The sequence below is a fragment of the Notamacropus eugenii genome, chromosome 1 (genome assembly GCF_028372415.1).
Source record: "Notamacropus eugenii isolate mMacEug1 chromosome 1, mMacEug1.pri_v2, whole genome shotgun sequence".
In the NCBI taxonomy this organism is placed as follows: domain Eukaryota; kingdom Metazoa; phylum Chordata; class Mammalia; order Diprotodontia; family Macropodidae; genus Notamacropus; species Notamacropus eugenii.
In genome coordinates this window covers 76,439,067-76,727,424 of record NC_092872.1, presented here as the reverse complement: position 1 = coordinate 76,727,424, position 288,358 = coordinate 76,439,067, and the positions used below count along the sequence as shown (strand labels likewise).

Here is a 288,358-nt window from a genome sequence, read left to right as displayed (position 1 = left end):
GGCTGGGCTCATTATCATCCAGAATGGCTGCTCTCCATGCCCCGCAGATGTTGCTGCGTCCCTGAGACAAACAAGAGAATTACAGAAAACAAGGGATATGTAAAATAGATGCCCTCTAGGCTCACAGTTTTAAAGACAATAAGACTGGCCAAATCACTGGGATAGGAGACGAGCAGAATGTCATGTAGACTTGCAGTTTCTGTCTATATATACCCTAACCCTCGGATCAATAAATGGAATTGGTCTCTCTTTCCCGCCTCCCGTGTCTTTCTTCTTCACCACATCACCAAGCCGTGTGGGGACGCAGGCCTTCCACTACATCAGGTCATGTATCCATTTGGAGATTACTGTAGTATGAGCTATCTAAACCCAATTTCTGTTCACCTCTTCTGAGTTTTTTCAAGAATCTCATATAGAGCATTCTTTCTTGGGTGATTAATATTTTAAATTTTATTGTACATTGGGTTATTGAATTCATTTATTACTAGTTCTTCCTTGTCCAGTCTATTCCATTGATCAAGTTTTATGTTTTAATCAATGCCAACATTTTTGGTGATGAATTCTAGTTAATAAAGATTGAATTCTCTAAACTATTCTCCTTTCATTTCTACATTTTCCCCCATTGCTTCCCTTGATATTCTAGATTTTAATGTCTTCTATATAAATGCTGTTATTTTGTCTAGTTATATAAAATATGCCCTGATAGTTTGATAGGTATAGTACTAAATCTGTAGATTAATTTAGGTAATATAGTCACTTTTATTATATTGGCATAATTCAGCTATGAACACTGAGTTATTTAAGTTATTTAAATTGTTCTCTAATTTTGCAAGGAGTATTTTGTAATTGTCTCTATTGTTGACCTGAAAACTTGGTTAAAGAAAAGGCAACAGGCTAAATGCATACATTTTATGATTTAATTAATTAATCAATTCCCCATAAAGAAAACAGTTACATAGCGCTATGGAGTCAGAGGTGACTGACTACTTAGTACAGAAATCATCTGTCTTAAGTACATTTTGCCATGAGAAGGAAACTCCTAATTGAGCAAATCATGAATTCAGCAAGACAGGACAACCAACAAAGCAACGTCAGTCAGTCCGGGACTCCAGGCTGGGTAAACATATGTCTCGGTGATAAGGAAGGAAATCCCACCACTAGTGAGTGGCAGGCTTCCTGCCCTAAACAGATAACTGACATAGGAAAGGGTAAACAAAGTTCAATAGAAACTACAACCCAAGATGTCTATACTTTCTTTAACATCAATATGCCATAACATAGTATGTGTCTATAGATAACAAGACACAAAGGAAAGTCCCATCACTCAAGACAGCGTCCCAGGTCAAAGGTCTCCCAAGGAATGCAGAGTCAGCCTTGGCTGGCCCCCGCCGACATAAGAAGAGGCACTCCCTGAGTTTGCTTCAGAGAGAACAAAGAGATTATTCCAAAATTTTACATTAAACATTATCACTATGTATGTATCAGGGTTGTTGGGTTGTGTTGGTCCATTGCCAAAGACCGTGCCATCAGAGAAATAATGACATGATTTGCCCTTGACTTTGTTTTGAGTGAGGGAGGGCTGTACAGGTCACCAGCCTCCCTTCTCCTCCAGAGCCATCTGAATCCAGTGACCAAATATTCATCAGGATGACTGGTAATGACCCAGGATGCAATGGGAGACCTTGGTCCCTTTAGGTCAAGGTCTATGCACATACTCATTTAGGGTGAGGTAACGCCCATTCATTGAATAGGAGTGATTCCCAGATGGTTTTATGTATTTTGAAGTTTTCTTGAATTGAATTTCTATTTCTATTATTTCCTTTTGGACTTTGTTATTGCTATGCTATTGATTTTGTCAGTTTATTTTATATCCTGGTGCTTTCTTTCAATTAATTTATTTCTTGATTACTCAGCAAACAAGGATAATTTTGTCTCTTCTTAGCCTATCTTTGTGCCTTTAATTTCTTTCTCTCATCTCCCTACTATTGCTAACATTTCTACAACTTTGGCAAATAATAGTGAAAAAGGGGAGAATTTCTGCTCTACTCCTATATTTATTGGGAAATCTTTTAATGTTTCCCCAATTCATATAATACTAGTTTTTGGTGTTAGATTTTTTTATCTTTTTGAAAACAGGTTTATCTATATCTATGTTTTGTAGGATTTTTATAGTATAAATATTTGTTGTACTTTATTAAAGCCTTTATCTCATCTATTGAGATAATCATGTGGTTTTTGAATGTTTTATTTTAAAAATAATTCATTATTCTGATTGCTTTCCTAATATTGAACCAGCTTTGCATCCCTGGTATAAATCCAGCTTGATTGTAGTGATCTAAACAACTTTCAATTAAAAATGTTCAAAACTGAAAGATTTATCGCTAGAAATCTTAACTATTTAATTATAATAATGTGAAGGGAAATAACGTTGAGAGACCTTAGAGTGCTGATAAACATAGTGATTGATCCTGACTTAAGCGAACTGATGGTGAACCATGCCTCATTCCTCTTGGTAGAGAGGTAGGTGGTGGGATTTAGGTACAAAATGAAATGATCAGACATGGTCAGTGTCTTGGGTTATTTTGCTCATCTATGTTTCACTGGTACAAGAGTCAGAGTTCTATGGGGGAAACATATCATTGGGAAATGACCAGTGTATTTTTTTTTTAAGCATCAATAAGTTTTTAAAAATGCTATTTGCAATTTACAGTGATAAACAGCAATACAAATTGACACATTTTTATGACATGCTAGGTTTTCCCCTGAATTTCTCAGAGAAAAATAAAGGCTTTTAAAAAAAATTGTTAATCTTTTAGATCAACTTTAAGAGACTTTTAGGCTTTGTTAATTCTGTGACACTTCAGGAAAATTTGGAAAGTTTAATATCTCTACATGTTATGTTGACAGTAAGACCATTTTCCTTCCTATCTTCTCTTTAAGTCTTCCCTTATTTTTTGTTGGGTCTAGTTAGTAAAAACCACACTAAGACTTAGTAGCTAAGATCTTTGCAGATACATTCTTGATGAGTCAGGGTAAATTCTTGGAAACTTGCTAAGTGTGTATCTTCTATGGAGCGCTTTTAACTTAGAATAGTAGGGAAATGCCTCATGCTGATAAGTATATTTATTAATCCATACACAATTCTACTTATTTTTGCATTCAAAGTGACTACATATCTGTGACTTAACTATATAATAGCCTTTCTGTAAAAGAATGGCTGACTTTGCCTTTCTCTATTTCAAAAGCAACTGAACACGTTACAGCCAAAAAATCCCTCTGCCTATTTAATAATTATTATATTAGTAAGCCAATGGCAAGATGCAGCAAAATGAAAATTAGCTTCTAGGTGTCTGGGACTTGAGCAAGTTTGTCACAGGGAGATAATTGCTCAGTGTGTTATTTTCTTTGCCATCTGGAATGTTTTCATGAGCTGTGGTGAGGTGATTAGGATATCTATTAACCTCATGCTCTGCTTACTGTTTTGTCAGCCCATGTGAAAGAAAGTCTCTGATCAGCACCTCTCAGGCTCAGTGATCAACCAAGAAGCTAATTCATTATTTATTTCAGAACCTGATCTTATGTCATTGCCTGATGAAATAAACCTAGGTTGCAGTTTGAGTAAAAGAATACATTAAATCAACTGGGTCAATTTTTCCTAATGGAGTTGGTATATATGCCTACATAATAGATGTATAAGTGACAGTGGAGGATGAGATAACACCCTGACCCCAAAACCCTTTTTTTCTATCTTTATGTAGAGTTTTTGGACACAGATGTGTTTTACTCATTCCTATTATAGATTTTAAATAATTTTTTAGAATTTTTTATCTATTCATTTCTCTCCAGATTAATAAACAGTAAGGTTTTCAGCATTAGTCAGATACTGATGCCCAGTAAAACTTAATACCTGCAGAAGAGGAGTTGTCAAGAAAAATAAATGATGATACAAATTGATCCATAGAAGTAAAATTTCTTAAAAAATTAATAAATAAAAGTTTGAAATAAGATTTGAATATTGCTGGCCCTCCTTTTCTTCCTTGTGTTAACCATCAGACATGCTCCTAATTTCAGACTCCAGAACCAGGTTCTAAAAGCAAATGATAATTTCAAACTTTAGAATGCTAAATACAAACTATAGCTATTTTGTTATGTACTTTGCAATTCTTTGTAGCTATAACTACCCTGAGATAAATGAAGATTTTTTTTTAATGGGTGACCACTTAGAGAAAAAAGTTTTCCTTTACAACATCTCTTAGTTATAACCTCTTCTCTCCTCTGATAGAACCACTACTGTGGTGCAGGGACTCATTCCTCATGCCTGGACTATTGCAATAGCCTGCTGTTTGATCTCTTTCACTAATGTCTCCCCACTCTGGTTCACTCTACATTTAGCTACTGAATGATCTTCCTAAAGCACAGGTTTAACTATGTCACTCCCCTACTTAATAAAGTCCAGTGGTTCCTTATTGCCTCCAGGTTCAAACACAAAATCTATTTAGAGTTTGAAACTTCATAACCTAGTCCCACATCCTTCCCTGTCCGGCCCCCCTACACCTTTCCAGTTTTTATACCTTACACGTCCTCTTGTATTCTTTGATCCAATGACACTGGTCTCCCTGCGGTTGGTCAAACAAGACTCTTCATTTCCCAACTCCAGGTATTTTCATTGACTGTACCCCATGCCTAGAATGTTATCCATCCTCATCTTGATCTCTACTTTTTCTGATTTCCTTCAATTCTCAGGTAAAATCCCACTTTTTATGGGAATCTATTTTCAATTCCTCTTAATTCTAGTACTTTCCTTTGTTGATTGCTTCTTATTTATTCTATTTATAGCCTGTACATAGCTGTTTGTGTATTGTCTTCTCTATAAGATTGTGAGATCTTCAAGGCAGAAGTGTACTTACCTTTCTTTGTACCCCCCGTGCTCACATAGTGCCTGGTACATAGTAGGCATTTAATAAATGCTTATTGATGGACTTGAGAGGAGAAGCTAAATTTAATCATTCAATAGTCAATGTGAATATTATCATTTTTATCTTTAGCTCTTCATTATCACCATTACTCCCACCACCACCATGACCACCATCTTTATCATTATAATCATTAACAGTATCAACAAATATTGAGTCTGTGGTATAAAATATGAAGCAAAAACCTAAATGCTATATTGGGGGATAGCATTCAGTGGTTAAATAGCGCACTAGAGACCTGGATTAGGAGTTTTTCTTTTGGAGTTGTCATTAGCTTGGTCTTGGCCTCATTTAAATCATTTGATTTTTTTTCCCCACTTGTAAGTTTAATATGGTGAAATTAATTCATTATCAAAACTCTTTGTAAATGCAAAAATTATACTTTGTCAAATACTTATGAAAACTGACCCAGTAATGCCATTGTAGGGAATATATCAATCAATAAACAGTTATTAAGTGCCTATCATATACCAGGCCTTAGCATTGGAAATACAAAGAAAGGTGTGTTTGTGTATGTGAAAAAATATATGCATATGTGTGTGTGTGTATATATATATATTCATATATGTGTACACACACAAATATATGTGTGTATACAAATATAGATATACATATATGTATGTATATACATACATATATACACACATACATATAAAGTATTCTCAAAAAACAAACAACAAAGGAGTCCTTTTAAAAATCTGTTTCTTCAAAGCAACATTATACATAATTGCAAAACAAAACAAAACCTGAAGTACACTTCATATTGAACTGTTGCATGTTGGCTCTGCAGCATTACAGCAACAGTAACAAACAAGCATTTATGAAATACCTACTATGGGCCAGGCACTGTTTTAAGGACTGGGGAAACAAAGAAAGGTAAAAATATTCCCTGCTTTCAAGGAGCTAATAGGTTAATGCAACACATCTGGTCTACACCCCCAACTCCTGCAAGGTCTCTTGGCACAGCAAGTGGCCTAGAGAACATGCTCTGGTCCAGATTGAAAGTGCTCCTAGGAAAAAGTATGTTTCCACAAGATTCTGATCCTTTTTTAGAAGGGTTCGAAAAAAATTCAGGCTGAAGTAGAGTGTGCAAGGAAATACCTAAGATAACTTCCTTTCTCTGTGGATGTTGGAGGTTTGAATGGAACTCCTTAAACTGTTCTGAACTGTGATTATAGTAGTCCTTGTTTCTTCTCTTTCCTGCAGAGATCACCTGTTTAACAGTGACATACTGAACCAAATCATTTCTTAGACTTATATTCCACTCAACCAGTGACTTAGCTATGTGTGTTCATCCTTTGTTGCTGAGGAAGACCATGCCAGAGAAATAATGCCATGACTTGTGCTTGACTTTGTTTTGAGTGAGGGAGGGCTGTGCAGGTCACCAGCCTCACTTCTCCTCCAGAACCATCTGAATCCAGTGAGCAGATATTCATCAGGATGACTGGAGATGATCCAGGATGAGGCAATTGGGGTTAAGTGACTTGCCCAAGGTCACACAGCTAGTGAGTGTCAAGTGTCTGAATTCAGGTCCTCCTGACTCCTGCACTGATGCTTTATCCACTGCACCACCTAGCTACCCCCAGTGACTTAGCTACTGGACAATTGAAGCTACCACTGTCAGTCTTTGCTTACGTAGAGAATTTTCCAGGAGCAAAGACTTTATATTACCTTCCAAAGAATGAAATACCCTGTCTCTGGCGCCTCCTTACTTGTGGTCCTCTCTCCCCCAAATCTTGGTCAAATCCTATCTGAGTAAAAGCCCTTGATTGTGAGATTCTGCTCATTCCCTTCCTTAGGTGGGGATTCTCCATAGTGTAGATAGGAGGAGCCTTTAGAAATGTGCTTCAAGATGCATTCCATTCACAGAATGGTAACCAGGTTTCATTACCACTGTATGTCAGTGCTGGTCCTGGCACAACCTGGCAGTCATGCCTAATGCCATGTCTTATAGCACAGTAATAATATTCCATTACATTTGTGTGCTATAGTTTGTTTAATCATTCCCTAATCAATGAATATCAATTTTGTTTCCAGTTCTGTGCCAACACACAAAAATACTGCGACTTTGAATATCTTGGTATGTAGGGAGCCTTTCTTTTTGTCAATGACCTCCTTGAGGTATATGCCTAGCAGTATAATCTCTAGGTCAAAGGGCCTGCATATTTTAGTCACTTTATTTGAAATAATTCCAAAATGCTTTCTAAAATGGCTCAGAATAATGTTTTTAAATGCATAAAAGAAATACATGTATGTATGTATGTATGTATGTAGAAGATTACAAAAGAAGCCAATTATATTGTAATAGACTTATGTAAATATTTTTAAAAACCAACTTCACAACTTCCAAGTTAAGAATCCTTGGACTAGGGACTAGTGAATCATCGTAATTCATTCTCTTTAGCTGCTGCTGAGAGCTCTGCTCTGATGCATTAAGGCTATTTATCTGAATTAACCCATCTCCACTTATATTCCCTGTTTTCTGCCCCTGAAGAATGTATTTGCTGACTGCTGTGGTAATGGGCTTATGTAACAGCCTGTGAGTTGAGGGCTACTAAAGGATGTAGCAGATAGCATGCCAGGCCTGGAGTCAGGAAGACTCATCTTCCTGAGTTCAAATCTGGCCTCAGACACTTAGTAGTGGTGATAGGGGCTATGTCTTAGCAGCAACTAAAACATTTGTTTCCTCAGACTGATTGCAATTCTAAATCAGCATGATGATGGGTGAGAAAGAAGAAAATGGAAATATCTGAGCTCATAGGCTATTGTTGTTCAGTCACTTTCGACTCTTTCATGGCTACATTTGGGATATTGGCAAAGAGACTGGAGTCTTTTGCCATTTCCTTCTCCAGCTCATTTTTACAGATGAGGAAACTCAGACAACCATGGTTAAATGACTCAAATGATTGGCATAGGCCAATCTCTGCATGCCACCAAACACACCTGCCCCTGCTATTCTCTAGTTATACATCTGGTATGTCAAAACCTTTCTTTAAGGTAGGTGTAGCCTGTGTCAGGGGATCAGAAGGTTGCAGGGCTGGGAGGTGAAAAGAAGTACAAGTAATTAAATTAATGTGGGCTAGCAGTACAATATCTCAATAAAGTTGTGACATATGCAGCATGAAGAAGGTGTCTCTTAGATGCTCAAGTGATTGCAGGAAATAGCTGAAATAAGGGGCAACTAATTGCACTGACTTTTCCACCAGGGAATTTAAGGATGCTAGAGCAGGGGTGGGGAACCTGTGGCCTCAAGGCTACATGTGGCCCTCTTGGTCCTCAAGTGTGGCCCTTAGACTGAATTCTAATTTCACAGAACAAAACTCCTTAATAAAATTTGTTACTTCTATTTCCTGCAGATATCACTGCTTTAACAGTGATGTGCTGGACCAGGGGTAAATCCAAGAAATGGCTTTGAGGCCACAGATAACTTCCAGATCTGTACTTCCCATCCTGAATTTTATTCTAATTCATAGATCCACATTTCTAACTGCTTAAAGAATATGTCCACTTGAATATCCCATCAGTTCCCTTTGAATTAGACACGTATAACACTGAGCTAATTATCTTTCTTCCTAAGGTGTCCAGTAGCAAAATGGACTTTCCTTCGTTCATTCATTATCTTGCCTATATTCTTCTCATACCAGGTTCATTAAAAAAAGGGAAAAGAAAGCCATCAGCTGGCTGATGTTTTTAATTGGCTCCAGAGCCTATAGGTGACTTACCATCTTATTTCTTCCAACATTTGTCTGTTCAGCCACTCAGGTCTACCTCATCCTCAGCTCTTAGCCAATGACTTCCAATTCTAATGGCTTATAGTTTCCTCTGCTGATGTCTTCTTGACTTCTTCTATGAAGTCCACTCAATGTCAGAGCAAGACCATCATAACCTGGGAAATATTGGGTAATCTGCCCAGTTCAAAGACTAGTGCCTGGCTTAGCAAGTTTCCATAGCTATGACACTGTAGGAAGGTTGAATCAATGTCACATGTTTATCACATTCTATTATAGTTATTTCTATATATGTGTACTGAATCTCTATATATTCTTCTAAGCTCCATAAGGATAGAGTCTTTGCTAGACTTCACATTTTTCTCAATTTTGCAGTTTGTTACAAGGTAAGTAATAAGTAAATGTTTGTTGAATTGAATTGAATTGTGTCTATTTTGGGTGAAGTGCCCTGAGAGCTTTGGGTTTCTGGAACAAGTGACCAAGCACTTGCCTTCTCCACGCATTCAGTTTCAGATAGTGATACTGAGTATGTGCTTTTTCCTCATCTCCACCTCTTAGAATTCTCAGCTTGCTTCAAGGTTCAGCTCAGGTGCCAGCTTTCACAGGAAGACTTTCCTGCACCTCTCGTTACTGGTGCTCACAATCCTCAAATTATATAGAATGTCTTTATCTGAGTGCTTGTCATATCTCCTAGTGGAATATATGCTCCTTGAGGGCAGAGAATGTTTTTCATTTTTGACATTGTCATAAGTGGCTAGCACAGTGCCCTGCCCTTAATAAATGTCCATTAAACTGAACTGTACCATTGTAATAGTAATATATGTAACATCACAATGTCTTATTTTACTTGTTGCACAAAATGGTAGTGATTCTGTTATATGATAAATGAATGCCACCTGTGCCCAAGGACTCCTATTTCTATCCCCCCCACCTCTCCCATCTCTCTTGATCTATCTCTGTTATAAAGTAATTATATATTCTTCTGTAGCATCTTATTTTACTTTTAACATATCACTTTCTTGATTTCCTCTCATCACTACATTTGGAAATGACTCCCTTTAAAAAAGGAATCTTCCCAAAAGGTCATTCAGGTGAAGGAAGTAATTGAATTAATGTAAGCAGTACAATATCTCAATAGATAAGAAAGCTTTGCTGTAACTATTAATAAGAGGGGAAAAGTTATTGGCTGCATACCAAATTTTCACTTAAGGACAAAAGCTAAACCTATCATTTGTTATAGAATAATAATTAAGTTTTATAATCTCTTTAGTGTTGACCTTGAAGAACTACACCCCCTCCCCACTGAGTTACTTACGTTTTATAAATGAAGGTATACATGTTTGCTGTTTTCTTTCATTAAAATATGAACTCATTGAGGGCAAGGACTGTCTTGAATATATTTATATTCCCAGCACTTAGCACAGAGTCTGGCACATGGTAATTGCTTAATAAATACTTTTTCACTCATTCATTCATCCATCCATTCATTCTTCAGGGCTCTATTAAAGTCATAATGCTCTTTTGCTATATATTTTTAGGATTTATGTTAAAGAAATAATTGATGGTAAAGACTTAGGAAGATTTTACAGGTTTCAATCCTCTAAATTGTTTTAAAGTTAGAGCTCCATTCATGTAGCAGCTGTTGTCTGACTATAAATAAGTGTTCCATATTCTTTACTTCCACATTAAAATCAATATTTCATATTTGTGGTTAAATCTCCTTGGATCAGAAGTTTTGGTTGCTAGAGCAACAGACATATATTCATTATTTTTATAATTTCATAAATAATGAAAGTTGATTTCCCTTTGGCAGTTAGCATGTTAAAAATACCCAGAAGTATTTGCTTGATCCTAGAAAATGATATGTTGCTTGAATAATTTAGGGAAAGTGAAGGATAAATTTTAATATAAAAATCAAAATTTGTAAAAGCATATGGATTCCCTATGAAAGGCTCCTCAAATCATCAAATTTATTAGTAGTATCTATATGATATCCTATACGATATTTAATTCAATAAATATTTATTAAATGCCTACTATATGCAAAGCACCATACTAGGTTCTGGGGGAGATACAAAACTTAGAAGAGCACCTAACCTTGTGAAACTTAGAGTTTAGTAGGAGGATTTAGTAGGGCATAAACTCCTTAAAGGCAGAGACTTTTTCCTTTGTATCATCAGCACTAATGACTTACACATAACAGGTGCTTAATAAATGTTTGCCAGGTTTAACTGACACATACACAAGTAACTATAATTCACAATAATACATCAAAAGTGCATAAGAGAGGTACAAACAAAAAGCTATTGCCAAGGGAAAAAGAAAGATTGTTGCCATTTTGGGTCCCAAGGGAATGTTTCATGGAAGAGTTGGCATTTAAACTGGGTTTTAAAGAATGGGCATTTCAGTGGTTGGAGAGAAGAGAGCATGACAGTCCATGCATAAGGAAAATAATGAGGAAAGACACTGAAACGGAAAGGCTTCAGATGTGCGCACTATAGCAAGTAGCTAAGAAAGTATGGCAAACCTGACCTCAGTATAGTGCATATGGAGAAGAGTAGCAAAAGAAAAGATTGAGAAGGTCTGGAACCACACTGTGGATGGTCTTAAAAGTAGAACTAGTCTGTGCATTATTCAGTGGGCAAAAGGAAGTCATTGGTGGGTTTCAAATGAATGAGTGACATGACTACATATACATACATATATATATATATATGAAAAATAAATTTAGAAGGCTAGGTTGAAAGGGAGAAAGTAAAGGTGGAAGATTAGTTGGAGAATGATTGCAATAGTGAAGGTTGGTAGTAATGGGTAATGAGGGTCTATACCAATGGTATCAAGTGCAAATAGAAACTTGGGCCAGTAATTCATATATGAGGATTCCTGAAGGCCACTTATTGACTTAGCTTTGAAACATAACATATTCTATGTTTAATTGTTTTGGTAGTTTTTTTTTTTGTTATATTCTAATCTGGTTCCTGCAGCACACAGGAGTATTGTGTGCATGGGTAGGGTGACTGATACCTTTGGTCTATGCTAGGGCAGTAGAATTTGGAATGGAGAGGCCAGGATAGGCATGAGAGATATTACTGAAGCATCTAGTACAGTGATTTGTGCATAAACAAATGCTAAATTGAATTAAAGTTGACAGAATTTGGCAACAGATTAGATGTGGAAGGTAAGAGAAACGGAGTCCAAAATAACACCAAGTTGGCAGACAGGAACAGTGGGTAGTATTGTTGACACAAATGATGAAATAATAAAAAGGAACAGATTTTAGGGGCAAGAGAAGCTAGGTTTTAGATATTAAGACAGTGATGAGGCAAGATAGAGATAGCTGGTATCCAAAGTCTGAACAGTAGAGAAACAAAAGAAAAGAAAGGGAGATGCAAGAAATGACTAGAAGTTGAATTTATTTTTTTCAAGTTTCATTTTAAAAATTAAATTAATTTTTCCAATGAACAAAGCTATTTTTCTCTCTTTTATCTATCCCTCCCAAGATTGAAGAAAAGAAAACCAAAACCGTTTTGACAAACATGCATAGTAAATCAAAACCAACTCCTCTGTGGTCATGTCCAAAAAATATGTCTTATTTTTCCCTCTAATTCTATCATCTCCTTGTCAGTAGGGAGATAGTAGGCTTCATCATCAGTCCTCTGGAATCACAGCTGGTCATTACATTGATCAGAGTTCTTGAGTCTTTTAGAGTTTGTCTTTAGAGTATTTTATTATTGTATAAACTATTTTTCTGGTTCTACTCACTTAACTCTGCATTAGTTGATAATCTGTCACTAATCAATCTCTCTTTTTTAACCAATACCAAATTGTTTCAATAATTATTACTTTTTAGGTACAGTTTGATATCTGGTATTGCTAGGTCCCTTGTTTTCATTATTTGTTTTCATTATTTGCCTTGAGATTCTTGATCTTTTGCTCCTCCAGATGAGTTATATTACTATTTTTCTAACTCTACAGAATAATCTTTGGTAGTTTGATTAACTTGGGTAGTATTGTCATATTTATTTGAGTTTGGCCTCCCCATGAGTAGTTCATATTTCTCCAGTGAAATTGAATTTCTATTTAAGACTTTGCATATTTTAGCTGAGGGGAGCTTCAATTTGCATTAAGGTTTTGGCAGGAATCTTCAAATTATGGATCAAAAGCAGATGAAAAGGCATCTTGCAGATGAAAAGGCATCTTGCAAAAGAAAACGTAGTGAAAGCCATAGAAAAAGAAGAAATCCTGCCATACATAAAGTCTGGCTCAGGAGTCTTCAGCACCTTGGTACCTGGCATGGCAAAGAGACGTATTAAACAGACAATTATGCCACGTAGTCATAAAAATTGACAGGAAGAAAAGAGAACTGAGCACCTTCGCTGATGAATAATTAATAATAGTAGTAACAACTAACATTCATATAGCACCTATAGCTAGGCATTGTGCTAAGTATTTCACAACTATCTCATTTAATCCTCAAAACAACCTTTGGAGGTAACAACCTTATCCTTTTTTATAACATGAAGAAATTGAGGCAAACAGAAGTTAAACAACTTGCCAGTATCACACAGTGAGTGAGTGTCTGAGCCTGACTTGAACTTAGGCTTTCCTGACTCCATGCCCAATGCTCTGTCTGCTGTGCCACTTCACTGCCAGCAAGTCTGGAGAACAAGGTGAAAATTCCCAGTGACCTGCAGAGATTAAGCTATCTTTTGTTTCTACTAAGTCAAATAGCAGCTAATTGTACACAAATACAGGTCAGCTTCTTTTCTAGAGGAGAAGATGAAGAGAACGAAAAAAATACTTTTTTAGTCTCCAGGTTATCAAGCAGAACTAAACGTTCCTTGAAAGAGTAGAAGAAAGCCTTCAAAGAGAAAGCAAAGAGAAAAAAAAGAATGAATACAATAGAATGTGACTCAGAAAATTAGACGGTGAGTGCCTTCAGAGCTAGGTCTATTTTTTTGCTTTTCTTTGTAGGATGCCTCAGGAAAGTCTTATTACAGATCAGAAGTATTAGCTAAGACCAAAATGTTGACTTTTTCAGCCAACTAGAAGATATAAAGTACATCCAGAGAACACCAAACATTGAGGGTATACAGTGGGAAAACACACATAAATGGCTCCCCTGACTGCCTTCCCAAGGGTGAGAGAGCTACAAGGAGACATACCCATATCAGAGAAGATTCCGAGGAATCCTGGTGATGAGGTACAGACTCTGGAAACCTCCTTGAACTCTGCTTGAATCTTCCCACTTGATCTGGCAGTCTCTAGAGGCCCATAGGCTTTTCATTATCACTATGCCCAAATCTCTGTTATACTTCCCACCCCTGATCCTATCAAAATGCCATTCTCCAGGCTACTGGCCACTCCCATCAAGATTCTCCCTAGATTCCATCTTTATTCACCTCAGGGTACTGGTCATTCCCAACAAGACCTCTAGACACCCCAGGCTACTGACCACTCTGATTAGGACCATCCTTGGAACCCTTAGACTACTAGACTACCCCCAGATCCCTCCTATAGTCTGTCTGTATTTAAGATCCATCTCACTTCCATGAAGGTGCTCATATTCAATCTAGCTCAGACTCAATCTAACTCAGATTGTATCTGCTCTGCTTGTTAATACAAGCATCACAAATGGTTAGGTTCCTTTAAGAGTCAACCTAATATGGTGAATCTTTAATAAATTTTGTTTTTCTTTGGCTTAAAGAAGGCTTGTGTTGAATTCATTTGAGCCGGACCCGGCGTGTTGGTATTTTGGGGTTCCCAACATCCCAAACCTTAACCCTGGCACTATAGCCATACTCTAGCTTCTTGCTGTTCCCCTAAGTATGCTCTTCTCTCTAAGAGCAACTGAAGCTACTTCAAGGTTACAAAGCAGAGGACAGACTAGTCTTGATGGTGGTAAATTCTGATCTTCGTTCTTTGAAAAATTCCACTTCAAGTTGCTCTTTTATATCCGTAGTGGTGACATAATCTAATTCAGAACTAAGTGGCTAATAGTTAATGCTGTCCCTTGAATAAGCTGTTCTCATTTTCCCCACTGGCCTTGGCCAGAGTCCTGACAAATATGAATTAACATTGAGATTTGGCATCCATATGATCTAGGTTACTATTGATTGGAGAGAAACAAATTAAAACAATCTTGAGATATTATTTTACATCTACCAGATTGGCTAACATGATTGAGGAGGAAAGTGTTGAAGAGGATGTGGAAAAAGTGGGACATCAATTTACTCTTGGTGGAGTATTTGGAGAGTGGTCTGGAATTATGCCCAAAGAGTTCTTACGTTGCTTATATCCTTTGACTCAGCAATACCACTGATAGATCTGTTTCCAAAGATGATTAGGGAAAAAGGAAAAGAACCTATATGTTCTAGAGTGCTTATGGCAGCTCTCTTTGTGGTGGCAAAAAAAAACTGGAAGTTGAAGGGATGATAATCAATTAAGGAACAGCTGAACAAGTGGTATATGATTGTGATGGAATGCTACTGTGCTCTAAGAAATGATGAGCTCAATGATCTTAGAAAAACGTGGAAAGACTTGTATGACATAATGAAGAGCAAAATGAGCCCAGAGAATATTGTATACAGCAAAAGCAAAATTGTTTTAAGAATGACTTTGAAAAAAACGATTTGCGGCACATAAGTCATTTTACTCTTATAAATACCCAAATTAACTATAAAGGACATCTTAAGAAAGACGCTATGTACATCCAGAGAAACAACTTTTGTGTTCAGTTCTGGGTGCCACATTTTAGAAAATACTGAGACAAACTGGAATGTCTTCAGGGGAGTGAGTAGGATGATGAGAGAATGGGAAGCCATGCCAGAAAAAGATATATTGAAAGAACTGAGGATGTTTAAGTCTGGAGGATAGACATTAAGAATGGCAAGATAGCTGCCTTTACATATTTGAGAGCTATTTAGGGAATGATGGATCAACTTTGTTCCATTAAGCCAGGCCTGCACAACCTACACTTGCAGCCTGCCAAAGCATCTGACCAGCTATATGTTGTGCACACCTGTACTATACTTTGGAGAGCAAAACTAGACAAGCAGAAACTGCAGAATGGCATATTTTAGCACTATATAAAGAAAAAAAATCCCTAACAATGAGTTTCCATAAAATAAAAATGTATTGTCTCAATGGGTGATGGGCTGAAGAAGATCTTCAAATAGAGTTTAGATGATCGTTTGTCAGCGTTGGAGGTAACTCCAGTTTAGGAATAGCATTGACTAGTTGACCTCTGAGGTCCTTTGCAACTCTGAAATCCTGTGATTTTGTGATGTTTTGAGCTCAAGAGGACCAGAGGGGCATCTAGTATCTTGAAGAAACCAAGTCATTATATAGTGTAGATTACTTTTTATCAAACTATCACTTAGAGTATGTAAATTTCACAGTGCAGATTAAGGGATTTGGAATCAGGAAGACTCATTTTACTGAGTTCAAAACCAACATCAGATGCTTACTACCTATGGGACCCTGGGCAAATCACTTAATCCTGTTGGCCTCAGTTTCCTCATCTGCAAAATGAACTGGAGAAAGAAATAGCAAATCACTCCCATATCTTAGCCAAGAAAACCCCAGATGGGGTCATGAAGAGTTGGACATGACTGAAATGACTAAACAACAACAAAATCCCCAAGGAGGTTTTTATCCTGCTCCTCCAAATATCACTTTTCATTTGTAATATTTTCAGCATGTGAGTGGTTTCATAGAATCATAGACTATTATACCTAGAAAGAATCTTGGAGATCATCTGCTTCTGTGGTCTCATCTTCTAGAGGAGGAAAAGGGGGAAGTGAGTGACCCAAGGTCAAATAACTAGTTAGTGGTAGGAAACAGAGCCAGTTCTGTTTAATTATAGTTTATTACCTTATCACTACCCTGAAGAAGTTACTTTATATTCGTGGAATAGATTATTTCAATACACTGTAATGAAATATTTGCTACAGAACAAAGGACAAAACAATTATCTTTAGTTTGTAAGTCAGCCACACATTACCATAGATAATTTTGTAGCTATTTTCAGTATTCAGTCCTAAAATGACCCTAAATTGAACAGATATTTTGACTTGTGAAAAAATCCAGAATAAAATGATTGGTGTTTAAGGTCAACAAGCGAAATTTAGAGAGAGCAAGAGAGAAAAACTCTGAAGGCAATAATGTTACAATATAGGTATCATATATATTCCAATGGAATGTTGTTTTAAAAATTATAAGAAATAGGTTTAACATTGGCATGGCATAACAAACGCTTGGGACTGAATTAAAGCATTCCCTCCCAGTTTTAAAATTCCATGAATAAAAAAAATTACTTATAACAGCTATTTAAAACAGCTACCTCTGACTTCTGGTACTATGGTCTGTATTTGGTAAATTGTCATTAAGCATTGTTGATTTCCTGACAAGCCCAAAGTTTCATTGATTGACTAGTAGGTTATTACAGTCAGAAAGTACTTTTCTTTTGCCTCTGGTAGAATTCTGATATATATCTAAATACACTTGTTGTTCTTGAGTTGTTTCAATTGTGTCCAACTCTTCACAACCCCAAAAATATATTTTATAGTAATTTTGTATTAATATTTTGTATGTAAATTTTTGTATTTACTTAGTAGTGTACATAAGCTTATTGAGGGCAGGAATTATGTTTTGTTTTAGAACAAATGCTTGTTGGGTTTTTTTTATTGGATCTAATTTAAATCCCAACTGAAACTAAAATAAATTTCTGAGGACCGTATCTAGGTCATTGGCATTCTTGGGAGAAAGCTGATTTTAAAGACATAGCCTTATGTGGCACTGAGAAGTACTCTATAGTCTCCTAGATGTAAAGGAATCTGATATCTTTCTATTTATTTAGTTCTGAGTCCAGCTACTTTTTTTGTCTGCAGTACCTGTTTGAGGTTAATGTACTAATTCAATGGGCAGCCTATTCAGTTTCATGCTTTAATCTGAGTGATATGTGGTTTTTATGCATCCACTTTGTTTTTAGATGGTTAAACTAATCTCTTTCTAATCAATCGATAAACAATAATGCCTATTATTTTTTCAGGTACATGCTGGCTATGATCATGGATTTCACAGAGGAAGCTTCATAGAGTTCTGGTGCTACAATTAGTATAATGAGATCTGTGAATAATTAACACTCCTTCCTTTGTTTGATTTTTCACAGTATATCATCCATGTCAAACACATTAAATGAGCTTTTATCTCTCTTTTTGACATATCAGAATGTTTCCTTGTAGTCACATCTATAATAGATTCTTTTGTAATTTTAACCTGAGGAAAAGCAATGCTTTGTCTTAAAAACGCATTTAAAACCTCAAAACATTTAACATTAAAGATATATAAAATGTGGTCACATTTTCCATTTAAAAATCATACATACAATGATGACAGACTCAAAGAAATACAGTTTTTAAACTTTCTTAAAGGTTATATGCAAAATGCTTAAAGAATTCTGGACTTTTGAAAGCATATTCAAAATCCTTCCAATCCATGAGCAACAACAGTAACAACCTATGTTAGGTAGCACTTCAAAATTTGCAAAGCTCTTACACAGATGATCTCCTTTGTGTCTCAGAATAGCTCTTCCAGGTCAGTTCACCCTGTTAGAACTTGAGGTCTTCCAGGAGAACATTAAAGAAAGCAAGGTCAACTCTGTGCCATCATGAGATGTTGTGAAATGACATGGGTAAAAGGAGAAGTGGGTTAATGTTCTAGTATTTATACTAGTGGAGTTTGGATGCTACATGAAGTTACACTAAATAACTTAAGATCAAATCCTTAATTTCATAGGACCATCAGGATAGGTAATATGAAAAGGAGAAAATGAACTTTTAAAATTTCATGGTAAATTCATTCTCCACTCCAATAAACCCTTGTCTTTTTATCTAGTTATATTCTAGTAATATTTATTTGGGGAAAAGATATATGTGATCACACGTTTCTCTGTTTATATGTCTGCTCTAAAGTGACCTTTGAATAATGTCCCAGAGATTAACCACATCTAGGACAGACTTTAGAATTTCAGAATTTAATTTAATCTAAATGCTTTAGAATTAACTGTTGGGTTTTCGATTGAAGTGATTTAAGGCTAGGCTAGGTTGCCATAGTACTAGGGTTCCCCATTCCCAGCAAAAAGGGTTAATTTTTCCCTAAAGGACAATAAAGTTGTCCCTGGGAACTGATTGGTCTCTGCCTTCCAGGATCCAATTTCCTGATCACCGAAAGAAATTTTTAAAAGTCCCACCCACGTAGATTCCTAGCCCTTCTGATGTGGTGGATATTTGAAGACCATCTGAATCACCATACCTTGCTCTACTGACTAGATAAATTTCCACATGGAGATTCAAGTGCCTCATTTAAAGAAGCTAAGAGTCATTGTATCTTCATTGCATATCCTTGTTGTGTCAGGGCAAAACAAACTTCATTTTATTGACTTCAATGATTTTTGTGCCCCTCATTTCAATCCAACATTAAACCTGAACTAGCAGGTATTAAACCTGCCCCTAACAGCTGTCTGGTAATGATTTATATTCAGGAGACACAAAAGGAATGTTCTTTTTACTGATTTTTATTACTCTACACTTGTTTCATTTGCATATCCTATCTTCTCATTGAAATTTTAAGAGTTTTTTTTTAAGGAAAAAAATCATGTCTTATACAGTACTTATTCTGTAATTTCCAAAGCACTCAGCAAATGTAGGCATTCAATGCATACTGATTTGAATTAAAAAATAATGGAGTCCTTTCTGCATAACTTCAAATTCCTTAACAGCCTACTTATACGTTGGATATTCTTTTCTGAGTATGTAAAATCTCATAAATTCCAACCCCACTCATTTGGAATTTTTGTTAATTCAAGCAAGTCCTAGGCTAAAAATTACCTCCAGAATGGTTATAGGAGAATATGTAAACAACAGGCAATAGTTAGCCTACCTAAGAAAGTGAACCTTTTTCAAATGCTTTAGCAATATCTGTTTGCTTATACGCGGTATGCTCATTACAAGTGATTCTTACATATCCATGAACAAATAGTTTTATCAGAACCTTTTCTAGACAATGGAGTGCTAGCCATTTGTTTGAAAGTATAGTAGATATTCAAGTATTTTCCCTTCTTCCTCATTCATAGGCAATATTCAGACTTATGTACTACAAGGGATTTATTTCTGCATATAAGAAAACGTGTGGACTTGTAGGAAATGCTGAATTATACATGGGATTGCGACTAGGTCCTTGTATAAACATGAGATGCGGAGAAAAGATCTTATAGCTACATCTCCTACATAGAATCATATATACCAAGATGCATTTGCAAAAATGAAAATATTGAAACAATAGCACCACTGACAGTAGGGTGGTGGTGGAACCAAGTGGATCTTGTCACTGTTGGTGCAATGTATAATTCTACGAATGAAGGAATGACCTGAGTCTGTTCTCTAGCTGTTAACTATAAAGTCATGTGGATTATATACATATTTTTTAAAATCAATAAACACTAAATTTTTTTAAAATTTTGTTACATTTTGAGTCCTGAATTGTCTTCTCTTCTTTCCAATCCTGCATTAGAGAAGGCCAATATTTGCCATAGAGATATATGTGGAACCATATAATACGTACTTCCATATATCAGTTCTTTCTCTGGAGGTGGATAGCATTTTCCTCCGTAAGTCCTCTGTAGTTGATTTGAATATTCATATTATTCAGAGTAGCTTAGTCATTCACAGTTACTCTTTGAACAATATTGCTATTACTTCTGTATACAGAGTTCTCTTTGCTCTGCTCATTTTACTCGGTGTTATTTCATGAGTCTTTCCATGTTTTTCTAAAATCAACCTGTTCATCATATCTTACAGCATAGTAATATTCCATCACAACCATATACCACAACTTGTTCAGCGATTTCCCAATTGATAGGCATCTCCTCAATTTCTAGATTTTTGCCACCATAAACAGAGCTGCTATAAATATTTTAGAACGCATATGTTCTTTCCCTTTTTCCCTGATCACCTGAGTATAGTGGTATTGCTGAGTCAAAGGTTATATGTAGGTTTATAACACTTTAGGCATAATTCCAGATTGTTCTCCAAAATGGTTGGATCAGTTCACAATTCTACCAACAGTGTGTTAGGGTTCCAATTTTTCTACATCCCTTCCAACATTTGTCATTTTCCCCTTTTAGGCAATCTGTTTGGGCAAAATTGTTTTAATTTGCATCAATCTATAATAAGGGCAGCTAGGGGGCAGGGCCTGGAGACAGGAAGACCTGAGTTCAAATCCAGCCGCAGACAGTTACTAGCTGTGTGACTCTGGACAAGTCACTTAACCTTATTTGCCTCAGTTTCCTCATCTATAAAGTGAGTTAGAGAAGAAAATGGCAAACCACAGTATCTTGGCCAAGAAAACCCCAAATAGGGTCATAAAAAGTCAGACATGACTCTACGATAACAACAGCAGCAAGGCAATCAATAATGATTTAGAGTATTTTTTCATATGATAATACAGAGCCTTTATTTTTTTCTTCTAAAAACTGCCTTCATAACCTTTGATTTATTCCCCATTTATCAAGAGGGGAATGACTTACATTCTTATACATTTGACTCAGTTTTTTATATCCTTGAGATATGAGACCTTTATCCATGAAACTCTATAAAATATTTTCTCCAAATTTTCTGCTTTCCTTCTAATTTTGACTATATTGATTTTATTTGTATAAAACCTCTTATTTAATACAATCAAAATTATCCATTTTACACACTGTAATGCACTCTATTATTTATTCATAGATTCTTCTACTTATAAATCTGGTAGGTAATATATTACATACTCTTCCAATTTAGTTATAATATCTCCCTTTATGCCTAGTTCATTTTGACCTTATCTTGGTAAATAATGTAATATGTTGGTCTGTACTTAGTTTCTGCCACCTGCTTTCCAGTTTTCCCAGCAATTTTTACCACATAGTGAGTTCTTATCACAAAAGTCTAGATCTTTGTTTATTAAACTCAAGTTTACAACAATAATTTATTACAGTATATTCTATATCTATTCTATTCTGCTGATCCATCATTCTTAGCCAGTATCAGATGGTTTTTATAATTTTCTCCTTATAATGCAGCTTAAGATCTAGTATTGCTAGCCCTTCTTCCTCTACATTTTTTTTCCATTAAGTCCTTTGATATTTTTGACCATTTGCTTTTCCAAATGAATTTTGTTATTACTTTTTCTAGGTCAATAACATTTTTTTGGTAATTCAATTGGGATGGCACAGAATAAGCAGATTACTTTATGTTGAATTTTCATCTTTATTGTATTGGCTTGGCCCACCCATGAACAATTGATATTTCTCCAATTATTTAAATCTGACTTTTTTGTGTAAAAAGTGTTTTATAATTATGTTTACATAGTTCCTGGGTTTGTGGTAGCAGGTATATGCCCAGGTATTTTATATTGTCTATAGTTATTTTAAATGAAATACTTTTACTATTTCTTTTTGTAGGACTTTTTTGGTGATATATAGAAATGCTGATGATTTACGTGGGCATATTTTATATCCTGCTACTTCACTAAAATTATTGTTTCAACCAATTTTTAGTTGAATCTCTAGGATTTTCCAAGTATACCTTTATGCTATCTACAAAAAAAAGATAGTTTTATTTCCTCATTGCACATTCTGATTTCTTCAATTTCATTTTCTTCTCTTATTGCTACTGCTAGCATTTCTAATACAATATTAAGTAATTCTGGTGATAATGTACATTCTTGTTTTGCTCCTGATTTTATTAGAAAGGCTTATAGCTTATCCCCATTACAGATAAAGCTTACTGATGTTTTTAGGTAGATACTTTTCATCATTTTAAGGAAAAATCCATTTATGCCTATAATCTCACAGTTATTTTTAACAGTAATGTAACAGTAATTGTCAAAAGCTTTTTCTGCATCTATTGACATAATCATATGATTTTTGTTGCTTTTTGTTATAGATATAATCAATTATACTAATAGTTTTTCTTTACATTGAACTGGCCCTACATTCCTGTTATAAATCTCTCTTGGTCAATGTGTAATCTTTGTGATATATTTGCTAGAGTCTCCTAGCTAGTATTTCATTTAGGATCTTTGCACTAATATTCCTTGCTGAAATTGGTCTATAATTTTCTTTCTCTAGTTTTACTCTTCTTGATTTAGGTATCAATACCTTATTTGTTTCATAAAAGGAGCTTAGCAGGACTGTTTCTTTGCCTATTATTCCAAATAATTTATTTAAGTTTTAGATTTATTTGATTTTTAGATGTTTGGCAGAATTCACTTGTAAATCTATCTGGTCCTGATGCTTTTTTATTAGTAATCTAATTTATGATCTGTTTGATTTCTTTTTCCAAAATAGGTTTATTTAGATATTCTATTTCTTCTTCTGTTAATCTGGACAGTTTACATTTTTGTAAATGTTCTTCAATTTCACCTAAATTGTTAAATTTATTATCTTATAATTGGCCAAATTTGCTCCTAATAATTGTTTTAATTTTATCTTCATTAGTGGTCTATTCACCCTTTTAATTTTTGATACCAGTGATTTGGTTTTCCTTTCTTTTTTAATCATATTAACAAATGATTTATGGTTTATTGATTTTTTTCATAAAACCAACTTCTGGTTTAATTTATTAATTCATTGGTTTTTTATATTCAATTGTATTAATCTCACCTTTAATTTCAGCATTTCTAATTTGGTGTGTAGTCAGGGATTCTTAATTTGTTCTTTCTCTAGTTTTTTAAAATTGTATACCCAATTCATTGATCTGCTCTTCCTCCATTTTATTGATATAAATCTTTAGAGATATAAATTTTCCTCTGACTACTTTGTTGCATCCCATACATTTTGGTATGTTGTCTCATTATTATCTTCCTCTTTAATGAAATTAAAAGGTTTTTATGCCCGAATAAGTGGTGAATTTTTGTAAAGGTGCCATGTACTGCTGAGAAAAAGCTACATTCCTTTCTATTCCCATTCAATTCTCTCCAGATGTCTATCACATCTAGCTTATCTAAGATTTTTCCATATGTAGAGAGTTACATTACATTAGTTACAACAAATGGAGAAATTTTGAATGCTGTGGATAAGCCCACTTACTGTGGCAGTACACTTTCCAGGGATGTCCACGTAGATAATGAGGTTGATGCACACATTGCCAAAGCCAGCTCAGCATTTGAGAAGCTCTGAAAGAAAATGTGGGAGAGAAGAGGTATTGGGCTGCCCACCAAACTGAAGGTCTACATAGACATTTTGCTGTTCTCATTATTGTATGCCTGTGAAACCTAGATAGTATATTGGTGCCATGCCAGAAGATTGAACTTCTTCCATTAAAGATTCTGACAATCATTGCCAAGATAAAATATTGGGCACAGAGGCACAGAATTCTTTTATCAAGCCAAATTGCCAAGCATTCAAACTCTACTACAGAAAGCACACTTCCAATGGACAGGCCCCAGAATTCAAATGTCAAATATACATTGACCTAAAAAACTCTTTTATGGAAAACTCACACAAGGTGAGTGTTCACATGGAGGTCAGAAGAAATGATACAAGGACAAGTCCAAGGTCTCTCTGAACAACTTTGATGTTGATTGTGAGATATGGGAAACACTGACACAGGATTGTCCAGCATCACCGGCCCACATCAAAGACAGAACTGAACTCTATAAGCAAAGTAGAATAAAAATAACTAAAAAGAAACATGACATGTGCATATTTAGAAACAGCTCCACCCTGGATCTTCATACAGATGATTTGTGCCCATGTGATAGGGCTTTCTGAGCTCATATTGGTCTGATCAGCCCCAAGTGGACACACTGTATATTGATTCCCTACATCATGACATGATTTTGGTCCTCTGCAAATTACAACGTCTAAGATTCTATTCATCTCCTTGGCTTCTTATTTATTGCTATTTAGTCCTGAGAGGGGAAGGTTAAAGTCCTCCACTATTATAGTTTTGCTGTCTATTTCCATCTGTAATTCATTTACTTATTCCTTTATAAATCTGGATTCTATAGCATTTGGTACATATAAGTTTAGTATTACTATTACTGCATTATCTGATATCTTTTAACAATGTAATTTTCCTGTTTTTTTCTCTTTAAATCTATTGTAGTTTTAACTTTGTCTAGCATCTTGATTGCTAATGCTGTTTTTTTGTTTTTTTGTTTTGTTTTTTTTTACCCCAGCTGAGGCATAACAAATTCGATTCCAGGCTTCTATTTTTACTCTTTGTGTATCTAGATTATATACATCCTGAAGGAAGGTGGGATCCACAGGAGGGCAGGATTGCTTGATGTCCTCTAGAAAAGTAAAGAGAACTGACTAATTATCAAAGGGCTAGGATGTAAGTTCACTTTGAATTTTTGTCAGTTCACATGAAATCTGTTCTACCTTCAATGCGAAATTAGGAAGCATAGTGGCCACCTAGGGAGAACAAAATGAATTTAATACTGATGTTCTCGGGATTTCCCTGGGTAGAGCCAAGAGTCAGAGATATTTTGTGAGAGATATGAGACAGATTCTACTGAACTTCTCTAAATGGACACATGAAAGATATATACTCTTTTCTCTCTCCTCCCTCCTAAATGAAAAATAATTATTCCCAGGTTTGCTCTACCAGGGGCCATGTTACATTTGGCTCTCTGTATGTCCCCAAGTAATTCACTCAATTGTGGAACAGTGAAATAAAAAAGAGGTAAAATCAGTTCAGATAGATCTTTCTGAATGCATCTGCAGTAGGCCTGGCTCAATGTCGGACCTGCTAAGAATTACTGTTCCCCAAGAACTAAATTTCTTTAAATTTGGGTTGGGCCATCAAAAACGCTTAATTCAATAAGAATATTGAAAAGACATAATCAAAGAGACCAGGTGGTATCCTACTGCAACAGTAGACAAAGTGGGCACAGATATGCATTTTAGTTGGCCTTGATAGGAAAATCAAGCATGAATGTTCCAGAAGCTGAAACTAACTAGACTAGCATTAGAAAATGGGGATGATGCTGGTAACAGGGGTCATCTCAGGTCCCTCAGAAATTAGCCACTTTCCTCTGTACTATGAATCAGAGCAGAAAGGTCCACGCAATGGAATCAATCTGGCTAATGAGAAAACAGTGGAGACTTCAAGATGTGACAGGTCCTATTCTGCTAGTCAGAGGATGGCCAAGTAACAATTATCTTCTGATCTTCTTATGAAGAAAATCTGAGTCATAGGCCTCTTCAGGTAAAAGAATAACCATCATATATTTATATGCGGTCCCCTCACATTTGTTTTGCAACCTGCCCCACTTCTCAGATCCATACTTCCATTGTCTTTGGGCTACTGGTCAAAGAGGAGAGTATTTCCAAATCCTCAGAAATCCTTTTGTATCTTCCATAGTCCTGCCTTTGTCTTCTATAAGAAACATCATTTTTCTTAGTGTTTGTGGGAAATGGAGAACTGAACAATGTCTCTAAATTCCCCTCTCCCCACCACCCTGGTAGCTCTTTAGAGACTTGAGGAATGCTTTATATAGTTCACATGAGGCAGTAGCTGCATCACCCTACCTTCTCAACACCTTTCCTACTTCTTTACACCTTCTACTGCCCCTACCAAAGAACCCAACTCGCAGATATCTCAAAGTCTTTCAAAAGTTTTCCTTATCATAGCTCATAGATACTCTTCCATACAATAATCCTTGGTAAGGGCCCATACCCATAACTGTTCATCAGCAGCCATGGTGACTCATGAATCTCAAACACTCAGAGTAATGAACAGTGGAACAATGTTCTCTATGCTCATCCTTGCCTTGGTGTTGCAGGGGCATGGTTTCAACTCAGTTATCCTCCAAAAAAAAATCAGTGTTCAAAGATAAACCCTAAAAATGTGACCTACTGATGGGTATAATTTTAGGAAGCATCTCATCCACCTACCCAGGAAAATCTTAGAAATATCATTATCAGGCTTGTTGTGTTTTGCCCAAAAGGACCCTCAGTTCCCCTTCAAGCAATTAGGACAACAAGATATCAAATACAGTATAAAGCAGCAATTATCAAAACCACTTGGTACTGACTAAGAAACAGAAGGGTAGACCAGTGGAATATAAGAGGTACTCAAGACACAGTAGGCAATGAATATAACAATCTACTATTTGATAAACCCAAGGTCCTCAGCTTCTGGGATAAGAACTCACTGTTCAACAAAAATTGCTGGGAAGACTGGATAACAGTGTGGGAGAAACTAGGAATATACTAATGTCTGACACCGTACACGAGAATGAAGTCCAAATGGGTACATGATCTAGGTATAAAGATTGATACTATGAACAAATGAGTGGAGCAAGGAATAGTATATTTATCACATTTATGGAGAAGGGAAGAATTTTTGACTAAAAAAGAAATAGAAAGCATTATGAAGTACAAAAATGGATAATTTTGATTACATTAAACTGAAAAGATTTTGTACAACAAAATCCAATGCAACTAAGATTAGGAGGGAAGCAGAAAACTTAGAATTTTTGCAACTAGTGTCTGTGATAAAGGCCTCATTTCTAAAATATATAGAGAACTGAGTCAAATGTACAAGAATATAAGTCATTCCCCAACTGATAAACGGCCAAAGGATATGAACAGGCAGTTTTCAGAGGAAGAAATTAAAGATATCTATAGTCATATGAAAAAATGCTCTAAATCACTATTGATTAGAGAGATGCAAATCAAAACAACTCTGAGATACCACATCACACCTATCAGATTGGCTAACATGACAAAACAGGAAGATGATAAATGTTGGAGAAGATGTGAGAGAGTTGGAACACTAATTCATTATTGGTGGAGCTGTGAACTGATCCAACCATTCTGGAGAGCAATTTGGAACTATGACCAAAGGGCTACAAAAATGTACATACCCTTTGACCTAGCAATATTGCTTCTAGGACTATATCCTCAAGAGATCATAAAAATGGGAAAGGGTCCTACATGTACAAAAATATTTATAGCAGCACTCTTTGTGGTGTCCAAAAACTAGAAATCAAGGGGATGCCCATCAATTGGGGAATGGCTGAATAAATTGTGGCATATGAATGTAATGGAGTACTATTATGCCATAAGAAATGATGAACAGGAAGACTTCAGAGAGGCCTGAAAAGTCTTATGTGATCTGATACTAAGTTAAAGGAGCAGACCCAGGGAACTTTGTACACAGCAACAACCACAGTGTGTGAGGATTTTTTCTGGTAGACTTAGAACTTCACTGCAATGCAAGGACTTAAAAAATTCCTAATGGTCTTTTAAGACATAATGCCTTCCACATCAGAGAAAGAGGTATAGAATTCAATCACAGAATGTAGCAGATCATTTTCTTTTGTATTACATTTTGGTGTGTTTTATGATTTCTCCCATTTATTTTAATTCTTCTATGCAACCTGACTATGGCGAAAGTGTATTTAATAGGAATGCATGTGTAGAACCTATATAAAACTGTATGCTGTCTTGGGGAGGGAAGGGGGAAGGGGGAAGTAAAGGGGAAGGAGGGGGAGGGAGGGAAAAAAAATCTGCGTTATATGGTAGTGATTGTAGAACACTGAAAATAAAAAAAATAATAAAAATTTTAAAAAAAGATATCAAAAATAGCATAGGTTTTATTTTGCCTGATGAACACAAAAAGGGTTCATAGCCAAGTCCCTTATCTGTTAGGAAACTTCTCCTTCCACTTTTGTAAGCCATGAAATTCTTCCAATGGATCCTGCCTTCCCTTAGGATCCATACAGTTCACATGACTCAAGTACTGACGGAAAGATAGGCTTGGGTTACCAGAGACTGCATTGGGTTCCCTACTATGATGTTCCTTCTAGTACCATCAAGAGCAAGACCCATGGGTTCTCATCCCTATTGTTCTGCTGTGACTTCAGTGTCTCCGTTTGATTTCAGCTCCTTAGTGCACAGGGTTCCTTTCAGTGGTTTGTTGACCTGAAAACTTGTTAAGAAAAGGCAACAAGCTAAATGCATACATTTTATGATTTAATTAATTAATTAATCGATTCCCTATTAAAGACAACGGTAACATAATGCATTATGGAGCCAGAAATGTTCTGGCTACCCAGTGCAGAAATCTTCTGGCTTATATACATTTTGTTGTGAGAAAGGAACTCTCCTAGTTGAACAAATCATAAATTCAGTAAGACAGGACAATTAACAAAGCAATGTCAGTCAAGTCTTGAGATTCCAAGCTGGGTAAACATATGTCCCAGGTGGTAAGGAAATCCCACCACTAGTAAGTGGCAGGCTTCCTGCCCTAAACAGATAACTGACATAGGAAAGGGTAAACAAAGTTCAATAGAAATTACGACCTAAGATGTCTGTGTTTTCTTTACCATTAACATGCCATAACATAGTGTAGGTCTACAAATATTAAGATATGGAAAACCTCCCATTATTCAAGATAGTGTCTTAGGTTAAGGGTCTCCTTAAGGAATGTAGAGTCAGCCTTGGCTGGCTTTTGCTGACATAGGAAGAGGCACTCTCTGAGTTTGCTTCAGAGAGAACAAAGAGATTATTCCAAAATTTTATATTAAACATTATCAGGTTCAAGCCTCTCTCTAGGTCCCTTGTAGTACATTGCTGTCTCTTTCTCTTCTTCAGATCCATATGTTTCCTCTTATGTATGGAAATAGGTCTTGTCTTATACATACACATGGGGCATTCCCTATAAATGAGAAGGTAGGGATATTTTTATAATTTCAGATAGGCTTCCCTGACTCATTTTAACTTAGTATAGAGTCACCACAGTGCAGAAGATTTTCAAAGAAGGCAGCTTTTTATAAAATTCTATATTATCTCACCAATTTCAATGGATATAAGAAAATTAGGTACTTTTCTTAATGTTACTAATGAAGGACTTGCTTCTAAAGTGAGGACTGCTATCCAGAAAAATAATGTTAAACATGTCAAGTCACAAACTAATTATTCTCTTGGATCTATCAATCCTTTTTAATGGGACTATAACTTGAGTATCATCATTGGGAATTTTAAATAGGGCTTGGTCCCATGATTTCAATGGTCTAGGGAACTCTTGGGTGAAGCAATTCTTCTAGCAATGCAAGTCAACATCTTCTAGTTTTAAAGAGTTGCTGAAATAGTGAAAGATTAAGTGACTTGTCCACACTCACACAGCCAGTGTGTGTTAGAGATGGGGGACATGACTAGAACATCATAGGTTGAGAGCTGGAAGGGGCTTTAGGGACCATCTAGTCCATTCCTTTCATTTTACAGATGGAGAAACTGAGGCCCAGAGATTGGTCTAAAGTAGTAAGTGACAGAGGCAGGATTTGATCTCAATCTCTCTGATTTTCGACATGAATATATATAAATACATATGTTATTTGGAAATATATAAGATGTTCCAAAAGAATTAGTACAGTGGGGTTTTTAACTTTGATAGTTTAAAATCACAGTAAGACTTTTGGGACACCCTGTATATCAGCACTGCATTTACAAAAAACAGGAAATAATCTAAATGACCTGTTTAAAATGACTGAATAAACTATGGCATTTACATAATAAAATATTGCAGTGCCCTTTCAAATGATAAATGTGAGGAATTTTAAAAAGTGTTGGAAAGACTCATATGAAGCAACATGAATTGAAGACAGCATAACCAGGGTGGGAGTAGGATGGGATGGGGGAAACAAAGCACCATACATATTGGCTGTGACAAAATGAAAGGAAAACTATACATATGCAAGAAGAAAGATGAATAAGTACTGGAAAGGAATAAAGAAGGAACAGCCAATGAGCAGCTATAGACTATAAATAGAAATTAATTTTTAATTATAAATAGTCGTAAATGTATATTTATTGGGTTTTGTTGTTCTTAAAAGTTTTCAATAATTTTTTTTTGAGAAAAATCACTGTTTTGTCACTTTTGAGATTTCCCATTCCTTACAGTAAGGCTCATATTTCAATATTAGGCTCAAGATTATCAGGCTGAAATTCATGGCTCTGACACTTAGAAAGGCAGAATACTTACCAAGATCTTATAGGCTTGAGTTAATGATTGAAGTGTGGTTGCTCACAATGGTAAAATGGTCAAAATCCTGTAAAATCAGAAAATGTTTTCATTCTCAGTCCTTTTTACTTCTCTAGGCTTTTGATACCATTAGATTTCAGCAGCTTCAACAGATACTGTTTTATCATCTGGGACCTTTCAGAGAGCACTATGCTAGGCACTGGCGGAGACTCAAACATTAAATTAAAACCAAACCAAACCAAACCTAGACCCTGCTGTTAATGGAGCTCACAAATGTAAAGAGGGGATACATAACACAAGTAACTGCAAACATTTTTTTCCTTTACTTTTTCCCCTAATTATCCTAATTATGGGATTCTTGAAGAAAAGGTGAAATTGAGAATCATTTAGGGAATTGCTAATTTTTGTTTTTACAAAACATTTATTTGCAAACTTCAGCAAGCTTTGCTCTCAGGTTGTTCTCTGGAGACCGTGACTTCCACCCGAAACTCTCAGGAAACAACAGTTGTTCCTATGTGGAAATTGCATGTAAGCTTTTGTGACAACGTGCTTACATGATTCACTTTAAACCTGGGATGCTTTTGCTAAGAGTGAGAAAGCCCTAGGGGCAAAGGATATCTTTCAATTTCCCCATGGGAAGTAGAGAGGAGCTGAGCTCCCAAGTTTGGGGCTTGCTTGTAGAAAAGGTCATTGATGTTGAGGAGGGTTATAGGGTCTGAGAGAAGATGCTGAGCTGGGTATTTTGGTGCATTTGTGTTTTATTCACATCTTTTCTTATGATTAAAGAGTAATACAGAGTTAATGCCTTTTGTAAACGATCTCAATTGAAACACAGTAGCAGAGGATAGTATCAGAATGGGAGTTTCGGTGGGAAGGAGGACTGAGGTGTGATCTGAGGGAGTAAATACATAACAGAGACAGTACAGGGAAAAGGGTTTGGGATTTGGAATCAGAGGACCTGAATCTGAGTCTCAACACTGCAATTTACTGTCTGTGTGACCTGGAACAAGTCATTTACTCTCTCTGGGCCTCAGTTTCCTCATCTGTAAATGAGAGGATTAGACTTTATAACCTCTAAGATTCCTCTCAGCTTTAAAACTGTGAGCCTATTAACTAATGAGATGGGTGTCATCACCTATACAAAAGAAAGAGAGAGTAGTAAGAGCTCCCTATGGGATTTTTCCACTCACAGCTAAAAACTCTCAAAAGGTCAGTTTTTAGTTAGTGGACATAGCTCAGGAACTCAGAAATCTTCTATTGACCTCTCTATTTCGAGACAACTTGGAGTAGACTCTGCCACTTGTCTGGATTTGACAATGATTCTCTTTTCATTCAATAAGGGGTTATTGAGCACATGTATGTCAATCATTGTGCTAAGCACTGGGGTTACACAGAAAAAAATGAAAAAATGTATCTGCCTTTAAGGAGCTTATATTCTAACGATGATATAAAATATACATATATAGGCATGTTCAAGGTACTGTTGAGGTTTAGGAGTGCTCGGGACCCCCAAATTGCAACATGCCAGGTCCTGCTCAAATGAATTTGACCCAAGCCTTTTGTCAGCCAAAGAAAAACAAAATTTATTAAAGATCTGCCATATTGGGTAGACTCTTAACTTATGTGAACATTTGTGACTCTTGTATTGACAAGCAGGCCAGAACAATCTGTGACTTTGTGAAGAGGGCCAGATTGAATCTGAGTACCTTTATGGAGGAAAGATGGCTCTTATATACAGAAAGACTGAGAGAAGGTTCTAGGGGGTAGTCAAGTAGTCCAGGGTGATTAGAGGAAGGGGATTCAGGGAGTGTCGTGATGGGAGTGGCCACTAGAGGTCAGACACTCGGAATCAAGAGAATGGGATTAAGGATAGGAAGTAGCTGGAGGCTATCTGGAGATAACAGACAATGGAGGGCTAGGCTAAGTTAAGGGTAACAGATTCCTGCACAGGGATAATAGAAGGTTTATAGCCTCTGGTGAATACCAGATCAAGTGGGAAGATTCAAGGAGAGTTCAAGGGGGCTTCCAGAGCCTGTACCCCATCAGTACATATGAAGTAGGTACAAGGTAACATTATATGGTATCAAGATAGTGGGAAACACCCTGTTTTCCAGAGTTAAGGCTTAGCAAGCAAGTTGTACCTTGAGCTTAGCATAACAACAATCTTTTGCACTCATCCTCGGGATGATATCAGCCACAGCAAAATCCCAGAATTGTTTCATGTAATTATTATATTGCTTTGACCAGCACTGAGTAGACTCATCTTGGATGAGCTCAGACAAGTCCTCTTGTTCCGATCATGAAGCTTTGATATGAATCAAACTTGTCTCACTGCTGCTGTCATCCCTCCATAGCTATCAGTGTTGATATCTGCCTACACCAGGCACAACATCTGACCCCATGGGCCATTTTCATCGGTCAAAGAATTTCTGGCAGCCCTTGAAAAATGTAAGGTTGCCACTGCATGCACAGTCTCCTGTTTGTCACATGACCCATGATAACCAACAGTCATCAGTCTCTAGTCAAACTTATCTGTGTCTGGAAGAAATTTAGTCTATTTTAATTTTGGCCCCTACCTACTGCCAAGTTGTACAGGTCTGGCCTGCACTAATGCATGTCTCCTGACTAGGGCTGGGGCTCTACCACATGTCTTTGCTTGCAAGTTGTTTCCCTCATTTTGAAATTAAATTTCTGATTGATTCCTGACTCTGGTCTCTAGCCTGCTCTGTTTGACTCTGGTCACCTACAAATTACAGGCTAATTCTATCTAGTTGACAGTGGGAATGGGAGGTGAAATGAGGTAGGGACTAGTCAAGGTCTCTTTCCGAATATGTAGCTTTGGCTGTCCTGAAGCAAGCCCAGGATAAGAGTAGGAGGTGAGCAGGGAGAACATTCTAGGTATGGTGGATGGTCAGTGCAAAGATGAGGAAATCAGAGATGAAGTAGCTTGTGAAGAAAAGCAAACAGGCCAGGATGACTGGACCACAGGGTAAATTACGGGAAAAAACATAGTATGTAAGAAGACTGGAAAGATGGGAAAGAGCAAAACTATAAAAAGTTTTACATGCCAAGTAAGAAGTGTTTATAAAAATGGAACTACTGGAGTTCAAACAGAGGTCTGGCATGGTCAAGGCCCTTTAAGAAAATTACTTTGGTAGCCGCATAGAAGATAGATTGAGGTAAGGAGAGATTTGAAAAAGGGAGACCAATTAGAAGGCTATTACAGTAGGCCAAATGAGAGGGGGTGGGGGCTTGAACTAGGACTGGTGGAGAGAAGGAGACGTATGTGAGAGACGCTGTAGAGATAGAAACAACAATATTGGCACTAGATTAGATATGTGGAGAAAGTATGGAAGACACTGAAACTACCAACCTGAATGACAGGAAGGATAATAATATCCTTGATGGTAATAGAGAAATTCATAAGAGAGGTAAGTTTATGGGAAAAGGATAATGAGTTCTATTTTGAACAAGTCAGATTTGAGATTTGCAGGGGACATGTAGTTCAAAATTCTAGTAGACAATTGGTGATATGGGATTGGAGCTCAGGAAAGACTAAGGTGGGATAAATAGATCTGGGAGTTATCTAAATTAGAGATGAGACCCATAGGAGCTGATGAGCATTAAGAAAGAATATAGAACAAAAGAGAAGAGAGTCTAGGACAGTGACTTGGGAGGCACCCACAGTGGATGAAGATCTTGCAAAAGGAGACTGAAAAGAAGTGGTTAGAGAGACAGGAAGAAAATCAATAGAAGGCAAGTGTTAGGAAAATTTAGAGAGGAGAGCTTATCCAGGGGTCATCAGGCCTAAATCTTGGGAGGAAAAAGAAATAGGCCAATATGACTGGACCCAGAGTAAATAGAGGAAAGTAGCAGAGAGATTGAGAAGGATGAAGTCATTAGATTTGGCAGTTAAGTGATCATTGGTGCCTTTAAAGTGAGCAGTTTTAGTTGAATTATGAATTTGGAAGCCAGATTACTGTTTAGGAGAGTGAGAGGAGAAAAAATGAAGGTACCAAGTATCTCAAACTATCTCAAACTATCTCAAAGTGTTTGACCCAGAAAGGGAAGAGAAATATAGAGAAAGGATGAGGATATTTCCTCATCACAGTTTAGCTGTGTTTCTGTCCCTTTGCATATTGGCAAGTATATGTGGGGGAGATGATGAATTATCTTCTATAGGGCATAAACTTGTCTAGTCCTGTCCAAGGGCCTGAAGGGGAAGATGACACAATTTCCTATTGGTTTGGTATCATTCCCCCAGGTCTCATCTCCAAATTCAATTTAGCTCCTCTTTTAAATTACCCACCATTTAATATTTTTTCTGTTTTCATCTATGGTAAAATTTATGGGTGGGGCTGCGAATCTTGTTCCATCCCAGGAAAAATTACATAATTTTTTTCAGCCTGTCTGACCACAAGCCACATGAATTGTGTGAGAAACAGGATGTCATAAATGAGGAGAGGACTGGATTTAGAATAAGGCAGCTTGAACCTCAATCAACTATTTACCACTTGTGTGACCTTGGGCAAGTCACTTTAGTCTCTGAGTTTCAGTTTTCTCATCTGATAAACAGATTGAAGGCATTTTGGACAAGATAATTTGTGGGGTCCTGTTTAGCTCTAAATGCTATGATCTAAATCTCTGATTCAAAGATAAAAATCTTCTACAATGTATCTGAAATCCAATGAGAATTTAGATTGTCAATGAAACAAGACTTGCTCAATGATTATGAATGTGGATCCCTTTACATTAAGAAAAAAAATCTTTTGTTTTTATACCACATTCATTTCTGAATATGTACCTCTCCTTTCCCCCATCCTTGTGACAAAGAATAAAAAAGAAAGAGGAAAGGGGCCACCTACTTTCTAAGCTCTTAATTTTAATTAGCTAGAAGGAACATGGAGGAGTTGAGCTAAGCGGTAATTTGAAAGAGATATTGATTAATCCACGTCAGTCTCTACAGTTACAAGGCTCATTCAGAAGGTTCTACATTTAGAAAGCATTCATATTTATGTGACGTTTGGTTGCAAAAATCACATAGGAAGTGGTTATTTGCTTTCTGTTGCAATAGTTATAGATAACATTTCCTTTTTAGAAGCTACTTCTTATAAAGTAGGGCCAAAAAGCTGCTGAATAATCCAACAAGCTTTCCTTGGCAAATTCTTTACACATAAAACTGAAGAAAATAAATAATTAAAAAATGAAGTAAAAAAAGATGAAGGAAACTTTAAAGGTACTTAAAGCATGAGTGGGGGGAATGGAAAAAAAAATAGGAGAAATAAAGATAAAAAGAAGAAAATACATGAATTTTCATTGTATAATGGGAACAGAATTAACTTTGGATTCAGAAAACAAATCAAGTCCCAGTTCCGCAATTTATCTGCTATGTGTCTCTTGCGATACACTTATGGCCACAGTACATGAGGACATACTGAGGGAAAGAGCTTATTTGTTATAGAGAGTAACAGACTTAGGGAATAAAGATTTAAGTTCATGAACACATGATCACTGCGTTCAAGCATTTCAAGACTGTCCTGTCAAAGATGGATTAAAATTTGTTATGCTTAAATGTCAGAAAGCAGATTTAGGAGCTATGGAGTGAGAGACAGAGACAGAAATAGAGAGACAGAAGAAGAGGAAGAGACATGGAGAAAGAAAAAGAGAGCAGGGTGAGAGAGGAAGTGAAAGAGAAGAAGAAAAAGAGGGAGGAGAGACAGAGAAGATAAGGAGGGAGGAAGCGGGGTGAGAGATAGCAGAGGAGAGAATTTATCTTATGTAGCTCTTTTTCTTCCCACCTAGCTGAAAACTGGGAACTTTTAAAAAAAATTATATTATTTGTTTTCAGTTTTCTACAATCACTTTCATATATCTTATTTTCCCCTCCTTCCCCTTCTTTCTCTCCTCCCTCCCCTTCTTTCTCTCCTCCCTCCCCACTCCCTCCCTGAGGCAGCGTGCAATCTTATATAGATTCTACACATACAATCCTATTAAATACATTTCCACTTTAGTCATGTTACGTAGAAGAATTAAAATGAATGGAAGAAACCATAAAACAAAACAAAAAAACCAAAGCATAGCACAAGAGAAAAAGTTCTGCTTCATTCTGCAATCCAATTCCATAGTCTTTTCTCTGGATGTGGATGGCATTTTGCCTCAAGAGTCCATTGGGAAATTTTTAGGTCCTTGCATTGCTGTGAAGGGCTAAGTGTACCAGAAAAATTCCTTGCACACTGTGGTTGTTGCTGTATACAGAGTTCTCCTGGTTCTGCTCCTTTCCCTCAGCATAGACTGGGAACTTCTAAAGTGAATGTGATTATAAATGTTCAGCTGCTACCATTCTACCAGATCAAGGCCTTTGAATAGCATCAGAATATTAAGGCACTTAGTTGGGGAGGAAAAAACATGGTAAAATAACAGGGAAATAAGATCACAAGTACAATCTCACTCCCCTCTCCCTGAAATAGATGGAGAAACCAGACCTTCCAAGCCCATTAGTGGAGGGAGTTCAATAGTTCCATATGAATTCAATAGTGGGGAATGCTCATGAACTTTTTGCAGCAAAATTAAGAATAGGTAACTTCACACACAGTATCTACCTCTCCACGAAGGTCTTCAGTCAAATGTCTTCTCTTTGCTCCAGAGGGCCCCAGAGATGCTTCAGGAATTCTAGGTTCATGATGCCCGCACTGAAGTCTCAGATGGTCCTTAGTTCTCACCATGTGGACACTGACCCTAGTAGAAACTTCTATTCAAGATCCTCTCCTCTTTCTGTAAAACCCTTCACCCCAACACCTAACCACACTATTTATACATAGTTTCATAGGAAGTAGAATTAAGGAAACTTCTCCAGTGAGTGATTGTGCTCCTGGACCAGGCATTTTGGAAAATGTAACCCTACTCTGATGTGTCTATTATAGCCTTCCTCTATCAAACAAAAGGGAAAATATACAGCCTCATCATATTACCCTAGGTATGTGTGTTTAGGCTATAGGTAAATAGTCTGTGACATCCAAATTAGAGTTACAAAATGTAGACCAAACAAAGAAATCCCATGCAAGAACATAATATACAGTAACATGCATCAAGATTGAGATTTAAACATATAGGCCATATGCAGAAACATGGTATAAAAATAAAATATAGTTGCATTTACTCAATTAAGTCTGAGAGGCAAGGTGATGAAACTAGGACCTAGGTTAAAGAAATGCAAAGACTTTTAGATTGTGGCAGAAAAAGTAGAGCTTGGTCAGAAAGAGAATAATTTTTGAAAATTGTGATAGACAAGCAGTGTTTCTAGGAATTTGGGATGCAAGAATGCATTTAATCTTCTCAAGAGGTCTTTAGGAGTGGGGTCTTTGAAGGTGGTTCAATGGATAGAGTACCAGACCTGGAATCAGGAAGACTCATTTTCCTGAGTTCAAATCTTGCCTCGGATTCTAGTTGTGTGACCACTTCATGATGTTTGCCTTACTGTCCTCATGTATAAAATGAGCTGGAGAAGGAAATGGCAAACCACTCCAGTCTTCTTTGCTAAGAAAACTCCATATGGGGTCATGAAGAGTCAGAAACGATCAAAACAACAACAATAAAAAAGTAAATTCAGTAAGATTTCATCAATCACCTACAATGTGCCAGGAATGGTGTGAGTTCATGGGGATATGAAGACAATACCCGAATAGCTCCTGCCTTCAAGGAGGTTGTAGCATAAAAGGGTTAGGGTGGGGAGGGGAAAAACATATAGGGATGATAGAAACTGGGCTTGTGATTTCATTGGTATAGGGAATTCCCAGCATGAGGAAACACCTTCTCCCAATATACTTGGCATCTCTTTTTTCTCTGACTTAAAGCTTTAGAGAGTTGCCCAGAGCTCTGAGAGGGTAAATGACTTGTAAGAGACAGGACTTTAATTCAGTTATTCTTGGTTCTTAACCAGCTCTCTATACATTATGCTATGAAAGTAAATGTGAAATATATACAATAAAAAGCAGCTGGAGGTGGGTAAGACAACTAATAACTGGGGGATTTAGGAAAGACCTCATATAGGAAGTGATATTTGAGCAAAGCCTGGAAAGGACCAAGAGATTCCAAGAATCAGAGGTGAGAAGGCAGAGAATTCTAGGCACTGGGACACCCTGGATGAATAGGCATTGAGGCAGGAGATGGAATGTTGTGAATGGGAACAAGCAGATCAGTTTTGCTGGATTGTAGAATGTTTGAGGGGTAATAATGCGAAACTAGAATAGAAAGATAGTTTGGGACCAGTTTGTAATGGACCTGACAATTAGAGGAGTCTGTTTCACCAGAGACAACAGGGAATAACTGAAGCTTCCTTAGCAAGGGAATGATGTGGTCAGACTTGTGTTTTTAGAATATTGATTTGTCAGCTGTTTGGATTGGAGAGGGGAGAGACTAGAAGGAGAGAGACCATTTAGCAGGCTGTTTGAAATAGTTCAGGTAAGAGAAGATGAGGGGCTGAACAAAGAAGATGGCTCTGTGTGAGTGGGAAGAAGGGAATGGATCTGAGAAATGCTTTTGTTTTTGCCTTTCTTTATATATCCAGCACATAGTACAGTTTAAGCACATAGTAAGTGCTTTGGTGATTGATTAACTGATTTATTATGGAAGTAGAATGAATAAAATTTGGTAATTGGTTGAATAGGTGAGTGTTAGCTGGAGTGAACAGTTAAGGATGACTCCAGTGAATCTGAGTGACTGAAAGGATGGTGGTACCCTTGATAGAAAAAGGTAAATTAGGAAAAGGGGTGGATTTTTGTGGGAAGATAATGAACTCTGTTTTGGATGTATTAAACTTGAGATAGCTATGAGACATCCAGATGGAGGTGGTCCAGGTACAGCAGGCAGTTGGTGATGATAGGACTGGAGCTCAAGAAAGAGAGAGATGAGGTCTGGATAATTTAGATAGGAGAGTAATCTTCATAGAGATAATAATTGAACCTGTGGGAGCTGGTAAGATCACTGAAAGAGTATACGCAGAAAAGAGAATGTGTTCATTGGGCAAAATGGAAGAGTTTAGAAAAGTATAAACAAATTTTAGTGACTACAGCAGTGGTTCTTTCTAGGTAGTGACAGGTGGGAGTCGTATACAGTTATTTGCTGAATTTGGTCCACTTTCATCTAATTTTTAGGGAATTGGATTATTTGATTAAGAACATTTTTTATATAGAGAAGTGAGGGAAGCGATATGAGATAAAAGTTAATGAAGCAGTTTTTTGCCTTGTTCTTTTTTTAAAAAAGATTGTTATGACAGAGCTTGCTCAATTAACTTCCTTAAAAATGCCTGGCAAAATTCATATCATGCTGCCCCCCAAATTGTTACTGTAGTATTTCCCTCACACCACTCATACACTCATGCCAAAAATCTAGAGTAATCAACAAAAGACATGTTTCCTTTCAGGGAAAACGACTTATAAATGCCTTGACAGTTTGCACAGAAAGAATAGGTTTTTTACAAACTCTTAGTTAACTGAGTTAAATTGCTTTCTTGGAAGAAGCTAAAATTGACAGATCCCTGACCCAAAGGATCAGATCATCCATCAGATCATCACACATCCATGTGTGAGTGCAATGTGGTTTGGTTCTTGAGTGGCTTTTGTGTTCGAGATTCTACTCAAATTTCTCCTTTCTTTTAGCTACTCTTTTCTTTCTGCCTTCTTATATTCTCCAGCAACAATAAGAACAGATCTTGTTTTGCCTTTGCTATATTCCATTTGTTTTCTGTTGTCTAATACTGTGCTGGACTAAAGTTAATTCATATAGAAAAGAACTTTGTACTACTAAGCCCACCCATCTATTCAAGTTATCTCACTGGATCAGTAGTACCAATCAAAATATCAATGGGAATTAACATTTTGTGTGTATGTGAAAAGGAATCTTTTCATATTTATTCTCAAATTATATGTAACGCAAGCTCCAAAGCCCATTATTAGTGGACTCTCTCTTCATTGACAGAGCTCAATGCCCCTTACCTGTGTGAGAGGGACAGGATGAAGCTGATGAAAGCAGGAATGAAGAAGGAGCTGTCTCTTCAGTTTCTTTAGGTTCTTCTTATTTTCAAGTTCAAGAGAGAATATCCACAATGTCAATTCCTCCTCAGGTTGATAAAGGGAGAAAAAGGCTCTGGAAAGAAACCAATATGTAGAATTGCAATTATGTCTCTCTTTGCAGCTTGCTACACTAGATGCTTCTAAGAATTTCCCTTTGGGTGAGATCTGGAATTCTCTCAGTTAAACTAAGTTAACTCACTCCTAAAGGGAGCACTCATTCAATATGCATTGTCTGACATATTTTCGTATGCATATTTTATCTGACTTCTGTTTTGCTATTGACTTGGATAAGTTATATGTGTATTCATTTTGGAGCTGATAATTGGTGGGAAGGGAGTCAACCCTTGAATATAAAGCTTATGGCCCCCCCTTCCCTTCTCCACTAAAAAATAGTGATCAGGAGTTTAGCTTGAATCTTAAAATTACATCCCCTTCACTGTTCCTTGAGGGAACAGAAATATGGTTCTACTTTGTTACCCCTTCTCTCTGAGGAGAGTAGAGCGATGGTCAGCCTCTGGCTTCAACCTCCTGCCTCTCTTGTAGGAATTTAAATCTTCCTTAGAGAAGGGTGGAGGCAAGAGACACTAGAAATGTAGTAGCTATTCCTGCCTCTTTGTGAGCTAGGTGATCCCCCTTGGTATACACACACATATCTACATGCACATATAATACACATGTATATGAATATCCATATGAATATAGGGATCTAGAGTCAGTCTTAGGCATAATTATGAAGAATACAACAATTATATTTAGTACCTTCTCAGCACTCATTTTTAATAACTTTCTCTTCATTTTCAGAACTCCTTTCCTTTCTGCCAAGAACGCTCATTACATCACCCTTTGCTCTAGATGTTCATCCTTACATGCTTTCTCCCTCAGCAAAGCTCTTGCCCTGTATCCAATTTCTTACATCTCATACACATACATAACATACATTGTCTCCCCCATTGAATTGTAAGCTTCTTGAGGGCTGGGACTGTCTTTTGACTTGTTTTGTCTTTTGTGTCAGTGTTAGGTACAGCACAGATTGGGTAGTTGGGTGCCTGTGCTTGGACTCCAATTCTAAAATCTCACCTCTCTCTAAAAATCACATTCCTCTCTAGCCTCAAAACACTATTCCAGGCAGTTTCTCCCCAGTCCAAGAACAACCTGTCCCAGCAAAAACCATTATCTTGCTTTCTGCTACAGTAGCCAGCTGCACCCATAGAATTTATTACTTTGAACCAGTTGTGTACTGGCTGAACTGGCTGTGTACTGGGTCATAACGACATTTACTACTCACTGACCAATCATAGGTACCCTAGATTTACACATACGTATACTCTTGTACATTTATCTTTTCTAACAAGACATTGATGAGAGCAGCCTGATATTACTTAGTCAGTCCTGATCATTAGTAGTCTTAGTGCCATTTCAGGTCTAAAATCACACCTTCATGAAGCCCCTCACCCCACCCCTCTTGCTCTATTTCTCAAAGAACTCTGGGTAAAATGCCTTCACAGTAGATACTAAAAGTGCATGTTCCTTTAAGAACTAACCACTCTTTAACCATACCTCAGTCCCTCTTGAATCACCTAGTCATCACGCTTGGCACATGTTTTACTATAGAATATACTATATGAACTTTACGTGTACCCCATTCAAATCTCAGGTGCCCTAAGAACCCCTGCCCACTGAAAAGTGTAGTAAGTCTTTACTACCTTGACCTCAAGAATGCTTGAGTCTGGAATTCTTTTCCAGATGACCCATGGAAGGGAACTCCACTCATTCCTCTATCTGTCCAGCCCTCATTAGCACCTGGCATAGGGTAGATGCTTAATAAATGTCTCTTGATTGATTGATTGAGGAACAGAAAGAAGGAGAACCAGGGGAGGGAAGTGCTATAGAAGACAAGAGAGGTAAGACTAACAGAGGTCAGATGGTCAACAATGTCAAATGCTATGTAAAGTTTTCCCAGGATGAGGATTGAGAAAAGGCTATTAGATATGATCTTTAAAAGGTGAGTGATGACCACGGAGAGAACAGGATCTGTAGACTGGTTTGGATGGAAGCCAGATTGCAGGAGTGGGCAAGTTGTGAGGAGGTGGAAGGGAGGAGAAGCTGTCCAGAAGTTTAACATCTTAATGGGAGGAGAGATGGATGACTGTGAAGGTTGGGTTGGGTTGAGGGAAAGTTTTGACACAATATTCTCTGAGGCAGGTAGGACATGTAATACCTTCATTTTATAGATGCTGAAACTGAGGCTCAAAGGAGTTAAGTAGGGACAAGTCACTCCATACCTCTGGGCTCCAATTTCATTTGTAAAATGAAGTGATTGGACTTACATCTGTCTAAACCTTATGGTTCAGCCAGTCAGTCAATAAACATCTATTAAGATCATACTATATACCATGCTGTGCTAAACAAGGGAAATACAAAGAAAAACAAAGAACTCGTTTTGTTGGGTAGGGCAACATGCAAAAATTTATGTATACAAAATACAAAGTATAAATGGAAGGTAAGTTGAAGGGGTAAGGCACTAGAAATTGGGAGAGTGAGACCTGGAAAGGCCTCAGGTAGAAGGTGGGATTTGAGCTGATTCTTGAAGGAAGTCAGTAGGCAGAGGTGAGGAGGGAGAACATTCTAGGCATATGGGAAAGTCATTGAAAAAAGGTGAAATTCAGTGTTATACTTCCTGCTAGTGAATGGTTTAGCTGGGACTTAAACTCTGGTCTTCAAGCTTCCAAATTTGATGCCCTTTCCATTATCACTTTAGAAATAGGAAAAAGAAAATCTCAACTTTTATCATTACCAGAACATGTTTGAACATGGTCCTTATCAAACATTTTTTGAACCAAAACTTTGGTGTCTTAATAAAGTTGCCCCTCAGCCCCAATATTCTAACTCCCTTATGGGCCCCACTGACCAGTAGTCATGTCCTGATTTAACCACAAAGTCTGGCTTTAACCACATCACATGCCTCCAGACTCATTGCAGCCACTGCCCCCAGATCCAATTCCCATATTTGAACTGGTGTGTTTTTGTATTCAACTACAATCACATCATTCATTTAGCCCAAAACAGGATCACAGTAGCTAGCCAATCAGAAGGTAGCAGGACCAGGATGAATGACCACCTAGGGACCCTTCCCCTATTACAAACTCCTGTCTTTTAATATTCATGATTTCTTTAATATACTTGTTGCTTTCTCTGAAGTTGTTGGTTCCTCTTGGAACTTAGCCCACTTCATGAGATATTTCAATCTTCCATAAATGCCTATACTTGGATTAGAGTTGATCTGACTGAATTCTTTGAGAGGGTGCTGCCAAAACATACCATGAAGCCTCATCACATGCATAAAAGCATAATCCACAGAACTCATTAGTCTAGTCTGGAAAACAGTGTTAATTGCTTGATGATGAGATTTTTTTCCCCAGACAAACAAAAGAACAACTCTACGTGTTATAGGATGTTCTTTCTTCCCTCCCTCCCTCCCTTCCTCCCTTCTTCCCTTCCTTCCTTCCCATATTGCAACTCTTCCACATCTTAGTAGACATTCCATGAGTTCTGATTTAGAAAAATTCACCTCCTAGTGGCCCCACCCTGGCCAATGAACATTTCTGAATCTAAGCCTTCTTTTTGTATATACAGATATACAGGCTATCATTTCTTTTGTACAGAATACTTAATCTAATCTTAAATATACATATTGTCTCCCAAGAATAGGAAGTAAACTTCTTGAGGGCAGGGACTATTTCATTTTAAAAATTTATATTCCCAGCATCTAGCCCAACACCTAGCATATAGCAGGCACTTAATATATGTCTGTGACCTGATTCATCAGTGTCTGGGCTAAGACTTTCTAGCTTGCTAAAACTTTTTAGAATTTGTGCTCTACTGGAACAGCTTTCAAAAAACACAGGGTCGTGTCCATGCTCTAATAAGGCAACAGGAGCCATCAGGTGATGATTTGTTATAACACTATTTCGTTTGTTTAGCGTCGTTCATGAAAAAGAAACCAAACCAATAACCACCGAAGCATGGGTTCTTCCTTCGTGGCGGGAAGAAGACCATGCCATCAGAGAAATAACGACATGATTTGCATTTGACTTTGTTTTGAGGGAGGGAGGGCTGAACCACACCTCTTCTGCCTGCTGCAACCATAGGTTTCTACATTCCCAGAAGTCTGGCGGTAAGGAGTAATTTCACACCATCCCTTCGGAGCTTCTTAGAACGGGCTTTCTCCACGTGTGACTGCTTTCAACAGATTCACAGAATCTGGGAGCTGGAAAAGATCTCCTCCGCCTCTAATCAAACCCACATCTGAAAATATAATTTACATTTTGTATGTATGCAAAGTACACGAAACAATATATGCTGGTTGTGTATTTGCCCGTATTGTCTCCTCTTTTTAAGTGTTATTCCCCTTCCAAGAAGCCTTAGATCTTTGCCATTTAATTCAGTGTGTGATAGTTCTGTACACCCAATGGGCATTAAAGAAGTCACGTCTGAGGAATTCCACGCTTTCGGGTGGGTGACCAGTACGGTTAGTCCCAGGAAAGGTGTGCTGTTTGATCCCAGGAGCACACGGCGCGGTCATGGGCAGCATCTGGCACATGCATGCAAAGAGGAGCTGAAGAAAGGCTAGGACAGCCTCGCGAGCCAGCAGTCCTAGCGGGGAGGGAGGTAGGCAGCGCGTGCCAGCAGTTGGCAGTTCGCGCCTCCCGGCGCCGGTCCCTGGGGCTGGGTAAGGATGGGGGTGGGGTGGGGAGGAGGCTAGGCCTACGGGGCCCAGTATCCTCATCATTTTTCGATGCCCCTTCTGCCCCTTGCCCACCCCACACTACTCCTCCTCCCCACACACTTTGCCCAAGCCCGTCTTCAAGACGACCGGGAATGGGTAGGTGTCAGAGGGGAAAGCCGGGAGGGGCGGGGCGGCGAGGCACCGTGACAGCGCGTGTGCTTTCCCCCCGCCGGAGAGGAGACGGGGGTGGGGGGTGGGGGTGGGGCGGCGCGTGCTTCCCCCTCCCCCCGGAGTAGGGGCGGGGGACCAGGGGGGCGGGAAGCCGGGTGGGGGCGGGGCGGGGCGGCGCCGTGACGTTGCCCGGGATGCGGGCAGGTTCCGCCGCCGCCGCCGCCTTCTCCTCCTCGCCTGCTGCCGGGGTTTGTATGAAAACACCGGGCGGCCGGCGGCGAGTGACCCGTGGGGGCCTCCGGCCTAAGCAGCCCCTGCCGCCGCCGCCGCCCGAGCGGGAGCCGGAGCCGGAGCCGGAGGCCGCCCTTCCTTCCAGGCCCGTCCCTCTCCCCGCCCAGAGCCGGTAAGAGGAGGTGTCGGCCCCGCTCCCCTCCCCGCCCCCAGCTCTGCGGCGGCGCCGCGGGGGCCCCTCACCCGGGCCGCGCTCCGGGGGCCGGACAGGCCGGAGCGGCCCAGCGTGAAGCCTTGACCAGCGGCTGGGCGGGCACGGGAGGCAGCGGATGCTCGGGGTGGACGGTCTCGGTGTTGTGGTGGAGGAGCAGGAGGAGGAGGGAGGAAGAAAGAATCGGGTGGGGGGGCCCAGAGGTGGGTCCCGGAGACCCTCCCCGCTCCGGCCCTGCACCCGCAGCCACGCAGGGTTCGGACCTTCAAGGACGTGACTGAGCTTTTTCTTTTTTTGGGGTGTGTGTTATTTTTGTTTGAGGAAGCGGGGGGAGCCTAGGTAGGCCGGGGGGTCCCCGCCTCTCCGGGGAAGCCTCCGAAGTGTCAGGTCCCCTGCCCATCGCCCTGCGTGGAGTGTCCTGGGAGGAGAGAGCAGTGAGGCAGCGCAGGGGGTGCCCCCGTGGCGCTGTGGCAGTGCGGGTCCGAGCTTCGCGGGGCGAGCTGCGGGGCTGAGGGGCCCATCCCTGCCCAGCCCCGCTTTGCTTTGTCAGCCTCCATTCGCGTTCTTGGATCCCCTTCCCTTTGGAAGCCTTTGGGGATCGGGGCGGGGAGAAGGAAGGCCATGTGCAAGCTCCAGCTGGACGTCTACACTTCTTTCCCGGCTGGGTTTGCGGGGAAGCGAGTATTCTGTTTACTACTACTTGTCACCTTGTGGGTTTGGCTCGAGCAATCTTCCGTTCACCCCAGATGACAGTGCATAGTTGTCCTCCTCCCCTCCCTAGGTACTCCTGAGGAAATTGCGAGTCGGGCACTAACTAAGGAGCTTCGGGGGTGTATTTTTTTTTTTTTTATCATTCATGTTCCGTGTTTCAGTCTCGGGTGTGTCCCTTTCATTGTGTTAGGCATGCGGTGGTGTTGGTATTGGTGGGTAGCCTTCCTATGGCTTTTTCCTACATATACTTGTGGCATTCCGTCGTGATCTGGAAGGAGTACTGACTCTGGAGGCTAGCGGATGGGGGGGCAGGGAAGGGGGGTTCCAGCTCCTGCTTCTGCCTCTCACTACCTGGTTGACCTTGGACAAATTTTAACCTTCCCGGACCTCCATAAAACGAGAGAGTTAGACTCCATGATGGCCTTTGTGGCTTTTCATTTTCTGTACCATTTTTAATTAAAGTTTTTGGTTCCAAATTCTGTTCCTCCTTCTCTTCCCTTCCTCTCCCCAAGATAAGCAAACAGAGGCAATAAATGTACAATTACGTAAAACATTTCTAAACTAGTCATCTTGTACAAGAAGACTCTAATAAAAGAAAAAAATAAAAGTGAAAAATAGTATGCTTCAGTCTGTATTCAATCAATATCAATTCTTTTTCTGGAGGGGGATTGTAGGCTTCATCATTAGTCCTTTGGGATTGCTTTGGATCGCTGTATTGCTGAGAATAGTTAAGTCATTCACAGTTCTTCATCGAACAGTATTTCAATTAATGTGTACAACGTTCTTTTGAGTCTGTTCACTTCACTATGCATCAGTTCATGCAAGTCTTTTCAGGCTTTTCTGAAATCCTTCTGCCTGTTATTTCTTATAGCACAGTTGTATTCTGCAGCCATTCCCCAGTTCATGGGCATTCCTTATTTTCAATTCTTAGTCATTGAGGTCTTTTTCTACACTAAACCTATATTCTGTGACGTCCTACTTTTTAGAGTATTGTTGAAAACCCAACCCTCATCCCCACCCCCCTCCTCATTTTTCTGATATTGCTTGTGAAAGGTTTATGATCCAGCAGTGTCGATGACCTAAAACTGTATGATACTTGCAGGTAGTATTGTACTGTATTTGGATGCATTTTTGGGTTGTGTTTGTAAAGTGAAATTATTCAGCAGTTTTTAATCATTCATTTTTAATTAAATGTCAGTTTTTCCATTTAGAGTCAGTATCTTTTATTTGTAAAGATTAAATTGGGTAGATTTGATATTTGAATGTTAGACTACATTACCCCTTGAATGTAGAAACAGAATTATTCTTTCTACAAATTTCCTTTGTGTCAAGACAATTGGAAATTTGTGCTTAATAAAATAAATAGAAACAATTAGCATTTTCCTTTATCATCTGCACTTAGGATAAATTAGTTTCACCATAGTACAGCTTTACTAGCTTAAAATGGCACTTTTGGGACATCCTGTTTTGCTTTTAATGTTATAGATTAAAGAAAAAATTAGTGACTTCCTAGAGTATCTTTAAAAAAAAAACATTGAAAATATCTTACAAGTCTTTTTTTTTTTTTTTGATGCAACCTTATTGAAACAGTTATAGTATCCTTTTCCTCTTCATTCCTTTAAAAAGATTTGGAAAAATTTATTCAGAGACCTGATGTAACTTATCCCTTACATCAAAAACCTTCACAACTTTCTCTCTACATTCCTATGAAGTAACGGACCCATTTTGAATGACTTCACACTATTTCCTTGAAAAGATTTGCCAGAAGCTTAAATTATTTGTTTACCTACATGACGAAATGCTAAGCATAGAACCTCACTTTTTTTACATGATTTTCTTATAATTAGGAGACATGACTTATTTGATACTGTATTTTAAAGTAATAAGCAGATTATTTAAAAACAGGGTCACTTAAATATTGAATGGATTATAATTTTTAATGATATACTACAGCAATTGTAGTAATTTTGTGCTTATAATGGAAGGAAAATATTCAGAGAACTTTACTGTAATCATATATGGTGGAGGTTTCTTATTGCAGGTTTGGTTTGGGAAAACTGGAAGGAAATCTGGGTTTTGGCTTTTGGCTTTGGCTTTTCCTATATGTTCTTTGACTATGACCAAGTCGTATACCTTTTCTGAGCTTGTTTTTTTGATCTGTAAAACTGGTCCAGTAATACTTGTATTACTCACTTCATAGGGTTGTTGCGGGGGGAAATACTATGTAAATTATCTAAGCTCAAAATTAGGTACCTAAATGTGAGCTATTGCTGTTAATCATTTTAAATAATTTTGTGTAGTTGTTCCATAATTAACCCTCTGGAGATCCATTCTTTCTGACTGGTCCCAGAAGTTGAGGAGTGATTAGTAATAGAACTGTCAGTAATAGAACTGCTCAAGTAAGCAGTCTTCACAGTTTAGGAAGATGTCCTTTGAGATCCGGGTCACCACACTGAACACTATGCAATTTTTTAGGGTTAGCTTTATGAATATTAGAAGCTATATTTTCTAGGATGCCTCAGTATACTAATATTTGCAGCCATTCCAAAAGACCATGTGGCTCCAAATAAACTTTTGGGAAATATGGTCTGATAATGCACCCTAACTCCACATTATGGTTCAGTTGGATCCCTCTAGGCCTGCAGCAGGGCTGGGTCTCACTCTTCTGCGTTGGATGCAAATAAGTCTATTTTGAGTAGATTGCTAGATCCAGTTACTGAGAGCAGTGAGGATGCTGTTAGAGTGCTGTGTCCCTTTTAGTACTGACAGAGCCTTGGATTGTCTTTCTGATGTTAGCAATGATTACTATTTTAGTTACCTGTTGTGAGAAGGTTATTTCCACAATTGTGTTAAGTTCTTCCATCAAAAATATTATCCTATTAAGCCATATTCACATACAGCATATTCATGGACTAATGATCTTTCAATTAAAAGACATTTATAAAGTGTAGGCTGTGTGCCAGCCCTGTTGCTGGAGATATAAAGACAAAGTTGAACTAGTCATTAACCTCAGGGAGCTTCCATTTTCTTAGAATAGACTGGATGTATGTATATAGAGAGTAACAAAATATTGTTTATTCTTTGTTTTTGAAGAGGGCCAGTGACATCAAAATAAATACAAAGCGAATAGGGAGATAGTTCAGGCTGCTGGAGGCATCAGGAAAGACTTCATCTGGCTGATTAGGATGTTGCATAATATACAAAAATATTTAGAATGCTAAGGAGCTTCTACGAGATAGAAAAACTGTCAAAAGGCACGGTTAATATGTCTTGTTGACTACTTGTCTCTGATGGAAGAAATATTTGTTTAACTTTTCTCCTAATATATATGATTGTACAGTTAGGTTTCCTTTATGCATGTTATCTGTTATGGCCTATATTAGCCTAATATATTTTCTAAATGTTTTCTTTTGTTCCTTTTTCTTTTGTGTTTAGGAGTGACTACTTCATTCTTCTGTGATTAATAGGATTGCCATACAACTTTTGTTCAGGAGGAAAGGGAATGAATACCAAAATTCTATGCCCTTCTTTCAGCCTTTCAGGTCCTGAAAATATATATATATATATATATGCCATTTACAGAGAGTCTGGAAATTTCTTATTTTAGTCACATTTCTGTCTTCTGTGCCTGTAAAGAAGGGAAGCTGGGATATTAAAAATCCAGAATGGAAGATAATCAAAATCACTGAAACTTGAACATGTTATAGGTGTTTGATATTTTGGGAATGTCACAGTGTGAAGGCCTGACTCATGATCTGGAAACCTGTTGAGCCTCTCTGTCCTGATCTCCCTGTTTACCTTCTCTCTATTTCATGTTGGAGATGAACCAGTCTAAACAGCTTTTGGGGAAGGATTATTTACTTTCATATGAAAAAGATTCCTAATTGGGCTGTAGACTACATCTGAGAGTAAAAAAGTCATTCTATTAATTTTAGAGAAAAGTGTTAATAACAGTAGAAGTTGTCAGCTTCAGTTAGTAATGACAATATTTAGGCCTCTTAAAAATGACAAATGGATTTTAGTAATTTTTGAAGGATAGGGCATTTCTAGACTTACAAGCATTATATATTAATTTTTTGGAGAAGTACACATTGGATGTTAAGTTTTATGTTATCTTAATTATGTTTTTATGTAACCTTTGTTTCTTTTCCTTTTTTAAAAAATTAATTAATTTTTAGTTTTCAACATTCACTTCCATAAGATTTTGAGTTCTACATTTTCTCCCCATCCCTTCCTTACCCTGTCCCCAACATGGTGTGCAGTCTGATACAGGCTCTACAAAAACATTCATATTAAACATATTTTCACATTAGTCATTGTAAAGAAGAATTAGAACCAATGAGAGAGGTACCATGAGAAAGAAGAAACAAAAAAAAAGAGCAAATAATGTGCTTCTGTCTGCATTCAGATTCCATAATGCTGTTTCTGGGTGTGGATAGCATTTTCCATTGTGGGCCTTTTGAAATTGTCTTAGATGCTGGCATTGCTGAGAAGAGCTAAGTCTATCAGAGTTAGTCATCACACAGTGTTGCTGTTACCCTGTATAATGTTTTCCTGGTTTGGCTGACTTCACTCAGCATCAGTTCATGTAAGTCTTTCCAATATAACCTTCATTTCTGAAAACATGCCTCCTCCTCTCCAGCTAGCCGTCCATTATAACAGAGAACAAAAAGAGAAAAAAATAGTTTAGCAAAGCTATATAATACATGAACAGAGCTTGATAGTATATGAAACAATTCCCATCCATAGTCTCCTACCTCTGAAAAGAAAGGAGGGGGAAATGCATTTTCTTAGCTCTTCATTGGGACCAAGATTACTTATTTTTATTAGACGACTTTTGATCTTTCCATTTGCGTTGTTGTAAGTCACTGTGTATATTATTTTCTTGGTTCTCTTGCTTCATTTTTCACCAGATTGTGTAAATATTCCCATATTTTCTGAATTCTTCGTATTAATCATTTCTTTTTATCTTTTTTTTCTTTTTTCTTTAACTTTTAACATTCATTTTAACAAAATTTTGGGTTCCAAATTTTCTCCCCTTTTGTCCCCTCCCCCCACCCCAAAACACCGAGCGTTCTAATTGCCCCTATCACCAATCTGCTCTCTCTTCTATCATCCCTCTCTGCCCTTGTCTCCATCTTCTCTTTTGTCCTGTAGGGCCAGATAACTTTCTAAAGCCCTTTACCTGTATTTCTTATTTCCTAATGGCAAGAACAGTACTCGACAGTTGTTCCTAAAACTTTGAGTTCCAACTTCTTTTCCTCCCTCCCTCCCTACCCCTTCCCTTTGGAAGGCAAGCAATTCAATATAGGCCAAATCTGTGTAGTTTTGCAAATGACTTCCATAATGGTCGTGTTGTATAAGACTAACTACATTTCCCTCCATCCTATCCTGCCCCCCATTGCTTCTATTCTCTCTTTGGATCCTGCCCCTCCCCAAGAGTGTCAACCTCAAATTGCTCCCTCTTCCCACTGCCCTCCCTTCCATCATCCCCTCCACCCTGCTTATCCCCTTATCCCCCACTTTTCCTGTATTGTGAGATAGTTTTCATACCAAAATGAGTGTGTATTTTATTCCTTCCTTTAGTGGAATGTGATGAGAGTAAACTTCATGTTTTTCTCTCACCTCCCCTCTTTATCCCTCCACTAATAAGTCTTTTGCTTGCCTCTTTTATGAGACATAATTTGCCCCATTCCATTTCTCCCTTTCTCCTCCCAATATATTTCTCTCTAACTGCTTGATTTCATTTTTTTAAGATATGATCCCATCCTCAGTTTTGCTGGGTAGGTGATTCTTGGTTTTAGTCCTAGTTCCTTTGACCTCTGGAATATCATATTCCACACTCTTCGATCCCTTAATGTAGAAGCTGCTAGATCTTGTGTTATCCTGATTGTATTTCCACAATACTTGAATTGTGTTTCTTTCTAGCTGCCTGCAATATTTTCTCCTTGACCAGGGAACTCTGGAATTTGGCCACAGTGTTCCTAGGAGTTTGTCTTTTTGGATCTCTTTTGGGAGGTGATCTGTGGATTCTTTCAATATTTATTTTGCCCCCTGGTTCTAGAATATCAGGGCAGTTTTCCTTGATAATTTCATGAAAGATGATGTCTAGGCTCTTTTTTTGATCATGGCTTTTAGATAGTCCCATAATTTTTAAATTGTCTCTCCTGGATCTATTTTGCAGGTCAGTTGTTTTTCCAATGAGGTATTTCACATTATCTTCCATTTTTTCATTCTTTTGGTTTTGTTTTGTGATTTCTTGGTTTCTCATAAAGTCATTGGCCTCCACCTGTTCCATTCTAATTTTGAAAGAACTATTTTCTTCAGTGAGCTTTTGAACATCCTTTTCCATTTGGCTAATTCTGCTTTTTAAAGTATTGTTCTCCTCATTGGCTTTTTGAACCTCTTTTGCTAACTGAGTTAGCCTATTTTTAAAGGTGTTACTTCAGCATTTTTTTGGGTTTCCTTTAGCAAAGTGTTGACTCTTTTTTCATGCTTTTCTTGCATCTTTCTCATTTATCTTCCCAATTTTTCCTCCACCTCTCTTACTTGATTTTCAAAATCCTTTTTGAGCTCTTTCATGGCTTGAGCCCATTGAATGTTTATTTTGGATGTTTGGAATACAGAAGCCTTGACTTTTATGTCTTTCCCTGATGATAAGCATTGTTCTTCCTCATCTGAAAGGATGGGGGAAGATATCTGTTCACCAAGAAAATAACCTTCTACAGTCTTATATTTTTTCCCTTTTCTGGCCATTTTCCCCAACCAGTTACTTGACTGTTGGGTCCTTTGTCAAGAGTAGGGTATACTCTGGGAATCTGTAAGATCTCAGTTCCTCCAAGGTGGCATGATCAAGCGTATACTGGTCTGGACGCAGAGAGGGATTTTTGTGCCCAGAATCTTAGCAGTTACCTCTCCACAGCCACCTGGCCTCCAGTTCCACCAAGTCAGCAATGGGGGCTGATTTTCAGATAAGCTGGATGGGCAGGACTGCCATTCAGTGTGAGACAAAGACCAGCTCCCCCAGGGCCTCCACACAGGGCCAAGGCAAGACTCAGCTCCTCAATGCCTCCAGGGGTTTTTACGCTCCAAGAATGTATGCAGGCTGATGTAGGGGCTTAGAACTGCTGCTGCCAGCCCGATGTGACCTCTGTGGGCTGCTGCCTAAGGCTAGAGCTATGGAAGGCCCCTCTCCCTTCCTGGCCAACTGAAAAAACCCATCACTGACCTTTGGTGCCTGTGGGTTGAGGGATCCGCGAACCCGTTGCTGCTGGGACTGGGAATTCCGTGACTGGAGAGACATAGATATCTTTAAAGGGCTTTTTCTAGCCCTTTGGCTTTAAAAAAAAATCCATCTTAGTATTTGAAACTTACTTGAATTATAAATCTGAAGATTTCATTGGAGGATTACTTTTACTGCATTATGTAGTGGAAAGACCACTAGATTTACTATTGAGTGTTCATGAAGTATTAGCACCTCTGATATATGAGGGCTTGCTAAAGCTTTTTCAAGGCTGCTTATGCACCTTTGTGTCTACCTTCACCCATCTCTCGCCTGTGTCTCCAAGAAAGTGTAGCATGCGTGATGACTATATACCGTTAAAAGCTGTTTTGGCAGATAGGCTAAACCAAGTTAAGAGTAAACAGTAGGCCTCAGACCCTTTGATAAATTGGGGTAATGTCTGCCCCAAGCATGTGAAGACTATCTTGGGTGGAACAAGTGGATGAGAACTCAAGAGCTTGATCAGACATTGAAGATGTCAATGTCTTGACTTTTATCCTGCCACTGGACTTCAATGACTCTTCAAGTGAGAGACTGACAGCAATGCACAATGCTGACTCACTTAAATCTAATTTATGCAAGAGTGAAGACATCATCCGTGATGTCATTGGTCCTCTTCAAAATGACAACAGATGGAAGGAGAGACTGAAATGAACTGGGGCAGAGAAGAGAGAGATCAAGGAGGACCATCAGGCCCCACAGGCCATTTGGAGTAAAGACTTAGCTGAGACTGCCTGCCTCTTCAGGGACTGAGGGAAGTTCCAGGCAAGCTCTTGCCCCAACTTTCATTCCCACACTGTAATATACCTTGCCTCCTTGTTTCATTTAAATGTTTCCTGTATCCTTATTTTTGCATCAGACATAAAGAGGTGACAGATTAGCTTGAGACCTAACAATTTTAAGTTAGGACAGAGAGTCCTCTTTCTGTATGTTACATATTTTTCTAATTGAGGGCTCTGACTTACTGTATTTATATTATTGACTCTTCAAGATTGAAGGATAAACAACAACATATTATTAACTTTTCCTTTTTTTGCGCTTAATAGCATTTTTTTTCTCAATTACTGGTAAAGATAGTTTTCAACGTTCATTTTGTAAGATTTTGAGTTACAGATTTTTCTTCCTTCCTTTCTCTTCCCTCCCCTAGATAGCAAGCAATCTGATATAGGTTATATATGTACAATGGTGTTAAACATATTTCCACATTAGTTATATTGTGAAAGAAGAATCAGAACAGAAGCAAACATCACGAGAAAGAAAAAAACAAACAAAAAATGGGAAATGTCTGCATCCAGACTCCATAGTGCTTTCTCTGGATATGGATAGCGTTTTCCATCACGAGTCTTTTGAAATTGTCTTGGATCCTTGTATTACTGAGAGGAACTAAGTCAGTCTGCTTACTTCATTCAGCATTAGTTCATAAAAGTTTTTTCAGGGTTTTCTGAAATCCACTTTCTCATCATTTGTTGTAGAACAATAACATTCCATTCCATTCATATACCATAACTTGTTCAGCCATTCCCCAGTTAATGGGCATCCCCTCAATTTCCAGTTCTTTGACACCACAAAAAGAGCTGTTACAAATATTTTTGTACATATGGGCCCTTTTCCATTTTTCATAACCTCTTTGGTAGATATAGACTAAGTAGTGGGATTGCTGGATCAAAGGATATTCCCAGTTTTATAGCTCTTTGGACGTAGTTCCAAATTGCTCTCCAGAATGGTTGGATCAGTTCATAGCTCCACCAACAATGCATTAGTGTTTTAATTTTCCCACATCTCAACATTTATCATTTTCTTTTTCTGTCATATTAGCCACAGGTGTGATGTGGTACCTCAGAGTAGTTTTAATTTTCATTTCTCTAATGAATAATGATTTAGAGCATTTTTTCATATGACCATAGACAGCTTTAATTTCTTCATCAGAAAACTGCCTCTTTGTATATTTGACTGGTTATCAATTGGGAAATGATTTGTCTTCTTGTACATTTGACTCAGTTCTCTATATATTTGAGAAATGAGACCTTTATTAGGATACTGGCTATAAAAATTATTTCCCAGCTTTCTGCTTTCCTTCTAATTTTGGTTGCATTGGTTTTGTTTGTCTGAAAAATTTTAAATTTAATATAATCAAAATTTTCTGTTTTGTGTTTCCTAATGTTCTCTGTCTCTTGTTTGGTCATACATTCTTTCCTTCTCTACAAATCTGACAGGTCGACTATCCTTTGCTCTCCTACTTTGCTTATGGTATCAGCCTTTGTCTAAATCATGCACCCATTTTGACCTTATCTTGGTATAGGGTATGAGATGTTGGGCTGTGCTTACTTTTTGCCATACTATTTTCCAGTTTTCCTAGCAGTTTTTATCAAATAGTGAGTTCTTATCGCAGAAGCTGGAGCCTTTGGTTTTATCAGACAGTAGATTACTGTAGTCATTTACTGTCTTGTGAACTTTACTGATTCTACTGATCCATTACTTTGTATCTTATCCAGCACGAAATAGTTTTTGATGATTGCTGCTTTATAATATAGTTTTAGATCTGATAATGCTAGGTCACCTTCCTTTGCATTTTTGTTCAAATTGATTCCCTTGATATTCTTGAGCTCTTGTTCTTCCAGATGAATTTTATTATTTTTTTCTATCTCTATAAAAATTTTTTTTGGTAGTTTGATTGGTATGGCACTGAATAAGTTAATTAATTTAGGTAGAATTGTCATTTTTATTATTTTAGTTAAGCCTACCCATGAGCAATTAATATTTTTCCTGTTGTTTAGATGTGACTTTATTTGTGTGAAAAGTGTTTTTTTTAAAATTGTTATTGTTATTTTTAACACAGTTTATAACAGATAAAGCAATTCAAACTTTTGGTCAGGTGATACATCTTTTTAAAGCATTTACAATATGGACCAGAAAAGAATTTTTTTTTTAAACCTAAGCCAACTGAGACAGATAATATTTATGTTGTTAACTTCACAATCTCTTGATCTAATTGTCTCCACAGTATTACTAAGAATAAAAGGACCCTAACTTAATGTTGTTGGTCTAAAGTCCTATGCCTAATAGCTTAATTTTAGACAGCCTCGGATGTTCCTCTACCCATAATCTATAATTGAATAGATCTGGTATTAAGCTTACAAACTTTTTGACTATAGGAAATTGCCACCAAAAGTAGGGAAAACAATTGCAGGGAAACAATATTTCCCCAACGTGAAAAGTGTTTTGTAATTGTGTTTGTACGGTTCCTGAGTTTATCTTGGCAGATAAACTCCCAAATATTTTATGTAGTCTATAGTTGGAATTTCTCTTTCTATGTCTTGCTGTTGGGCTTTGTTGGTAATATATAGAAATGTTGATGATTTATGTGGATTTATTTTATATCCTGAAACTTTGCTAAAGTTGTTAATTGTTTCAAGTATTTTTAGTTGATTCTCTAGGATTCTCTAAGTATATCGTCATATCATCTTCAAAGAGTGATAGTTTTGTTTCCTCATTGTCTATTCTAATTCCTTCAATTTCTTTTTCTTTTCTTAATGCTAAAGCTAACATTTCTAGTACAATATTGACTAATAGTGGTGATAACAGGCATTCTTGTTTAACTCCTTATCTTGGGATTGCTGATGGTTTTAGATAGAAACTGCTTTTCATTTTAAGGAAAACTCAGTTTATTACTATATTCTCTAGTGTTAATAATAATAGGTGCTGTATTTTGTCAAATGCTGTTTCAACATCTATTGAGATGATCACATGATTTCTTTTTGTTTGTTATTGATACGGTTAGTTATGCTGATAGTTTTCCAAATATTGAACCATCCCTGCATTCCTGATATAAATCTCACCCGTGTTTGTCTTGGCAGATAATGTACTGTCCTAGTGATAAATTGCTGTAATCTTTTTGCTAATATTTCATTTATAATTTTTGCATCAATGTTTATTAGAGAAATAGGTCTATAATTTTCTTTCTCTGTTTTGGTTCTTCCTGGTTTAAGTATCAGCACCATATTTGTGTCATAAAAGGAATTTGGTAGGACCCTTTCTTTGCCTGTTTTTTCAAATAGTGTATATAATTTTGGAATTAATTATTTTTTAAATATTTGGTAGAATTCACTTATAAATCCACCTGGTCCTAGAGATTTTTTTCTTAGGGAGTTCATTGATGGCTTATTCAATTTCTTTTTCTAAAATTGGGTTAGGTGTTTTATTTCCTCTTCTTAATCTGGGCAATTTATAGTTTTGAAAATATTCATCCATTTCACTTAGATTTTCAAATTTATTGGCACATGGTTGGGCAAAATAGCTCTTAGTTATTGCACTGATTTTCTCTTCATGGGTAGTGAATTTATCCTTTTCATTTTTGTACTGGTTATTTGGCTTTTTAAAAAAAATCAAATTAACCAAAAAGTTTATCTGTACTTTATTGGTTTTTTTCATAAAGCCAGCTCTTAGTCTGATTTATTAGTTCAATAGTTTTCTTTCAATTTTATTCATCTCCTTTGATTTTCAGAATTTCTAATCTGGTATTTAATTGGAAATTTTAATTTTGTTCTTTTTCTGGTTGCATGCCTAATTCATTGATCTCCTCTTTCTCTACTTTATTCATGTAAGCATTTAGAAATATAAGATTTCCCCTAAGAACTTCTTTAGTTGCATCCCATAAGTTTTGGCAGGTTGTCTCATTATTGTCTTTCCCTTTGATCAAATTATTGTTTTTATGGTTTTTAGTATGTCTTTCCATGACCCTTTATCTACACGTGATTTTTATTGCATCATGATCTGAAAAGGATGCATTTAATATTTTTGCTTTGTAGAATTTTGATTGTGAGGTTTTTATGCTCTAATACATGGTCATTTTTTGTATAAGTGATGAGAAAAATGTGTATTCCTTTCTATCCCTATTCAGTTTTCTCCAGAGGTCTATCATATCTAACTTTTCCAAAATTCTGTTCACTTCTTAACTTCTTTCTTGTTTATTTTGTGGTTGGATTTATCTGGTTCTGATAGGGGGAGGTTGAGGTCCGCCACTAGTACAGTTTTGCTATCAGTTTCTGCCTGTAACTCACTTAACTTCTCTAAGAATTTGGGTGCTATAACTTTTGGTGTATATGTTAATAATGATATTACTCCATTGTCTAGGTATAGATCTTTCTGTAAGATACAGCTCCTTCTTTCTCTCTTTTAATTAGATCTACTTTTGCTTTGTCTGAGATCAGGATTGCTACCTCTGCTTTTTTTACTTCAGCTGAAGCATAATATATTCTTCCCCAGCCTTTTACCTTTACTCTTTGTGTATCTCTCTGCTTCAAATGTGTAGGCTTGTGGTTTTTAATCCACCCTGTTATCTGCTTCTGTTTTATGGGAGAATTCATCGCATTCACACTTACAGTTATGATTACTAACTATGTATTTCCCTCCATTCTATTTTTCCCTTTTTATACTTTTCTCTCTCCTTTCATCCTCTCTTTCCTTAACCAGTATTTTGCTTCTGACCACCACCTCCCTCAATCTGCCCTCCCTTTTGTCACCTCCCCCTTACTTTCCCCTTTCCTACCTCTGTGTTTCCTTATGCCCTCCCTTCAGTCTGTCCTCCCCCCATTCATTTTCCTTCCCCTTTCCCCTCCTACTTCCCCTATAGTATAAGATAAATTTCTGTACCCAAATGAGGGTGTATATTATTCCCTCTTTGAGCCAAATGAGAATAATTTTCAAACAATACTTTACCTCCTCCCTTCTTTCACTCTATTACAATAGGTCTTTTGTGCTTCTTCATGTGATGTAATTTACCCTATTCTGCCTCCTCCTTTCCTCTTCTTCCAGCACAATCCTTTTTTTCACTCCTTAATTTTTTTCATATCACATTAAAGTTAACATTATACTCACACCCTCTGTCTGTATATACTTCTTCTGACTATTATAATAGAGATACAATTCTCATGAGTTACAAGTATCACCTTCCAGTGTAGGATGTAAATAGTTTAACTATTGAATAATGTGTTCTTTGCCCCTACAAAAAGAGTTGTAGATATTTTTTGCACATATGGGTCCTTTTCCTCTTTGATCTCTTTGCAATTTAGGCCCAACTTGCTATTGCTGGATTAAAGTGTTTGTATGTGTAGCTTAGTGACTTTTAGGGCATAGTTCCAAATTACTTTCCAGAATGACTGGATTAATTCCCAGTTCAAGGAACTGTGCATTAATGTATCCCAACAACTGCCATTGCATTTTTTTGTCATCCTTACCATTTCAGATTTTAATGTGAGGTAGAACTTCAGAATTGCTTGTATTAGAAATAATGACAGGGGAAAAGTACTAGCATTAAGGGGAGCAGGAGAAGCTTCTTGAAAGAAAAGGCATTTAGCTGGCACCTAAAGGAGGTTAGAGGGGGTAGCTAGGTGGTACAGTGGATAGAGGACCAGTACAGGAATCAGGAGGACCTGAGTTCAAATCTCACCTCAGATACTTGACACTCACTAGCTGTGTGACTTAACCCCAATTGCCTCATCCTGGGCCATCTGCAGTCATCCTGATGAATATCTGGTCACTGGATTTAGATGGTTCTGGAAGAGAAGTTAGGCTGGTGACCTGCACAGCCCTCCCTCACTCAAAACAAAGTCAAGTGCAAGTCATGTCATTATTTCTGTGATGGCGTGGTCTTCTTTGGCAACAATTTTCGTTTCACTAGTTATTGATGATTTGTAATATTTTTTCATATGATAGTTTCTAGCTTGAATTTTTTCTTTGAAAGTTGTCTGTTTAAATCCACTGACTATTGGGGAATAGTTGTTAATCTTGTTTATATATACATATTTAAATCTTTGGTGTCTTGAATATGAGGCCTTTATCATAGAAATTTGCTAAAACAGTTTTTTCCTCAGTTGACTATTTCATTTCTAATTTTACCTGCATTATTCATACACAAAATTTTAAATCTTATGCAATAAAAACTGACCACTTTATCTTCTGTGATCTTCTCTTTTCCTTATTTGGTCATGAACTCTTCTACTATTCATAGCTGCCAAAGTCATCTTTGCTCTTCTAATTTGTTTATCACGTGACCTTTTATTGTGTATTACAAATCCACTTTGAGCTTATCTTGGCATATTTGTGAGATGTTTCCTATACCTAATTTCTGCCAGAACATTTTTTTAAAAATTAATTTGTTTTCAGTTTTCAACAATCACTTCCATAAGTCTTAAATTTTCTCTTCCTTCTTCCTCCCCAAGCACATTTTCACATTAGTCATGTTGCTTAATTAAAGTGCATGGGAGAAACCAGAACATTTTACAGTTTTCTTAGTTTTTGTTGACTGGTTAGCCATTGCAATGAGGAGTTGTGGTCTTTGGGTTTATCAAATACCTGGCTACTATGTTCATTTATCTCTACAGTTTATTTATCTAATCTTTTCCACTGATTAGCCATTCCAATTTTGTTAAACCAATATCATATCATTTTGATGATTACTGCTTTGTAGTATAGTATTTTCTTTTATGTGAGAAAATGGCAATATTCAATTAAATATTGTATTGAAACTACTGATATCTTTATAAGAGGGAAATTTGATGTTTTTCAATTTTTAAGTGAATTGAATGAGGTAAATACAATTGTAGAAAAGTGAAATACTTAATTATTTTTAAATTTTATTTTTATCAAGTGGAAGTATGTTATTACTGAGTGGTTGAGAACATTAGCACCATTTGATTTTTTTCATTTGAACAGAGTTTTCATGAAAGTCACATAGTTTCTGTATTATTTACTGTTTAAAGTTGCAGGACAATTACACCTTTTTCACACAACCATAGAATTTGAGACTTGGAAGGGACCTTAGTCACCCTCTAGTACAACTTATGCACCGAAGGAATCTCCACTGTTGCATACCTAATAAGTGATCATTCAACCTCTAATTGAAGACCCCAGAGGAGGGGGGATACACCACCTCTTGAGATAGTCCCTTTCTGTTTTTGGATAACTACATTAGAAAGTTTTTTCAAATATTTAAAAGCATAAATTTGTTCCTCTGCATATTCTACCTATTGCTGCTTATTCTGCTCTCTGGGGCCAAACAAAACAAGTCTAATCCCTCCTGTACTTAGCAGCTGTTCAAATTATTGAGGACACCTTTCATGTATCCCCTGAATCTTCTCTTCTCTAAGCTAAGCATCCCTGGTTCCTTCAATCAATCCTTATGACATACACTCAAAGCTCTCCTCAGGACATCCAAATTGTCAATATCCTTCTTAAACTGTAGTGCTCAGAACCAAACACAGTACTCCAAGTAAGGACTCTTAAGGACAGAGTAGAGTAGGACTGTCTCGTCCTGAAAGTTCTGCTCTATTTAATGCAACTCAGTTTTGCAGTAATTTTATTGGCTGACTCATTGCATTGATTGACTCATATTAAGCTTATAAACATTAAAAGCTGCATGTATTTTTCAGAACTGCTATCTAACCATTCCTTCTATACCTTGGCTCATTCTAAGCCTTAACATTTCTAACTTTTATAGAAATGTGCTATACTGCAGTGGGAAAAGGGGAAGGAGTTGTTCTTGAGAAGCAGTGCCACTTTGGGATAGCAGTTAGAGAAGGAAAACAGATGTGAGTGGGGAACAGCATAGGTATGTGGGATGTGCACTTGAATAAAGGCCCCAAGTCACTCCAGTTCACACTTATATAGAGGTTTTTAGACAAAGTGCAGGTGTGCCACTGATAGGAGGCTGCTCCTTCACCAGTGGTGCAAGGCATTGGGGTAATTTGGACCTTTGAAATGAGGGTATTCTCAGAGTTGTCTAATAAGGAATGAAGAATGAGGGATAGGAAACCAGGAAATAACTAACTTTGTGAATGATGCAAAAGCAGCAGAGGTGGAGGATAGAGCATACCTGGTTTCTGGGTCAGTTAAGTCTTAGCTGATGTACATTTTGGGGACTGAGGCCAAACCAATCCAACTGCATTTGACTGGTTCGCATACATATATTTATTCTCTGTTACTTAGCCTTGCTTTTGTCTTCTGTACATTTCTTTTGGAAATCTAAATTGGTTGATGAGTTCCTTGTGTATCCACATCTGTTTTGTTTGACAATTCCCATATATTCTGTTCGCTGGAATTTTTACGTTTCCCTTTCTGTCTTTAGAATTTCACTCTTGAACATCTGTCAAGGTTTCCTTTGAAATATACTATCCCCAAATCTAGGGGAGAGGGAGAGGGAGAGGGAGAGGGAGAGGGAAAGGGAGAGGGAGAGGGAGAGGGAGAAGGAGAGGGAGAGGGAGAGGGAGAGGGAGAGAGCACACTGCAGCTGTAGCAAATGTTTGGATAATTGACATCACCCATTGCTAACTACTATAACATGTGTGAGTGCTAGCTTTGTGATCTATTTTCCAAACTCCTCATCTAGTTCCTCTTTCTGTTTAGATGGTCTATAGTATGCTCTAGTGACAAAATAATTTTTTTCTCCCTCTATTGACCTTTATCTAAATAGTCTACCATCGTTTTCCCACTCTGGTTCCTGGATTTCCTCATATGAGTATACCTTCTTACTATATAATATCAATCTTCCCTCTCTTCTTTCTTTCTTTTACTAACACTTTCTTTTAAATAAAGTATAATCATCTAGAGCCATATTCTAGTCCTGAGTTTCATTCCACCAAGTCTCAATGAAACCTTAGAAGATCAAATATGCCTCCTTGCATTAGAATTCTAATTCCTTATTTATTTCCTAAACTTGGGGCATTTGTATATAGTCATGTGAGGCCATAGGTTTTATTACTAACTCTTTTACTGGATTTGATTTTCTGTAAATTTCTGGATGTCTCAGTTGAATTCTTTCTAATTGGTGGCTACTTTCTATAGTATATCTAACATGGGTTTCTATAGTATCTATCATTGTCAGTCTTCTCCCTCCCCCCTTTTTTTAGTTTAAAACATTCTTGATTTGATTTGCAAGACGATTGGCTAATTACTTTTTACCAGTCATTGTTAGGTGTATTCCATTTCTGGCCAAGATTTTGTCATTCTTGTTTTGTAAGACATGGTCCAGAAACTAAAATCCCGTCCTAAAACACCAACATCCTAGTTAGCCAGTTGTTCACTTTCCAAGTCAATTTTTCTCTTTTACATCTATTTCCTTCAACTGTGAGGAAAACACAACTTGTGTCCCCATGGTCATCACTTTCTTGTCCAAGATACATAATTATTGGCAATATTTTTAGGTTCCTTCTGGAAGCATTATTTGTGTCAGTGTTAATTGCTAGAAATGGTTGTTATTAACATTTAAATAAGTCATGGAAGGTTCTCTGCTATAACTTGGATATGTGCCTTGGAGAGACAACAGATATCTTTATTGTTACTATCATGGGCAATAAATAGCTCCCTCATTATCCCTGAGCAAAGAATCAGTAATTAATATTGTTCTTTTCTTCTAATTCTTACTGGATAATTTCTTTCATCTGACTGCCATCTGTAACAGAACAATTCTGTTTTTCAAAGGAAAAGCTGCTTCTTCCTCCTGACTTCTTTCTTCCAAGAGCCTCAAATATGTTTTTAAGGTCGAATTGTACAACTGTAGGCTAAGTGTGATGGCACATGCCTGCAATCCCTGTCGGTGATGGAGACTAAGGATGGTGGATCAGTTTAATCTAGGAGTTCTGAGCTGCAACGAGGCTAAAGCTAATCAAATATTTGTATGAAGTCAATTCACCAATTTGATGAGCTACCAGGAATAGAGGACTACCAGGTTTCCTAAAGAGGAGTCAGTTGGCACATGGTAAAAAAATGGAGCCAATTAAATCTTTCATGCCAATCAATATTGGGATTAAGCCTTGTGTAGCTATTGTCCTTCCAGCCTTCCTTGCAAGATAGACAGTCTCAAATAAACAAGAAACTGTCTCTCCCCCCCCACCCCTCTGTGTTACACTCTTCCTTTTTCTATCATCTTGATAAGGATCAAATTTTTTCTCCATCAAAGATCTTTCTCCCCATTGAAGCCTTGCTTCTGTTTCTTTTAGGAACACTTAATTTTCCTTGTAACCTGGATTGTGACAAGGTGTTCACATTCCTTCATCTTTTTTCCACAGGATGAAAATTAGCTTACACCTGGGATATAAATAAGTCACTTTGCTATGGGAGAAATACAAACATTACACACTCGATGAAAGTCACAGATCAATTTCTACTATTCTACATAATGTTTGAGATGTACAACCTGGTATTATTAAACTACTTGTGGGAGTTTACATATTAAACCTTAGACACCTCGTTAAAACTTTTGTAACCAATTACTGTCTATTAGTAACTTGATAATCCCCAATCAAATTCCTTGCCTTTGTGTCAACCCATATGACCTTCCCCTTTAGTTTTGCATTAATAGCATCCTGTCTGGTTTATTATTTTTCCCTGCCTACCAATTCATGCGATCAATTTGCTGATCCCTATTCTTCTATTTTCATTTTCTTACCTTGCTTTGTCATGGTAAATACCTTCTTATCTTTCATGAATCTACTCCTTTTTTTATATTTTTATTTTTTTAAAAAAATTTTAACTTATTTATTTTTAGTTTTCAGCATTCACTTCCATAAGACTTTGAGTTCCAAATTTTCTCCCCACCTCTCTCCTTCCCTCACCTCAAGACTGTGTGTAGATTGATCCAGGCTTAAAACTTACATTCATGTTCAAACCTATTTTCATATTAGTCATGTTGTACAGAACAAGAAAGAATAAACAAAAACAAATAAAAGAGAGAGAGAGAGAGAGAGAATAATATGCTTCAATCTGCATTCAAATTCCGTAGTTCTTTTCTGTACGTGGGCAGCATTTTCCATCATGGGTCTTTTGGAGTTGTCTTAGATCCTTGCATTGCTAAGAAGAGATTAAGTCTATCAAAATTAGTCATCATATAATGTGGCTGTTACTGTATACAATGTCTTCCTATTCTTCATGAGCCTACTTTTTCTGTTTATATTCCATAATCATCCTGGTCATCCTTAATCTTTTTTTTTTTTAATAGCCTCCTTTATTGTCCTTGATTCTGTTTCTCTTTCATTCTGGAAGTAGAATTTTCATCAGCATCTGGGCATAGAGATTTTTCTCCAAATTTTCTTTACTCTTTTCTACCTGAAGTAGATGTCTGATCTATTCACTATTCTAAAATCTTCCAAGTCACACAATTTCATTCTTCCTCTTTGACTCAGATACTTCTCTCCTTTGTTCCATGTCCCACCCATAGTAGCCAAAGTAGAAGTGAGATTATTTGTTGTCAGTACTTTTACCCCCTCTTAGCACAGAATTTTAAATATGGAAAGGACTAGCTCACATTGTGGATGAGGAAACTGAGACCCCAGAGAAGTAATATTTTATGCTTTTCTAGTTAAGTGGCAGGACTGAGATTAGAACATGAGTTTCCTAACTCCTAGTCCTATGCACTTTATAAATATATTATGGAGTTAATTGAAGGATCCTCATATGAGAAAAAGTATGAGTTATCACTAGGGTTGTTGCTAATATGTGTTGAAAGCATTCTTGTATTGATTGTGCTTTACTGCTTTATACTCAGTTTAACATTAGCAGTACAGTTTTGCTTGTTGGTTAATAGCATAATATGTAATCAAAACTTCCAAATGAGACAACTTTCAATAATAGAAAAAATGAACCAGGAATACTTTAAAGACACAAGTTAAGAAAAGTTATTCAATTAACATTTTTGTTCAGTTGTGTCCAACTCTTTGTGACCCCATTTGGGGTTTTCTTGGAAAGGATGCTGGAGTGGTTTGCCATTTTCTTCTCTAACTCATTTTACAGATGAGGAAACTTAAGCATATAAAGGTAAGTGATTTGCCCACTATCACACAGCTAGTAAGTGCAGAGGCTGAATTTTGATTTTAGGAAGATACATCTTTCTGACCTTAGGCTTGGCACTCTATCCATTGTACCACCTAGCCACCCCCAGTTAACATTACTTGAATAGAAATCCTCTGAGGAAAATTTTAAGTTCTGCCTGGTTTATTACTAACATAGTAAGAAAAGTCTCCCTTAAGTGAATCACAGTCTTAGAGTAGTACTAGTAGCAGTGTTTATCTACATTGAAGTGATATAAATCTAGGGTTATTGTTGTCGACAGAGAGGGAGAAAGAGAAAAGAAATGAGAGAATAATTTGTTTTGCTTGGTGATATAGAGCAGTTGGATAGAAGTTAAAGACAAATTTAGGTTCAGTGTTAGGAAGAAATTGCCAGCAATTTAGAGATGTCCAGAAGTAGAATGGGCTATTCCTGTAAGTTAGTGGCTTCCCTACCAAAGGAAACTTTCAAGCAGAGGCTGAATTACCACTTATCATGGATGTTGTAAAGGATTTCTATTCAGGTACAATTTGACTTAGATAACTTCTAAGGTCTTTACAATTCACATTATGTGAATAAAATGGTTGATTATGTCAATCTCTGATCCTATGGTCATGTTTCCAAAGGCAATAAGAAACATCATCTTATGGAAGATTAGATCATCTCTGCTCTTAGTGCTCTTGAAAGAGCACAGACACAACAAAGGTAATTGAAATTTATTTGCTACCATTTGTTACCAAGGATAAAGGAAAATAGGAGAAATTATATGAAGAAATTGACAAGATCCTTCAAACAAACATAATATTTACTTTGATATTTGGTAACTGACGCAAAGGTGGACACTTAGGGAGAATGACAAGAACTGTCAGAAAGTATTATCTGGGATTAAGAATTTAATTTCATTCTAGATATATTTTCTACGTGAAATAGGCCAAAAGGTACATAGTAGGATCTTTAATAACTACTTGTTAAATTAAATTACTTGGAATTCTTGTGGTTGTATATTATACATACTTTTTTCTTTTCTTTTAAATTAATTTGTTTGTGTTCAGTTTTCAACAGTCACTTCCATAAGCTTTAAATTTTCTCCCCCTTCCTTCCCTCTCTCTCCTCAAGACAGCTTGCAATCTTATATGGGTTCTACACATACATTCTTATTAAACACATTTTCATGTTAGTCTGCTTCATTCTGCATTCTGATTCCATAGTCCTTTCTCTGGATGTGGATGATATTTCACCTCAAGAGTCCTTTGGGAATGTTTTAGGTTGCTGTGAAGAGCTAAGTCAATCAGAAACAGTCCTTGCACACTGTGGCTGTTACTGTGTACAATGCTCTCCTGGTTCTGCTCAGTTTGTTCAGCATCAGTTCACATAAGTCCTTTCAGGCCTCTCTGAAGTCCTCCTGTTCATCATTTCTTACAGCAAAATAGTATTCCATTACATTCGTATTCCACAACTTGTTCAGCCATTCCAAAATTGATGGGCATCCCCTTGATTTCTAGTTCTTGGCCACCACAAAGAGAGCTGCTATAAATATTTTTGTACATGTGGAATCTTTTCCCATTTTTATGATCCCTCTGGGATATAGTCCTAGAAGCGATACTACTGGGTCAAAGGGTATGCACATTTTTGTAGCCCTTTGGACATAGTTCCAAATTGCTCTCCAGAATGGTTGGCCTTTTTTTCCTTAGCAATATTTTAATTTTTTTCTAAATTCAGGTAAGGACAATTTTTTTAACATTAATTTTGAGTTCCAAATTTTATCCCTTCCACCTCCTTAAGACAGTAAACAATTTCATGTAGGTTATATATGTGCAATCATGGAAAACATATGTCCATATTAGTCATGTTGTGAAAGAAGAAATAGAACAAAAGGGAAAAACCTAAGAAAAAAATAAGTGAAAACAGTATGCTTCCATCTGCATTCAGACTTCATCAGCTCTTTCAATGTGAATAGCATTTTCCGATGAGTCTTTTGGAATTGTCTTGGATCATCGTATTGCTAGAAGAGCTAAGTTAGTCATAGTTGACCATCTCACTGGTTTTACTCACTTCACTTTGCATCACTTCATGCAAATCTTTACAAGTTTTTCTGACCTGCTCATCATTTCTTACAGTGCAGTGGTATTCCATTACATTCACATACCATAACTTCATATATACTTTTGAATTAAATTTGGAAATTATGGGTATGGTAAGCACCAAAAGCCATAGGGAAAAAATGAAATTGACCATATTCTAGCAGATAATTACTAGATACTAATATGAAGGCCATTTCAGAATCAACTTTCTACAGTCAAACCAGATACTTAGAGCAAAGGTCAACATCAATTTCAAACTAAAAAAGGATACAGATGAAAAAGCCTCATTTTTGAGTGTAAATAATTTGCACAAGATTTTGAAGAAGGTAGAAAGTTATGGGAAAAGTATTGCTTCACAAAATAGTAGAAAACAATTTAGGGAAAAATGAGCCTGCAGATATCTAGTAAAATTGTGTTGTCACAAGAGCATTTATCACTGAAACTGGAAGGACACTATAAAGATTTAGGAAGTGGAGGGCACATCCTGGTATTTCTGTGGCAATCTAGTGTCATAGGCAATAGCAGGATAGTGATAGCATCATCTGTATGTTTTCTGTTGTCTACACAAAACATTCCAATCCTTGTATGTGATGTGATTACTGGTCTTCTCACCATCCTGGAAGATCTTTTCTGAATGTGTTCTTGCCTATCTGACTTTTGTTATTAGCTGTCATGTAGTGTCTCTCTGCCCCTTCTTGGCTAAATTTGTCTTCTGGTAAAAATGGACGAGGCTTGGACTAGTTATTGGCTGTCCACTTCAATGCACAAGTTTCCTTAGCAGTCACATAGCTCCTCCAGATTTTTCACACTCATTGGATGCCTTTACTTTTCTTTCCTTTTATTTGGTTCTAAACCCTGTGCTATCTGGAGTCCAGACTCATCATTTAACTGAATTTGTACTGGATTATTTTAGGAACTAGTGTGTGATGTGAGCAGTTGGCAGTGGCATTTAAGATGTCAGGAAGGGTGGTTGGATTTGACTAAACGGAAGTTTCTCTTGGGGAAAATGTTTTATTTTTATTTTCAGTAAATTTTAAGTGATATATTTTGTTTTTATATTACATATATTTACCAATTAATCTTATAGGATATGTTACAGTTCATAATTTTACAGACTTTGAGAAGATATTGAAAGTTTCATGGTAATACCTGCCTTGTAGTTTCCCCCAAAATTTTTGATCTTTTCAAAAAATGATTTACATTCTGCTTCTTCACTTCAGTGAAGTTCATATTTCAAATTTAGCTCATTTAAAATGGTTGTCTTTCAACACCTCCCTTATTTGAGGAGCCTTAAACATCCGTTCTTTGATTTTATGCTGAAATTTATTTTTTCAAATGAAGAAAACCTGTATTGTTTTCAACCATTGGCTTAATGAAATTTTTCATTACAGCAAGTTTTGTGTGCTGTGGTGGTAAGAAAACTTGGAGGCCTAATAAGTGGTTGCCTTAACAATATATTTTTTTCCAAGGCTCAGTTTTTTCTTTTGAGGTTAGTGTATTTTAATGAAAATTTTTCCCCTCTCTCTGCTAAGAAAACACATTCACACATAAAGCATGAGTATTTTCCATTGCCTATAGAATAAATTATAAATTATAAACTGTATTTAACTTTAAATGTCTCTATAACCCGCCCCCAATCTATATGCCCTATGCTATTTATACCCTGTATTGATTAGAGGTACAAGTTTCATCTTGACCATGGCAAGTAAGGACTCCCTTCTACCCAGGTGAATAGGAATCATTCCAGGAGTCCCAGTTGTGGTTCTGATCATCGGCTCATATATTTGAGGAAAACTTTAGAAAGGGAATTCCATGTCACTGAGGTCCAGAGTTCAGTACCTCAACTTCTTTTTGGCTAAGGCAAGAAGTCCTGTCCATGAAAGTGTGGTCGATGAGGATTCTATTCCCAGTTCTGGTCAGTGACCTAGAGACTTAGAAGGAAAAAGCTTCCCTGTCAAAGGCCTTTGATTTCTCTAGAGAAGAAAGTTTTTATAGCAAATTAAAACTGTCATGAGTCAGTTACAAAATGGGCCCAAGTTACAAAATGTTTGTGCTTTCTGTGTACATATGTCCAGATATACCTGTGTAAATATAGCTGTGTATATAATTACATATGTCTGTATCTATATATGTATGCATATATGTATATATATTTATTTCTATCTCTGTTTCCCTCATTAGAATGTAAAGCTTCTGTAAGTAGAGATATTGTTTCATTCTTTCTGCTTGTATCTGCTTGAGGGGTATCATTGTAAAGGGCTTTGAACCACAGATTTTTATATTTGATTCTGGAAGTGATAAGGAACCTAGTATAATAGTTGGCAGATAGTAGGCACTTAATACAAACTGGTTGATTGATTGAAGTAATCCTTGATATTTTTGCTAAGCAAAAAATGGCAATCTGTTGAATGACCATTTTGTTATCCCCAAATCATAGGAACTAAGAATGGCATACAGTGAAAACACATCTGTTTGGTTAGTAGTCTAAAAGAAGCAACATATAACAAATGAAGGACAGAAGCGTTATCCTAATCAACTATTTTCCCAATCAGAATAGAATTTATATGCTTTAGAGAAGTAAACTTTAGTTTCTGAATTTAAATGTTAGTTCACCATATATATAAAAAATTGACTTTATAAGATATACTAAGATAAATTATTGCATATTAACAATTATAAAGTATAAAACACTAGAGAAAATAGGATTAGAAGTAATGATGATGTTTGTCACAATTGACAGAATAGTCTACTAATATTGAAAGTTTCGTTATGTGATTGAATATGTGTAACAATTCCCAGCCTACTTTGCTACACAGCACAAAACCTAGGACTTCATATAGAATTTAAGAACAAACAACTGAGTGACATTTTCCTCTACCTCCCTTAATCAAACCACATTTAATCATGCAGTGAGTTAGTAATGTATATTAAAAAATTCATATCACTCAATAAATCTGTTGGCAAAAATTAATCAAATTCATTTTCATATTCATATTTGTGAAATATTGAATATTTCATATTAATTTAATAGTCAAACTACATTAAAACACTAAGAAATTTTCATGTGAAAAATGTTTATGTACTATTTAAAAATTTAAGAACTAGAAGGCATAATTCTACATATCAGGATCAGAGAAGGTTCTGTGATATGTGAAACCATAGAGTAACATCAAATAAGAAAAAAACAGAGAATATTAAAGACACTTGGCTGTGTCATGTAGCATGTATTCTGTGTAGAGTGTCCCAGAAGTCTGGCAGCTTGAGACCTTCCCTGGGACAACCACTCACGGTGCCAGGTACTTTGTGGGGTCTGCAACCTAAAACTATGTAGCTCATAATCTAACACCAGTGTGTTTACTTTGTCTCTGATCAGCCAGAGAACACAATTTAGTCAAAACAAAAACACTTATTAAAATGACATGGTATTAATAGTAGCAATATGACATTTCCCTCCTAAACTTTGGGTGTATTCTCTCACAAATAGATCCAGCATCAGTGAGAAGAATGGATTTATGTAGGATTGGTTGTTGTCCTTCATTTTCGAAGAGGACCAAAATGACATCACTATTCTAGAGTCAAGTTTCAGTGTGTCTGACTGTAACTGATCAGACCAATATGAGCTTGGAATGTTCTACTGCAGGTTGGGCAGTCCATATAAATATTTGGGATGGATTCTTTAAATTTGTACGTCTTGCATTTCTTTTGAGCTATTTCAATTCTGCTTTGTTCATAGAACATAACACCTTCTCTGATGTGGGCACACCATGCTGAGCAGTCCTGTGTCAGTGTTTCCCATGTCACAGAGTCAATTCCAAGAATTAACAAGTAGAGAGGCAGCTACAGAGGAAAAACATTTGGCCAACGCATATTTGAGTTGGGTCAATTCATACCTTCAGTGCTACTCCACTATCTTACAGACTCCATTATATATCATTTCGCTGCTTATTGCTGGATGCTGCTCTAAGAGATGCTGCTTTATTGCTTGACTATAGCCACCACCACTTTCAGCTTCAGGCATAGTTAACAGTCCAAAGACACTGTTAAAGACTTTCAAAAAGAGCCATAGCCAAGCAGGATCTTGACTCTGAGCTCTGCTGTTTCCTAAATAAGTCCAGCTTGAGGTGCTGGACTGTCAGCTCCTCTCACTGTCCCAGTATGATTCTGCAGTTGTGCTCTGCTCCAGTGGTTGTGCTCATATGCATCTGTTGTGAAATACAATTTTTGATGGGAGTGCAGTAGGAAATTTGACCTTGCTCCCATACGCAAGGGAAAAGGTGAAGGGAGAATTCTCAGTAGCTTCCTTTAGGTCCGGGCTCTTCTTCATAGGTGACTCTTCTTCACAGTCTCTGAACAAATGAATGAATAACATGCACTAAATGCTTTCTGTGTGTTAATTGCTTCCATCCTGAGAGAGTTTATGTTCTAAAGGGGAAGACAACACCAAGAAATGGTGGCTAAAGAGGATTGCTTTGAACAGGGAAACTGGAGAGAATGGTGATTGGAGCAATTTGGCAATAAATCAATATTTCAGGATGTAGTAGTATTGATTTAGTTACTATTTTCATAACTAAATTTGGAAAGCAGGAGTGGGGAGGGTAATGTTTATTAACACAGCATGAGAGATGGCATGGAATAGGCATGACGAACCTGAGACTGGATGAACTAAGGTGAACGTTCACTAAGCAGGGGCCAGTGTCCCAGGGGTAGGAGCTTCATTTACATATTGGGGTAAAGCCTGGAGAGCTGGAAGCATGGCATGAAGATAGCCAAGAAGTGGTATAGGATAGGGTTAGGGTAGAGCTAATGTGTTTTTTATCTGGGCCACTTGGTGAGTCAGATAAGAGTCTGTTACTCTTAGCCATTTATCAGTTGCTTTGAGTCAGTGGTCAGTGCCCTAGGATCAAATAGATCAGTCTGAGAGGACCACACCCTTAGGTTTTAATGTCTCTGATATCTTTTCTATACATCCTGTAATTTCATCCACTTGACAATTTGTTTAGGAATTTCCTGATCAATACTCTTACCATTAGGTTTGCAAAATTTATATTTTACTGAATAGGAAAATAATTCCTTACTGATGGAGAGGTTCTGCTAATGTTTATAGAAACATTGTGTGGAATTTGTGGTCATTCAAGGTTAGCTTAGTTATCCACACACAGAAAGACAAAGTAGATGAAGAATATATATTGTCCAGATTATGAAATGTAATTAGATGAATAATACATTGAATACACATTCATACTGGTGAATACCCTTTATAATGAGTAGGGCTCAGAATTTACTGAGAGGAAGAAATTATCTTGGATCACCTTTGGAAAATTGTAGTTCACTTTAAATGATCCCATACTTTTGGCTTTCACTAAAGTTGACATTTTTAATACTAACAATCTCTTGGTTATGCCATATGACTGAATCATGGAACACCATGATATGAGCAAGAATCAGAATTGTGAGAGAGAACAATTTAATATAGCAAAATGTATATCTAGACCAAATGGTTAATCTTCAGATAAAAAGAATGGACAATAATGTTAGAGGAGTTTAGTGGAAGGAGATGTCATTTTTCATATCAATGTTCTAGCAAGGCTTCTTGGAAGAGGAAGGGGAAAGAGCAACTTTCACACTAAGTTGTAAAGAATATTCTATTATTATTATTTCTTGATATATGATTTCACCAGTGTAGAGAACTCTCAGCATGAAAATTCCATCCACTGATAGAAACCCACAACTTGTCTGTAATGTCTAATCTTAGAAAGTTGTCTAGGGCCATTGAGGGATTAAGTTATTTGCCTATGTAACAAAGCTAGTATATATTAGAGGCAGGAATCTGACTTTCTCCAAGGAGGTCTCTTTATCCACTAAGCCATGTTATCTATATTTTGTTAGATGGTTGAAAATATCCATCTCTGTAAGATTTTGATGCCATCCCACTGTCTGATGTTAAGGAAGTTAGCCACCATAGATGATATGTTCTAGTATTTTTGGGGGAATGTAAAACCTATGAAAACTGTTTTTGTATTTTCTGTTTTATTATATGCTCTTCATAATTTCAGGATATTTCATTGTATTACATTTACCAGTGTATTGAAAATGAATATATAAATGATGTTTTTAATTTTATCTTTTCCTCTTAGATTATTGAAATGAAGAATTATTGAAATGAAGAAGTAACTGTCAAGATGAACAAATTAAAAGTGTTATCAGAAAAAAGGTATTGTAAGTGCAACTGATCATATATAAGCCTTATAAACACATGTAGTATAAGGAAAACTCTTTTGAGGCTACTTTTTCCTTTTATATTAATAATATCCAATGAAAACATAGTACTCCACTGACTTTATATGAAAGATATACTTATTCAACATTGTTCTAAGTGAGAACATGTGAATTTTTGAAGAATCCACAAGAATATTACTAATCATCATATATTATGTGCATTATTTCCCTTATTCCAAATTTTTCCTTGGATTGCTTTATGATAAAGATACTATGCAGGTGAAACATTTCTTTTCTGACATTAGATAATATAAATTTTTAATATTTTGGTATATATAAAATAATGTATTTGTTACATGTACAGTGCACATATATGGTTACATATTAGGCATGAGATTACTTTGTGAATAAAGAATATTTTTTAAATCACATTATTTCCCATAATGAAGTTTATTATACTCATCAAATATTTTAACTTCATGTACTTGTGAAATTTCCAAATGAAAGAAGAATTTGATGTTCTCTGGTAATAGGTATAGGAAACTTGGTTTTAGATTCAGTTCAAAAGTAGAATTTTTTTCTGCAGGTGCCAAAAAAACTAATATGGTCAAATCTGCCCATTAAATCATATGCAGTTGAAGATCTTTAAAGTAAAACTGTCTGTTTCCTGAAGTAAGTTTTAGTGTATACAAGTTATATGAATCATTAATATTTCTTTACTTAATATATAGTCAAGATTCTAAGTAAAACTTAATCAGGAAGAAATACATAAATTTTTACTAATTTGTTCCAAACATGAATAAGTGTGTGAAGCTGGTGTAATAAATCAGCATCAGATATTTTATAATATGAAATGTTCCTCTTTTCTGTCTAGATTATAGCTCCAATTATTCCCTTTGTGTTTCTTTGGAGAAATTTGAGGAAAAACAAAATTCTTACTCCATGGAGTCTTTGTGGAGCCTCTTCTTTGGCACACTTGGCTCAAGGAAAGATTTGCTGCTTAACAGGCTGCCACCCAAGTATCTGTTTGGGCAGAGGAAGCTTAATTTCTCACTCTAAAACCTTCAGCAACTCCAGTAAAGAATAATCTCTGATTTCTTTTCTGAATTGCCCTTTTAGGATCTGTATGACATAATGAAAGGAATACTAGAATTGGGATTGGGAGACCTAGATTCAAATCCTATTCCAACATGTGATTAGTTGTGTGACAATGGACACTTAAATGGCTTAAGCTCTCTGAGCCTATTTCCTTTTTTGTAAAAGGATTTATACTACTTAGCTCACAGAACTAGTATGAGGAAAGTGCTTAAAATTTTAGAAAGTATTGCATAAATGTGAACTATGACTTTGAAATACAGTTTTATAGAACAACGGCATAAAAGATGACCAAATACATGTATGACTGGAGGAGGTAGGTTGGTCATGTACACTGGGAGATTACAGACAGACAAATTATGTGTTGCCCGGATATCTATTAAATAAATAAATATATGTATATATATTTTAATCCCCACATAATTATGAAAAGGCCTCCAATACTGGTAGATTCTCTAGGAAGGATTTATGAAAGGACATAGACAAGAATTATATAGGAAGAGAAGGTGTGGAGGGAATGCTCACATTAATGAGGTCACTAATCTGTAATGATTATCAGTTAACAGATATTTATTGGATGCTTTTTATATGCCTACCATGTAATTGTAAGGGATACAAAAACATAAATAAAATGCCTACTATAGTGCTTGCCCATAAGAGCTTACTATTATTTTAAATTTTGCTAAGACATAGCCTTTGTCCACAATGAGTTTATACTCTCATTTGGGAAGGATGTACACATGAAATAGTGAAGTTGACAGTAATACAATTACATGGTGTTGTTCAGACCTTTAGAGAATAATGTGCATGTTTTTATATGTATATGCATATCTAATCTAGTTCTAACCTCTTATTTGGGATCTGGTCCTCTATCACTAATTTGCCCTTAAGTCTTTCTGTTTCTGTGGCCCGTCATTACTTACAAAATTCTCTTTCCCCATCCAACAATATATAGAACTTCCCTTTACATGTCAATAGTGCTTCCATTCTTCTACTTACTCAAGCCTGAAACTTTGTCATCACTTTGTGTTCCATCTTGTCCATCTTCACAGGAGGCTGCTTATACCTCTTTTTGTATCTTCAGCACTTAGCCCAGGTCTTGGCACATAGTAGGTGCTTAATAAATGGTTCTTGATTGAACTGTTGAGAAAAATGACTTTTGCTTTTTGTCTTCATATTCTTAGGGCCTACCTGGCACAATTCCTTTTAGACAATAGGTCTTGAATAAACGTTTGTATTGGATTGAATTATTGCTTCTTCCTTCACAGTGCCTGTCTCTTCTTTCCCATTACTGTATTCCTAGCTCTTATCGTGTAATAGTAGTCTCTGAGGAATAGTATCTGCTTGTTTTTCTTTTTGTTTCTAGCTGTTGTCATATTATAGTATACTCTTAGTAACAGTATCTACTTGTTATTGTTTCTTTGTTTCTAGTTCTAGTATCTTTTTTTTTTTTTGGTTCGTTTGTTTGTTTTTCCCTACCCCCTGCTCAAGAACCTATAATGGCTCTTCCTTACAGGATAAAGTATATATTCTTTTAGCTTTCAAGGCCCTTTCATAATCTAGTGATACTTAATTGCCCGGTTATATTTCCTGCTTCTTTCTAACATGAACCAGACCACTGGTTTTATTTCCAGCCCAGATCCTATAATCATCATCCAGGAAAATAATCTCTGTAGAGAAGGGGAGGATCATCTCCATCAGCTGCTTGCCATCTGCTCATTTCAGGACAGGCATGCCAACCTACCTAAAGAATCAGGCCTCACTAAAAGAGACAGGAGAAAACATGTTCTAGGCAAGTCAAACCATGGCTGGCACCTCAACCATTACCTAGTCTTAGACCCTGGTGGAGACAGATTAGGACTCTAAGCCCAAGAACTCTGGGAATAACACTGGCCCAGAACACTGACCCTATGTTCAACCCTTCCACCATGGCCATCATCCAGGGAAGCAACTGCTGTGGAGATCCAGTCTGACAATGTACAGGTGCTCTGGCCCCCTCCTCAAGAAGCCATTACTGCTGGAGTAAGGTTCTCACCACTAAAGCCCTTGCCACTGTCAAATAGTTCAACATCAGAAATTAATGTGGTTGATTTTATCAGTGGAAATTAAATGAATGAAGAAGTATTACTGTTTAATTTGCCTTTTCATTGTAAAAAACATGGAACCTTTTTAACTGACTTGAAGCTGAAATCTCCTACGTATATTATCACTTCCATGATATTAGGAGCTTCTTGAAAGCAGAGACTATCTGAGCTTTTCTGTTTGTATCGTCAGCACTTAATACAGTGCTTTGCACAGAGAAACTGCTTAATAAACATTCATTAATTCTTTTATCAACCCTTCTTTTTGCTCTCTTTAGGTCAGTGTCAGTGTACTTAGTATTCTTTTGCTTAGAATGTTATCCTTATTTTCAGTCTAATTAATTGGGCATAGATGACACTGCAGCACTATCGTACCTCAATACAGGTTTGGCATGGCACTTTGTGGAATGGTAGATATTGAAATCATGGCTGGATCCATCCATATAGACATATCAGAAATGCAAAAATTTAAAAAAATCCTCTCCCCTCTCACCTTCTTAACTCTCAGCAGTCTGACTTCTGACTTTATTATTCAACTGAAGTGGTTTTCTTCTGATTTACTAGCAGTCCCTTAATGCCAAATTTTATGATCTTTTCTCAGTCCTCATCCTTGATCCCACTGCTGCCTTGGCCACTGTCAAAGATACTCTTCTCCTGGATACTTTCTTCTTTATAGGTTTACATGACACCACTCTCTCTTGGCTCTCCTCCTACCTATCAGACTATTCACCTATCAGACTGCTTCTTCTCAGTCTCCTTTGCTGGGTCTTCATCCAAGTCACACCCCTAACCATGAGTATGCCATAGGACTTGGTTCTGGACTTTCTTCTCTTCTCCTCCTGCACTGTTTCACTTGGTGATCTCATCAACTGCCTTTTAATGTGGATTAAATCTCCATGTAAATGTAAAATCTCCATGTAATGTAAAATTTCAGCCATTTACGTTTTATTGAGAAAAAAGTGATTCTCAATCCCTTTTTTGAATCTGTGTGTGCTAATGAATTGTTTTAAAAAAGTTTTTGTAGACAGATGTGATGTCTCAAAACTGATTACAATCCTCCCTACCAGGAATCTGGTTGCTGCCGTTGTATCTCAATGATAGTTTAAAAGGAAAGAAAGGCTGTATTTATATAAAATTCTTTAGAGTTTTATTCATTATAGCACAAGATCAGAAGTGATTCCAGTAATTGTGGAATGACTAGCTGAATTACAGTATATCTGTTATGCTACAACATGAAAATCAAAGAACTTGGAGAGAAATTTGGAAAGACACATACCAAGTGATGCAAAACAAGGTCAGCAGATAATTACAACATACACATTGACTGTACCAAGAATTCTTGTTGATTTTCATCTTCCCCTGTAGTTTGGAGATCTTCTTTTCTAACATTGTCTCTCATCCTGTACCTTAGCTCTACTAAAAAAAGAATTTTTTTTTTGATTCACCAAAAAATACAACCTATTCAAATCAACCATGTAAAAGTTCCATTGTTTTCGCACTGACCATTGCAAATTTATAATGGTAGTCAGGAAATAAAGTAGTATTCCTTTTACTGATTCCCATGTAATTTGGTTAACGACACATAAACAATAATTTGGGTTAAATTATGCTCAGAATTCTTTTGTTACCAGAAACTTCTCTGCAACCTAAACAGTCAAACAAAAAAAAAATAGTGGGAGAGTACCTGTGAGAATTTTTTCTATAAAACTGTTTCCATCCAAATGTTTCTTCTGATTCAGTGAGAAAGTACATCAGGAAGTCATCAAATTCACTTTCCCATCCGGGGCAAAAATTCCTCCATTGATAGAGAACAACTTTATGAGACTTTTTATTTCTGGTTAGTCAGCTCTCATTTTTAGGAAGTACTTCTTTATGTTGAGACAAAATTTACCTATCTTTAGACACATTAAAGATGGTAATGAGGTGTATTAGAGAACAATAGGATTATGATTTTTCATGAATTTGATGTCATGAAAGGTAGTGTGACTTAGTGGATAGAGAATTTAGCCTTGATACTAGGAAGGCCTGGGATAAAGTCCCACCTCTTGTACATGCTGGCTGTGTGACCCTGGATAAATCACTTAGCCTCTCAGTGCTCTAGGCAACTCTCTAAGGTTGAACATTGCAGGGAAGCTGCTGACTTGTCTTGGTATAGGGAGTTTTTTCATCCAGGAGTTCCTTATACTAATGAAATCACAGATCCATTCCCTATCCCTAGCACTTTGGTTTTGTACTTCTATTGAGGTATAGACCAAGCTTTTTTATTAAGCAAGACCACAATATTGATATTTTAGTTAATAAATTCTTCAGATTTTTTTCCATGTAAAGTACTGCCATGAAGAGAGCAGAGGAGGTTCAGAAAAGGACACAGACAAGCAGGGAATTTTGTTACTCATGTTAAATTTATTATATACTTAGCTGCTTCTCCTTCCTTACCAAACTGTATGTAATAGAAGCCCACAGTTTCAGACACACTACACTTGCTTTTCTGTTCCTTTTTATATGTTTATTGATGTTTAAGTTCACAATAAAAATGAAAATTTAAGAAAACAAATGATTGTCATCAGATTTCTTCTATCCTTATTCAACTGATGTTATAGAAATGTGAGACTTCATATTTATCCTTATTAAATTCCATCTTCTTTTTTGTTTGTTTCAGCTCATTGTCCCATCCTGTTGAGATAATTTTGAATCTTCATTCTGCCAGCTATTCATAGGATCCATAGATTTAGAGCTGAAAGGGACCTTAGAGGCCATCGAGTCCAACTCCCTCATTCTACAGATGAGGATACTGAGGCACAGAGAGGTTGAGTGACTTGCCCAGGGTCACACAGCTAGTAAGTGTCCAAGGCGGGATTTGAAACCAGGTTTCCCTGACTCCAGGTCCAGTCCTTTATGCACTATGCCATGCTGCCTTGCCATTATCTCTCTCCTCTCATCAACAAAAAAGGAATGAGTTATATAGAGTTACATCTCATGTATCCAGCATCATTTTGGGGTAACGTGATACTCTACATGAGTTTTGATTTTCAGGGAAATTCACCTATCTCAGGTGTGAATACAACTAAAATAAAAAGGTTATGCTAAGTTGTCTTAAGGATTTCTTCCAGCTTTGTCTTATTTTCAAGTATTTTTTGATGAGCATTTTAAAAAAAATTTACTGTATGCCTCCTTAACAAAGTCATATTCCAATGTCTTATAGTGGTGTGGCAGTGACCCTGGGTTCTCAAAGACTCTTTCTTATTACCTTCTGTGTTTCATGCTATTGACCAATTTCTCTATCTGAACGCTTTTTCCTTCTTAGGTTTTTGTGACACAGATGCCTCTTGGTGCTTCCCGCCTATATGATACCCCTTCTCAGTTTCTTTTGTTGGATCATCCTGGTGTCTTGTCCTCTAACTAGGGGTTTAGCCAGTGCCCTCTTCTCTTCTCTCTCTGGTTCTGCTCCTGTCAGTTCATCTTTTACCTTTATATGCAAGACTCCTAGATCTATGTATCCAGTTCCAGTTTCTTTCCTATATTCCAGTTATGCAGCAGTTGCCCTTTAAACATTTAAAAAAAGATGTTTCTTAAACATCTCTAATTTAACTTGTCTAAAACAAGAATGAATTATCATTGCTCTCACATCCACCCCTCTTCTGTTGTGCATCACCATCTTTCTGGTCACCTGTGCTCTAGACCTCAGGGTCCTTGTCAGATCCTCCCTCTTCTTCATGCCCTTCCTTCTCCCCTTCCAGTTAATTGCCATGTTTTGTCATTTTTGCATCCACCCTCCAATCCACCACCTTAGTGTGGGCTGTCATCGCTTCCATTTCAGTAGCCGTCTAATTCATCTTCCTGCCAGAAGTTTCCCCCCCTCTATCTCATCCTTCACACAGATGCCAGAATGGTATTTCTAAAGCGCAGGCCTGACTACAGCCAGCTGGAGCAGCTGCCTTTGGCTTGTAGGATCAGTCACATGCTTCTGAAATGTAAAGTGTTTTCTAGCCTGTCACCAGACTACCTTTCAGCTTTATGCATTAACCACCTTTACTATCTCAGTCAAACTGTCCTTTTTGTTGTTACTCACAGATGACGTTCTATCTCGTCTTAATGCCTTTTTATTACCTTTCCTCCTTCAGAATTACCTCCTTCCTTGGTCTCTTAGAATCCCTAATTACTTGCGAAGGTTAGAACAATTTCCAGTTTCTACAAGAAGAAGCCTTTCCTGATTCCCCTAGTTGCTATTGCCTCCCTGTCAAAATTATTTTGTATGTTAAATCTAATTTATGTGACAATGGAAAGGATAGGAGCTCCTTAAGGGCAGACTTTGTGTTACCTACAAATTTGATAACTCATATGGTGGGTAAAGGTCTTTTGCTACTGATAATGTCTTGCCTTTGAGGGGTTGGAGTCAGATAATTTTTTTTTATCAAACTTTTCTGTTAGAATAGGTCAAGTAATGATAGGGTAACACTTTATTAGAGTTGTTAAACCCAAATATAGTACTATGAAAAGTTATTTTGTTTTTATATAAGCTCAATGTTTTAGCCTTTTTTTGGTTGTGTCACTGAGATTTTGGTGGTCTTATTTTAGTAATTTTCTATAAATTTACTATAAATTGATTAATTTCTGTTTTTCAACAATATGAAGGGAATGGTTAATATATGACTTCAAATTTTATTTTTAAACCAATGTCTAACTTTAAAATGGCTTGCTTACAAAAGAGTTTGTTATGAATATAATAGCTGTGCTGTGTATGAGTCAATGTGATACGGTAGGAAAGAGCTTTGAAATCAGAGGACCCGGGTTCAGATTTTGCCTCTGTCATTTAATCAGCTCAGTGAACTGAGGCAAATTACTTAACCTCTTTAAGTCTCAGTTTTCTCATCTGTAGAAGGGTTGGACAAAATAGCCTTCAATATCTTTTCCTCTTCTAAATCTATGATCCTGTAATATTTAAAGAATGATTAGAAAATTTTGTGTGTGTGCATGGGGCAGGGAGGTCAGATGGCTCTTTGGGTTCTGGTATGGAGCTCCAATTATGGAAACATTTTATGCATATGTAAATTCACAACTTATATGGAATTTGTAGCTTTGAAAGTTGCTTGGGGTGCCAAGAGATTAAGTGATTTGTCCATGGTCCCATGGCTAATATGTGTCAGCAGCCGGACTTGAGCCCAGGTCTTCCTGCTTCAAAGGCTGGCTCGCTTTTCACTGTGTCGTCACTTAATTAGAATGTATGATTCTTTTAACTTCCCAGGTTTTTCAGAAGTTACATTAATTAATAGTTTGGTGTTGTAAGATCAAATATCTTTTCACATGTCTGTTTTTATTCAACTTTTAATAAAAGTTTTTGATGTTTTCAAAAGCCACAGCATCCTCCTCCTCCTCCCCTAAAACCCCAAGTAAGACAATATAATTCTGTGGTAGGTTTTTCCCTTCCATTTTTGGGGGGGAGGATGACATGACATTTAGGGACAGAGTATAGAAAAAGAGCAGAAGGTCAAGGACTAATTCTTAGTTTTCAGTGTGTAGAAGCAGCAAACGACATTGAGGAGGAATAAACGCAGAGTTTGAGGAGAAAACAGGAGAGAATATTGATGAAAAAGCTAAGGAGGGAAAGAGTTTCAGGCAGGAGAGGACAGAAGTTGAATCGTTTCCTTGCTTGAGGTCATACAACTGGTAAGTGGCAGGCCTCACCCAGATCTAGTATGCTGCTTGCTGCTGCAAGTTTGCCTCTATTTGAGGAAGGAGAGAGTCCTGAATTGGCGAAGGTTTTTTAATTGTTCATTGTTGCATCTTTTAAATGACTTGCTGTAGTTAGAACAACTTACCAGTTGAATGTTCTGATAAAAGTTTTAAGAACTAATATTTTCTTCAGTTCAAGGTGACAGAAATGAAACTGAGAGATTAAGTGATTTGCCTATATTCATATAGAAAATACTGTGACTGAGGTAGGATTCAATCTTAGGTCTTCAGACTTTAGGTCAGGCACAATACGTTTTATGCCTAGAGAGGCTGACCTATTTCGTATGCTAAAGAGAAAATTCCTCATTTATTTTGTGTTGTTTTTTCTATTCTTATAATGAAACATGAAAATATTTATAAATATGTATGTAACAGTTAGAATATGGTCCCTAAGGCCTATATGGTCCCTAACTAACTCTTTAGCTTTAGGGAGTTTTAATATAGATGAAAAATTATGAGTTCAGTCACAATCACTCCAAGCCCCCAGTTAGGAAAATTATTAACTTTGAGATTAAGATTGCACCCTCTGCCTAACTTTATGTTCATTTCCGTGTCTAGTTAACCTTTGGCCTCTTTGTAGTTGAGCCAGAATTCAGTTTATTGGAAATTTCTGCATAATAAAACAGCAGATTATATTATAGTGTCTATGGATAGACAGGCACAGCTGGGGAAAGAGATGGCCTTTTTTCAGGACTTAACCCCAGCTGGGCTGCTTTGCTTTGTTTCCTTTGAGAATGGATGATCTTCCTTGATATCTTCTCTATCTGCCATAGTACAATGCTCCTTTTGTTCCCCAGAGCTGTTCTGGGATTATGTTTGCATCAACTTCTCTGCTTCTAGACCTTCAGAATGTCCTGGTTCTGAGATAACTTTTTTCTTTTATATAGTTTCCTTGTGACCAACTCTCTCATACAGTGGCTTGGATTGATTCAAGGAGGTATATAGCCTTAAAATTTGTGTGTTACACTGAATATTTACTCATTGATTCTATCAAGAGATGTTTTTATCTAACAAAGTCAAGTCAGTAAAGATTTATGAAATGCCTAACCGGGGGGAAATAAAGTCTCTACTTTCAAGAACCTTGCAGTCCAGTGGAGGGATCAGAGAGGAGACAGCATGTATACAATTATGTACAAACAGGATATAAAGGTTATGTTGGGGGTAGTCTGAGAAGGAAGACAGTAAAGCTAAGGAGGACTACAAAAGGCTCCTTGTAGAAGGTGGGACTTCAGCTGCGATGTGAAGGAAGCCAAGGAAGCCAGGAGGCAAAGATGAGGAGAGTTCCAGGCATGGGCAACAATGAAAATATCTAGAATTCAGAGGTGGAGAGTCATGTGAGAAGAACAGCAAGGACGTCCATCCTCCTGGATTGCAGAATTTGTGGAGGGGAAAAGTAATGTATAAGAAGACTGGAAAGGGCTATTTAAAGAGGCTAATTTAAGTCTATGGTATAATCAGTGGAGCCCCTCTTTTACACCCACAGTCAACTTCTTTTCCTTTTTAATGAGGACAAAAATTATACATTTGACATATGTGAAAACTGCACATTTGCCAAGAGAATTAGCAGAGTGTGATCACAGAGACAAGAAAATGATTAGCAAAGAATAGTGCATTCCCTCTGAGATTATCTCTTATTTTCTTGTATATGTCATTTGTACATAGTTGTTTGCATACTGTCTTCCCCATTAGTCTCTGAATGCCTTGAGAGCAGAGATTTTTTTGGGTTTTTTTTGCCTTTCTTTGTATCCCCTTGGCTTAGTACTTAATAAATGGTTACTGACTTGTCTAAAAACTTTTTTCTCCTTGTTGCCAACTAGCTTGGAAGTATTTTTGTTTTTGAGGTGAAAAATTATGTATATTTGTGCTTCTTTCTGATAACTTAAAGTAGTGCTAATGGAGCATAAATTCTGATCGGTCCTATTAAGCTGAAAATATCTCGTGTGGTCCAAAAAAGGACTGTGTATATGTTGTCCATTTAACTAAATTAAATTTGGAAGGGCCTATCACCACTAAATTCGGAGGGAATGGCCACCAAGTAATAATTGTTTTGTCCAAAGCAGCTACCTAATAAAACATGCAGCTCAATGAGGGTTCTTAACCTGAGGTCCAGGAACTTATTTTTTCAATATTTTTAGGACTTTATTTCAATTTAATTGGTTTCCCTTACAATCCTATATATTTCATCTTTATATACCTTAAAACATTATTGAGGATAATGTTTGGTTCTTAACCCTTCCTAACCAACCTACTTTTTTCTTACTTTTCCAAGTTTTCTTAAATTTTACTTTGCTCTGCAAAATGTACTCCCTTCCTTGCCATACCTCTCAGAACACTTATCATTTCCTGACTCCAGGTATTTTCACTGGTTGTCCCCCATGTCTGCCTGTAAGTTCTCTCCCTTCTCACCTCTACCTCCTGGCTTAACGTCTCAGTTAAAATCCTACTTTCATCAAGAAACCTTTCTTGGTTCCCCTTAATGCTAGTACCTTTCCTCTGAGATTCCTTCCAGTTTATTCTGCATTATATCTCTTGTTTGTACTTAGTTGTTTGCATGTTGTTTTCCCCATTACACTATGAGCTCCTTGAGAGCAGGGGCTGTCTTTTGCCTTTCTTTATATTTCCAGCACTTAGAACTGTGCCTGGCACAGAGTAGGTGCTTAATAAATTGTTGTGACTGACTGGCTTTTTTTTTTAAATTTTAAAATTAACAGAAGAAGTCCTGAGCCAAAAACTGTTAGTAAACAAGAAGCTTTCTATTCATTTAAACATTATGTAAGAGAGAATGAAGGAAGTAGTTATTTTTCTTTCCTAGTTAACAGATTCTTGATCTCATATGTTAATATGTTTAACTGCTATATAATGCAGTTATTAAAATTCATCTACACTTTTACATCTACTTCTTTGATGAGACATATGTTGAAGGAGAAAAGAATCTGCATGTCCAATTACAGGTGGAAAAAATTAAAAAAAACTATTAGGCAACATTATGAATTAATTTCTCTTACAAGGTAAACACTTATGAACAGTATCTGTTTTCTTTAGTAAAAATGGGAAGTCAGACTTAAGCTAAAACTTCAGTTTTCAGAATAATTGTCAAAAAACAATTAACTCTTAAACCACAAATACATACTTTAAATAGTTTTTATTATTTCTGTGTTTTTCTATTATTTCCTTGAGGGGTTATTTGGATTTCCTTCATTAAATTTGAACTGTATGTGAATAATATGATTTCTAATGCTTAAGATTTTGTGATCATATTTAGAATTTTTTCACAAGATCGTGGCATGTATGTATGTGTGTGTGCATGTGCATGTGTTTTCTGCCTTAGCAAGTGCAAGAAGTATTAGTATCTAGAATTAGAAGGAACTTTAAGATATTCTGATATGACTTATTTCACAAATCAGTAAATTCGGTCCCAGAGGAGAAGTAACTTGATAAATCACACAAGCAGGTTCGACTGATTTCCCACTACCTGGTGGTGTTGCTGGGGTTAGACTTGGAGAACTGTGATATTTTTTATAATATAAATTTTAAAAAATAAACCAATTTAAGAAATAAGATAATTTTAAAACTGAATAGGTACATTATAAACTCCACAGCATTAAAGAGCCTAAAGGGATATTTTTAAAGTAGATGTGCTCCAATGAATAAATGTAATTCTTATCCATGTCTTTTCAAAAATGCTTTATGGAGTATCTACCTAAAATGCTCCTAAAGACTTTCCTCTGATTAAAAAAAAAATTAGAATGGCAGCCAGTATATGCTTCAGTTTTTTTCTATCTTGTACCTCTCCACCCACCTGGCCATATCTGCATCCTGTCATCCTCAGGTCTCCTCCAATCCTTTTAGCCCAAATTTTGCTTAATCTCTCCTGCCTTCAGTTTCCAAGAATTTTAGAAAGGTGTGTGGTGAAATAGTGTTTTCATGTTCTCCAGAGAAAGATTTCAGGTTAAGGGGCAACTTACCACATAAAATACTTCTTAAGATGGTGACACTCTTAACACACTCTACCTTGTGTCATACTTAATTTGTATGGCTGACCCCCCACCTCTACATTAAATAGGAAGGGACCACCATGTACTTTTTCATCTTTTTAGCCCTAGCTTTGAACTTAATAAATATTTGTTTACTTGAAAGATCCTTTGTGGGACTTAATCAGTGTCCAGTGGTTGGCATCGTCCATTCTTTTACTTGTTTTCCTAAAAAGCATGAAAAGGTTTAAAAAAAATCCAGATCCTCAACCTATATTCATTTATTCAAAATAATTTCTTAAGTACTTACTATGTATAAAAGGCCACACCAGATATAATTAAGACATGATTCCTTGACCTCAAGAATTGTGGACTCTTTTGTTCCAGAGAAGTAAAAAAATTAGACCTCAGAAATGGATAGTTTGCTAATTAGAGGTCTCCATGTGGAAGCCTAGTTTCGGGGCCACAGTAGGATCCATCCCCATTGTCCTTTCCTCCCTTGGTGTCTATCCTAATTGGTCTCCTTTCATTCCACCCTGTCTCCCTCCCTCTCCAGTCTATCACAGTCGCTTAACATTGCTGCCAAACTGATATTCCAAAATTGTAGCTTCAACCATGTCACCCCCTGTTCCGATAGCTCCAGGGACCCTTTATTGCAAATAAAATAGACGTTCTTCTGAGTGTGAGGTCACATGCCTGGTCCATCCTGGATGCATAAAAATGCTTGTTACCTTACCTCTCTCTTTTGGTATTTAAAGGCCAGTGAATATTATGTAGGAGGACATAATCACCATCCACTAAAATAGAACTGTATTAATTTATCAGATTAGTCAATGAACAAACATTTATTAAGTTGCTGCTGTCAGTAAGCATTTATGAAGTGCCTTCTGTTTGCTAGCCACTGTGCTAAGTTCTCAGGATACAAAGAAAGGCAAAAAGCAGCCTTTACCCGCAAAGAAGTTGCAACTCATTGGGAGACAACAGGCAAATAAATATGTACAAACAGCTTATGTATACAGATTAAATAGGAGATAATTAGCAGAGAGAAGACACTAGAATTAAAAGGGATTGGGAAAGACTTCTTTAGAAGGTAAGATTTTAGCTGGAACTTGAAGGAAGCCAGGGGAGTCAGCACTTAGAGAGGAGGGAAAGTGTTCTGACATGGGGAAAAACCAGAGTGTTTTGTTGGTATAACATCAAGAAGGCCTGTGTCACTGGATGGAAGAGTATGGGGGTGGGAGTGATTTTAAGGTGTAAGGGAAAGGTGGGCAAGGGAAGATTATGAAGGGCTTTGAAAAATTCCAAACAGAGGATTTTATATTTGATCCTGAAGGTAATAAGGAACCACTGGAGTTTATTGAGTAGAAGAGTGATATAACCAGGCATGTGCTTTTGGAAGATCCTTTTGACAATTGAGTGGAGAATGGACTAGAAGGAAGAGAGCCTTCTTTTTTAGCAGACTATTGCTACTGCAGTGGCCTGTACCAGAGTGCTGGCAGTATCAGAGGGAAAAAGGGGGCATATGTGAGAGATGTTGTGAATTGATAGTTCTTGGGAAATGATTGGGGGGGGTGGGCAGTGATAGAGAATGACACCTAATTCACAAGCTTGGTGATTGGGAGGATGTTGATGATCTCAACAGTTATAGAGAAGTTTGGAAGGGGAGAGGGCTTTGAGCCAAATATAAGGAGTTTAAGGTGACTACTAGACATCCAGTTAGAGATACCTGAAAGGCATTTGGAAATGTTAGACTTGAGGTCAGCAGAGAAGTTAGGACTAGATAAGTAGTTTTGAAAATTTATATCAGCATAGAGATAGTAGTGAAATCCGTGGAAGTTTATGAGATCACTAAGTGAAGTGGTATAGAAGGAGAAGAAAAAAGGGCCCAGGATGGAGCTCAGGGGAATACCTTTCTTTAGATGAATATCTAGCAAAAGAGACTGAGGAGTGACCAGATATGCTGGAAAGCCAGGAGAGGGATATCCTGAAAATGTAGAGAAAAAAAGAATCTCAAGGAGAAGAGGGTGATTTACAATGTCAAACACTGTAGTGAGGTTAGTAAGAATGAGGACTGAGGAAAGCCATGGCAGGCATCTTTTGTAGATGACTTTCTTAACGAATTTAGCCACAAAGAGATATAGGATGATAATTAGCATGGATAGAAGGATCAAGTGAAGATTTTTTGTTAAGGATGGGGAAGGCATGGCATGTTATTAGTCAGGGAAGGAACCAGTAGATGGGAAGACATTGAAGATAAGGGAGAGTAAGGATGACAGAGGGGTTAATTTGATGGAGGAAACTGGGTGCAGTGGTATTCTTTGTGCACTAAGAGAGGTTTGCCTTGGCAAGGAGTAAGGCCACTTCTTTATGTGAGACAAAGGTGAAGGAATGGATCATAACAGAAGGCATCTGAGTGACGTGAGATGAGGTGGAGGAGAGAAGATGGAATTCTTGACAAATGGTCTCAAGTTTTTTCAGTAAAATGTGAAGCAAGGTTTTTGGCTGAGAGAGTGGGGGGAGGAACAACCATAGGAGATTTGAGGAGAATAAAAAGATTTGGAAGAATCACTGTAGTAAGTAAGATTTTAAATTTAAAAGGGAAATGTAGAATTGCTAGCAGTAGTGAGGACCCAGTTGAGATTGTGTAACATAAATTTGTAGAGGACTCAATCAGAATAGTTTCATGATTTTCTTCAGTTTAGTTCAGCAACACCGTATATAGTAGAGAAGGCAGCAGATGGTGTGAGTGATCCAAGGCAGAAGAATAATAAATTGCATGACCATGAGATTAGCTCCTCTGTTACAAAGTATGGAATTGAACTGGTTCACCAAGGGATAAAGATAGGGAAGGGAGGAGAGAGTGGCTAGTGCAGAGAGATGACCTGGGAAAGAACTGAAGGATCAAGGGATTGAAGGTAACAGTATGGGTGAAGACTAGTGCTTGGTATAGGAAAGCAAAGGTATAGGAAAGTCAATTGATTATAATCAGCTAAGAGAATTTCAGAGTTCTTGAACATGGAAGCGCATTTGTGAGTGATGGCAAGATTAAGGATATAACCATCTTTGTATGTGACTAAGGTGGGATAGAGAAGTAGATCATAGGAAGTGAGTAAGTTGAGGATTTGGAAAGTTAGGGTTTTGATGTTAAGTCCTCAGGTACGAGGGCAGGAGTTGGGGAGGAGAGGTCCTGTACTCACTGAAGAAGGAAGGGGAGTATCTTGGAGTTTTGTAGACAACAATTACTGGTTGTTGATTGGGTGGAAGATTTGAATTGTATGGCCCTCAAAGAAGGGGAGGTTTACTGAGTGATGGTAGTAGAGGGAGAACTTGGACATTGCAAGAGAGAGCAAGGAGTATTTCAGCTCCCTTACCTTGACCCAGGAGCCAAGGGCAATGAGTGAAAGTCATTTCAGCCACTATTGGAAAGGGAAAACAGGGAGATTGTATCATCAGGGGGAACTAGGTCTCAGTAAGAGCCAGAGAATGAAAGGAGTGTGAGAGAAAAAGATTTAAGATGAAAGCATGTGTGTTGCCAATAGAGTAGACTCAGAAGACACAATGGAAGGAGGAAGTAGTATTTGGTTGAGACTTTCAGGATGGAATGATTAAGAGTTATGGGAATAAGAAATGAAATGGTGGGGAATGGGGTTTGGATGATGACTTACAGGTGTTGCAATTCACTGGCATGTGTTAGGTGTGACTGTGTGTAAATATGTTCATCATTAAAGGGCCTCTTATCTTCCCTGGGATGTTGGACATCAGGTAGGAGATGTACAGCTTGAGATGTGGAGGCAGGTGGGAGGAAGGACTCGAAGGCCTCTGTTTCTCTTTTTTCCTTCTGAAGGCTTTGTGCCAGCCACAGTGTTAGGTATTGGGACTACAAATACAAAACTGAGATAGTTTCTGTCACAAAATAACTTGTATTCTACTTAGGTCAGGGTGGGGAGGGTATAGGGCTATAACATGTACATGACTTATTTTAAAATATAGAAGATATTAAACATATTGAATAGTGAAGACATGAACAAGTGGGCGAACCAGGAAAGGTCTGTTAAAGCAAGTGACATTTGAGCTCAACCTTGAAGAGAGCTAGGAGCTCCAAAAAGTAGAAATGAGGAGGCAGTGTATTCCAGATCTGAAGGACAGCCAGCCAGGCAAGAGAGAGAATGTCATGTGTAGGGAAGAGTGACTAGACTGATTTTGTTGGACTGGTCTGTGTGTGTTTGTGGGGAAGCGTGGGGGATAGGGAGAAGGAGCAGTATAGGAGGGGAATACTGTGTAACCAGACTAGAAAATTGGGCTAGAACAAAATGGAGTTTATTAAAGGCAAGGAGAGGCCACTGAAGCTTCTTGAATTGGGGAGTTATAAGGTCTGACTTATTGAAAGTTTAGTGGACCACTGATTAGAGAGGGGAGAGAATTGATACAAGAACAATTAGGAAGTTTTGGCAGGAGTGTGATATACTGGACTAGGGTGGGTGTTATTGGTAAAGAGGAGGGGACATGAGAGCTCTGGGCATGAACAAGGGTAAAGAGGTGAAGATGACGGGGAGTAAGAAGGGTGTTATTCTTTTTTTTTTTTAACTTCAAGATTTTTTTAAAATTTATTTATTTAACTTTTAACATTCATTTTCACAAAATTTTGGGTTCCAAATTTTCTCCCCATTTCTCCCCTCCCCCCACCCCCAAACACCAAGCATTCTAATTGCCCCTGTCACCAGTCTGCCCTCTCTTCTATCATCCCTCCCTTCCCTTGTCCCCATCTTCTCTTTTGTCCTGTAGGGCCAGATAACTTTCTATACCCCATTACCTGTATTTCTTATTTCCTAGTAGCAAGAACAATACTCGACAGTTGTTCCTAAAACTTTGAGTTCCAACTTCTCTTCATCCCTCCCTCCCCACCCATTCCCTTTGGGAAAGCAAGCAATTCAATATAGGCCATATCTGTGTAGTTTTGCAAATGACTTCCATGATAGTCGTGTTGTGTAAGACTAACTATATTTCCCTCCATCCTATCCTGCCCCCCATTGCTTCTATTCTCTCTTTGGATCCTGCCCCTCCCCAAGAGTGTTGACCTCAAATTGCTCCCTCTTCCCACTGCCCTCCCTTCCATCATCCCCCCCACCCTGCTTATCCCCTTATCTCCCACTTTTCCTGTATTGTAAGACAGGTTTTCATACCAAAATGAGTGTGCATTTTATTCCTTCCTTTAGTGGAATGTGATGAGAGTAAACTTCATGTTTTTCTCTCACCTCCCCTCTTTTTCCCTTCACTAAAAAGTCTTTTGCTTGCCTCTTTTATGAGAGATAATTTGCCCCATTCCATTTCTCCCTTTCTCCTCCCAATATATTTCTCTCTCACCACTTAATTTCATTTTTTAAAGATATGATCCCATCCTATTCAATTCACTCTGTGCTTTGTCTCTGTGTGTGTGTGTGTGTGTGCGTGCGTGTGTGTGTGAGTGATCCCACCAACTACCCAGATACTGAAAAGTTTCAAGAGTTACAAATATTGTCTTTCCATGTAGGAATGTAAACAGTTCAACTTTAGTAAGTCCCTTATGACTTCTCTTTGCTGTTTACCTTTTCATGCTTCTCTTCATTCTTGTGTTTGAAAGTCAAATTTTCTTTTCAGGTCTGGTCTTTTCATCAAGAATGCTTGAAAGTCCTCTATTTCATTGAAAGACCATTTTTCTCCCTGAAGTATTATACTCAGTTTTGCTGGGTAGGTGATTCTTGGTTTTAGTCCTAGTTCCTTTGACTTCTGGAATATGATATTCTACACCCTTCAATCCCTTAATGTAGAAGCTGCTAGATCTTGTGTTATCCTGATTGTATTTCCACAATACTTGAATTGTTTCTTTCTAGCTGCTTGCAATATTTTCTCCTTGACCACAGAGCTCTGGAATTTGGCCACAATATTCCTAGGAGTTTCTCTTTTTGGATCTCTTTCAGGAGGTGATGGGTGGATTCCTTGAATACTTATTTTGCCCTCTGGTTCTAGAATGTCAGGGCAGTTTTCCTTGATAATTTCATGAAAGATGATGTCTAGGCTCTTTTTTTGATCATGGCTTTCAGGTAGTCCCATAATTTTTAAATTGTCTCTCCTGGATCTATTTTCCAGGTCAGTTGTTTTTCCAATGAAATATTTCCCATTATCTTCCATTTTTTCATCTTTTGGTTTTGTTTTGTGATTTCTTGGTTTCTCATAAAGTCATTGGCCTCCATCTGTTCCATTCTAATTTTGAAAGAACTGTTTTCTTCAGTGAGCTTTTGAACCTCCTTTTCCATTTGGCTAATTCTGCTTTTGAAAGCATTCTTCTCCTCATTGGCTTTTTGAACCTCTTTTGCCAGTTGAGTTAGCCTATTTTTCAAGGTGTTATTTTCTTCAGCATTTTTTTGGGTCTACTTTAGCAAGGTGTTGATCTGCTTTTCATGCTTTTCTTGCATCTCTCTCATTTCTCTTCCCAGTTTTTCCTCCACCTCTCTAACTTGATTTTCAAAATCCTTTTTGAGCTCTTCCATGGCCTGAACCCATTGAATATTTATTCTGGATGTTTGGGATATAGAAGCCTTGACTTCTGTGTCTTTCCCTGATGGTAAGCCTTGTTCTTCCTCCTCTGAAAGAATGGGAGGAGATATCAGTTCACCAAGAAAGTAGCCTTCTATGGTCTTATTTTTTTTCCCTTTTCTGGGCATTTTCCCAGTCAGTGACTTGACTTTTGAGTGTCCTCTCCACACCCACCTCGCCTCCAGATCTGCCCAGGTAGTGCTTGGGGTCTGAGATTCAAATGCTGCTTCCCAGCCTCAGGGCTTTGGGCAGGGCAGGGCTGCTATTCAGTGTGAGATTAAGTTCAGGTGCTCAGGTGGGGGCAGGGCCCCAAGCAGGGCTCAGTTCCCTCAGGGGGTTTATGTGGAGACCTTCAACAATGGATCCAAGCTCCTGCCCGCTCTGGGACCCCCGCTGCCGCTACTGCTGTCTCCTGAGGGGGCCCGAGCCATGGAGATACCCTGCTCCCCTCTCAGTGAGCCAAAAAAGACTCCCTCACTGACCTCTAGTGCCTGTGGGTGGAGGGACCTGCACGGCCACCGGAGATTCTGTCCCCAAAGCCTGCTCAGATCTGCTTGTCTCAGCGCTGCTCAGCCAAGGCAGGGCTGGGCTGTGCTCCGGGTCCAGTGGTGTCGGTTTTTCGGGTCCCTCTGGAACAGAAATCTCCTCTGCTCCATTGTTCTGTGGCTTCTGCTGCACCAGAATTTGTTGGGAGTTCTTCTTTACAGGTATTTATGGGCTGTGGGTTTGGAGCTAGCATATGTGTACCTTTCTACTCCGTCATCTTGGCTCCGAAGGGTGTTATTCTTTACAGAAAAAAAAGAAGACTGGGTAGGTTTGGGGTAAAGATTAAGTTCTATTTTAGATGTGTTAAGTTTAAGATGATTGTGTAGCAGTCAAGTAGAGATGTCCAATAGGCAGTTGGAAATGTGTGACAGGACCTTAGAAGAGAGATTAATGCTAAATATATAAATTTAGGGCTCATTTGATTAGAGAAATAAATGGTCATATTGTGTAGCAGGTATAGGGTGCCTGTAGCATAGCAGGGGTACATTTTAAGGCCAGGTATTGTTTGAGGTACTGCTGGGCATTGTGGACTGCATGAAGGCACTGGCTACTAAGGGGGAGTGTGTGTGTGTGTGTATGTGTGTGTGTGTGTGTGTGTGTGTGTGTGTGAGAGAGAGAGAGAGAGAGAGAGAGAGAGAGAGAGAGAGAGAGAGAGAGAGAGAGAGAAGCAGGCTATAGAAAGGAATATAAAAGATAAAAGTTCTCTTAAATCATAAACATCTTGGTTTACCAACATCCCAGCAAGCAACTCTGATTTAAATAATAAAGCTTTATGATTTCTACCTGTGTGAGGTTTGTGAAGATGATTTCATTTTTCTTTCTACTTTTATTATGCTTAGCTAAAATCATCAGAGATATTTTCAATTTTTACTTTTTAAAAATCTGGCAGTACTATTGATTGGTTATAAAAGTGAAAATTCATGTTTGGTAAATTGATGTATTAGGACAGCTAGGTGGAGCAGTGGATAGAATGTCAGGCCTGGGGTTAGGAAGATTCATCTTTCAGAGTTCATATCTGGCCTCAGACACTAGCTGTGTGACCCTGGGGAATTCACTTAACCCTGTTTGCCTCAGTTTAAATGAGCTGGAGAAGGAAATGGCAAACTCCTCCAGTATCTTTGCCAAGAAAATCCCAAATGGGGTCACAAAGAGTCAAACAAGGCAGAAACAACTGAACAACAAAAAATAAATAAAATAAAATAAATTAGAAATTCAGACAAATTAATATAATTTACTTAAATAATTTAAATACAAACGCTTGGCTTGAATAGTAAAACATTTAACATTTTTAAGGATCCGTTTGCTTTGGAGAAAACAATTGTCAGCAGATAGTTATATGAAATGACAGGGTTGGTAGAAGAAACTTAAATATTTTAATATATTATGAAAGGCTGATTATTGGATTACAGATTTGGAGCCCAAAAGATTTAGGTATCATCTAATTCAATTTTCATCTAGATGAATCTTGAAGAAATATTTTGGAGTTTTGCTAACAGTTTAGAATTTTGCAATAATGACAAATCATCAATCATTTTAAATTCATTTTTTTTTTTTTTTTGTACCCAACCTGTGGTTTTCACTCTCTGTGAATTGCTACATGTAGTGTTAGAGGATACTGAGAAGTTAAGGAATTTGCTTAGGGGCATCAAGCCAGTGTTTTAGAGGTGGAACTTGAACCCAGTTCTTTTTGACTTCCTAGTTTTTTCTCTCTCTGCTCTGTCATAACGTGTAGCTCATTACATAATAATTTTCATTTGGCTTGTTAGTATAACATGTTTTGAAGTGCCTTTTTTAATTAAGGCAGTTGTATCCTGGGAGATATCAAGATAACAACATTAGCAGTATCCTGTGGCCACCACTGAAGTGTTGCTGAGTCCTGGGAAAGTCAGCTTAGTTGACTCTTGTTTATACATTGAATTTAAATGCATTTTTAAGTCTTTTCTATACCTCAACCCAAAATGTACCACTGTAAAAAAATCATTTCAAAGAGAGTGCTGCCCTCTAGTGATTCTATCTACCATTACTGTTTCAACAATACCATCAAAAACTCTAGGACCTTGGAAGAGCTTGAGCAGAAAGGACCTTAGAAGTTATCTGAACCAGACAGGATTGACTCATTGGTGGTCACATAGTGATGAGTGTCAGATCAGAGTCTGCCACTAATCACTAATGTGAGACTAATTACTGAGGAGACTCTTTTTACACCATGCATAAGAGGTTGATTTTGATGATTTTGAGCCTGAGTTAGGGAGGGTGGCTGCGGAAGAAAGAGAAAGGGTCAGTTATCCTCCTGCAGAACTTTAATGATTTTTTTCAATGTTGTTGATCAAATTTTGCCTTCCTTTTAAAATTTGTTTTGATGACTAAATATTTACTAAACATATTTATGTGCAGAAATAATTTTTTATTTCTTGCATCAAGGTCTTTTTGAATAGTATAAATATTTTATTAGTTAAAATCAACAAACATTCTTGTCAATTAAAATGATATTTTTCAGAATAAAGACTCAATCTTTTCTTTTAGCTTAAGAATTTTCACATTAAATTAATACAGTACAAACTGTTTTCTGCAGTAGTGGCTTAAACTATTTAGACATCTTATTCCCTAATACCAGTTGTAAAGCTACAATTTTCTAGAGTCATTACTTTATCTGAGATTAGTGAAATTGTAACTTAATCAAGTAGTGTTTCTATTAAAATTACTTTTTAATTAAAAAACAATGATATCTTGATTCAGTGGAATGAATGCTGAATCTGGAGTCAAAACATGAGTTTGAATCCATATAAGGGGTTAGACTAGATGATCTCTGAGGTCTTTTTTTTTTTTTTTTTTTTTAGTTCTAAACATATGATCCCAAGATATTCTGTGATAGCTTGAAGTTGAACTTAGAATAGTGGCTCTTCTATATCTAAAATGAGTTAGGGGAACTTTGAGCTCTGTGGGCATTCCTTTCCTCATGTTGTTTCTTGTCCTTGGAATGTTCTCTTTCCCTATCTTTGTCTATTGTATTCCTATTGAACTTTAAAATAATATGCCTAATATGTTAAATATCATAGCAAAGTGCTAATAGTACAAAGATAGAGAGGACATAGACTGTGTTTCTAAGGAGCTCATAGTCTAAAGGGAAGAAGAAGTACACAAGTAACTGATATTAGGGAGAGTGAGATGAGTACAAAGGCAACATCCAGTTGGTGTGCTGTGAGGAGGGAACCGTCACATTCAACTGATTTTTTCTTTCCTCATCTCCCCAAGACCTCGTACAACATATTGTTTTATACCACTTTAATGCGCTTTTTACGTACTTTTACCTCCATCATACTACCTCATATGCTCTGTGAACAAGGGGAGGTGTCTTATCTAAACTTCAGATCTCATCCAACACCTAGCATGGTTGCACTGCATATAATTGCTCAGTAGATAGTTGTTAAATTGAAATGAGCTGAATTCATGTTACTTAAGAATTACATTTAAAATACACAAATATGGCATGAAGTCTAAATATAACATAACATTCTTTCTAGCCTTACTAGCAATTCTCGGATTGTGGCACTCCTGGCTCAGCTGGAGAAGATCAACTATGAATGTTCAGAAGCAGAAGCTGCCAGATATGTTACATCAAAGATTCTTCACCTGACTCAAAGTCAAGGTAAATTTTTTTCTTAAAAAATCATTTTGTATAATTAATTTTTTTGTTAACTAACATCAGTGAATACCTACGTATTTTAGACTGCACAACCATACAGAAAACACCAATTACAATTTGTAATATGTCAAACTAATGATATAAGTACTTCATTTATTTATATTATGTAAGAATTATAATGATATAACATACATTGAAAAAAACTGTTACAAAAATCTGTATACACATATATGTAAGCAGTGGTCTCATGTTCCTTTTCAGCTCACAGACATTTGTGACTGGAAATATTGTAAGGTCATAAATCTAGAGTTGGAAAGGACCTTAGAGGCAGTTATTTCAGGAGGAAAACAAAGCCCCAGAATGTTAAGTGTATAGTCCAAAGTTACACAAATAATAAATGGCTGATAATTTTTTTTTACAATAAAGCTAATAAATTTATTTTTTTGGAATGCAGATTTCTTTCAGAATTCTTTACATAAAGTCTTTACATAAAGTGAATTTATATAAAGCGAGAATTGTCTGGATACTCTTTCCGCCAGTAGTGCAAATAATTGGTAATTCACTCTCTCAAAAAAATCGATTCGTTTCTGCCCTTCCATAAAACAGTTTTCTTAAAAGTCAGGTGAGTCTAGGACTGAATTGGCACTTTTGATTTTAGTGCTCTAAATACAGTAGACACTTAAATGTTAGTTGAACTAATGGATATTAGACTTAATCCTAGTTGGGCAGGTCAGCTAGGTGGCACCGTAGATAGAGTGCTATGCTTGGAGTCAGAAAGACTCATTTTCCCAAATTCAAATCAGGCCTCAGACATTTACTAGCTGTGTGACCCCAGGCAAGTCATTTAACCCTGTTTGCTTCATTTTCCTCATTTGTAAAATGAGCTGGACAACAGCAAACAACTCCACTGTCTTTGCCAAAAAATCCCAAGTGGGGTCACTAAGAGTCAGACATGACTGAAAAATGACTGACCAACAACTTGGCCACTGGGGAAAGAATTAGAAAGAGCAGGTAGAAGTTTCAAAGAGGCACGTTTAGATCTGACATAAAGAAAAACTTCCTAATAATGAGAGATGGCCAAAAGTGGAATGGGCTGCCTTAGCAGGAGATAGTGGTTCCCCATTATTAGAAGCCTGTAACAGTTGTAATGAGTCCCTACTGAAAAGATTATGGAGACTTCTGTGTAGGAATGGTTGGGATGGATGGCTCAGCTTTTCACCATCTCATACCTTGTTAGCTCTTCGAAATGAAGACATTCAGCCATTTCTCTGAGCAAGATGAGAAGACAGGCACAAAGAACCTCCTTCTCATCAGAACGGGATATTGGATTCCCTTCCTGCCAGAATAGTATATGGGTTTCCATGTCCATAACCTATCCATTACTCTTTCAGTAAACTATATGGACTCATCCTAAGACTCTGGGAAACTGAATTCTAGTCCACCACTATATAATTTTGAACACAAAATCACTTAATACATCATGGTGCCAATTTATTATGGTACCCAGAGGAGTTTTAGTCTCTAGTCTGCACAGAAATTAACTTGCTGAATTTGTCCGAAAGACTTAATCATTCCCATATGAGGATATCTTTAATACAGGGAAAATAGAAAAATCAACAAAATTCTGAACTAATTAAAAAGCATTGAGGGGAAGAGAGGGGAGGGTGGTAGAAAAGGGGATTGTAAGTCATAGCACACAAACACATATGGTTAACACAATTCCTGACAATAAGTCAAAGTTATCACCCTGTGATTCCATACTATCTACATAACAAATTTTTATTATGCATGTACAGGTAACAGTTTTCATTTGGTTTTGGTCACATATAATTCAAAAAACCTCATCCAAATTATTAAAAATAGAAATTTGTAAAGAAGTGCCAGGGTGTATGTAGAGTATTTACATAGCAACAAAGAGTCAGGATCAACATGATACATGAACAAGCCTTCTTTCAGGGGTGATATGTGAATGGTCCATTCCCAGATTCTCTCACATGGACCTATTTTGCTCAGCAAAGTTCAGAACATTGTATTTTGCCAACAATGGCTCAGGTTTCTTGGCCAAAGTAACAAGAAGCTCCATTTAACACATACCTCCTCCAAGTACGTGCTGGTAAATGCTTTTTGGCATCAGTGATGTACAAGTACAGTAGTAAGTCTACACACACAACACAGTGACCATCCCACAGTGCTCATGGTAGTTTCTAGCTACAAAAGAGGGCTGTAAATACTTTTGTCCTACCACCCTCTACAATGCTCACCTCCAAAATGTGAACTTTCCCTATACTCACCACACTACCTATCTGTAAAGGCTGAAAACAACCCAAGATTCACAAAATCTAGGCTTACTGGGCTTACAGTATTTCCAGTCATAAATGTCTGTGAGTTTTCAAGTGTTCTCAGTGAAAGAGGTATTGCATTGTTAGGTAACTATAGACAGACCTCGAAAGCTGGGGTCAGAATGTGACGTTTTCTCTTCTAAGACACTCTGCTTGGCAGATTTTTATTCAATTCTAAACAAACAGCTCTCTTCCCTTAATAATCCCTCCATCAAAATAGCAGGTCAGGAAGTTCATGGATAGCACTTTGTCAGGCCAGAGAGTTTTACTTACTGGGGAAAGGAAGTGTAGAGGCAGGATTAGGGTGGGAAGGAGAAAGTAGTTATTATGGAATCAGACTGTCTCTCCAGAAGGATTTCAAGACTCTGGCAAAATATCTTACAGGAGATTCCTTATTTCTCTTTCATTTAAAATATTTGTGACCCTCCAGTAGCTTTCATTTGGCATTTTAAAAAATCACTCTGCTCTAATGCTTAGCCAAGAATGTACATGGCAACTTATATAGAATTTTCTTTAAGAACTTGTATCTGGTCAACAGAAAAGGAAGAACCTGGGATGTTCTAGTCATGACTTCCTCAGAAGTTCAGTAATGTTAAGTGTTTATCTCCCGCTCAGGGAGCATAGATCATAGGGCAAGGGAGCAAGGCTTCACTTTCTATCCTGGAAAAAGAAGCAAAGGCTCATTGAGTGTGCAGGGGTGGAAGGAGAAAAGGAATTCAACCAAGAACCCACTGAGCTTCTTTGGCCTGGACATGCCCTCAGGGCTTCACAGGCCACAGAATGAGGCTCTTTCCTAGGGGCCAGTGCCAGAATTGCTGATGAGCCAATAAAAGGGTCATTTGAAATACAGCTGCCTAGAAGTTTCAACTGGAATAGAAAAACTATGACAGGAAATGAAATCACTAAATCTCTGTGTCCCACAGTACAGTCTATGTAAGACATTGTTATTAAACAATTTGTTTCTCTGAAGTCAAACACCCAACAAAATGTTAGATTCCAGTTTGGCTGCCCAGCCCTCTCCTTCCTAGGTATCTTTAAATGGGAATGGGAGTGGAAATGGGTGAATGGATCCCTTTTTAATTCAGAGTTTTTTCCTCTCACCCAAAAAGAGGGACTGGAAGAGAAGTCCTAGGTGGCCCAAAGGGCCATGGGATGCCTGGCCAACTGCATGCTAGAGATTATTTCTACTAGAGGAAGGCTAATCCCATTGCTGCAATGATGTCATCTCATCTCAAAAAGTTGAGACAGCTTCATTCTAAGATACCTCGAGAGGAGAGAGTGGGTGTTCAGAGAGAAAGAAACAAGCAAAATGTCTGCTAAGCTCAGGGAGATGCTTTTTAGGCCTAAGCTTAATGATCAATAACTCATTTCTTCCGTGCTGTAATGAAGGCAGAGAAGACATTCAGAATGGATGGCCCCCACTGTCCTCTAATTCACTTCTTGCTATGGATCTTGGGTTTCTTTACGGGCTGGAGATAAGGGTTATTGATAAGATTCTCCTCCCCAGTGTGACTCCCCGACAAGGAAGTGTTCTGCTCTACAACAGAGGCATTCTCTTTCTCTGCACCTGATTCATCTGTACTAATGTGGAAAGGAAGGTTCCCTGTGTCTGTCTGTTCATCCTGCTCAGACGAATGAGGCTCTTCCATCTGCTTCATCTCCAATTGAGACAGGAGAAGGGCTGTCAGATAGGGAAGGGTAAACAGCCGGGCAGCAATCAATGGAAATGTGCTGGCATCATCTTTGAAAAGACTCCGTGTCTCACTTGTCTTGGTCATAAAACGAGTAAGTGCCTGTTCCACATTACGCCTCTGTGATGCAACCTTTCACTAAGGACCTGGTAATCTGAGACAAGCTTGCTGGTATGTCGGTGTTTTGATGTAGGTGTGGGGATTGGAGAATTCAGGAAAATGGCTGGGGATATGAGGTGGATGAACTTGTTCTGTCCAGCAGTCAGGGCTTTGGGAGTCACACAGGCTGATGGGTGACTGGAGGTGCTGTGATGACCATCTTCTGGGACCATTTAGCATATGCAGGAAGAGTTTCCACTTTGAAACCCATCTCAGCAAGTGTTGATGTCTGAGAGTGTTGGCTGTGTCCTGGCCATGTGCTCATAATAGGATTTAGCACTCCCGATTTCTGAATGGTAGCTTTGTAACATCTCAGTTAATGTTTCCACTGATGCTTTCTCAGCACTTTCAAACCCAGCCTCTGTCAGCAAGGAGCTCACAACTACCTGCAAGGTCCACCTGCGTGCCAAGTAGTAGTGGTCTGCAGGGGTAGTGGCTGGCTTCCTGATCTCACTCCTGAGCTACCGGCTCCGGCAGTTGCAGCTGTGTCAGCCGTCTTGAATGCCTGAGAATGTCTGATGATTTTTTTAATCTATTCTTTAATTTACAGTGAAATGATTTTCAGCCCCTTTGGAATGGGATTTCTCTGTTATGGGTTTGATTTATCCTTCTGTAATTGGCCATAACTACAGTTTCCCACTTTCCTGTCCCCACATTTGGTATGTCCCTGATATCTGACTTCATCTGCCTGTTTAAATTTTCTGCTTCGCTTTATTTCTCAGCTTGATAGCTCTCTAGAGGCCCAAGTCATCTGTACCAGGTTCCTCTGCTTCTCCTCATAATGGCTCCTAAACTCTCCAGGTTATGACCTCTTCATTCAGCTAAAATTGTTCTTTCTGAAGTTATCAGTGTTCTCTTAATTGTTAAAATCTAATTGCTTTTTTTTAATCCTCATCCTTCCTGATGTCTTTGCAGCCTTTGACAATGTTGATTGCCTTCTCTTCCTAGATACTCTCTCCTCTCTTTGGGCAGCTAGGTGGTACAGTGGATAGAGCACCATTGTAGGAGTCAGGAGGACCTGAGTTCAAATCTCACCTCAGACACTTGGCACTCACTATCTGTGTGACCTTGGGCAAGTCACTTAACCCCACTTGCCTCTTCCTGGGTCATCTCCAGTCATCCTAATGAATATCTGGTCACTGGATTCAGATGGCTCTGGAGGAGAAGTGAGGCTGGTGACCTGCACAGCCCTCCCTCACTCAAAACAAAGTCAAGTGCAAGTCATGTCATCATTTCTCTGATGGTATGGTCTTCTTCGGCAGCAAAGGACGAACATACTCTCTTCTCTAGGTTTTTGGAACATTGCTTTCTTCTGGTTATTCTACACCTTCATCCAGGTCACAACCATTAATCAGGGATGTTCCCAAGGCTTTTTCTTGGACTGTCTTCTCTTTTTTCTCTATACTATCTCAAGTTCATATACTTTCATGGGTCCAAATAAAATTTTTATGAGATGCTTTCTAGAACTACATATCCAGCCATAATCTCTTACCTAGCTCCAGTCCTGTATTTTGGACATCTCAAATTTGATATCCTGTAAGCTTCTGCAGCTCTATATGTTAAAATAGAATTTATTATTTTTTCCCCCAAAGCCTTTCCTATTATTGTCAAGAGCATCACCATCCTCTCAGGCTCCTAGGTGGCCTCATTGCGCTTCATTCCTTAATTCTACTTTTCCCATATATCCATTCTGTAATTTCTACCTTCAGAATCTCCCACATTGCCTTCTCTTCACTTGTACAGCTGCCACCTTATTCAACAAGCATTTATTAACCACCTAGTCTGTTTTAGTCATTTTTTATCTAGACTGTTGAAATAGCCTTCTACTTCATCTTCCTGCCTCCAGTGTTGCTTTGCTTCAGTCTGTCCTCCACTCAGCTACCCTTAACTCCAGTAAACTCCCGTGGCTACTTATTAACTCTAGTAAGAAACATAATCCTTTGTTTAGCATTTAAAGCTCTTTACAACCTGCCCCTCTCCTACCTTTCTTATCTTAGTATTTGACTCTTCTGTGTGTACGCTACAATCCACCTGTTTTATGTTCTGTTCCTTGCCTAGGACATTCCTTATGACTAGGCATTTTTACTGACTGCCCCCTATTCTTGGCATGATGTTCCTTCTCACTTCCAGGCTTGTCAGAATTTCTTCAGGATTTACCTTAAATTCTACCTTCTGTATGTAGCTTTTCCCAATCTTCCTTTCTTCTCCTTCCCTGCAAGTGCTTTTTCCCTTTGAGAACGTGAATTAAATGAAATTCCTTTAAAAAACATTGTCTCAGTGCGAAAGCTTAAAAAATGACAGTCTGGAAACCTTCCTTTCCTTTTTAGTGGCAGTTGCCAAGTCCTGAGTATGGTACTTGATCTCTTTCTAGCTGCTGGCAGTAATTTTTTTTCTTTTACCTGAAAGTTTTGGCTTTTGGCAGTCATGCTCCTGGGAGTTTTCATTTTGGGTTTTCTTTCAAGAGATGATTGGTGGTTTCTTTTTATTTTCATTTTGTTCTCCGGTTCTAATAGATCTAGGCAGGTTTCATTCATAAACTTTTTGGAAAGAAATAAATTTTATTTATATTCAGTTTAACAAATCTTTGAATATAAATGTTATATATGAATACTTTTGTCAGAATGACTTTGTTAAATCAGATTTTCTGGGCAGTGGAAACTCACCACTTAAAGTACCAATTATAAACTTAAAAAAATGATTTTAGGTGGAAGTTTTTCTAAAACTGGACAATAGGTTTCTATTAGTTGGTTTCTCAGACCTGCTGAGAGGGAGGCTGGAGGTTGAGGTAACTTGTGGGATTTGTCCTATTTGACTGGAAGGGTGACTTTTTTCCTAGGCCTAGGTTGCCACCATTACCACTGTCACTTTCCCCTGGCATGGTGAGCTGCATTTGTCTTCTCTCTAAGGCATAGGGCCACTTGAGAATCTGTCCTCAGAAGCTGTGGGGAATTCAGAGAGGCAGTGAGTGAATCCATTAGTACATCAGGGCCTGGTTGCCACCATCATGACTAGCTTTATCTTTGCTATTTTCTTTTCCCACATTCATAATTTCTTGAAATATGATTTCCATTATCTTTTTCTGGTCATGGTTTTCAAGTGGTCCAGTGGTTGTAAAATTTTACTTCTTGACCTTTTTCCATGTCAGTTGTTTTCAAGATTAGATACTTTATATATATATATATATATGATATATATATATGTGTACACACATGCACACACGTATATATGTACACATGTATATATACATATATGTTCATATGTATATATACATATATATATACATATGAACATATATGTATATATATGTTCATATGTATATATACATATATATATAAATTTTTTAAAGCATATTGACTTTCTTTTAATACTTCTTATTCTGTCATGTAGCCATTAATTTCTTTTTTTGGTCCATTCTCATTTTCAGGGAGACTTTTGTTTAGGTGAAGTTTTAATATAAGGTAAAAGTACCTTTTGTGCTAGTCTGTTAATTCTTCCAATCTTTTCCTCTAGGATTCTTGTTTAATTTATGATATAGTTTTTTAATTCTTCAAAAATATCTTGCTTTATTTCTTCCAGGAATAATAGTTGCTCTCATGATGAAGCTGTATTTTTCTTTGAGACTTTGCTTGTAGATTTATTGAGTTGTTCTTTTCTTTTAGGTTTATGTCATAGGCATTCCTGTCTCCATAATAGCACTTTAAAATTCATATCTTCTTTCCTTCCTTCTTTTCTTCCTTTCTTCCTTCCTTCCTTCCTCCCTTCCTCCCGCTCTCCTTTCCCTCCTTTTTTCCCCTCCCTCCCTCCTTACTTCCTTCTTTCCTTCCTCCTTCCCTATTCCTTCTTCTTTCCTGCTTCCTTCCCTCCCTCCTTTCTTTCCTTCTCATTCTTTCATCTTTCATGAATTGGGACTTTGATTTTGGATTAGGTTCTCCCCACTTTAGGAGAAAATGTTGGGGTCTTGGGCAGTCCTGATCTGTACTGACTTAGAGCCTGTCACTTCTCTTGGTATGGAGCACTGTATTTTTCATGAATCACAGGGCCAGATCATATCAACTTGCTGCAAAATTTTAGTAGACACTATTTCCTGTTCTTCTAGTCTTTGGTTTTTTAAGACTTCATACTCTAATTTGGGTTTGTGCAACACAACTAAGACTTGCTCTTAGCTGGAGCTCCAGTAGGCAGTTGCTGATAAAGGCTCTGTCAATAAGGTGGAAGGTTCTCTAAGTTCAGAATAAAAGAACCTTAGTTCTCTCTGTTCCTTTGCCCTCCTTGCCCTGGTCACTCACTTGTGGACTGAATCCATGATCCTGTTGTGGGATCAGAGTGACAAAACTAATCCATCCCTTGTTTGTCTGTCCCTGGTCATTCTGTCCTGGGCCAAGTCGGTTTCTCACTCAGGGCATGACCAGAGATACATATTTGTAGGCCCAGCCCTGGTCATTCACCCTGTAGGGTGAATCCATGATCTTGGCAGGAAACAGAAAGCACTGTGGTTTTTCCTTGTGTTTTCCTGTTGTACTCTGGTGCGTTTCCTCCGTCTTTGTTGGAGTCGTGAGAGAAATGGGCGGCTCCGTTCTACTCTCCTTCAGTATGTACTAAGAATTTTTTTTTCTTTTTTGGGTTCTAGGTATAGTAAAGGCGAAGCATGCTAGAGATGCCTCCCTGCCTCTCCCAAAAAAGGAGAAAATAAAAGATGGCCATAGAAGCATTTTAAAAAATGCACAGAAGTGAAGGAAGCTTAGAGGGGAAATTAGACAAGCAGGATAGCTTTGAAAGGAATATATTTAGGAGGTAGCAAAACGTATATAACAAAGATTTTTATTTTCACATATCTTCATTTCTTTGGTTTACTTTGTAGATGGAAATTTCTTTTGGTATTTGTTAAATTCAAAATATAAAATAAAATTTACATAACAGAAGAAGAATCATTTTTCCGGAGTCTTGTGAATCTTTAGGGTTTAGTTTGGTAGGTAAAGAATAGGAAGGAAAAAGAAACTGCTGGTGCACATCATAAGCTTCGTCAAGTGTTTTGCAAACCTTCAAGTGCCATATAAAAGTGAACTATTATTATTTTATTGATATAGTATGCATAGTCTCTGATGCATACTAAGCACTTAATAAATTCTTGTTGATTGACTGACTAGCAGCTGTATTATATAAAGATGGGGAATGGTAGAGAGGATTGAGGTGGCACAGTAGCATAAAAAAGAGTGAGGAAGCATGGTGGAAAGCGCCTCAGTGAAGGACAAAGGAGGCAGGAATGGAAGCAGTATTGTCAGCAGACTAATACAAGTCATCTGGACAAAGAAAAAGAGGAAATGTATGAGTTTGAGAAATAGAGACCACAATCCTGACACTGAGGCATGATGTAGTAGTGGTGGGTCTCTTTGTCTAGTAAATTCACAGGAGTTCCCTCCCTACCAAAAGATAAGTGGATGCTAATTTCTTAACTTGCTTTAATGATAATTTCCTCCTTGAAAAGTTGGAGGAACTAACAAGTGGAAATTCTGTTGTAGTTATGATTTTCTCCAACAATTGCTTGCTGGGTTGGAAATGATGATAATCTTGAGGGGAAATGACCCTTACTTGTTTGTTTTTGTGATAAAGGAGGGGAAAGCTGGGAAAAGTCTAACCTGCATCTTGCGTTTTGGGGAAAAAAGATCTCACAGAAGAATAGCTGCGATTCTTGTGGACTGAGAAGTGTGGAAAACTATTAGGAATGAAATTCTGAATATACAAAGATACACAATTACAATTAAGAAGAAAAAAGTTGTCAAGAGATTGCTTTGGATGTAAAGAGAATTCACCAACCAAATTAGATTTTAAAAAGACGTGTAGAAGATCACAGCAGGGATAGGTATTGGAGGATAAATACAAATGTTTGGTGCAGCCCTAAGAAAAATCATGTCTGGATGGACTGGATGATTTCCAAGATCTCTTTCACTTCTAAAATTCCATGATTCTGTAATTCTGATTTCACCATAGAATCATAGAATTTTAGAACAAGAAGAGACCTTTGACATCATCTTGCCCAACCTCTTCATTTTACAGATGAAGAAACAGGTCCATATCAGTTAAGTGATTTGTTCAGGGTTACCCAGCTAGTTAGTGTGGTGCTGGGACTAAAATCCAGGTGTTCTGATTCCCACTTAAATGCTCTTTCCACTATGATGTGTTGGGGTCCTGTGATTTCAAAGGATTTGGCCTCATTTATAGATATTGAGTTGGAAGGTATCTTTGAGTCTACCTTGTACAACCTCATTATTTTACAGATGAGAAAACCGAGACCCAGAAAATTTGTGTTACGCAGTAAGTTGCAGAGTTAAGATTCAAACCCAGGTCTCTGCCTTCAATTCCACTTGCCCTTTCCACTGTACAATGCTTTCTCCTTCCACCAACCCTGACAACAAGGAACTAACTTATGTGTAAGAAACCTCATTTTCAAGCTATTGAAATGTATATTTTCTGTAATTCATACCCTGTTTTGCCTGAACTTGAAATTTCCTTTCCTTCTAATATAGTGAATTCCTGTAATTTGACCTTGTTTCTCCTAAATGGTGGGGACCCGTCCCCAGTTGTTTCTGATAAAGCTTTGCACCATTTCTTTTTGCTTACTCATCAGGATTAGTTTTTAAAGGAAATAAGTAGGGATGTGTCTTTACCATTTATGAAGATCGAGTACAAAGGGCAAGAACTTAGCGTATCAAGAAAGGAAATTCGGTGAAAATTTAGATACTTCAAAAATGCATCATCCCCTTTATCAGGTCTCTAGCAGAGGTAGTTCATATATTATACCCTGGACTGTTGTATATCTTTCTTTAATCGCTTAGACCTTGGGTTGGATTTTTTCTTTTTCTTTTTTTTTTTTTTTTAAAGTGGTTTGTGGAAGTTGTGAGGGGAGGGGGAAAAGATCAGAAAGACATCAGAAATCATGTGTTTGGAACGCACATTGAACAGTGAAGAGTTTACGTTTACTGAGCTAGCCAATGGGAATTGAAAATTCTGGAAAAAAAGCCATCATGTATTGTACATCTAACTAGTTCCCTTGTCTATAATCATTTGAACTACTGTATATCAAATTTCTCTATAGTATTATTTATAAATGGCACAAAGAAATTCAGATAAATTCTAGTGTTACATTTTTGTCCAGAGATAGTTTTTTAATATATGAATTGGCATTCTTTTCCTTTCTTTAAAATATTATTATTGAACAATTCGGTCAACTTTCCAGGATGGTTAGGCAATATGCCCTCTTAATGAATTTGATTTTGTTTCAGGAAGTGGTTTAATTTTCTTAGTTTGTAGGAAACTTGAAGAATGACTAATTAGATTCTGCCAGAAAGACTATTTAACTTGGTCTTTAAATTAAAATAAAGATTATTTTCATTAGAGATACTGAAGACATTTTAAATTTAGTATCTAAACTATCACTACTCAGTTTTCTATGAAAATTATAAATGTCAGCTATTATTATTTAGTGTTTCAGGTTTGAAAAGCATTTTATATACATGAATATATGCACATATATCTATACTTAAAATCTAATTTGATGCTCTCGACCCTTTTGTTATCCCTATTTTACATGGGAGGAAATGTTCAGTGAGGTCAAATGACTTTCTAAGTGTCATATGGTTATTATATATCTGAGACAGGTTTTCCTAATGTCCAATACAGAACTTTTACTGCAAAATGTTGCTGCTTTTCGGAAAATATATAATGTTTTTTTGTAAGTGTAGTAACTTAGTACTAAAATTAATGATATTTCTACTTATTTGTAAGCTTCGTAGCAGAACTGTATAATTCTGTAGACTTCCATATTGTTCATGACAAACTTTCTTCTTTGTAGTGAGACAGAATATTTTTCTAGGGCTACTTTATGCCTGAAGTTATGAATATGTGGGAAATAGTTTGTGTTTGATAGTTTGATGACAAATAACTATGTTCTACATTTTTTGCTAGCAATTATTGATGATTCTTATAAATAACATGATATATTAGAGTCTAGACTTTTGCCATAATATTCTCAGTATCCATGTAACAGTATTTAAAAAAATAGTTGAAGTGGCATTATAAAAAAAAACAATTGATTAATAAATCATCTAGGAAAAGAGCTTCTTTATATCAAAGTCTGCTACGCTAAGATAAGGATGATGCAATCTTTGATAAATCATGCAAAATGGTATTGTCACAAATCATATTACTCAGCAGCCAATTTTTTTTGCTAAGTTGCACAGGCATTTGCTATGCACGACAAAAATGCATCTTTGAACAGCTTCTCCTTGTTTCTTAACAATTCTAGGTTATAAGCCTGACCCCTGAGCAACATCAAAAAGTTATACACATTTTATCTTCAACATTTTCACCTTCTTTCAGGATTTTTATTACTCACTGTTGACATTTACCCTCATCAGTCTTCTTTTAGCTTTATAGATCTTATATAAGCCAGAGTCTACCCAGTGACATTTTGGAGACCTCTTACTTCTCTGACTCATTGTCTCCACCTAGATGTGACCTGGGAATGTCAACATTTAGAACTCTTCTAAGTGTGGCTACCAGTTTTCTTAATAAGCACTAAGCCTCTGTAAGGTTTCTACCTAGAAGCATTTTCTTTATGGTATAAAGGACAAGAAAGGACATGCATATGAGCTCAGAGAATCAAGAGGCCATCTTACCTGGAGACCTGTGAAGTCTCCTTGATTTATAGCAGTGTCCTGGGGTTTGCTTCTCCATGCTGGTGCTCCCTTCCAAAGCCCCTTTGTGTGGCATTTTTCTTTTCTGGCTATCATTTTCAGTATTAGTTGCTCTTTATTGTTTTGTTCTGTGATGCACTAGGCCAGGAATAAGAGTTGGCATAATTCTGGCTTCTTACTACCACTCTGGGAACTCAGCTCTACTGTAGTAACTCACCTTTCCTCCATTTAAGGCTTACTCCACCTGTATCACTCAGATTTTTGTTTCTTTGATTAACCTCTTGGTCACTATCTCTTCTTTCTTTCTTTTATTCAAGGTATTTTTAAAATTATATAATTTATTTATATTTAGTTTTCAACATTCACTTCTACAAGATTTTGAATTCCAAATTTTCTCCCCACCGCAGGATAGCTTGCATCCCAACCACCCCTTCCCCCAATCTGACCTCCTTTCTATTACCCCCCACCCCCCACCCCCATTCCCCCTTTGTTTTCCTATAGGGTAAGATAGATTTTTATGCCCCATTGCCTGTACATCTTATTTCCCAGTTGCATGCAAAAACAGGTTTTAACATTAATTTTTAAAGCTTTTGAGTTCCATATTCTCTCCCTTCCTCCGCATTCATCCTCATTGAGAAAGCAAGAAATTCAGTATAGGCCATACTGCAAAACACTTCTATAAGAGTCATGTTGTGAAAGACTAATCACATTTCCCTCTATCCTATCCTGTCCTCCATTTTTTCCATTCTCTGCCTTGACCTGTCCTCTCACAATAGTGTTTGCTTCTGATTATCCCTTTCCCCAATCTGCTGTCCCTTCTCTTGTCCTCCCTCTCCTATCTCCTTCCCCCATTCCCCACCCCCACCCCCACACCTTCCTGCAGGGTAAGATAGATTTCCATACCCAATTGAGTGTGTTTTATTCCCTCCTTTTTAGACAAAACTGATGAGAGCAAGGCTCACTTATTCCGTCTCATCTCCCCCCTCTTTGCCTTCATTGTAAAAGTTCTTTATTGTCTCTTTTATGTGAGATGATTTATTACATTCTATCTCTCCCTTTCTCTTTCTTCTAGTACATTCCTCTCAACACTTAATTATTTTTAGGTACACACACACACACACACACACACACACACTCACACTCACACACACAAACACACATATATTGTCCCTTCTTTCTTAAGCTTAGTACCTGCTCAGAGTCCTTATTGCCTTTCCAACCCATGACTTCTTATTTGGTGATATCTATATATGTGTGTGTGTCTTTGTTTTATATAGATTTATGTTTTAGATATGTATACACACATACATATATACACATACATGCATATAAACACAAATGCATGTGTATATATACACACATACCGTATATTCACACAGATATATAGGTGTATTTGAGAGCACACATATGTATATATGTATACATTACAAAATAGTACAATTGTCTCTGCAAAAATTGAGACCGTCTATCATGAGCACCCTAATTATCCCCTAATCTATCTAGTTAAGTAACATCTAGGTCTCTCTCTAGATTTCTTAGATAGACAGATAGATAGATAGGTAGATGGATGGCTATACCTTCAAAAACCCAAGCTCTCTAAGTAAATCAACCCTTATAAACTCTATTTCAGGTACCTGTCATGGTGATCATACTTTAGAAGAGGTCTGCACAACCTGCCGGCCCTCATGCCACTTGCAGAATGCCAAAGGATTTCTTCTGCATACAAAGGATGTTTTCCTTTACATTTTTCTTGGGCTGCCAGAGAGGCCTGAGGGCCATTAAGCGGTCTGCAGGCCTGCCTTAAATCTTGAACTCTGAAATTTCCCCTCTCTCATGGTATTTGCCTGTCTTTCCACATTTCCTTCTGTCCCACTCTTCCTACATATGTTCTTTATCCTCACGGTGAGCTCTAGTCCCCCTTTCTCTATTCTTATAGTCAGTCACCTCTCTTTTGGCTTTACTTTCATTCCTTAACTGTCTTGACCCAGTAGTTAACTAGTTCATCTGTATATTGATCCTCACAGCTGCTTTCCTGCCCTTTTCTCCTGCTACTATTCATGTCCTGCCAATTCTCAGTTCATCACCCCCACCTGGAAATCCTTATTCTTCAGTTATATTTCCATGCTCTTAGAGGTCATACCTCTATGCGAACTGAGTCAGTTAAACATTTATGTTTTTTTATTCCAACTTGTCCTGCCCTCTAGCATGACAATTATTTATTCTTTCCTAATTGACCATCAGACCCCCCAAATTTGACTGTTCCATGTCTTCGTAATACTGTAGATAGTGTGGTAGATTTGGAATCTAGAAGACTTGAGTCTGAGTTTTTGGAAGAAACTTGGCTACCTTGCTGTGTACCCCTGGGCAAGTCACATACCCTTTCTGTGTTTGTTTCCTCATTCGTAAAATGGGGACAATGATAGCACTTGGCTCACAGGATTGTCGTGAAGATGACGTGAGGTAACATGGAAACCATTTTGCAGACCTTAATGTGCTATAGAAATGATAGTTATTTTTTAACAGGCAGCTACGTGGTACAGTGGATAGTGGGCTAGACCTGGAGTCAGACAGTCCTGAGTGAAAATCTACCTTCATGCACTTACTTGATTTGTGACCCAGGGGAAGTCGTTTAGCTTCTTTATGTCTGTTTCCCCATCTGTAAAAGGGAGATGATAATAGCACTTTCCTTCTAGGGTCATTGTGAGTATCAAACGAAATGATATTTATAAAGTGCTTTGTGTGCCTTAGAAGGCTGCGTAGACGCGAGCTGTTCTGCTCAGGTCTCCGTGCTGTTTTCATCCTTCTTTCAACAGAGAATGCTGCGTCCTATTTTCCTGCAATAATTGAGGCCATCTGTAATGAATACCCTCATATCTTCTACTTCCTGTCTCAGAATGTATTTATGTCTTCATCCATTCTCACCTCCTTTGCTTCTGTCTACAAAAATGGCTATTCCTGCCAGTTCTGATTCTTCTTCTTGTGCCCTTCATACTATTCTTTCCTATCTTTTCTGGGAGCATGTTCCATTCATCATTTTTTCTTTCTTTGATCTTCTGTCTTTCCCTATTTATTGATTCCTTTTTTAACACCTACAGATCTGCTGAGGTCTGCCTCATCCTTTAAAAAGCAAAATAAAATTAAAAAAAGCTACTTGACACTGTAGGCTCCTTTGGCAATTACTTCTATCTCTATTTTTCTTTTTACTGTCAAACTCCTACAAAAATTGTCTCTACTTGTTGCCACCATTTCCTCACCACTCATTCAAACTCTGAGGAAGAAAGAGCCAAGTGCAGTCAATATTTTGGTAAACTAAAAAACCCTGATAAAATTTTAATCCAGTCTTTTTGAAACATTTGGATATAGAACAACATAGTTATTTTAAGAATTGTGTTCATTGAAAGGTGAGTTAAAGACGATGAATTAAGCATACTTACAGGGTAAGCTAAACTAAATATATCATCATTCCTTGGCATTTGAGTAATATGAAATGCTGATTTTGTAATTTTATTTAATAGTATAGTATTCTTTCTAAGCAAAATGATTTTTACCTCCTATGTTTTTTTTTAATTGTTAACTTAGTATATATTTTAAACATTTATATTCTGTATGAGAGTTTGAGTAAAGTTTTTCCCCTTCAAAATCTATATTGCCAGTTGGCTTAAGATAATGTGGAAATGAAAACTTTTCCATTGTTTCAGTAGCTGTGTTCTGAAAAAGGCAGTGTAATTATTTTCTTCTTTATAATTTTGAATTGAACTTGCTTAGTATAATTCAGTTCACAAATAATACCATTTGATCTTCTCTTGAACTGAATTTTAAGTATAGTTTACATATTTATTGGTATTTGAAGTTTGCCTAATATGGATACAGTTGATCTCTGGAGGACATTTTTTGAACAATGCCACCTATTTGAAATCTATCCAAGATGATTTGAGCAAAAGTGGAATTGAGCTATGAATTGAACAAAAGTGGCTTAGATGTGTCACACAATCAAAACTCCAAGGACTTTATTCACAGCAAAGTTCTTCAAGGTCTTTATTGAATACCTACTTATTATATACTTTAAGTGTCAAAGAACCTTGAATGTGGTTTTGTAGGCCACAGAAGAGTATTAGAGGGTGGTGTGATAATTGGAAGGGCTGGCTGATAACCTAACATTGCAAAATTCAGAAACAAAAATGCAAACCAGTCTCTAATGTCTTTTTGTGTTTTATGTATGTCTGTGCAGGTATCAGTGTATATGTAATTTTGAAATTAAAACAAACTTCTGTACCTAGTAACTCATGAAGACATTGTATTGTGATAATTGATGGTTATTAGGAAGACCAAGAGTCAATCAGTTATTTGTTTATTAAGGAAAAGTTAAAGCATATATATGCATTATACTGTTTATGAAGATAGGCAACTATATAACACATTTTTAGAATGATTTTTGTCCAGAATGGTTAAAATAAAATGTTAAAAAGAATTATCAAAAAATTTACTTATGTGGAATGATTCATAGTTTATAGTACTGGATAAATTCAGTGATAATGAATACCGTTCAATTTGTCTCTATTTTAGAAGCAAATATCCTCTTCTAAGCTTTGACCCTCTCCCTTTGGTACTTTCCTGTCAAAAATGTTACCAACAACACTCTGTTTACTTCCTTATACTTTGGCACATAGCCTGTTTTTCTAGCTTCTCTCTCATCAAAGGAAGAAAAATAAGAGATCCACATAAACCTGCAAATAATAGAGAAAAAGTTGCTTCCTCTTGGATACTGGGAGAATACTTTTAGGTTTCTTTCATCCCTCATGATTGCAGAAGCAGCTCCTTTCCATTGCTTTTATGAGTGCCCCAGTAATATTGTACTATCCAAAATTTTAGAAGTGTTTTAAAAACACACTTTAGAATATTAAATTTTCCTTCATGCCATTTTTGATGAGAGCATTTTCCATTTGTAGACCTGGAAATTTGTGGGAGGCCTGGTGTCCTATTTTTACTGATTCCTATTCCTACCCTTTGGCATTGCCTTTGAATTGTTGGACTGGAGAACAGGGACCCACTTGGGCCATGTCAGGAGCAGTGGTGAAATGAGGGGAATACTTCATTCAGTGAAATATGGAAATCCATCATACTACACCCTGGAGAGTAGGGTCATCTACACCAGAGGCAGGATCACCCAAGAAGCAATTTGGTAGGTGTCTTAGGTCTATGGATGGTAACTTTACCCACTGTATTTGCAAGTTAGCATAAATATTTTTCTTTTTTTAAGTTATAAAAAAGACACTATGTTTCTGTCTTTTAGAGAAAATCAGGAAAGAAATGACAGCCAAAGGTTCTACAGGAATGGATGTTCTTCTCTCAACATTAGAGGTAAATAACTAAGGCTTAATAATATTTCTAGTTATGATTCTCCATGAGAAATGGAGACCCATAATGAACATAAGAAACATTGATTCTCTTTCTCCCTTAATCTTGATTAATAACATTTTGAATTATTCCTTTTGGTCAATGATTTTGTCCTAGAGTTATATTTAAAGAAATTAAACTTTGTTATTTTTAAGTATAGTTAGGAGAAATAAGCATTCTAATTTTATGTGGTTGTATAACTCAGTGATTTAAAACATCAAGTTTAAATTTCACTATGACTTATTGTAACTAGTAGGAAATGAAATTATACCTAGGAATAAGTAACTTTAACTTATAAAAATCATGAATTTTAAAATTTTATTGTTGTGTTATAAAGTGTTGATATATAGGTAGTAACTTGAACTTAATAGAGATTAGTACATGAGTACTTCAGATGATTACATGAATGAGGCTATTGTTTTCACTGACATAATCTTAGTGAATTGCTATGGCCAAAAATAATATTACATCTAGTGATGATCCTCAGACCTAGGTCTTAGTTAGATTTCAGTGATTTTCAGAGATCTGCAGCTAGACAATCCTTTTTATTTCTCCCTAATTATTGCATTCTGCACAAACCTCTTCTGTCCTCAAGCTTCCCCTACCGACATCTTCTGTCATCCTCTTAGCTGAGGTTCATTGCTTCATACTTTACTGAGAAAATATAGAGGCTGTTTGTCATGATCTACCACTTCTTCCTTACTCTATATCTTATAATGCCTTGACATCATCCTCCAGTCTCTCCCTCTTTTCTCTGTTCTTTGATGAAGAGATAATCTTTTGCCTCAGCAGAGTCAATCAACTCCTCTACTTGCCCTCTTCATGCCATCCTCTCCTTTGGAAGATTACCCTCAAAGTCATTCCCGTCTTTCCCCTTTCTCCAGTTTCTCCGTTTGCTGTCTAAAAATATGCACAGGTCTCTTTCTTCCTTAACAAACCCTCACTTAACCCTATCCTATTTTATTCCTCCCTTTCACAGCCAGATCCTTAGGAAAAACTGTCAACACTAATTGTGTCTACTTCCTTTGCTCTCACTCATATCTTAAACCCATGTAATCTGGCTTCCAACCTCATTTCTCATCTGAAACCAGTTTCTCCAAATTACCAATGGTGTCTTTTTAAAAAATTGTATTTAATTTTTTTTAATCAGTAAAAATCCTTTTCTCTTGCCTACTCAAACTCCTTCCCCCAAGTTGAGAGTGAAATAAAAACAATATCCCTGTCACAAATGCCTACAGTGAAGCCAATGAAATGTCTGCATTGACCATGTCTTCTTATGTCCTCTCCTATATATATCTATCTATATCTATACATAGATTTAGATCACTATAGATATAGATATCTCACTTTGCACTCTAAATCATTCACCTTTCTATCAGGAGATGAATAACATCAGCATTAGCCTTCTAGAATCATGGTCATCACACTGATCAGAGATCCCAGTTCTTTCAAACTTACTTGTCTTTTCTGTATTGTCATTGTATAAATTGTTCTGGTCTTGTTCACTCTGCATCAGTTCATGTAATCTTCCTGGGCTTCTGAAACCATCTCTTTTCCTCATTTCTTCCAGCACGATAGTATTCCATCATATTTATATACCATAACTTGTTTCTCCTTTCCACAGTTTATTGGTGTTCCCTTAGCTTCGCGTTCTCTGCCACCTCAAAAAGAGCTATAAATATTTTTATTTCATTTATATTTTATGTAATATTTTTTATGCATTCTTCGAGTTTGTTTTGTGTCGGACTAATTACTACCTTAATTTACTCTTCCTCTGATTCCCCCTTTTTCACTTATTCCCCTCTCCTTCCTTCTGCTGTGGAGTAAAAAATATTTTTCATCCCAGCTGTGTGAGTGTATGTGCATTCTTTCCTCCTTTGAGCAGTTCAGATGAGAGTGAAGTTCCAATATCAGCCTCTCCTTCCACTTTCTCTCCTTGTTTATATAGTTGCCTGCTTGTCAAGTATCTTGATTGTGTGATATAATTTCCCCTAATTTTCCTTTTTGTCCCTTCCTGCCCCACCTCCCCTGGGTATTCCTCTTCCCTTTCTTTTAATTTTTTCTCTTAGGATCATCAAGACAAACAGCATTAGACTTTGCCTAATTAAACTCCATTGATGAGTCCTGATGATGATAGAGTTCAGAGGGAATAAATTTATCATCTATCCATATTAGAATGTAAACAGTTTATCTTTGTTTAGTCCTTTATCATTATATGTTCGGTTTACCTTTTTATGTTTCTCTTGACTCCTTTGTTTGAACTTCAGAGTTTCTATAGAGCTTTGGTCTTTTCATTTGGAATTTTTGGAAGTATTCTCCTTCATTAAAGGCCTATTTCTCCCCCTAAATGATCATACTCAATTTTCCTGGCTAAAAGCCTATATCCTTTGCCTTCTGTAATGTCATATTCTAAACTCTCTTTTCCTTTATAGTGGTGGGTTCTAAGTAATGTGTGATCTTGACTATGCCTCCCCTGCACTTGAATCCTTTCTTTCCGGTTGCCTTTAGTATTTTTCTTTAACCTAGAATGTTTTTGGGAGTTTTCATTTTGGGAATTCATTCTGTTTCCACTTTGCCTTCTGCTTCAGACATTTATGTGGTTTTCTTATGAGTTCTTGAAATATATCTAGGCTCATGTTTTGGTCACAGTGTTCATATTGTTCCAATGATTCTTAAATTTTTTTCTCTTCAATTGAATTCCTAAGTCATTTTTTTTTTTTGGCTATGAGATACCTTAGATTTTCTTTTTCTTTTTTCTTTAGCCTTTTCACTTTAATATTTTTAATTTTCTTACGGAGCCATTGGCTGCTATTTGATCCATTATAATCTTCAGGGAGATTGTTGCTATTAATTCCATAGCTTTATTTTCTTTTCCAGTTTTTTCTTCTATACCTTTCATTTCATTGACAAAAACATTTTTAAACTCTTACTTCATCTCTGCGTTGTACCCATACTGTGTTTCTATTTTAGAGTCATTGTTTTCTTCTGAGTTTATGTCTTGAGCATCCCTTTCACCATAATAACTATTTATAATGGAATTTATTTTGTTATTCTTCCAGCCTACTTCCTGAATTCAGACTTGATGTTAGCCTTGAACTCTCTATACTTCTAGAAGAAAATTCTGGGTAGTCTTGTTCTGGCTTTCTTGGAATATTGAGAGCTGTGTTGTTCTAGGAACTCAGAAACAGCTCTGACAGAGGACCTGAAAGCTTTAGTGCTCCCTAGATGATCTGACTTAGACAAAGTCTGATTGCATGCAAGGACTCCCAAAGGACTCTTGAGGCACAATGCCTTCCACATCCAGAGAAAGAACTATGGAGTTCGGAATTCAGAATGAAGCAGATTATTTTCTCGTGTTGTTCTGTTCTGTTTTTTTTCCCTGGTTTCTCCCATTTGTTTTAATTTTTCTATGCAACATGACAAATGTGAAAATGTGTCTAATAGAAATGTATATTTAGAACCCATGTAAGATTGCATTCCATCTTAGGGAGGGAGGGGAAGAAAAATTGATACTTATAGAAGTGATTGTTGAAAACTGAAAACAGATAAGCTAATTAAATTAAAACAAACCAAAGTCTGATTGCTGCCCTTCTGGTCTGAGCTCTTCAGATTCCTGACCTGGGTTTGGGTTTGAGCAATGGTAGATTGCTGCTGGACTCAACTGGTACCAGTCAACTGGGAAGTTCTACTAGTTCAGAGTGATAGAACTGCAGGTTTCTTTTTGGTCTGGGATTTCTGCTCTAGTTATTCCACTTCTTACTGGGCTAGAAGCTGGATCCAAGACTTACTCTGCTCGTAGAATCTTAGCTACACAACTGATACTTGGTTGTTCCTTGCTCCAAGAGTGCAAGCATGGGTCAAATCTTTCTTGGATCTGTGACCTGGAACTGGGGAGTGGGCAGCAAAGTTGTCAGTTTGTATCTGTTCCTATATCGGTGTCCCAGGATAGGTCTGAGGATGCCTCAGTATGGGTCTGGGACCCCCTGGCCAGACCCTGTTCTGAGTGTCTGCAGACCTCTCTATGCTAGCCTGACCTGGAAAAATGACTCATTGTGACTTTTTCTTGGAATTTCCCATTAGAATTCAGTCTGGTGTATTTTCTGGGTTCTTTTGGAGGAGTTTCACAGGATATGGGGGGAGGGTCTTGTGGCCTTGCTTTACTGCTTCCCACTATTTTGCCATCTTGTCTTCATGCTGCCCTCCATCCCTCCAGTGATGTCTTACTTTCAAACTTGGATAGGCTTTTCTTAGTCCTCATCCTATTAACTATTTTGAAACTATTTTCACTGTTGACCACTCTCTTAGTTTTTTTTTTTTTGAGAAACCACTATTTCTTGGTATTCTTCCTGCATGTCTTACGACTACAAATCTCTCTCATTTGCTGGATCCTCATCCATATTCCTCTAAGTTTACTCTAAGCCTCTTTCCTAGGCCTCCTTTCTTTCTTGTCTTTCAACCATCTCTCTTGGTAACTTAATTAGTCATCATGGGTTCAGTTATCATGTCTACACAGATGACTACCAGATCTGTGTATCTGATCTTAGCCTCTCTCCTGCACTCTAGTCCCCTAGTATCACCTGCTTGTTGGACATTTCAAACTGGATACCCCAAAGATATCTTAAATGCAATGCATCCCATAAAAAACCTGGTTATTTTTGTCTCCAACCCACTCATCTTCTGAACATTATTATTTCTTTTGAGAGGGCAAGACCATGCTTCCAGTAAGTCAAGTTTATAACTTTACAGTCATTCTTGGTTCATCACTCTAAGTCATCCTGCATATCAACTCAATTGCAAATCTTGTTGATTCTGGCTCCGCGATGTTTCTTACATTTATTTCCTTCTCAGTATTCAGATAGCTGCAACTCTAATTCAGTCCTTCCTTGCCTCTTGTCTGGACTATTTTAGTGATCTTTAGATTATTCTAAAGCACTGGACTCACCATGTAGCCCACCTGCTCAAGAATCTTTAGTGACTCCCTTTACCTTCTAGGATAAAATACAAATTTTACAAATAATAAACAGTATCTGCTAAATACATATTGAGCAGTCCAACTTTTTCAACCTTATTTTTCATTCTTCTTGTTCGTGGCTTCTTTGGTCTAAGCAAGCTCTTCTTCTTGCTGTTCCTCACACATGACGTTCTCCTTTTTACAAACCAACCCCTGTATCTGTCATCTGCCCTCCTCTCCCCTCTCTGTTTCTTAGAATTTGTTGTTTCCTTTCAAGTTTGGCTTCATTGGCTTATGTGAGACCTTTCTTAATCTGTTAGCTGCACATAATTGTTCTAAGCTCTTGGAAGGCAAAGGCTTTGGCATAGAAGGTTCTCAATAAATACTTATTGATTGGTTGATTGGAATAGCCTTTTGTTAGGCTTGTACTCGAAGGCTTTTTGCTTTGGTAAATAAGACCTGCCAGACTAATACTTTGTTGGTATTGCACTGAGAACTCACAGTCAGCTTCATATCCCTTAATCTTAAGCCACATGTATAATACTTCTGTGGAGATAATCGTACCATAGATCTAGAACAGGAGGGTACTTCAGTGGCTCTAATTGGATCCCCTCATTTTACAGAATAGGAACCTGAGGCCCAAAGAGGTTTATTGTCTTTTACAAAATTACACACGTTAGAAGAATTAGCTCGATGTATTCATAGACTAGTTTCCGTGTCATAAGTGTAAAAATATGGATAGGAGAGTGTATTGGAAACTGGAGATATACGTGAGAATCTTTCTTAATGTCACGAGGATCCCACATTCATTTTCCCTTCCTCTTTTAAAAGAAAAATTGTTTCCTTCAAAATTGGAAAAAATTTTCAGAAATAGGCAAATAGAATTATCAAGATTTATTGAGAACAGTAGATTTTAATATATCTATATATTTTTTCTTTGCATTTATGCTGACATCTAAAAAACAAGTGGTGTAATTATATGTTGATAAATTTTGGGGAAATTATCTTTTGTGCAAATATATATCCTAAGATAGTTTTTAGAGGAATTAATTTCTTCTTTTAGCCCTGTGAAGGATAGATGTATTATTGAGGTGATATTTTTATTTTTGGGAAATACTGAATTGTAATATTTAATGCAGAGTTTTTTTGGGCGTGTCATGGACCCTTTTGACAGTCTGGTGAAGCTGATTCCTCAGAATAATGGACAAAAACCACTTACTTCCAATTCTAGTTATTGTTTTAGCAAAATGTCTAAATGTTTTTGAAGTTTTAGACTTTTGAACTTAGCTAGTCTTATCCCTAGGCCTCCATCAAATGCCTTTCATTGTATGTCATTGCCTTGAGTACATGTGCATGAGAAAAATTTTAAAGATGTGCTATAATAAGGGTATATAATGAGAACCCTACTATAGTGAAACAGTAGTAAGAAATGGAAATCTCCCCTAATATGAATTCATTCCCTTATGATCATAATAACTTACATTTATGTGACCCTTTGTGGCCTTTGAAGTATTCTCTTCATGATTCTGTGATACAGTATGATAGTGTAAGTATTATTGTCCCCATTTTAGAGATGTGGAAATTGACTCTCTTAGAGGTTAAGTGACAAGGCCTGACACTTGTAAATGTTAGTTTAAGGATTAAAGATTCTGGAAGGAAAAGAACGAGGATATACTGGGAAGTGAAAATAGTAGAATCCTGAAGGCATTTAATCTTACACCCAAAATTTTGAAGAGAAAGATGCCCACAAAATTTAGGTAAATGCTAAAAGAAAAAGTTTGGTAACTATTTACAGTGATGTTAATACTGAAAATAAAATATTTATTTCAGAATACGAAAGATCTTCAGACCACACTTAATATCTTAAACATTCTTGTTGAATTGGTGTCAGTTGGTAAGTTCCTTTGGTTTTATTGCTGTATGTAAAGAATAATGAATCACATAGGTCTGTGATCATAATTTCTAAGCCAAAAATGGGGGAACACAGATTGATAAAGGATGTTGTTTTTGCTAAGTCACTTTAAAAGTGTACTTTATTTCCTTGAGATCAAAAACTGAAAAACTCTTAATACAGGGTTGTTGTACATGAGTGTATTCAACCCTGTTTTATTTTGATATAATGTCTCAAAAATATTATAGAATTACATGAGGACAATACACTTGGATTTATCTGATGACAGTATGGTATTTTGAGGGTTTGTGAAATATGTAACCTTTCTTTTACTCCTTTTTGTATCATACTTAAGTTGTGGAGTGTCAATTTAAAATGTATGTAGTTTAAAATGGATTTGTAGGAAAGGAAAGGAAATAACATTGTATCTGTTTTACTTTTCTTTTTTACCAGAGATACCAGTGTTGCTTCATATTCCTGAGGGCAGGCATTCACAATTCCTTTTTTTATTTAGGGAAGGCCATAGGATTATAGACCTAGGGGTCATATGTTCCAAATCCTGAACTTTACAGAGGCAGGAATTGAATATCAGAGAAGTTAAGTGAGTTGACTGAGGTCAGAGTTCAAAAGTAGCTGAGCCAGGATGAGAATCAGCCTTTGTGATTCTCAGGTCCCATGATGCACCTCTCCAAGGTGTACCTTTTGTGTTGTACATAATTTTTCTGTTGATTTTTTTCTAACAATGAGTTGAAGTCTCCAAATATTTAATATGTTTTGACTTTCCACAATTTGCATGATGTATGATAAAGGCATTTTATGTTGAATATGACACTGAAGATTGTGTATGTTGGTTTAAATTCAAAGGTGGCAGTAGGAGGGCAAGTGCTTTAGTCTCCAAAGGTGGCACACAGATATTGTTGCAGTTACTTTTGACCGCCAGCAAAGAATCTCCGCCACATGAAGAGTTAATGATTCAAGTTCACACACTTCTCGCGAGAGCTGGACCAAAAGGTATCCATTTTAACGGAATCATTATTATAACTGGATAATTAGAATAAGAGTTATCCTTCGTAATATTGTCATCATCTGTCAGGAATTGCTAATTGACCTTTGACTGATGCTGTTGAGCTCTTGGTGTTGTAATAGGAGCGTGCTTGGTGAAGTCTCTTTATTTCTACGGCATTGCTACTCTGCTGATAATCCTGAGTTTTTGAAGAGTTATCAAATAGGTAGCAGAGAAATTGCCGAGTGAAAACAAATAGAAATTATTATCATTCGTCCTCTTCAGTAGCATAAACCCTGTGATCTTTATGGAGGGGAGATAGAGAACATCAGGATAGTTGAAAATAGGAAGGAGAATTCTGCAAATACTCAGCATTACTGTGTTCAAGGTGCTGAGGAGATACTAATGAAAATAATGTAATCCTTGGCCTTAAGGAGATTACATTTTAACCTGAAGGAAACATACATGTTGTAAATAAGTACGGGGCAAAGTAGAATGTGTTAAGGAAAAAAAGAGAGGCACAGAAAGATCACTTTAAACTGATGTTGGGGTTGGCATTAAAAGTTTTATTAAAGAGGTGGCTTTTGAGCTAGAGGCCTTGAAGAAGGAGATTTTGGCAGGCAGAGATGTGCTTGAAAAGTTTAAGAATGAATAAACTGTTATTATTGTTTTTCATTAATAATTGTTTTTTAGTGACTGTTTTGTATACTACAAAATTAGAAGTATAGCCATACAAGAAAATGCAAAATGGCTCTCATTACTTTTCCTTCAGTGATGGCAGAACAGGGAGAAAAAAAAGTTGGTTTTTAGACTCTCTATAAACTTAAACTTATCTGCTTTAAATTTGAGATCCTTTTCGAACAACCGTTTAGAGGGACTGAATCATGTCAATATTGATATATTCACTGTAAATTAAACCAGAAGACAGATAGAGATTGTAGGTTAGGGGAAAGATGGCTCATAGACTGTCCTTGGAAAGGTAAATAAAAAGTAGGTGGAATTAGTTTTCTCATGTGTCCAGAGGCAACAAATTGTGTTATGAGACATTTGGTTAGCTTTGTATTGAAATTCTTTTGAAAGATATTTGCAAAAAGACCACTATGAAAATAATCTAATATTAAATACCAACATCTCTTGCAGAGATTAGTAGAAAAATTCTTTGAAGAAGTTACTAAGATTTAAATTAATATATACTTTGATATGCAAAGGTAGGAATAGGTGAGGCCAGTGAGAACTGTGTTAGAAAATATGAACAAGAACAAGAAGGAGAGAGGCCAGAGACTCGTGGAATTCACAGAACCTTCGTGTCTGTACATCATGAACACTTTCTGTAAGAAAAAAATCAAAATGCCTTCCACATGGCAAGTATTGAACATCTCAAAAAATATATTTTAACTGTCAGGGAATGACTTGTTACTGACATAGGAATCATTTGTTATTCACCTGTGAGTGTATAATCATTGTTCACTTGACTGCATGTCAAAACCTGGAAAATAAATATTCTTTATCCCATTGGTTTTCCTTGTGGTTGTGGGAACAGCTAGGCTAGTCTCTTTTCAGTGGTTCTGGATTGTATCCAGAAAGCTCTATAATGTTTCTGGGCTTGATGCAGTAGTGTTATCTACAAACAGGAACTTCTGGAGATCTTTACCACCTATAGAAGATCCCTCTTCAATTTAGACTATTCACTGATTCCCTTCCATGGCAGTAGCAAATACCTTTGATTAGCATATGACTCTTAAGTTTATCCTCCACTAGATATTAGTGATAAGAGGGTCATCTGTCAGGGTTCTCTGTGCTGTTATATCCTCTAAGGAATTTTGCATAATTTTGATGTTTGCATAGGAGAGAGTATTAAAAGGTGGTATTTTACTCTACCAAATCAAATGCTTTTTTTTTTTATAATCACCATGCAATAAGCACATTAAGATCTTATGTTTTCTACATCTTTCTGTGAATTATGTGATGGTAAAGATATGTTCTACTGCGGAATATCACTTGTAAAAGCTCATCTATTTTCTGTTAATACCGTGATTAAGGATGCATGTGTAATCCTTAAAATCCTTAAATACTACTAGTTAGCCCTTCCCAAATTTTGCTTAATCCCCCACTAATCTGGCTTTGACTGTCATAAATTGAATTGCTACAATTGATTCCTTTCTATATCTTAAAAAAAGGTATCTTTAGGAATGTGCACACAAAGATATATATATATATATATATATATATATACACATATATATATATGTATATCTGTACATGTATAATCATACTTATTTTCAGGAAAAATATTTTAATATTCCATTTATTTTATTTTCCCTTGCCATCTATTTGCAATAGAACTCTTCAACATAATCCCATAAATCTTGTTTAACTTGCTATAAAAATATCAGAAATGAGAACTAATTTTTTTTCAGCTTTATTTAGCAGAATCTGAAAAATCTGACAAAAGAACTGGCATAAAATGACTGGAGTATGTAGATAAATTACATTTAAAAACAGGAATTGAAAATAATCTCATCCCATTCTTAAGTTACTTGTAAATTCTTTATATTTATTTTTATAGACAAAAAGTTTGGAGTGAAGTCTAGAATTAATGGGGCCTTAACTATAACTCTGAATTTGGTGAAACAGAATTTGCAGAATCAACGTTTAGTGCTGCCTTGTCTTCAGCTTTTACGAGTGTATTCTACCAATCGTAAGTGTTGTAAAGTTTCTTTCAGTTTGCCTGATTTACAAAGGAAAGTCCTTTTTACATGTTAAGCAAAAGAAAATTGGAATTTTTATGAGTAAATTACTAATGATGAGCAGTTAACATATTTGAAAAGAGCCAGAATTAATCACATTGTTTCCAAAAGAAAAACTTTTAGGAATTGCAGATTACATAGTTTGAATTTTGGTTATCCAGGGGTTAAGCTTCTGTAATTGTTATGTTTGGAATGACCTTGGATGTGTATTTTTAAAAAATATAAATAGAAATACAAAGGTAATTCTTTGGATGCATGCAAAGCAAGAATTCTTTTAAGCAAGGAACCAGAGCTAAAACTTGAGTATTACACTTGATGTGTTGTCTGCTAGCTAATAAAAAGGTGTAAAAGAGCATTTTAGCTGGTGATATCTATAAAATACTCACCTGCAGTTACAGAAGAAGCAGCAGAATATGGAAAGCACAAGACAATAAATGTAGGGAAAAGAGGTAAGAGCAGAAAGGCAGCAGTGGTGATGGGAATGAAAAGTTCTGATGAGGGCAGTGAGCAATAGGTAACCTGACTGCAGAGGAAAACGTCAACAGCTAACTGTCAAGGGACTGAATAATACTAAGAATAAAGCAGTTTATATAGATTATCAGAACATCTCTGGAGGTTAGGTGTCATTTTACAGTGAGATAAGAACATCATTGGTGAACCCTTGGATGATACAGCTAGCTCAGTTCGTAGCCTGTTGAGGCATTCATTATTTACCATAGAGTGGTAACCAGCTAGATCCTTCAGCCTCATATCTTGTTTCATCTACCCTTGAACCATAGGAGTTAGAGACTGGAAGGTTAACCTTTAACCTCTTCCCTCACTGAATACATTTAGTAAAATGTGAGCATTTCACATATAGCTTGAGTATGCTCATTCGTTGGAATGTCTGATGTATACACATGCCAGTAAACATAATTATTATGGTTTAAAACTTCTCTCTTTTTATTTTTAGCTGTGAATGCAGTGTCCTTAGGGAAAAATGGAGTTGTGGAACTGATGTTTAAAATCATTGGCCCTTTTAGTAAAAAGAACACTGGCCTTATGAAGTGAGTACATAAATGTTTTGTAAATATAAACAGAAGTAAAACCTAAACTTCTCTACGCCTTAGTTTTCTCATGTGTAATACTAGAAGGTTTGATTAAGAAGCTGAAGTTCTTTTCAGCTCTAAAACTCCAACTTTATAAAAAGACTTAAAAGTTCATTGATACCTTTTGTTTTTATATCAGTCATTTCCACATATTTCTTCTCCCTTCCCAAAATGAATCCTTGCTTATAACGAAGAAAAATAGTTAAGCAAAAACAATGAATGTAGTTACCGCATTTGAATATGTGTGCGTCATCGTTCCCCTGTAAATACCCACATCTTTGTTGAAGTGGGGGGTGCGTGTTTCATTTCCTGTATATTTAGGAACAAAATCAATAATTACAATTCCTTAAAGTTCCACATCTCTTTAGTGTTTAAAAAAAATTTACATTTTTGTAATCACTTTATTGTTTTTCTAGTACTGCTTACTTCCCTCTGCATCATTTTATATGTCTTTGCATGTTTTTCTGAATTTCTCACATTTGTCATTTCTTATGTATAATAATATCCTTTTACATTTATATGCCATGGTTTCTTTAATGATTCTCCAATTGATGGGCACCCATTTGATTTCTAGCTTTGAAATTTAAAGGTAGATAAAAGAAAAATCAAAAACTAACTTCATAAACATAAATTAGCTTGAGAACTTCAAATTTTATGTAACCTTAAGTATTATGCATTACAGAATAGAAAAGTCAGATCACTGCTATTAGATACATTTTTCATCCCATCCTTGCTGAAATCAGTTTAGTTTGGGGTTTTTTCATTGTCATTGTATGAAGTGTGTGCATTAAATTAATTTTGTTATAATTATCACTGCTATTTTTCCTTTCTTATTGGTCTTCTGCATATGTATCTTAAAACTCAAATTCCAGCCATTGTTTTATTTCTTCAGTATTATTAGACAAACTGAAGCAATTAGTATCTTCTTCTGGATTATCCTGCCTGAATTATGGTAAAAAGTAGGAAATTGCATATGTGGTTATGTTAGTAAGACTGTCAGATAATGTGGTAAGTCAAACTAATTTTCCCAATGAACAACATTCTGGAACTTGAAAGGGCTGTTTTCATATTGATATTAATGATAATCTTTGTACTTATCTCATACTGTTTCTCTGTTTGATCTTTGAAATATAATAATTATTTTTATTTCTTCCTTCCATTATCTTCTAATGGTTGTACTTTTTAGTCCTGGTCCATGTTACTAAGTTAAGCATTCTAGTTAAAAATATATCCCTGCTTATAACTAGAATTCATTTGGTGATTTACATATGCTACCTCATTTGATATTCCCAGGGACAAGGAAGAAATCTTTATTATGGAAGCATCACAACAGTAAATGTGTTTGTAGCATTTTGCATGTACTCAGAAACATAGAGAAATCAGTAATGACTTAAAAGAAATCTTGAAAAAAGATTATATTGAATGCCATATTTGTGTTTGTGACTCTTCTCTTTTCTTGGCCCCATCATTTCCCACACCCACTTTAAAAATGATCAGTTATTCAGACTTCTAGATACTGGTTCATGTTGACCTTTGGCAACCTTCATTGATCTTTGAGATTATTACTTTTTTTTTCTTTCTAATGAGGACAGAATGAAGAAATGATAGATAAATTTAACTGAAATCTTTTCTTTGGCAATTTCTTATTGTTTATTGGGAATTTAATCAAGTCTATTTTAACTGTGTTATTTGGTTATTGGAAGGGAGGTGATTTATAGAAGATTGAAGAATGATATTTATTTTTAGAATTTCCTTCTCCCTCTCTTCAAGTTGCATATCTCAGTCTGGGATAATAAGATGGTTCAGGAAAGTGCTATAGAAATATGTGTGCATACACATGTGTGTAGGGAAACTTTAATCCTAGAATTTACATGTGTGTCTTTCCAAGTTCTCTTGTCCTTTGTATCTTCTTTCCCCATGATATTTACTGCTTTTTAAAAGTAATTTAACCATTTTCTTAGTGTTCTATTATTGGTAGCAGTGTTCTTCCTTTAAGAGCACCAATAATAATATTGAGAGGCAGCATGGCATAATGGTTAATGAGCTGGCCTCTGTGTTTGAGAGATCTGGGTCCTCATATTATTTTTATGTGTACTGGTTGTGTGACCCTGAGCAAGTCACTTAACTCCTTAGTGCCCATGTGACTCTCTGGAACTATATACTCTGCTGAACAGATGTGAAGTTGGGATGGGAGTGGGAATTTCTTTCCTGGGAGTTCCCCATACCAATGAAATCATAATGTGGTCCAAAAATAATAATAGCTGACATTTTAATAATAGCATAATGTTTATTTCACTTATTTAAAAATAGGCCAAAAACTTAGGTGTGGTAGAGAAAGGGTATAATTCATGTGAGGGAAATATAGAAAGAAAAATATGTAAAGAAATATGTATGAATTGATATTGTTATAATTTTTACTATTCAGAGATACATAGAAAAATAACTTTACTTATATAGAGCAATTAATTGGTTGAAAAAATGAATCTTAAACCTAGAATTTCTGTGATTAATTTTTATAATTTTTTTAAGCTCATACTGTCTTAACAAGAGGCAGAATTGTTTTCAAATACTTTTCTTGTTGTTAAGCTAAAATGAGATGTTTATAATGTGCTTTGCAAACCTAAAGGCTCTGTATAAATATTAGTTATTTCTAACCTTAATTTTTATACTTCCATTGTAAATGAAAACATAAAACCTGCATTTTGCAAAACTTGATTTTTTTAATGAATTTTTGTCATTTCTGCTGCAATTCAGTGTAGTTACTTTTTGTTTTATCCACTTTTATTTAGGATTATACAGTTCTACCAGGCTATCCACACTATCCCGTGTTAAATTTTCCCGAATGCTTATGAAACACTTCCATTTCTCCTTACTGTCCAGTTTCATCAGACTCACGGAAATTTCCTTGCTCTAACTTAATCCCAGGTCTCTTAATGATTAAGCAGGACTTCCCCTATTACAGTATTACAGTGGCATAGATTTCTTTCATTCTTCCATTTTTATTTACCTGTAGTTCTGTTGCATGTTATCCACATAAAGTTAAATATATGAGATTCTAATTCTAGTTTATTATAGGATACCTAGATCTCTACTTTATGTTGTTTATCATCATAAGAAAGGGTCCATTAGAATTATCTGATAAGCTAAATTATTAGTTGTTAGGATAAGCTTTCTCATTCTCTTTCTGTCTTTTTTTTTCTCTATTTCTCTGTGTCTCTGTATCTCTCTGTCTTTCTGGGGGTATGTAACACATAGCAGCAGCAAATATTTATTGAACATCAACTAAGTACATGTTTCTGTATTGTTAAATAAAGTTTTATTATGTTTTAAAGTTCTGATCCAGATCTCTCGCCCTCCAGTAAATGTTAACTAGCTCCACTTCAAGTTTGATCACACTATGTGTTCACAGAGCTGAACGGCTTTTTGCCATTATGTTGCACATTTGCTTTGTTCTTTAGATGTTTCATGAATTTCTTTTTTTTTTTTTTTTTTTGGTCTCTTCATTTGGATTTTAAATTTCTCTAGGGAAGAAGCTATTGTTTACTTTACATACTCAAATATATGGTGCTGGATGTCCAGCTGGCACTTAAAAATGCTTATTAACAATGAGATTACTTAAGCATGGATATACTTATAACAATGATAACAAGTTTTACTGACTGATCCTTTGCAGAATATTCATACTATGACGTGTATTATTAAATGTTCTCTCATAACTTGCCTCCAGTAGTTATACTTTTAATGAAAATAATTGTGGTATATGTTATTTCTTATATTTGTAGGTATTAATTCATTGCCATATTTTCCAGAATTTATTTTTCTTCTACTTGGATGAAAGGTGTATTTTTCTTAATTATGCTGTATATACTGTCAAACGTAGATGATTGTGAATCGATTCACAACCTGTAACTCAGTATTTGTGCTCAAAGACAAATGCTCCTAATTTTTAAAGCTATGATTTTTTTTTCTAGAGATAGTGGATAGGGATTTTGGTGATTGATAGTCTCTTTAGAGGCTTGCCACTGAAAAGTAATGAGGAACTTTATATGTCAGCTTCCCTTTCTAAAACAAGCTTAACTTGTTATATAAATGTCTAGACTTAAAAACTAGGGAGTAATATTCTCTAGTTGTAATACTTTGAATTTAGCAAATCAGAAAGGCTTCTGCAGAATTTATAGTTTATAGTGGCAGATTCAAGGAATTTTGGGGGCCAGGGATTGTAACTTTTAAAGCAACACAATTCCTGGATAGATTCTTACAGGCTCAGATACCTACACAGTGAGAATCAGTTCCTTCAGTCTGCCTTCGGATAAAAAGACTTAGACGTAAGTAATTTTTTTTGTGTGTGCTCTTCTTTTGACATTTTATCTTAATACATCTAACTTTTAAGCTGGATAGATGCATGTGCTCAAAGTACTTTGAGAAACTATGAAAATAAGTTCAATAAGTCAAAATTTGGAATGAATAATAGAAAAATAACTTGAAACATTTGTATGAATTTACTCTGTTGTAGACTAATTTTACTAGTTTTGTTGTTGTTTTGTGTTTTCTTGTTGTGTTGACAGGGTTGCTTTAGACACACTTGCTGCATTGCTAAAATCAAGTAAGTGGTTAAATACTAGAAAATACTAGATAATCTAGAATATTCTATCATGTTAAAGAAATTGGAAACTAGATTAGATTTAAATGTTCATACTTCAGTAATGTTAAAATTAAGGAATACTCTAAATAAAATTTGATTGTTAGTTTTCTACTTGTCCAATAAAATGATCTCATACATGATAATAAATGTTGGAGCATTATGTCAATCCAGTGCATTGACTTGTTCCTGAAATAGAAACATAAAGAACAGCTGATAAGTACCTGACAGAGAAGAATGATTTATAAGAATCCTTATTTTAAAGACATCATACATACTTTTGAACATGATTTTTCAAATTTATTTGAAATGATGATCCGAACAACTTCTATGTATACTTAAATATCTAAAACATGCAGCTTTCATTTAATCTTATATTTGAAGGAATGTTTTCCTCATATGATAACATTAAAATTTTTTAGAAGTGTGAATCTTATCGTTTAAATGTAAATTTGCATTTTAATAAATTTCATTCCAGAAATAGAATGTCAGCTTTTGTAGTGCTTTTATCAATTTCCTTTAACATTCTTGCCCACCTTCTATATCAGCTATCTAATTCTCTTTTTCTTGCTATGTAAATACTTAGCATCTACTTAGATTAAAATTGGTTCCCTATTAGTAGCATTAGTCAATGGGACTATTATTTAACACATTAAAAATAATTGGCTGATTAAAACTAATATGTTATTTAATCCCTACTGTATTTTTTGATAATCTGCTTAACATTTGATAATTTTAACTTATGATTAGCACTTTAATGATGCTAGAACTGTATGAACTTAAAGGAGAAATAATTAACCAGAGCTAATAATACATAAAGTATTTGTAAGAGCATGAGATCAACAATCCTTCAGTCTGAACCATCACTATTGTTTTGGGTTGTCGAAACGAGACAAGTACTATGTAATGTCAGTTTTTAATCCCATTTAACTAATTGAGACTATAACATTGTTTCTAAAGATAGAATTTCAGTATTTCGAGGATCTGTGATTTGTCCCTTACTTCATTAACTTAGATTGCCATCTCTTCCAGCTTCATGTGGCCAAACAAAAATTTATCATCTTGTGGTCATCTCTCTGATAATGAGACTCATTGAATTCAGTTAATTTAGTCTTTGAACAAAAGTATGAAATAGTACTTAAACCCTACTAACATTTTTCCTCCTTGGCCATAACTTTGGAGAATCATTGTTATTTCTTTGCCACAAGGTGGCATTGGATTATGATTTTAGGTGGAAATTAGCTGGTTTGCTTACTGAAGTGTGCTCCTATTTTCTGAGAACTGATCTTTTCACATTTTTCTGTAGATTTGCTTTCTTAAACTTTATTTAGGTACACATTTAATTTAATATGAAAGTGAAGATCTCACACTCAGGTAACAGGAAATGAGAATTGATGCTAGATGGCTCCAAAGCAGTTTTCACATAGGAGTATCCTTTGGCAACATTTTTAAATAGCCTTGATCCAATCCTAAGATAATAAAATGATTACTTTTAAAAGAGAGATTACTAGTAATTCTAATTAATAGGTGATATAAGTCAGCAGTTCTCTTTAACTGGTAGCCTGTATGCATTAATTTTTTTCTGCTTCCCTCTGTTGTTCTTAATCTAAATAGACACTGTGTATTTATACAGTAAGGGAAACAGAACTAGATAGCTGACAGACTGGTTGGGCAAGAAGATTAAAGGCAGTTGATAAAAATAAAAAATAAAATTTAAAAAAATTTAAAAAGAACCACCCAAACTGATATTCTTCCTTCTATTTTAGAAATGAGGAAGTCTCTACTTCTGGAATAAAATTTATTGCACTGCGTCTTTATGTTTATACAATAGAGGGAAGCTGTGTGACACTTTTGAAACAAGATTGTTGTTAAAGATTGCTTTAAAAATTAAGCAGTTGTAAATTATTTCTGATTTAAAATATATTTACATGTAGAAAAATCCTATTTTCTAAATTGGCCATTAAAAATTTAGTACATTAAAATAAATGAAATACACATTGTACATGCTGTTGAAGATATTTAGACTGTAGGGAAACATGAGGCTCAGGACATGTGGCTTTAAGCAGCTTCAGTAGCAGCGTATGTAGTAGTTTTGCCAAAGTGTGGATGGCTGCTAGCTAACTCCTGAAGTGAAATTTCTTAAATCTGCTTTTTTTCCCCTGAAATGTAGGTGAATTTTATGCTAGACCTTCATGTACACAAAGATGCCATTAATACTCCAATAAAAACTTTTCTTGCATAGGTGTGTAAGGTTTTGTTTTTTTTTTTAAAAAGGAAACATTTAAAAGCAAAAAAGGAGAGCAACTTTTAAACACTTATAGTGAAGAGGCAAGCAAGGCCAGACCTTGGAGTAACTGAAGATCTTATCTAGAAGTAAAAAGTAGCCCTCCTCTTCAACCCACTCTGTGGTGTACACCAGCAGGAAGAGCAAATCCCTGGCACCTAAGCAAGTGATTTGATTCTTAACTGAATTGACCAGTTAGGAACAAGCCTAATAGACCCCCCCCCCCAAAAAAAAAATCAGGTAAATTAATTTGAAATGGTTGTGTATATAAGCAACCATTTCTGTAAATATTAGAGATTTTGTCACAAAAGAACAGATATGATAGTTTCTACTACATATAATGATGTATCCAGTGGGTTCTTTTTCTGGCTAGCTTCTTCCTTTCTTAGATATGCTAAAGTTCCAGTTGTCGGGGTGTTAATGGTTTTTATTATCTAAGGGCTCAAACTATTCCCCAGGTGTAGGTTAGCATCAAAGTAGTGGTTAGTAGATTGGTACTTATTTCAGGTTACTAAGGATCCTAGAGCCTAACTCTGTGGCCTACTTCAGGGTCCACATCTTAGAATCATTTAAAGGTGACAGTGGAGTAGGGATAAGGTTAGTATTTCTGATAAATATATGTGTCATGCAGATTCATCACATTGTGGATGCATTTGAACTGCCCTTGTAATATTTGGATTAGTGGATTAGGAGACTCAAATTCTCTTTTGAGTTGTTTTTAGTAGTAAAGTGTCTTTACATTAGATGTGCTGTTCAGACTTGTTAATTTGTTTAGTGTGTGATAAAAGGCTGATGAGATCTCAGGTCTAGATCCCTTCCCAGTTTCAAAAGTCAGATATTGTTGATTCATTTCTTGCTAACTTTGTTTTGATAAAGCAAGGCTTGTACAGTCTTTTGAAACTCTCATTTACAAGTTAAATCAACAGTGATATTTTTACACGGATGATTCAGAAATGTTGCTTTTCTGATAATTTTCCAGTTAAGTTTAAATTCTTAAAAATGTTGACAGTTTTAACTTTAAGCTAAAGGAAGCATAACATATTTACACAATTGGTGAAGACTTTAGAAAATAATTAGGCTTTTAATGAAAATAGATTCACTCAGTTAATGGTATAATAGAATGAATTGCCACTATTATAGTAATGATTTTTCATGAACTTTAAGCCATGTAACCATATAGCAAGTTAAAGTTCTATGTAGTCCAGTTCATTGCAGTCAAGTACATATGTTCACAAGTTTCATAATGCATGAAACTTTTTTGTTAATGGAAACTTTTTTGAGATGACCCTGATTCTAATATAGAGATCCTGATGTTTATGAATAACTGAACAATTTAAAGAGATCTCTGGAAAATGTTGTTTTGTGTTTACTGAAGCTTGTCACATTTATATATTAGATGAAAAGAAAAACATTTTACAACTCTGTTGCTAAAGATTTCTTTAGGAAATGTAATATTAGGACAATGTAGTATGATATTGAATACAAACTAGGTTTGCTGTGTTAAAAGAAAAAACAATAATTCTAACTTTTGTTATGTTGCACAACTTTCTCTTTTTATCTTCAGTGTTTTTTCTTAATTTTCTTTTGTTAAAGAAACAAATGCCAGGAGAGCGGTAGACAGAGGATATGTCCATGTGCTTTTAACAATTTATGTAGATTGGCACCGACATGATAATCGGCACAGAAACATGCTCATCCGGAAGGGAATTTTACAGAGTTTGAAAAGTGTTACAAGTCTCAAGTTGGGAAGAAAGGCATTTATTGATGCCAATGGGATGAAAATTCTATACAACACTTCACAAGTAAGTTGATTTTTTATTTCTTTTTCTTAGATTCACATAGGAAGGACTGATTTAGAGTATAAGAAAAAGGAGTTTATTCAAGAGGGTACTAGTCAAGTTATCAGTAAAGTAAAAACTTAATAATAAAAAGGCAAATGTTTAAAATGTTCTTTTCTTACATGTAACATGAATATTGTTAGCTGTTTTTGGTTAGAAAACTAGACTCATAAAGACTTGTAGAAGATGATGGTTGTGGGTTTACAGAATTAAGGGACTATGTAAATGCATAAATAGAGTCAAATTATGTGTAGCTTTACTGTTCCTATTTTACTCAGGGTCTGTAGTTCATTGGACACAGTCTTGGACATTCTCCTTGGGGAAATGTCATGGTGGCCCCTCTCATAGTAGGTTTGACACTTGTTCATTATATGCCCCCTGTACACTTTAATTTTTGATAAAATTCTATTCTAAATCTACAAGGCTTATAGGGAGAGGTGTCAAAATATATGTCACTCAGGACCCCATTATTGCAGTTGTTGTCTCATGATTTTACTTACCATATTTGTTTGTGGTTCTTTGACATAGTAGTTCCCTCTTCCTTTCCTCTACTTTACTTATTTCCCAATATACTCCCACTCACAAATAGTACCTTCTCTAGGAACAAAGAAAAAGAATTAAGCAAAATTGACTGGCACAGTGATTGCATCTGATTGTGTATGCAACCTTCTGCACTCAGTTTCTCACTTTATCAAGAGGAGGGCAATTTGTTTCATCATCAGCAAGTAATCAGGGACCAAACTGGTTTACCAAGATTTTATCACAAAGCAGTTGACAAAGTCTCCTTTGTTTTTCTTATGGAGATGTGTGAGCCAGGTGATGCTGCACAGGTTAGATAGATTTAAAACTGGCTGAATGGCTGGACTAAAAGAGAAATATTTCCTTTTTAAAAATTTTTATTAATTTTATTTATTTTCAGTGTTGTACAGTCACTACCATATAACTTAGATTTTTTTCCCCTCCCTCTCTCTTCCCTCCCCAAGACGGCATACAATTTTATATAGGTTCTACACATACATTCCTATTAAATACATGAGAAATATTTTTTTAAAATTGTATTTATTAATTTTTATATTTCGATATTCATTTCCACAAAATTTTGAGTTCCAATTTTTCTCCCCATCTCTCCCCTCCCCCCATCCCATAATACGTTGCATTCTGATTACCCCTTCCCTCAATGTTCCCTCCCTTCTATCACACCCCACCCTTCCCTTATCCCCATCTTCTCTCTTTTCTTGTAGGGCAAGATAAATTTCTATACCCCATTACCTGTGTTTCTTATTTTCCAGTTATGTGCAATAATAATTCTCAACACTAGTTTCTAATACTTTAAATTTCAACTTCTCTCCCTCCTTCCCTCCCTCCCTCCCCATCCCCACTGAGAAGGCAAGCATTTCAATACAGGCTATATATGTGTCGTTTTGCAAAAGACTTCCATAATAATCATGCTGTATAATACGAACTATATTGCCCTCTGTCCTACCCTGTCCTTGCCCCTTTTTATTCTCTCATTTGATATTGTCCCTTCCCAAAAGTGTTTACTTCTAGTTACTCCCTTCTCCCATTTACCCTTCCTTCTATCATCCCCCTCATCCAACTTGTCCCTTCCTCCCCTACTTTCTTGTAGTGTAAGATAGATTTTCATACCAAATTTAGTGAGCGTGTGTTTCCCTCTTTACATCATATGTGAAGAGAATAAGCTTCACTTTTCCCCTCTCACCTTCTCCCTTTTCTTCTCCATTGAACAAGATTTTTCTTATCTCTTTTATGAGTTATAGCCTGCCTCATTCCATTTCTCCCTTTCTTCTCCCAGTATTTTCCTCCCTCACCCCTTAATTTTTATTTTATTTTATTTTTATGGATATCTCTTCTGATTCAATTCAACCTGTCCTCTCTGTCTATATGTGTGTGTATGAGAGTGTATAATCCCTTCACCTACCCAAATACTGAGAAAAGCCTTAAGAGTTACAAATATTATCTTTCCATGTAGGAATGTAAACAGTTGAGGTTTAGAAAGTCTTCTATGATTTTTCTTTCCTGTTTAGCTTTTCATGCTTCTCTTGATTCTTGTGTTTGAAAGTCAAATTTTCCATTCAGTTCTGGTCTTTTCATCATGGATGCTTGAAAGTCCTCTATGTCATTGATTTCTCTGTATCACTGATTTATTCACTTGAAATATTATACTTAGTTTTGTTGAGTAGGTGATTCTTGGTTTTAATCCCGGTTCCTTTGATTTCTGGAATATCCTATTCCAAGCCTTTCAATCCTTTAACGTAGAAACTGCCAAATCCTGTGTTATCCTGATTGTATTTCCACAATACTTGAATTGTTTCTTTCTAGCTGCTTGTAATATTTTCTCTTTGACCTGGGAACTCTAAAATTTGGCCACAATATTCCTAGGCGTTTCTTTTTTTGGGTCCATTTCAGAAGGTGATCTGTGGATTCCTTGAATACTTATTTTGCCCTCTGGTTCTAGAATATCAGGGCAGTTTTCCTTGATAATTTCATGAAAGATGATGTCTAGGCTCTTTTTTTGATCATGGTTTTCAGGTAGTCCCATAATTTTTAAATTGTCTCTCCTGGATCTATTTTCCAGGTTAGTTGTTTTTCTAATGAGATGTTTCACATTATCTTCTATTTTTTCAAACTTTTGGTTTTGTCTTCTAACTTCTTGGCTTATTTCATAGTCATTAGCTTCCCTGAACTCGACTCTCTCTTTTAAAGAACTATTTTGTTCAGTGAGCTTTTGAACCTTCTTTTCCATTTGGCTAATTCTGTTTTTTAAAGCCTCCTTCTCCTCATTGGCTTTTTGTACCTCTTTTTTTCAATTGAGTTAGCCTCTTTTTAAAGGTGTTATTTTCCTCAGCATTTTTTGGTTCTCCTTTAGCAGGCTGCTGACATGCTTTTCAAGCTCTTTTATGGCCTGAGCCCATATAATACTCATTTTGGAGGTACTGGAGGCAGAGGCCCTGACTTCCTTTGATAGTATGCCTTGTTCTTCCTCATCTGAAAGGATGGAGGAAGACATCTGTTCACCAGGAAAGTAATCTTCTATGGTTTTATTTTTTTCCCTTTTTTTGGGCATTTCCCCAGCCAGTTACTTGACTTCTGAATCCTTTGTGAAGAGGAGGATCCTAGTGCTCCTCCTCTCCCCAGTACCTTGCTCAAGGCTGAGATTCAAATCAGCTGCTCAATTCCCCCAGGAGCTTTGAGTGGGGGCAGGGCTGCCACTGAGGGGTGAGGTTCAGATCAGCTGCTCACTTCTGCCAGAGGCTTTAAGCTGAGCTGCCTGGACAATGGACCCAGTCTGCTTCCTCCACCACTTGCTGCTGCTGCTGCTGCCGCCTGGGGCTAGTGCTGAGGGAACTCTGTTCCCCTCTTGCCCAGCTGGGAAAGCCCTCCCACGCTGACCTTTGGAGCTTTCTTTGTTGCTTGTGGGTTGAGGGATCTGGGACCCTCTCTGCTGGGAATTCTGTCCTGGAGGTCTGTTTAGGTCCTGTTTCTCCCAGTGCTGCGTGGCCAGGGCTGGGCTCTGCTCCACTCAGCAGCCCATGAGATAGACCTTTCCTGTTGGCCTTCCAGGTTACCTTTGGCTGCAAACCTCTTTCACTCTGTTGTTCTGTGGCTTCTGGTACTCTAGAATTTGTTGAGAGTCATTTTTTACAGGTATTTTGTGGGCTGTGGGGGAAGCATGAGAGTATATCCACCCTAGCCATGAGATATATTTCAATGTCATCCTGGATAGAGGTCTCTAGTAAAGTCTCTTGAGGATCTTCCCTGCTTCTTTTAAAAAGTGTTTTTATCAGCAACCAGTAATTAATGCTTGCTTATTAAATTTTCTGATAACATAAAGCAAAGGGGTGGGAATGGGAAGTGAGATAGTAAAGCATTGACTGACAGAATGAGTGAGGTTTCAAAAAGTTCTCAACAAACTAAAATATTGGACCAAATCAAAGAAGATGCAAATTTACTTTGAAATTTTATTCTTGAATTCCAAAAATTAACTTTGCTAGTATAAGATTGGGGAAATATGGCTATACAGTAGTTCAGTTGAAAAACATTTAGTGGTTTTAGTGGACTGTGTGATTAAATATGAATCAACAGTTGTATTATGGAAACTGAGAAAAATACTACCACCTTGGACTACATGAAGAAAGGGATGCTTCAACTTTTCATGACTCAAGAGGGTCTAAATGTTCTCTTTTTTGCTCTATAGTATTATTTTGGGGACCACATTTTAGGTGGGAAATTGATAATCAAAAAGCATACAGCAGACAATATGGTTAGTAAAGGACCTCAAGGCCATGCCATATGAACATAGAAGGAAATGGGAATGAGAAAGAGTAAGAGTAAACTTGAAAACTATAGATATTTGGAGGCTATCATGTATAATATATATTAGATTTGCTCTGTCTGACTCCAGAAGGCAGAACTGGAAGCAATAGATAGAAATTGTGAAGAGACAAATTTAGACAATATAAAGAAAAACCTCATAAAAGTTAGACTGTCTAAAATGGTTACCTTGGGAAGTAATGGTTAGTCCTTTTTAGAGGTTTTTAAATCAAGTCTGGATGACCTGTCAGGTATCTTGTGAAGGGGAGTGTTGTTCAAGTGGAAGTTGGACTAATTGGTCTCTGAAATCCTTTGATTGTCAGAAATATCCCTTACCTGGTGGTAATGCAAGTAGCAATGCAAGAGCCTGAAATTTATAATCTTAAGAACTGAGACCAGATTATATTTGATGTTAGGAGAGGTATTTGAGGTATAAAAAGAAAGCTCTAGTTAATTGAAAAAGTATGCATTTTGATTTCTCTCAGTTTTTGACTTGACAGTACTGTTGCTAAGTCAACAATCATTATTAAGTGCTGATTATGTACTATGCACTGTGCTAAGTATACAACTACAATAAAAAAGACAGACTACTTTTAGGAAACATACATTCTAGTGGGAGGAAGGCAAAACATAAAAGAGGACTGAAAGTGTGCATGGGAAAATATTTGAGGCATTGGGTGGGACTTCGTACCTGAATGAGCAGTTGGGAGTGAAGTCTGGAGAGTCTGAAGCAGAACTAGGAAGGAAATGACCCATGGCCAGCCTGGGCCTGTTCTCAAAATGGAGGCCATACAAAAAGTACTCACTAATGGGAGAAGGATCTGGTGTGGCAGAGGAATGTTTTAGGGTGAGAAGGTCCCAGGAGCTGAGGCGAGTTCCAGAGTGTACAGAAAGACCAGTCTTTTCTAATGTGGAGTTTGGAAGCTAATCTGCATATTGAAGTCTTGAGTTGTGTCTGAAATTGCAAATTATTACAATTCATTTTGAGCATCTTTCCAAAGAAATGCAAAGATAGAAGTCCCAGTAATAAGAGTAGGACACTTCATTCATATTAGCACATTTATTTCAGTGAACCATGACTTCATTGGTTAGTTTTAATGATTGCTATTGATGTTGATTTTCTACCATTATGAATTGAAAATGAATTAAAAACCCCTTCATAACGTAGTTCATGGTTTTCATGAATTACTGTTGATAAAGAAATTCCTAAACCATGTGCTACCCTTTGGGTGATCGGCCTCTTCTCTTATTACTGGTGCTCAAAAACAAACATATTCTGTCTATGCGAGTACTCAAAGCCTTTTTATTTTGGTTGGACCCCCTTAGTTTATTTTCTGAAGCTATAACTTTGAATATACATGTTTTCACTGGATTTTAGTGGTCATATGTTAATAAGTATTATTAAATATTTTTATGAGTAACATTTATTTGCTGAAGTAACATTTTCTTACATTTGATATAAGTAGTGGTCAATTTTTAAGACTTTTGAATTGTATAAAATTATAAATCAAATAGACAATGTGTAATCCATTACTGATCATATTGCTTGGAATAAAATCTATATCATTTTAATATCTATATGCGTGTGTGTGCGTGTGTGTATTTAGACACATAAATAGAGGTAGTGAGCTGTAGTGGCTGGGGAGCTGTCCTATGGGTCAGGAAGACCTGACCTGGCTTTAAATGTGTAGTTTAAAGAACACTGTCTTTGTCTACTTTGACCTGGATTCAAATCCTCTTTCTGTCCCTTGCCACCCCTGCAACCTTGGGCAAGTCACTTAGCCTCTTTGGGCCCATTTTCCTTGTCTGTAACATGAAGGGATTGAATTAGATGGTCTCTAAGATCTCTCTCAGGTCTAAAACTATGATCTGTGATGGATATATTGGCCCTGTGACCCTAGACAAATCACATGATTGTTTAGTGTCCCCAGTAGCTCTCTTAAGACTATAAATTGCAGAGTAGGTATAATATTGGTAAAGGGATTTCCTCATTGGTAATTTCCTACATCAATAAAATAAAAAGTCTGTAGAAAATCATACAGTGTGGCCCTTGAAAAAGATGTAGTCAGAGAATATTATCTGCCACAAAGGTTCTTTGCTCTCAAAAGGTTATTGATTCATGCCATAGTGCTACCTGGGGTACCCAAACTCACCCAAACCATTGCTTATTAACATTAGTGAATAATGACCTGATTATAATTTTATTTAAATATTATCAGAGTTTTCATATTGATATCATAAACACTTGCATTCATAATAGACAAAGGCACTTAAAATTATACTTTGATATAAAGTAGATATTTTTAGTGAAAAATGTCAGAAAAAAGCATTCTCCTTTGAAGATATCTAAAATTAGTTATTCATGGTGATTACATAGTGTTTTTTCCCTTTCCTTTAAAAATAGGATTGCTTGGCAGTCAGGACTCTTGATCCTCTCGTCAACACGTCCAGTCTGATTATGAGGAAATGTTTTCCTAAAAATCGTCTTCCATTACCAACTATTAAAAGTGCTTTTCATTTCCAATTGCCAGTTATTCCTGTGACTGGACCTGTGGCTCAGCTCTACAATTTACCGCCTGAAGGTATGATTAACTATGTGCTATTTGTTATTATTTTTATTTTTTGTCAACTTTTCTTGTGGTTGAATTGGATAGAAATAGGCAGACTTAACATAGTAATTATATTTTACTTTATTTAATAGTCACCTCTTATTTTAAAAAAAGACTGAGTTTCTATTCATATTGCCAGAAGAATGCCTTTTAGTGTAGGGATATGTGTTATATTTATGCATATGAATTATAAGAGAATTTCATTAAATAAATATAATCCCCAAACTGTTTTAAATTGCTCCTTATGATTTTTAAAGTATGTGTACATAGAATATGAATACATAATCAATGAGATTAATTGCTGCATTTTTACCTATTAAGTGAACTAAACAAAATTTTTGTCAAAAGTTTTATGGTTTTCTGTCTCCTTAAAGGCATTTATTTTAAAAATTGCCCTTGACTTATCTGATTGAAGATATAAAAATATATGTTTTTTAGTTTAGATAAATTGGTAACTGAAATTGTTTTGGTTTTGAACTACATTTGTGTGTGTATGTGTCAGAAAATGAGAAGTGAAATTTTCAAGAAGTCTAGGATGACTGAGATTTCCTAATTAGACAATCAGTGAAGCAGAAAATGTTTTGGAGAAGGGAAAATTGGTTGAGTATGCTGTGATTTTTTTTTGGGGGGTGTCTATCTGCAATGAATAAAAAAAGAAGTTTTATAATAGTGCAAATGATGTTAATACAGAAAAAGCAAAGTAATGGTCACACATTTAGATTTAGGCCATGAAAAGGTCTTAGAGGGCATATGTCCAAAATCGATGGGATCTCACTGATGTAGACCTTCCTAACAGGGATGTGTTCTGTAGTACGTGCATGCATGCCTTTCTGTGCACATTTTCTCATAATTTCACCACTACAGAGCCATCCACTGAATGTATAGGGACCTTCTCTTTCTTTTGCTGTTATGAGAATGCTGGTGGAGCAAATGTTTCATCCAACAATATCTCATACTAGTTCATCTTCTTTTTCAATCATGCATTTCTTTGATAACTTCCTTTACTCTTTTTTCCAGTACCTTATTTGCTATGTGTTTTAGCCAGCTTATATCTACCATGTACTTTTCCATTGCCTTCCAAATAACATTAAATTTTAATTTTTTCAAGTCATGTTCCATGACTCTCAGTCATACAGCATCACCATTAGAATATTTTTATTTTAAAAATGGGTCTCTGTTTCAGAGAGCAGTCTGGGGTCATTAAAGGAGTTTTGCCGTTTTTTCCTCAATCCAAACAACCCTTTTCCTTTTTAATCCTGGTACTACTTGATTGTCCATTCTTAGGATAAATACCAAATGAATAAGTTGATGCATGTTCTTTTTTGTTGTCCATCTAACTGTATATCAGAGTCTGACACAGGCATTCTTTCATTGCTGTGGGGACAATTAGGTCAGACTCTTTTGAGTGACTGAATCTTGTCTAGGAGGCTCCGCAGTGTTCTGAGGCTTAATGCAATCAACTTAATGTCATCAGCAAATAGGAGTAATTGGAGGATTTTGCCCTCTATAGGGGCAATTTGTACTCTGTGCTAGATCTCCTCCTTAACACTAATGAATATATTTTAGTAGTAATAATAACTTGAATTGTATTATTATCCACATATTATTATTCTGAATATTTAATGAATAAATCTGTAAAAATACCTAGGATACCATATCCAGAATTCTTTTATTGTAGAAATATTGTATTAAAAATATTTCAGTAACTTTCATGGTAAAGATTCAGTGAACGTATTATATTCTAATGATATGTTTTATGTAAAAGTGCCTTGAAAATGCTTTTCAAAAGCATTGTGCAAATATAAGGAATACTTTTACTATTGTCTGACTGTTGTTAGCTGTTTTACCTTCAGCATTAAAGGGTTTATGGCTCCATCTTCTGGTTAGACCTTATGAATAAGTAGTCCCTTTTCCATGTCAGAACAATAACAACTTTCAGAACACCCTTTTGAATTTAAAAAAACCACATCTCTTCTTTGTGTTAATATTTGTTTTGCTGGTTTATTGAACAATCTGATTTATCCCTTCCCCTTTTTAGCCGAGTTTTCTGTTCTCTAGCTAATCAAGAAAATACTCTTCTTCTTAGTACTAGTCTCTCATTCTTTTTTTTTGTTCATTTTCTCTAATAGTCATTTTTTCTCAGCTCACATTTCTGGCTGTTGCTTTTGACTTTAATTTTTTGATCCTAGAGATACACATTCGCTAGGGAGAAATAGAAGCTTCAATCAGTAAATCTTTATTGAGTTTCTCTTACGTTCCAGGGAGAGAGAGGGAATAAGTATTTCTACAACACCTTCTATGTGCCAGGCATCGTGTTAAACTCTTTACAGACATTATCTCATTTGTTTCTCACAACAGCCCTATGAGGTAGGTGCTGTCCCCATTTCACATTTGAGGAAGCAGACAAATAGAGGTTAAATGACTTTTCCAGGGTCATCTAGCTAGTAAGTATCTGAGGTTGGATTTGAACCCAGTCTTTCCTGATTTCAAGCCCAGCACTCTTTCTGCTGTGTCACCTGGATGTGGTAATAGCTTATACAAAGACAATATATTATATATGTAATATATATATATTCTGTGTTCTCAAGGAGCTTATATTGTATTGGGGGAGACAACTTCTGCAAGTATAGACATATACAATATGTCTATATATGTGTATATGAAGTTTTTTGGGGGAGAGGGCACTATTAACTTGGGAGATTAGGAAAGGCTTTATGTAAAAGCTGCCATTTTAGTTGAACTTTTGAAGAAAACTTAGGATTTTCAGAGTTGGAAGGAGAAGGCAATCCATTCCATGTGTGAGAGACAACTTATGCAAATGGAATTAAGAAATTGAGTGTTGTGTGTGAGTAACTGCTACAGGTCAGTTCAGTTTTACCACATAATGCATGAAAGAGAGTAATACATAATAGGCCTGGAAAGGCGTGTTGAATCTGAATGGTGAAGGAGTTTATATGCAAAACAAAGGAGTTTATATAATATCTTGTAGGGTCATTGGATTTTATTGAGCAGAAAAGTGATATGGTTGTCAGACCTGTGTTTTATAAAAATCATTTTGGTAGCTATATGGAAGATAGATCAGGAGGAGGGAGACTTGATGTAGGGAGAACAGTTAGGAAGAGATGATTAGATTCTGAGCTACAGTGGTAACCACATGAGTGAAAAGAAGCGGAAATGTGTGGGATATTTTGGAGGTAAAATCAACCAGACTTGCCAATTGACTAGACGTATGAGTTGAGGGAGAGGAAAGAGTAAAAGATGTCTCTGATTATGAACAGTCAGAAATTTGTCAAAGGGGTTAGTTTTAAGGGGAAAGGGGAAGGAAGAGATAATATAATAAGTTCTTATTTGAGTGTGATGAGTTTGAACAATTAAATTGAATATGTCTAGTAGATAGTTGGTGATGCAAGACTGTCACTCAGGAGAGAAAATTATGTGGATATATAGATTTAGAAGTAATCTCTACACATGATAATCAGACCTATTGGAGCTGACCAGGTTAGCAAGTAAGAAAGTGAAAGAGAGTAAAAACCCAGGATAGACATAACCTTTGGGGCACGCCTGCAGTTAGGGTGGATGATGAGCCAGCAAAGTAGATTGAGAGAGTAATCAGATAGGTAAGAAAAGAACTGAGAGTAGTTTCACAAAAACCCAGAGAGGAGATAGTATAAAAAAGAGCAATTCTTATTTTCTCATGAACAAAATTCACTAGTATGGACTTTTTATATGTACATAGAAGACAATAATGTAATTTTACCATAGATTTCACAGTCATGTGCTATTCAAGAACAAGCAGTGAAGGGTGAGCTACAACAGAAGGTGCTATTTAATATTTTATTAATAACATGATTATTTATAAATATTTATGTGTTTATGGTATTTTGTGATGTGACTTCTTAGTACTTTGAACATAGCAGTCTTCCCCAGGGTATCATTTTGTAGAAAGTTTACCTCTCACCTACTTATAGAGCCTTTTGTATCACAGTGGATGACGTAGTAGATGAAAGCGATGACAATGAAGACCTTGAATTAGAAGCTGAAAATGAAACTGAGAATGATGATGATATAGACCAAAATTTTAAGGTTGGTATAAATGTTTACTGTTAATTAACTGTATACAATGTGCATTACTATTGTAAAAAGAAAGTAAATTTCACTAATGACATAGAGGCTTATTGCTGAATTTGTGCCTATTTTTTTCTTCTTTTTTTTTAATATTGTGGTTCGTCAATGAGAATGAGCTATTGCAAAGAGAAGTAAAGCTTTGTCTTAAGTCCTTATAGTGGAAGAGGCCTTGAAGTGTTATCAAATTCTCTCTTTTTGGCCCTAGGAATGATTTTAATATACATATAGTTAAGATGTAAAATAAAAAAAATTGTACATTTTGCTGTTTTAAAAATAAACTTTATTCCAACATTTTGTTCTTTATATCATCAGAATTTCTTAGTAGCTTCCCTCTTTCCTTCTCAGAGAATCAGATCATATAACCGTTTTTTTTTAAAGAAAAAGGGCAAGAAGAGGAAAAAAACACAATACGTTGAAAGGAAATCTGAAAACATATGCAGTGTATAACACCCATGGATCTCCCACCTCTGCAAAAGAGTGGGATGAGGGATGTAATTTTGGGTCATATTTATTCTTTGCAATTTTGGGACATTCACTTGTGATCGTTTTGTGGTAGTTCTTTCCATTTGGGTTATTGTAGTGTGCATTGTGATTTTAAAGATTTCTCAGGAAAGTGATTCTGTGTGTGTGTGTGTGTGTGTGTGTGTGTGTGTGTGTGTGCATGAAGTATACACACATACATATCAATGCACACACAGTGCAACCGTGTTATAAATAAGATTATCCTTTTGGTTAGGAACTTGTGAATTTTGTGAATTGACCTACATTGAGTCCCTTGTAATATGGATTATGGGACATTGTGAAGATTAGCATCAATATAGAAAATACTTCAAGGATCTTTGAATTGGAATAGACACTCTCTCCATGACCAAACTCATATGTTTTGGTAGATGGCACTTGAGAGAGTTATTATGCCCTGAAGAATTCAGCCCACCAGGTCATGAACCTCTATCTCTGGAACTTACTGGAAATACTTTATTTTAGAAAGTGGAGTTTTTCAGAGTGCTGAGAACTAACGTTTTAAGGGCTAGAACTTAATTTAACAGTTTTTGATGGAAATATTTCTCAAGCATAGGCTACATTTCTCTGACTTTTTAAAATAAGGTATATTAAACACAATTTAACCTTCCCTTGAAGTCACTGTTAGAGACAATAGTGATTGTGATGTGCCAGTTAGATTTAGGTAGAAAATGTGCAGTGAAGGGCTGATCAGCAAAGTGACCAGCCCTGTTTCCAGACGGCCAATGATGAAGAATTTTTGTGGAGAAATAATGGACTCAGGGTACAGCATTTTTTGGATAGGGTCAGTGCAGCCATTTGTTTTGGTTCACTGCATGTGCCTGATGCTTATTTGTTGTGATGGTTTTATTTTTGTTTTGTCTTGTTTTTCCAATGTGTTTGTAGGCACTTATGGGGAAGCAGAAAAACAGATTTTTATTAATTGGAAAAAAATAATTTAATTAAAAAAATAGACACTTTGCTTTCTTGAAAAAGTACCTGATTTCCATTTGCTTTTTGGTTCTTTTGGTGTAGTGCAAATAGCTGTTTGTTTACTCTATACAACTGAATCCTGTTTATTGTTTCCATGTACACAGAGTAGAAATGTTCTGTGCCTTTAAGGGCTGCAGTATTGAGGTAGAGTTTGCTGTGCTATGAATAAGGCAATTTATTTCCCTAGTGGAGTTAATAATAATTGGTCCAGTTGTTTGAAGGCCCTTTCTAAATTTGGGATCACAAAACTACTGTAGACAGATAGTAGTCGATGTGATCAGATTCCCAGCTCTTCCTGGCACATAGTTTGTTTCTAATCTGTCCAGAATGGACAGCCTGAATTCTGTCCCATACTTTGGGAACTATAGGATGTCAGAATTTTCCAAAAAGTCATAAATAGAAAAAGTTTGAGAATGACTTTAGTGTTATTAAGTGTACCAAAACATTCTTTTACAAAGTATATCTCCTCCACCAAAAAGCTGGTTTATCAGTTGTTAACAGAAAGGAAGGTTGGGTACTTTGATAACATGTTAATAACGTTGACTGTTGTATTTGACCAAAATTTGTTGCCTCTCCATTCATACCCCAACCACCCTAGGTCAGGTCCATATCACCTCTTGTCTGGATTACTGCAGTTTTCTCCTAACTGGTCTCCCTGCATGCAGTCTCAAATCTATCTTCAGAAGGGTTTTTCTGAATCTACAGGTTGTTATCCACTCACTTCTCCCCACTACCAGGCAAATTACCTTCTGTATAGATACCTTTATGTAATTCTCTGTAACCAATGTTGCCTGAGTAGACTATAAGGTAGGGTAGAGAGACAATCTCACTCCTGCCCCAGCATCAGTGCCTGGAACAGAGTTAAGCATTTGTTGATTAATTGATGACTTCATTTATGTATGTATCTGTTCTTTCAACTCTTCTTTGTTTACTCTGCATCCCTTCATGTAACTCTTCCCATGTTTCTCTGAATTTTTCATACTCAAAAATCACTAGTATAGCTTAGTTAGGTTTCTTTTAGTTCAACTTTCTTTAACCAAGCCTCAACTGTATATTTTACAGTTTGACTCTTTTGAATTGGTTTAATACATGTCTTAATGCTGTGATTTTCTCTATTGAAGAACACTTAATTTCAGAGGAAGAAATTAAAGCTATCTGTAGTCATTTGAAAAAATGCTCTAACTCACTATTGATTAGAGAGATGCAAATCAAAACAACTCTGAGGTACCACATCACACCTATCAGATTGGCTAACATGACAAAACAGGTAGATGATAAATGTTGGAGAAGATGTGAGAGAACTGGAACACTAATTCATTGTTGGTGGAGCTGTGAGCTGATCCAACCATTCTGGAGAACAATTTGGAACTATGCCCAAAGGGCTACAAAAATGTGCATACTCTTTGACCCCACAATATCACTTCTGGGACTCTATCTCAAAGAGATCATAAAAATGGGAAAAGGACCCACATGTATAAAAATATTTATAGCAGCTCTCTTTGTGGTGGCCAAGAACTGGAAATTAAGGGGATGCCCATCAGTTGGGGAATGACTGAACAGGTTGTGGTATATGAATGTAATGGAATTCTATGGTGCTATAAGAAATGATGAACAGGAAGACTTCAGAGAGGCCTGGAAGGACCTCTGTGAACTGATGCTGAGTGAAAGGAGCAGAACCAGGAGAACTTTGTACACAGCAACAAGCACAGCGTGCGAGGGTTTTTTCTGGTAGATTTAGTCCTTTGCAGCAATGCAAGGACCTAAAAAATTCCCAATGGACTCTTGCGGCAAGGTGCCTTCCACACCCAGAGAAAGAGCTGTGGAACTGGATCGCAGAATGAGGCAGAACATTTTCTCTTGTGTTTTGTTTGTTTTATAGTTTCTCTCATTCATTTTGATTCTTCTGTGCAACATGACTAAAGTGAAAATGTATTTAATAGGAATGTATGTGTAGAACCTATATAAGACTGTATGCTGACTGGGGTGAGGGGCAAGAGGGGGAAAGAGGGGAAAAAAAATCTAAGTTATATGGAAGTGATTGTAGAACACTGAAAACAAATAAGATAATAATAAAAAAATAAGAATGTATGTATAGGACCCATATAAGATTGCATGCTGTCTTGGGGAAGGAGCGGGGAGGGAAGAGAAAAAATGTAAGATACATGCAAGTGATTGTAGAAAACTAAAAACAAATAAGATAATTTAAAAAAAGAACACTTAAAATGTTAAATTGGATTATTAAAAGAAAATAAGTAGGAATGATTACAAAATTTATTTTGCTCATCTTTGGCTTTAATTCCATGTAGTTACTTGGACGGCATTAAATTTAGAGTGTATTCTGGTTTATTAAAGGCATACCTCACCCTTGATACAGTGTGTTTTGATTGTTACAGAATGATGACATTGAGACTGATATTAACAAGTTAAAACCCAAGCAAGAACTAGGACGGCCAATAGAAGAACTAAAAATGTATGAACATTTTTTCCATGAACTTTCTGATGACTTTCAGGTAAAAAAAAAAAAAGCTGATTAATCCAGGTCCTTAATGTTTGCTCAGTTAAGAATACTTTTCTCTCTTAAATTGAAAGCTATTTCCTATTTTGCTTTTCATTTTTAAAGCAAGAAAGAGTTTTTCCTTTGTCAGTAACTACTTAGCCAGGTTACCTTGTGCAAACCACTTCACTTCTCTGGGATTTTAAGTTTCTTTACCTATAAAATGAATGGCCAAAGCTGGGAGTGGGAATTCTGAGCTGCAGAGGGAATACAGCCAATTGGATGTTAGCATTGAGACCAGCACCAAATTGGTGAACCTCAAGGATTACCAGGCTGTGTAAGGAAGAGTGAAACTGGCCAGGTTGCAAATGGTGGTCTTTCTTGTGATCAGGAATGGAGTCTGTCTTGTGAGTGACCAATGTACTTTTAACCTGGATAAAATAGGGAGATCTAGTCCTCCAAGTGAAAAAAACATGGTGTAGATTTGGTGATCTTTAAGGCCTCTTTTCATCAGAAATAACTTGTGAATATAAATTACTTCTACTACATTGAACTTTTAAAATACTAAAACAAACTAATCATCTGTTAATATCTCCCCTTCATTCAATTGCGCTGACATGTTGGAATTAAGAACTACTTGAAAGTGATAACTAAAAATTGCTTTCATGTTATTATTGACATTTGAAAATAAATATGATAATCTTTTAAGTTTATTATTTTCCTTTCTGTTAATGTCATGTGAAAAGTAGTGGAGGAGTACTGGAACATTTAACTTATGATTTGCTACCACCCTTAATTCATGGTAAAAATTTTTACTCTTATTTGCTAAATAGCTTAGCCTGAGCTAGCAATAATTAATAGGAAAGTTAAGGGGAATATAAATACCCTAATATTTGAGTGTGGCTTAGGGAAAGAGTTGATCTTGGCTCTGCTACGAGTAAGCTGCATGATGTTACTAGAATTGCTTAAGTTTTCGGGGCCTCAGTTTCCTAATTTGTAAAATTAATAAGTTAGATTAGATGATCTCTAAGGTCCTTTTCAAAAAGTCAACAATTCTTTTTTCTTATTCCTCCAAAAGAGAGTCTGAATGTGTGGTGCTGAGTGTATGAGTTTTTGAGAAAGTGATGGAGAGGAAAGGTAATTGGAAAGATGATTTTTGCCTTGGTGATTTTAAGTTTGTTAGAAATTTATAGACCTTTATTCATAGGATGGGTTAAACAGCTGCTACAATTCTAATTGAGTGTTTAAGTTGCACCATGAAACTGGAGATGCACTGGAGTAATGAAAGGGAGAGACAACTGTCCTGTGTCTTTAGCCCGAAAATATTACAATATTCTCAGGAGGGGAGGTCAGAAGTATCTAGGTAAGAGTAAAAAGAATGAGTTTAAGCTTTTTCATATCTTCCCTCTTCACTACCAAATTTGACTACCAAATTACAACAAAATACTTATATATACAGAAACCCTTATAGGTAATGGAGAAAGCTTTTGCAGAACAATAATGGGAAAGTTGTAGGGTTGGCTGCAGGCAGAGGAGGTTATTTGGTTGATTTGAATCACCTCTGTGATTTAGTATGGGTGAAAAGACAAGTACATTTGAGAAGTCTTGGTAGATTATGAATGTATAAAAAGGAAAAGGAGATTGCAGCTGGTACTGAGATGAGTATTTTGTTTTTTATTGTTTACCAACTCTTTTACCTTAAACAAGTAGCTTACTGTAGAGTTTGGTTTGACTTGGTTCCTTCTATCTACTTATCAATACAGTTCTTCACATTGATAGTTAAGTTCCATTGCATTCCATAAAGACTTAATACTGACTGCTAACTTTCATTGTATTGGAAGGAAAGAAGTTAATTTTTAAAGAGACACTTTCAGAGTCTCTGCTTAGTAATACACTTTATTTTAGGTTGTCAGCTTTTAATTCTATGGCAGATGATAAGTGAAATAGTTCATAATTTATGTAATTGGGAAAATATATGTAATATGAAGATGTGTTGGTATTCAAATACCTCTCAATTTTTATTTCAAAGAGAATTTATTTTCCCTGTTACAGTGACTTGTATGTTTAATGTGTTTGAAGAGTATGCGGTACGTTGCAGTGATGTAATGCAGAAGATATTTTTAAAAATAACTTTTGTTATGACCAATGAGTGATAAGTTTTACTGACTTATTCAAAAAGACAGAGTGAATGAATTTTGATGACTATTTTCCACTTTATCTTACATATTTTTTCCAATATCAGTCACTTCACTTGGAAATTAGTTTATTCTGTTTGAACCTTCAAAGACCACAGAAGTGGAAGAAGCCATCTTTTTTTGCTTAGTAGTCAAAATGAAAAAAAAAGAAAACAAAAATACCCTTTGAAGACAATGCATAATAATAAACATGAGCAATTAAAAAAGAGACTCTTCCATGAGTTTAAAACCAAGAATGCCACTACTCAGTAATTATTTGGAACCATAAGAGCGGTGGAGGAGTAGGAGTGAAATGAAGAATATTTGTGCACCAGGGGAGGCAGTCACAAATTTGGACAGCAGGGGGCCATGGCAGAAGTTCAGAAGCTGAAGCTAGCTTTGTAGATCAGTAACTACTTTTTCCATTATGGGTACCATCATCTTTCCAGTCAGTCAGGTGCCCAATCTCAGAGTCATCTTCAACTCTTCCCTTTTTTTTTGCCTCTCACATCCACCCAGTTGGCAAGTTTTGTCAGTTCTGTCCCTCCAACATTTGTCCTGTCTGTTATATTCTCTCTACTCATATCACCACAACCCTAATCCAGGCCCTTAGCAGCCCCCAACTGGACCCGGCACTTGGCATGCAGCATTTGCTTCATGAATAAATGCCTTGTTGATGATGATGATGGGACGCTTGAAAGAGTTTTCTAGGTTGTTTTCTTGCCTCAATATCTCCAGTACAACTGCCAGATGTAGCACATCTGACTTTTTTAGTCATTTAGTCCATTTAGCCTGAGTCTGACTCTCTTGAGCAAAAATCTACAGTTGTTCCCTCTTGCCTTAAACTTTTTTGGGATGAACGTAGCCTTTGGTCTGAATCGAAGACACTGTTCCGAGCTTATTGTACCTGATCTCTTGTGTTCTAGCCAAATCAATTTACTTGTTATTCTCAGCATGAGATGTTCTACCTGTGTCTCTGCCTTTGCATGGGCCTTCTCCCATACCTGACCTATATATATTTTAATTCTCACCTTTGGTTTACAAAGTCCCTAACTTTAAGGACCCATTTAAGAGCACCTGCTATAAGAGGTCTATCCTGATTTTCCTGTCCCCAAGTTATTCATGTACTCCCTACCAAATTACTTTGTATCTATTCTACATTTAATTTTCTGTGTATTCATTGTTTCAGCAAAATAGAATGTAAATTCCTTTAAGATAGAAACTTGACTCACAGTAGGTATTTAATAAATGTTTATTGAAGGACTGAATAAATTAATGAAATCAGAGATAGGTTGTCATGGGAAAATTTGCAATAAGTATTTTTAAAAAATTGAATATATGAGACAAGCAAGAGATTAAGATGGCATCTTGGTCTCTGGTATTCTGGATGTTGGAGTACTTGATATATTTTTACAAAATTTTCAGGATTGCCTTCCTTTTCTGTGCATTTCTGTTTCTTCAATTATCCTTGTCCTAAAAGTGATAGGAATTTCCTTTTTGAGGAGAGAGGCTTTACATTCACAACTCTTGGAACTTGACTACTGTCTACTTTTTTTATATTTGTAATTATAGGGCTAAGGCTAATATAGTTTCATATTTCATCTGTGAGCATATTTGATAACTTCATATCTTTAGGTCTTTGATATCGTTTTTCTCCCAGTTTATCATGCCTGTTCTTGCTTCATTTATCTTCCTTTTATAATTTTGACGCTATAAAGTTAGCAGTTTCAAAAAGGGGATTTAATGTGGTGATTTTCCCTTCTTGATGATTATTTACATATTTCTCTAGCTGCCTATATATTTGTTTATTCCTACATTCTGATTTTAAAGTTGCTCAATATACTTTATTTTTTTCCGATCTCTCATCTTTGATTTCATTGGTGTAAGTAATGTCTTGGTAAGAGAACTTCTATTAATGTAGATCAGCACTTGGTCTGCAGCTTTACGTTTGAGAGTATTTGCTAAGGCAGTGGAGAGAATAAATGATGTGTTTGGGGGCATAAAGCTAGGATGTGGCAAAGATAGGACTTGAAGCCAGGTTTTCCTCCCTCTGAGAATAACTAAGCAGTGCTACCATTTGTTTGTTATAATAAAATCTGAAAGAATTTAAATGCTATCTTTATTTTTGCTACAATATTTTACTATATACTGGTAAATTTTTTCATCATACTTTTTGTTTTTGAAGGAATGTGATTTAATTGCCAAAGAACCAAAGCCCTTGGCAAAGGAAGGAAATCTAGGTGGACCTATTGTTGTTCCTACAGCAGGAGAAGAACCACCTGTGGAACCAAACAGTCTAATGAATTCAGTGAAAAAGAATATCATTTCACAAGGAGAGGAAGGTGATAAACAACCCACCTTTTTAGACCTGGAAAAAAAAGACAGTAAAAACAGTGAGAGTCCATTGCAGCCACAGGAAGGTGATCAAAATAGAACAGTTTCATCAAACCAGTATCTTAATAGTGACCTAGTTAAGGCCTTGGACCGAATAACCCTGCAGAATGCTCCCCAGACTTCCCAGAGCTTTACTGCTGGAGTAAAGAAAGATTCCAGCCCTCACCTTACCTCCATCACGTGCACTAAAACGTGTCCACATATTTCTACTTGCGGAAATGTGCTCTTCGAGGGACGAACCGTTCAGCTAGGAAAGCTGTGCTTTACTGGAGTTGAGACTGAAGAAGATGATGATTCTGCATCGAACTCATCAGTGGAGCAAACGTCAGTTGAGGTGCCCAACGTGCCACCGCTCCATGACTCTGATCTGTATGTGGAGATTGTGAAAAACACTAAATCTGTTCCTGAATATTCAGAAGTGGCTTATCCTGATTACTTTGGTCACATCCCACCTCCATTTAAAGAGCCTATTTTAGAAAGACCCTATGGTGTGCAAAGGTGAGTGGTCTATGTCCATTTTTCCTCTAAAAAAGGATAGTTACAATATGAATAGTGATTTTTTTCTTAATTTTCATGGATAATTATATTTCTTATATTTGCTTCATGTTTAGCAAGAAAGTTACTTCAGAGGTTATTTATTAGCATTTTTAGGTTAACAAATGCAAGCACATTCTGAAATTTAATCTTTAGTCATTAAAAAAGTTAAATATAATTATCATGCCATGTAAAAGAAACTGGAAATTGGCCAGTTCAAAAATATCTTCATACCATTATGAAGTTGCTAAATGTTAAAATTTAATGTTAGACCAGTTTTTGATGGATTCCTTAAAAAGCAAATATTTCAGATCCATTGTCCCTTAGATTTCTGTCTTAGGCATGCAGATTGGAAATAAAATATCAAATGAAAGACCAGATATATTAATGTACTAATGTGTTACATTTTAAATTTGAGGTTGGAAATTTGCAGAAAAATAAAATAGAAAAACAGAAAAAAATAAAATAGAAATTACTGTACAAGAGGTGTTTTGGTACACACTTATAATCCCTGCTGTGGGGAGGTTTGAGGCTAGCGAATTGTTTGATTCGTTGTTAGCTGAGCTAATTTGGTATCTACACTAAATCCAGCACAAGTACGGTAAACTGCTGAGAGTGTGGGTCTGGCAGGCTACCCTAAGGAGGAATAAACCAGCCCAGGTCAGAGGCCTGAAGCCAGTCAGTAGTGGAATCAGGCACTTCTAATCGGGGCAAGACAGGAAAACCTAACTTTTCTCCCCTGCCCACAAACCCCAAGTAAATGAATAAAAAGAAAGAAAAAAGAAATAATTGGAGTGATTTATCTCGTGATTTCAGAGAGGTGACGATTTGTAAGTGTTTATAAGGCAGAGGTTTAGAAGTAATTGGCTTAGTGGGACTAGTGAATGGACCATTTTATTGTGACTGCAGGTGAGATTTTTTTGATAGTCATTTATCATTGAAAATATTAAGCAATTACTTGTTTATGGTCCCTTTCTAGGTGATGGTACTAGGTGTAAAAAGAAATACTCAATAATGTTTGTAGAGTATGAGACCTGGTGGAAAATTTTTCCTAGAATTTTCTTTCCCTTCATTGGTGGGCATTTTCCCCTAGGGATTAAAACACAAAAATTGAATAGTCTCTATCTTAAGGGGGCTTATTTCTAAAGTCTTTTAACATGCTCTAGATAATTCTACTGCAAAAAAGAAAAATGTTAATATTTATAAATTCCACACTGCACATATTTTATGAGCTTGTTTCACGAATAAAACAATTACTTGTGTGTATATAATAAACAAGTGCTCAGCCCTACCTTTCCTCTACCCAAGAGATTGACCAGAACCAAGGTCAAGTCTAAGCCCTTATTACATATACGTAAGACATAAGCAGATTAAAAAGTGCTTTAAAGATATATGCGATGTGATACACTGCCACTTGTTAAATTAACCCATGAATAAACACGGTAAAGTGTTAAAAGCTGTCTTAGTGACTTAGTTTTTACTGAAGATTTAGTGGAATAAAATACTTATTACTAAAAGATATAGGCAATGAGAAAGAAATTATAAATTATACATTATAGTATCTTTATATTTGGACTTACTGGTAATGTTGATTAGCAAATTGTATTTCTGATAATCAACATAAGACACAATTATATGCACATTGTAATTTCTGATAAAAATACCTATCAATATGTCATTACTCCAAGTTTTGAAGTATTTAATTTAACAAACATTTACTAAGTGGTTGCTATGTGCTAGGCACTATATAGGCTAGGCTCTGGGAAAATGGAAACAAAGATGAAATATCCCCTGCTCTCAAGGAGGTCTGGGGAAGGATGCAGCGTGTGTTCAGATAAGAGAATACAAAATTCACTTTTATAACATCATGAAATTATAAATTACCTCAAATATTCATAAATTGTATTCATCATCTTTCAGTTGTTTACTTCTGATAGCAAGCATGGCTGACAGCTCAGGAACTGCTGCCATCTAGTGGCCAGAGGCTGTATAGCTAAGAATAGGAACTTGGGCTAAAGAAAGCGTTGTACATTCTTTTGATGAGTAGTACTTGAAACATTGTCAACGAAATTAAAGGCACTAGAATCCCCGCCTTGGGAAATGCCTTTAGACATTGGAATTCCATACGTAACATTAGAGAATCGCAGAAGGGACCTATGTAGGTATCTAATAAAACTTGAACCGAAAAGGAATAGCTACTGTACCAGCCTTGACAAGTTGTTACCCACCTTCTGTGGAGGGAAACCCGTCCTCTCCTTAGATGACACGTTCTACCTTGTGATAGTTCTGATGATTAGGAGACTTTCTGACACTAAGGCTCAGTTTACTTTTTCTCAACTTTCACCCACTGTCCTTGAGTCTGCCTTTTGAGACCAGAGAACAAGTCTGATCCCTCTTCTTCATGGGAGCCCTTCAGACACTTGAACATAAATATCACATTCCTCCAGACAGTCTTTTTTGCTTCAGGCTAAACATTTTTAATATCCTCAAATGACAGACTCACTGGCTTGGTTACCCTCTCCATCTTGCTTGCTCTCCACCTTATTAAATTTCCTTCCTAAACTATGACATCCAGAAATGAATACCTATTTCAGATATGGTCTGATCAAGGCATGGAACAGTCACTGTCATCTCTGTATTTTGGAAGTTCTGTCTTTTCTAATGTAGCCTAAGATGACATTAGCTTACTTGGCCCCCAGATATTGATTCATATGAGTTCTCAGTTCACTAAAACCCTCAGGTCTTTTTTTATACCAGCTGTTTTCTAACCATGCCTCCCTCATGTTGTTTCTGTGATAGTGATTTTTTTTTTTTTGGTATCCCTGTAAAGCTTTAAAGTGATTGCTATTGGATTTTACCATAGTAGATTCAGCCCAGTGCTCCAGTCTGTGAAGACCTTTTTGGGTGCTGACACATCATCCACTGCTATTAAGAATCTCTTCCACTATTGTGTCATCTGAAAATTTGACAAGTGTGTCATTTATGCATTTATCCAAGTTATTGTTAAAAATATTAAATAGCATCATCCTAGGCATAGGTTTTTGGTGCGCTCCACTGGACACCTCTTATTATATTGACTTTAAACAGTGATTAGCCTTTTAGTCTAGCTGTTCAGTCAGTACTGACTCTATCCATTATCTAGACCACATCTCTGTCATTTCCATAAGAAAGGTATGAAATAATTTAGCAAATGTTTTGCTAAAATCAAGATAAACTCTGTCTCTAGTATTTCCCCTCCAAATGCATTCAAAACGCTTTGAAAAAAGAAAATAAATCTAGTTTGGAACCTCTTTTTCCTGAGGTCATGCTAACTTTGATCACCAGTTTCCTTTCCAGATATTCTTTAACCATATTTTTAATGACCAGTTCTAGAATTTCACTGAAAATCACACATAAACTCATTGATTTATAGTTTCCAGACTCTGTCCCCTTCCTTTTTTGAAGGATGGAGTAATTCAGTTCTGTAGCACCTTTTTCATTTTCTTGAGCTTTTAGGTATCGCTGACAATAGTTCAACAGCTACAAGTGCCAGTTCCTTCAGTACCCAGGAATGTCATTTATTTGGTTGAGGTGACTTGAATTCAAAGGACACTCAGTGCTTTCTGTCTCCTTACACATCTTGTGAATCAGCTTTCTATTTGTGATTTCCCCCCTCTCATTTTCAATGTAAGGGCCATTCTTCTTGGCAGAGAAAAAGAAGTATGGAAATAATTGATCAGCTCTGCTATTTCTCTGTTGTCATTTATAATTTTATCCTTGTCAAACAGTGGTCCTCTATCCTCTCTTTGATCTTTCTCTCTCACCTAATATAGCTTTAAAAGCCTCATTTCCTGTTGTCCTTGGCTTTCCTTAATAAGTCCTTCTGAGCTTTTACACTCCTGACACTATTTTTATAGGACTATGCCATATGCTTACATTCATTCTCTGTTATCTGCCTTTGCTTCTTTCTTTTGTACATATATTTTAAAAATCTAAATTTTAGTTGATAATTTCCTTGCCCTTTCAAACCAGTCTCTTTATACAAATTCAGTTTTTTCTCCTTATTGGAATTGTTTCATTTGTGTCTTCAGAATCTCTTACTTAAAGAGTTTCCCATTCCTCATGGGTTGGCTTACCCTGTAGAATTTGAGTGCCTGGGAACCCATGAAATATGCTTTCCCCAAATTTAGTATGCATATCAGACTATTCCTGGCTTTCTTTTCCTTCATCATAATTTTCTCATAAGGTTTTCGTTATGTACACTCCAGCAACCCATTCTTCCATGTCAGAATCAGAACCAGAATAGAACTTTCTACTGTTGGTTCTCCTTTTTGAAGGAGAATATTATCATTAAGCTAAATGAAAAAATTATTATGTCCTCTGCTTTTGGCAGAGAGAGAGAACTCTTCCTGGGTTGGGATTATTGAAGTTTTGCATCATTTTTCAATTATGCCTCTGTGTCATTAAAGGCATCTAGCTATTATCTTTTGGGTTCATGATGTATTTTCCAAACTTTGCATCTATTACCTCTTTCTGTCTAGGTGATCTGGAATATACTCAGATGACAAAATAATTTCTATTTTTCCTTCACTGAACTTCACTCTAATGCTGTCAATTATTCTTTCCCCCACTCTGGTTCTTGGATTTCTTCAAGTGAATATACTTTCTTAATATAGGATATTTAATGTGTTTCCTCCCTCTTTTCTTCACCCTTCCCAGACCTTTTTACCTATTCTTTTTCATAAGTTGTACCCATTCAGAGGTATCTTCCCCAGGCATGCATTTCATCCCACTAATTCTCAGCGATAACTATAAGATGAATTTTGTTTCTTTGTGTTAGGATCTCTAGTTCCTCTTGCTTATTGCCTGTACTTTGGGCATTTGAATGTAGAAATTTTGAGGCCATAGATTTTACTGCTGTTTCCTTTCTTGGATTTTGTCTTTGGATTTTTAGTATTTCAACTGCCAGCATTCCTTTGTTGTAGCTGCTCTCTGTGATATCTAGAGTGGAGGATATGGCACCCCTTTTGATTAGATTTGCCAGATAATAAGTGTTTACCAGACTTTATGAAGACTTCTGCCCATGACCAGTATTTTTGTCATCCCCACATTAAGCTGTGATCCAGAAATCCAAATCCCGCTTTGAAGCGCCATCTTCTTAGAGAGCTGTTTATTTCCTATATTGGTTATCCCATTTTGCAACCTTTGCCATTAAAGGGCAGCAGTGAGGATCATATAACCATAACCTGAGGTTCTTCCACAAAACTTTGTAATCTTGGGCAGTCATTTCTGAGTTCCTTTTGGCTGTGTTCATCTCCAGAAGTGAGTAGTAGTCTTTTATTTTGACTAGAATTGGATAAATGTCTCAGAAAGACACTCGATTCCTCTCTTGCTTTTATAAGGTTGACAAATACCTTAGTATCCTTGATCAGGCAGTGATCAACCACCACAACTAGTTTCTTCTAGTTAGAACAGTTTGACACAACTAATTTCTTCTTCCTCTCATCCTTAATTGAGTTTAGTCTCTCATCTGATTGTTTGTATGTCTCTAACTTGAAGGATAAGCAACTGCTTCTTCCTCACAGTATCCAACACCTTACTCTTTGGGGAAAAGCTTCAGATTTGTTTTTTAGCTCAAAGTGTACAGCGATCCTTTTCCTTCTCCTCCTTTCCTGTGTGACATTCTTTGACTCACCCCCTGACAAGAATCTTTTCTTAGTCTGCCGCTTCATATAGTTTTTACCCCCTTACTAAAGACCTGATTCCTATTTTAGTTGGGAATACTTCATGGCTTCTGATAACCTGAAATATTAAGAGTCCTGAGTCCTTTCAACCTTCTCTTCTAGGAGGGAGACCAGCTTATACTTGAACATAGGTTAGTCGTCAGTTGGCTGTGGCAACAGTAGAAGCAAGTTTATATGCAATTGACTTCAGAATTTTCGTGCTTTCCATACTGATTGAAATTCACAGCCTTTTCTTTTGAACACTTCCAGTTCACCTTTGAAGCATCTCACTGAGGCTTTTGTAGTCTTTAATAATATCTTAATAATTTGACATCCACCTGTAGCTTCCATTTCTCAATTTCCAAAATGATTTGACAGCTACACCTTAACTTTTCCTACAGAAGCTAGAAATTGCTTGCTGGATTTGGAAGTGAATGACGAGGTTTGGGAAGAGTGGAGAATCTCATTTTGGGTTGGAAGAAGGATCATTTTCTAGTCAGAATTCTGAGCTCGTTTTCACGATGGCTGCATTCTATACTTTGTGGTTTTGGGCCTTCCTCATATGGTCTATAATACAAGGTGTATTTTACCTGAATTTTTAGTGGGCCTCTCTGCCTAACCCTCACAACTTGTAGCCACAAATTCTTTTTATACTGTCAAATCTGAAAACAAATTACCATAAAGTCACAGAGTTTATGCAAACATTATTAATGCTTAAAATACCAAAGAGCTCACACGGGTTATCACAACTACCGTGAACTCTAAGAGATAAAATAAAAATGAAATAAAACCGAAGAGCTAACAGTGCTCATGAGCAAAAGGCTTTTCTTTATTCTGTTGAAGGAGGGAAACTAAACATGTGTGCCAGGGCTTCCGCTAGGAGGAGATACAAGGCAGTGAGGTTAAACCTTTTATATATGTATGTATGTGTGTATGTATGTATGTATGTGTGTATGTGTGTGTGTGTGTGTGTGTGTGTGTGTGTGTGTATGTAAATGACAAACAGTGCGTTGTAGCAACAGCAGTGAGGCCTAACAGCATCAGTGAGGTACGGTTGCTTAGTTGACAGAATGTCCAAAAAGCATGTAAACTTGCTTCTACTGTTGCTATAGCCAGATGGCTACTCATCTGTGTTCCAGGTGTAAGCTGGCCTCCCTGCTAGAAGAGAAGGTTGAAAGGACTCAAGGACCCTCCACATTTCAGGTTATAAGAGACAATGAAATATTCCTAACTAATCAGGTCTTTAGTAAGGGAGTAAGGCCATTCGTAGCAGAACTTCATGTCTGTGCCAGCTGGTGCTTGCCTGAATTCAGGGACCTAAAGTTAGTTGCAGTAGAATTTATCCAGAGGGTGAACACAAAGGATTGTTGTTATGCCAAGCTCAGGACACAATTTACTTGCTGGACCTTAGCTCTGGAAAACAAGGTGTCCCTTAATAATAAAAAGAGAGTAGTGAGAATTGAGGGCTGGTCTTGGCATGGGAACCCTGACAATATCTAGTAGATCACATGATAGCATCTAAACTTAAGCAGCATTGATCAATCATTAGTTTCAGTTTTGCTACTTAAAAACAACTTTTAAAGAAACATGAATCTGAGGTATAATTAATTACCTTTACTTAGCTTTTATTTTTATCACTTTTTCAATCTAGTCAGAGGCCTTACTCCGTGGTGCACTCTTACTTTTTAGGATGCCTTAATATAAAAATCACCCAGTTATCAGTTGTCTTAACTCTAGGCGATTCCATGTACCCTGTGCAGACTGTTTTTAAATAAATCAAGGAAAACCACACTTTGAATGTTTCTATCTCTTTGCATGTAGAGTTCTTGCTTTCTTTGTAAGAATATATATAATAGTAAATTCAAGCTGAGAATTTAAAGCATAGGTTTTTTTTCCCCCTTATATATTGGAAATGTTTTTAATCCGTAGGATAAAAGTTTCTACTTTATTTAATTTTCTTAGTCTGTTGGTCCCTTTTACTGGGAGAATTTGCTCTGGGTAGCTGATTTTCTTGGTTTAAGATAATTGACTCCAATTACAGATTGCCTGAGTTAAAGGGACTATAGTGCTACATAGAATAAAATCTTTTGAGTGAAATTTAAACAAAGTTTTGAGTATATCTGCTTTCCTGTAGACTGATTTTGTTTCAGAAACTTTGTATTTTGAACCTTTGTAGTCTTAAAGTGTTACTGTTTGGGAATGCGTACTTCTCAGTGATAAGGACTATTGTTGGGGCGGGTCACCTGTGCTGCAGTTGCACTGGTTATTTTTATTTTGCTAGCCAAGTATCTGGGATGAATCCTACTTTTTCTTTTTCTTTTTTTTTCAGCTGTCCATTATAGCTTGAACTCTTTTCCCATCTGCATCCCACCTGTGATGCCTACCGCTGCTCCTAGACAAATGAGTCTAACAGAAAAAGATATTTTGAATTTTGCCCATATCTTTGATTAATTCTCCTCAACAGTATTCTTATACTTTTAAAGTTAAAAAATAATAAGACATAGAATGAGAAAAATGATATTATGGAGGAACAACTTTTACCTATTGAAAATATTGTCTGTTTAAATGTGTTTTAAAAAATTGTTTTGATATAACTGAGATTTTGTAACAAGTTCTTGACAGAAGGCACTTGTATCCAGAACAGGTTAATCATTTGTGTGATTGATAAATAGGGACAATTTAGTGTGGGTCAGGGTAAATACCTGATAGAAGGGAGCACACGCATAGGTCTCAAAAAAGAGTGAAAGTGAAGATAGTGAGGTTTAGATGGAGAAAGGTTTTTCTGATTGTAGAAAAGCAATCATTGGGTTTAACAGACCATCACCATCAGGCTGCTATATAACTTTTCTTTCTTTTCCTGTTTCTGCAGCCTGCAAGGAAGCATGGGCTGAGATCAGGGAACTTGGAAGGGCAAACGGGGGCCTTTCAGTCAATCAATCAACAAATGATTATTGAGCGCCTGCTATGTGTGAGGCACTGTACTAGGCACTGTGGGGGATACAAAGAAAGAAAGGTAGGTTGATGCCAGATTGTGGAAGGCTCTGAATGCCAGGCTAAGGAGTTTGGACTTTATCCTGTAGTAAGTGGGAAACTATTGAAGTGTTTTTGAGTAGGGAAGTAATATAATGAAAGTTGTGTTTTAGGAAGAGTACTTGTGAAAGGTTGGAATGAGGAGAGACTGGAAACAGAGATACTAATTAAGGAGGATCTTATAAGGTGTGGTAATAAGACCCTAAAACTAAGGTTGTTGTAAGGGGACTAGAAAGGAAGGATTGGATATAAGAAGACAGCAGGAAGGAAGAAATGATAGAAATTGGTGACTGGTTAGATAATGGGAGGGGGTAGTAAGTAGGAGAGAGAGAGGAATCATGACTCTGAATGCTTGAGCCAGGTTTAATTGGTACAGTAATACTAAATTTGACAGAAATATACACCTGGGGGACTGTGAAGCCAATAAGGAGTTTGATTTAGATATTTTAAGTTTGAGGTGACTGTTGGCTATACAAATAGAAATATCCAGTAGTTAACTGGGCATATGGAAATGTTACTCAGGAGATAAAAATCACATCTGGGAATATAGACTTGGAAATCATGTCCTTAAGGGTGATAGTTGAATCAGTAATGGTAGATGAGATCTCTATGGCAAAGAATGTAGAGAAAAAAGAACAGAAGTCCAAGAGTTTGAACTACTTTCACATTTAGGAGGTGAGAGGAGGAGGAAGAGAAATCAGCAATGAAGACAACGAAGGAAATGGTTTGAGATGCAGGGAGAACCAGGATAGTGATAGTTTAATGGAAGCAGAGAGAGCAGATTGAAGGAGCAGGTGGTCCATCTTGAAAATGATAATTAGAGACCCACTAATAAAAGGTCATTACCCATTAAGAGTATGATTTTACAGGAGTGGAAGGCTTTATGTCAGGGTGTCATTTCTCTGATAAGTTGTAAGCAGGCAATCGCTCCCTATTGGGTATGTTAGTCTTAATCAATTCCACAGATTGAATTGAGGCTGGGTGTATAAAGCCAGCTGTATCATAGGCCCTAACCTTAAGAAGTTTAGCATGTAATGAGGTTGTGAAGGGATTACAAATTCACGAAGAACTGTTTGATAAAAGAGGAGAAAATTAAAAAAAATGTCTAGGACTATGGATAATTTGAAGGAGAGATTTTATCTGAGGGGAGGAGATCCAGCTCAGGTGGTTATGGAAGGAAGCTTCATCAAAAAGATAGCGTCTGAGTGAAGCCATGATGAAATGGGAATAGCAGAGCTTCCTGAAAAGACTTTTTACAAAATATTGGCAAGGTGGAGGGTTATTAGAAAGAAGAATTCTTGTAAAGCTTGGAGGAAAAATCAAAGAGGTAGGTTAGGTAGAAATTGAAAACAGTTATGGATTTTGAGTGTTAGGTACTGGTTTATATTTAGGTGTTTGTATTTCTTAAATACTACTCTAAATTTCATGGTATCTGTCAAAGTGAATTGGTGGTGTTAGTTGCTGGTTATGCTTAGCTGTTTTAATAAGTTCTATTATGAAAAAAGTGGGAAAAATCTACTTCTTTATCTTAGTTAAACATACCTATAACTTATCTAATTGTTCAGAGGAAAGTTGGTATAGAGAAAAGAGCTTTGATTCTGGGGTTCTAGGGCCCAGATTCTGATCTTACCTTGGACATTGCCTTTGTGACCATGGTCAAGTCACTTAACCTTTTTGGGCTGCAGTTTCCTCAACTGTAAAACAAAGGGTTAGGCTCGATGACCTCCAAGGGCCCCTGACAACTCTAGAACTCTGATCTTAAGACTTTTACACTGGTTTCTTGATGGTGGCTTGCCTTAATTGCAGGTTAAGAACCGAGGAGGAAATTAACCCAGAGTACTGCCTTACAAATCCAAACCTGTAACGTGTTAATAATCATTACAGACTGCTGCCAGATTGTTGCTTACATAACTTTCATGACAGTCTGAAGTGCTTATTAGAATGTAAAATGCAAAAATAATTACATTTAATGGTTTGAATGTTTTATATATGTTTTTAATTCATCAACGTATGAATTGAGTGAGTAAGTCAAGTAAATCTAATTTTATTGGTAAAAGTGAACCATAGAGTGAAGGATTACCAGTATAACTGAGGATAGGTTTTTGATATTTTTGTAAAGAATTATATAATATGTTTAAAAGATTATTGTATTTTAAGTGAAAAAAGTCTTTCAGATCAAAAGGTAGTCCATAGAGTACATTAGGAAATTAGAAAGATCATTGCATTGACTTATGAAATACAGGGGAGCAGTGAAAAGATTATTATTTTTGATCATATGTAACTAACTTATACTTTATAAACTAGATGTATGCAACAATGAAAAACAATAACTCTTGAAAGAGAATTAGGGAATTACTCTATCAGATCATTAAACAAATCATGTAGGGCCTCAGTTTCCCAGTCCATACAATGAAAGAATGGAGTAGTTTATTTCTAATTCCTTGCAACATTCAGCTTCTCTGAACCCTAGGGTTTCAGAGCTAAAGAATTTATTGTGTTTTACATTGATCCTTATTGCTGAATTTAAGATGTTAGGTTTTAATGTAGTAAAAATTGCAGCCACAAAGACTAGTAGTAACTAAGAATAACTTTAAAGTGAAGAATAATTTTCAATACTTAAACTTTCTCGTTGATAAACTTCAGCACAACTTAATTTATCCAGTATTGTTGGAGAGTGAAGTATTCCGGTTTTTTTTCAGACAAGTGGAACTCTGCCATGTGAAAAAAAAAAAAACTTGTTTATTTTTAGTATCTTAAAATGAAATATTTTCTTTTCCTCTTTAAGTGCAGAGAAGTAAAAGGAGAACTGGGCTCAGAAAGTCCTGAGTTTGAATTCCAACTCTAGCACTTACTGGTGGTATGACCTTGAAGAGGTCTTGTAACTTCTCAGACTGAGTTTTCTTATCTGAAAATTAGGAAAAATTTATTTAGAAAAAAATTATTTAGAAAAAAGCACTTTATGAATAATAGTCATTATGTAAATGTGAATTCTTATTCTGAACATAATTTAACTTTTATTGCTGAGTCAGGATTATCACTGATAGAATCAGCTTTTGTTCTGTACTGTCATGATGCCCTAAGAGGAACAGATCTCTAGGGCTGTTTGTCTCTACCCTAAAATGCCCAACACTACTAGGCTTCTAGGCTTTTTCACTGTTGCCAGTCTCTCTATTACCGTCAGTCCCCTTGATGCTTTAATTTGCCACTTTATTTTATACAAAATTGTCTGGGTAAAGACCTGAATGTGGTTCTCTGCCTCTTTTATGGAACACAGTACCTAAGCTTTATCACACCTAGATGCTCAGATCCCTTTCCACTTGATGACGTCTCATGTGAAGATAAGTGGTGTGTTTCTGTAGTTAATGGCTCTTTAAAGGAAAATACTTTGGTATTAGTTACCTATGTATTGATTATTTACATACATTATCTCACAATAGAGGTATGCTATAAGATGTGCCCCTCAAATGCTTTTGAAGACACTTGCTTTTTAAGACATTTTGTCTTCATCCTTTCAGTATGAGATTTTCTTTAAGCTCAAAACTTACTTTGGAGAAAACAGAATGTTGACTTTTGAAAGTCCTAATTCCAATCATGCTTCTTTTTTGTGATAACAGGACAAAAATTGCCCAGGATATTGAGAGACTAATTCATCAAAGTGACATCATAGACAAAGTTATGTATGACCTGGATAACCCAAAGTAAGTGTGTAAATTTAGCAATGCTTAGTTGGTTTTCATTGACTTCTTTTTATTTTCATCATCTGAATTTCACATTGTAGTTTTTAAAGACATGAATATAAATTCATCTACCACTTACCTGACTATAGATTATCCATATTGTGTTCCTGTATAAATGCAAGGATAATTGAGTATTGATTATAGAGGGGATTCTTGATATTTTGTGTGATATGATTATGTTTTGCTTCTGGCTGTTTTCTCTTAATTACATATTTTAAGTTGTAATAGTCTAAGAATTAGAGCCATACCAAATTGCTGCTTTTACAGCAGTTATTACTATTAAATAACACTATTAAGTTTTAGCATCTGAATAATAATATTTTGGATACGAAAGTTGAGGGTGTTTGTTGGTTTTTTTGTTTGTTTGTTTTGCTATTTAGAACCTTTGCTTCCTTGGAATGAAAAGTTGATAAGTTTTAAGTGATAAATTCCTTTCCCTTGATTTTAGTGTGTGAGAAAACTCCTGTAAACTTCTCCAACTACTAGCAGATTAGAGTATGTTAAAATATGTGTAATATATATATATATATAATATGTATATATGCATATCTGTGTGTATGCATGTTATAACATGCCTATATGAAAACATTTTTGGATTAGATTGGATATATATACACAAGAAGGAATGTTATTGTACTTTTAGTTCAATTTGATTAACATTTATTAAACACCTATTGTGTATAATGCACTGTGTTAGGCACTAGGGGTATTATATACATGTATATGGGTATATTTGCTTATATGTGCATTTATATATTAGTGCCAAAACTTGGGATACATCAATAAGAAAGGAATAAATACTGTATTAACAATTCTTTAAGAAAGATTTATTGTTTTTAAAAAAATATGTTTCCATTTATTAATTTATAGTGGGAATAGCAAATGTTTTGATTTATTTTCTGATCTAGAGCCAAAGCTCAGTATTTTGAAGAATAGCAGTCCTTTCTAGAAATGTAAAAGGTCTTATTCAAACTAATAAATTGTCCTTCACAATTAAACTGCAGATAGAATATTCACTAATACATTTGTTTTATGTTGTACATTTTAGCCCTTTTTCCTTGATTTATATATATATGCGTATATATGTGGCTTTTAAAAAATAAATGAAACATTTATTTTTGTCATTTGTATAAATTAATTTTTAATATTTTTGCTTGTTTTTTTTTCTTTTAAAGTTATACTGTACCAGATGAAGGAGAAAGTTTGAAATTTAATTCCAGATTTGAATCTGGAAATCTGCGGAAAGTTATTCAGATTAGAAAGTAAGTCTTTTTCCAATTTCACATTTAATATATGCCCAGGAATTTTTCCTATTTTCAACAGATTTATTTTTTCTTGTTTATCTTCAGAAACGAGTATGATCTTATTCTGAACTCAGATATAAATAGCAATCATTATCATCAGTGGTTTTACTTTGAAGTCAGTGGAATGCGGACAGGTGTTGGATACCGATTTAATATCATCAACTGTGAAAAATCCAACAGTCAGTTTAATTATGGTAAGACAGTTTTCTATCCCTTTTAGGATGCTTAAAGGGATCTTATGCTATTTGCAACAAAGGATATGATTTTAAAGATTACCAATATTTTGTACAAATCAAATGAAATGTGTTCATCTAGGATGCTGTTTCATTCATAAAATAAATATTTTTAATGTGTAAAATTGGAAATAATACCATTTTTATTTTTTATGTCACGAATGTGTGAAAGATTCATGATTTCATTTTATTTCATAAGACTCTATAGATTATATTTAATAAGAGACAGCACAGCAGAATGACTAGAGCAGAAATGGGGAACCTACAGTATCAAGGCCACATGTGGCCCTCGTGGCCCTCCAGGTCCTCAAGTGTGGCCCTTTGACTGAATCCATACTTTACAGAACATATCCCCTTAATTAAAGGATTTGTTCTGTAAAACTTGAACTCAGTCAAAGGACCACACCCAAGCTCATAGAAGGCCACATGTGGCCTCAAGGCTGCAGGTGCTCCCACCCCTGGACTAGAGGATTATAGCCTAGGGACTTGGGTTCAGATTCTTCTAGTTAATCAATAAAAATTATTCCATAAAATAGTGTTATTTTATAGACCCTTTTTAATTTGATATATTCAGTACACTCCTTTTAGTATGAATGAAGTTATAGGTTTAATGAAGTTGTCAGATAGATGGTACAGTGGATACTGGAGCCAGAAAGACCTGAGTTCAAATCTTGCCTCAGCTGCTTAATAGCTGATTGATTTCTGGGCAAATCCTTTAATATCTTTCAGCCTCAGTTTCTTCCACTGTGAAATGGGAATACTGATAGCAGCTACCTCACAGGGTTGTTGTATGTATCAAATGAGATAATATATGTAATGCACTTAGCAAACTTTAAAGTACTGTTTAAATGCTTGCTGTTATTATTTGTGCAAAGTTGTCTGAAACTTGTGGTGTATATTGGGTCACTGATAGATTTAATTCTAGAAAAAGACCAGCATGCTAGCAAAAAGCCCAGCTTCCTAGAAATTAAAGTCTGTTAAAATCTATAGTGCAGAGAGCTGTGGGTGGCATGGTGGTGCAGTGGGTAGAATGCCGGATCCCGAGTCAGAAAGACCTGAGTTCAAATGCAGCCTCAGACACTTACTGGTTAGGTGATCCTGCACAAGTCACTTAAACCCATTTGTCTCGGTATGCTTTTCTATAAATTGAGCTGGAGAAGGAAAAGGCAAGAAAATCCCAAAGGTCATGAGCACACAAAGAGTTAGACACGGCTTCAGTGACTGAAGAACACTGGAAGCAAGTTTCATCATTTTACTATCACTTTAGTGATTTGCAATGAAACGTTTTTGGGAAATAACCCAGGTGCAGATTCCACTCTGCTCCTTGTATGATCTTTGACACGTTATTTCACCTATTTGGTCTTCAGTATCCTCCTCTATAAAACGATGAGGTTGAAATTAATTTCTTCTGAAGTACTTTTTAACTTTCTGCTCATTCTATCATCCTGTCATCCTTATCAAGCTCTAAATTTTTGACAATTTTAGATAAGCTTCAAAGGTTTTATATTAAAAAAATTCAGTTAAATAGTTAAGTTTTTAAAACATGGTGGCATGGAACATCAAGTTTTTAATTTCAATAGTATTAAAAACTGCTGAAAGCAACCAGAGGGATAAATTTAAAGGAAATATTTCTGAAAATTAGGATATTCATGAGGAGAAAAGGTTAAAATACTTAACTAATCATGAGATATTTAACATGTGTTACAAAGAAAATATAAAATTAAACTAATATTACATTATTATGGGATAAAAGCTTTAGCAAAATTTATTTTTTTAATGTAGTAGTTTAGAGACTGTAGAAATAATGGACTATTGTTTAGTTCAGTCGATACAAACTTTTTTCCTACCAAATTTTAAAATACATTGATTAAGAGTATTTTCCAAGTTTCTATACTAATTTTCTATTCTTTAAAATATTTATTTGATTTTTCAAGGAACTTGACTTAAGGAATATGTTGTTATAACATTTGTTCCTTCTTTTTTCCAGTAGTTTATATTGAAATGAACTTACAGAACTTGATACTTTTATATCCTTATTATTTGATATTTTAGACTAATGTGATTTTGAATATTTATCATACAGAAATTTCTTACAATGAAATGTAATAAAAATAAACCAACCAAAGAAACAAAAAGACATCTTTGGAAGTAAGGGGGAAGCTGGAAAAAATCAGTCTTTAAGAGAAAATATAGTTGGGTTTTTCCTTCCAAAAAATTACCCTCAAAGATTGAGTTATTTAATGAATTTCCTATTCATTTCTACTTAGCTCCGACATATTATTCCTTTCATCCATAAAACCTTTTTTTAAAAAAGAGGAATTAGCAAGAATTGAATAAATTTGATTTATCTTTGCTATGAGGACTTTTTTATGAGGAAAATGTCAAAATATCTCAGTTTTATGAGATGAATAGAGATATTTTAGAATAAGTGGGCTTTTTTTATCAGCATCTCATAACTTAAGACTTTCGCATATTGACGAGTTTGACTGTGACTAAGTAGTGTTTTGCTGACCCAGAGATTAGCATCGCACCCCATAGTTATCTTACTGTGAAATTATTCTGACTATATTGTGAAATATAATTAAGGGTACATTTCTTTTGAATTCCTCATTTAGAAAAGTGCTAAATGCCACTGAATATTTTTATTATTTTGATTCAGCGTTATTTTCTATGTCATTATCCTAAACTTCTGCTATATTTGTATAATTGTGTGTGTGTGTGTATGTACATATATAATAGCTTACCCTTTGGATAATGGCCAGGTTGGTTTCTTCCGTGCTCTGTATTTAGCAGATTAAACAGACTGCAAACATCGACTTTATCTCTGAAGGCTACAGTATGCTAAGGCAGCCTATTTTTCTTTACCATCACTGTATCTGGAGCCTCCCAGTTATGATTCTTTTCAGTGTGATTCATCATTATTTATTGGCACATCATTTTCTTCCTTAGATATTTGTAACTCAAAATATGTTTATTCAGTTTCAACTTTTTGAGTTCAGAATTGGGGAAGAACTTTTAAAAAACTGTGATATTTAAAAGAATTTATGATTTGGATATCATCTTGTTATTATAGAAAGGGGTCATTGAGGTGAAAATTTTCTCTACCATTTATCTAATATTTTGTTAATACATAATATATCCAAGTGGTTTACTTTAAAATATCAATCTTTCACATATTTTACTTTACAGTTTCTATCTTCAGAAGCATTTTACATATATTGTTTGATAAAAATGTTGCGATGTTAATATATTTGTTTTTAAGTAAACTGTAAATATAAGTGTTTTACCTTTTATCATTTACATTTTTTAGACTATGAAAATAATGTTTCCTGTCTATGAATCTTGGAGTGTTTTCTTCTTAATATATTGTTTTCCTCTCCTTCTTTGAAGGTATGCAGCCCCTTATGTACTCAGTCCAGGAAGCATTACATGCCAGACCATGGTGGATTCGTGTAGGTACTGACATTTGTTACTATAAGTAAGTATTCTAAGAATGAAATTGTTGAACTAATGTTTTCCTTTACTACCTAATGAGATTAAAGAAATAATTCTCTTTCAACTTAAATGATTCTCTTTCAACTTAAATGTATGAAGCAGAATTATTAAATGTTTTCTGAGGTACATCTTAGTACTGGTTCCTTTTAACTGACCATAGGTTGTTACTTTTTTTTTTTATTGAGAATCTGCAGAGATAAAAGCTGAAGTGAGAAATTCAAGAAATATTTTGTAATGCTTTGGTACTATGATGATATTATATTTAATTCTCTCTGTGGCATTCATAAATTTATATGTATATTTATTTCATATTTCTGTTTTGGAAAGATTTTGATTTCTTAAAATATTCTGACATTTTAATTATTTTGTCATTCAACAGTTGTATGATTGAATTTTATAAGGGTTCAAATATTAAGCAGCTTTTAATTTACTCTGATCCTAATTCTGAGATATTTACAGTTATGTCCACTTAAGAGATCTTATGGCATTCCTTCTTCTGAATCATTTTTACTTTGAATCCTGGCCTTCTATACTGTTCCATAACATTAAATTGGGTTTATCTTTGATTTTTCTCTTTTATCCAATTTTTTTAAGCCACGCAGAGAATAGCCTTGGAGTCAGGAAGACCTGAGTTGACAATTACTGACTATATGACCTTGGGAAAGTCACTTAGCCTCTTTTAGCCTCTTTGAGCCTCTGTTTCCTCATCTCTAAAATGGGGGTTTGGATGTTTTCTGAATTTGAGCTCTGAATTCATAATTTGTGATTGTATGAAGTAACCATTTAGCAAATGTTATCATTTCTACCCCTTCCAGAGTTCTTTGTCTCTCTCCCTCTTTCATTCTCTCTCTCTTATTTTCCTTCTCTTGTTCTCTCCTTTTTTAAAAAATTTTTTTCCCCTTACATGTACAGACAGTTTTTAACATTTGTTTTTTTTTTTAAATTTTGAGTTCCAAATTCTTTCCCTCCCTTCTTTCATTGAGAAAGCAAGCAGTTTGTTATATTGTTATCATTGTAGTCATGCAAAATATATTTCCATATTAGACATCTTGTGAAATAAAATATAGACTAGTTGGCATTCAGACTCCCCCACTTCCTTCTCTGGAAGTGGATAGTATGTTTCATTGTAAGTTCTTGGTAATTGTCTTGGATCATAGTATTGCTGAGAACAGCTAAGTCATTCACATTTGATCATAGTACAATATGGGTGATACCATGTAAATTGTTCTCCTCATTCTGCTTACTTCACTTTGCATCACTTTATGTAACTCCAGGTTTTTCTGAAATCTTCTTGCTTGTCTTTTCTTATAGTGCAGTACTATTTCCTCACGATCATATAACACAAATTGTTTAGCCATTCTCCAATTGATGGGCATCCCCTTAATTTCTAATTCTTTGCCACCTTGAAAAGAGCTGCTAGAAAACTTTTGTACATATAGGTCCTTTTCCTTTTTTTAAATTTCTTTGGGATACAGACCACTATAGTAGTGGTATCCTGGGTCAAAGGGTATGCTTGGTTTTATAGACTTTGGGACATAATTCCAAATGATCGGGTCAGTTCACAACTCCACCAAGAGTGCTTTGGTGTTCAGATTTTCCCATATCCCCTTCAATATTTATCATTTTCCCTTTTGGTCATATTAGCCAATTTGATAAGTTTGTGAGGTGGTACTCCAGAGTTATTTTAATTTGTGTTTCTCTAATAGTGAATTAGAGCATTTTTTTTTATGTGACTGTAGATAGTTTTGATTTCTTCTTTTGAAAACTGCCTGTTCATATCTTTCGATGATTATCAATTGGGAAATTACTTGTATTCTTATCAGTTTGACTCATTTCTCCATATATAAGAAATGAGGCCTTTATCAGAGAAACTTATTATAAACATTTTTTCACAGTTGTGATTACTGTGTATTTCCTTCCATCCTGTTTTCCTTCTCTATCTCTCCTTTCACCCTGTTCCTCCTCAAAAGTGTTTTGCTTCTAACCCCACCTCTCCTAGTCTATCCTTCCTTCTATCAGTCTCTCCCCTCTTCTCTTATTTCTTTCCCCTTTTATTTCCCAGTATGGTAAAATAGATTTCTATATGCATCTGACTGTGTGCGTTATTCTCTTTTTGAGTCAATTTTGATGTGAGTAAAGTTTGAGTGTTGCCTGCTGTGCCTCGCCCCCATCTTCCCTCTTCTCTCAGTGCATCTATCTTTTTATCCCTTAATTTTATTTTTTTGGATATCTTCCCATCATAGTCAACTCACTATCCATATACCCTCTGTCTATGTATAGTCCTTCTCATAGGGGCAGCTAGGTGGTGCAGTGGATAGAGCACCAGAGCAGGAGTCAGGAGGACCCAAGTTCAAATTTCACCTCAGACACTTGACACTCACTAGCTGTGTGACCTTGGGCAAGTCACTTAACCCCAATAGCCTCGTCCTGGGTCATCTCCAGTCATCCTGATGAGTATGTGGTCACTGGATTCAGATAGTTCTGGAGGAGAAGTGAGGCTGGTCACCTGCACAGCCCTCCTTCACTCAAAACAAAGTTAAGTGCAAGTCATGTCATCATTTCTCTGATGACGTGGTCTTCTTTGGCAACAAAGGACGAACACACACATGCACACACACACGTATACAGTTCTTCTAGTTGACCTAATAGTAACAATAATAATAAATAATAATAAAGTACATTTTATAATGTAATGATAAAATGTAATAATAAAGTTCTTAGTAGTTACAAAGTATCATCTTTTCTTTCTTCTTTCCTTTTTATCCTTCCCTTGAATCTTGTATTTGAAAGTCAGACTTTCTGTTCAGCTTTTGAAGGTCCCCTATTTTATTAAATGTCCATTTTTCTCTCTGAAGAATTATACTTAGATTTGCTTGGTAAATGATTTTTGTTTGTAATCTTAGTTCCTTTGCTAAGGATATCATAATCTACACCCTCTGATCCTTCAGTGTAGAAGCTGCTAAATCTTGTTTGATCCTGACTGTGACCATGTGATATTTGAAGTGTTTCTTTCTGGCTGCTTGTAATATTTTCTCCTTGACCTGGGAGCTCTGGAATTTGGATATAGTATTCCTCGGAGTTTTCATTTTTGGGGTCTTTGTTTTTTGGAATCAATACCTTGGTCCACAGGTTAAATTGGTAAAGTATTACTAGGAGTAGGAGGAAGGTGAAAAAAAAAAAAAAAGAAATTCTCCCATAGCAGAGCTAGAGTATTTGTATATTCTAAGCAAGATTTGAAAATTGTGTCCCATTTTCATTTGGAAAGTACATCTCCTGCTGGTTAATATCTGCCAGCTGACTTAAGAACTCTCACTGTAACATATGGGACATGACTTATCATCTTTGTGTGCCGGAGGATGAAGTTTTCTGCTGTTAAAAATGCACATTCATAAAAAGACATTAAAAAATGTCCTTTCTTATACCTTTCTTATTTGTTATTTGGCACTTACCACCTTGATTACTCCTATCTAACTCTGCCAGATAATAACCCACCTTTGAAAGTGAATTACTTCTAGGTTTATAGCTGTCCTGGGAATGACAAGGTTCCAAAATTCTGGATTTCAGTTAGCTGAAGTTTAACTCTATTTTTCTTACATTGCTTAACTTTCTCCACATCTTGACTCTTTAACAAACAGTATGGTATGGTAAATAAAGTACTTGACTTGTCCTCAAGAAGAGCGGGGTTTATATTTTGGCTTTGATTTGTTGTGTGCACATAGACAAGTCACTGAACCTCTTTGACCCTCAGATTTCTCATTGGTAAAATAAGTGGCTTACACTAGATTGATTCTTTGGTCTTTTCCATCTCTAAACTATGATGCAGTGATCCTGTCAATGTAAACTTCAGGGGGACAGGGACTGTATTATAATTTGTTTCTTAGTATAAACATGATTTAAATATAATCTATACATCTTTTTTGAATAAATGAAAGTTATGTGTTTTGAAACCAGTGTGAAATTATTATAGCAATATTTAGAAGAAATGTGATAAATGCTTAGAAGAAATAGTGACATGAATTTTAAAGATAATATTAAAATATTTCAGGGATCCATGTTTTCATGGATGCAGTATCACCTTAAATCCCAAACCCTCTATGTAAAGAAGATACTAAAGAATAATCTTTTCAGTTGCTATGGCTGCAAAAATTCTTCGGCTAGTTTGGCAGAAAATTTCTCTGGACTTAGCTAGGCTTATCAGTGGTTGAGAGGCGTATATAGTCCATTGTTGGACCTGTATTTGGGGCCTTTCCACCTTAGTAAGACCTGCCAGACAGAGTTTTCTCTTCACCTCATTGAGTCATTGGAGTCAGTCTTTAATAAAGGAGTAATGATAATAATATAACTCATATTTAGCACTTAACATTATTTTTCCCTCACAGTTATCCTCTCATATAGTACATATCTTATTTTTCCCACTTTCAACATGAGAAATATGACTCTCAAAGGTTGTAACCTGCCTTTGGTCCTTTATTAAGTATTAAGAACCAGGACTCAAACATGACCTCATTCCAAGGTCAGGGCTGTGCTCACTACCTTATGTTGCTATATTTTAGAATGTCCTGGAAACTATGGCCTCTGATCTTCCAGTCTGTGTAGAAGTATGTAAAAGTGATTTTTAAAAGAAAAGTTAGTTTTGAGATTTTGACAAGTGAAATGTTTCAGTAGCATTTGGAGCCTAAGGAAAAATTTATATCCAGTGTTGAAAGAATAAACACACTTATTAAGGAAACATTATTTACTGCTAACCCATGTGAAGGTGAATAAATCTAGAAAGTGCTGACATGAAAATTCTGGCTGAGATGAGCTAGCAGTATTTGATGTATATAGACTATTGTCCTTTGTACTGAATTTTACCTTATAAAGTACTCAAGTCAAAGTAAGAAATTCTTTTTTCAACTCAGCTGGCTCCAATGTAGCAATCTCAGATGTTTTAAAATAGTGTTTCAATATATAGTCAATTTCAGATAAATGAATAAACTTTTTTGTGCTTTTCTCTTGCAGAAATCATTTCTCTAGAAGTTCAGTTGCTGCTGGTGGGCAAAAGGGAAAATCCTATTATACGATTACATTCACAGTCACTTTCCCACATAAGGATGATGTTTGCTATTTTGCTTATCATTATCCATACACCTACTCAACTTTACAGGTGAATTAATCTATGAATTGCATTATATTTTATGACTAATTACACAAATGACTTATAACTCAATTTTGGTTTTCATAGAAATATAATATTTTCTTTTAATTAATCATCTTAATGAAAAAGGAACAAACCATATCCTACAGGGTTAGGAGAATATTTGGCAAATGCTCGAACTCTTTGGTAGGGGAAATAAAGGAATTAAGATTGTTGGGAAATAATTATTTTGTTTCTTTCATAGAAAAAAATAATAAGTATAATCAGTATTTTTAGCCAGGCAAAGTACTCCATAATTTGATACATCCTTCCTTTGTCTTATTTTCTACTATTCCTTTTCATATACCCTATGTAGGAATTTGTATTGCTCCATTTTATCTTAAACTCATTTTGTGCTTTTCTGTTTCTGTGGATTTGATTATACTTTTCCATCTGTCTGGCATGCACACATTTCCTCTTGTTGCCACCCCAAAATCTGACTTTCCTATTCTTTGCCATTTTTATGAAGCTTTTTCCCCCCATTTTATGAAGCTTTTCTTAATCTTTCTCATACAAATTAAAATGTACCTCTTTCAAACTACTTTTTTTCATCATCACATCATCACATCATCACATTCTTCATTGTATTATAGTTATCCAAGTTTGTTTATTTCTTCTGTATGTTAATGGATCTGTAATCTTATTGATATGGATACTTCCTCCACTGATGCAGATTGCAATCCCCATGCCTGTGCATCTTTCTGTAGGTCTGTTATAGGGGGTCTGCCCAATTTTCTCTAGATTTCTTTACATTATATGGATACCTGTGGAGCACATAAGCGCCCATTTGTTATTCCTCATTTTTATTATATGAGTGGCCTACCTTTTTTTTCCAGTTATACATTTCTCTGATAACAATTTTATGCTACTTCTACACCCTTCCTTTTGTATGATAAATTGAAGACTACTTATATCTACCATAAGCTTTATTATTTTTTAGATTATCCTCAATTTTGGTTCTTCTGACACTATTATTTGATGACCACACTTATACAATATCACTGAAAGAATTTTAGTATGAAATGATGGACTTTGGTTTCAAGGAGAAACTTAAGTTATTAAAAGAAGTGCAGAGTTTTTCAAAGGCAGCTAGTCGACTGTTCTCTGCTTCAATCTAACCTAGCTCGTTCTCTATTTGCAATGTCTGTCCAAGATATATATAATCGTGGATAAAGTTGTCCATCTAAGTGCTTATCCTACTATGGAAAACAGACATTCTTTATATTTTTCTTTTGTTTTGTGTGAGTGTTTAGATTGAACTCTTGAGTGAATACATTTTCTAATTAGAAGGCTCTACAATGTTCCAGGGCTTGATGAAATCAGCACCATGTCATTTGCTTCTGGAGAGAGAAATACCTTTCCAGTTGAACTCTGTGCTGGACATATTCCGTGAAAGTGGCAGCACTTTTAAATAATATATGTAACCCAGTTTTATACCTCACTTGCTGTTAATAGTGAGAAAGTCATCTAACAGTTCCATCTGTTGTTATTTCTTTCAAGGAATCTTGAATGATTTTGACATATGCAAGGGGAAAATTTGTGAAAGAATTTTTAAAGCAGCATTTTGCTCTTCTTGAAGTAAATACTTTTTATAGTCAACAAGCAATAGGCACAGCAGAATCTTGTGTTCTCTGTATCTTTCAGTCAATTGTATAAGTACAAATAGATGATCTATAAAATATAATTTGTGAAAGCTGTTGTGTCCTTTTCTCATACCTTCTGCAAGGATGACCTTAATTCTTATGTACCTTATTTTCAGAATTTTTGCAGAGATGGGAAAGTAGACATTATAGGACAGTAGTTTTTTTTTAATTTTTAAATTTATTTAGTATTTTATTTTTCCACAGTTACATGTAAAAAAATTAACATTTGTTTTTAAAATTTTGAGTTCCAAATTCCCTCCCATCCTCACTCCTCATGCCTCTACACTGAGAAGGCAGGCAATTCAATATAGATTATACATGTGTAGTAATGCAAAACGTATCCATATTAGTCATGTTGTGAAAGAAAACTCAGACGAAAAAACCTCAAGAAAAATAAAGAAGGTTAAAAAAGATGTGCTTCAATCTGTATTCAGACACCATCAGTTCTTTCTCTGGGGATGGGTAGCATTTTTCATCATAAGTCCCTCAGAGTTGTCTTGTTTCATTATATTGCTGAGAAGAGCTAAGTCATTCACAGCTGATCATCTTACAATATTGCTATTACTTTGTACACAGTACATTTCACTTTGCATCACTGCAGATCTTTGCAGGTTTTTCTGAGTTCATCCTGCTCATCATTTCTTATAGTACAATAGTATTCCATCATTATCACATGCTGCAACTTGTTCAGCTATTCCCTAGTTGATGGGTATCCCCTTCAATTTCTAGTTCTTTGCCACTAGAAAAGGTCTACTGTAAGTATTTTTGTATATGTTGATCCTTTTCCTTTTTGGTTTTTTATCTCTTTTGGGATACAGACTTAGTAGTGGTTTTATTAATTCAGAGGGTATACATGGTTTTATAGTCTTTAGGCATAGTTCCAAATTGCTGTACAGGATGGTTAAATCAGTTCACAGCTCCACCAACAATGCGTTAATGTCTCATTTTTCCCATGTTGCCTCTAACATTTGTCATTAAGCTTTTTTAGCCTATTAGCCAATCTAGTAGGTATGAGATAGTACCTCAGAATTGTTTAATTTGCATTTTTCCAAGCAGTAATGAGTATTTTTTCATATGGGTATAGATCGCTTCAGTTATTTCATTTGAAACTGATCATATCTTATGATCATTTATCAATTGAGATTGGTTTTTATTTTTATAAATTTGACTCAGTTCTCTGTATGTTTGACAAATGAGGCCTTTATTAGAGAAACTTGCTTCAAAATTTTTTCATAATTGCTATTGCTAACTGTATTTTCCCCCATCCTTTCCCTCCCCCCTTATTCTGTTCTCTTTCTCCTTTCACACTGTGTGTCCTTAAGTGTTTTGCTTCTGGTTACCCTCTCCTCCAATTTACTGTCCCTTCTATCACATCTACCCCCCCTTATCTCCTTCCCCTCCTACTTTCCTATAGGGTAAGATAGATTTCTATACCCAATTGTGTGTGTATGTTTTTCCATCTTTGAGCCAATTCTTATGAAAGTAAGCTTCATTCACTCTCCCTCACTTCCCCCCCTTCTCCTCCACTGTAAAAGCTTGTTCTTTCATCTTTCATGTGAGATAATTGCCCCATTCTACCTCTCCCTTTCTCTTTTTCCCATTATATTCCTCTCACACCCCTTAATTTTATTTTTTAGGTATCATCCCTTCACATTCAGCCCACACCTGTGCCCTATGTCTATATAAACTCCTTCTAACTACTCTAATAATGAGAAAGATCTAATGAGTTACAAATATCATCTTCCCACGAAAGACTGTAAACAATTTAATATTTTTAAGACCTTTATGATTTCTCTTTCCTGTTTGCCTTTTTATATTTATTTTGAGTCTTGTATTTGAAAGTCAAATTTTCTATTCAGATCTGGTCTTATCATCAAGAATTCTTGAAAATCAGAGGAACGGAGGCAAGATGGTAGAGTAGAAGCAGGGACCTGCCTGTGCTTTTCCCCCAATCCCCTCAAAACACCTGTAAAAATGACTCTAAATAAATTCTAGATCAGCAGAAGCCACAAAATTACAGTATAAAACAGATTTCCAGACAAAGACAAACTGGAAGCCCTATAGGAAAGTTCTGTTGCACCAAACTTGCAGCTGAGCACAGCCATTCTGGCACAGATGGGACTGGAGTAGGCCTCAGGGCACTGAGTCGCTGGCAGCTATAGCAGTTTTCAGACTTTTCAATCCACAAACACCAAAGACAGCTTCAAAGGTCAATGGGAAAGCCCTCTCACCTGGATGAAAGAGGAATGTGGTTTGGCCCCAGCCCCAGGGTGGCAGCAGCCACTGCTACAGCGGTGGCTGCTTTTAGAGCTCTCAGCTTACAGATGATGGGGGAATTGAGAGGCTGATCTGGGTAGCAGTCATGGTTGGCAGTCCTGGGGTATGGAGGAGCACTAGTGTGGCAGAGTTGGTGGCAGCTGTGGAGATGGAATCCTGCTTACAGATACAGGGCAGAAAAGAGTGCTTGTAATTGCTTACAGATCAGAGTGCAGGTCAGGAGAGGAGTAAACATCTCTCCTTTGATTGTACCACTTTGGAGGAACTGAGAATTTGCAAGTCCCTAGACATATCTCTGAAAACAGCTGCACAAAGCTCCGGAAATTTGGGGTAGTACACTCTCCACTTAACAATGAGCTCAAAAGTCAATTAATTTGCTGGAAAAATGACCAAAAGGGGAAAAAAATAGTTCTGTAGAAGGTTACTTTCATGATGAAAAGATATTTTCTTATGATGAAGATCAAAGCATACAACTAGAGGAAGACAGCAAGGTCCAACCTCCTACATCCAAAGCCTCCAAGAAAAATATGAAATGATTGCAGGCCATGGAATAACTCAAAGGATTTTGAAAATCAAGTAAGAGAAGTAGAGGAAAAATTAGGAAGATAAATGAGAGAGAAGCAAGAAAATCATGAAAAATCAGTCAGCTACTTGCTAAAGGAGACACAAAAAAATGCTGGAGAAGAATAACACCTTTAAAAATAGACTAACCCAAATGACAAAAGAGGTCCAAAAAGCCGATGAGGAGGAGAATGCCTTAAAAAGCAGAACTAGCCACATGGAAAAGGAGGTCCAAAAGCTCACTGAAGAAAATAATTCTTTCAAAATTAAAATGGAGCAAATGGAAACTAATGACTTGATGAGATACCAAATTATAAAACAAAACCAAAAGAATAAAAAAATAGAAGGCAATGTGAAATATCTTACTGGAAAAACAACTGCCCTAGAAAATAGATTCAGGAGAGACAATTTAAAATTTGAAAGTTATTGGTCTATCAGAAAACCATGGTATCGTCTTTCAAGAAATTATCAAGGAAAACTGCCCTTATATTCTAGAACCAGAGAGTAAAGTAGAAATGGAAAGAATCCACTGATCATGTTCTGAAAGAGATCCCCAAAGGAAAACTAGGAATATTGTACCCAAATTCCAGAATTCCCAGGTCAAGGAGAAAATACTACAAGTAGCCAGAAAGAAGCCATCAAGTTTTCTGGAAACATAATCAGGATAACACAAGATTTTGAAGCTTCTACATGAAAGGATTGGAGGGCTTGGAATATGATAATCCAGAGGTCAAAGGAGATAGGATTAAAAAAAAGAATCACCTACCCTGCAAAACTGAGTATAATACTTCAGGGGAAAAATGGAATTTTAATGAAATAGAGTACTTCCAAGTATTCTTGTTGAAAAGACTAGAGCGGAATAGAAAATTTGACTTTCAAATACAAGAATCAGGAGAAGCATGAAAAGGTCAACAGGGGAAAGAGAAGCCATAAGGAACTCTATTAAAGTTGAACTCTTTACATTCCTACATGGAAATGAGACCTTTTTCAGAATTAGGGTAGTTAGAGGTGTAATACACATATGTATGTGTGTATGTGTATATTACATGTGTATGTGTATGTCTCTGTGTGTGTGTGTGTGTGTGTGTGTGTGTATGTATAGAGAGAAGGCACAGGGTGAGCTGAATATGAACAGAGGATACCTAAAAAATAAAATAATATTTAAAATAAAATTAAGTGTTGAGAGGAATATACTGAGAGATAGAGAAAGGGAGAGGGAGAAGGTAGTAAATCATCTCACATAAAAGAAGCAAGTAAGAGCTTTTACAATAGAGGGAAAGAGCGGGGAGGAGAGAGGGAACAAGTGTGCCTTACTCTCCTTGGGTTTGGCTTAAGGAGGGAATGACATACATTCACAATCTAGCTAACCCTGTAGAAAGGTAGGGGAGAACTGGATAGTGGGGGGAGGACAAGAGAAGGGAGAACAGATTGGGATAAGGGCTAATTAGAAGCAAACACTGTTGTGGGGGCATAGGTCAAGGAGAGAATGGAATAAATGGAGAGCAGGACAAGGCAGAGGGAAAGGTGGTGAGTCTCTCACAACATGACTTCTATGGAAGTGTTTTACATGGCTGCACATATATGGCCTATAGCAAATTGCTTGCTTTCTCAATGAGGGTGGGGAGGGAGGGACAAAGGGAGAACATGTGGAGCTCAAACCTTTAAAAAGGAATATTAAAAATTGTTTTTGCATGCACCTGGGAAATAAGTTGTGCAGGCAAAGGGGTATAGAAATCTATTTTGCCCTACAGGAAAATAGAGGGGAGGAGAATAGAAGTGGGGGTGATAGAAGGGAAAGCAGGTTGGTGAATGGGGTGATTGGGGTGCACACTGTCCTGGGATGGGAGGAGAAATGGGGAGAAAATTTGGAATTCAAAATCTTGTTGAAGTGAATATTGAAAGCTGAAAATAAATTATATTTAAAAAAAAGAATACTTGAAAGTCCTCTATTCTCTTTGACTATTCATTGTTTCCCCTGAAGAATTATACTCAGTTTTGCTAGGTAGGTCATTCTTGGTTATAATCCTAGTTCTTTTGCCCTTTGGAATATCACATTCTGAGCTCTATGATCCTTTAATATAGAAGCTGCTAAATCTTGTGTTATCCTGCCTGCGGTTTTACAACACTTCATTTGTTTCTTTCTGGATGGCTGCAGTATTCTCTCCTTGACTTAGGAACTCTGTGATTTGACTGTAATAGTTCTGGGAGTTTCCATTTTGTAATTTGTTTCAGGAGGTGATTGGTGAATTTGTCCTATTTCTATTAAACCCTCTGGTTCTAGAATATTAGGGAAGTTTTCCTTAGTAATTTTTTCTTTTTTTAGAAAAGATTATTTTAGACTCAAACACTAGAACAGATACAGAATGGGGAAAAGAAAAAAATCATAAACTTAAGTACAAACTAAGCAAAGGGGGAAAAAAGCAAATCATGTGCATAGCAGAACTGATACTAGAGGATTAAAAATATGGAATGATAACTGTGTGATAAGTACTGCACGCTGTGTTGTTGTCCGTCTTTTCTTTGCTTCTTTGTAAGTTTTCTTTTGTTCTCCGCTGTGCACTTTTTACTTTGTTCTTTTTTCGCCCTTCCTGTCCCTGCCCTCCTCACTCCTCCCCACCCCTCAGCCTCCCATTGAAGGCTGCAGTTCACACACACACACACACTTTCCCTAACAAATTCCGATCTTTGTTTTTATGTTTCTTGTTTTCTGTCCCTCTTGATTCCTCTACTTTGCTTCTACCCGCTTCTTTGCCTACCTTTTACTTAGCCTATCCCCCTTCAAGGATCCCTCCCCTATCCTCCCATTCCCATAAATCTAAACACCCTTCTATAGCCCCCTTTAACCTATTGCCTTACCCTCCCCTTTAGAAATTACCCTTTGTCCTCTCCTCCCTATCCCCTTCCTGTTTTATTTCTTCTGAATTTAGAAGACTTTTATACTTTTCTAGATATATATGTATTGTTCTCTCATAAACCTATTCCCAATGAAAGTAGGTTACCAGAACTACCAGCCCTCCTCCCCCATCTGTAGCAATTCTTCCTCTTGTGCCTCATTTGTATAAAATAATTACTCTTTTCAGCTACTCCTAAATGGTTTTAGTTTTTAAAGTCATATCATATTCAAGTTTACCCAATCTTTCTTGTGAACTACTCAATTATATATATGTGTATACATAAAACAGTCTGTCCTTATTGAATCCCTTGTAATCAGTCTTTGGTGTGTACCTTATGTTTCTCTTGGCTCTTATATGTCAGATCTTCTATTAAGTTCAGGTTTTTTTAAACAAAACCTTGAAATTCTGACAGTTGATCTTATGTCCATTTCTTTTCATTCAGGACTTTTTTTAACTTTGCTGGGTATAATATTTTCAACTGGAGCCCCAGTTCTTTTGCTCTTTGGTATATAGTGTTCCAGGACTTGTGGTCCTTTAACGTCTCTGCTGCTAGGTCTTGTGTGGTTCTAGTTGTGGCACCATCATATTTAAATTTTTTTTCTTTTTGCTTTTGGTATTTTATCCTTGAGCTGGAGGTTTCAGAATTTGACTATAATATTCTTATGAGTCTTCCACACAGGATCTCTTTCAGGTGGTGATTGATGAATTTTTTTCTATTTTTGCTTTCCTCCCTTGTTCTAATGATTCAGGACAGTTTTCTTTAATTATTTCTTGTGTTATTGTATCAAAATTCTTTTTTTGATCATAGCTTTCAGATAGTCGAAACCTCCAGCCTCCTGTAAGTGCCTACAACCAGGGGAATTCTGCCCCTCTGTTTCTGCCCTTTCCAGGTGTGTGCTGGTTCCTTTTCACCTCTACTACTCTCCACAGCATAGCTTGATCTGGCATTACTTGTCAGCAGAGGTTCCCCTCGATCTTTCTCTCTTAGACATCCAACTCCCCTCATTATTCTGGAGGTAAAAGTTCCTGTGGCTAGGGTGAGGCAGCCTCCCAAACCAATTAACCCTAGGGTTTGCAGCTTGTTTAAGTTGCTTTGTTAACAGGGACCCTAACTTGGAGGTATTTACTCTTCACAGGGACCAGACTTGGTCTTCTCAAATTTTTCCAGGAAAACCCCTGTTGTGCCTCTATTCTTATTTATTTTTACCTGCACTTTGTTTACCTTAAGGTGCTATTTTATCTCTTTTGTGAGGGCAAATCTTGAGAACTTGGAATTTTCTGAAGTACTCTGCCATCTTCCCATAATCCTCTCTCTTTGATGATTTCTTGAAGGATGATGTCTAGGCTCTTTTTTTGATTATGGCTTTTAGGTAATCAAATGCTTTTAAAATTATCTCTTCTAGATCTGTTTTCCAGGTCAATTTTTTTTCCAGAGAGATATTTTACATTTTCTTTTCTTTTCTTCATTCTTTTGGTTTTGTCGTATTGTTTCTTGATTTCTTACAAAGTCATTAGCTTCCATTTTCTCCATTCTAATTTTTAATGAGTTCTTTTCTTCAGTGAGCTTTTGAACCTCCTTTTCCATTTGGCCAATTTTGCTTTTAAGCCATTCTCCTCATTGCTTTTTGGATCTACTTTGCCGTTTAGCTTAGTCTATTTTTAAAGGTGTTATTTTCTTCAGCATTTTTGGGGGTCTCCTTTAGCAAGCTGTTGACTCTTTTCTCGTGATTTTTTTGCACTGCTCTCATTTCTCTTCCCAATTTTTCCTCTTCTTCTCTTACTTGATTTTCAGAATTCTTTTTTAGCTCTTCTGTGGCCTGAGACCAATTCACATTTTTCTTAGAGACTTTGAACGTAGAACCTTTGACTTTGTTGTCTTCTTCTGCTTGTATGTTTTGATCTTTGTCACCAAAGTAAAATTCTATAGTCAGAGTTTTGTTGTTGTTGTTATTGTTTACACATTTTCCCAGTCCATCATTTGACTTCTAACTCTGTTAAAATAGGGCTTTATTTCCAGGGTAGATGGTGCACCATCCCAAGCTTTACAGGTTTTGTGCAGTTATTTTCAGAGATACTTTGAGGGACCTGTAAGTTTTCAGTTCTTCCAAGTTGACTTGATCAAAGGAGAAGTGTTTACTACTTTCTTGGGCTGTTCTCTGGTCTGAATAACCACGAGCACTCTTTTTGCCCTGAAATTGTTGGGTGGGGTCCCCCTCCACTGTGACCACAAGGAGCACTATGCTAGTGCGCCTCCTTGCCCTGGGACTGCCACCCAGAACTGTGACCCGTATCCAAGTATCAGCAAATCAGCAGAGTCCTGTGAGGCTTGTCTCAGTGCTGGCAGCAAGACTCCTGTAATTTCCTTCTGGCTGAGAGTTCCAGAAGTATCTGCTGATGATGATTCACTCCCAAGGCCTGTTTCTAATTGCTGTGGCTGGGGTTGTGCTGGCATGGCCTGTACTGGACTGCACTTCACTCTCACCCAGGTGCAACAGCCCCTTCCTGATGACCTTCTAAGTTGTCTTTGGTGTCTGTGGGCTGAGAGGTCTAGCAACTGTCAGCTCTGCCTCTAATTATGTTGCCCTGAGTCCTGCTCTAGATTTGCTGGGACCTGATCTGCACTGGCACGACCTGTTCTAGATTGTGCTCCTTTCCCTTCCTGGTGCGACAAGTCATTCCTGCTGACCTTCCATGTTGTCTTGAGCTGGAAATTTGTTTCACTTTGTCTTTTTGTGGTTTCTGCTGCTCTAGAATTTGTTTAGAGTCATTTTTAAAGGAATTTGGAGGGGTTTGGGAGAGAGTTCAAGTGAGTCCCTGCCTTTCCTTTGCTATTTGGCTGTATCCTCTCCATTTTTTTTAAGGTCAGTAGTTATTGATGATCTCTTGATCCCCTTTTTTGTGGGGGGAGAGTAATAAAGTCCAACATTTTTTCCCCTATGCCTTTGGCAGCCTTTCCACTTTTAGCCAGATGGGGTACCCTCAAAATGAAGGTACTTCCTGCTTTGACCTCTTTTGTGTACTTTTTGTCTAGTTTATCTATTTTTCCCAATTTTATTTTTACCAGTGACACTTCTGCTTCCTAACACTATAACTCTAGAACAAGTGTGTCAGATTGCAAATGTCTTTGAAGGTAAAGTTAGTTGTTAAAATGTTTACAGATTTTTTCCTTTTTTGTTTTTTGGTTTGTTTCTTGTCCTTACATTTTCATCCTTAAATGCCCTTAGAATCACTTTGTGTAGTTGGTTCTCTTGCCAAGATTAAACTTGTTTTTTTCTTTGTCTGCCTTCTTGTTTTATGAGCTGATATTGTTCATAATTTTCCGCCATGCTTATTCATATAATTTTACAAACAAGATTATGTTTTACTCCATTGTTGGCTTTGTATGCTTTATCTTTCTTTCTGGTAAGGAGATCAAATGATTGTCAAACAGACAGTTTCTAGACTCTTTTGTCGATTTATATCATTTAAACTTCCCTAGGGAATGGTTGTAAGTAGTGTTGATGTCTAGTCTTCCATCCTCATACCATTTTTCAACATCAGTTGGATAGGTCAGGTTGTAGATGTTAAATGGGCATCATATATTTTTCATCTTTTTTTTTATTAGTTTTGAATTTATTTTGACTTTTGCTGTAATAAGTAAGTGGCCTGAAAATAAGTAGAGCCAACTTAGGAATAATTCCCCCATAAGTAATGATTCCTGTCTATTAAAATATAATTAATTTTACTTTTTATTATATTGCTCAGTACTCACTATCTCCATCTCTTTTCTTAGACAAAGTATTCATGATATATAGATGAGGCTTTTGTGTGGTCTATAAGCCTCTGACTTCTTTACTTTTTTACCTGAGTTTTCCAACTTTTTTCTCCCTCCTCCATGCTTACCTTTGCATTGAAGTCACTATGAAGATCAAAATATGTCTTGATTTAATTTGTTTTAAAAAAATAAAATTCTTTTTAAAATTTCTCTACATCCTCATCCCCTGCAGCAGATTTTGACATGTAAACTAATTATTTTCACAGTTTTATTTTTACAAATACTTATCATGAGCATGGATAGCAGGATTACCATATATCACTATAAAATGATGTTCCTTGTTAACCTTGGATGCACGATAAAATGAACTTTGCCAACTCTTTCATTCTCCTTTCTAAGGAGAAACTGTGAGCCATTTTTCCATTGAGCTACAACTTCCTTTTGTTTTATGGTTTCATTTTTAGTAAGGAGGTCAAGTTAATATGATTTAGTTCCACCATTTGTATGTCTACTCAGTCACTGGATAAGAATCTCACATTCAGTGAGTTAAGCTTAGTTTAAGTTTATAGATAGTCTGAAAATATGTGATGCTTAGCACCCTCTCCTCACCTTTTAATCATCCTGCCATCATTACTTTAGAAACAAGAAGCTACATAAGAATGAGGGCAGTTTTGTGCTTTTCTTTGTTTCTTTGGTTGCCGTGGTCTAAGAATTAATTGCCAAGGGGCTAGTTCTCTGGTGCTGAGACTAATCCTCAGAAAGCTGACCTCGCCAGTTGCCAAGACTGTACTGCAAATCTTCTAGAATGTCAGATCCTGCCAAAATTTGTACAGGCAATTCTTCTATAATGCTTGTTTTCAAAATGCAAATTTGTTCCAGCAAGATTCAAATAAGAGGAAACAATTTGGGCAGATGTGGACTTTATCTTTTCTTATGCATGATTTCATCCTCAAGAAACACTTAAGTGAATGCAGAAGACTGTACTCAGCTGAATTGAGCCAGGAATACACAAGATGCACACACCTCAAACATCTCTGTCAGCTGTTTCTGTTCACCACATATAGTTTCCTACCTGTTTGTGTTTTATTGGTTTTTTTGCATTTGTGAACTTTTCTATATGGAAATAAAAACCCTCCTTTATAATATCCCAAACATCTTCAAAAATGCCAAGCAGTTCTGCTTTAAGTATTGATGAGAAGCTTGCATAATAAAGTTTTTTGAAAGAAATAAGAGACTATATGATCTCTCTTGAGCAACAGGCTTTAAGGAGTCCACATTTTAGCCCATCAGAGACAACACTGCAAAAAATAAAAGAAACATCTGTTATTTCAAGTGTTATGTCCCTACCCCCATCTTCCCATAAGCCCTGTGGTTTTTATGGTGCAATTTTGCATAGTGTTGTGTTGTAACAGGACTAAATGTGTTCTGTAAACACATAGCCATAATTTGGTGTTACCCCCAAGCTGTGATGAGGGATCAGATTAGGACTCTGAGTGTGTCCTAACTCCCCTATCTGACTATAAGTTCCCCTAAAGCAAAGACTATTTCATATTTATTGTTTCCTGACTGTGTGACTCTTGCTTGGCCACTCAATCTTTCAGTGCCCCAGGCAGCTCTTTAAGACACTAACTTCCAGGAAAGATACCGGTCTGCTTTAGTGGAAGTTCCTTGTTCTTTACTATGTGCTTCCTACATTAATGAAACTACAGGTCCAATTCTCCCCAAACAAATCAAAGCAAACCAAAAAAACCCTATTCTTACCATTTAGAAATTATTGTAGCTGGCAATGTTAGTACCAAGTTTATTCCATAGTTATTTTTGAGAATTTTAAAACATCTTCACAGTGTCAGAAAGTAAAAATTTACCTTTCATTAATTTTTATGTGCTAGCCAGTCGAAATAATTTGCATTGAGATAGCCAGGGTCAGTAATATGAGTGATTCAACTGTCAAAGATATTTGAGGAAAATGATTTTGTTTCCAGAATAGAATGATTATGTATGTTGAACATAATTTGTCTACTGAAAGAATGTTCTGAAGGTTTTTTTTTAATTTATGAGAAATTGAGTTCTGTATCAGTAGATGTATGAAGTGTTAAATTCTCATTTGTGCAAATTATAAAGTTACTATGTTGCCATCCACCTATAGTGATACAGAATCCTGAATGCTTTACTTTCTGTATGCCATAAGGAGATTTACAAAGGACTTTATGCTGTGCTTTTTAAACATTTTTGTTATCAAGATGCACCTTCAAAAGTTGGAATCATCACACAACCCTCAGCAAATCTATTTTCGACAAGATGTGTTATGTGAAACTCTGTCTGGAAACAGCTGTCCTTTATTGACTATAACTGCTATGCCAGAGTCCAATTATTATGAAAATATCTGTCAATTTAGTAAGTATAAGTTGCTTTTATACAAAACACAGATATATTTCCTAGTTGTCTTGGCTACAGTCTTTCCCTAAGGAAGTACTAAGCTAATTACATTTAAAGTGTAACATGCTTTTATATTGTTTGAAGAATTCATTAAGTAAGGCTTTTGGTGTTTAAATGTAATAACTTATATTAAGAAACCTGTCAAATATGGTAACACAGTTAGATACCTACCTTCAACTATTCCTCGGATATCTTCAGAGTTTCAAAATATTTCTCTCTATATATAATTTTGATGGAGAAGTTGATATAGAACAAAATTTTTAGAAAAATAAATGAGAGGGGATTCTACATGGTACAGTGAATAAAACAGTAAACCTGGAGGAAGAGGACCTGAGGTTAAACAGCCTTGGCTGTGCTACTTATTCCCCATATGACTTGGGAAGAGTCAGTTACTCTCCTGATGCTCCAGTTTCCTCATCTCTAAGATGAAAGGTATGGCCTTGAGGGTTTCTGATGGCCCTTCCAATTCTAGATCCGTGATCCTGTGGCAATAGAGAGCACACACACATGGCGCGCGCGCACACACACACACACACACACACACACACACACACACTGTTTAGACTACCTTGAGAATGTCTCAGAGTGACAGTTTTCTCTGCACGAAGGAAAAAAATGAAGAGAGACCCATTTATATGGTGACCTTGATAAGGGTGAAGTTATAGGAGGATGAGTTAAATTCTTTTGTAGGATTAATTGCCAAAATAATGCAAAAATACGTTAGTTTGGAAGTAAAGTATTGAAATTTCATAGGCCTTTACCATTAATGCCTATAAACAGGGATATAAATATATACTAACTTTTCCTTTAGCTTTTTTGAGAATGATAGATTAAAAAAAAATTTTAACGATTCAAGTTCGCCTCAACAATTGCTTATTTGTAAGCTGGTATTACATTCATTTCAAATATTATAAAATTGAAAGTCCAGTCATAAGTTAATTATTTAATCAGTAATGATCACTGTATTCTTAAGTAATGTCATCTTATATTCAGGTCTATAGTTAAGTATGTAAATTTCCAAAGCCATTTAATAAAAATATTTTTATATGAAACTTTAACTGTTCATTTTAACATGACTTTTATATTTAGGAAATCGCCCTTATATTTTCTTATCTGCTCGAGTACATCCTGGAGAAACTAATTCAAGCTGGGTTATGAAAGGAACTTTGGAATATCTCATGAGTAATAACCCTACTGCTCAGAGCTTGCGTGAAGCCTATATTTTTAAAATTGTCCCTATGCTAAACCCAGATGGTGTCATTAATGGAAAGTAAGTTAAAACTACTCCTAGAAAAATCTTACTTATGTTATGAGTGATCTTTAAGATTTGTTGATATGTCAGTATTCAAGTTAATTTGGAAAACCTGAAGCACATTAGTTTTTATCCCAAAATAAAGCAAATTTTCATACAGAAATTCTTAGGGTTAATTTTAAATTAGCCATGTGTTATTTGTTATAATTCTAAATGACAATTTGCCTGGTGGTGTTGATTATCAGATTGATTGAGATGCTCCATTCTTCGAATCAAGACATTGTGTTGTCTAAACAGAGCAAGAACATCCAGTACAACTTGCTCATTTAATAAGAGACTAGAATTCACAAATAATTGTTCTTTGGTGTACGGTATACTCCACGTAGAGGTTTCTATCTTACTCAGGCAGTGCTTTTGTTGTTTTGGAGATGACACAGTTTGTTGCTTTGGGAAAAATACATCCACACTTTTTCTTCCTTTTAATTTTAAGAGAAGAATATCTGTTTGTGTCAAGTTGTAGGATCTTTTGGAGATTGTTTCCATTGCCCTAGTATAACTCTCCTGCTAAATTGTCTCTAACATGAAGGGGTAGCAGTTACTGAGTTGTAGGTTTGGGATTCTATAAAATAACTTTTTCTAAAAGGCAGGGGTTTTGAGAGGTAGGAATTTACACAGTTATTTTCAGACATGGTCATAAGAGTTTTTTTCCATAATATATGAGTTTGTTGCCATGAACCTTCCTTTATTTTCATTTCAAAGTGAATTGTTAGGTTGGATAGGTAGGTAGACCATAGCTAATTTTTCTGATGTACAAACAACCTCAATGTTTTTCGTATTTTTTAGTATTATGAAATTGTGGCTTATAATCCAGTTGCAGGGAGAAATAATTAACTTATCCATGAATTGTAATCCTGTTTATAGTTTGTCAGCCACCTCTGTTTGTTTATAGCCCTGCTGCCTTCCTTAATTATTTGTGCCCAATAGAAAATTAGGATAGCTGTTATTACAATAATGCTTTGTATGGTATTTTACATCGTCCAAAATTATTTTGTATATATTGTCTTTTGATCCTCATTCTGAGGAGCAACAGGGTGGTGAGTATTGTTCTTATTTTATAGACTAGGCCACAAAGACTCAGAGCCAAGAATATTATTAAAATCTTAATTATGAGATTATTTTGAGTATAGTTAGAACATATGTTAATTTTTGAAAAGTGGGAAAATTCTAACTTAAGATGTCTCACCATAGTGGCAGTTAGAATTTTATGTATTTATTCTGAATTAGACAGCTGTACGTTTGAATTACACAGTAAAAATAAACCCCTTCTAAAATTAGAAATACTTTCAAATGGATTAGGTAACAGTTTTGGTAACAAGTTGCTTTCTTTGTGTGTATGTTTGTGTAGCCATCGTTGTTCTCTAAGTGGAGAAGATTTGAACCGGCAGTGGCAGAGTCCAAACCCAGATTTGCATCCTACAATTTACCATGCTAAAGGTTTGCTGCAGTATATGGCTGCAATCAAACGTTTACCTCTGGTAAGTGTCAGCTCTTTTTTTTAGGCTGCTTAGTCAGGGAGATGAATAGATATAAATTCATAGTAATATTTTAAATTAAGGAACTTTAAGCACCTACTATGTGCAGGGAATTGTAGCGTGTATTGGTTATGTAAAGAAAAACATGACCAAAGAAACACCTCTAATAATTATTATGTTATTTTACTAATTATAAGTGCTTAATAAATGTTAAGTCATTTCTCCATAAGTAACGGCTTAGAAGTGACTCCATTGATTTTAATAAATATGTTGACATCCTTAGATAATAAAAAACCCCCAAAACATGATAGCTCTTTGTAAAATCTTTCTGAGCCTTATTTTCTTCATTTATAAAATGAAAGATGTGAATAGGATGATTTCCCTTCTAGTTCTGAATCTGTGATCCCACTATTCTATGAATATTTAATCAGATCATCTTAATTAGACAATTTTGTATTTCTGTATTTTCTTATAATTTAATTCATAAGTAATATTTGTGGTTTTTTTCATATTTGACAATTGATGGGCCTTTACTTTTTTTTACTTCCATTTATACTTCAACTTTTACTTGTTCTATAAATTTTAATAACTTGGTTATGAGTCGCTGTAGTTTAGGGTGTTTGATTCCATGTTTGAGCATCACTGGGATAATGTATGCACCATATAAATTCTTAAAGTCTTAAATTTCCCAAATAGAATCATTATTACATTTGTGCTAGAAAGTCTCATGTACACAGATTATGAAATTTCTGGTCAGTCCTTAGTTTGTTAAAACTTTCAGAAGAGCCATCACCAGGACAGTATGTATAATGTGAGACCATACACCAGACTACTTGAGGGCTTGTGTGTATTTGTATGATATATATGTGTGTGTTTCTTGGGTTTCTTTTGAGCATATCTGCCTTTCAACTTTCATTTAATATGTCCAGTTTATTTAAGTTTTGATTATGTAAGCTTCTTCTGGAAAAGATGCAAAAGCTTCACATAAGGATACACAATCAACTTGTAAATTTTTCGTTGTCTGACTTCTGAAATTTCTGACTAATTAAAACTTAAGCAACCTTTTGAGCTGCATTTTGCAAACCAAAATTGTAATGAAATTGGAAAGAAAAAAATGTAAATAGCTGTATCACAGATCAAAAAATTAATGAGTAGAACCTGTGGTTTGGCCTACAGAATATTGGCAGGCATTGATTTGTACCAGAGGTTAAGTCTTCTCAAGCTTGGGTTACTTCCATGGTTTTAGTTTGTGTTAAATTGTAGCTCAAATGAGGTTAAGAAGCTTAGAAATATCATTCCAGAACAGGTTGGAGGACACTTACCTGTATTTTGATAATGTTTAAAACTTGAGCTTTAAAATGATCTGAATACAATATTGTCACTTGTAGGTTTACTGTGATTATCATGGGCACTCTCGAAAGAAAAATGTATTTATGTATGGCTGCAGCATCAAGGAGACTGTGTGGCATACGAATGACAATGCTGCCTCTTGTGATGTGGTTGAAGACATGGGATACAGGGTGAGTTCTGTAAAGTTCCTGTCTTCTCTGCTTTGTGGAAGAGCTTATAATCCCATTCCTCTTCTTCCTTTCTTTCTCCCTCTTCCTGTGGCCCCTCTGCTCCTACCTCTTTCTCTCCTGTAGAAAATGAACAAAATAGGGATCATTTAATGAAGATCAAGTAACACTATACTGAAGAAAGATTTTTAAAATAGATTGAAGAATGAGGTAGAAGCTATGGACATCTGAAAAGACAGGTGCGGCTTAGGATAACAGCATAGCTAGGCAGACACAAAAACTCCAACCCTTAATGTGGGTGCTTAACCTTGGAAACATATGCAAACTTCTGTTCCAAATTTTTAGAAGATTTCCCTCAAAAAATCACTGTCGAGCTCTCATCTCCTAGTCTTGTTATTCCAGGTCCATTGACTTTCATGAAGATTCACTGTGGAGTGATGATTCCCAGTTACCTAAGGGGCCACTGTTTCCCAGGCTTCCCAGCAGGAAATCTTTTCATCTTCTATGTTCATCTTCTATGTCCCTGCCAATTTAGTGTGTAGTTCTGTCACTTCTAGGGACAAATAAAGAAAGGCACTATTCCGAAATTTAAAGGAATATCATTCACTAATCTGTAGGTCAGGGACCACAGAAATCCTTATTGAACTCTGGAAATAATATACTTGTTCTAGTAGTGTACTTTTCATTTTATGTGTTCAAAAGTTTTAAGTTTATGGTTTTACGTGTCTGGGGAAGGCATCATACTCCTATCAACATTCAATGGCAGTTGAGTGTTTTGTTATAACCTCCATCCTGTGTTATGTGTAATAGTTGCTTAAAATAAGTCTTTGTTAAATGAACCAGGTTTCTGTGGTCTCAGTCCTCAGTTTGGCGTTGAAGGTCCTCCCTAATCTAGTTCCCACCTATATTTCCAGTCTTACTTCATATTGTTCTCCTTCATCCTTTCCTATCTAATGGAACTCAGCTGTTCATAGTTCCATGTGCATAGGACATCTCCTGTCTCTCTGCCTTTATATGTGCTCAAATACATTCTTTCTTTACTGTGGCCTATAGAATTCTAAGTGTTCTTCAAATTAGGAGCTCTTAACCAGGAGTCCACAGACCCCCTTAGTGTGTATAGATTTCAAGGCATACAAGAACTTGGATGGGTAAAAATTACTTATTTCAATATAATTGGTTTCCTTTGTAAGCCTATATATTTTATCTTGAACATTTAAAACCATTCTTCTTAGAAGGGATCTGTAGGCTTCACCAGACTGTCCAAGGGTTCTTTTACAAAAAAAGTAAAATAAAGTACGACTCGAGTGCTATTTCTTATATGACGCCTTCTCTAATGTCCTCTCCCATTCAACTGGTAGTGCTTTTGCCTTCTTGAAATTACCCTGTGCTTGCTTTTTATTTACTTAGATGTTTCTATCATCTCTTACCAGTAGAATGCAGATCCTTTAAGGGCAGAAACAGTTGCTAGTGACTAATAAAGTGTCTTATACATAATAGAGGTTAAATAAATGTTTGTTGAATTGAAACAAATCTATAATTGCTAAGAAGTGTTGGGGAGATATTTCTGAAAAAGGGAACTTGAACTTGTCGGTCCTCCTCACCCATTCTGAGCCAATTATTCTTCCTTTGGATTTGCTTTCACCTTTTCCTTAACAATTAGTCTGTATGGAATGAATATTATGATGGATTAGCAGAATATATCAACATATCCATATCTCCATTCTCATCTTTGCCAGGGCCTATGCAGCATGTAGAACTCAGACAAAATGAAGATCATGAGGGAGTAAGGGTGATTTGTAAATAAATGTTCCAAATCCAGAATTGGAAATTCTTTCATTAATAGAGACTTTTGAATTGATTTCAATTACTCATTTTTGTTAATGGGTAGTAAAGATGAAAAGTGAGCTATATTAGTTTTTGCTTGACTTATTCTAAAAGATGAACTTCGTTTTCTCTTTAATTTTTCTGTAATTAGTAGTGCTGAATAATGTTTTACCTTATTATGTGGCAATATTATTTTCCTAGGAAACATGGAGTCTGGTAAAACTTAAGTTAAAAACTGCTTCTTGTTTGTATACTGCTTTCATATTTAACATCACCTCTGATATTGAAGTTATGAACTGGTTTGAATTAGAAACCTTTCTCTGGAATTCCTAAAATTGAGGTCACAGTTGTTTACCAAAACCACAATTTGAAAAGCATCAGGAGAAATCCTGGAAAGAGCTTTGGATTCAGAGTCTTCAGGATTTGGCCCTGCTGTGTACAAGCTCTGTGACCATGAGCAAAACTGGGAAAATAACACCTTGAATTTCCTGCCTCACTGGATTGTTAGGAGGCCAGAATTTTTAGAGTGCTATATAAAGTTAAGCTATTATTAGTTGAACAACTTTTGAGTATTTTCTGCAGAAAATCCAGAATTCTTAGTGGGGCAATTGAGGAGTTATGGGTCAGGTAGAAGCTAGACTAATCATGATTTTATTTAATTTTGAAAAATTGCACTGATGTTCTTTCTCAGACTTTGCCTAAGATATTGAGCCACACTGCCCCAGCATTCTGCATGAGCAGCTGCAGCTTTGTAGTAGAAAAGTCCAAACAATCTACAGCTCGTGTTGTTGTATGGAGGGAAATAGGAGTGCAGAGAAGCTACACCATGGAGAGCACGTTATGTGGCTGTGATCAAGGAAAATACAAGGTAAATCCTTCTGGTAAAATCAAAGCTTCCTTATTGAAAGTTTTCCATTTAAGACAGATAATTGAAAAGACCATTCTTGTTCTAGAAGACTTTTTTTTTTTTAAAGCAAATCTATGTTTAATATTGTATAATAGCACTTTTGAAGTGTCAACAGGATCTGTTTTTAAATATTAACTCATTTTTCCCCCCTCATTTTCCCCAGAAAATATATAGTATTGGTGATAAATCCAGATAAAGCTAATAAATCTGTAAATTTAGTTCTCCTTTAAGATGAAACTAAATAGCTTCTTGTCTTCCTTGATAGTTTCATTATTGTCTTAATTCCTTTAAATGTGTGATTTGGGGTAAGTGTTTTAAGGTTCACTTCTAGTTGGTAATTAGTAAATTACAGTGAATTTTCTTCTTTTTTAATATAAATTTTATTGATATTTTTTGTTTGTACGGTAGCTAAATTTCCCTTGCATTCCTCCTCTTTTGCCTCTGAGAGAACAATCTTTAAAACTTAAAAGACATTTTTTTTTAAAAGAAAAAAGAGAAAAATCAGCAAAACTGATCAGTATAATGAAAAATCAGAAAATACATGTAATATTCCACTCTTGTGGACCTTCGCCTCTGCCCAGAGATGGGAGATGTCTTTTCACATCTCTTCTTTGGGACCAGAATTTTTCTTTATAATTTCACACATTCATTTGAGTTTTGTGGGTTTTTTTTATTATTTACATTGTTGTAGTTACTGTACGTATTGTTTCCTTAACTCTGCTTACGTCACTCTTTCTTCATCACTCTAATCGTTTCTAACAGCACAGCAATATTCCATCACATTCACTGTACCACATTTTGTTTAGCCATATCTCAATTGGTGGGCATATCCTTTGCTTCTAAATATCTGCTAATAGAAAGAAAGGGATCCTATAAATATTGTGGTGTATGTGAAGCCGTTTTATCAGTGGCCTTCTTGGGGCACATGCCTAGCAATGGAATCTGTAGGCCTCATGATTTGAACATTTTAGTCACTTTATTTGCTTAATTCCAAATGGCTTTCTAGTTCACAGAAAGTGAACTAGAAAGTGAGGCAATAATTTGCCTCACTTTCTACAACCTTGCCAGCATTGAATATTTCCATTTTTTGTCATCTTTTGTCAATTTTCAACCTCATAGTTGTTTTGCTTTGAATTTCTCTTAATATTAGTGATTTAGATATATATTTCTCTTCATTATTTTTTACATCTTTAATACCAAACCATTTCTGAAAAATTTGATAGCAAGATTTTTTCCCCTTATTTTTAGTGGTATAATCTTTGATATTTAGGCCACAGATCCATTTTGAATTTATTTTAGAATGTGGTATAAAATTTTGGTGTAGGCCTTCTTTCTGCCAGATTGATTTCCAGGTAAACAGTACATTTTCAATGGAAACTTTTTTCCCACTATCTTCATATATTAGATGTAGAAAAAGAATTATAGATAGAATCATAGTATTTTGAAACTGAAGTCACCTTAGAAATCAGGTCCAATTTCCTCATCTTTTAGATGAAGAAATATGCTTATGGAGGAGGTAAGATAACTTCCCATGGTTTCATCATTCTTGTTGCATTAAGTCTAAAAATATATATTAAAGAAGCCAAAATGATCCTTGGAAAATTGGAAAGCATGTAAAGATTTTTCAGTGAGACTCACTTTCAGGGTTTGTTGAATGGGAGCTCAGTGGCAGAGCAGGAACTGGAATCCAAGACTCCTGACTCAATAAAGGGTTCTTTCCACTCTATTATGCTGCCTCCTGGTCGTTCTACATTATAGTATAATGTAATCATATTTGTAATAGGTTACTATGTATGGTAATGCATATTGGTAGGTACATATTATTGTAATCATGTACACATTGTCTTTATCAGCCAGCTGCCTAGGTCTTCATGTATTTAGGCTTTTTTTAAATTATAAAGTGCTTGCCACTGCCATCATACTCATCCTACTTTGATAGCCCTGCCCACTGCAGGTTTTCTGATTGCTGTCATCATTTCCTGTTAAAAGTAAGGACATTTAAAAATTAGAGATATTTGATATGTGACGGAAGTAATTTTTAAAAGTTCAAAGTCACTTCAAATACATAAATAGGAAAACTTTATATGTGCCAAATAGGACATTTGGTGAATAATTAGAAAACATGGATATTTATATTCTTTGCTTTGTTTCTGAAAGATCATAGCGTGTTGTATAAATTATTTTGTTGAGCATTTTTCTCAACAGGGAAAAGGGATAATGGATCTGCTATTCAAACATTTTTGTAAGGCCAAGATAAAAGGTTATTACAGATGTGCACTTGTGAAAAGTCTAATAGCCTCCTCATTGGTTAAAATGAAAAAAATAAAATTTTGTGATGTATATCTAAAAATGTTATGTTGATGGAGCCAGGCTGCATCTTAAACTATAATGAACTATAAAGCATGCAAAGATTCTGTAATGAGACTCATGCTTTTTGGGTGAGTTGAAAGGGAACTTTAATGAACATTATGTGGAGCAGGCTTTTTGTTGGCAGTGCCCAGTTTTTCTGTTTTGTAATATGCCTCTTTCTAACTACCTTAAAATAATGGGGAGGGGGGCGGAGCCAAGATGGCGGAGTGAAAGCAACGACTCACCTAAGCTCCTGGAAAAACTCCTCTGGATATATCTGGGGGGAGAGTCCGACCAGACTTTGGAGGTGTAGAATCCAGTGGGAGACGGACTTTGACAGATTCGGAGCCCAGGCTGGACTGGAAGGTCCATGGGAGGGATCTGTTCCGCGGGGGTAAGACCCCGGCGCACAGCGCAGCGCGGTCGGTCGGCGCGGCAGGGCGGAGGCGACCCGAGGGGCCCGAGAGTGGCGGGCGAGACCAGCGGAGCAGGAGATAAGCCAGGCTGAGCCAACGATATCAGCGCAACAGCCTTTGAAATCTTAAGCCTAAAGACGGGACTTCAGTGGGTCACTACTTGACATCCAGGAGCTGGGATGCCGGAGTGATCAGTAAGTGCTCTCCCCTCCCCCCCCCCATGACCGTGAGGGAACCATAAAATTCTTCCCCAGATTAATCCTGGATCAGTGGGAACAGCAGAAGGGGGCGGGTGGTCTCATAACACCAGAGGCTGGAAAAGTGGCAAAGGGGGATTCTTCCCACCATGGTGGAGGCTATCTGGAGGGACAGACGACCCAGGGCAGAGAAAATTCGCACTGAGACCCAAGCAAGCCTCAGCCCGGGAGACGAGCCCCAGGAGGGGCGGGAACACGCATTAGCCTCTAGGCGTGCCCCAGCCCTCCAGGGGAAAGGGAAGACAATAGGGAAGCTGGGATCACCATCCCCGGACCTTGCCTTTGCCTCAGGCCAGCTGAGGAGATATCCTGAGACCAGACCACACCTCCCACACACCTATCAAGCTAACCCCAGGGTTGATCTGGGAAACAACAACAACAACAACAACAACAACAACAACAAAAAAAGCCTGCTTTTAGCCTAGACAAACATCAACTCAACTTAAAAGATCTGTATCTTCTGACTGAAAGAACCAAAAGCTACAACACTCAGCCAACATCATGAATCGGAAAAAGCAGACGAAAAGTGAAAAAACCATAGAATCTTTCTATGGGGATAAGGACCAAAACACAAACACCAAAGAGGTCAGAGCTGAGACTGTACTTCCATCTGAAACCTCAGATGGGACTATGAATTTCTCGCAAGCACAACTAGATTACCTGGAACGTCTGAAGAAGGATATAAAAGAAAAACTGGCCAATGATTTTAAAACCATAAAAAAAGAATTCACTGATGAGAACATCACCCTGAAAAAGAAAATTGAAGAAATGGAAAAGGAAGTTCAAAAATTAACTGGAGAGAATAATTCCCTAAAAGGAAGAGTTAATCAAACGGAAAAGGAAACTCAAAACCTAATAGGGAAAATTGATCAGATGGAAAAGAAAACCCAAAACCTAACTGGGAAAATTGGTCGAATGGAAAAAGAAGTACAAAAATTAAATGGAGAAAATAGCTCCTTAAAGGGAAAAATTGGCCAGATGGAAAAGGAGATGCGAAAGCTAACTGAAGAAAACAATACGATCAAGATTAGAATTGGGCAAGTAGAAACTAATGACTCAATGAGGCAACAAGAATCAGTCAAACAAAATCTAAAGAATGAAAAGATAGAAGAAAATCTAAAATATTTAATTGGAAAAACAACTGACCTGGAAAATAGATCCAGGAGAGAAAATCTAAGAATTATTGGCCTGCCAGAAACCCATGATGAAGAAAAGAGTCTGGACAATATCTTCCAGGAAATCATCAAGGAAAACTGCCCAGAAGTACTAGACTCAGAGGGCAAAATAGTCATCGAAAGAATCCACTGTTCCCCACCAGAAAGGGATCCCAAACTCAAAACCCCAAGAAATATAGTTGCCAAATTCCAGAGCTATCAAGTGAAGGAGAAAATACTACAAGCAGCCAGAAAGAAACAATTTAAATATCAAGGTCACACAGTCAGGATCACACAGGACCTTGCAGCTTCTACATTAAAAGATCGAAAGAATTGGAACCCAATATTCCGTAAGGCAAAGGAGTTGGGACTCCAACCAAGGATCAACTACCCAGCAAAGTTCAGCATAACATTTCAGGCAAGGAGAAAGTCATTCAACGAAATAAGGGATTTCCAGAGCTTCCTGACCAAAACACCAGAACTCAATAGACAATTTGATCTTCAAATGCAGGTCTCCAGAGAATCATAAAAAGGTAAACAGAGGGGAAAAAACAAAAACAAAAACTTGCAACTCAATTAGGGCAATCTGTTTACCTCCCTATAAGGGAAGATGATACCTGTTAATCTTGAGAACTGTGCAGCTATTATGATAAAAGGGATATATGTAGAGGGAACGGGCATAAAGTAAATGATGTCATGTCAAAAATATGATTTAAGTATGAGAAGGGAATGTAATAGGAGGTGTGGAAAGGGGGAAGCAGAAAATGGCAAATTATATCACAGGAAGAAGTACAAAACTATAGTAGAGGGAAGGAGGGGAGGGAGATGAGCATTGTTTGAGAGGTACTCTCATCTGATTTGTTCAAAGGAGGGAACAATAATCTTAAGCAGATAATCCTAACTAGCTCTATAGGTAGTAGGAGGGGAAGGGGGAAGAAAGGGGAGGGTGGCTAAAAGGGAGGAAAGAAGCAATAAGAGTAAAGGGGACTAAAAGGGAGGGGGGCTAAAAGAAGGAGGGGAAGGCTGCAGGAGGAGGGGGAGAAAAGTGAATACTATTGAGGAGGGGAAGGGAGACGGGAGAGTTAAAAGCACAAATGGTGGGAAAGAGGGTGGAGGGAAATACACAGATTGTAATCATAACTGTGAATGTGAATGGGATGAACTCTCCCATAAAACGGAGACGGATAGCAGAATGGATTAAAAGCCATAATCCAACAATATGCTGCTTACAAGAAACACATTTGAAACGGGGGGATACACATAGGATAAAGGTCAAAGGATGGAGCAGAATATATTGTGCCTCAGCTCATGTAAGAAAGGCAGGAGTAGCAATCCTAATCTCAGACAAAGCAAAAGCAGAAATAGATCTAATCAAAAGGGATAAGGATGGAAACTATATCCTACTAAAAGGCACCATAGACAATGAAGCAATATCATTACTAAACATGTATGCTCCAAGTGGTATAGCATCCAGATTCTTAGAGGAGAGGTTGGGGGAGTTGAAGGAAGAAATTGATAGCAAAACTATACTAGTGGGGGACCTCAACCTCCCCCTCTCTGAACTCGATAAATCCAACCTCAAAATAAACAAGAAAGAGGTTAAGGAGGTAAATAAAACTCTGGATAAGGTAGATATGATAGATCTTTGGAGAAAATTAAATGGGAATAGAAAGGAATATACCTTTTTCTCAGCGGTACATGGAACATTTACAAAAATTGACCATGTACTAGGACATAAAAATCTCACAATCCAGTGCAGAAAGGTAGAGATAATCAATGCATCCTTTTCAGATCATAATGCATTAAAAATTACATGTAATAAAAGGCCATGGAAAGAGAAACCAAAAATCAATTGGAAACTAAATAATCTAATTCTAAAGAAGGATTGGGTTAAAGAAGAAATCATAGAAACAATCAACAACTTCATTCAAGAGAATGACAATAGTGAGACAACATACCAAAACTTATGGGACACTGCAAAAGCAGTTATTAGGGGAAGTTTTATATCTCTGAATGCTTACATAAATAAAATAGAGAAAGAGGAGATCAATGACTTAGGCTTGCAGTTGAAAAAGCTAGAAAAAGAACAAATTGAAAATCCCCAAGTAAATACCAAATTAGAAATACTGAAAACCAAAGGAGAGATTAATAAAATTGAAATAAAGAAAACTATTGAATTAATAAATAAAACCAATAGTTGGTTTTATGAAAAAACTAATAAAATTGATAAACCTTTGGTTAATCTGATCAAAAAAAAGAAAGAAGAAAACCAAATTACTAACATTAAAAATGAAAGGGGTGAACTCACCTCCAATGAGGAGGAAATTAAAACAATAATTAGAAACTACTTTGCCCAACTTTATGCCCACAAATTCGACAATCTAAACGAGATGGATGAATATTTTAAAAAATACAAATTGCCCAGATTAACAGAAGAGGAAGTTGAATACTTAAACAACCCCATCTCAGAAAAAGAAATTGAACAAGCCATCAATGAACTCCCTAGGAAAAAATCTCCAGGGCCAGATGGATTCACAAGTGAATTCTATCAAACATTTAAAGAACAGTTAATTCCAATACTACATACACTATTCTTGAAAATTGGGGAAGAAGGAGTCCTCCCAAATTCTTTCTATGATACAAATATGGTTTTGATACCCAAACCAGGAAGAGACAAAACAGAGAAAGAAAATTATAGACCAATTTCCCTAATGAATATAGATGCAAAAATTTTAAATAAGATTTTAGCAAAACGAATACAGCATCTTATCACGAGATTAATACATTATGATCAGGTAGGATTCATACCAGGACTACAGGGCTGGTTCAATATTAGGAAAACTATTAGCATTATCGATCACATCAACAACAAAGCTAACAAAAACCACATGATTATCTCAATAGATGCAGAAAAAGCTTTTGACAAAATACAACATCCATTCCTACTAAAAACATTGGAGAATGTAGGAATAAAGGGAACTTTCCATAAAATAATAAGCAGTATCTATCTAAAACCTTCAGCAAGCATTATATGCAATGGGGATAAGCTAGATGCATTCCCAATAAGATCAGGGGTGAAACAAGGTTGTCCATTATCACCACTATTATTCAATATGGTACTAGAAATGTTAGCTGTAGCAATTAGACAAGATAAAGATATTCAAGGAATTAGAATAGCCAAAGAAGAAACTAAGTTATCACTCTTGGCAGATGATATGATGATTTACCTAGAGAATCCCAGAGATTCAAGTAAAAAATTACTTGAATTAATAAACAACTTTGGCAAAGTTGCAGGGTACAAAATAAACCCACACAAATCCTCTGCATTCCTATATATTAGCAACAAAGTTCAACAGCAAGAGATAGAAAGAGAAATCCCATTTAAAGTTAGGGTAGACAGTATAAAATACTTAGGAGTCTACCTGCCAAAACAAACCCAGGGACTATATGAACACAATTACAAGACACTTTTTGCACAAATAAAGTCAGATTTAAGTAAGTGGAAAAACATTAGTTGCTCATGGGTAGGCCGTGCTAATATAATAAAAATGACAATTCTACCCAAATTAATATACTTATTTAGTGCCATACCAATTAAACTATCAGACAATTACTTTCTAGAGCTGGATAAAATAATATCAAAATTCATTTGGAAAAACAAAAGGTCCAGAATATCAAAGGGACTAATGAAAAGAAATGCCTGGGAAGGTGGCCTAGCGCTACCAGACCTTAAACTGTACTATAAAGCAGCAATTATCAAAACCACTTGGTATTGGCTAAGAAACAGAGAGGTAGACAAGTGGAATAGACTTGGCACTCAAGATGCAGTAGGCAAGGAATATAGCAACCTTCTGTTTGATAAACCCAAGGACCCCAGCTTCTGGGATAAGAACTCATTGTTTGACAAAAATTGCTGGGAAAACTGGATAACAGTGTGGCGGAAATTAGGCATAGACCCATACCTGACACCGTACACAAGAATAAAGTCCAAATGGGTACATGATTTAGGTATAAAGATTGATACCATGAATAAACTGGAGAAGCAAGGAATAGTGTATTTATCAGATCTATGGAGAAGGGAAGAATTCTTTACTAAAGGAGAGATAGAATGCATTATGAAATGCAAAATGGATAACTTTGAGTACATTAAACTGAGAAGTTTTTGCACAACCAAACCCAATGCAACCAAAATCCGGAGGGATGTAGTAAATTGGGAAAAAATTTTTACAGCTAAGCTCGGGGATAAAGGCCTCATTTCTAGAATATATAGAGAACTGACCCAAATGTATAATCATACAAGTCATTCCCCAATTGATAAATGGTCAAAGGATATGAACAGGCAATTTTCAGAGGAAGAAATTAAAGCTATCTATAATCATATGAAAAAATGCTCTAAATCACTATTGGTTAGAGAGATGCAAATCAAAACAACTCTGAGGTACCACATCACACCTATAAGATTGGCAAACATGACAGAACAAGAAAATGATAAATGCTGGAGAGGATGTGGGAGAGTTGGAACACTAATTCATTGTTGGTGGAGCTGTGAGCGCATCCAACCATTCTGGACAGCAATTTGGAACTATGCCCAAAGGGCTACAAAAATGTGCATACCCTTTGACCCAGCAATATCGCTACTAGGACTATATCCCCAAGAGATCATAAAAATGGGAAAGGGTCCCACATGTACAAAAATATTTATAGCAGCACTCTATGTAGTTGCCAAAAACTGGAAGTCAAGGGGATGTCCATCAATTGGGGAATGGCTGAATAAATTATGGTATATGAATGTAATGGAGTACTATTGTGCCATAAGAAATGATGAACAAGAAGACTTCAGAGAGGCCTGGAAGGACTTATATGACCTGATGCTGAGTGAAAGGAGCAGAACCAGGAGAACTTTATGCACAGCAACAACCACAGTGTGTGAGAGTTTTTTCTGGTAGACTTAGATTTTTGTAATAACACAAGAACTTCTGAAAAAAAAAAAAAAATCCCAATGGTGGACCTCAAGGCAAAATGCCTTCCACACTCAGAGCGAGAAATATGGAAGTCACTCACATAATGTAGCAGATCATGTTTGTGTATGTGTATCTGTTTGTGTATCATGTTCTGATTTGTTATACGGATTCTTTCATTTATCTTAGTCTGACTACATAGCATGACTATAGTGAAAATATACTCAATAGGAAAGTATATGTAGAATCTAGACAGAATTGTATGCAGTCGTGGGGAGGGAGGGAGGTAGTGGGGGGTGGGTGGGGAGGGATAAAATCGCAATTGTATGGCAGTGATTGTTAAACATTAAAAAAATAAAAAAATAAAAAAAAAAATAAAAATAAAAAAAAAAATAATGAGGAGGGACCTTTTAGCGTATAGGTTTTGTGGAAACAGGCTCTTTATAAATCATTCTTATGAACTACCAATATGGACTATAGAGACTGTCAGAGTAAAGGTGGTTTAAGAAATTGTCTGCTTTGAACTTGGTCCATGTAGAAATGGGAAAAGGGAGGTTCTGAGTTCTATAGGTAAAAGCTTCAGTATCCTTTGAAGACATCTATATTATACAGGAGTGCTGTGGTACCCTAACTGGGAATCATAAGAAAATAATAGTTATTTAAAACTAGCAAAAATAGCTATTTAAAATGCAAAGTTACAATTTACATGCCATTTTCTTTAAAAGTTATTTTTATTTTTAATAGTTCTATAAATATTTTAATAACATAATAACTTGACTAACACAGATTTCCCTTTTAGATGTTGTATCAGTAAATACCCTGACAAGCCTGGGGTGGGGGTTATCACAGGTTCTTAGATCTGCATTTATAAAAGGAAAGGCAACTTTTGAGGGGTTAACAATCTCCTTTAATCAAGCATATATATCACAAAGAAATTAGAGGTCAGCAGACATGTTGACTATACTGTCTGACCATAGTCAGTACATATATCACAAATCAACAGACAGGTCCAGCTGTGACCATAGTTAACAGAGAGGGAAGCACCAACATCTGGGTTTTGAAAGCTGAGGGGCTTCTTAGTGGTTTCCCAGAATCTCATCTGACCAAACAAAACACTTTCAGTCTGTAAGCCCCAAAGTAAAACCTCACCCTAGAGTATTTAATACCTTATTTTAGAGCCAGAGGGCATCCCAACCCTTGAGAACCAGAGCCTCATTAACAAAAGGTGTGGGCCTTCCTACAAATCTTCCCAGGCCCATTAATGGGTGGGAAGATCTTCTTTAATCACATTATTCAATCAGAGACACTTTATACTAAAATAAAAACAGGAAAAGATCCTACTTTGCTTACCTTCACAGATGTTTGGCTTAGTGTATTATAAACAGATTAAACAATCTTGAGTAAAAGCATATGACTGAATTTTTTAGTAGGTAAAATTTAAGTTTTGATTAGAAACTTTTCTCTTCATGATATATAAATGTATCCATATGTATATGTGTTTCTAACTCATTAATATTAAAAACCTATGAGAGGCTAATAAGATTGAAAGAAGTAGTCATGCTTTTACCTTTGAGAATACTTTTATTTTGCTTTTAAGCTATAAAATGTACTTCATTTTTAATTACTATGACTTAATCCAGAAATAGACTGTAGGATTTCTAAAACATTTTAAGTTAATGTGGAAAATGAATGTTTTAATGAAGGCATTTCAATAGATTTGTATAGACCTTTTGGGTGATGTCCAAAAGTTCTATTTAAACAAGATTGATTACAATAAATCTTGTGCTTTCTGTGGTAAGTAATATTCTGTGATTCATTCTCTTGAGCCTTAAGTCAGTGCTATGTACCTTAGGAACATAGTTAGCCTGGCCAATATAAAGTTGTTTGAGGGTATTTTCTCTCTGATTGATACCTGCCAGTCAACAAATACTTATTAAGCATGTACAACATATCACATACTGTGCTAAGTGTTAGGGATAGAAAGAAAGGGAAAAGACAATCCCTGCCCTTGAAGGCCCCACAATCCAAGGGAGAAGAAAACATTAAAACAACTATGTAAAAACAAGTTATGTAAAGGATAAAAAAGGATGTCCTCAACAGAGAAAATGCATAAGAATTAATGATTGGAAAAGGCTTCTTGTAGAATGTAAGATTTTAGCTGAGACTTGAAGGAAGCCCAGAGGCAAAGATGAGGAGGGAAGGCATTCCAGGAATGGAGGTTAGCCAGTGAAATGAGTCAGGAGAGTTTGGAACATATTAAGTTTGAGATACCTTCTTCAAGGGAGAAGAAGAAGACCCATGTCATTAAATTCGAAAGTACATGGAGGATGTAAGTTATAAAAAGACTGGAAAGATGAGAGAGGCCCAGTAATCAAGGGCTTTGAATGCCAAACATAGCATTTTATATTTGATCATGGAAGTGAGAGGGAACCACTGGAGTTTGAATAAAAGGATTGCATGGTCTGACCTGTGCTGTAAGAAAATCACTTTGGTGAGTGTTTCAAAGATGAACTAGTGTACAGACCATTCAGCATATTACTCAAAAATCCAGGAGAGGTGATAAAGGCTTGCACTAGGGTGGTAGAAGTATCAGAGGAAAGATCAGGGCATATTTGAGAGATGTCATAAATGTAGAATCAACACTTGACAACAGATTGGAAATGGGGGTGAGAATACAGATTCAAGGATAACTACATTGAGAAGCCTGGGAGGATGGTGGTGCTCTTGACAGTAACAGGGAGTTTTGGAAGGGGGGAGTATTTGGGGGAAAAGATGAATTCAGTTTTGGGCATGTTGAGTTTAAGTTATCTAAAGGACATCTAGTTCCAGATGTCTAATAGGCAGCTATAGATACAAGACTGGAGGTCAGGAATGTGATTAGGGCTAGGTAAGTAGACGTGAGAGTCATCAACATGGAAATGATAATTGAATCCATGGGAGCTGGTGAGATCATCAAGCAAAATAGTATATAAAGAGAAGAGAAGTGGGCCCATGACAGAATGATGTGCAACAACCAAGGTTAGTGAACATGATCTGGATGAAAATCCAGCAAAGGAGACTGAGGAGCAGTCAGTAGGTAGGAGGAGAACTGAGAGAGACTGGTACCTGAAAAGAATGTGATTGATAGTGTCAAAAACTTTAGAGATGTCACGAAGAAAGAGGATTGAGAAAAGGCCATTGGATTTGGCAATTAAGAGATAACAGTTTTATGTTGAATGATGAGGTCAGGAGCCAGACTGTAGAGAGTTAAGAAGAGAATGAGAGAAGTACAGCATCTATTGCACTTGTCCTTCTCAAGGACTTTAATCACAAGAGGCATGAGGGATGTGGAATGACCAAGTGAAGATTTTTGGCAGGTGAAGGACACATAGGGCTCTGTGTAGGCAGCAGACACAGGGAGAGAGAGTAAAGATAAATGAGAGAGTGGGGATGAGAGAGAGAGCAATTTGCTGGAGGAGATGAGATAAATTGGGGTCACTTGTGCATGTAGAGGGGCTGATCTTGGCAAGGAAAAGAGCTCCCTCATCATCAGACAAGGTAAAGGAGACAAAGGTAGTGGTAGAAGTCATCTGCGTGATGTGAGATAAAGAGGGGAGAAGAGAGAGCTCTTAATGGATGGCCTCAGTTTTTTCTGTAAAATATGTTTCAAGGTCTTTAACTAAGAGGTTTGGGGGAGAGTTTTGAGAAAGGATTAAGAGGGTATGATGAATGGAATGGTGAGTTAATTAGGGAGATAGTAAAGGACTGCTTCATAGTAGTGGAAGGCCTAGTTAAGGTTATGTAACATACATTTGTAGTTGTTGTTGGTTGAAGAGGACCATGACGTCAGAGAAATGATGACATGACTTGTTTTGGGTGAGGGAGGGCTGTGCGAGGTCACCAGCCTCACTTTCTTCTCCTGAGCCAGTGGACTCGTTTAGGAGGGTTGCATGGTTTTTTCCACATTCATTCAGCAGTATGCACATTGTAACGAAGGCAGCAGATGGTGGAAGTGATCTATTTGCAACTTCTTTGGGTAATGTTACTTAAAGAAGTTACCTGCAACATCCATTGGGCTAAGTTTAGAGAAGCATTTTCATTTCAGAAAGTAGATAATGAGGAAAGCATAACTATTGATTTACTTTTAATTTGTATAAATTAATTTTTAATATTTTGTTCAACTTATTTTTAAAATTTTTTATTCATTTAAAACTTAAATACTGAACAAGAAAAGAAAAAAAGATTTCCGTGTACACAGCAGAATTCAATATAAAACAGTGGATTCAATATAAAACAATAAATTTCTGTTTCACGATAACCCATGTAATAAAGCCTATGCCTTGTTTTCAAAGCAGGGTAACGTTTTTGTGCTTCCTTCTTTGCTGAGTGCTTTTTATTTTTTCTCTCTCCCCCTCACCAGAGAAGGGTACAATTAAATGTAAGTATATTACATGTACATACATATCTATAAACACACATACATGCATGCCTCTGTGTGCGTGTGTATATGTATGTATATCTATACACATACACATATACATATATACATGTCTGTGTACGCATGTACACATACATACATGGACATGTATATAAGACCCTACTGTGTGTATTTTCATTTCTCAGTTCTTTCTCTGGAGGTGAATATCATCTTCCTTGATAGAGCTAAGTCTTTCCATTTGAATTCAGATTGTTAATCTATTCTTCTATTTCCGTTTTATGGGTAAATTCATTTCTTTCACATTCTAAGTTATTATTACCTGTATATTTTCCTCCATCCTGTTTTTCCTCACTGTCCTTCTAACCTATTTACCCTAGTAAATCTTCACTAGTCTAATTTTCTTCTACCCACTTAATCAACCCACCTCTCTGAATCCACTCCTTATCCTTTTCCCCCACCTTTCACCTTTTTCTACCTATTCTAAGAATTTCTCCTTTATCCCTAACTTTTCTTCTAATTCTTAATTTACACACCTTTCTAAAAGTCCCTCTCTTATCTTATCCCCCAACCCATTTCAGATGTGAGTCCATCACTACCAGCCCTCTATTCCCTCTTTTTCTGTATCAGTTCTTCCTTTCATGCCTCATTTGTATGAGATAATTACTCCCTTTTATCTCTCCCTACTCTGTTTTAGAATCACCCCATCATACACAGCTCAGCCCAAGCCTTTCTTTCAAACTACCCAAGTAGTGATGACAGTTAGAAGAATGCTGATAACATTTTCACATATAAGAAATGAATAGTTTGATCTTATTGAATCCCTTATAATTGGTCTTTAATGTTCTTATTTCTCCTGGATCTTAAATGTCAAATTTTTTATTAAGTTCTGCTTTTTTTTTGTCATAAGTACTTGAAATTCTTTCAATTCATTAAATGTCCATTTTTTTCCCCATTCAGGATTACAGTTAATTTTCCTGGGTAAATTAACCTTGGTCGTAACCCCAGCTCTTTTGCTCTGCAAAATAGAGTGTTCCAAGACCTATGATCCTTCAATGTAGAAACTGCTAGATCTTGGGTAATCCTGATTGTGGCTCTATGGTATTTATATTGTTGTTGTTCTTTTTTCCCTTGCAATTTTTCTCTCTTAACCTGGGAGATTTTAAATTTGACATATGTAATGTTCTTTAAGTTTTCCTCCTGGGATCTTTTTCAGGTGGTGATTGGTATTTTTTTTTTTCTATTTCTGCTTTGCCTTCCTATTCTAGAACTTCAGGGCAATTTTTCTTTTGTAATACTGCATCAAGATTTTTATTTTGTCATGTCTTTAAAATAGTCCAGCAATTCTTATATTGTCTCTTCGTGATCTGTTTTGTAGATCAGTTGATTTTCTAATGGAATGTTTCATATTCTCTTCTATTTTTTCCATGCTTTTGATTTTGTTTTATTATTTCTTGGTGGCTTATAACATCCTTAGCTTTCACTTGTTCAGTTCTAGTTTTCAAGGAATTATTTTTTTCCTTAATATTTTGATTCTTTTTTTCTAGTTGGTTAATTTTCTTTTCTTAATTTTCTTGGTTTTCTTGGATTGCTTTTATTGTCTTTTCCCTAATTTTTCCTTGATCTCTCTGATTTTCAGAGTCCTTTTAAAGTTTTTCCAAGAACTCTTTTTGGGCTTGTGACCATTTGACATTTCTCATGGAAAAAAGGAGTGGCTTTTTTCCCCCTCCAAATTTATTTGTTTTCAATTTTCAACAATCATTTCCATAAGTTTTACATTTCTCCCCCTCCCTCCCCCCTTCTTCCCCAAGATGGCATGCAATCTTATATGGGCTCTACACATACATTCTAATTAAACATATTTTCACATCAGTCATGTTGCATAGAAGAATTAAAACGAATGGGAGAAAGCATGAGTGAAACTGAACAAAACCAAACACAACAAAAAAGAAAGCAGTCTGCTTTATTCTGTATTCCAACTCCATAGTTTTTTTTCTGGATGTGGATGGCATTTTGCATCATGAGTCCTTTGGAAATGTTTTAGGTCCCTTCATTGCTGTGTGAAGGCCTAAAGTCTTATCAAAGACTGCTTCTAGGATTGTATCTCAAAGAGATCATAAAAATGGAAAAAGGGACCCATATGTACAAAAATATTTATAGCAGCTCTTTTCGTGGTGGCCAAGAACTGGAAATCGAGGAAATGCTCATCAATTGGGGAATGGCTGAACAAGTTGTGGTATATGAATGTCATGGAATACTATTGTGCTATAAAAAATGACAAACAGACAGACTTCAGAAATATCTGGATAGACTTATATTAACTGATGCTGAGTGAAGTGAGCCGAACCAGGAGAATATTATACACAGTAACAGCCACAGTAAGGATTGTCTATTTCTAAGCTCTACCTACTTCCTCTGAATATGAACCTAGATCATTTCCATCCCCATAGAAGCTTTCTGTGGTTGGGTTATTTCTCCTTTGCTTACTCATTTTTATTTTGTTTTATTTTATTTTTAGCTGCTTATTGTAATGATTCTAGTCCAAAGGTGTGAGGAATGATGCTCTAGGCCTCAGGTCCTTCTTACTATTATTTCCTGTGGTCTGTCCCAGGGCCCAACCTTGGACACTACTCTCCACACCTAAGCCAAGGGCAGGGCCCTCAGTCACACTGTCCAGCAAACTTTCTGTATTCCCTGTATAATACTGTTTTCCCTTCTATGGCTACAAACTGCCCTGGAACTGAAATCAGGGACTCTGCTCTCTTGCAAGTGCCCGTAGCCAGCAGGTCCCACCCTATGCTACTACACTCACCAAACCTGTGGTAGCTCTTTCTCCCTTACAACTGCAGCCCAGGACCATGTCTGGTCAGCACAGCTGTGTTTGGCGTTTCTTCGTGGTGGAAGGTCCTTCAGTTTTCTCCTACTTAGCAATAAGACCTTTAAGCTGTTCATGAGGTCAAAGTTCCTGAGACAGAGGCTGCCCCCCAGAGCTTCTTGATTCCAACAGAGTTGGCCTAGAGGTGTTTGCACTACACTCTGACCAAATTCTCATTCCTGGGGTCTTCTCAAATTGTCTTATTTGACTTTTTCAATTTCTACTGCTCTGTGTTCACTCTGAGTCTGTGTTCTTTTTTTGTGGAGGAAATTTGGAGAGCCGAACGTTTTCTGACCTACACTGCTGTCTTCCCAGAATCCTCTCCTCAACTTATTTTTAAAAAAATACCAGAAATGGTGAAAAAAGATGTCTGATTTCTTGCCTGAGTTAAGACAATGCTTCCCCTCCCCACTTCCCCCCCAGAATTTCAGTAGGTCTATAATCTCATTGATATAGTTACTTCCTCCAGCACTTCAGATTACTTTCATGCCTTTCCATCCTCTGCAGTTTGTCTCTGTTTCCACAAATCCCCTGTGGAAATTCTACCCAAATGCTGGTTGTCTTCTTTGAGGAATCCTAACATGTTATAGATACTATTACAGCATGTGGTCTGTCCATCACTTGCTTTCATTACATGATGTAAAAAACTACCTTCTGTTTTTCATTTATGCATCTCTTTGATGCTCTAGCACTTCTTATTCATTCACTTTTGGTAATATGCTATAGCCAGTCTTGAGAATCTAAGTAAGAGGATCTTAAATTGAAAGTGAAGATGGAGGTAGCAAAACTGCCCATGTAAGATCTGATAAGCCTTATGCTATAGAAAGTAGAAGGTACAATGTAGGAAAAAATAGAGAAAAACTAGTGTTTTATGAGAGACTTATCAAAGAAGAGAAATAGCAGTAAAACCATGGCCTCAGGTGTCTACTGAAACGCACAAAGTATGGGTGATAAATGGAAAATATATATTATATGTAAGGAGGAAGATTTGACTGTATAATTATCAAAGACTTAGTAGGACAGGATTTGTGACTGAAATTTGACTCTGGAAAGAGATGCCTTATTGAAAAGAAGTAGGTTATATGAAAGGGAGATAGAGTTATTATATATTAAGAATACATATTCATTGGAGGAAATCCAAGAATCCTGGTTCTCCACATGATGGAGGGCATTTGAGGGAGGATGAATGAACCTAGAAAAAAGAAAAAAACAAGAAAACAGATATTGTTGTAGGCATATAACATAGACTACTTGGATAGAATGGTGAATTATCATAGCAAAGCAGCGTTGAAGAGATGGCGAAGCTTCAAATCTCCATATATCTGCTGGTGCTTTCTGAAAACAGGAGATAAATTTGTGACTTAAAATAATACATGTCTATGTCTCCCTCATGCTCAAAAACCCCTAACTTGATCTGTCCATCCTTGCTAGTTGTCATTCTGGATCTTTACTCCCTTTCATGGTTAAACTTGAAAATACCATCCACCTCCTTTCTCCTCACTGTCTTCTTAGTTCTCCGATGTCTGACTTCTGACCCTATCATTCAGCCATAACTGCTCTCTCTAAAGTTAACAGTGATCCCTTAATTGCCAAATCTAATGACTTCTCAGTCTTCATCCTTCTTAAGCAATCTACAGGTTGTTGACACTGTTGACCACTTTCTTCTTGAAACATTCTTCTCTTTAGATTTTTATTAGCCTGCTTTCTCCTGGTTCTCCTGCTGTCTGCTGTACTTGCTGCTGCTTAGCCTCCTTTGCTGACTCTTCATCTAGGTTGTGCCTACTGACTTGCCTGGACCCTCTTCTTATTTCCCTGTATAATACTTTCTTTGGTTATCTCCTTAGTTTCTGTGGATTTAATTATCATCTCTGTAGAGATGATTCTCACATCTATTTATCCAGCCCTAAGCTGTCCCCTAACCTCCTGTTTCACTTTTCCAGCTGCTTTTTGGACATCACAAAGTGGATGACACATAGACATCTTAAGCTCAGTGTATTCAAAACTCATTACTTGACCCTATGTTCTCTGCTCTTCCAAACTTCCCTATTAATTCTGTCCTTGTAGCATGTCTTGAATACTTCTTTCTCCTCTTACAGCTGGACTGTAACAATAACCTGGTTTGTCTCCCTGCCTCAAGTTTTTCTTCATTCTAGTCTGTGCTCAGTTGCCAAAGTGATCTTTCTTATTATTTCTCATTCTCATCTTTCTCATTTCTTCCCTACTCAATAAATAAACTCAATTAGTTCACCATTACCTCTGGAATCACATATAAAATTCAACATTTTGCATTGAAAGTCCTTCACATTTCCCCTTCCTGCATTTCCAGCCTTCTTATACTTCACTTACCTCTGTGTACTCTGCAGTTTAATGCTTAGCCATCTTTTCCTCACACAAGACACTCCAGCTCCCAACTGTATATTTTCAGTAGCTATCACCAGTACCTGTAATTATTTCTTACTTTTTTTCTGCTTCCTGACTTTTCTTCCTTTTCTTTCCTTTAAGATTCAGCTTTTTAATCTTAATTTTTGCAAGAAGCCTTTCCCAGTATCCCTCCTGACTTCGATGCTAGTACCTTCCCTCTGAGATTATCTCCATATTACATTGTTTCCCCCTCGTTAGACTGTTAGCTTCTTCAGGACCTCTCTCTGTATCTCATACTTCACACAGTACCTCTCACCTAATATATGCTTAATGCTTGTTGACTTGTCTTGAATTTATAAATAACAATATATTTTGAAGTGAGAGAGAAAATAATTCATTTCAGAGCTTGGCTTTGATATTTATTACCTGTTACAACTTATATCCCAACCAAGGGCATGTTCGTTAATTCAAAGTATCTGAAGGAATGTTTTTGTTTCATCTCTACATGGTCTTCCCGGTTGTATAACACTTCTTCTAGACTATTCTCCCACACTTCACACTTAAAGTTTGGGTGTTCTAGAGGGATGACCACCCCCAGGTTCAAGGTTCTCTGTGGGTCTGTACTTTTAAGTCATGGTTCAAGAGTCTCCACCTACCATTTAATGAAATGACACAGCATAAAAAATGGTAACAAATTTTCCCCATAAATTTGGATGTACTTTCTACAAATATGCTATCCATGGGAAGAATGAGCTTATACCTAGATTATACTTGTAGAGAGTCATTTTTATGTAGGGAATACATGTGGCAACTCACCCTTTCAGCACTGAAGGGTCCTAATGTCTTCTTGTGTTAACCTCATGTTTCTCTTCTGAGATTCCTGGGCCTGCTTCTCTCCAGTTGGATGCTGCATCTCCTGCTGAACAAGTTGTTCCACTGCAAGACACCACTGTTTGATGAGGAGAGAGAAATCCCTTTTCTTATCTCTTCCCCATGGAAAAGGCATAAGAAAAAAAGACAGAGAGCAGTTATGTTTTAAGAACTGAGTTCCTCCTCCTTAGCAGGATTTCTTATCAACTTTCAGAAATTACTGCCTTGACTTCAGAACCCTTCCTAGCTTAAAAGACTCCAAACTATCCAGTTTGCCATTTTTAAAATTAAATTTTGTTTCCAAATGAAGATCTGTCTAATTAAAATCTCTGTATCTTAACCAGTACTAAATTGATTTGATAATTATGTCTTTGTAATATAGCTTCAGATCTAATACTGCTAAGTCCTCTTCCTTCCAGTCTTTTTTTCCTTAATTTTCTTGATATTTTGACCTTTTGTTCTTCCGGATGAATTTCCTTAAGATTTTTTGTCTAGTTCCCTAAAGTACTTCTTTGATAGTTTGATTGTTACATGGCACTGAGTAAGTAAATTAATTAGGTCGTATTGTCATTTTTATTATTTTGGCTTGGCCTATCCATAAGCAATTAATGTTTTTGCAGTTATTTACGTTACTCTTTATTTCTGTAAAGAATGCTTTGTAATTGTGTTCATTTAGTTTCTGTGTATATCTTGGCAGGTGGTAAGCATACCAAGTATGTTATATCATTTGTAGCTATTTCAGAAGGAATTTCTTTTCCTGCCAGATTTGCAGAAATGTTGATGATTTGTGTGTTTTTATTTTATATCCTGTAACTTTGATGAAATGGTTTCATGAATTTTTAGTTGACTCTAGAGTTCTCTAAGTCAGCCATCATATTTTCTCTAAAAAGTAACAATTTTGTTTCCTCTTTGTCTGTGATATATTCTCTGAATTTCTTTTTCTTGTCTTATTGCATGGCTAGCATTTTTAGCACTATGTTAAGTAGTAATAAGTGACAATGGACATTTTTGATTTATCCTTGATCTTATTGGAATAGCCTCTAGCTTATCCCCAGTATGAATAATGCTGACTTTTGGTTTTAGTTAGATATTACTTATTATATTAAGAAAAGCTCTATTTATTTCTATGCATTCTGGTTTGGTTTTTTTTTTTTTAAAGAGGAATGGGCATTGTATCTTGGCAGAAGCCTTTTCTGAGTCTATTCACATAATCACACAATTTTAAAAATTAATATGGATAATTATATTTATACTTTTCATAATATTGAACCAGCCTTGCATTCCTGGTATAACTCCAACCTGATTGTAGTGTATAGTCTTTGTGATATGTTGTTGTAGTACCTGTGCTAATATTTTATTTAAAATTTTTACATCAATATTCATTAGAGCTTCGGATTGGACTAAGGGCTAGAACTGAAATCTTGCTCAGTTCTTGTGGTCAGAGACAGAGAGCTACCATCTGCTTCTGAACTTATTCCTTTCTCATAACCTAGGACCCATGACTGCCCCTTTCCCTGGCATGCCATCTTTAGTCCTACCTTGAAACTATGGCCTAGAACTGGGTCGTGAGTGACAGAGCTGTCCAGTTGGCACCTGTTACCTCATCTTGCACAAAGCTAAAGTCTCATTCTATGAGTTGTGACCTCTTTCTGCCTCAGCACATAGCTTCAATCCTATTTTAGTTCCTGTTCTGCAATGCTCTGTATGGTGTGCTTTGGCTCAGACCCTAGCCCCAGTGTCCATGGACTTATCTATCTCTCTCTATGCTCACCTGGGCTGGAAACATGACTTACTGTGATTTTTTTCTTGAATTTCCAGTAAGTGTGCAGTCTGCTACACTTTCTAGATTTTTGTAGAGGAGTAGTATGAGGATGTTCAACTGTAGTTTTTCCCTCCTATTCCCATGGCATTGACTGCACTCTGCCAGATTTGTTTTTTAAAGGCTGCCAGGAGAATGGCTGATAACTGCCCTAGAATTCCATTAAATCTGGTTAAGGAACTTCTTCACACCCCCTAGACACTTCTGTACATTTTTGTTGCACCTCCTTTATCATGTCATTAGAGCAAATCACACAAAGAGAAATAAGCAGAGAGATGTGAGTAGACTTGTCCAAATTGATTGTGATGATAAATGAATCTGTGGCTGTTGTCTGAGAATCCTGAGAAATATTATCATGCTTCCATTATTCTGTATTTAAATAACTTTTTTATAAAGCTCATGCTCAATAGAAATCTAAAATAGAGTCTCTCAGGACAGGTAATTTTATCTGTAGCTTAAGCTGATCCTACACCACATTGTTAATAAGCATTTTAGTGCATATCTTCAATGCAATTCAAAGTTTTAACTCACAGTTATATTTTTCGAAGTGATTATGGAATTCTTTTTATTTTTTATATTAAACCAGTATGAATCATGGCCAAAGGATAGCAACTATTACACCTTGACTGCATATGTATTTTTATTTTCTCTATTAGGGTTTACAGATTGGGACACGAGAATTGGAAGAGATGGGAGCAAAGTTTTGTGTTGGTTTATTCCGTTTGAAAAGATTGACATCACCATTAGAATACAATTTGCCTAACAGCCTTCTTGAGTTTGAAAATGACTTGATTGAATCTAGCTGCAAAGTAACAAGGTAGTGTAATCCTTTGATTTTTTTTTTCTGAAGACTTTTATTGCCAATATTTCTGTAGAGATAAAGGAAGAGATTTTGAAAACCATGAGCATTTTCAGGATGCTTTAAAGTTTGGGTTGTGTTTCTTAAGAATGAATAGTAAGCTTTCCTGATTTTTAGACTCTGTATTAAGGACTACATTTTAGGGAAACCTAGCTTTTTGTTTTTGAAAATTTTATTTCCAGGAGGGGCAACTAGAAATTCAGTAGTGCATAATAATTCAGATAAAACACAAACAACACAGTGTTACTACGGTAAGCTAATATTTTAATTTCTTTTTAAACCAGGAAGTTTATTCACTTGTAGGGAACTAATCTTTTATTTTTGGAATGTTTAGGTCTCAATGCAAATATATTAAGCATTGATTAATAGTTTAAATTTATATGGTGCTTTTAAAGACTGCAGAATATTTTACATACATTATATCTGTGCAGAGAACTGTACTAAGTGCTATAGGAGATAAAGGATTTAGATTAGATACAACCACTGTCCTTACAGGGTTTACTTGTGTTTCTGCAGAGTTATAAGGTACCAGCATAATGCATAGTGTCACATATGCAGTACCTTAAGGTATTAAAAAGCAAGCAGTTGTGGAGTTGTGTGAGGTCTAAGGTCATTACCTTAGCGGGGGGAATCAGGGAAAGTTTTATGGAGGTGATAGCATTTGAATTGAGTTTTAGAGGATGGTTGTGTGTGTTAGTCCTTCATTGCCGAAGAAGACCATGCCATCAGAGAAATGATGACATGACTTGCACTTGACTTTGTTTTGAGTGAACAAGGGCTGTGCAAGGTCACCAGCCTCACTTTTCCTTCAGAGCCATCTGAATCCAGTGACCAGATATTCATCAGGATGACTGGAGATGACCCAGGATGAGACAATTGAGGTTAAGTGACTTGGCCAAGGTCACACAGCTAGTGAGTGTCAAGTGTCTGAGATGAGATTTGAACTCCGGTCTTCTTAACTCCTACACTGGTGCTCTATGCACCGCACCACCTAGCTGCCCCAAAGTGAAATAGTATGAATATTGAGAAAGGATCATTGAATTTGTCAGTTAAGAAATTGTTTGAACTCTGAGAACAATTTCGGCAGAGTGGTATAAGTGAAAACCCAAATATTGGAGATTTGAATGAATAGTAAAAAAGTGAAAACATTGAGTACTGTATAGATAAATTTTTCAGGAAGTTTAGAAATAAAGAGGAAAAAGGAGATGAGAGAGATAGGAGCTAAATAAATTAGGCCTACATATGGCTTTTTAAATTTTTGGAGACTTGAGTACCTTGGTAGGCAGGTGAGAATGAGCCAGTTGTCACAGGTGAAAATGAATGAGAGGAACTGACAGCTGGTCCTGATGGATCTGAGAGAGACTAGGAGGAAGTAGTTATTAGACTTAACAAGGAGCAGGGAAATCTCTGTCTTCTGTGACTATAGGGACAGAAAAGTTCATGCTGCTGAGATTTTAGGAATGGAACAGGTCTAAGTGAGCTTATAGTGGATGATCCTAATCTTTTCTGTAAAAAAGGAGACTGGGTTACCTGATAAAAGTGCGTTTGTGTCCATGGTGGGGCAGAGGTGAGGGTGGGTTGGGTTTTAGTGAAAGTGTAATTGTTAGAGTAGAGGAGAAAAAGTTTGGAATAGTGACCGTGGGAAATGAGATTTTAAAAAAATCTGGAAGGGTAGAGTAAAAGGACTGTTGACATTCCAGATAAAATTTATGTAGTATGAGTTTGTAATGAATGAAAATTTTTTAAATTGCTAGTGTTGCTTGGTAGCTTTGACAGAAGCAGAGAAGTCAGAATGTGGGATTCTAGGGTTTCTAGGGAAGAAAAATTTGCAGGTTGGGAAGAGCAGTAGCTTTTAGGGTAATAGCTAGTGAAACCTTAGAGAAAGAAACTTTGGGGTCAAGACTAGTTAAGCCAGAGAGGAAGAAATGGACCAGGGGAGAAGAATAGGTTTAGCATGAGAGAGAGCTAGAAAAGTAGACAGATGGAAGATTGTCGTTAGAAAGTGGAATTTACAAGTTGGAAGTTTTGATAATGTGTGATTCCAAGAGATGGTGATAGTCATAGAATGTTCTCCTTGTGATGTTTGCCTGTCTCACCTTTCACCCAAATCCTGATATCCAACTTTAAACTCTGTTTTCCAAGGTTGGTCATATATGACTGTAGAAGAACAATAGAAATAAATGGATGAGAGCTTACTTGGGTTACAAAAATCAGTTATTTAAGTATAAGATAGGAGTTGGACAGCAACTTATTGGAAAAAGATCTGAGGTTTTACTTATCCTTGTGCTGTAGAATCTGAAAAACCTTAGACTGTATTAAGTAACAGTATCTGGGAGTATGGATGCAATATTCCTGCTCTTCTCTGCTCTGGTCAGGGTTGTATTCAGTTCTAGACATCAGATTTGAGGAAGGATATTTTGATGATAAGCTGCAGAAAACTAGAAGAGAATAATTCAATTCAGGAGGCATTTATTCAGCAGCTGTGCCAGGCCACGAAGACAAAAATAAATATAGTTTATGCCCTTGGAGAGTTTGCCATATGCATAGCAACCCTCATCCCAAAAGACACACACATATAGACCCAGAACAGGGTGATAAGGGACCTTAAGTTCTTGCTGTGTCAGGATTGGCTAAAGGAATTGGAAATTGGCCCAGAGAAGTGAAGATTTAGCAAGAATATAATAGCAGACTCCAAATGCTCAAAGGACTATTACATAGAGAAAAGATTTTATTTTCTCCTTAGTCCCAGAGGGCAGAGCTTAGGAGCAGTGGGTTGGAGTTGCAAAGGAACACATTTTCTATTTAAAGAAAAATTTCATAACAATTAGAGCCATTTCAAAGTGGAATAGGCTACTTTGGGCAGTAGTGGGCTCTGCCTCATTTATGGCCTTTCCCCCTCTACCTCTCCTTTTCATGTCCCCCGTTCCCCTTCCCCTTCCCCTTTCTCTTCCCTTCTTTTTCCTCTTTCTCACCTCCTCTTCCCTTTTCTCTTTCTACCTTCCCCTTTCCACCACTCCCATTTCCTCTTCCTCCTCTCTCTTTCTCTTTCCCTCTTCCTCTTTCCCTTTTTCCTTTCCCCTTCCCTCATTCTCCCCTTTTTTTCTTCCTTCACCTTTTCCCCTTTTTTCTTCTCCCTTTCCCCTTCACCTTCTCTTTGTGAGATTAGGTCCACTAGAGGGTGATGTGATGGCAGCCTTGAAAGTATTTAGAATGACACTGACTCTCACATAATGAACTATGCATACCATATTACCCAATACCCAGTTCTAATATGATAAAACAGTTATCAAGATGTCCCAAAAGGAATGCTATCTCAAAGAATACTCCAGTTGCAAAATAGTAATAATAGTGCTTGAAAAGATTGTCAAGCATAATGGTACCGATGGTGTTCAGCATATATTAGTAATACAGAACCATGGATAAAAATGGTATGGTACTGGAAGGTATAACATATAGGAAGTAATCTTCCTGCTGTGTCCTACATTTATGGCAAATAACAGTCATCAATGTAAAATATAATGTCATTTTTGTATACTATTTAAGACAAGATGTGGAGAAGATATAGAAACTGTATGTTTTTGTTTTTGTTTTTGGGGATGAGGGAAGCCGTTGGGGTCAAGTAACTTGCCCAGGGGTTACATAGCTAGTAAGTGTCTGAGGACAGATTTGAACTCAGGTCTTCCTGGCTCCAGGGCTGGTGCTCTATCCACTGTGTCACCTAGTTGCCTTAGGATACCAAAAATATTAACAAATAATTACAGATTTAGGAAATAGGCTTGAAAAGAAATATCTTAAGACACTGGGGATTATTTTGCCTAAAGGGTAGAATGGAGAGAGAGGGGACATTTAATAATAATTATAAAATATTATGAAGGGGTATTATACATATTTACATGTATACATACACACAGCCACAATTTTGATTCTTTAGAGATTTTACTATTCCATAAGCCTTCACCAAATAGTATCATCAGGAGATCTGGCATTCAAAATATGGGAGAGTGCGTGTGTGTGTGTGTGTGTGTGTGTGTGTGTGTGTGTATGAAGGAAGGGAAATGCAACATCATCTTTATTTCTTGTTTAATTATGGTTCCATTTTTTTGTATATCTGCATTACTTGTTCAAGATTTTATATTTATGTACAGAGATAGATGGGAAGGTGTACTATTTCAGTGGTTTTCCTTTCAGACTGAATGTTGTACTCTGGGTAATAAAAATTTTCCATCTGTTTGTATTCTCTTGTTTGTGGATTGTTAAGCTAATCTCTTTTGAGTAGCCATAGATCTCATTAAGAAGGTACTATAGTATTCTGGGACTCGATGCAAGGAACATAACGTCCTCTGCAAGTGGGGGCATCTGGAGGCCTACCCCATCTATTTGGAATGAATTTTCCAGTAGGATTGTGCAGAACCTCCTTCATGACAGTGTCAGACAACTTTGGCAGGAGCACATTTCCTTGTTCTTTGCTTTGAATGACGTGGATAATCAGGATTGTTGAACATAAATATTTCTGTGGTCGTAGCTGTTAGAGGATCACGTATGATATTAGTTTGCCAAGTCATGTTTTTGGGGGAGGAGAGTAATCAACAAACACTAAACAAGATGGGAATCTACTTCCTAAGCCACTAAATTCCTATCCTGTAATTCACCGATTCCTGGGATACTGTTACAAGGGGTCCAGAAATCCGTGTGAGAATCCCTTAATAAGGAATCCTACATTTACACCCTCTGCTTTTTCCAATGTATATTGTCTGCTGTGATTAATAATATTAGTAAAGTGCTCTGTAGATGTCAGCTATCATTATGGTTCATAAAACATTACACATACTTTGTCCCATTTAATCTTAAATCCTGCAGATACTTAAGACAGCTAGTTGGTGTAGTGGATATAATCTGAGCCAGAGAGTTCAATTTCATCCTGAGACTTTATCCTTAAAATGGGGATAAAAGTAGCACTTATGTCAAAGAATTGTTGAGAGGATCAAATGCAATAGCTCATATAAAGGGCTGCAAACCTTAAACACTATATATGCTGGTTTTTATTACCATTTCCATTTCATAGCTGAGAACATTGAGGCACAGAGAATTTAACTGCAAAATTTTCATTTATGAGAATAATGAGAAATAAGATTGAAAGAGATTAAAGTCAGATTAGAGAGCTACTTTGAAAGCCAGGCATATTGGAGAGATGTGGATGTTTTTTATGCAAAGTTATAAGGCTTATAAATGATACTCTTTGAAGATGACTGGCTAATGTGTGGAACAGATGGAAGGGGAAAAATCTGATTGCAGAGAAAGCAGTTAGGAAGCTTTTGCATTTGTCTAGATAGAAAACGCCCCTAAACTAGAAGGATGGTATTTGGAGTGGAAAGGAAAGGTCAGATGGAGGAGACATTCATCAGAAAGAATCAGTTGGATTCACTTGCCATACATGTGGAGCTGGGGAGAAGTGACACATGGCTCCAGAGTTATGAGCCAAGGTGAGAGGGAGAGTGTTGGTGTGTAATTTACAACAAAAGGTAAATTCTTTCCCTTTTTCCCTTGAATATCTTTCTTTCCCTGCCTCCTTTTTCTTGAATATCTCCCTCCTATTTGCACTAGAGTATTTCCTTTTTTCTTTCCCTTAGATTTGCCCTTAACTAAATATAAAATGACATTGAATGAACGATGCTTTTTAATTATTTGTTGTATTCAGCAAACTTTTATGTTGTCAGACCTTATTTTTTTTAAAAAAATGAGTTAAACTTTTTATGGTTCTTTTTCTCAATTCTTCTCTTTCTCTTTTTCCCTCCAATTTTAGTTGACGTTTTGAAACTGTGGGTAGCCTTTAGTGTTTTTTGATACATACAAATAATATATATTTCATGACTATCTCAGGGGAAGTAATAATTTTTATGGACATCAGTCTTCACAACATCCTTAATTAGCAGTTATCTGGCACCACAAGTACACAAACAAATAAGTAACTAAGGCAGAGGAAATGCTAAGTGACTTGCTCAAAATACATTTGTGTCAGTCAAGGAGAGGAAACCAGGGGCTTTCACTTTGTCCAATTCTGTTCCTATGAGGTCACTTTGCTTAAATGAAGGATATAGTAAAAGTTGTTTGTTTTTTTTTATTATATATATACATATTCTTTGTTTCTGTTGGTATCAGATCCCTGTTTCTAAAAACACTGAACTTGTGAAAGTAGTTGTCTCCTGATTCTTATAAAACTACTTGTGTGATTACTTTATATTTAAGTTTTATTAGATTATTAGATTTCTACATTGATGTTATATAGGACAGTTTAATAATCTTCTAAATGTTTATACCTTGGGAAGTTGAAAATTAGCAAAGACTTAGCATTAGCATCTTATTGCCTCAATTTCATGAAAGACATTTGGACAATTAAAAAATAATTTAATTCAAAATAAAGTTGGCATAGTTTTTACAAAATCAAAATAAATATACATTCTGTAGATATATGCTCAATAAGCAACTCTGTAACACTAATCAAATTGTAGAAGGTGGTTTGATTAAAATATTCATAAATGGGGCCTAGTAATTTTGTAGAATTGTCTTTTGAATGAAGTCTGTCTGTAAATGAATTAAATTTTGTGGTCTTTGAGTTATCCCTAGGGCACTCATTGGAAATTTACCATGTAAAATTCATCATAACTTGACGTGATTATGTTTATTGTCTGAGGAAAATTCTATCTGATATAATATTGGCTCTCCATTTTACTTTTCCCCTCAGGAAGGCTGCCCCTCTAAGTCAATGATAGGGATATTGTTGGCATATCAGTAAGAGTCTTTGGTGGTCCTAAATCATAACACTTTGCCTCATATACCTATAATTCCTCTTTGACTCTTTTACTAAGCAGCATGCTCATTCCTTTTATACCAGAATCACTTCATCACTTCTTCACTTTTCTTAATTACAACACATGTGTAGCACAAAGGAAGGAAGGTAGGGATTCCCATATTTTGCCGTTTCTTTCCTGTCACCTGTTTTTTTTAAAAAAATTGTTTTATCTAAGTGAGAACAGAGATTCTCGTTAATGTCATTTAGGAGAATTTGAAAAAGATGCTGATAAAACATTTAAAAGTACTTTTCATTAGGATAGAGAGATAGTGACTAACCTATTAATCTGTACAAATTGAAGTATTTGTGTTTCAGTTATCTGAAAACTTAATGGACAAGTGTGATTGATAATTATCAAGTTCTTGACAGTTTTTTCCTAACAAAACAAACAGATGAAAGTTATTCACTATTTCCTAAAATATGACAATCTAGTTTGTCTTCTGTAACAGTGAAGTCAGATTTTGTTTCCAAACTCTCAGAAGGCAGAGTTTTCAATTAGTAATGATTGCATAAGTATAGTTTATAAATAAGTTTTTTCTTGTTTAGCAGTTATCAGGTTTGTTTTAGATTTTTTTGCCACCAAATTCATTTGCACTGATTTAAATCCTTAGTTTTAACTCTAATTTTTTATTTTTTACAAATAATTTTACATTTTCTTTGAGGAATTTCTCTAGGTAAATTAAAATTACATGGTATCTAAATTTGTAAATATTTAAAATATTCTAATATATTAAGGAAATATAATATATTGCTGTATATCTACCTGTTATGTAAACTGTGTATAATAGAAGATTTGATAAGAAAATTGTTTCTAATCTCACATTATTTCGTATATGAGTAAAATAAGTTAGGACTCATTAAAAATTTTCCCCCCATATAGTTGGAATTGATATTCTTTTGGTTTGTCTTTAAAAAAATAAATCAGAAATCCACTAGTATATGAGTCTGATTTTTGTCAAGGAAATGATTTTGAGGCCCTGGGACAATTACTGTTTCCCACCTTATTCTTAGACATTTTTCTTGCCTTTTGTTACAATAGGGGGAACGTGGAAACATATGATTCATTGGTACTAATCCATTGCTGTGTCTGAACAAACAGTTCAAAGCAGCATTCTCATTTTAGTCAAGATTATTAAACTCCTCCTGTGTGCAGAACATTTATACCATAGACTTGTTATAGAAGAAACACAGTTTTTATAAAACATAATCCCTGTTATGACGAAGCTTTATTCAGGAGTTTAGTTTAATTTGGAGAATAGAAGCATGTGTAGATAACTGCAGTATATGATCTTATGTGAAAAGTGTGTCAGGGAATCCGTGCCCGTTAATGTAGTGCAGGGCACTACATTTTGGCATTAGGCTCTATTTCTAGTCCTGTGTGTCCTTGGGAAAATCACTTTACCTTTCTGAGTCTCAGTTTTCTCCTTTGCCAAATGGTTTGTACTGGATTTTGTTTGTTTGTTTTTTGTTTTGCTAAATCTGGCCTCATATGAGGTACAAAACAAAGTGCTTTTGGAAAGTGGGAAGGTTGGTGCTAATGGAATCCGGGAAAGTTTCAGGTAGGAGGTGGCATATTTGTTGGGATTTAAAGGGTAGGTATGAATTCAATAAGCGAAGAATGAGAGGTACCAGGGAGCTCCTCTCAAGTCCTAAGTTCCCACCAAGTGCTGGATGCACACTGCCTGTCGTCCAGCTTCCCTCCTCCCCAGGTATCCCAGAGCACTGCTCTACTTTGAAGTTCAGGCACACTGTTCCCTTCACAGCATGGCATACTGCTTGGATGAGCAGAAAATCAACTACACTCCTTCCAGGAAAATGGTGGCCTTCTCTCCCCCTTACCTATAAGTCCATCAGGCCTTGCTGCCCTGTTGTGACCCCAGGATCCCAAGCTATTGTCATCCTTCCTGTCCCTGTGTCCTGAGGACTGTGGGCTTTGTCTTTCTCCCTGCCTTTGTATCGGCTCTGTAACTGAGCTCTCCTATATTGTCGTCCTAGTTGGACCGTGAGCTCCTTGAGAGTAGTAGCTGTTGTGCTTTTCCTTTTGTTTCCCAAGTGCTTAGCATAGTGATTGGTGAATAGAAAACACTTAAATATTTTTACATTCCATTACTGTGAGGAGCAGGGAGGGCATTCTAGGCATTAAGAGCAGTGTGAGCAAAGCTGTGGAGGTGGTAAAGTACAGTGTGTGTTCTGAGAGCCAAGAGTAGTCCAGTTTGGTAAGAGCATAGAGTACATGGATTGCACCAAATTATAGAGAACCTTGAGTACCAGCTTTGACTTTCTTACATTCAAAGTTTAGCATATTATGTCTCCATAAAACTGATTTGTATTATAGTATAGGAAAGTCTTTTCTCCTCCTTCTCAGGAAAATTAATGAAAAAGTTGTGATCAGCCTTTAGCAATGATATCTAGGTTTCAGATACACTGCTGTGGGGCTTGCCAATATGTACGTTGCAATATATTATTAAATCAAGATAACCTTGTTAAGAAATTACTTTCATGGTAATGGCCTCTCATGCACATCTGATTTTTGTGATGCATTTGTGATGGCCATTTACTGTTCCTATGTGTGTGTGTCTTTGTCCTTCGTTTCTGAAGAAGACCATGCCATCAGAGAAATAATATGACTTGCACTTGACTTGGTATTGAGGGAGGGAGGGCTGTGCAGGCCACCAGCCTCACTTCTCCTCCAGAGCCATCTGAATCCAGTGACCAGATATTCATTAGGATGACTAGAGATGACCCAGGATGAGGCAATTGGGGTTAAGTGACTTGCCCAAGGTCACACAGATAGTGAGTGCCAAGTGTCTGAGGTGAGATTTGAACTCAGGTCCTCCTGACTCCTGCATTGGTACTCTATCCACTGCATGGTTGGTAGGAACAATATTGGACTTGACCTTAGGAACTTGGGTTCAAATACTGTCCCAGATATTTTTATTATTGTTGTTATTGTTGAGTCCTTTCAGTCATGTCTGTCTCTTTGTGACCTTATTTGGGGTTTTCTTGACTAAGATACTTAGGTGGTTTGCCATTTCCTTCTTCAGCTCATTTTACAGATGAGAAACTGAAGCAAATGGTTGTGACTTGCTTAGTGTTGCATAGCTAGTAAGTATCTGATGCCAGATTTGAACTCAGGAAGATGAGTCTTCCTAATTCTGGACCCAGAGCTCTCTCCACTGCATCATCTACCTGTCCTTAGAAATTTACTAGCCATGTAACCATGGGCAAGATACTTAACTGTTAAGAGCCTCAATTTCCTCACTTACAAGAACGAGGATAATCATGGTTAATGCCACCTTCCTCACAGGGTTGCAAATTACAGACAGTAATAAATGTGGCATTCAGTTCTAAATATAACATTACAGATGTACCCTGACTACAGCAAAGTACAGCAGAGTTGCCATTTTTCTTCTCGACACTGCTTGTATCATTTCCCATCCAACTTCACTCTTTTGGACCAGACTTCATCTTGCCACTGAGAACCTCATCCTCCTCTCTCCCCCATCTAAGTCACCCTTCACCACTCTGTCAAACAGATTTCCCTAAAGCACAGATCTGACCTCCTCCCTACCTCCTCATCTCCCATTCAGTAAACTCCAGTGATTCTGTATTAACTCTAAGATCAAATTAAAAATGTGTGTTTGTACTAAGTGGACCAAAAAACTGCTTATCAGCACAAATAAAGGGGAAATTAAAATCAGCAAAGAAAAGTAGTTTTAAGACCAATGAAGGAACATCTTAGTCCTAGGCCAAATTTAACTTGATGATTATAAACATTTTTAGCTTATCCAAGAGGAGGTGGACAAGTTTTACGTTCATTTCAGATAGACTATAGACTTGTGATTATTTTCCAGTGTATAGATAATATTTATCCCTCCTCCTATCTGTTTGTGTAGTTCTTGTCCCTCCTCCTTCCCACCCCTTCCAATTATGTCCTTTTTCCACAATGTGATTCCTTCTCTATGGTTTTTTTTTGGGGGGGGGGGGAATAAGAGGGAGATACTATCTCAGAATTTGTTAGAAGATTACTGAAAACTCCAGGTTAGACACCAAATCTTTTGGATTGCATTAGCCAAATTATAGAAATTTTGAAATCCTTTATTTCTATTGAGATCTCCTTATTTAGATATTGGTTTCTTCTTGGCAGTGTCCCAAAGGTCATAATCAAGTTAATAAAACTGGTCAGTAAATATCTTTTGCATTTCCAGTTTCTTGGATCTTTTTCTTTGGCTATTTTTTCCCTATTTTTGTTGTTTTTTTATTGTGAAAAATTCCTCAGCTGTATTGTTTTTTGGTGAAGAGAGAAATCCAGCAGATGTCTGTTAGAAGACACTTATCACATAATATTTCTCCAGCCACTCATCTGTTTCCTCCGTCTGGCTCTCTGGTCTCTAGATCATTCTTACGACTACATCGCTTCTGTTACTCCCTCCACTGATCCTCATTCAGATGTTGGCCAGGATTCTTTCCCTGTCAAGTTTAGCTTCTTAATTACTGGAGGCTCCCAAATGAAGATTTACTTAGAGTGCTTTCTTGGGTTTTTCCGTTTTTTCTCAAGATATGATACTAGCTTGTTTAACTGCTTTTGACCAATAATACGTTTCTCTCAAAGCCCTTCTGCCGACAGAAACTGCCCTCAGCTGTTTTCTGAAAGGTCCCAAATAGAAATCTAACTTAATTCAATCCTGGCCTCTGCCTTTGACTTCTTCCCTGTCCCCACTAAACAGACTTCTGTGCATAGAATCACCAAATTTATTTTGTCTGTTCTCGTTAGATTTCTGTTCCACTGGCTCAAGTGAAACTTTCATTAATTAAAAAGTTTCTGACGAGGCTTTCCTGCCTTTAGCTGAAAATAAACTGAGGCCTGGGGAGACTAAGTCACTTTCCTAAAGTTGCCCAGGTAGTGAAGAGTGGATCTGGAATGAGAGGTCTTATGGAAGAGCGCTCTCTGAGAGCTAGAGGGATAAGGGAGAAGGCTTTGTGGAGGAGGTGATATTTGAGCTGGGCCTTGAAGGACAGGAAAGATTATGACAGATGGAGTTGGAGGGAAGTCCATTCTGAGCACGGGGGACAGACAATGTTTGCAAAGGTGTGGAAGCCAAAATAACATGAAATGTTGTGTAATCCAATTTATCTGTAACATAGAAGTAAAATAAAGTCATCCCAGAAAGATATATTTTAGAGAGACTTGATTGGCAGCCTAAGGAGATTCTCTTTTACTTTGTGGGCAATGGGGTATCAAATCAGGTTCTTAAAAATGCAAAATGCTTTGTAAAACTCAAAGCTCTGCACAAAAGGAAGATAAAGGAACTCCAGACCTGCCTCACTTATGACTATTATGTTGAAATCACATTTTCTTAGCAGTAAATTGTTCATTTGTTGAGGAAAACCTTTTTAGCCTGGCATCCAAGTCTTTCTAAAATCTAGCTCATATCTGTTCTTTCCAACTTTATTTCCTACATTCCCCTTCACATAGCCTACGCTTTAGCCAAACTTAACCTACCGTGGGGCTTTCTTGCCTTCATGCATTTGATCTAAGGATGATCTATATCTGGACTATCCTTTCTCTGTCCTGCTAAACTTGGCTGCTTGAAACCCTGCTTATTTTTCAAGGGTCATCTCAGATGCCACCTTTTTCATAAAGTCCTTGATGTTAAGGATCCAGACCTTGTTATATTATCTTTGTATACTCTATCTAGCTCCTCTATCCCCAATACAGTGCCTTGTATGTAGAAGGCCCTTAGTTAGTTGAATAGAATTATTGAGGTTTTTTCTTTTATGACTGAAAATATTGTTGAAACCCTCTGTGTTTTATGAAAGGACTTACAAGTCCTGATCCAAATCACCTTACTCTGTTGTTTAGAAACACAAAGGTAAACTGCCATGGTGGTATTTGTCCTTGCAGTTTTTAAATAGAATGCAGTAGAAGGAAAGCATTGATATAATTTATGACCTTTTGTTCCTCAAGATACAATAAGCAGAAATAAAGAAGAGATGACATATACACATGTCCTTTTCCCAGGTCTCTGTCTCTTGGCTTTACCTAGTCTTCCATCTTGATATGGGCTGGGATGTGTATGTGTGTAAACAGTCTTTCACGATCTTGATCTTTGAGAGTGGTTTGCTATTTGAGAGTCCCAAGTACTTCGAGGAGAGCTCGATATAATGCAGGATTTTAGAAGAGCAAGAATACACTCAAAATGCAGTGGCCTTTATTTGTTTTTAAAAGAAAATTCATCTAAAATCCTAACAAAGTTTGGGTTTTAAATCATAAGAATCTATGATGTCAGCATCTGTTATTGTGTTATGTGTGCTACAAAGACACATAATGATTTATTAAGCTCTTACGACAGCATATCTAGGATGAGAACTAGGTTCTTAGAAAAAGAATGATTATTCAATTTTGAGGAATATTATATATTCCTCAGTGCTTCAGTATGTAAGATTAACATAATTTGTGGGCAAAAATGAAAATGTATTCTTGAAATGCTGGTAAATCTATGTTCTTAGATGTTTCTTCCACTTTGTCTAAAATTATGACACATTGGGAGAAACCAAAATAATTTGATTATGAAGAAAAGGCATAAGTTATAGATCACAGTAGAGAGCTTGTCTGAATCCAAAACTACTTATCTAATGAAATATTTAGAAGCACTTAGTGCTTTTAAGGGAACATATTATTCTATGACCCAAGGGAAAGAAATTAAACTGGGTGTGGCGTGTTCACTTGTTTTTTTAATTTTTCCTTGTCCTGGGGAAACTGTAAGCTTGTGGATGTGGTTTCTTAATTTTTTTAAATTTTATTTTAGCCTTCTTCAGTTTACTCTAATGGTAGATAATCACTTTAGTGTCTTGGAATAAGTGGCTTTTAGCACATTACTCAAGAAACCAATTAAACATCCACAGTTACTTTATAAAGCCCCTTGAAATTACCTGCTGCTGGGAGCTAAGGTGCTTAAAATAGAACTTCAAAAATATGCCTTTGTTGTCTGCAGATAAGATTGATAAATGCCAGCATAGACAAATCTCAGTATTTTATTGCATATGAATATCCTTTTGCTAGACAGTTGTAAGCAGAATTTTAAAAAAAGTTACAGGGCACATTGACATTTTTTGTAATGCAATTTAAAGTTAGCGTTTTTACTCATAGTCAAATACAAGAGATTTTCAACTAATGCACATCTCTTACATATGAATCATCCATTTTGTAAACAGAGCTTTAAGGGCTAATGTTTGGTTTACTTGAATTTTTTTTTTTTTTTTTAGTTAACACAATCTACTTATATTACATTGGAACCAAAGATTTTGGATAATTGAGTTAATGCAGGATAGTAGAGTAGATAGCCATTCTACATACAACTAAATTTAGAATCTTAAAATCTAATGCAGCCTTGTATGTTGTGTCTATTTTGGCTACAGCCCTACCACTTATGTTTTGGAAGAAGATGAACCTCGTTTCCTTGAAGAAGTTGATTACAGTGCAGAAAGTAATGATGAGATAGACATTGAATTGCCTGAAAATGTTGGGGATTATGAACCTTCTGTCCAAGAAGATGCACTTTCTGACTCGGAGTCATCAAAAACATGTCTTCCTTGAGCCATCTGCCATCTCATGTAAATGGCTAAAGAATAAGAGAAATATCTTAGTTTCTATTGGATAGGAAACTTTAGATTTTTAAAAAGAGCTGACTCAAAAAGACAAAAAGTAACTGGAGCCAGTTTGGTTTCAAGACAATAAATGTGTTTTTGATTTATGATAAAAACTGGCATTCGTTTTATTTAAAGAATTCAATGCCCTGATTGATAGCATTGAATTATCAAAGATTGATTTATCTTTTTTTCCAACAAAACTTTACTCAGTATCATTGCATGACTTTTTATCTCCTTATCCTTATATCCTGTATCAAATGGATATATTTGCAATGTTTCAGAGTAAAAAAAAAAAATCTAATCCTTGGTCCCAGTGGTAATAAGTTGTTGAAAATAATATATATGTACAGGGATTTCTATTGATCTGTGTGTTGTTTGTGTGGGAGTGGGTGGATATTGAAGACAAGAAATTAAGTTCTTCAGAATGATGTTAACTCTTTGATTGTGTTTGAAGTAATCCAGAACTTGCTTTGAAACCATTTCATTCTACCGTTACCAAATTAAACAAATCAAAAATTAATTTATCAAATGTTGCTTTTGTTTCTTCATCCCTTAATACTTAATATGGTTATACAGCCTTGATTCAAAATATTTAGAGAAACCCCCAAGTGAACATACACTTGTAAAACTTTATGTGCACAAGATGGTTTGATTACTTCAGTAGACTGAAGCTCTTTATGGTTGTAGTGCACCTGTGCCTGCCATGAATTATGTATTTGTGTGGCTCTCTTTCCTGAACAAGTTTTCTCCTGAGACATAACTGGAGCTGATTTCTCTAGTCATGATAGTTTGTTAATATGAAGCTTAAAAAAAACCAAACAAACCCACATTTACCCAGTGAGGATACTACTACTCAGCTGTTGTTACATGTGCTTTTACATATTGGACTACATATTTATTTACACCTTTCTGCATTTAATGTTGCATGTGCTACAGTATTACAGTTCTATTGAAGTGAATTTATTCAGGGCATGCTTATAAGTTATGTTAGAATCAAATATATCTGGGGAGGAGAGGATGGAAGTATTTAGGTCATTTCTTATTGTGCTATCTTCCTAAGTTTCAGACAGTCAGGCTTTAGAAATGACTACAACATTTTAGAATACTAATTTTTGAAAAAACTAATGACTCTTATTAGTCCTTTGTGAGTTTAGCTTTTGTTATAACAAATATTACTACTACTTGATAGGTCCTCAAGAGGATATTGGCACACATCTTCTTAAGCCATTTTTGGAAAGCAAAAGAATCATTTTTCAACAGGAATCCTAAAATACTCAAATTTGTCTCTGGACGTTTTTCAATAAATGCCTAAAGGCAAGGCATTTTTTTCTAGCTTGTAGTAATGAAAAAGAAAGTACCAGTATTTCAAGTATTTTTGCATTCCTCAATTTAATGACTGCATTTTAAAGTATAATAATTTAGGCATTTCATTCATTCTGAATAAAGATTTTTTTTTTTAGGCTTCATGAGGAGATGGTATTAGACAATTTACAAAAGTACAGGGTCATCTTTCCTTTATATACATAGTGCTGGTTAGCATTGTGCTAAAAAGTCTCAGCAGGGTGAAGACTGAGCAGATTGGGAGACAGCTAGATAAGTATTAAAGCACTTTAACTGAGTAAATTAAAATTATATTTCCAGAATATATAGAGGAAGAGAAAGATACAGGTTTAGTTTTTCCATAGTCTATAACTTTCACTGATTAGAAATTGAAAGGTCACGAGTGAAAGGCAGCTATATTTCATATGCTAGTTAGAAGGATTCAAAAGGTTTAATCCATTTTTATATTGGCATTGTAAAAACTCCATAGAGAGTTAGATAGTAGCAATATTTTCAGTTAATTAAATAGTGTTATTGGGACACTTAAACATCTGTTAGTATCTCTTCCAATTTTTGACATGTTCCTTGTTCAAGAAATTAGAAAAGAGTGTATTTGCCAAATAAATTATTTTTAAGCAATTCTCTTTAGAAAAACAAAGTAGCTCCGTAGCTTTACTTCTCCATTTAAGAATCTGATAAATCTACTTGCTTATCAGCCATTAAAGCTTCTATGCTTTTCTCATCTCTGGCTGAGGAATTTCAGCATTTTCAAAGCACAGATGTTATTGCATCAAATGCCATCATCATTGTAATGAATAATTTGCTACTGTATCCTTAATATTTTTATGTTTACTTGCAATAAGTAGATCTGACAAGGCGAGTTAGTAGTGAAGCTTGGATTAATTTGGAAATCTCTCTTTAGAAACTTTAATTCCTTAAGTATAGTTTAGTTGTAATCAGGTTTTTCTTTTTTTATAGTTACAATCACAAGTTCTAACGAATCATAGTATCCTTAAGCTGGAAGGGATCTTAAAATTTGTTCAATCCAACCCCTCATTTTACAGATGAAGAAAGTGAGATTTCTAGCCTACTAGAAGTAGATTAGACTACTACTAGTCTACTTTTCCCACACTACCATAAAAGAGGCTGCCTATCCCTGACCTTCCTCAAAGAACAAATACATGTTAGAAAACATGAGGATTTGATTTGGTTTGGGATGTTTATTCATCTGGAATTTGAATGATTTGTAGTGGTAGATAATTCATTATTTGATTTTCCCACTCAATAGGATATAGAATTCTGCAACATTCTTGTCAGTAACATCCTTTGAATACATGACTCTGCCTTATGTTAAGTATCTTTCTTGAACAGTCTTTGCCACTTGTGCCGACTTTTACGTATTGTTTACAGATGTGAAATTTTGTGTAAATCCAAACGACACATAAGTAACTCAGTATTCATTCAAATAGTGGTACAGCCTTGGTACACACTAAATTCAGTTAGCCCACATTTATGACTATACATTGTAAGTCCTGTAATGGATATAATTATGGCAATTTACTGTGCATGCCCCAGGAATAAATTAAATAACAATAATGCAACTGTATAATAAAGGTCTCATTATCAATCACTTTGTTTCCCCACACCTTTCATTGTATAGAAAATAAAATTTTGGTACCTTTGTGCTTTTTTTTCTTTTGGTGAAACTTTAGAAATCATATATAAACTCTTAGCTACTTCCCTTAGGAAAATATCTTGAAGTAATATTTTCTTAGTGTTTATGGTATACTTAGCTATCAGTTATGAGTATCTGTGGAAAAAAAACCAAGTGATTGCCTTTGTTGTGAAAGCTGTGTTTAAATTTCTGGAAGCTAAAGAGAAAATTTAAAGGAAAGCCTCATCTCTTCTATGAAATTTAATTATTTGGAATATTAAGACTCCAAAATATCAGAAGGTTTTCTTTTTCTTTGTTCATGTTTTTAGATATTCTAGAGAGCTATGCTGAGGTTTGCCCTAGGTTCAACTTGTGTACAAAGTGTGTCATTCCCTTTCTGTACCCTTATCTCCCAGGTATCCAGTCGAGTGCCCTCAAGTGACCAGTGAGCCACACAAATTTTTTCTCCTTAGGCTCATATTTCAGATATTTCTTCATTCATTTCATCCTTTTCCCCAACCTCAACCTCATCTCTCCTCCCCAATCTTCCATCAGGGGTCTGCTTTGGGGTTGAATTCCTCTGGCAAACTAATTTATACTGAGTAATTAATGGTTTAATGTGACCTCTCTCTTAGGGGTCTTTGCATATTAGAGGGAGCATCCTAGAACTATAATGTCCCTATCTAAATAAATAAATCTCCAGTGGTAGAATTGTAGGCACAGTGGTAGGCTACCAGTTGTGAACTTTTGGGTCTAAATAACTCCTGGAATAATTTCTCTCTCTCTCTCTCTCTCTCTCTCTCTCTCTCTCTCTCTCTCTCTCTCTCTCATATGTATTATATATGTATATATACATATGTATATATACATACATACCTATGGCTGTGTCTGTCTATCTATCTCTACAGTTTCCTACTCTGATCCACAATAAGCTGCAGGATAAGGGTACATATACACCTAATCCTTACATTTCCTGTGAAGTAGAATTTCCGGTACTTTTTATTATTATTTTGAATGCCACATCAGAACTTTGAAATAATCAGATAGATTTAGCTGCATGGTTTTAGACAGAGCCACTTTTTCATTGTTACATATGAAACGTAGTCAAAACTGGTTGAAAAGAGATCGTTGAAAAGATTTCTACTGATGCTTATGGCACATATTCTTTCAAACAGTAATACGATGTGAGTGTTTTTAACTTTTAAACCACATAAAGATGTCTGAGTAATGATAATTCTTTAAAACCAACAGGTAAACCTATTATTGAAAGGAAAAAAGAAACATAGGTGAGACCATGATCTTCTTCACTGAACATAGAAATGAACAGTTGTACAGACTTGTCTCTATCTACCTTGTGGAATTAAGTAGGGAACTGAAGAGATTAGAAATTGCCTCTATCTTTAAAACAGAGTTCCAAAATCAAATCCTGTAATCTGTTCTCTGGTGTATTAGCAATCCACCAGCATTAATTAAATACAATATGTGCCAGGAACTTGCTAGGCACAACCAGAAGTAGCTTACATGTGCTTTAAATTTTTCCAATCTACCACAGTAAGCATCCATGATATTTTTTCTCTTTTATTTTGTATCATTAAACAAACTTCTAAAACAGTTTAATGAGGGCTGTCATTTACTCTTAATTTTCCATTAGACTATGACACATTTTTAACAGTGAGACTGCCTGGAATAGCATTAGCGTGTATAAATGACAAAAGAAGGGAGAAAATTGTTAAATCTGGACGTTTCCATTATTGGCTGTTTAAGTATTACAATTTATATCAGTCATTGGCATTGGTGCATACTCTAAAAGTTAACTCCTGATTTTTTATTGTACTTTTTAATATTCTTCTAAATTTAATGTTCTTTGACTGTCGGTAAATCAGAGTGATATGTCGATGAGCTCTTTAAGTGATCTAGTTGAAAAGATTCTAGGATTCCAATAAAATCATAAAACCACGGATGTTGTTAATATCATTTAAGATTCATTATGCCGAGAGTTGCCAGGGCACAAAATTTTATTCACCAAATCTAAATTTACAAAGGCTATTTCCCTTCTTTGCCATGACTTTTGCTATGTCCCTCTCCTACCCTATATACTTAATAGAATGAATAGAAAATGAGACACAGTGCCTACGTAATGACAAATACATTCTGGTGAAGGGATTTGTGCATGTAAATGTATTAGTTTCTTACTATGGAAACTTATTTTGCAAACCTTTTATCACAATATTGATTTTTCTGTTCTCCTTCCCACTGATGGATAAACTTGAAGAGAAAACTATAATACCATTTGGAACTGTCATCTCCCAGATGTAAAGATGGATGAAAAACAGAGGATGAAAATCTTAATTTTCTCTTTTGCTTTCCCACCTGTTTTTTTTATTAGTTCTATCATAATAATTATTTTACTTTGGTCTACCATGATTTCCTTTATGTTGTGGGTTTATAAGTAAGTGCTGATTTTTATTTTTATGACTGCTACAACATGTAGTAAAACCCTGAAGAGACTTTATGAAGCAATAACAACTTGTTGAGTTTATGAAACACTTTACAAACATTTCATTTGATCCTACCCACAGCCCTGTTATTCCCATTTTGAAGATGAAACAACTGAGGTTCATAAAATTAGGTGACTGTTAATTCACATGGCTAGCAATTATCTGAAACTGAATTGGAATGAGTCCAGTGCTTTCTGTTATATTATGATGCCTTTCAGGGAAAGGACCATTGCTTAAGATAGATGGAAAACTATTACCAGGGAGAAACTAAATGATAGAGAGAAAGCAGACCTGCTCAATTCCTGCTTTTTCCTCTTTTTTTTTCTTTCAAGAATGATTTTCAGATTGAAAAGCACAGTTAAACTTTCAGTATGAGTGGTCACTTCTTTGACAGATGTATAGGAACTTGAGCCTTGGAACCCATGACTATTAATTTAAATCACATATATATAGGTAACACTTCTGGTTCTAGTTATTCCTTGCAAGTAATATTAGAACAAAATTAGAAAAAATATGTGGTTGTTTATGGTCAAAGAGAGTCGTTTGTTATGATATACTTCATCATATTTTGTTCAATCTAACTGATCCCAAGAACATTGTGTAGCTTTCTGAATGAGATGAGCTTGACCTAATCTTTTACAAAGAAAACCAAGGGGTTGAAGAATATTCATTGCCCAAGTTATTATGTGCCCGTGGGTGGGTAACCAAAAGAGCTTGCCCATCAGTAGACATGTCTTAGAGCAAAAATTCAATAGCATCTTTTGTTAAAAGAAAAGCTGCTAGGCATCTACTAGGTGAAGGTGTGAGGAAATAGGTTGGTAGATAGTGACAGACATGAAAAAGAGCATCAATAAAGCACTTAAAAAGGTGTTCTAAGGAAAGGATTAGGAGGTGTTGAAATAGACACAAATTTGTGACATTCTAAGCTGATGTATCAATCCACCCATCTATCTGGGTATATTCACATATTTCTTTTTCTTTTTTAAACACCATATGTGGCAGAAATTAGCTTCTTGAATAGTCCTTTTCCCTTTCCTTCATGTTTTAAAATGTTTATAATTACAGATATTGTTGGATTCACAGCAAAAAAGAAAAGTCAGGACAAAACAAGGCAGCTAGGCAGTGCAGTGGATGAAGCTCCAGGCCTGTAGTCAGGAAGATCTGAATTCAAATTTGGCCTCAGACACTGACTAGCTATGTGACTCTAGGTAAGTCACTTAACCCTGTTTGCCTCAGTTTCTTCATCTGTAATGTGAGCTGGAGGAGGAAATAGCAAACACCATGCCAGTATTTTTGCCAAGGAAATCCCAAATGGAATCACAAAGAGTCAGATGTGACTAAAACAACTGAATGACAAGAAGACAAAAACAAAAAAAAAACAAACCATAACATCTTTGTTTTAGCCACAGGGTCATTTCAGTGTTTTCAGAAGCCCCATTTGGCAAGTGGAAGGCGTGAAGTGGGGCAAATTTGGTCTTTGAAAATGGGAGATGATTTCTTACAAATAACCTGGTGCTGTGGAAAGAAATTCTGGAAGTGGAGGCAGAGGAACAGGGTTAAAATTTCACTTTTGCCACTTAACTATTTTCTCAGGAAAATGAAATGTTCTGCTCATCCTTGGAAAAATTCTCCATTTTTCATGATATTTCAGTTTTTAAAAATTATTCATTCATCTTCCCGCCACCCCAGTTTAATGTGACCCAGATAACCAGTCACAAAGTACCAGAATCTCCATTAACAAGTTCGTTCTCAAACAAACAAACAAATAACAACAATGGAAACTTGTTTATTTAATTGTCCTTAAGGATTCTTCATGAGTAGCATAGGTATTAGAAATAATTAGCCTTGGGTACAAATTAGTAAATATAAACATAATTTATTGTCTTTCTAGACAAAATATTATATTGGTAAAGACCCAAATAAAGACAATAGCTATGAGTGAAATAAGTATCTTAAGGTACAAACTACTACTTGACTGGTTGTGAATAAGCATTAGCCAAGTGAGGATATTGGATGACAGTGGGTAGAGTGTTGGACTTGGATCTAGGAAGGCCTGAGTTTAAATCCTGTCTTAGACACTTGCTACCTGTGTGACCCTGGGTAACTTAACTTTCTAAGCATTGGTTTCCTCATCTGGTCAAAATTAGCCTTTACTTTCCAGGGTTAAATGGATTAACATGTAAAAAGTGAAGATTAAATGAGTTAAGACATGGAAAGTGCTTACAACACTATATATATTGTATCTTATGCTACTATCTCCCAAGGTTGTTGGGAGGAACAACTCAAAATGGGAAGTCATATAATTTCTCTAGTGTCTCAGCTTTTATCTATAAAATGAAACGATTATAGTAGATTCTGGTTTAAACTGGTTAGAACTGGTTTAAAGCAGTTTAACTGGTCAGAACCAGTTGAATGGGTAGGGACCAATTTAATTATTCTTTTTTTAAATTTATTTATTTAACTTTTAGCATTCATTTTCACAAAATTTTGGGTTCCAAATTTTCTCCCCATTTCTCCCCTCCCCCCACCCCAAAACGCTGAGCATTCTAATTGTCCCTATCACCAATCTGCCCTCTCTTCTAACATCCCTCCCTTCCCTTGTCCCCATCTTCTTTTTTGTCCAGATAACTTTCTATACCCCATTACCTGCATTTCTTATTTTCTAGGAGCAAGAACAATACTTGACAATTGTTCCTAAAACTTTGACTTCCAACTTCTCTTCATTCCTCCTTCCCCACCCATTCCCTTTGGGAAGGCAAGCAATTCAATATAGGCCATATCTGTGAATTTTTGCAAATAACTTCCATGATAATTGTGTTGTGTAAGACAAACTATATTTCCCTCCATCCCATCCTGCCCCCCATTGCTTCTATTCTCTCTTTTGATCCTGTCCCTCCCCAAGAGTGTTGACTTCAAATTGCTCCCTCCTCCCACTGCCCTCCCTTCCATCATCCCTCCCACCCTGTTTATCCTCTTCTCCCCCACTTTCCTGTGTTGTAAGATAGGTTTTCATACCAAAATGAGTGTGCATTTTATTCCTTCCTTTAGTCGAACATGATGAGAGTAAGTTTCATATTTTTCTCTCACCTCCCCTCTTTTTCCCTCCACTGAAAAGTCTTTTGCTTGCCTCTTCTATGAGAGATAATTTGCCCCAATCCATTTCTCCCTTTCTCCTCCCAATATATTTCTCTCTCAGCACTTAATTTCATTTTTTAAGATATGATCCCATCCTATTCAATTCACTCTGTGCTGTGTGTGTGTGTGTGTGTGTGTGTGTGTGTGTGTGATCCCACCAACTACCCAGATACTGAAAAAAGTTTCAAGAGTTACAAATATTGTCTTTCCATGTAGGCATGTAAACAGTTCAACTTTAGTAAGTCCCTTATGATTTCTCTTTGCTGTTTACCCTTTCATGCTTCTCTTGATTCTTGTGTTTGAAGGTCAAATTTTCTTTTCAGCTCTGGTTTTTTCATCAAGAATGCTTGAAACTCCTCTATTTCATTGAAAGACCATTTTTTCCCCTGAAGTATTATATTCAGTTTTGCTGGGTAGGTGATTCTTGGTTTTAGTCCTAGTTCCTTTGACTTCTGGAATATCATATTCCATGGCCTTTGATCCCTTAATGTAGAAGTTGCTAGATCTTGTGTTATCCTGATTGTATTTCCACAGTACTTGAATTATTTCTTTCTAGCTGCTTGCAATATTTTCTCCTTGACCACAGAGCTCTGGAATTTGGCCACAATGCTCCTAGGAGTTTCTCTTTTTGGATCTCTTTCAGGAGGTGATGGGTGGATTCCTTGAATACTTATTTTGCCCTCTGGTTCAAGAATGTCAGGGCAGTTTTCCTTGATAATTTCATGAAAGATGATGTCTAGGCTCTTTTTTTGATCATGGCTTTCAGGTAGTCCCATAATTTTTAAATTGGCTCTCCTGGATCTATTCTCCAGGTCAGTTGTTTTTCCAATGAGATATTTCACATTATCTTCCATTTTTTCATTCTTTTGGTTTTGTTTTGTGATTTCTTGGTTTCTCATAAAGTCATTAGCCTCCATCTGTTCCATTCTGATTTTGAAAGAACTATTTTCTTCAGTGAGCTTTTGGACCTCTTTTTCCATTTGGCTAATTCTGCTTTTTACAGCATTCTTCTCCTCACTGGCTTTTTGAACCTCTTTTGCCAATTGAGTTAGCCTATTTTTCAAGGTGTTATTTTCTTCAGCATTTTTTTGGGTCTCCTTTAGTAAGGTGTTGACCTGCTTTTCATGCTTTTCTTGCATCTCATTCTCTTCCCAGTTTTTTCTCCACCTCTCTAACTTGATTTTCAAAATCCTTTTTGAGCTCTTCCATGGCCTGAACCCATTGAATATTTATTTTGGATGTTTGGGATACAGAAGCCTTGACTTCTGTGTCTTTCCCTGATGGTAAGCCTTGTTCTTCCTCCTCTGAAAGGATGGTAGGAGATATCTGTTCACTAAGAAAGTAACCTTCTATGGTCTTATTTTTTCCCCCTTTTTTGGGCATTTTCCCAACCAGTTACTTGACTTTTGGGTCCTTTGTCAAGAGTAGGGTATACTCTGGGAATCTGTGAGATCTCAGTTCCTCCAAGGTGGCACGATCAAGCGTGTACTGATCTGGAGGCAGAGAGGGATTTTTATGCCCAGAATCTTAGCAATTACCTCTCCACAGCCACCTGTCCTCCAGTTCCTCCAAGTCAGCACTGGGGGATGATTTTCAGATAAGCTGGATGGGCAGGGCCACCATTCAGTGTGAGACAAAGACCAGCTAGCCCAGGGCCTCCACCCAGGGCTGAGGTAAGACTCAGCTCTTCACTGCTGGCAGGGGTTTTTATGCTCCAACAATGGGGCAGTCTATGGGCTGCTGTGCAGCCTCTGTGGCTGCTGCCTGCTGCTGGAGCTATGGGAAGGCCCTTCTCCCTTCCTGGCCAGCTGATAAACCCCTGTCACTTGACCTTTGGTGCCTGTGGGTTGAGGGATCTGAGGACTTGCTGCTGCGACTGGAGATTCCACCCCCGAAGTGTCCTCCTTCCAGAGTCTCGTTGCACTGTGCCATGTGGCCAAGGCTTGGCTAGGCTCCGCTCCGCGTCCGCATCTGGTGCAACAGGCATTTCTGTGGGCCTTTCAGGTCACCATGGGCTGGAAATCTCCTCTACTCTGTTGTTCTCCACTTCTGCTGCTCCAGAATTTGTTGAAAGTCCCTCTCTACAGGTATTTTATGGGCTGTGTGGGGAGACCCTGCGTAAGTGTGCCTTTCTAGTCTGCCATCTTGGCTCCGCCCCTCCAATTTAATTATTCTTAAGGAACTTTAAATGCTGTCTGTATTGCACAAATCACAGATAAAGACAGAGGGAGAAGATACAACAGAACAGAGACCTGCAATTAGAAACCTGGTATTGTGTTTGCCACTTTCTGAGGTGAAGATACTCACACTGAAAATTTAACAATTGACTCTTCGAAGCCAGTATTAGCTCCAGTACACCACTGAATATATGTAGTATCCACATTAGATGTGAATTTCAGAGCTTTTGATATTCGTGAAATGAAAACTTGTCCCCTATAAATTTCATTTAAATAGGAAAAATTATTTCAACATAACTTAAGTCCTCTCTCTTCCCTCAGCACACATACAGTACAACACAACACAACACACACATACCCTCTAAGACTCTAGGAGTCATGAAAAGGATGGATGGCTGATTGGAATTTCAAAGAAGGAAATGAAAAAAATCAGAGGTCCAAGTAAATGCAAGATAAGATTTCCTAAAAGACCTTTTAGTTCATATTTATCCAGCTCAAGGACATGATCCTGTTCAGTACAAGACTTTTGACTTTTATTTTTGGAGGGGGTATTGTATTTGGAGATTTTTATTAATATGGAATACTCCCAGTTTGTAACTTCTTCCTGCAGTGACAACTTGTTCATAATTTACAGGCTTAAAGTTTGGCTGAGCTGTTGACAGTTAATGCTCAGGGTCACATAGGTAGTGTGCATCAGAAGCAAGACTGGACCCCAAGTTCTCATGACTCCAAGACAAGACTTGTATACACAATAGCATAATGCTGTTCCATGTGGAAAATACAGCCTTATTAAAGCAGATGAGGGAATGGGGGAAAAAAAGGCTTTACTCATTCACAATAGCCATTACTAAGTCAGGTTATAATTGAGACTACCTGAGTCCAATTGTCCTGAGTTTTTGATGTGTTAAATAGAATTGGAAATTGTGACTGTTAAAAAAAAAAGCTGCTCTTCTATTGCATTTTACATGTGATTTCAATGAGTCCAGTTTTTCCTCTGTCAGGGGTGGGGAACCTACAGCCTCAAGGCCACATGTGGCCTTCTAGGTCCTCAAGTGCGACCCTATGACTGAATCCAAACTTTAGTTGAGAACCTGGAGGGCCACAGATTCCCCGTCACTGCCCTAGGAAATAAGGTGGAAAGGGGGAAGGAGGTTTATGAGTGCAATGTTAGTCCTCATATAGAAGGTGGAAGGGACCTGGTTACTAGAAAATGAAATGGCAAACCACTCTGGCATCTTTTCCAAGAAAACCCCATTTATGGTGTGGTCTACATGGTCACAAACAATTAGACGCAACCGAATAATAAAGGCCTAGTGGTGCATGGACTGGAGGGTAGGCTAGCTCTGGATTTTGGATTCTGCAGGATGCTATCTAGGTTGGTTGGTTGATTGGTTGTTGTTCTTCATCTTCAAAGAGGACCAAAATGACATCACCACTGTAAAGTAAAATTTCAGTCTGTCTGACTGTGGCTGATTAGACTAGTATGAGCTTGGAATGCTCTAACACAGATTGAGCACAGATAGTCTGTTTGAATATTTGGGGTGGATATCCCAAATTTGCGCATCCTGTGTTTACTTTGTGCTATCTCAATTCTGCTTTGCTCAAAGAGCACAGCACCTTTTCTTATGTGGGGACGCCATGCTGAGCTGTCCTGTGCCAGTGTCTCCCATGTTGCACAGTCAAATCCAAAGTTCTTGAGAGAGACCTTGAGAGTGTCCTTGTATCACTTTTTCTGACCACCATGTGATTGCCTGCCCCATGCAGGTTCTCCATAAAATAGTCTTTTTTGGCAAGCTACATTTTGCATTCAAACAACGTGGCCAGCCCATTAGAGTTGCGCTCTCTGAAGCATAGTTTGAATACTTGGCAGTTCAGTTCAAGCAAGGACTTTAGCGTCTGGTACCTTATCCTGCCAGGTGATCCTCAGAATCTTCCTAAGACAGTTCAAATGGAAGCAATTCAGTTTCCTGGCATGACGCTGGTAGACTGTCCGTGTTTCACAGGCATACAACAATAAAGTCAGCACAACAGTTCCGTAGACCTTCAGTCTCTTCTCCCCCAAACTTTTCTTCAGAGCCTCCCAAACACTGAGCTAGCTCTGGCAATGCATGCATCAACCTCATTGTCAATGTGTACATCCCTGGAAAGTACACTACCAAGGTAAGTGGACTTATCCACAGCATTCAAAACTTCTCCATTTGTTGTAATTGATGGTTCCACGTACGGATGGTGTGTATGGATGGTGTGGTGGTGGCTGATGGAGCACCTGTGTTTTTTTGGTGTTAATTATTAGGCCAAAATTAGCACAGGCAGCAGAGAATTGATCCATACTTTGTTGCATCTCAGCTTCAGAGGCTGCATTGAGTGCACAGTCATCTGCAAACAGAAAATCATGCACCAACACTCCCTCCACTTTGGTCTTGGCTTGTAACCTTTTCAAATTGAAGAATTTGCCATCAGTATTGTAATTGACCTTGATGCCATGTTCATCCTCATTGAAAGCATTTGTCAACATGGTTGAAAAAATCATTCTAAAAAGCATGGGAGCAAGCACACAGCCCTGTTTCACTTGATTGGTGACTGGGAAGGCACATGAGCTTCGTCGATTATCCAGAACCCAGGTAAACATGCCATCATGAAATTGACGTACAATACTGATGAACTTCTCTGGGCAACCAGATTTTGACATAATTTTCCATAAGCCCTCACAACTAAAATGTCAAAGGCCTTGATCAGATCCACAAACATTGTGTACAGACCTCTGTTCTGCTCCTGGCATTTCTCCTGGAGTTGTCGAGTAGCAAACACCATGGTATTTAGGTATGGAAATAGGGAAGGCTCTATCATTTGTTACCTCTAGTCAAACAGGATCTTGACCCCTGAGCATTATAAAATCTTAAAGCTAGAAGGGACCTGAGAATAGTCCAACTCTTTACCTGACACATGAACCTCTTTTACAACATACCACAGTAAGGGTTATCCAGCCATTTCTTTAGGGCCTCCTGGGGAAAGATGCTCATTTCCCTAAGAGGCAGCTTATTCCGTTTTTGATCAACTCTTTATGATTATGGTGAAAGGCAGAATGGTCTAGTGGATTGAGTACTGGTCTGTAAGTCAGGAAGTCCTTAATTCAAAAAAGGAAGGAAGGAAGGAAAGAAAGAAGAGAGAGGAAAGGAAGGAAGGAAGGAAGGATGGAAGCAAGGCAGAAATGGAACAAACATTTACTAAGTGCCTAGTAGGTACCAGGCACTAAGCTAAGGGCTTTATAAATATTATCTCATCTGATCCTCACGATAACCTTGCAAAGTAGGTGACGTTATTATCCCTGTTTTACAGTGGAGAAAACTGAGGCATACAGAGGTTGAGTGACTTGCCCAGGGTCACATAGATATTAAATTAATGAAGCCAAATTTGAACTCAAGTCTTCCTGACTCTGGGTCCAGTGTTCTGTCTACTGCTCCCACCTTTGATGCTATTTGTGGAACCCTGGGGAAGTCGCTTAACCTCAATACCTCAGGCAACTCTCTTAGACTGGAGTTCTTAACCTGGGGTCCATGAATTTGTTTTTAATTTTATACACACACACACACACACACACATACATGTATATACATATATACCAAAATATAGTTTCTACATATTATATACATATATATACATCTATATAAACTGAAATAATTAATATAAATAAACTATTTCAATATAATTGGTTTTTGTTGTAATCCTAAGTGTTTTATTTTATGTCTTTAAAAATATTATTTTCTGACTTCATCAGACTGCAGAGGGGTCCATTACCCAAAAAAGGTTAAGGTGGGGGTGGAGCCAAGGTGGCGGAGTAACAGCATACACTTTCTAGAATGTTCCCGCCAAGCCCAGTCAAATACCTGTAAAACTGTCTCTAAACAAATTCTGGAGCTGCAGAACCCACAGAATGGTGGAGTGAAGCAAATCTCCAGGACAAGATAGCCTGGAAGGAGTCTGGGAATTGTCTATTGTGCCATGCTGGGAGCAGAGCGCAGTCTAGTGTGGGTGGTGAGTGCACAGATGGGACCTGAGCAGGCCTTGGGGGGAAATGAATCTCTTGCACCTGTGGCAATTTCCAGACTTTATGACCCCAAAATGCTGAGGATAAATTGGAAGATCAGTGGAAAAAGCCTGTGGGACCAGTGCAGGAGAGTGCAATCGTCTGTCCCCAGCTACAGGATGGCAGAGAGGGGAGGGGACAGAGGAAACCACGGCAGCTGCAGTCACCGTTTCTGGAGTTCTAGGCCTACAGATTATGGCCCACCCCTACTGGAAGCAGAGAGCTACCTTGACAAAGAGCTCAAAAGTCAAGTAAATGCCTGGGGAAATGAGCAAAAACCAGAAAAAGAATCAAGACTATAGAATCTTACTTTGGTGACAAGGAAGACCAAAGCATGCAAACAGAAGAAAACAAAGTCAAGGCTCCTCCACCCAAAGCCTCCAAGAAAAATATGAATTGGTCTCAGGTCATGAAAGAGATCAAAAAAGATTCTGAAAATCAAGTAAGAGAAACAGAGCAAAAACTGGGAAGAGAAATGAGAGCGGTGCAAGAAAAACGAGTCAACTGCTTGCTAAGGGAGACCCCAAAATGCTGAAGAAAATAACACTTTAAAAAACAGACTGACTCAAATAGAAAAGATCCAAAAAGCCAAAGAGGAGAAGAATGTCCTGAAAGGTTAAGGACCCCTCTATTTATAGCTACGTAGATTGGTTGCAACTTGCTAAGAGGAGAGACCTCTCAGACCAGGAGATAACCATGTGGATGAAAGTGATCCTAGTGTGTGATCCTAGTCATATGATACTTGATAGAAAAGTCTTCCTAGGGCAACTTTCTCTTTGCCTTGCATCCCCAGTGCTTAACATGGAGTCTGGGACATAGACAGGTGCATATTATTGTTTCTGTCCCAGAAGTAGCCTCTTCCTCAGAAAGCCTGATTCTCTGGGACAATGTGAATGGGAAAAGAGCTAGACTTTTCTACCTTTAGTGCCTGAGAGTTTTGAAGAATGAATCCCCCTGTTTCTTTTTGTAGTCACTGAACAAGAGGTTTAGAATAAGAAACAAAATGTTAATAAGCCCCTTGGCTGAGTCCTGGTCATAGGGGGCTGCCTTCCATGGTTGCATTTGAAAGGAAGTTGGCACAATGCCTAGAGTTGCTGTACTAAATAACAGGGCCTGATGTCTGTGTGTGTGTGTATGTGTGTGTGTGTGTGTGTGTGTGTCTTTGTATGTTTAGTACAAGTCAAGAAGTCTTTGAATGTTCCTCAGGAATTGACTGGGATGCTCTAACAGCTTCTCAGCATGTACAATGTCACACAGTTTTGCTTCAAAGTTGTAAACACATGTATAATCCTTATTGTGTTTTAAGAAGACAGTTGATTCTAAGTGTTTGGGTAAATATTTTTAGCACTACAATCTAGAAATGAAAAATGATGTCATATACTGGCAGAGGGTTCCAGATATTTAAACCAGACCTTGATGAAAGCACAAACCCCTGAATTTTACTTGATCTGCTCAGGATTGAGAAGGTTCAAAAAGCTATGTTTTACTTTGGAGAATTTTCTATAGCCAGCTTTGTTCCTGGACTTTTTCCTCTCTCTTCCAGTTTGTAAGATCTGTATTGAAAAGCAACCCAAAAGAATAAGTTGGGGAAATCTAAACCCAAACCAGGAAATTGGGTCAAAGTTTATAATTAGTAAAGAGAAGCCTTTTCAAGCAGCAGGTGGACTCTGCAGGTGGACCCTGCAGAACCATGTCTCCGTGAATGAGGGCAACAGGACTCTGTAAAGGGACATTTCTGGCTCATGTATTACTTCCCTTCAACTTGCCCATTTTTTTTTTATCACATTCCATTTTGACTTAAGGAAAATAAAGCCTAGGGGTCTCATATAAAATGCGAAGAAGACCTATGATTGTGGGAAGGTGGCCTCTCCTGTGCTTTTGCATAGACTGTCCTCCATGACTGGACTATATCTTCTTTAAAGGTTCAGCTCAGCTGACACATCCTATCCATGGCCTTCCATGATCCCCCATGTTGTTAGTGATCTCCCCATGTGACCTCTAAAATTACTTTTCATCTGTTTATTTGTGTTTGTGTTGTTTGGGGCAACTAGGTGGTAGAGTGTATAGGGCACTGGGCCTAGAATCAGGAAGACTTATCTTCCAGAGTTGAAGTCTGGCCTCAGACACTTACTAGCTGTGTGACTCTAGGCAAATCACTTAACCCCTATTTGCCTCAATTTCTCATCTGTAAAATGGGAACACTGTAAAAGGAAATGGCAAACCACTCTAATTTCTATAAAAGCAAGTACCCTGACACATCCAGGATGGCCTGTTGTACAGGTTCTTAGATCTGTTTTTCTAAAAGGAAAGCAACTTTTGAGGGGTTAACAATCACTTTAATTAAGTACATATATAATTCACTTAGTTCAGAGGAAAAAGTCAGCACCCTGAAGTTCAAAGAAAATACAAAGGAAATAGCAATCAACAGACAGGGCTTCCAGCTGCCTGACCATAAACAATACCTACACCACAGATCAGCAGACAGATTCAACTGTCTGACTGTTACAGACATACATAGTTGCCAAAGACAAAGGCACAACATCTGAGTTTTCAAAGCAGAGGGGCTCCTCAATGGCAGCCTAGAGTCTCGTTTGGTCAAGCAGACATTTCCAAGCAGACATTTCCAATGAGTAAGCCCCAAAGTAAAACCTCACCTCAGAGTATTTATGAGAACCAGTGCCTCATTAACAAAAGGGGTGGGTCTTTCTATGGGAAAAATCTTTCATCTCATTTGCATTACAGTCTCTTTGCCAAGAAAACTCCAAAATAGGGTCATGAAGAATCAGACGCAATTGGAAAATCCAGCAAACAACAGTAATAGCCCATGCTGTAGCCTGTCAACCCCTAGTAGAATAAAGCTCTTTGGGACGATTATTTTTGTCCATACTAGATCATATATGTGTATGTATATACACATACATATCCATGTATGCATACATGTACATACATACATACACACATACATATGTGTGTGTATGCGTATATATATCTCATAACTGTTTCAGTTGTGTCTGACTCTCTGTGACCCCATTTTGGAATTTTCTTGGCAGAGATACTGGAGTAGTTTGCCACTTCCTTCTTTAGTGTGTCCTTAGTTTACAGATGAGGAACTGAGGCAGATAAAGTTTAAGTGAATTGCCTAGGATCACAAGTGTGTTTCAGAAGTCTTCTTGCAGTTTTACCTGCTCTAAGACCCTGTGTGTATGTATGTGTGTGCTGGCTGAACTGAGTTTAGTTAAAGATGTATAATGAAAAAATGGCAAGAGAACATTTGTTTCTGAAAATATCCCGTCCTTTGGGGGCTCTCACTTCTACTTGAGAATTTGTGGTTTTTACTTGAAGAGGAGTGAAATACTGATACAGTCCACACACGGGTCTGGGATTTAGGAAAAAAATTTCTTTTTGGTTATAAATCTGCTGGTGGAGGAAGCAGAATTCTCTTTTGGCCAATAATCCCTAACTGCCCAGATCTGCTCTGGCCACTCTTGCTCCAGACAACTGGTTATCAGTAGTGCTCTGGGGGAATTGTCAGTCCTTTTAGTGGGAAGTCCAAGCTATTTCTGAGATGTCTAATATCCCCCCCCCACCTCTCCTCCATACCTGGTTTTCTTCTTTCTGTTTGAAAAATTCATTAGACGGAAACAGATGATTGTCTCAAAGGGAAAAGATAATGCTATCATAGGAATATGACTGGGCAGGTGCAGAGGAAGTAGATATGGAGTGGGAAAAGCCAGGACATGCTTACAGATCATTGCAACAGCAAGGTGGGGCAGCACATTACACTCTGAGAAGCTGTTCATAACATTTTACTATATAATAGTGGATTAGAGTGTAGTGGGCTTTGAGTCAGGAAAACCCAAGTTCAGATCCTACCTCTGACATAAACTACAATTCTACACCCCTAGAACTGATGTATTAAATCCTAACTAGGCTATGATCTGTCTGAGGTAGTGGAATTTCCTATGTTGACAAGAATCATGGCATACCTTGTATCATACTTAATCCTTATGATTAGCCCAGCAACCCCTAAATCATTTTGAGTTTGTATAGTGGTCTAGTGGGTAGAGAGCTAGCCTTGGAGCCAGGGAGACCTAGGTTGAAGTCCCACCTGGACACAGACTGGCTGTGTGATTCTGATTTGATCACTTAAACTTTTAATTCTCTTTTGTTGTTGTTGTGACTTTTTCAGTCATATTCTACTCTGTGGGACCCCATTTGGGGTTTTCTTGGTAGAGATACATTTCTTTCTCCAGCTCATTTTACAAATGAGGAAACTGAGGCCAACAAGGTTAAGTGACTTGCCCAGGGTCACACAACTAGCATCCGAGACCATATTTGAACTCAGATCTTTCTGATTCCAGGCCTGCCCCTTAGTGCTGTAGGTCTAGATAACCCTTTAAGACTTCACTTTGCAGAGAAGATGCTGACTTACACTGGTAGAGGGAGCTTCCTTTTCTAGGAGTTCCCTTCATCAGGGAAATCACAGATCCAGTATCACTCATCCTGTATTTACAAAGATAACGAAGACCTATTACATTTATCTCAAGAAAAACACATACATAAATATGAGAAAAGGGAGAATGTGATAAATACAACAGGAGTGCTATGAGAAATAGAAGGGAAAAATGACTTTCATTTGGGAGAAAAAAGGTTAATTGACCTGCTTAGAGTCACTCAGCTAGTAAAGGCCTGAGTCTGGATTTGATCTTAGGTCTTTAGGACTCCACATCCAGTGCTCTACCCACTGTGTTTCTAGTTGCCTCAGACGGGTTGGGTGGGATGGGAATCCATTCCAGGCATGGAGGGTGGACATAGGAAAGGGCAGAGAATATTTTGTTTAGCCAGAAGAGTAGGCAAAGGAGAATACTAGAACTGAAGCTATAAAAGTAGGCTGTAGTCACAGTGTGTAGGGCAATGAAGCCAGTTTATGGACTTTATACTTTGTTTTGTAGGGAATCACATACCATTGGTATATCACTGAAAGTTTTTTGGGGAGTGAGCGACAAGATGAATTGAAGTACGAACTGAAGTGCATGGAACTGGGATTATAGGAAGGCCAATTAGGAAACTACTCCAACAGTCTAGTTAAAAAAGGAGGTAGGGCAGAGCTGAGATTGCTGAGATGGCCAAAAGAGGACAGATGGAAGAGATATTGCAGATGTAAAGTCTGTAGGACATGGCGAATGATTGGATGGTTGTTGTCCTTCATTCTTGAAGAGGACCAAAATGGTATCACTATGTTAAAGTCAAGGTACAATGTCTGATATGATTAGACCAGTATGAGCTCAGAAGGCTTTACCACAGGTCAAATAGCCCATGTGAACCTTTGGGGTGGATTCTCTAAATTTCTACTTCTTGTGTTTCTTGTGAGCTACCTCAATTCTACTTTGCTTATGAGAGCATAGCTCCTTCTTTGATGGAATTACACCATTCTGGGCAGTCCTGTGCCAGTGTCTCACAATCATTTCCAAAGTTCTTCTGAGAGATCTTGAGTATCCTTGTATCATTTTTTTTTGCCACCATGTGAGTGCTTGTCATGTGTGAGTTCTCTATAAAATAGTCTTTTAGGCAAACTCACTTGGCATTTGAACAATGTGGCCAGCCCATCGGAGTTGCACTCTCTGTAGTAGAGTTTGAATGCTTGTCAGTTTAGTTTGAGAAATAGCCTTAGTGTCTGGTATGTTATCCTGTCAGATGATCTTCTGAATCTTCCTAAGACATTTCGAATATAAGTGGTTCAATCTCCTGTTGTGGCACTTGCATACTCTGCAGGTTTCACAGGCATTCAATAGTGAGGTCAGCAAATGGTTGGATGTGGAACGCTGGTGGTGGTGGTAGTGAGTCCAAGATGACTCTATCAGAGCCTGTGAAATTGAAAGGATAATATTGCCATCAGGAAACAGAAAAGGTAGGGAAAGAGTAGATAGGTTTTATTTACAATGAAAGGGGTGAGGGATGAAAGTTTATTTCTGGGTGATCTTGAGTTGTGATATGCCAGGAGGAAACCAGGTAGACATTTCCAGCCGATATGTGTGTATATTCACATATAAATATATCTGTGTTTTGTTATGTACACACACATGCATGGAACTCTGGAGAGAGGTTGGGGGATAAAAAGAGATTCAGGAGCTCTCTCTTAAATGGATGCTAATGGAAGCCATGGGAATACATGAGATTGCCAAGAGAAAAACTACATATGCTCACATGTACACACACACACACACACACACACACACACACACACGAGTTTCAAGGACAAAATCTCCAAGAATACAAAAATACATACAGATGGGAGGATGATGAGAAGCTAGCAAAGAAAACAGAAGAGGAAGCAGAACAACAACAAGGTTGTGTTATGGAAGAAAAGAGAGGAGACAGTCAAGAAGTATTTATTGCCTCTTCTTTTCTGGGTATTGTGCTAAGTCTAGGGATGGAAAGAGAAAAAGGACAGTCTGCTCTCAAGAAGCCCTCATTCTGATGAGGAAGATAACACATAAATAGTCATATACAAACAGGATATATATTCAGCATAATTAGAGAAAATAAACAGAAGGAAAGCATTGGCATTAAGGAGCCTCCAGAAAGCCTTCTTGTAGCAGGTAGAATTTTATCTGGAACTTGAAGGAAGCCAGGAGTTGCCTAGAAGCTGGAGATGAGGAAGGAAATTGAAGTCAGTGGAAATGCCTTGTATTAGGAGATGGCATCTCTTATGTAAAGAACAGCAGTGGTCAGTGTCATTGGATGGAAGATCATGTGTTTGTGGGTGGGGGTGCAGAAATGGAGTAAGGCTAAGAACACTAGGCAAGTAGGAGGTCAGGTTGTGAAGGGCTTTGAATGCTAAACAGAATTTTCTGTTTGACCCTGCAGGTAATAGGGAACCACTGGAGTTTATTGAGTAGGGGACTGATATGATCACATCTGTGCTTTAGGGAGACAAATTTCACCACTGAATGGAGGATGGAGTGGAGTGGGGAGAGACTTGAGACAGAGAGACCAGTCAGTAGACTATTGCAATAATCTAGGCATGAGGTGATTAGGGGCTAGACCAGGATGGTGGCAATGCCAGAGGACAGAAGGAGGTATAAATGCTACCATTCTCCTGGTGTCAGGTCTCTCTCCTCACCTCATATGTTCTCTATTTCACTAGATTTCTGATTGTTTTTCCTGTAACAAGCCTTTCCTCTCTCTGGGTCCATCTTCTGCTCAGCTGTCACCTCCCCATTCAGTGAATTCCAGCAGCTCCCTGTTACCTTGAAGATCAAATAAAATCCTCTGGCATCCAAAGTCCTTCATAACCTGGCCCCTTACTACCCCTCCTATAAACTTGAACCCAGTAACACTGGCCTCTGTCCTCTTTCTTGCACTGAACATTCCATGTCCCAGCCCTGGGTATTTTTACCAGCTGTCCACAATGGCTGGGATACCCTTCCTCCTCATCTTCATCTCCTGGCTTCCTTGACTTTCTTCAAGTCTCAGCTAAAATCCTGTCTTCTACAGGATGCCTTTCCCAATCCTTATTCCTACCTAGTCACTTCTCTCTATTTGGTTGTTCCCAAATTGTTTTGTATATATATCTTCTTTTTTCACAGTTGTTTGCATGTTGAACTGTCCCTTGAGAGCAGGGACTGGTTTTTCCCTTTTGGGACCCCAAGAACTTAACACTGTGGCTGATGCATAGTAGGTGCTTAATAAATTCTCATTGATGTGATTTGACCCTAAAGTAGGAAACCAAATCACTTACTAAGAGAAAGGGGGAAAGGTGGAATTGGGGGCTTGAATGAAGATTTTTGCCGTTGCCCCTTTGAGGAGTATAATAGAATCAGTAACCATAGGAATATATTTGTATCTGTAACTATATTGCAAATATATTACACTTGGTTACGTGGAAGATAGAAAAGAAATAGAAAACTTAGGCTCTTAAGGAATTTATGCTGCTTAGACAAGACCTATTTGCATGCTACAGCATGCAACCTGTAAAGAAGAGCTTGATGTAAGAGAAGTTCTCAAATGTTTTTGGCATGTGAGTCTCATCTAGGATATAATTATAATAGTAAAATGGGAGAGGCAGGACCATGTTACTCTGTCAGTCTATCTCCACATCAGAGCTAAAGTTCAAAATTCTGATGCACAAGGAAAATTCAGTTGTGGAATTGGGGGTGTTTGGGGAGACTATTTTTCATCCTAGTGCTTTCCCAAGGACTGTCTGGTAGCTATATTATCACTTTTCTCTGGGGAAAGTGGTTAGGGAGAAATGTACCCCCCTGCCCCCCACTTTGGAGCAGTTCAAGGCTTGGAGGACCAAGACCTAGTCTGGTTACTTTCTACAAGATTTCCTATATCACAGAAAGCATTCTTCCTCCCCATCCCTCCACCACAAGCAACTCTGTCTCTTTCTTCTGAATTTGCTACTCCATGAATGTGGAGTGTGGTCAGGGTACCATTTTCAACCCTGCCCCTTATTCCCATTCTGCACTGGAGCTGTGCTGTGACTCTGCCTGATTTATACCTCCTCCTAAGGAGGAGCACAGCATCCATGTGGAAGATTCCAGCTCCCCCTGATCCTTTTCTTGGGATCAGCCAATGGGGACCTGCAGTCTCCTTTTCCTCTTTTCCTCTGAGGACTTCCTCTAAATTGGGATGTCAGCACCCTGGGTCAGAGCCCTAGTTGCCTCATCCCTAGTTACATCCTACCATTTAAAGTCACAGGCATGTGATTTCATCTCAGACTTTTGAATTAGATTTTAATGTCATTTCTGCAAAGTTGCCATGGTCAAGGTGCAGTATAGACAGGGCCATGCAGCCTGATTCCACCCTCCTCTTTTAAAACAGTGCCACACACATCTCTCTGCACACTGACTGTTCTGTATCACTAACCCTGCTGCTTCACTTTTTCCTAATAGCCAATCTATGGGCTATGTAACAAGAGTTGCTCTGGCTTTCATGCATGTTTAATCCATCATACTTAGGTTGTTACAATACACAGTGTTTATTTTTCTTCATAAAAAGATACAAGCTGTGCTCTTCCAAATGCGAGAAACTCAGAATATTTTATTTGTTTGTGAATAGACAGACTGGATGGCACAATTTCAATCAAACTATGAAATGTAGCCTGGCATGCCTAAAAAGAAATAGGGAGGGAAGAATTACATTTTGTCCTCTTTTGGTTTCTTCTTTCCTTCCAAGAGGTTTGAGTACTATTCATACATGATTAACTCTTTAATTCCTAGGAGGTATTATGGGTAAAAAGAAAACTCTGTAAAGGATAGTTCTATCCCATTCTTGTTATTACCAAAATAAGTAATGAGAGACTGGGGAAAGTAAGAAGCTAGAAGCTGCTGCCAATAGCCTCAGAGAGACTCTTTTTCATTCTGAGGTTACTCAGAGGCTCCAGTTGTCCTGATCTGGCCACTGGACCCAGATGACTCTGGAGGAGAAAGTGAGGCTGGTAACCTTACGAAGCCCTTCCTCACTTAAACTCAATTCACTTGCAAGTTATGTCATCAGTTTCCTGATGTCATGATCCTCTTTGAGAATGAAGGAAAGTAGCAGTAACAAACAGCAAAAACACAGAGGCAGAGATAATCCAAGTGTCTGGACTAGCACCCTCCAAACTAGCCCTTTATACTATGAAGATAGAGTTAAGCGTATTAAGAGTCGAGCGGTTTGGGGATAGAACAATGTTCGTTGCTCAGATGGTATTCTAAGTGTGTGTTTACCTATGTTTTATGCATTCCTAGGGAAAGTCTCATGCAGCAGACTGTGCTGTAAATTGCTTGAGACCTTGGGACGTAGAAGATATCAGAGGACTGGACAATGCTGTCACTGTGTCACAAGGTGAACAGCAGCTGCATCCCTTACCACACATTGTGAACCCTTTCTTTTTTTTCCTCAGATGTTCCTGTGCCACAGATCCAGGGACTCTTTCACTGGGTATGTATGTAATTTTAATGCTTATGCAGAATTATAGAGCAATAGGAGGTGTGACGTCTGTGTTGTATCCTCTCAATATCAACGTAGATTTTAAGCCATTTCCCATTGCTTTTTTTGAATTATGAATTAGTTCATAAAGATGGGGGAAAAACTTTGCATAATGAGGACTTTTCCCATCATTTTGTGATTTATGACACTAACAGAAAGAGTGTACAATTGTAAATTACCTTGCTTTTTGTAGCATGTTTCACATTCTCTGAGTTATTAGTCCCACAAATGAAATACTTGTTTCTGGATGCTCTGGAGGCCTTTGAAGATTAACCATTTGAGCCCAAAGCCAACAGGCAACACAGTGCAAGGAGGCAGTGAGTATCTGTCCGTCCATTCACTTTACTAATTGATTTACCAACATTTATTAAGTTCCTACTCTGTACGAAGCACTTGATGGGCATTGGGAGAGATACAAAGTTTAGATAAGGCACTGTCCCTACCCTTGTGGAAAGTACAGTCTAGTAATGGGATAAGATTCTGACATATATAACTGTAATATATAATATTATACAATAAATACACTAGAAAATTAGTGAAGTCTGAGGAGGGAGGTTGCTACTGACAGGACAGATTAGGGAAGAGAGGGTGACATTGGAGTTTTATGTTAATGGACATGCAGGAATTCAACAACTTAAAGAGGGACTTGGGCAGAGAGAAAAGCCTGAGAAAAACCACAGAAACAGCAGACTATAGAGACTGTCTGGGGAGCAGAGAAGGGTCTAGTTTGGCAAGAATGTAGAGTGGTTGTGGTCACTGTTCAGTTCTTTCAGTCATGTTTGACTCTTTGTGATCCCATTTTGGAGTATTCTTGGCAATGAAAACCTCCCTCCCTCCCTCCCTTCCTTCCCTCCTCCCTCCCTCCTTTCCTCCTTCCCCCTTCCCCGCTTTCTCCCTTTCTCCCTCCCTGCTTCCTTTGCTTCCTCCCTCCCTTCTTTCCTCACTCCCTCCCTCTCTCCCTTTCTCCCTTCCTCCCTCCCTCCCTGCTTCCTTTCCTTCTTTTCTTCCTTCCTTCCTTCCTTCCTCTCTCCCTCCCTTCCTTCCCTCCCTCCCTCCCTCTCTCCTTCCCTCCTTTCCCCTTTCTCCCTTCCTCCCTGCCTGCTTCCTTTCCTTCCTCCCTCCCTCCCTCCCTTCCTTCTTCTGCAGCTTGAGCTGAGTTGACTATGTTATACCAAGTTACTATAGTTTAAACGTAAAGCTTTAACCAAGGGTGGGGAACCTGTGGCCTCCAGGCCACATGTGACCCTCTAGGTCCTCAAGTGCACCCCATTCACTGAATCCAAACTTCCTAAATCCCATTAATAAACAGATGTTTTTCTGTAAAACTTGGACTCAGTGAAAAGGCTACACCCAAGGACCTAGTAGGCCACAGTTCCCCATCCCTGCTTTAAACTGTGCTAAGACTTTTGGGACATCCTGTATTATAAAAGAAAGCTCAAATATTGAAGACAATGCTGGTGGATCAGTGTTAAAGGCCAGGAATATGGTTAGGCAGGTGATGACAATGACCTAACCCCTAAGCTTTCGTTTCTATGTCTCCCTGGGTTTCTCTTACTCCTGACTTCTATACTCTCCTGTCTGCATGGGAGATGGGAAGGGTTTGATGACTGAGAAGCTGGGAGAGCCTGGTCTCTGAGAACCCTTGGTATTTTTTTGTTAGGAAGAAAGTCTCCAGTTTGGATACTGACTGTGTAATCTAACCATTGAAAATTAAGCATGAAACCATAAGGAATCTTTACCCTAAGCTACAATGAGGCCTCAGAGAGGCAAGCCCTGTGATTGGAAATAATGGTTTCACTCTAGCCAGGAAGGCCGTTGTTCTTGTACTAAAGAGCTTGGTATTTGGGGCAAAGAATTTCCTGCAGATGAAAATCTGTGTTCTAGCCAAGGCTCTGAAAGGAATAGACAGAGTTATCCTTGAGGAAAAAAGCCCACAAGAATTTTTTTCTACTTAGGAAGACCTCTGCTTACTCACATGAGTTAAAGCTATCTATTTTCTAAACGATCATCGTCTAAGGGCCACACGTTTTATTCATATGTGTACTCCTCCAGACTCATGCCTTGGTCATATGTTTCCTGTGTGTGTGTGTGTGTGTGTGTGTGTCTGCTCTTGTGACTGATGGTGCATGTGTATTCGTAGGAAAGTATACCCTTGGCTTAAAGGTGAAATATTTCATTAAATGCCTTTGCTTTGAACTAAATTTTCCCTCCACTTAACTAGTAAACACATAGTAGGGGCTCTTGAGCTATGATTTTAAATGGATGTAGATGTATACAGCACCCTGAACCTGGGGCAGCTTTGCCCGAGGTATTCACTCTGTGAATTGGGACAGTGAGATTCCTCTCAGTTGCTGTATTTATAACAATAATCAATGATTATATATTATTTTAAAGCATGAAAAACTCTTTATATAAATTATTTTATTATATTACACATACATTTAACGCAAAAAATTTTTACGGTACCTATGTGCAACACAGAAAAAATGTATGGTTTCTGCCCTTATGGAGTTCATAGTCCAATGGGGGCTTAGCATTTACACCAGGCAGAATGAAATATGAGACACGTCAACTCAGGGAGTTTGAGTCTGGAAGTTACTTGCTGCCATTGGCCCTCATTATCCTAAAAACATTAGTGCCAACTAAATTGTAAAGGGAATGGGAACTAGCAAAGTTCCAGAAGAAAAGATTTTGAGGCCAATTTGGAAAAAATAAACAAACTCAAAAGATACCCTTTTTGTTTGTACAGAATTTGTGGGGCCCATCTTTATAACGAGGGACAGTGGATCTTTCTGGTCCATTATTTGCTGCCCATGATCTCCAGATCAATCTTTTCATTTCTCATTTTTGCCTGTGGAGAACCTGGTAGTCCCATTTCAGGCATTCTTTAGGGAAAGCATGGTATTTTAGCCAGGAATCAGTGGAGAGCTTCATTGCCAGGCTTGGAGCTGGAACAGTTTTCAACAGAATGTTTAATGAGCTGGAGCTGGTGAAACAGGCAGTAATCTTCTTGGTCTGCTTAATAGCACTGTCTCCACTGCGCTGTCTGCAATGATGTGTTTTTATTTCTTCACTTTTTATTAGCTCCCAGCTAAAGGCCAAGCTCCATGGGTCCCTGTGGTCATCTTTTCTCCGGCAATGGAAATCATGGTGGAATATTAGCATATAGCACATTTAATATGCTCTCCCAACACTATTTAATATAAGATAATTTAAAATGAAGATTTTCATAATGGCAAGTTGTTTTCAAAATAATTTCTATGGAAACTCTATTTGCCAAGTAGGGTCATTCCCTGTTATGTTTGGATCACCCAAATGAGCAAGGTTCTCTCATTAAAAAATGATATTGGTGATATGAGCCAAAAGAAATTGCCACTCAAAGGCACCCATAAGGGAGATAGCATGAGAGGGCTAAGTATGATGGGAATATGTAAATCATAAATTTGAGGTTGTCATCTTTGTCTTATACAAGGCAATGATTATATGCTCCCTTAAAGCTCATAGGCTGTTTTTTTTTGAAGCTGCAGATCTTTAAGAAAACAGAAGTCTCTAATTAATTAACTAATGCATGTGACTAGACAAAGAAGCTATTAATATTCTATAATATAAGAGAACAAATGTTTATTAAGCTGCTACTTGTCAGGGCAGAACCCCAGACTAGGTGCTAAGACAGATACTAAGTTTAGATGAGGTGTGGTCCTTCCCCTTGAGCGAAATGATTATTAATTATTGGTTATTAATTATTAATAACCAATGCTTTGGAGAGATTCAGATTTCTCACTTTTTCTTAGACCCTCATTTTAAGATCTGGGTATCTGAAGGTTGAGCTGATCTTTCCTCTATCCAGACTCCACTCAGGAAGGGGAGCTGTTATGTTCTACTTAGGTTTGGGAAGGGTTAAATTCTTTGAATAGAATTCTTTGTCCAAGGCTGGGGGTAATTTAAGAAGTAAATGAGTAATCAAAGTTCAGGTCCTGTCCCTCCTTGTAATATTCATTCTCTCATTAATTGTTAACCAGTCAGAGTTGATCACCACCCTGGGGAATATGCCTCTCCCCAAAGGACATATAAGCAGAAAATCTGCTGCCATGATTGTGTTTGGTCTAAGAGAGAGACTGCCAAATGACCGTCCTTTTATTAAAATGCTGGCTTTAGTAATGAAATGGTTAAATTACCCAGAAATTATGTCTCTCAAGCCTTTTTAAATGCCACACCCTCAGGAAGCTAGCAGTTTACATAAGAGGGTGAGATGCCAATGCGAATAATTATAAGTAGTGAAATCACTTAAAAAGTTTGAGCCGTTGAAGACATTCTGAGCATACAGAATGAACTCATAAACGAAAGACACTTTTTTAGGCCCCTCTGAGTTCAAGGCATTGTGCTAAATGCTGGTGATACGAATGGAAAAGGTAGATAGTCCCTGGAGCTTATCTTCTAGGGGGGAAGATAAGACTTCTCAAGGAATTGGGGGTTGGGAATACCACAGGGATGGGGAGTTGATCCATGCCCTTTCCAAAACCAGTGGTAATAATGAATTTATTGCTGTGTCCAAAAGGGGCTGGGGCAAGTGAGTAGAGTGGCAGGGCTGATGGCACAGTATGAAAGAAGGTCCGCTCTGGGGCTGGTTTAATGGGCTGGGGGAATTTATGCTCCCTCACGGACCAGATTACTCAGTCACACAGAAGTTTCAAAGCTGAATAGGTTAACTTCCCCAGGGACTCGGGCCACGGATGCCCAATAGCAACATGGATAGAACAGTGTGATTAAAGACATAGGTTTTAGAGCACAGTTCTTAGTAAGAGAAGGGAGGGAAGAGTCCAGTTTGGTTGGAGCATAGAATTCAAACCAATACATCAGGCATTCATTAAGTGCCTACTGTGTGCAAGGTACTGTTGTTCTACATGATACTAAAAAGAGACCGTGGGAAACAGCCCCTGCCTGCAAGGAGATTACTTTCTTGTAAAGAATGCCCTTTCATATTTGAAAAGAACTTGCCTTACAGCAAATGTGAGGCAGGTAATAACTAATATTATTGTCCCAATTTTATAGATGAGGAAACTGAGGCTCTAAGAATTAGAGTGACTTGCTTATGATGATCTAACTAGTAAATGTCTGTGGAAAGAATTGTACTCAGTTATCTTAACTTCAAACTCTATATGCAGTGCACCATATTATACTGCCTTTAAGGCTGCAATGATGCCCTTCCCAACCAAAGTCTTTCCCTGATGCACCCCATCCCCCAACTTCTTAATGCCTTCTCCTCTGAAATTACTATGCAAACACAATTGTGCTGTGTGTGTATAGTTTGTCTATGTGTATATGTATGCGTGTTATATATATTGTATGTGTGTGTATATATATATGCATATATATGTATATTTATATATTTCTTTGTGTATACATTTCCTTGCCCTCTCCCCTCCCCACCCTCCAGCATCCTGGAAGCCAGGCGTACACTTGAAGAAAGCTATGTCTCCTCTAAATCTTCTCCAGGCTAAATGCCTCCAGTTCCTTTAATAGATCGTCATATATTTCTTTTGCCAGCATGGTCCCCTCTTATGAAATCTCCCTTGCTTGAAGATATTCTACAATATGGTCCCTAGACCTCCGGATGTAGTTTGAGCAAGCCAGAGTACAATAGAATTGTCACCTCCTTCCTTCTTATACTGAGCCTCTTTGAATGGAACAAAGGCTAGCATTAGCTTTTTCTCAATTTTTTGGAGGCAGTTGGGGCAAGTGACTTGCCTATGCTCACACATCATGTCTGAGGCTGGATTTGAACTCAGGTCCTTTTGCCTCTAGGGTCAGTGCTGTATCCTAGAGTAGGCCTCAAGGCTACATGTGACATTCTAGGTCCTTGAGTGAGGCCTTTTGACTGATCCCAAGTTTTACAGAACAAATCCTTTTATTAAGGGAATTTGTTCTGTTGAGGTTTGGATTCAGTCAAAGGGCTGCACTTGAGGACCTCAAGTGTGGGATCAAGGGCACAGATGCCCCACCCCTGCTATCTCCTGATCCACGTAGCTGCCCCTAGTGTTAGCTTTTTTGACTATTATATCACACTACTGACTCATATTGAGCTTATAGTCCACTCATACTCTTTGAGTCTTTAAAATGAACTGGAGTTTAGCCTTACTTTTCCCATCATGCATTCAAGAAGTTCATTTTTTTTTTACGATAAATGTAGAACTTTACACTTGTCCTCATTTAATTTTATCTTTTTATGTTCATTTTAATAACTGTGAAATCTAAAGTGTTGGCTATCCCTCCCAACTTTTATCGCCTACAGATTTGACAAGCATGCTTTCTATGGCTTTAGTTAAGTCAGATTAAAAAATGTTGAACAGTGGAAAACATGTTGCTGGCAACTCCCAAGAGAAGTCTGGACTCAAGAAATTGATTTGTGATTCATCTACATAGCAGTGATCATGGAAGCTACTGGATGTAATCCAATTCAACAAGAATTTATTCAGTACCTAAGTCTTTGGGGGGAAAGTCATTATGCATACATAACGTGAATGCATAATATATAAAAAGCAGTTTTCAGGTGGGAAAAAGGACAGATCTAATATGAAGGGCAGTTTGTCAATAATAGAACATGTATTCCCAAGGGCACAATGGAAGACTGGGGAAGGAGAGGAGAGAGAAAATCACACACAGGAGTGAGTGAAACTGGTAACATGTAGAGTGTAGGAAGAGAAGAGGTGGGAGCAAACATTTTGGGTAAGAAAAAAAGAAAGAGATATAAAATAACGGAGTGAAAGATCAAAGGTAAATCAGGAGGGCTCTATGACTTTGAAGCCAAGGAAGGGGAGGGTTCAGTAATCTCAAAAGTAGCAGAGAGGTCAAGGAGAATAAAGAGTGAGAGTAAAAGGTTATTGAATGTGGTGATGAGGAGGCTGTTGGTAAGTTTCAGTAGAAGCAGAAGACAGATTACAGGAGTTAAGGAAAGATTACCAAGGTCGTCAGGAAGTAGGGTTAGATAACTCAATAGAATTTAGCAGTGAAACGGAGAAGAGAGATGGGGTTTTTGTTGTTACTGTTCTGTCATTTCTTCGTGACCCCTTTTGGGGTTTTCTTGGTAGATACTGGAGTGGTTTGCCATTTCCTTCTCTGGTTCATTTGACAGATGAGGAAACTGAGGCAAAAGGTTAAGTGACTTGCTCAGGGACATGTGGCTAGTAAGTGTCTGAGACCAGATTTGAACTCAAGAAGATGAGTCTTCCTGATTCAAGGGCTAGTACTCTACCAACTGTGCCACCTAGCGGTCTCAAAGAGTTAGATATTATAGAAAGGTGAAAGGGAAGGGTTTTCATTGGGACTTGGGATTTCTGAGCATATTTGTAGGCAGATGGTAAAGGATGAGTGAAGAAAGAAAGACTGAAGATACATGAGATATTTGTTATTGGTGGAAAAAATATATTAACTACTACATATTATATACATATATACATACATACACACATATGTGTGTATGTATGTATATACATACACACATATATATATATATATATATATATACACACACATTTATATTTATAATCAATCTCAAGGAGACTGATTTTCAAGTTTATTTTCAAGTTATCACATTTAACAGATATTTTGAAACTGCCTGTGTGTGCAAGGGTATCTGGGTGGCACAGTGGACAGAACCTGTCTGGAGTAGGAAGACCAGGAGTCAAGAAGACCTGAGCTGAAATCCTGCCTCAGATTCTTACTCCCTGTGTGACCCTGGGCAAGTTACTTAACTCTATGTTTGCCTCAGTTTCCTCATCTATAAAATGAGCTGGAGAAGGAAGTGGCGAACCATTCCAGCGTCTTTGCCAATTGTTTTCTACCCCAAATGGGGTCACAAAGAGTGAGACAGGGCTGAAATATGCTACAGTATGTACAAAGCACAGTTGTCCTGAAAGACAGGGTTACATTTTCTCTCTGAGAAACTCAATTCTTCAGCGTTTGAAACATTTGCAGTCCAGAGGAGAGAGATGAGGGACGTTTAAAGGCCTAAAGGGCTGCCTTCCACATGAAGAAAGAATCACAGACTCATGGAGTTTGAATGCTAGACAGATCTTAGAGTTTACGTAGTTCACCCTCCCCACCATAATTTTACAGATGAAAACACTGAGGCCTAGAAAAGAAACGCAAGCTCTTCCAGAGAAGGCTCTCACGCCGCCGTTGCAGCCATGTCTCTTGTAATCCCCGAGAAGTTCCAGCACATTTTGAGAGTGCTCAACACCAACATTGATGGATGGCGGAAAATAGCTTTTGCCAGCACAGCCATCAAGGGTGTGGGTCGAAGATATGCTCATGTAATGCTGAGGAAAGCAGACATTGACCTCACCAAGAGGGCTGGTGAGCTCACTGAAGATGAGGTAGAGAGTGTGATCACCATCATGCAGAATCTCCGGCAATACAAGATTCCAGACTGGTTCCTTAACAGGCAGAAGGATGTAAAAGATGGAAAATATAGCCAGGTTTTGGCCAACGGTCTGGACAATAAGCTGCATGAAGATCTGGAGCGACTGAAGAAGATTCGGGCACATCGTGGGCTTCGGCACTTCTGGGGTCTCCGGGTTCGAGGCCAGCACACCAAGACTACAGGCCGCAGAGGTCGCACTGTGGGTGTGTCCAAGAAGTAAACGACTTCACTGGCCTTGTCTATTAATAAATAGTTTATAACAAAATATATATATATATATATGTATACATAAAAGAAATGCAAGTGAATGAAGCATGAAAGCAGAGTTGAGGCATTCATGGATGTTTTCCTGACTCTTTGGTTATGACTGTGGCAAGCAGCGATGTCACCCACCTGAGAGGAAAAGTTCTAAGCCCAGAGTAAGCCCCAAACTAGGCCCATAATAAAATTTTTTCCTTATAAAAAATTTTAATCCCTGTAAGTAAAGATTTTTTAGCAGTAGATGAGCAGCAATGAACATGTTTCTCATTATCACATTGAGTCTTTGATCTTTTTTAATTATTTGTTTCCCCTTACAAACGCAAATGTGAGTCACTAGTGGTGTGTGTTCAGCCAGCTGCTCAGCTTGGAGGTGCTTGGCAGAGGTCCATTAAAGTTTCCCAAATGAAATACAAATGCATTGGTTTGCTATTAGACTTTGTCATATAGCCTGTTGTCTGGTATTTAAAAAAAATTTTTTTTGGAGGTTTAGATTGATGGGAGATGAGGGGAAAAGGATAGAACTGAGCCTCAGAATCAGACTCTCAAAGGGAACCTCAGAGGCCATCTAGTCCAGCTCATATTGGAAAAGGAATGTTCTTAACAACATAAATGACAGGTGGTCATCTAGCTTTTGCTCGAAGGGTTCAGGTGATGGAAAACATGCTGCTTCTGGAGGGAACTTATTCCACTCATGGACCTAATCTGTGATCCTGTGATTAAATTTATTCTGCTTGGCCCCAGAAAACAAAGCTAGGTGGAATTTCTTCTTATCTCAAGCCAGAATCTGTCTATTTGCATTGGTAGGAGCATTTCCTCACTTAGGAGGTCCCTGTTATATTCTAGAGATAAACAACTTGAATATAGACAGAGATCACATGGCTATCAGATTTAAAGATGATTTAAAACTGGATGGAATCAATATTCATAGAGATTCAATAACCAAAATGACGGACTAAATCTAATAAAATTGAATTTCATAAGAATAAATATTAGGTTGTATTCTTGGGTCCAAAAAGTCAACTGTATTAATATAGTATGAGAGATGTGGCTTGACAGCAATTCCAGTGAAAGTGATTTGGTGGTGTTAATGGACTGGAAGCCCAATTATGTCAACGCAGAGCCAGAAAACTCTACTGAAATCAGTTCTGGGAGGGTGCTGCATTGTTCAGGGTGAGGTGAAAGAATAAGAGACCGTGCTGGGTATTTAACCCAGAGAAGGGAAGACTTAACGGGGAAGAAGGGGAAAAGGTGAAGAGAAGGGGATTCTAATGGCTATATTCAGTTGTTTGTGGAGTAGACTTGTGAAAGAAGGATCAGATTCCATTCTGCCTCCAGAGGGTAGATGTGAGAGCAATGGGCAGATGTTATGGAGAAGCCATAAGGGAAAAACTTCCTAGAAATAGGAACTGCCCATAAGTGGAATGAGTTGCTTCAGGAATTGGTGGACTCTCCAATATAGGAAACCTTCAGGTTGTTGTGCTCATTCTTCATTTTTGAAGAAGACCACACCATCAGAGAAATGATGACATGACTTTGTTTTGAGGGAGGAAGGGCTGTGGAAGGTCACCATCCTCTCTTTCTCCGCCAGAGCCATCTGAGTCCGGTGACTGGATATTCATCAGGATGACTGGAGGTGGCCCAGGATACAATGGGAGACCTTGACCTTTTTAGGTACTCACTTAGAGGGAGGTAATGCCCATTGAGTGAATAGGTCTCTCTAAAAAGTAGTCAGGCAATGGCCTGAACAATGAACAAAAGAAAAAATAACTAAATGACACTGGGAGGGAAACAGAAACTATTACTATTGACAGCCACTCTAAGCCAGCCATTGAGTGGAGCTTGCCAGGAACCCATTGTTGTCCAGCCTGTGGCTTCAGAGTGCTCTGGGTTTAAAGTTGTGGGAACGACAAGGAAGGAAAGAGGAGAAGACATCTAGCCGGTAAATCCCAAGGAAGTGGGGGGAGTCAGAAGGGAGAGGATAAGCTGGGTTACCCTTCTAGCTGGGTCTCCATTCAGGCACTTTGATCTGCTCACAGGTTGTGTTTCTCCTTCATTTTCGGAGAAGATCATGATGTCAGAATTGATGACATGACTTGCACTTGACTTTGTTTTGAGGGAGGGAGGGCTGTGCAGGTCACCAGCCTCACTTTTTCCTCCTCAGGAAACCTTCAAGAGGATGCTAGAAAATGGTTTGCTGGCTAGGTTGTAGGAGGGAATCTCTGTTCAGGTCCAGGTTGGACTCCATGGCCTTTGAGATGTTTTCCAGCTCTGACATTCTTATTCTCTAAGTGTGAGGCAGGGCATACTTCTAAACGTTGAATTTTTAAAAAGAAAGGAAGGCGTTCAGAGCAATAAAATGGAGGCAGTAACGATGTGGTAGGCATTTCCTGATGGGACTCTATCGTTATGGCCCTAATGCTACGAGTCTGCTAATGACTAGCAAAGTAACTGCTCCTCATGCTTTTATATCCCTGATGCCATAATAATGAAACACAAGTTTTATGGACCTTAGAGATCATTTAATGTCTAACTTCCTTATTTAAAAAAAGAAGACAGATTCAGAAAGGGGACAAGATAAATGAAAGGCTACATAATTCATGAATGGCAGAGCCTAGGTTAAAAAGCCTAGATTAAAATCCAGGCTTTTACTCCATGTATAGGGCTCTTTCCACACTATATCATATTGCTCTGGATTGGGGGAAATAATACTAATAATGATAATGGTAAAAAAAAAAAAACAAACCAAGGTAATCCTAGAAGGGATATATAAAGAGTTTGACAATCACATACCTCATTTTGAAGATAAAAACTGATTTTCAAGTGATCCATGGTGTTATGATACTTTAAGCCCTTAACTCATGGGGCCAAATTCTCTTGTGCCAACAGTTCTTGCATATCCTTTCTGGAAGTTGTTTAACAGGTCTGTGAAAATCCAGCTTAAGAGGATCATGCTTAAGAAGCCACTCCTGGAAATTTGGCCCTGGATGTGAACAGCAGTGATGTAAAACACACTCCTTTAGGTTTGCCAGTTGATATTTGGCCAGAACTAGGGTTACTTTTAAAAGCTGATGAACTTTACAAGACCACCTTCCTTTGGCACTCAGAGTACATCTCCGAACACATCTTGTTCAAATCAGCCCCGAAATCCTTTGCATCGCACTATCGTAGGTGCAACAGGGTAGCTAGGTGGCACAGCAGACCTGGAGTTAGGAAGATTGCTTTTTCTGAGTTCAAATCCAACCTCAGACACCAGCTATGTGACCCTGGGCAAGTCATTTAACCCTGTTTGCCTCCGTATCCTTTTCTGTAAAATGAACTGGAGGAGGAAATGGCAAAGCATTCCAATATCTTTGCCAAGAAAACCCCCAAACTGGGGTCACAAAGAGTCAGACACAACAAAAACGACTGAACCACAACAATTATAGGTACAGCACCCCCCCCCCCCCCCCCGAAGCGGAGGCCAATCCTGCCTAATTGGAGAGAGACTCGTTACTGGAGTTAGCTGAACCTGGCTCATAGGAACCAATTGTTAAATTTTCACCGTTAAAGTTGTTAAAGTTTCAGCATCAAACCAAGGTTTGACTTATTGTTGATTGTCTAGATTTAATAAACTAATGGAGAAAATGTAGATTAAACTTAAAAGTGCATTAAGTGTATTTTTTGGGGGGGAGGATGGGGAGATCGAGTTGTTAGACATTTACCAGCATGCCGCTGCTTCCTGATCTCTTTGGAGAAAAATATAGTGAAAACAAGGGAACACACATTTGTTAAGTGTCAAACACTGCTAAGTACTTTACAAATATTATCTCATTATTGTCACAATAACCTTGTGGAGTAGTATTGTTGTCCACATTTTATAGCTGAGGAAACTGAGTAAGACAGAGGCCAAGTGACTTGCCCAGGGTCACACAGCTAGTAGGTGCCTGAGGCTAAATTTGAACTCAAGTTCTCCTCTCCCATGCCCAGAGGTTTATACACTGCACACTATGGAGGAAGTTTAGTTGGCACAATGGATAGAAGGTTGGGCTTTAAGTCAGGAAGACGAGTTCAAAGGAAGCCCCAGACTCTTTGTGACATAACTGTGTGGCTGACTTAGAACAGGACAAACACTCCAGCAGTTCATACCTGAGGACCAATAAGGTAATTCTTTAGGAATTGGTAACTGAAGTCACAAAAGTTGTGCCATGTACCAGGCCTTGTGGTAAGTGCTGGGGTTATACATATAAATAAGTAGAAAGACAATATGTTCCCCTGAGGAGCTTAAATTCTGTTGGGAGAAGACAACATAAAAAATGGAAAAGTAGGGCAGTGGTCTGGAGAGTCATGAGCTGAGCCTGCCTGGCACAGTGCTTCCTCAAGGGGAATTTCAGAGAAGAACATACCAACTGGAGGAGAGTCATGGGCTGAACAATGCTTGAAGGAGGCCTGCCTAGGGCCAAATGAAGATTTGGGGAGAAACACACTGGTCCTTGAGGATGAGACCTGTAAATGTTTGAGGCCAGATTTGAACTCACAATGAGTCTTCCAGATTCCAAGGCCAGGGCTGTACCCCCTGTGCCACTTAGATGTTATCCCGCAGTTTGAGATAAAAATTAAAATGAGGTACCCTTGGGAGAGGTAATATACTGATTGAAATTCATATTATACTATAAGTGGCATGACCTTCTTTTCCTGAAAATTGTGTGATTTTAAAGGCAAAAATAGGAAGGAGAAAGGAAAAGGTCACTGGGCACTTCAATGAGATTTCCTGGGCAAGGGGATCAGTAAATAAAGGGAGGGTAAGAACCTTGAGAGACCAATATCTCCATAAGTTGGTTGAGGCCCGCTGGCGGTGCCCTGAGCCCAGCCATGGAAGAGGTGGTTTGCTTTCTTTTCGTTTTGTTTTGTTTTCTTCTTTCTTCTTCTTTTCTCTTCTCTTTTTTCTTCTCTTCCTTCATTTCCTTCTTTTTTACTGTTTTTCTCTAAAATCTTAGGGTTTTTTTTACAGTTTTTTCCACCCAAGTCCTCTGTCTTTTATGTTATAGTTATTTAAATATGTAATTCAGGATTCCAGCCTGGCTCATCTAATTTACCTTGAGCACAAATTCTGGTAGGTTCTATTGGCAAATTTTACCTGAAGCACAAATTCTGTAAGTTCTTGAAAATTATCTGAGTAATGCTGATGGCAGAAAGTTCCTGAGAAAATATACTGAGCCAAGTACAGAGAAGTTTGTCGCCAATCAGCTGTCCACTTTATAATAATTTGTTTGGGTATGGTAAGCTGGCAACAAAGGAAAATGCAAAATGACCCTCAATCCTGTGGGCCCCTTTTCTGCTTCTGTAGTGACAATGGCAAAGTGTTAAAAAGGGGGGGTAGGTAAAAATGGGGAGCGGTAGTAAGAATCAATCACATTTTGTAGACTAGTTATAAACATTAGCTTGCCATTTGGCATCTAAATTTAAGACTCCTCCCTAATGACCGTCAATGATTAAACTCCTAGAGAAACTTCATTTTATCAATCCCTACATGCTTGCTATAGATTAAACAGAATTCACTTCAATTTCAGTTCCATTAATAAATGTTTATGAAGAACCTACCCCGTCCTCTGCTAGGCTCTTGGGATACAAGGCTCAAAAAATGGTATTGATGGAAGGCCTATCGGTGCTCAGATAGGCAAAGAACTTGACAGAGCTGGATGTATTGTTTGTCTAAAGATATCAAGAAAGATTGTGTCATGGGACATTTGGTCGTATCATATTTTAATAATAGAGATAAGTATTTGCAAAAAAGTCTACCACAAAAATAATCGCTACTTCTGTGCCATTGTCTGCCATAAAAGATGAGAAAGGTCGTTGTTTGTCCTTCCTTCTAGAAGAGGACCAAGATGTCAGGAAGGTGAGGCTGTGATTTGCAAGTGAATTGGATTTAAGTGAGGGAGGGCTGTGCAAAGTCAGCAGCCTCACTCTCTTCTCTGGAGCCATCTGGGTCCAGTGGCCAGATATAAATTATAACGACTTGTAGATGGTTCTGGATGCAGTGGGAAACATTGGCCTTTTAAAATTAAGGTTTTCCCAGGTCTCAGTTTGACTGAGGCAATGCAAATCCAGTGATTAAGGCTAGGTAAGAAATAAGGCAAAGAATGACCTCTTTTACCTAGTTAAAAAAAATCATTCTGGGACTGGAAGACCTCAGGGTTTCTGGTCAAAATAGAAACAATTTCTATTTACATGCAGTCTGAGCCATCAGGGCCGAAACAATGCCCATGAGATGGAAAAGGAGAGAAATCTTCAAAATAACTTGATGAAATTTTCAATTTTATCAATATATGCTATGATATTTGGTGACTTCAGTGAAAAGGTAGAAAGACATAGGGAAGGATGATAAAAAATATAGAAAATATGGTGTGGTACAATCAATCAATAACCAACACTTATTAAACATCTAGTATATGCCAGGTGCTGTACTAGGCATTGGCAAAGCAAATGCAAAGAATGAAACAATGCCTACTCAGGAGTGACATGCCATCTGAGGGAAAATAGAAGAAATGTAAGTATGTATGGAAGAAATAATAATGGTAGATAGCATTTATGTAGCATTGTAAGGTTTGCAAATTACTTTACAAATATTGTCTCTTTGTTCTTACAATAACCCTGGTGGGGAGAGTTAAGCACTATTATTATCCTCTCTTTACAGATAAAGAAACTGAGGCAGATAGAGGTTAAGTGACTTGCCCAGGGTCACACAGCTAGTAAGTGCCAAGGCTCAAATTGAACCTTCTTCTTGACTCAAAGTCCAACTTTCTATCCACTGTGTCCCCTAGTTTCCTCTGCATAAAGAGAATAAATACATGGTGTTAAATGCAAAGCGATTTGAGAGGTGTGTCAGGTGAAATCTGAAATAGATGAGGAAATAAAGGTCTGTGCTTTTGAGCATAATGATTTATTAAGCAATGTGTGCCAATTGCATTACAAATTGGGACCTGGCCTACTCTGCCTGGCACAGGACCCTGAATACAGGGGAAGATAGATTTTTATGCATTAAAAGAAAACAATTAACAGGAAATAAACCAGGATACAAGATTAGGTAATCTGATTTCTGTTTGGAGGAAAGATGATGGATGTTCCAAGTTGGGATGCAGAGAAAGTGAGTTTTGCTCAAGTTGGGAGGGGGCAAGTAGGTTTTGAGGTCTTTCCTTTCCCAGAATTGGGAGCTTCTGATTAATCTCATCCACCTGCATTTTATGAAACAAGAGGTGACTTATACCATCTATTTTCCCATAAATGATTTGCAGAAAAAGAACAAGATGGAAGAAAATACATATGGCAGAGCAAGATGTTCATGAGATGGCATCCAATTGGTTCATGGTAGGGTTCATGAGATGGCATCCAATTGGTTCTCTCCGTTCTCACACAAAACCGACTCCATTTTGTAACTATCCTTCCCTCTGTTTCTTCAGAGGGAGGGCACTAGTATTGGGAATAATAGGAAAGGCTTCATGTAGAAGTTGACACTTGAGCTGAGTCTGGATAAAGAGAAGCATTCTGAGACAGAGACAAGAAGGGAGTGCATCATAAGCATGGAGGACATCCAGGGCAAAGGCAAGGAGGTGGGAAATGGAGTGTCATATGTGAGAGAAAGCTAGTTTGGCTGGATCTGAGTTTAAGAAGTGGAGCAGTGTTTAAAGGGGCTTCAAAGATAGAGTGGAACAAAGTTATAAAGGGCTTTAAAACCTAAACAGATGATTCTGTGTTTGATTCTGGGGGCAATAGACAACCACTGGTGTTTATTAAATAAGGAAGTGACATGGTCAGATCTGTGCTGAAGGAAAATCACTGTAGCAGCAGGACGGAGAATGCACTGAAGTGGGGAGAGACTTGGGGCAGGAAATCAGTTAGGAGGTCATTTCAGTAATCTGGTGAAACAAGCATTGCATTTGCATTTGCATTTAGAGGACCTGATTTCTAATTCTTCCTCTAGTATTAACAGTCTTCGACACTTCAGTTCGATTTCTCCATCTGTAAAATAAGATCAGGCTGCATGACTGGGGCCCCTTCTAGCCATGATCTAGTGAGAAGAGATAGAAAGAAGAAGTTTGAAGGTATCTCTCAGTAGCAGCATCTTTTTTTTTCAAGCATACATTTCTCTGACATTTTTTTCTGAGGCAATCAGGGTTGTGACTTGTCCAGGGTCACACAGCTAGTAAGCATCTGAGGCCGAATTTGAATTCAAGTCTTCCTAACTGCAGGACTGGTGCTTTATTCACAACACCACCTAGCTGCCCCTATGACATTCTTCATGCCGCTTCTCCCAAATAACTTCTCATTTATAATGTCTTATACTCTGCTAATGCTCAACATGTGCACATGCACTGCTCTTTAGAGTTGTTGTAAGGTCATTCAGTCACATGTGACTCTTTGTGACCCCATAAGGTTTTTTCTTGGCAAAGATACTGAAATGGTTTGTCATTTACTTCTCCCATTAATTAAGTCCAACAGAGGTTAAGTGATTTACCCAGGGTCACACAGTCGTTAAGTGTCTGAGGGCTAATTTGAACTCCAGGCCCAGAGCTCTATCCACTGAGCCACCTAGCTGCCTCTACTCTTTGGAGTAGATAGTGCTAATAGATACTACTAATGAGACATCCAGCTAAGCAAAGCCATCCAAAGATGGCTGAAATAAGGTATCTCCCGTACATTTGTCAAAGTCATACAATATTCCTTGAAAGATATAACAGCAGAGATAACCATTAAATGAGCCTTTGATTAAGAATATCAGGTGAAGAATGAAACAGAGAGAGATATATGCTTACTTAAGGTATTTGCCACTTTCATGGCAAATGTTCAATATGATTTGAGAAAGAGGGATTCCCTATGGATGAAGAGGTTCTGTAAATGCTGCTTTTCATGGTTGACCTTGGGGTGGCCAAATCAAACCTTGGAATGTTTTCAGGACCTCCTAAAAGTGGCCCATAATGCTCAAAAGAGTTTGTCCTCTCTATTCACATGAGAAAACCAAGTGGATAAAGAAATAAATGCCTTTGCCTTCTTGATTATGATATGCAAATAGACAACTCAAGTCAGTCAGTAAGCATTTAAGTGCCTACTGAGTGCCAGGCAAAATAGATTAAATATATTTGTCTTGAATAGATAGTGCTAATGGATGATGAATAATCTTGGCACAGAGGAGGACAGGAGGAGGAGAATAGCCTGAAACGTTTTGGGCAATTGAACAGGCCATTTAATGATGCCTAACTTTTTATGGAAACAAAGGTTCATTTTTTTTTAAACACCAACATTTTATTGGCTGAAAGTCTGAGAATAGTAACATTTCCAAAGAATACAAATTGACAGTTACCCAGAGAAAAATTACATTAAGTCTCTGAGCCTTAGTTTGAGCACTGTACTGGCAAATTTTATTTTGTTTTGTTTTTAATTTTAATAATATTTTTCCCAATCACATGTAAAAACAATTTTTAACATTTTTTTTTTTAAATTTTGAGTTCTACATTCTCTCCCTCTGTCTTCCTCCTCATCCCTGAGACAATTTGATATGTTATACATGTGCAAACATGCAAAACATATTTCCATATTAGTCATGTTGTGAAAGAAAACACAGACCCCTCCCAAAGAAAAACCACCAAACCCACAAAAAAATAAAGTGAAAAATATATACTTCAATCTGCAATCAGATTCCATCAGTTCTTTCTCTAGAGGTGGATAGCATTTTTCATCATGAGTCGTTCAGGATTGTCTCAGATCGTTACGTTTCTGAGAAGAGCTAAGTCATTCACAGTTGATCATCATGCAATAATGTTGTTACTGTATACAATGTTCTCTTGGTTTTGCTCACTTCATTTTGCATCAGTGCATATAAGTCTTTCTAGGTTTTTCTGAAATCACCCTGCTCATCATTTCCTATAGCACAATAGTATTCCATTACATTCATATACCATAAGTTATTCAGCCATTCCCCAGCTGAGGGACATCCCCCAATTTCCAGTTCTTGGTCACCACAAAAAGAGCTGTGAAAAATATTTTTGTGTAGATAGGTCTTCTTCCTTTCTCTTTGATCTCTTTGGCATATGGACCTAGTGGTGGTATTGCTGGATCAGAAGAAATTCACAGCTTTATAGCCTTTTGGGAACAGGACCAGCTGACTCTCTAGGAAAAAATATGATATACTTTTAAGTTTAATCTGTATTATTAACAGTTTTTCCCTCACCTTCTTAAATCTGGAAATCAGTAGGATGATAAATCAAAGCCCTGATTTATAGCCTTTGCCCACTTCCCAGGTATAAATGCGCACACTGAAAATTGAAGAATTGCCTCTCATTAACCTGTAGGCTGACTTTGGCACACCCTGCTGCATTTCTGTATCTTGAAATTGGCATTATGGTAATTGTACTATTTACTTCACTGGGTTGTTGTGAAGAGTGCACTTGGACCCTTCCCCACAACACAATCCCATCCCCTGTTTCTGCACCTTTATGGGCTGTCCCCCATTCCTTTAATACTCAGCTCAAGTATCATTTAGGTGGTGCAGTGAACAGAGTGAGGGCTTGGAGTCAGAAAGACCTGAATTCAAATCCAGCCTCAGACACTTAGTGACTGTGTGACCCTGGGCAAGTCACATAACCCTGTTTACTTCCATTAATTTACTTCCATTAATCTGTAAAATAAGCTGGAGAAGGAAATGGCAAACTTGCCAAAAAAATTCAAATGGGATCACTGAGTCAGACGTGACTGAAACCAATGGACAGTAACAACAGCAGCAACAGCAAGTACTGTCTCCTTCAGGAGACCTTTCCTAGTTCTCCTAGGTGTTGGTACCTTTCCCTCTAAGGCTCCGCGCCTTCTGCTCTGCATTTATTTTGTCTGTTCTGTTTCATGTGTGTTGTTTCTTCCAGTAGGTTGTAAGATCTTTGAAGGAAGGAACTGATTTTATTTTTTGCCTTTCTTTTTATCTCTAGCTATTATTATAGTTACTGGTATATAATAATTATGTAATAAATGCTGTTGATGGGTTAAAACGTAAAGTGCTATAAAATGTTATAATTTTTGAAGGATAAGCTTTCTCAGGTTACATATTATATTCCTATATTTTAAATCTCCCAGATAGGTACTCAGACCATTTATATATGAACATATAGATGTGCAACACCACATGCAAACACAGACTTATGTTCTCAGTGCATACACATGCAAACATGTGTACCTGTACACGCACATTGAATTCTCTCACTGCTCTCTTGTAGTACCTCGTTCAGTTAGGAATAGAAATTATGGCCATCTAAAATATATATATTTAGTTTACAACATTCAGTTCCACAAACTTTTGAATTTTAGATTTTCTTCCCCTCCCTCCTCAAGCCCCTCCCCAAGATGGCATACAATCTGATATAGGCTCTACATATACATTCCTGTTAAACACATTGTCACATTGTCACGTTGTAAAGAAAAATTATCACCAATGGAATAAACGACGAGAAAGAAGAAACAAAACAAAACAGAAAAGAGAGAGAGAACAAATGGTAGGCTTCAATCGGCATTCAGACTCTGTAATTCTTTCTCTAGATATGTATGGATAGCATTTTCCATCATGAGCCTTTTGGAGTTGTCTCAGAACCTTGCATCGCTGAGAAGAGCCAAGTCTATCAGAATTAGTCATTGCACAATGTGGCTGTAGCTGTGTACAGTGTTTTTCTGGTTCTGCTCACTTCACTCAGTTATCAGTTCATATAAGTCTTTCCAGGTTTTTCTGAAATCTGCCTTCTCATCATTTCTTATAGCACAATAGTATTCCATTACATTCATATACCACAACTTGTTCAGTCATTCCCCAAAATTTATGGTCCTTTTATGGAAAAGAATGGGAAATAAATCAGGGAATAGATGAATCGCTCAACAACCTGGAGTGGTATGAATAAGACTCAGGTGGACCTTCTGCCGACCAAGATTTGGTCCCCTGGATGCCACAGATTAGTCATAAGAGTTATAGGGGACTTTATGCAGGTGGCCATTCTAATCCCTCCCTCCCCATTTAAAAGGGAAATTCTTAGGGGAGTCATCCCTTGGAGTGTAAATTTTCCATGCATGGTCTACTCTCAGAGGGAATACCTTGTGGGAGAAAAGAGAATGAAATCTAAGGAAATCTGTTCCATTGCTGTTGAGTGAGAAGTAGGAAGGGTTGATTTCATTTTTTAAATGCAAAAATGAGAACTTCTCTTGTTCACAGATAACCAAAGAACATCTGGAATTTACAAGCGGAAACTTTCCAGATGTTGAATTCTCCATGAAGAAGAATCTGCCTGTTTAAAAAAAGAACAACAGCCACCAAGCTGACATTGCCCAAACTTCCTAGGCTGCCTGCCCACTCCCATTGTGCTTTTCATTTTAATAACTTGATATGTTCTTTATTTTGTAATGTATTTAGATGCTATGGTGATAAGTACTGCATAAATGAAAACCAGGATGGAAAATTGTACACAATGGAGAACTCATTTTATGCCTGTTTGGAGTTGATTATGTGATACTAGTCCTAATTCTTTTGCATATCCAAGGATCATGGATGATGCCTTCCATGTCACACCAGTCCTTTGCCCAATCTCCTTCCAGTAATGAGATGCTTTTATGCTGAAGGGGCTGCATAATTAGATGTTCTATTTCAGAGGAGGAATGGTTTTTTGGGTCTTGCAATCTCATCATGAGAAGGTAGTGTGCAGTAAATATTTGACTCTTCCAATGGGGTTAAGGAGGTTATTCAAATAACCAAGATCCATAGGAGGAATTGGTTAACTGACAAAAATTGGCCTGTTATTTGTATCTTCATGTTTAATTACCTCTTATAGTTGTCTAGGGGAGCAAACCTTTTGGTGAAGGGGCTCCTCCATTCCCACCAACACCAACTGCTCCCAATGGGGCAAGTAAGCCAAAGAGTCACAGTAATAGCACAACTCCTCCTCACACCAGATGGCCAGGCCTACTTCCAGTCTAGTTTTAATAAAGGCGTTGTCCAGGGGAGTAGATACGTCAAGTAGACAACATTTCTACTACCACCAAAACCATCTGCTGACCAACTGCTACTGATGATTAGGAAGTCCAGGATCCCTGGAAATAGCAGCCCTTTCCAGACCATCAGTCCTGATTCTAATCCAGCCCTTACCAAGAAACCAGCCAGAGGAGCACTCTTTGTGAATATTTGACCAGCAACTGTCTCTGCAGGTTCCGTAGTCTCTACCTCCTAAGCTTCTACATGACCCAGAAAAACAAATTTTAACCTTGGCATCATCCAGTTTCTCAGCATCAGAAATGGATATCATTTTATCACTGGAAATGACCCTAAAGAAGATGCATTGCTATTTGTTTTTGCCACTGCAGTGTAAGAACCGTTGGATGGAGCTTTTCCATCAAACTTGCAGCTCAAATTTTTCTATATCTGTTCTCTTTCCCTATTAGAATGTTAGATGCTTGAGAAGAAGAATTTGTCTTTCCAGCACTTAAAATAGTGCTTTGCACAAAGGGAGCACTTTACAAATGCTTTCTTATTCATTCATTGATTTATATTCAAATCTAGGTCCCGGTCATTTGTCTACTGAAAGTTACATTCAGAGAGGACTCACCCAGAGCATATGAGTTCTGTAAAAGATGTCAGTAACTATCTTATGCCTCTCCTTCCTCCTTAATCCACATAGTCTGCAAGAGGAACAAAGGATACATGTACTATACACACATATACATATATGCACATAAATGTAAACATAACATGGATATGTACACTCATACATATATGTATATGCACACACACATATACATATATATGTATACACACAGATAAAACTGAGATCAGAGGCTGCTGGGAGAGCAGCACTGGGAGAGAGTTTAGGGTTCCTGGGTTATGGAGACAAAATAAACACAATTGTGGATGCAGAGATGGTAGCAGCAGACTGCTGGGCAAGTGTTGTGTAAAGGGGAAGAAGCAAGAGTGAACTGAGACAAATGGACAGCAGCTTAAAGTGTGTGGTGAGACAGACATTGAGACTCCGCAGGGAGACAGGCAGGCAGAGATGATGATGACCCATCTCTTAGGCAAGGTTCTCCAATCTACTCCCATTGCTGGGGTTTTTTCTGTTGCTGCTTGTGAACTTGTTTGTAGGAGGCTATGGTAACTGTTTGGGAAACTGTGGAGAACAGAATGGAAGAAGATGTCCTGATTTTCAAAAGAGAAAAGAGAATCCAGTTTGAAAACTGGCCAATGAGTTTGACTTTAATTCCTAGAATCGATCATTTAAAAATTTTAAATGATTTAATGTTATAATTCTAAACATTTCCCCCTATTTTTCAACTTTTTAAAATATTAATATTATAGGAACTTTGACATTCTCAGTGGAAAATGAATTGGATTGTTACTCAGCTGGTTTTCCTCTTATTCTGTCCCTTGCTGTCCCTCATAATTGTAATGATATTCATAATTTAAATGGTTTTTAATGGAGATTTTATTTTATTTTGTATTTTCAATTAATGATCATTTATTCTCTTTCTTTCACCTCCCCTTCAATTAAAAGGAACAAATTCCTAAAAGCAAAGAGGCAGTCAAGAAAAAAGAAATTCCTGAATTAGTCATGTGCAAAAATATATATCTCATAGAATGAGGCACCAAAAAGAGGGAACTAATTAAAAAAAAAACAAACCAGTATCAAAAAAGTAGGATAGCTTTATCAAAAATAGATTGTGCCAGACTAAACATTTCCTTTTCTGAAAGGTTCACCAAACCAACTCACTCAGTACAAAGCTATAGATACAGCTTGCCTAGATTTTAGCAATGCATTTGATTAAGGTTCTCATTTGATAAAGGTTCTTTTTCTTGGAGAAAAGATGGAGAGATGTGGACCATACAGTAATAGAGTTTGACAGTTTAAAACCATTTGAATGGAGAAACTCGAAGATTAGTATTTAAGGATTCAAAGTCAACTTTGTAGGTCTTCAGAGAAATTCTTTGTTGTGTGACATTCTTTAACAGTGACTTGGGTTAAAGTATGGCATGTATGTAGATGTAATAACCACTAGGTATCCCTGCCAGGTATGCTGAATTCATTTCCCCCCACCCACATCTCCACCAAGGCAGGGAATCTGTCCCTAAGACTGTTTAGTCTGGTTGGCTACAGCTTGTGCTATTGACATAGACCCCCAGTTGTCTGGGGCATGAAAAGGCCAGCCCTGTAAGGAGCTCTTCAGACTTGATAGATATCCCACTGCCATAGAAGCCAATATACCCTTTTGGTCAGATGTGTTTCTGTGTGGATATGAGGAAGACTGCATTGACCTGAACCTGTACCACATCCTTGCTGATTGTACTTCCCTGAACTGCATCCTTGCTGATTGTACTTCCCTGCGCCGCATCCTTGCTGATTGTACTTCCCTGCGCCGCATCCTTGCTGATTGTACTTCCCTGCGCCGCATCCTTGCTGATTGTACTTCCCTGCGCCGCATCCTTGCTGATTGTACTTCCCTGAACTGCATCCTTGCTGATTGTACTTCCCTGCGCCGCATCCTTGCTGATTGTACTTCCCTGTTCCGCATCCTTGCTGATTGCACTTCCCTGTGCTGCATCCTTGCTGATTGCACTTCCCTGTGCTGCATCCTTACTGAATATACTTCTTGTGTGCTGATTAAATAAACTTTTTTGTTCAAGGTTAGATGGCTTCAGTTGTCTCATTTCTTTCTAGTCATGAGCCGGAGCTGCTGGTGTAGAGCAGCAAACTTAACAAATCTGCAGTTTGCACAAAGCAGTTTGGCATCATTGAAAGCATGGTGTAATTTCCAAAATTGGCATCTGGCCTGATCTCTTGCTGTTCACTTCTTGGTCCAGCTCATTTCTTCCCCTGTTTGTATCTTGTCAAGAGGAGATGAGAAGTTTGGCTGACTGGATGAAGGCTAGACTCTGATTGCAGTTGTAACTTGTTCGCAGCAGGAAGCAGGAAATCTGAAAGAGAAGGGAATGTAGAGATTAAGAAGCTGAAGGGACAAAGGTGGTGATCTTCAGAGAAAATTCCCAAGTGGTATGGATATTTTAATTGCATAATATGTTTAATTAAGGACCCTAGACCAGGAAATGAGAGACATACATAAAGGTTGTGGAGTCAAAAGGGGGATAAGAATTACTGTGGGCTTAAAGCAGGGGCTCTTAACTTGTTTTGTGTCATGGATCCTTTTGGCAGAGTCTGGTGAAGCTTTTGGAGCCCTTCTCAGAATAATATTTCTAAATGAATAAAATAAAATACATAGAATTATAAAGGAATCCAATTATATTAAAACAATCACTAAAATATATTCTTTCAAAAGTTCCCAGGTTAAGCACCATTGACTTCAATTACATAGCGTTAAAATATACAAAAGGATAAGTTACTATTAACTCATAACCTCTGTTGTCAGTCTGTAGTCATCACTAGCAAGAGTTTGCTGGAGACAGCCCGAACCTGGCTCCCAAAAACTGATCATTAAATTTTCAGCATGAACATTTGCACCTCAGAAATTGGCAAATGCTACAAATAAGGGCTTGGTTTATTGCTCTGTTGGTTCCCTAGGTTTAAGAAGGTGATAGAGAGAATGCTAATAATTTGGATTAAACTTAAAATTCTATCGTATACATTTTTTTTTCTTATAGATAACTGGCTATTAAATACTTACTAGCAAACCCTTGCTTAAAAGTATACTGGAATTATGGTTAAGTTTATGTTTTGCTTTTGCACAAATAAACCAGAAAAATCAAGTAAGCTAAGAGTGGTATGAGATTGGGTTCTTCTCTGTTCTACTTGGTAACTTGACAAACAAACTCCTATTTAAAAATTTGAAATGATTTTCTTTCAGCCTTAATTCAGGGGTGGAGAATCTGTGGCCTTGTGGCCACATGTGGCCCTCTAGGTCCTCAAGTGCAGCCCTTTGACTGAATCCAAACTTCACAGAAAAAATCTCCTTAATAGGAGGATTTATTCTGTAAA

General features: G+C 37.0%; 2 protein-coding genes and 1 pseudogene across 9 annotated transcripts; 2 read left to right on the top strand and 1 right to left on the bottom strand.

Moving 5' to 3' along the window:
- The first annotated feature begins 45,604 nt into the window (after nucleotides 1–45,604).
- On the top strand, nucleotides 45,605–287,056 carry AGTPBP1 (ATP/GTP binding carboxypeptidase 1). 8 transcript variants are annotated; one of them, XM_072606021.1, is made up of 27 exons: nucleotides 45,875–46,108; nucleotides 75,172–75,248; nucleotides 98,768–98,892; nucleotides 117,059–117,126; nucleotides 123,944–124,007; nucleotides 124,869–125,015; nucleotides 127,574–127,705; nucleotides 128,707–128,800; nucleotides 133,408–133,445; nucleotides 137,359–137,567; nucleotides 144,340–144,517; nucleotides 148,530–148,627; nucleotides 152,554–152,670; nucleotides 157,014–157,720; nucleotides 170,103–170,186; nucleotides 171,401–171,487; nucleotides 171,575–171,723; nucleotides 175,153–175,240; nucleotides 180,259–180,403; nucleotides 193,803–193,956; nucleotides 195,088–195,268; nucleotides 196,656–196,785; nucleotides 198,171–198,302; nucleotides 200,815–200,991; nucleotides 223,160–223,320; nucleotides 262,620–262,657; nucleotides 283,600–287,056. In XM_072606021.1, the coding sequence occupies exons 2-27, from the start codon at nucleotides 75,217–75,219 to the stop codon at nucleotides 283,647–283,649; spliced, it is 3,585 nt and encodes a 1,194-aa protein (XP_072462122.1). In that variant the 5' UTR covers nucleotides 45,875–46,108; nucleotides 75,172–75,216; the 3' UTR covers nucleotides 283,650–287,056. The 8 variants fall into 8 exon arrangements, with proteins under 8 accessions (XP_072462075.1, XP_072462122.1, XP_072462068.1 ...); XM_072606012.1 differs by lacking the exons at nucleotides 45,875–46,108; nucleotides 262,620–262,657; nucleotides 283,600–287,056 and adding exons at nucleotides 81,089–81,266; nucleotides 116,809–116,947; nucleotides 237,629–238,379 and having other exon boundaries at nucleotides 75,178–75,248; XM_072606004.1 differs by lacking the exons at nucleotides 45,875–46,108; nucleotides 262,620–262,657; nucleotides 283,600–287,056 and adding exons at nucleotides 75,840–75,925; nucleotides 116,809–116,947; nucleotides 237,629–238,379 and having other exon boundaries at nucleotides 75,183–75,248.
- On the bottom strand, nucleotides 102,526–103,506 carry LOC140501919 (transcription initiation factor TFIID subunit 8 pseudogene; annotated as a pseudogene).
- On the top strand, nucleotides 270,360–271,372 carry LOC140501916 (small ribosomal subunit protein uS13-like). Its single transcript, XM_072606035.1, has one exon. The coding sequence runs from the start codon at nucleotides 270,889–270,891 to the stop codon at nucleotides 271,342–271,344; it is 456 nt and encodes a 151-aa protein (XP_072462136.1). The 5' UTR covers nucleotides 270,360–270,888; the 3' UTR covers nucleotides 271,345–271,372.
- Nucleotides 287,057–288,358: the final 1,302 nt, after the last annotated feature.

Bases quoted from the DNA above. Each gene is read 5' to 3' on its own strand.
- AGTPBP1 (XM_072605974.1), top strand. From the start codon at position 75,217: ATGAACAAATTAAAAGTGTTATCAGAAAAAAG. The intron at 98,893-117,058 runs GTAAATTTTTTT...TCTGTCTTTTAG, and splicing joins TCACCTGACTCAAAGTCAAG to AGAAAATCAGGAAAGAAATG. The intron at 193,957-195,087 runs GTAAGTATAAGT...TTTTATATTTAG, and splicing joins TGAAAATATCTGTCAATTTA to GAAATCGCCCTTATATTTTC.
- LOC140501916 (XM_072606035.1), top strand. From the start codon at position 270,889: ATGTCTCTTGTAATCCCCGAGAAGTTCCAGCACATTTTGAGAGTGCTC.